The 271751-nt window shown below is 36.6% G+C and overlaps 15 protein-coding genes and 2 long non-coding RNA genes across 17 annotated transcripts; 11 read left to right on the top strand and 6 right to left on the bottom strand.

The window, feature by feature from the left end:
- The first annotated feature begins 11587 nt into the window (after positions 1-11587).
- On the top strand, positions 11588-14241 carry LOC128245471 (uncharacterized). Its single transcript, XM_052963645.1, has 3 exons — positions 11588-11626; positions 12647-12754; positions 13297-14241. Exons 2-3 carry the CDS (start codon positions 12691-12693, stop codon positions 13680-13682), a joined length of 450 nt encoding a protein of 149 aa, XP_052819605.1. The 5' UTR covers positions 11588-11626; positions 12647-12690; the 3' UTR covers positions 13683-14241.
- Positions 14242-24490: 10249 nt separating this feature from the next.
- Positions 24491-50469, bottom strand: LOC128203050 (uncharacterized). The gene is made up of 5 exons (XM_052904301.1): positions 50362-50469; positions 44137-44722; positions 40892-41050; positions 31016-31073; positions 24491-27830 (listed from the first exon to the last, which is right to left on the bottom strand). The coding sequence occupies exons 2-5, from the start codon at positions 44692-44694 to the stop codon at positions 25555-25557; spliced, it is 3051 nt and encodes a 1016-aa protein (XP_052760261.1). The 5' UTR covers positions 44695-44722; positions 50362-50469; the 3' UTR covers positions 24491-25554.
- A 44711-nt stretch (positions 50470-95180) lies between these two features.
- Positions 95181-107078, bottom strand: LOC128203234 (ATP-binding cassette sub-family G member 5-like). The gene is made up of 7 exons (XM_052904542.1): positions 106529-107078; positions 101731-101941; positions 100983-101182; positions 99598-99736; positions 98298-98483; positions 97664-97846; positions 95181-96381 (listed from the first exon to the last, which is right to left on the bottom strand). Exons 2-6 carry the CDS (start codon positions 101925-101927, stop codon positions 97669-97671), a joined length of 900 nt encoding a protein of 299 aa, XP_052760502.1. The 5' UTR covers positions 101928-101941; positions 106529-107078; the 3' UTR covers positions 95181-96381; positions 97664-97668.
- Positions 107079-115794: 8716 nt separating this feature from the next.
- Positions 115795-119965, top strand: LOC128245497 (uncharacterized). The gene is made up of 3 exons (XR_008263160.1): positions 115795-115875; positions 118237-118379; positions 119836-119965. It is a non-coding gene; the product is annotated as an uncharacterized LOC128245497 (long non-coding RNA).
- A 5797-nt stretch (positions 119966-125762) lies between these two features.
- LOC128245665 (uncharacterized) lies at positions 125763-129323 on the top strand. The gene is made up of 3 exons (XR_008263211.1): positions 125763-125810; positions 128038-128098; positions 129246-129323. It is a non-coding gene; the product is annotated as an uncharacterized LOC128245665 (long non-coding RNA).
- Positions 129324-129356: 33 nt separating this feature from the next.
- LOC128246168 (tRNA pseudouridine(38/39) synthase-like) lies at positions 129357-134293 on the top strand. The gene is made up of 6 exons (XM_052964357.1): positions 129357-129500; positions 130953-131078; positions 132475-132478; positions 132826-132883; positions 133215-133270; positions 134289-134293. The coding sequence occupies exons 1-6, from the start codon at positions 129357-129359 to the stop codon at positions 134291-134293; spliced, it is 393 nt and encodes a 130-aa protein (XP_052820317.1).
- On the top strand, positions 130699-137290 carry LOC128203397 (uncharacterized). The gene is made up of 5 exons (XM_052904801.1): positions 130699-131078; positions 132826-132883; positions 133215-133270; positions 134289-134396; positions 134939-137290. Exons 4-5 carry the CDS (start codon positions 134333-134335, stop codon positions 135322-135324), a joined length of 450 nt encoding a protein of 149 aa, XP_052760761.1. The 5' UTR covers positions 130699-131078; positions 132826-132883; positions 133215-133270; positions 134289-134332; the 3' UTR covers positions 135325-137290.
- Positions 137291-139760: 2470 nt separating this feature from the next.
- Positions 139761-141503, top strand: LOC128246167 (uncharacterized). The gene is made up of 4 exons (XM_052964356.1): positions 139761-140081; positions 140315-140511; positions 140731-141092; positions 141442-141503. Exons 1-4 carry the CDS (start codon positions 139767-139769, stop codon positions 141501-141503), a joined length of 936 nt encoding a protein of 311 aa, XP_052820316.1. The 5' UTR covers positions 139761-139766.
- A 1965-nt stretch (positions 141504-143468) lies between these two features.
- LOC128246165 (uncharacterized) lies at positions 143469-146043 on the bottom strand. The gene is made up of 3 exons (XM_052964355.1): positions 145627-146043; positions 145123-145286; positions 143469-144650 (listed from the first exon to the last, which is right to left on the bottom strand). Exons 1-3 carry the CDS (start codon positions 146041-146043, stop codon positions 143486-143488), a joined length of 1746 nt encoding a protein of 581 aa, XP_052820315.1. The 3' UTR covers positions 143469-143485.
- Positions 146044-152494: 6451 nt separating this feature from the next.
- LOC128203611 (uncharacterized) lies at positions 152495-181686 on the bottom strand. Its single transcript, XM_052905098.1, has 5 exons — positions 181625-181686; positions 177617-178202; positions 171613-171771; positions 159013-159070; positions 152495-155833 (listed from the first exon to the last, which is right to left on the bottom strand). The coding sequence occupies exons 2-5, from the start codon at positions 178172-178174 to the stop codon at positions 153558-153560; spliced, it is 3051 nt and encodes a 1016-aa protein (XP_052761058.1). The 5' UTR covers positions 178175-178202; positions 181625-181686; the 3' UTR covers positions 152495-153557.
- An 8874-nt stretch (positions 181687-190560) lies between these two features.
- Positions 190561-191239, top strand: LOC128246164 (putative nuclease HARBI1). Its single transcript, XM_052964354.1, has one exon. The coding sequence runs from the start codon at positions 190640-190642 to the stop codon at positions 191237-191239; it is 600 nt and encodes a 199-aa protein (XP_052820314.1). The 5' UTR covers positions 190561-190639.
- Positions 191240-193379: 2140 nt separating this feature from the next.
- Positions 193380-197891, top strand: LOC128203072 (putative nuclease HARBI1). Its single transcript, XM_052904333.1, has 6 exons — positions 193380-193993; positions 194444-194545; positions 194784-194861; positions 195284-195390; positions 195554-195744; positions 196219-197891. Exons 1-6 carry the CDS (start codon positions 193459-193461, stop codon positions 196220-196222), a joined length of 1017 nt encoding a protein of 338 aa, XP_052760293.1. The 5' UTR covers positions 193380-193458; the 3' UTR covers positions 196223-197891.
- Positions 197892-199902: 2011 nt separating this feature from the next.
- LOC128246163 (uncharacterized) lies at positions 199903-201764 on the bottom strand. Its single transcript, XM_052964353.1, has 4 exons — positions 201461-201764; positions 201028-201216; positions 200547-200606; positions 199903-200052 (listed from the first exon to the last, which is right to left on the bottom strand). Exons 1-4 carry the CDS (start codon positions 201762-201764, stop codon positions 199937-199939), a joined length of 669 nt encoding a protein of 222 aa, XP_052820313.1. The 3' UTR covers positions 199903-199936.
- Positions 201765-203136: 1372 nt separating this feature from the next.
- Positions 203137-206722, top strand: LOC128246162 (dentin sialophosphoprotein-like). Its single transcript, XM_052964352.1, has 2 exons — positions 203137-203152; positions 204441-206722. The coding sequence occupies exons 1-2, from the start codon at positions 203137-203139 to the stop codon at positions 206720-206722; spliced, it is 2298 nt and encodes a 765-aa protein (XP_052820312.1).
- Positions 206723-207852: 1130 nt separating this feature from the next.
- On the top strand, positions 207853-215915 carry LOC128202797 (dentin sialophosphoprotein-like). The gene is made up of 5 exons (XM_052903935.1): positions 207853-209276; positions 210008-210082; positions 210392-210447; positions 215027-215192; positions 215620-215915. Exons 1-5 carry the CDS (start codon positions 208100-208102, stop codon positions 215790-215792), a joined length of 1647 nt encoding a protein of 548 aa, XP_052759895.1. The 5' UTR covers positions 207853-208099; the 3' UTR covers positions 215793-215915.
- A 183-nt stretch (positions 215916-216098) lies between these two features.
- On the top strand, positions 216099-228145 carry LOC128202796 (uncharacterized). The gene is made up of 7 exons (XM_052903934.1): positions 216099-216849; positions 218475-218742; positions 219553-219748; positions 220150-220242; positions 222182-222283; positions 223356-223457; positions 224112-228145. Exons 1-7 carry the CDS (start codon positions 216230-216232, stop codon positions 224393-224395), a joined length of 1665 nt encoding a protein of 554 aa, XP_052759894.1. The 5' UTR covers positions 216099-216229; the 3' UTR covers positions 224396-228145.
- A 29320-nt stretch (positions 228146-257465) lies between these two features.
- LOC128246161 (potassium voltage-gated channel subfamily B member 1-like) lies at positions 257466-260544 on the bottom strand. The gene is made up of 4 exons (XM_052964351.1): positions 260480-260544; positions 259405-259579; positions 258389-258482; positions 257466-258010 (listed from the first exon to the last, which is right to left on the bottom strand). Exons 1-4 carry the CDS (start codon positions 260500-260502, stop codon positions 257466-257468), a joined length of 837 nt encoding a protein of 278 aa, XP_052820311.1. The 5' UTR covers positions 260503-260544.
- Between the last annotated feature and the right edge of the window lie 11207 nt (positions 260545-271751).

Here is a 271751-nt window from a genome sequence, read left to right as displayed (position 1 = left end):
AGCTTTAAACCACAGGGCCATACTTTGGATAATATTTGTAAAAGACATCAATAAATGCAACAGTGGACATTCTTGTATTGTCCTCTGTCTCTGTCCTGATAGCTCCCTATCTCAACAGTTGCAAATGGTTGTAGGTTCATGATTCTCCTGTTCATTGGCCATACAGAAAGATGTTGAATGTAGAATCAAGAAGCTTTTATTTCAGGCACTCCGAATTGAATAGAACTGTAACATTTGGAGTGCCTAGAATTTGTAAGATTCCTAGGCAACATGTATCAGGTGTTGCAGTACATTTACTTTACTACAAATACTTTTACCCATCCTTGTAAATCTAAAAAAGCTTTCATTTCGCAAAAGTAGTTCATATATTAAACTATAATAAGGTTGCTAAATCAGAGTTTGAATAATTCTGATATCTAGATGTGCCTTTAATTGCAGCAATTTAATGTCCAACTCATGATGTCAATTGAGCTGGTTAAGCAATACTGCATTTCCTTGGTGTGGGGATTGCATTATATACTTGAATAAACAAACAGTTATTGCGTTGGAAAGTACAATGTATTGACAATGTTACATGCAATTTTCTTGACCGGACTCCATCCAAGCCTTAAATCTTAGATCAACTTGGACTTGGGGCTATGTGTTTTATCAATGAGAACTATAAATTATGTTCAATTTAGTGCCACTTATGATATATCATTCCGAATACAAAAACACTAGCATTTTCTTTAAAACCACTAGCATAAATATCCTATGTTATGATAAAACCATTGCCAAGGTGGTAATTTGAAAACACTAGAAATTTTATCTGGTCAGGGTTTGACATAGTCTTTCTAGGCAGCTGGAATTGTTTTGCAGTTACTTTGAAAATCTTCAAAAGCTAAACTGATCAAGACTGGAGCAAATTCCTCATAATACCAAAAGGGATTTTAAAGACTTACGAGATCATTCTCATATCACCAATACCATTAGTTTTTATCTACAAACTTAAGTCAACATAAAAATGTTTTACATTAATATTGCAATGAATAAAACATATTGCAATAACATAGCAATCAAGCCTAAACATGATATTTCAACATTTTCCAGATAAACAATAAATAAGTTTACTTAATAATTTTCTCGATACTTACACAAGCTGGAGAATGGTCTCTTTTTGAATACTTTACATATTTCATGGCTTTCATCATTCAAACTAACATTTCGCTTGTTATTTCAATATTCAATGATTTGGTAAACATTCATAAATGATGGTTAAAATTAAGATTCATACTAATTATGCCTACCAAAAACACCTGACTGACCAATTAGAATCCAATTTTGGCAGGGCTTATTGGTGGTTCAGTGAAATCAACCATGACCTCCCACAATCTGCACTGATCAACAGTAGTAAATGCATTGTTTCCATTGTTCTTATTTTCATAAAGTTAGAAAACAACTGCAGTGAATAAAATTTATTCCTTATCACTGAGAGAAAGTTTAGAATGAACGAAGCCGACGGTTGCATTTAGTGGGATATCAAATCCTACAAATGTATTCATTATTTTATGTAACCGTATTTAGTATAAATGTTAAAGTTTTGAAAGTCTAAACAGTTTCAATTTTTGTATATTTTGTGCTTCATTTAATTTCATTGAAATTTGTTTTTCTTAGTGTTCAATCCCAAGCATACTTGTTCACATTTAAGTGCAAGAAAAGTCTCTAAATTATGATCTGAATAAATTTTTATATTAATGTTAGGTCACATAAAAGATAAACAATGTATTGTGCTTTTTAAAAATAACAGTTTTTCATCTGTTTAAAATTATTTCAAATGCTGTGCATTGCAATTTGATTATGAGTTTAAACTATGACAGGAATAATTCAAGGGAATGGTTTTTTTGTGATTTCAAGCATTTAAATTGTCTGAATCGCATGAATATTTATAAATTACGTAAGGTACCGGGTATTCTCAAATTGGTCACACTTGTTGAACTTTGTACTGTCTTCTTTTTGTCTGTCTCAAATTTAATACAGCATTGGCTTCACTTGTTGTTTATTAAAGGAACAGTACACCAGAATGGCACCAAAAAAGTTGGATTTTTTTCTTTAACGAATCTAAGGACAATTTTTTAATAAACTATTTTACTCTTTGATATCGTTATTGTAAATAAAATACCAAAATGTAAAAAAATTGCAGTGCAGTGTCGAATCCACTATGCTATGAAGACTGGGTGGAATTTCCAGATATATACCTAACTCGCTTAAATCATGTAATAACATCAACGGCAGATTACGCATAAGGAATGAATTATACTCGGTAGACATACAATGTACTTAGTAATCTTTTTTTAATGGAAAAACACGAAATAACTGCTATTAATAAATCATTTGTAAACTATGTGCATCATCAGTTAGTAAGTTTCAATGCATTAATTCGGTACACATCGATACCAAGTTAATGGCAGGTTTCTATAAAAAAGAAAGTTCTTTCTTTTTCATTATTAACTGAGTATAGCCCATTTAAAATGTACCTTATAATGTCTGTGACTTATCAAATATTTAATAGTAATGGTCTGCAACCAAGATTTGTTTGAATCATCAAGGTTTCAAACTGCATTGTGAATGCGATTGGAAAGCTAATCTTGAAAGCTCCCTTAGTATAATTTTAAAAAATAACATAGACCCTGCAAGGTACTCATATTTGGATGATTCATAAAGATTTGCACAGTTATTTATGTATAATTGCATTTATTGATACAGGTTACCTTTTTTAAATCTATGATTTAGATTGCAAAGTATAACTAAATAAATATATATTCTTAACTTCTTATAACTAAATAAATATATATTCTTAACTTCTAATAAGTAATTAGTTAATTTGTCAACTGCGCACCAAAACACTGAATCTGTATGTATACGCAAGCTTATGCATCAGTCAATTAATTGTAACCATGCACCCCGCACCCCCCCCCCCCCCCCACGGTCCAGGGAATAGCGGGGACTTTTACTTTCGGTCCAACCAACCCAAGCTAAAATCCCCGCCCTGCAGGGATGATCTGATGGCAAAGTCCCCACCAAATCCCCCCCAGCACCCAAGGGACATTAGGTTAAGCCACATCCGCACTGTATTTTCCACGAAGACCCGATATTGCGGGGCCACCTGAAAGGTAAAAACCCGGCCCATTTCCCCGGTATACCCCCGGATGTGGGGGCCCTGGTTACAATTGACTGGTGCATGCTGATCCATAGTAATCCAATCTCATGCCAAGACGATTTCTGGTCTGACATATCCAGGTAAGTTATTCTTAAGCATAAAAAAGCCTGGACAGCATTTGAGAAAGACTGTTGTGAGGTTAAATCTTCATTACTTTACTATGCCACAACATTGGGTGATTACTGATTTTCATTCTTGGCGAGGAAACAAAGTGAGCTCAAAGCGTCTTCAGAAAAAGAATTTTATGCACCAGTCAAATGTAACCACGCCCGCCCCCCCCCCTCCAGGTCTGGGGAATACTTTGACTTTCAGTCCAACCAATCCGCTATAAAATCCCTGCCCTACCCTGCGGGAACGAACTGGTGGTAAAATCCCTGCCAAATAACCTCGCACCCCAAGGATCTTAGGTAAGGGTAATTCCCCGCTATATTTTGCGTGAAGACAAAACCACCGCAATCATCAGGCACTGCGAGGACACCGCTGAAAGGTGAAAACACTGCCCTTTTCCCTAGTATACCCCGAGGGGGTGGTAACAATTGACTGGTGCATAATAAGAGTTAGGAGAACTATTTTTATTGGATGTTTTCATTGTAATCAGTTATGGTACTACTTTGATTATTCAAATTTGCTAACGGCAATCCAATCAAAATACAGCGTATGAATACATTACGTCAGTGAACCCCCAGATTCGGCCTGAAAATGCAGACATCGCGATTACGGCTATGAACTAGGCCACAAGTGCCCTAGTCCAAAAACAACTGATACAAAATTTGTTTTTCTTCAGAAAGAATTTGACCAAATGCAACAATATATTAAGTTATTGACAGAGGTTAACAGAGTTTCAAAAGTGGCAATCAAAATACATTTCTTGTACATTCCAGGTTGTCTTTCTTGATGTACGCGGCAACTTGCTGTCTGGGGTTGGGGTGAAGGTGAGAGAAGGGATGACAGCGCATGAAAGACCTGGTAAGGAACTATATATACTGTACAGTACAGTCTGTTTTCCATATATCAATACATGAAATTTTATGTAATAAAATCAAGAGTTTTTATCCAATGGTAATCAAACTTCATACAATGGTAGATCATAATGAGAGAAAGTGCAGTGTACAATAACCATAATCTATTTTGGCTTATTATTGAGTTATTGCCCCTTATTCCTTTTTTTTGTCCGGAGTATAACTTGAAAAGTACTGGATGGAATTCATTGGAACTTCATACAATGGTAAAGCACAGTGAGAGGAAGTGCAGTGTACAATAACCATAACTCTACTATTGCTTATTACTGAGTTATTGCCCCTTGTTACTTTTTTGTCCGGAGTATAACTTGAAAAGAACTGGATGGAATTCATTGAAACTTCATACAATGGTAAAGCACAGTGAGAGGAAGTGCAGTGCACAAGAACCATAACTCTATTTCAGCTTATTACAGGGTTACTGCCCTTTGTTACTTTTTTCTTGTCCGCAGCATAACTTTTGGATGGGATTTAATATAACCTCATACAGTGATAGATCATAATGAGAGGGAGTGCAGTGTACAGGAACCGCAATTCTATTTCAGCTTATTACATAGTTAGTGCCCTTTGTTACTTTTTCTTGTCCGGAGCATAACTTGAAAACTATTATATTGAATTAAATAAAACTTCATACAGTGATAGATCATAATGAGAGGGAGTGCAGTGTACAAGAACCGCAATTCTATTTCAGCTAATTACAGAGTTACTGCCCTTTGTTTCTTTTTTCTTGTCCTGAGCATAACTTGAAAACTTTTGGATGGAATTTAATAAAACTTTATACAGTGATAGATCATAATGAGAGGAAGTGTAATGTACAGGAACCGCAATTCTTTTTCAGCCAATTACAGAGTTATTGCCCTTTGTTACCTTTTTCTTGTCCGGAGCATAACTTGAAAACTATTGGATGGAATTTAATAAAACTTCATACAGTGATAGATCATAATGAGAGGGAGTGCAGTGTACAGGAATTGCAATTCTATTTCAGCTAATTACAGAGTTACTGCCTTAGGAGAAAGAATTCCACGACCATTAATTCATTAATTTTTGTCAAATCTTTATGAAACTTGCTCAGAATATTTGTCTACTTGTTGTCTTAAACATTTGTGAATATGGGTCACCTCAGATCAAAAACTAGGTCACCAGGTCAAATCTTAGGAAATATTTTCCTGATGTCATAAAAAAATTTTTTTAAATCATGAAACTTTTCATGAAACTTTTACATTTTTTTTTTCCAGGATATCTTAGTCACATTTAAGTATAATAGATTTTCAAGAAACTTTTACGTTTTTTTCTCCAGGATATCATAGTCACATTAAATTATAATAGAATTTAAGCATAAATTACAGTTTTTTCCTGCAGGATATTGATTTTTTTTTTCAGTTTTCATGACATTTGGTTGCTTTACATACATACTCAGTATAAATATGGGTCTTTTTGGTTAAAAATACTAGGTCACTAGCTCAAATCCTCGGTTTGCAAAATTGCATCGTCAAATAAAAATCCGGCTTTAATGCGAGAATACGCCACATTTGATAATAGATTTTGCAATCGATTATCGATAATACTTGATCATCATTTTATCCCTAGCAATAACACTTATGGCTTTATGTTACAAGTTGGATGAAATCCATGCTCCGTTGGTGGAAACTGTATTGTATTTCTTTATAAACTGTTTGCCAAAACCGTAAAAGTGTGGACTTGTTGCAGACTCTTGAATGTAAGTCTCTTGACCTTCAATCTCTGGCTCATCACTGAAAATACTACCTGTATTTTGGTAGGTAAATACGAGGTCATATCATCTGTTTTACTCTGGCGCACTTTAAAAGCAGGGTTGTTCTTACGTGGGTTTCATTCTGCCTGTGCGCTAAGCCCCACTTCCTTACAAGACTGATACCCTTACTTGGGTCAAAGACGATGGGAGCGTAAATAAACATACAATCTGACAATAGAAGTTCTGCTATGTATACCAAGTTTCACGAAAGTATTGTCACATAGCATTGGTGTCTTTGATGATGTGAAAAACTCTAACATTTTCCCTAAATCTGAAATTGTAACATATATTTAGATAACACATTCAAAACTGGCAAGGTCTGAGCAGTTGACATTTTTGTAGTACATTGATGAACGGGGAAAGTGGATTCCTACGGTAAACCGTCAACCAATGGTATCATTTCAGGTTCAGCTGCAGGAGAAGAACGTACAAGTATTTTTTCCCTAAAGGAGACCTTAATATACTGGTAAGTAATAAACCTGGGGCGGTATTCATAACACATCTCAAGTCATTTCTTAATTTGAGTCAATTTTCTAAAACGTTCATAGTCAAATTAAAAGAATTCAGTGTTCTTTTACATAAAAGTATGTAACTTGAATTAAAGCAAAGAAAATGAAATATGTCAGATTGTATTAAGTTAATATATCATGATAAGTTTGTTACTTCATTGAAGAAAATGAGGAGTAAGGAATTGACTTCAGATGCTTTATTATGATCAGCCCAGGACATTATATATAGTATATATGCATATACCGTATAGTTTGTTGTGTCCTGACTGTATTTTTGTCATATTTTAAAATGACTTTGCACATGTGTTCGGAAGTTAAGATGATGTGTTGATTGAAAGACCCGCATCCCTACCTCAAAGATAAAGCATGTCCGGTTAGCCATTGGTCAGTACACTCCCTTCTGACCGAGGCAATCTGGGTTGGTTTAACAGCATGTGAGTTTGATTTGTGGTTACCATGGTTACCAACCAAGTGGGTTTTCTCCAGACACTGTTTTACCCTTCAACAAGACCACATACTCGCACAACCTTGTGCCTACAAAAGTGATTAATTTTATGTTGTAATAACTTGTAAGCTCTTGTTTAATGCAAAAATGCTTAAAAGATTTTTTGGGTAGCAAACTCCAAAGGAAACTAAGAAGATGCACTTTCACTCCCAAATAAGATATAGCATACTTAATTCAATTGTTTTAATTTACCAAAAAGGAAGAATATACATGTATACAACACCATGTTTCTTATGAAGGTTAGCATGTTTAATTTGAAAGAAAGGTCCAGAAAACACTGTATTTCTACCTTATGAAATGAAAGTTGATCACTGTAAATCTATAGGACTCACCAGTCATTTAATATTTGTGCGTTTTCATCTTTTAAATACACAATTACAATCTTGTTACCAGTAATATATTTTTCACAAATGCATTATATAGTAAGCAGTTAAAGGTTTATTACTCAAAATTTGTTTGTTCTATATGTTTATGCATTGATTTTAAATATGAGTGTGACTTTAAAAACTGTTCGATTTTCATGAAATATTGATTTGGAGAAAAACATCATCTGAAGACTTAAAATTTCCTGATTTTATGATTTTTTTAATTCAACACAGCTCATGGAAGAAGCTGGCAAAAAATTGATTGGCGAATATGACTTCTGCAACTTCTGCAAATTCAGTGTTAAAGATGGCATTACAGACTACTGGGGGTATGTTCGAAAAATCATGGAGGTTGAAGTCAAGACCTTAGATGAGACCGATGACGGATTCACAATGTGCGAACTCACGATCGTCTGGAGGGCGTTCCTGTGGCATCAGATTCGCAGCATCTTCTCTGTGCTGGTCCTTGTTGGCAAAGGGAAAGAATCGGTTGAAGCATGTATTTGGTTTTTGTCTAGTTATCTCCCTTGCATTGTGTTTAGTTAATAGAAAACATCTTATAATTTGCTATTTGATGCAAGCACACAAAGTAAGGTCAATACAAGTTATTATGTCACCCCCTTTCATGGGGAAACATATTGTTTTTGCCCAGTCTGTCGATCAGTCCGTCAGTCAGTCAGTCTGAACGTCACACTTCGTTTCTGCTCAATAACGATAGAACGCTTAGACCCAGGAATTTGGTATGCTAGTAGTTGGTCATGACTTGTATTGATTTTTGGTTCACTAGGTCAAAGGTCAAGGTCACCATGACCTTGATGTGAAGAATTACTAAATACTAAAGATCCTTTGGGTCCAGGAACTTCATACTTGGAATGCTAGTTGTTCATGACTAGAAGATGACCCCTATTGATTTTGAGATCAAAAGGACAAAGGTCAAGGTTATCTTCAGGTAAAAAACAATATGTTGGCAATGACCTTAAGTTGAAAATGGTTTCTGCTCAATAACTTTAGAACACTTTTCCCCAGAAACTTAATACTTGATATACTAGTTAGTCATGTGACTCCTATTGATTTTGAGATTAGTAGGTCAAAGGTCAAGGTTGCCGTTACCTTGAGGTGAAGAAACATTTACCGCTTAGTAACAAAAGAACACTTGCACCCAAGAACTTAATACTTGGTATGCAAGTTGGTCATGTAGTTGATCCCTAATGATTTGTAATCAGTAGGTCAAAGGTCAAGGTAACGATAACCTTGAGCTGAAAAATGGTTTCCGATCAATAATTGAATAACGCTTGCGCCCAGAAACTTAATACAATGCAAACTTCGTTTACATTTTCCAAGATTAATCAACAACACTTTTTTCTCTTCACTATTCAATACAGGTGAATAAACCAAGCTTCACTGTTAGTTCGTCTCCAGTCCAGAATTACTAATTTCACGTCCATCATTTATTTTTTCTCAGCTACGACCACACAATAGGGGAGACAAAGACTTTTCAAAAGAGCAATCTCTAGTTTTAATAATTGCAATTCAATACTAGTAATTCTCCTCTAATGTTCATAGTTTATACTTTTTTAAAGGAATGGAACAAGGTAGAAATAATTTAAATTACAAATCAATGGATGCAACAAGTTTGCCATATAGCATTTACCTTCGCAAAGTTAAGGTGTATTAAACAGGTTTTGCTTTAAATAATGGAATTCTCACAAAAAGTTTTATACTTGTTGCAATTGGGACACTTATTTTGACTTCAAAATAATTTCGAAAGAGTGATTTCGGATTTTTGATGTAAATTTTGATCAAACAAAGAAAAAACTAAAATCGAAACCAAAAAATAAATTGGAAATATTGGTAATTATTTTTATAAATGATGTTCAGATTAATGGTGATTAAATGTTATCAGATTTATACAATTTAGCAATCCATGTACTAATTTTTCAGGTGGTTGATGAACTTCTGAACATTGAGAAAAATCCGCGAAGCCGCAATATAACATGTCATCTGACGCGCCTTTGTGCTTGTATGACGCTGACTTTGGAGGAGAATTTGAGTGGATTTACGAAGCTGGTAAGTTAATATAACACAGATCTTATTTCACCTTATTAGTCACTTGTACCGTTTATAGAATGTTTTGCAGGATACAGGATTCTCATTTTGACATTTTTTGCATGCCCACATTTAAATGAAAAAGGTTAAGGTATAGTCATGGTCTGGGTGTCGTTATTGGCATTCCCAGAGATATCTGTTGACTTGGCAATAACCAAAAATACTGTTCAAGATATCATTCAAAGGAAACTTGGTACACATGTTGCCATAGTCAAAACCCATGTGAGTTACACTTTAACCAGGCCTATAACTCAGGCTTGAGGAGTACAATCGTTTTTTGACATACTTTTATTACAGTTTTGTTCTTGTACAATAACCTCGTAATTCTTAACTGTGATTATGTTATGTGTATGTTTGGTTATTTAGTGTTTTTGCTTTTGGCGATATTTATTACCGATAACAACTAAACACTTTCGGATGTATATATGAACTCAAAGGAGAAAATTGGCGGTAATTAACCAAATGCAAATAACGAGGGGAAGAAACAGCGGGCTGTTTGAATCAATGATTGATTATGACAAAATATAATTAATTGTCACCGATTTCAGACCAAACCAATCAATGTTTGATTATAATCGATCATCAGAACATCACTATTTATGAGTCAAGCATTCTTATTACTATAAGAAAATTAAAAGTCTGTGAGTCCCAAAGCAGAGGTGAAAGTCCAATAAAGGATTTTAGTCAAAATGCATAAAATCTTATATCTGTATATAAAAGTCGAGAATGGAGACAAATGATTTTTAGCTCTACTGGTCTAAGGCCAGAAGAGCTTTTGCGATGGTAATGTGTACGTAGTATGTGAGTCCGTCCGTACGTGCGTCTGTAAACAATTTCTTGTTAACGCGATACGGTCTTCAGTTTTGATTGTATCTGGATGAAACTTGTACAGTATTTAGATATCAATAAGAGCTCGGTTCCTTTCGAAAACCAGCCATATCCGCCATGCATGCCTTGATTATGGGACTTGAAACTTTTAAAGAAATGCTCCTTTTAGTTAAGGCCTAAAAAAAATATTGTTTGGTTAGGGTTACATCCTTTTCAAAAATAGGTAGGGTAGGTAGGCTTTTTAAAAAAAAAAAAATATTTTTATTTTTTATTAGGCTTTGTATAAGAATATCATTTTCATCATTGGAGAATGGTGTTAAAGTTATCTTCTGTATAAGCATTTAAGGTTAAACTACATATTGAAATGCAATTTAAAAAAAAACGATTTTTTTTTTTTTTTTTTTTTTTAGTTTTTTCTTCTTTTTTTTCAAACTGACTATAAAAACGGTAGGGTGGGCGTCTATTCCGTAGGTAGGGTCGGGTAACCCGAACCAAATGTATTTTTTTTTTAGGCCTAACCTATTTTTAGCCAGGTCTGCATGAGTGATAGTACAATAGCCCTGTTGTTGGTTCTTGAAAACATTTGGACGATTGTTCAGATTGTTGTGAAAGTAAACAACGTGACTAACGATATTGTTGTTAACTTGTAGACATAAAAAGTTGATGATATCCTTATATGTATTTGAATAAGACAGGTACTGTTAAAACAGCATTTGTTACAAATACTGCAGATCACAAGTGAATTCATTAATCTTCTAGAGAAGTTAAGACTTAAAAGTTAACACTTCTGTAATTAATACTTGCTTACTTTAACAAATTTCTAAACAATCGGCCCAGTATTTTCAAAACAGTTTTAAGACTTTCCCCATTCATGTTTCAGAATGCCATGAAGACAACCTCACCTCCCTCCAGCAGCTTTGGGCTGAGCATTCCATCAAGTAAGCAAGGAGCTTGACTTGCCTTATTAGAATTTGTTTTTCACTGGCGTTTGTGCTGGTTCTAAAGCATGTAAAGTGGTGTTTAAATGATTGACAGCGGTCAATTGATTTATTTTCAACTTTATTTATTTTAGTCTTTATTTTTTACAACAGTGAAGAAAGTAATATTAAATTAAGCTAAGTCACACAGTCACACTCATGTCATGTTGCGCGAGAGTGTGGTCTTATGCTGTGGGGGAAATAGGAGAACTCAGAGAAAATTTACTTATCCATCTTGCTGACAACCCCTGGCTGATCAAACTTTTATTGATAACATCTCTTCTTATTTTTTCACAGAGCAACAATGGTGAAAAGCATGCTGAATGACCTCGAGAAAGCTAAAGTGGAAACAGGTACAGAGGTGTTCTGGTTATATTTATTTTCACACAACTTTTGGGATAGCTGAAAGCTGATGTGAGTTACCGATGTAAATCATCTCGAGTCAGTTGCCTGAGCAGAAACCAGTACTGTGTCCTTTCTAAGATGCCATTAGAATGTTCCCATGGTTTGTAAACCCGAGACCTGTTGGGTAACGGGCAAACACCTAAACCACTAGACCACTCACACCCTTAAAAAGGGCCCCTAGGTTTGGAGAGATGTTTTATGCAATCTTTAGCTTGGTTGTTGTTCAATAGAAATTGTAATGCCATTCACTAATGTTGTCCTTACTGTAGGTCTACAATACCCTATATACCAGAAACCATTCAGAATATTTACATTAAACTTGGTTAGTATTTGACAAAGCCTGTTCTAGGGATGCACAACATTAATGATACCTAGTTCTGCAATTTATGGATTATCGAAACAGAAAGTGAAATAATAATGATATGAACAGAGAAACCTAATTAATAACCATACATTACCTATTTTTATTTCAACGATATATTGAGATATGCTTATGAAATATTGTTCTAGATCTCGATGCTTTGCCAATAATACTCGTCCACAGCAAGTGCCAATACACATATATATAGCCCTGGATTAAATCAAGAAAAACGGACAAGTCTTGGCATATTTATGTATTCCTCCTGTTTATGAACCCTATTATAAATATTCAGATATTTGACACTTATCTATGTAGTTAAAGTTGTAGTTTTACTTCTGACAAAAAACAAAATTCAAATAATGAGTTTTAAATTATGAAAGCCTTTTTGATGAGTAAGTTTTCAAACATTCTCAGGTTTATTATAAACAAAAAGTCTCATCAAGATGGCATGATTCACTTTACATGTATTGTAAGTTACAGTTGATGTATCGGACTCTCAAATATTTGTGAGACAATATTCGGGGGATAAATGAACTAGTAAATGTGCTTCTTATTCTTTTATCTACTGTAAATTGGATTTGAACTCATCTTTCTGTCATTTTTTCAGACTGAGACATTGCGCCCTGGTGTGATCTGAGTCCCCCTTTACTGATGCAGTCTGAATGGCTCCTAGAAGACAGGAATCCTAAGGTGCTGATGGAGAGACAGGGAGGCTGTAAGTAGTCCGTACAACAGGGTTGATCAAGTTTAGGAGTAATCTGAATATATGATCAATTATGACCAAATACAATTAATTGTCACCAATTTCAGGCTCAACCAATCAATTTTTTATTATAATTTTTTTATTATAATTGATCATCGGAACATCGCTGAAAATAATCAGTAGTTTGAGACTACAATAAGTATATAGAGGTCACTTTGGCAGTCTGTGAACCTTCTCTGTCTGTAGGTTAATATCATTTTAAGACTTAAACTTCTTCCTAATCTACAGTTTTTCATGGAACGACTTCACAATTGGTAGAAACCACACCCATGATGAAAAGTAGTTCCTGACATTTTTAGTTTTTTTGACTTTGATTAAGTCAGCTTTATAGTGTAATTGCACTTGCAATCATCATATATCACCTATTACTTATTGCAAAACTTGAAGAATATTCATTTGCCCAGACTTGCATATGTATTCAGATGACCTACCATTGCAGGAGTCCAAATGACTTATAGGCGCACAATATAGGTTGATGCCAATTTTTATTACAGTGACCCTTGACGAGATGATAGCATCACACGAGTCGAGAAAACAGCGATGGAGAGAAAATGCTGAAATTGAAGCGCAGGACGATAGCAGTGAAGAGGAGATGACGTCACAGAAACGTCAACGGCTTGAAATTGATAAGCCTAGCCACATAGATGATAAGCCATTTGGAACATTAGATAAACCCAAGTCCGGAGAGAATAAGGATCCTCACATAATTTATGAAGAAAACAATAAAGAAGATGATGACACTGTAAGGGACATTGATGGAAAAACTACTAGTATGAAGGCTGATCAAGATATTTGCGGTTCTAAAACCTCTCTTAAAGATAATGGGGAGGAAAACTTTCCTTTGAGAATTGTCATGAGAAATTCTCAGTCCAATGATTAATTTGAAAAATAAGACGTTAATCAGGATTTTGTTGTAGAATACATTGAAATTTATGTGCAAGGATTAATGCTATTGAGAATTTTAAAACATGGTTATAATGGAATCGTGTTGAAATACAAACTGATTGAGAAAATTTATTTCATTTTTAGATTTACTGTACATCAGGTTACGATACTGACCAATTTGATAGAGAATATCTCACGACAAACACAGAGGTTAATAATGACACATATTACTCGATGATTTATACTGCAATAAGACATGGACTCAAGCTGCTCAAGGTAAAGGAAAGGCAAAGTGTTAGAGAAGAACCTGGATGAAAACTTTTACCAGTTGTATGGTAGAAGGGTGATAATTGGTGATCATTACTTCAATGTCAAGGCAAGTTGTTGGAATTAGAGAGGAGAGCATAGTGGAGAAGGTCAAGGTTAATGGTGTTTATGACACTGAGGTCAATGTATTGAGAAAGGGACATTGAAAAGGTCATGGCCTTAGATGAAAAACAAGGTCAATGTTGTTCATCACTCTAAGGTCAAGGTCTGTTATTCAAGTCAGAGTGGAGAGAAGACTTCAGAGGCTTCAGAGAAAAAAAAACAAGATCAAGGGTTTTCATTACGCTTAAGGTCAAGGCCAGAATTTCATGTTAGAGAGGAGAGAATAGTTGAAAAGGTCAAGGCTGTGGAAAAAAGAAACCAAACAAACAAGGTTTTTATCAGTGTAGTTGTATATAATGGGTGCTATATGTTTGAGGTTCATTACCCTATGTGTGTACGGTCAAGGCCAGTAGTTTGCTTTTAACCATGTGAGTCACTGCAGTTGGACCAAAATCAAATGAATTGAACTGATATTCATCATTAATCTGTCACATAGAATTGAGTAAAGCATGTTTACCTTGTTTTCTTGTACTCTAGATATATGGAGTTATTGAGCGTATGTCAGGCTTTTTTGTGTTTGTGGTAATTTTGACCACTATTTTGGTTAAGTGCTTTCTGTGTTTATTGGTTGCTGTTGATTGCCTTATTCTAGAGAAGCACTTTTTCAGATTTTTTAGTTCTGGTCAATTTTACAAGGCCATTATTTAATTTATTCGAAAAGCACTGATAAATTGTTTTATATTTGTGGTCTGCTGTTGCATGAAAACTAAACCCTCCCAAAATGCAACATCATTGAGGGTTGCTTGCAGAAAAAGAAATAAATCCGTTTGGTCTGCTGGAACTTACAACAGCTGTGCTGGAGGTCTTCAATATGTTTTTTTTTATCATGATCATGAACTTTGTAATTTATTTATTTTTGAAATATGTAAAATGTGTGTTTTACACATTGTCTTCTGTTTTATTGGTTTGTTAACTAAATTTATATTTTATGGTATGTTGCCATGGTAATGGGACCATTGTTTACATTTTATACTTCCATTGTTGTTGAAAAAGCATTAGAATATATGAATATTTATATTTATACTCCTGCAAACAAAGTTTGAAGTCTGCATAGGGTTGGTCTGTTGGGCGGATAGTCAGTTGGCTAAATGCTGTATAGCGATATTCTCCAACAGTTTAAGAGATAATACTCTGATACTATGTACACATTCCCACCTTGATGGGTAATATTGCCTGAAGTATTTTTATTGACCTGTGGCCACCACGACTTACACGTACAGTAACATGCCCTAGAGTAGGATTTTTACACATTAGGCTACTTGAATATTGAGGTTTGTGGAGCGAACAACTCCCACAGTTTCAGAGGTATTTCTCTGGCCCAATTTTCTGGAAACTTCATAAGTCCCTTTAAACAGGATTAAGTTAAGCTGACTATTTGTTGTTTTTCAATAATTTGCGAAATATTTTCTTGTTTTTTATACTTTAGACAGGAATTATCTTTATGATAGCATGGACCCGTAGTAGGTACGTGATGATAATATTAATGTTCAAAACATAAACTCATGTGCCACCCCTATCAAAGATTCAGACCTATACCATGTTTGAGAGTTACATTAACTCCCATATTGGAATAGAAACCGTAGGCGGGGCTAAACAGTTCAGTATCTAATATATGGATAAATAACAATGATATTCACTTATGTAGTATCTTAGTTATTGAATGTTGCCTTGACAACATGGTACCCACTTACCTCGTATTTTGAGTACTTTTGATATTATTTCAATAGTAATACACAGTTGTGGATGCCAGAACTATAACTTAATATAGTTTAACATAACATAGGAACCTTTTACACATGTATACAGGCTGAACATTACTTTCTCATTAAACAAAAGTGCGAAGTTCATTTATCTCTGTTTAATTACAGAGTGATGTTGTTATTTAGGTATCGTTATTTAGTGTGTTGTGAGAGTCATGTATGATGTCTGATCTGAGACCTTACTCCGATCATTTCTATGAAATGGTGTTCTATCTTGGTATATAGAGAATTTTACTATGAAGATATTTTGAAATAGTCATTTTTCCAAGAGCTATTCTGTATATCTTGTTGAGAGAATTTATCTCTCAAGATATTACTTTCAAAATAGTAAGAGCTACCTGCACTTCAGTTTAAGCTTTATTAAGGAGTCTAATACCATTGATGCACGTTCTTTTGTCATAAAGTAATTGATAAAGTATGTCAATGGAAGAAAACAAGTAAAATAAATTACATTCTTAAGCTTTCACTGTGTAGAAAAATGGACGAATGCAAATCAAAAAGTTCTGTTTGAATTACTTACCAACGGTTTAGTTTTTAATTTTTAAATGTTTTTTTTTAGTTCGTAATATGACAGATGACATAGATTGTATTAATATACATGGAATAAATTGTTTCAGTTTCTGTTTTTCACCACATACTTGACAAAGTATTTAGATTTTACCCACTTTTTATCACTGTTTTTCGCTCGTGTATTTATCTATCTTAGTATATTATATACAGTAAAAACGGTGAAGCTGTACATTATATTACATTTTAATGTTTGAGTGTATTATCGTCTTGCTTGGTCAAAGGGTACATCTGAATATAGATATTTTGTGTTGTGGACGTGTTGCTAATGTTGAATGTTGCCATGGAGGTCTTCGTCATTCCAAATATAGGTTTTCAGATCACGTCGTATTAACATGTTATGTATACATTAATTAAGGTACTCAGCATGACACGGTCTCGCAGTATTCAAGTTCAGGTAAGCCATCCATCAGATAAAAAGAAATGATATAAATTAGGCTCGGTATGTAGGAATTACTCTTTTTTTCTCTTTTTAATTTTTGAGAACCAGGTTTTTGTACCTAACTGACCTATATCAGGTTATTTCCCTATTGTAGAAAATTTTAGAAAAACATTATCCTAATTTTAAGATGTTGACTCAGAAAATGCACATTATAAGGAATTTACCAAAAAAAAACATTATCGTCAAATAAATGTAGACTTGGGAGGAAGATATAGGGATGGTTGCGTTTGTGGAAACAAACATTATTAGAATAAATTAAGCCTCAAAAGGAAGACTTGTTTATAAATTAACATCGAGATAACTTCTTTTTAAATTTATATTGATGAACCATTATATTATTTTTGATGGATTGCATTTTTGAATATCACCATAATAATGCTAAATGATAAAGTATAATAGAAGGAGATATCATAAGAAAACATTAAAATGAGACAACAAAGCAATTTTATTAATTAGTTTCTGAAATATTATAATGTTTACACAAATGTTTATATAAAAAGTTTTCGATGAAAACATAAAATTTCTTTAAGCCGGTCAACCTTTGTCCATGACATAAGATTGAACTTTTTGGAAAAGTGCAATTTGCTGAATTTTATCACAGAATTGTTGTTTGAGATTTTTCAGAAATTACCATATTCAATTATTGGTATTTATAGTCTAGTCATATAGTTTACTGTCTGTATTGTTTGATTGTTGGATATGGTGTTATGTACATATTTACATGTTTCAATATTTTAAAAAGATTGTAAAACAGAAAAGCAAAGTTATTTAGTAGAAATGTTACAGTTTCAATAAGATGTTTAAAGTCTGGTGAAGTGTTTTTTTTTTCAGAGTTTTTAAAAATTATCCTAGCTCTGTTAACTGTATTGATAGATATTTTTAGCATTTAAAAACATTCTGGTCCGTTTCCTTGGAAATGTCTTGTGTTTGTCAGTAACTGATTTGATATTGAATAAAACATCAAAATATTTGTAGAGTTGTGGTTAAAACTACATGCGTTTATGGATAAGTGTAGTTCACATGTTATTTATCCAACGATACATATCATACAATGATAGAACATACTGAAAGGAAGTGCAGTGTGCAAGAACCATAGCTCTATTTAAGAGCTCCATTGTATTACAGAGTTATTACCCTTAGTTCCTTTTTTGCGTTTTAACTGTTGCAATTGAGTAATTTTACTAAGATTTATGAACGAACACCAAAAGGCAATTGGCAGGTGCTCATTTGAACAGATATCTGTTGATTCAAGCCCAAAATAGCTCAATTTCCAATAGCGTTACTAAAACTTTTCGGCTAGTTAGTTTAAATTTCACCATTTGCAGTCCGGGCATGCCAAAATATAAATAATTAACATTGACTTACAATCGAAACATTAAAGGGACTAGACACCGAATGGTCCCAAAATCGGCAAATACAGTATTTCCTCAAAACATGTCTAGAATTATCGGTATATGTACATGTTTTGCCAGATGGGTTTATGACCTGCTTGGAAATAAATGTTCTGTTCTGTTCTATGTATCTGTTCGTTGCTGCCTCTACTACGTTTACCCGTTTAGAATTGCGCATGATGGTTTCTCAGTTTATAGTGCGTTAATTTAGCATGTGAAAGTCACGTGATTAGTACAGATACATAAACCGACGCTAATAGATTTACTCCGTAACGTTATTAATCTGTACGTACAAATACTTGGTTAACTGTTATGATCTTATGTCATCTTAATAATTTAATATGGACAAAGATTATGGATTAGCTGAATTTTAATATGAATAGATCACCACACCAATCTGGGCTTAATGTCTTTGTACCTACATGCAAATTAGCGGAAAACCCTTTCTCACTGAATTCCAGATAACACCTATTTAAAAATTACTGGGATTTGCGTGGTAGACAAACTCAGTAAATTTCGATTTGGAAAAATACGCAATAATGTATAATGTTAAATAATGCGTCTTTATCGATGTGATACACCAGTTAGTAATATTGCGTTGTACACAACGTTATAAATTTTAGTTTTTGACAATTTTCTTTTTTTCTTGCAATGGTATCATCTGGTGTCTAGTCCCTTTAACACACAACGTTTCTGTGTCGATGTGTTACACAAAAGCCACAAGTATGTAGGTCATGGACAAAGGTCAAGGCCGCGGACAACATACCTATTGCACAATCTATGCAAACCTGTACACATCTCTACCTCGAATCCGTGACACGTTCAAAGCAAATCGTACATGAATCTCTCGTGTGCATAAATCAATGGTTTCCCCACCTCGCACGTCCAGCAGATTTATGAAAAATGCAAAATTTGTTGCAAAGTGCTTAAAAAAACCTGACGCAAGTTAATTTCTTGGGTTGCGATCTCACTGGGTTTTTCAAAATGTTGCATGTCGGAGTTCTACTGTTTAATATTCCCTATATGCACCCCTCTCTCTCTCTCAAATCTACACCTCGGTACGTGCATTTTATATAACCAGATTAGTTGATAATGAATTAGTTTGTAGTACCGCCTATGTGTTGTTAAAAACAGTGGTTATTTTTAAACACTTCTTCCCTAGTAGAGCGGGCCTACAAATCGTATTTGGTCAAGCTACGCCCCTGGCCACATCTGATCTTAAACCTGCTTACGTATCAATGGTCCACATTGCATTATGCAGCTTTAAAACTTATTTCAATAAAAGATGTCTCAATGTATTTATCAAAAATACAATTGTAGGGTGTTTCGAATACATTACATATAAACGTCAACTACGCCCCGTCAGGACAGCTCTAACTCTTAATTCAAGTATCACAACAAAACTAAGACGTGTTAAAATGCCATTGTATTCAAACAATGCCTTTTAGCCCATTGACACGTCAACTTATAGGATTGAGCGATATCTTCTTCTTCTTCTTCTTCTTCTTCTTCTTCTTCTTCTTCTTCTTCTTCTTCTTCTTCTTCCAATAAAGTGCATCACCAAGTATTAGACAACAGCTACCTCCAGCATGCCAATCATAGGCCTGCAAAGTGTTTGATAAATCTCACACACAACTGATTTTCTGTCGGATATTTCAACTGGTAAATCTCGTGCACCTACTTATGCTAAAAGGACGTTATTAATACTACAGAAATGTTTGTTTCCTGTGCTTTCCTGACATTTTTCTCATGCAAATGTATGGTATCGGCCTGAAAAACAAGCAATACACATTCTGTTGTCTAAGTCGGATAGATCACGAGTAGCCGTTTGGTATGGAAGTATCAACTCGCTACCCTCGCTGATAAATTCCATATCAAACGGCTACACGTGAGCTATCCTATACATAGGTATCATTGCACTGTACGACCAGCCATGTACGTTAATTGGTCAGCCCTGCATGTATATTGTTCAGGTGGGAAACGTGACATGAATCTTTCAAAGTGGCGGCCATCGAACAAAAAACACGAGAAATTTAAAAAAAATAAATATGATTAAAACTTAATGATTAAAATTATAATAATAATGATTAGAAATAGATGCTGAATATGGTTTTGGTGGTGATGATGCAGTTGTTTTTATTTTAGAAGATATTCCTAGGATCACAGCTATCGTATGAGGCCATGGTATAGTCGCTGATATAGCTTCCCCGACTACCTGACGTACTCCCACTCACCTGTATTTCTTCGCACCAACTGCCGTCGACAAAACAACAACCAAACATAAGTTCCATTTCGCTTACTTCTGTGCAAAAAAGTATTTTAAGGAAATATATATATTTGTATTTCTAGTTTTAACGGATGTTGATGGTTAATCATCTAAACAATCCGAATATCGGCATTTTCTGTTGGTTTAAGAAATTTTACAGTGAGAGTGTAAAAGGTGCCAGCATTTTCCCCAAGATTTCTTTAACCAAACCCGGGTAGCAGAAAACGTTTATCTCATTTTCGTGTGTACTAATATAAAATTATATAATATTGCACATTTGTGCAGACATTTTATGATAACGGTAGGTTGCTTCGTCTGTATTGGGATTAATGATAATATCTAGAATGGAAATAGTAAATGTCTTGACAAGTGGATAGTCTGATGAAATATGTAAGTACACGCATAGCTTACATGTTTCAGCGTCTATGATACCGGAAGTGTCCCTCCATGCAACCGGAAGTGACTGAAGTGATGCTGCGCCAGTGAGCAGCTATGGTATAAATTAAACAACACATAGTTGGATTCAATAGCTGGAATATCATTGATGCAACAAAGATGTAAGATACAATTATATTCGAAGTTGATTAATATTATAATTACGATTGAATACGTGATAAAGATGACGATAACGGTGGTACCTTTGCTGCTGCTGCTTCTTATATTGTTGTTATTACATAGGATAATGATGGTGGTATATTAGGTTATCCAAATGTTAGCAGGGACATAATATTAAACATTAATAAAAGCCTTTTTAATTTGGCAGAAAACATCCCCACAGACCCGTCTTCCCAACAGAGCGATTATGGAGTTTGCCAGCAAGGGAGTGATATCTCTTTTATATCACGATGGACGTATCGTGGCGACGCCTCACCGATGACGACACCTCACCGATGATGACACCTGACCGATAACGCAATGGGAGATACCTCACCGATGACGCAATGGGCGACTTCTCACCGATGACGACACTTCACCGATGACGCTATGGGCGACACCTCACCGATGACGCTATGGGTGATACCTCACCGATGACGCAATGGGTGATACTTAACCGATGACGCAATGGGTTATACCTAACCAATGAAGCTTCGGAAGGCACCTAACCGATGACACAATGGGTGATACCTCATCGATGACGCAATGGACGACACCTCACCGATTACGCAATGGGCGACTTCTCACCGAGGAAGACACTTCACCGATGACGCTATGGGTGATACATCGCCGTTGACGCTATGGGTGACACCTCACCGTTGACGCTATGGGCGACACCTCACCGTTGACGCTATGGGTGACACCTCACCGTTAACGCGATGGGCGACACCTCACCGTTGACGCTATGGGCGACACCTCACCGAAGCCGCAATGGGCGACTTCTCACCGAGTGAGACACCTCACCGATGACGCTATGGGTGATACATCACCGTTGACGCTATGGGTGACACCTCACCGTTGACGCTATGGGCGACACCTCACCGAAGACGAAATGCGCGACACTTCATCGATGACGATACCTCACCGATGAGACTATGGGAGACACCTCGCCGATGACGCTATGGGCCACACATCAACGATGACGCTATGGGTGACACCTCAGCGATGACGCTATGTGTGATACCTCACCGATGACACTGGGTGATACCTCACCGATGACGCAATAGGCGACACCTCATTGATGACGCTATTGGCGACACCTCAGCAAAACGCTATGGGGGATACATCACCGATGACTCTATGGGCGACACCTCACCGATGACGTAATCGGCGACACCCCATTGATGACGCTTTGGGCGACACCTCACCGATGACGCTATGGGCGACACCTCACCGATGATGCTTTTGGCGACACCTCACCGATGACGCTATAGGCGACGCCTCACTGATGACGACACCTCGACGATGACGCTATGGGCGACACCTCACTGATGACGACACCTCGACGATGACGCTATGGGCGACGCCTTACTGATGACGACACCTCGACGATGACGCTATGGGCGACACCTCACCGATGACGTAATCGGCGACACCCCATTGATGACGCTTTGGGCGACACCTCACCGATGACGATACCTCGACGATGACGCTACGGGCGACGCCTCACTGATGACGACACCTCGACGATGACGCTATGGGCGACACCTCACCGATGACGTAATCGGCGACACCCCATTGATGACGCTTTGTGCGACGCCTCAGTGATGACGATACCTCGACGATGATGCTATAGGCCACGCCTCACTGATGACGACACCTCGACGATGACGCTATGGGCGACGCCTCACTGATGACGACACCTCGACGATGACGCTAAGGGCGACGCCTCACTGATGACGACACCTCGACGATGACGCTATGGGCGACACCTTACTGATGACGACACCTCGACGATGACGCTATGGACGATGACGCCTCACCGATGACGACACCTCGACGATGACGCTATGGGCGACGCCCCACCGATGACGATACCTCACCGATGACGCAATCTTGTTACCAGTAATTAATATTATCCATATATGCATTATCTAAGAAGTCGTTAAAGGTGTATCACTCAAGAATTATGCTTTTTATACACGTGTACGTATTGATATTAAATACGAGTGTCACTTTAAATTTGTTTTCAATAAAAAAAATCGGTGAATTGCTATAAGTATACATTTATAGTGAACATGTTGATGTTTCTTATTTATAAAACGGTCAAATTTAAAGAATAAAATGATATGACTAAATTGTTATATATTAAATGATAATAATTGACATGGAACAGTGTATAAGGTTCTTAAAGAACGTTGGCTGTGTCTGCAATTTGTGTGGTTTGACGCCAGGTTAATCGTAACAACTCGGCCATCTCCGGCAAGCTAAGAGATAGACCTCGTAAATAGTAGTAAGGTGATAGATGTGCCCGCCTTCTAAAATGGTCTGGTAGTAGATGTGTCCGACAGTCACCAAAATATATATTCATATAAATGCTATCAGATGCATTTCGGAGCCTGCTAAAATCTACAACCGTAAAGTGTGTATTTGTAGACAAAAACACTTCTACTGACTTTTGCTTAAATTAGAAATACTTTGCCTTGCATGATTATTTTGATATAACGTACTTCATGAGTGTGTTGTATAATTTTTACGTATCTTACTTCAAGATCAAGTCAACATTTATTATCCAGCCTTAAATTTGACTTCTTAGTCATATACTATTAGCTTATCATCTTCATCATCATCATCATCATCATCATCATCATTATCCCACCACCACCATCACCACCACCAACAACAACAATACCACCATCATCATCATCGTCGTCGTTGTAGTCGCCGTCGTCACCACCACCAGTATCCTCATCATCAACACAACCACCACCAGCACCACCATCGCGTCGTCATCATCATCATCACTATCACATCATCATCATTATCATCAGCGTCCCAACCACCACCACCACCATAATCGCCATCATCACTGACGTTTACATCGTCATTATCATCATCATCATCATCACCGACATCGTCGCCGTGGTTGTAGTCTTCATTGTCACCACCACCACCACCATTACCATCATCATCATCATCATCATCATCATTCTAACACATTTTCATCCTCAGGCCTAAAAAAAAATACATTTGGTTCGGGTTACCCGACCCTACCTACGGAAAGGGCGCCGACCCTACCGTTTTTATAGTCAGTTTGAAAAAAATATGAAAAACTAAAAAAAAAAAAAAAAAAATTTTTTTTGTTTTAATTGCTTTTCAATATGTAGTTTAAAACCTTAAATGCTTATACAGAAGATAACTTTAACACCATTCTCCAATGATGAAAATAACATTCTTATATAAAGCCTAATTAAAAAAAAAAGCCTACCTACCCTACCTATTTTTGAAAAGGATGAAACCCTAACCAAACAAATTTTTTTTTTAGGCCTCATCATATTAAACACAAATCAAACAATAATTTCAACGTTTAATCATATCTTCTTCAATAATACTCCAATTGTGTGACATGTTAAATAATAGGCCATTGTATATTCTATCATTTAAGGTAACTAAATGTGTTCATTTTTTGGGTATTTCTTTTGAAGCATTTGTCGATAATGCACCACTCAATTGTAACCACGCCCCTCCCCCAGGTCCGGGGAATAGCGGGGACTTGGACTTTCGTTCCTGCCAAGCCCGGGTAAAATCCCCGTCTTGCGGGGACGAATTGCTGGTAAGATCCCCGTTTAATGCCCTCGCACCCCAGAGACCCTAGGTAAAGCCAATTCCTCGCTATATTTGGCGCGAAGACAAAACCACCGCACTCACACGGCACTGCAGGGCCACCTGGAAGGTAAAAACACGGCCAATTTCCCCGCCTTTCCCCGGTATTACCCCGGACCTGAGGGCCGTGGTTACAATTGACTGGTGCATAAATGATACCATAGTTTTGTAGATAGCATTATAATAATGTAAAATTTACGTAATAGATCATAGAAATTAAAAAAGTCAACGTGTTATTGATACATTTCTATAATACAGAATATAAAAAACAGCTGAGCAAGAATGCCATTGTGAATAAAGAAATAAGTTAAATATTCCATATCAATTAATAATCTCTTAGCGAAGTAAGTACTTAACATTTATCAAATGATATCACATCAAACTAGGAAATTAGTTGATTTAATGAAGGATTCTTTTAAAAAAATGTCCATCAAGTTGAACCGATTATTGCACGTGTTGATTAGGGACTGTTGCGTTATAATTAAAAAAGAAAGTTTTCATCCGCGTTCGATATATTTAACAACACCAGCCACAACGACATTGCTGTGTACAGTTAAATCTATTTTAGGATGCATGTAAATACACAACATAAATCAAATTAACTTTGAATACACATAGAAAGTGGTTGATAATAATTAGTTCCTGGAAAAGTAACATACATATCTATAAATAGAATGACACTTCCCCATTGATTGTTTCACTGTTTTTCATCAAACATGAATTCCCATAATCAACGCGAACTTTTAACTTATTGTTCACATTTTGGTGAAGCTGAAATCAAGCCCTCTACTCCAATCGTTAAACATGAGAACCTTGAATGACGGCGAACTGTCCATATGTTCTCGGATGTCTTCCATCTCACTGGCAGGTTTCACCGGGCAGTACTCCATGTGGCATGTAATGGTGTGTGGTATGTTCTTCATCGTCTCTATCAGACTCCGCACCGCCCCCGCTGTCATTGTCACCCACCAAAGTGTAATATCGGTGATGGAGGCTGGAGGGAGGAGGTGGAGCTCACCTAGATCTGTAAACCGTATTTCAAGGCTTTGTAACTGAGGGAGACTTGGTAGTGTATCCACAAGTAACTGGACATTCTTAACGCCATCTAACACAACACGTTGTAGTTTACTCCACCTTTGATCGTGTTTAAATAATCTGAATATGTACATTTCAACATTCGATGATACACTATATAAGTAACATGTTGTAATATGTGTTGGATCAACCTGCACACGTGTTGTACTGTCTCCCCATATATGCAGATATTCCAGCCTGTGACACTGGGACAGGTCATACTGCCCATCACGGTACGACAGTTCCACTGCTTTGAGGGAGTCGGAGGAGGATGTGATCACCTCCTGCACCTCTTCCCCATTAATTTGATCATTGTATCCACTGATGTCTAGTGACTGAATACGTTCCTTGTTTATCATCATCAGCTTTTTTAACACTACGACATCCTTGTCACAATGAATCCTGAAGTGTGCGAGATAGAGCGGTATGTCACCATAGTTGTTCGCCCTGGCTTCACGGTTCCCGGAGAGAATCAGGTCCTGAAATAGTCTAGCCTCTATACCGTCGATTGATGGTTGGTATGGTGGTATAGAACTATTGATCCATGAAGACATTTGTACACCGAGCTCGGGCTTCATTCCACATATGAAAATAAATGTCTGAGAAACATCTCCCAAGATATTTTCCTTATTATCTTGTTCGTACTTGTTTGATAGCTGACTGTAGTCGTTTTCATTCAAACATAAATGAAGAGCCGCTAAAAACTCTTGAAGTGTTTTATGAAAGAATGAAAAGTGAGATGATTCCTCGATTAATGAGTTGGATTTCTTCTCCGTGAGTAAGCCTGACTTCAATGCAAATTCAACCTGCTCCCTGCTTAACAAAGCGTCGACTGTTGTGTCGCTAAAGACAACAGACGAATCTCTGCACTCTGAATACAAAGTTGTGTATGCCAACTTTGCCAGCGCAAGATAAACATTGGGATTTTGCATGAAGCATTTATGTTTCTTAAATACGGGTGGCAGATCGATTTCCGGAATGTTATGCCCGCTTTGCTTACAACTATGTCTACGTGACAGCATGTTTATAACGCCAGCATAAATGTCACATTTTGAATCGGTTAACGATTTGCCCTCGAACCACAGGCACACGAGCTGGGTGATGCTGATAGGTGCTGACAATAATCCTTCAAGACCTTTCTCCCACGCCGTGTACATGAAAGCCTCTGGTGTTCGTTCATCCTTATTTCCCTCATTAAGAATGTTGATGATATTTTCCACGAGTTGCTCTGTGTCTGCTGCTCCTTCTATTTCAAGATATTTGTCGATCTTTGAATCCTCCACTCTAAACTGTGACATTCGCCAGGGACGCGTTGTCGTGAGGAGTGTGGCCTTGTTGGCCGAATTACGGAAAGGGATGACTTTTTCCTCAGTTTTGCAGGTACAGTTTACGTTTTCCGGATGGGTCCATTCGTCGAGGCCGTCAGCTATGATTAAACATGTTTCACTTTCCAGCACCGTCTGTAAGAGCCGGTAACCATCATCGGCATCCTTCTCGTGGTAGATTTTACGTATAAGTTGATCCTTGATCATTTCTGCTAGATCACACGTTTTACATGAATCTCGTAGGGTGACATGAAACAAAAATGCAAACTCTTTGAAGAATTCTGGGTCGGCAAAGCTTGTTTTAATACCGACGTTTTCCTCCGCTGGTAAATACTGGTGGGTCCAATCCAGGGCACACATTACGGAGAATGTAGATTTGCCATTGCCCGGTTCTCCAACAAGGAAAACATTTCTGAGCAACTGAATTTCTTTTATGAAAACATCTGAAAATTTTGCAATTTTTTGACTGCTTTCTTTGTTGTCAATTTTGCCGATTTTTCGATGATCTTTCTCCACAATTTTCGGTGCCACGTAGAATTTCCTGAGTTTTGCGTTCTTTTCTCCGAGAATGGGAGATATCGGCATGTCGGCCAACGTGGTTCGGTAATGGTTTGCCAAACGTAGTCGTAATCCTGAAGTAAATGTAAAGATGTATCATTAAAAACATAGAAATAAGAACATATACGTTTGCATTATCACAAAACACTTGGTGAGAAAACAGGAATCAGTTTTGTGACAAGACGCTCGGTACAAAAGATAAAAATAAGCAATATCACAAGACCCTTGATGCAGACGGTTAGTAATATCAACAGACGCTTGTAAAGAAGATTAGAAGCAGAATTATCAAAAAGACGTCTGTTGCAAAAAATAAGTAGCAGCCTTTAACAAGAGGCCCGGGACCAAAGATAAGAAGCAGCATTATCACAAGATGCTTGTTACAGAAGATAAGTAGCAGCCTTTACCAAGACATTTGGTCCAGAAGATAAGTAACAGCATTATTACAAGACGCTTGGTACATAAAGATAAGAGGCAGAATTATTACAAGACGCTTGTTACAGAAGATAAGAAGCAGCATTATCACAAGACGCTTGGTACAGACAATAAAAAGCAGCATTGTCACAAGACGCTCAGTTCAGCAGATAAGAAGTAGCATTATCACAAGACGCTTAGTACAGAAGATAAGTAGCAGCAATATCACAAGACGCTTGTTGCAGAATATACGTAGCAGTATTATCATAAGACGATTAGAAGCAACATTATAAGTATATATCACAAGTTTCCGGTACGGATTAAAGTCCGACCCGGGTGCACATGCGTAAACTGGTAACGAGGCTTGCCGAGTCACCGGCCACGCAACGTGCCCGAGGGTCGGATTTTCCTATTCGGACCGGAAAAACATGATTGATATTTTTTCTTGCACATCTAAAATTATCAAATTGTGGTAAAATTGATATAGAAAACGCACTTATGTACATTTTACGAACCAGCGAGTGCGACATCGTTTACTGACGTCATAAACCGCAATTATTTTAGTTTAGTTTAAACATATTTATTTTATAACGATTGTGAAACAAGTTATTACAACATTATATTAATCACTCTCGTTGGCACGATATTACGCGAGAGTGTGGTCTTGTGTTGTGGGGAAAACCGGAGAACCCGGAGGAAACCCACTTGTCCGGCTTGGTGAGCACAAACCAAACTCACATGCGCCCAAGCCGGGAATCGAACCCGGGTCGATTAGGTGAGAAGCGAGCGCGCTTACCACTGCGCTAACCGGACAACCAATTATTTTAAATAACTATTGATGTCAAATAGTTACTCTGAAAATCGCGTTTTTTATGATTATTTATTTCCAATTTTAATCAAAAGTTTTGCATACTTATATATTTGATTGCGCTTTACTGAAATGGTTAAATATACTTTTCATAAACCAAACAATAAAAGATATAAAAAGTGACACGTGGATGCGCGTGACTCATCTAACATAGGGGTTTTCCAGCACTGGTGACATAACCGGAAACACACGTCCGGTATACAAAAATATCATATGACGCTTGGCACAGGTGATAAGAAGCAGAAATATCACAAGACGCTTGGTAAGAAGAAAGGCAGCAATAGTGTAATGGTTGTATAAGTTAAAAGTTGTATGAGTTCTTATAAGTATCTATCATGTGTTTCCGGTACGGATAGAAAAATCCGACCCGAGGGCACGCGCGTAAGCCGGTAACGAGGCTTTCCGAGTTACCGGTCACGCAGCGTGCACGAGGGTCGGATTTTTCGATCCGGACCGGAAAAACATGATTGATGTTTTTTCTTGCATACCTAAAATTATGAATTAGTGGGAAAATTGACGTAGAAAACGTACTTTAGTACATTTCAGCAAAAAGCGCGTGCGACGTTGTGTACTGACTTCATCAAGCGCTGTCATTTTAAATCACTATCGACGTCAAATAGTTTCTTTAAACATCGCGCTTTTACGATTATTTCTTTTCAATTTAAATTAAAGGTATTGTATACTTATATTTATGATTCCGCTTTATTGAAATTGCATACTATACTTTTCATAAACCATACAATAAAAGAAATAAAAAATGGCGCGTTGTTGCGCGTGACTCATCTTACATGGGGGGTGTAAGATGAGTTTTTCCAGCACCGGTCACATGACCGGAAACACACGTCCGGATAGAACCCCCTCCCCCCCCCCCCGACTCGATGGCACCTGCGTTGCCAGGTAACGAAGCTTGCCGAATTACCGGCTGCGCAGCGTGCCCGAGAGTCGGATTTTTCGATCTGGAACCGAGGAACCGACACATATGATAGACATTTTTCTAGCATACCTTGAATTACAATATTTTGTGAAAAAATACATGGAAAAGCGCATGTTTGTACATTTTACCAAAAAGGGCGTGCGATGATGTTTACTCACGGCATGACGCGCAGTAAGTTTTATTCACGGCATACGTCAAGAAGTTTCTGAGTATCACGTCTTTTAAGGGTTACTTTTTGTTTTGAAGGTATATTTTAGTAATGTTAATATTTATCGCACTCATCTATTGAAATCTCATAATTATAGTTACATAAAGTGTATAATAAAAGAAATAGAAAGTATAACGTCACAGCGCGTGACTCATCTGGCATCACGGTAGGGGTGCCAGATGGAATTTTCTTGCATACCGGACGTGTGTTTCCGGTCATGTGACCAGTGGTGGAAAAAAACCGTCTTACACACCCCATGTAAGAGGAGTCACGCGCAACAACGCGCCACTTCTTATTTCTTTTCTTGTATTGAATATGAAAAGTAAATTATTCCATTTCAATAAAGCGCAATTAAATATATAAGTATTCGCGCTTTTTGGTGAACTGCACAAAATAAAAGTGCGTTTTCTACGTCAATTTTTCCACAAATTGATAATTTAAGACATGCAAAAAAAATAAGCATGTGTTTCCGGTCCGGATCGAAAATTCCGACCCTCGGGCACGCTGCGTGTCCGATAACTCGGAAAGCCTCGTTACCGGCTTACGCGCGTGCCCTAGGGTCGGATTTTTCTATCCGTACCGGAAACACATGATACTTATATTCCAGCACGGCTGACGTCACCGGAAATGTCTATCCGGTGTGCTAGAAATGCAGAGTTTCAACACTATCTTATCTTTCTTAACGAAAGTTAGTGGGCAGAAACCATTTTTCTTTCTTAGAAACAGTGACCTACACCCTACTTCTCATAAGCAACCACAAGCTAGCTCTTTACGTAAGCCACCATACACACAGTTATCCATATCCATATACGTCAATTTGATCAAAAGCATCTCTTACCTTCCTTCAATATCTCCCCTTCGTTCTCAGCACTGATCTTGAAATCGTCTGTTTCCAGCTGTCAACAAAAAAGATCAATACATTAAGCATCCCATAATTCAAAGGCTATTTTACAAAAAAATATAAATAATAAACTTATATTATAAAGACAATTTGAACGGAAAACAGTTTTACTACATTAGAAAGTGTAAGTACGTTGTCATAGAGGTGACATGTGTTAATAAAACTATTTTTTATCTCGTGATCACGACTAAATTACTCGTTCCCACGACTTGCATGTTTTTGCCACGACTTACAAGTACGGTACAAGGTCAAATAGGTACCCCCACCTACACTAAAATCAGGTGATCAATTAGGTACAAGGTCAAATAGGTACCCCCACCTACACTAAAATCAGGTGATCAATTAGGTACATGGTCAAATAGGTACCCACACCTACACTAAAATCAGGTGATCAATTAGGTACATGGTCAAATAGGTACCCCCACCTACACTAAAATCAGGTGATCAATTAGGTACAAGGTCAAATAGGTACCCCCACCTACACTAAAGTCAGGTGATCAATTAGGTACAAGGTCAAATAGGTACCCCCACCTACACTAAAGTCAGGTGATCAATTAGGTACAAGGTCAAATAGGTACCCCCACCTACACTAAAGTCAGGTGATCTAATTAGGTAAATGGTCAAATAGGTACATCCACCTACACTAAAGTCCGGTAATCTAATTAGGTGCAAGTTCAAATAGGGACCCTACCTACACTTAAGTCCGCTGATCTAATTAGGTGCAAGTTCAAATAGGGACTACCTACACTAAAGTCCGTTGATCTAATAAGGTGCACGTTCAAATAGGGACCCCAACTACACTAAAGTCTGTTGATCTAATTAGGTGCAAGTACAAATAGGGGCCCTACCTACACTAAAGTCCGTTGATCTAATAAGGTGCAAGAACAAATAGGGACCCCACCTACACTAAAGTCCGTTGATCTAATAAGGTGCAAGTTCAAATAGGGAAACCACCTACACTAAAGTCCGTTGATCTAATAAGGTGCAAGTTCAAATAGGGACCCCACCTACACTTAAGTCAGGTAATCTTATAAGGTGCAAGTACAAATAGGGGCCCCACCTACACTAAAGTCCGTTGATCTAATAAGGTGCAAGTACAAATAGAGACCACACCTACACTAAAGTCCGGTGATCTAATTAGGTGCAAGTACAAATAGGGACCCCACCTACACTAAAGTCTGTTGATCTAATTAGGTACAAGTACAAATAGAGACCCCACCTACACTAAAGTCAGTTGATCTAATTAGGTGCAAGTACAAATAGGGTTGGGGTACCTACACTAAAGTCCGTTGATCTAATTAGGTGCAAGTACAAATATGGACCCCACCTACACTAAAGTCCGTTGATCAAATTAGGTGCAAGGTCAAATAGGGACCCACCACCTACACTAAAGTCCGGTGATCTAATTAGGTGCAAGGTCAAATAGGGACCAACCACATACACTAAAGTCCGCTGATCTAATTAGGTGCAAGTTCAAATAGGGACCCCACCTACACTAAAGTCCGGTGATCTAATTAGGTGCAAGGTCAAATAGGGACCCACCACCTACACTAAAGTCCGTTCATCTAATTAGGTGCAAGTACAAATAGGGACACCACCTACACTAAAGTCCGTTGATCTAATTAGGTGCAAGTACAAATAGGGGCCCGCACCTACACTAAAGTCCGGTGATCTAATTAGGTGCAAGTTCAAATAGGGACCCCACCTATACTAAAGTCCGTTGATCTAATAAGGTGCAAGTTCAAATAGGGACACCACCTACACTAAAGTCCGGTGATCTAATTAGGTGCAAGTACAAATAGGGGCCCTACCTACACTAAAGTCCGGTGATCTAATTAGGTGCAAGTTCAAATAGGGACCCCACCTACACTAAAGTCAGGTGATCTAATTAGGTGCAAGTACAAATAGGGACCCCACCTACACTAAAGTCCGGTGATCTAATTAGGTGCAAGTTCAAATAGGGACCCCACCTATACTAAAGTCCGTTGATCTAATAAGGTGCAAGTTCAAATAGGGACACCACCTACACTAAAGTCCGGTGATCTAATTAGGTGCAAGTACAAATAGGGGCCCTACCTACACTAAAGTCCGGTGATCTAATTAGGTGCAAGTTCAAATAGGGACCCCACCTACACTAAAGTCAGGTGATCTAATTAGGTGCAAGTACAAATAGGGACCCCACCTACACTAAAGTCCGGTGATCTAATTAGGTGCAAGTACAAATAGGGACCCCACCTACACTAAAGTCCGGTGATCTAATTAGGTGCAAGTTCAAATAGGGACCCCACCTACTCTAAAGTCCGTTGATCTAATAAGGTGCAAGTACAAATAGGGGCCCCACCTACACTTAAGTCCGGTGATCTAATTAGGTGCAAGTACAAATAGAGACCCCACCTACACTAAAGTCCGGTGATTAAATTAGGTGCAAGTAAAAATAGGGACCCTACCTACACTTAAGTCCGTTGATCTAGTTAGGTGCAAGTACAAATAGGGACCCCACCAACACTAAAGTCCGGTGATCTAATTAGGTGCAAGTAAAAATAGGGACCCTACCTACACTTAAGTCCGTTGATCTAGTTAGGTACAAGTACAAATAGGGACCCCACCTACACTAAAGTCAGATGATCTAATTAGGTGCAAGTACAAATAGGGACCCCACCTACACTAAAGTCCGGTGATCTAATTAGGTGCAAGTACAAATAGGGACCCCTCCTACACTAAAGTCAGGTGATCTAATTAGGTGCAAGTTCAAATAGGGACCCCACCTACTCTAAAGTCCGGTGATCTAATAAGGTGCAAGTACAAATAGGGGCCCCACCTACACTTAAGTCTGGTGAACTAATTAGGTGCAAGTACAAATAGGGACACCACCTACACTAAAGTCCGGTGATCTAATTAGGTGCAAGTACAAATATGGACCCCACCTACACTAAAGTCCGGTGATCTAATTAGGTGCAAGTACAAATAGAGACCCCACCTACACTAAAGTCCGGTGATCTAATAAGGTGCAAGTACAAATAGGGGCCCCACCTACACTTAAGTCTGGTGAACTAATTAGGTGCAAGTACAAATAGGGACACCACCTACACTAAAGTCCGGTGATCTAATTAGGTGCAAGTACAAATAGGGACCCCACCTACACTAAAGTCCGGTGATCTAATTAGGTGCAAGTACAAATAGGGACCCCTCCTACACTAAAGTCAGGTGATCTAATTAGGTGCAAGTACAAATAGGGGCCCCTCCTACACTAAAGTCAGGTAATCTAATTAGGTACAAGGTCAATTAGGTACCCCCACCTACACTAAAGTCAGGTAATCTAATTAGGTGCAAGTACAAATAGGGACCCCACCTACACTAAAGTCCGTTGATCTAATAAGGTGCAAGTACAAATACGGACCCCACCTACACTAAAGTCCGGTGATCTAATTAGGTGCAAGTACAAATAGGGGCCCGCACCTACACTAAAGTCCGGTGATCTAATTAGGTGCAAGTACAAATAGGTACCCTACCTACACTAAAGTCCGGTGATCTAATTAGGTGCAAGTTCAAATAGGGACCCCACCTACACTAAAGTCCGGTGATCAAATTAGGCGCAAGTTCAAATAGGGGCCCCACCTACTCTAAAGTCCGGTGATCTAATTAGGTGCAAGTACAAATAGGGGCCCCACCTACACTTAAGTCCGGTGATCTAATTAGGTGCAAGTACAAATAGGGACCCCACCTACACTAAAGTCCGGTGATCTAATCAGGTGCAAGTTCAAATAGGGACCCCACCTACACTTAAGTCTGCTGAACTAATTAGGTGCAAGTACAAATAGGGACCCCTCCTACACTAAAGTCAGGTGATCTAATTAGGTGCAAGTACAAATAGGGACCCCTCCTACACTAAAGTCAGGTGATCTAATTAGGTGCAAGTACAAATAGGGACCCCTCCTACACTAAAGTCAGGTGATCTTATTAGGTGCAAGTACAAATAGGGACCCCTCCTACACTAAAGTCAGGTAATCTAATTAGGTACAAGGTCAAATAGGTACCCCCACCTACACTAAAGTCAGGTAATCTAATTAGGTGCAAGTACAAATAGGGATCCCACCTACACTAGGGATCCCACCTACACTAAAGTCCGTTGATCTAATAAGGTGCTAGCACAAATAGGGACCCCACCTACACTTAAGTCCGTTGATCTAATTAGGAGCAAGTACAAATAGGAACCCCACCTACACTAAAGTCCGTTGATCTTATAAGGTGCAAGTTCAAATAGGGACCCCACCTACACTAAAGTCCGTTGATCTAATTAGGAGTAAGTTCAAATAGGAACCCCACCTACACTAAAGTCCGTTGATCTAATTAGGTGCAAGGTCAAATAGGGACCCCACCTACACTTAAGTCAGGTGATCTAATAAGGTGAAAGTTCAAATAGGGACCCCACCTACACTAAAGTCCGGTGATCTAATTAGATGCAAGTTCAAATAGGGACCCCACCTACACTAAAGTCCGGTGATCTAATTAGGTGCAAGTTCAAATAGGGACCCCAGCTACTCTAAATTCCGGTGATATAATAAGGTGCAAGTACAAATAGGGGCCCCACCTACACTTAAGTCTGGTGAACTAATTAGGTGCAAGTACAAATAGGGACCCCTCCTACACTAAAGTCCGGTGATCTAATTAGGTGCAAGTACAAATAGGGACCCCTTCTACACTAAAGTCAGGTGATCTAATTAGGTGCAAGTACAAATAGGGACCCCACCTACACTAAAGTCAGGTGATCTAATTAGGTGCAAGTACAAATAGGGGCCCCTCCTACACTAAAGTCAGGTAATCTAATTAGGTACAAGGTCAAATAGGTACCCCCACCTACACTAAAGTCAGGTAATCTAATTAGGTGCAAGTACAAATAGGGACCTCACCTACACTAAAGTCCCTTGATCTAATAAGGTGCAAGTACAAATAGGGACCCCACCTACACTAAAGTCCGTTGATCTAATAAGGTGCAAGTTCAAATAGGGGCCCCACCTACACTAAAGTCCGTTGATCTAATCAGGTGCAAGTTCAAATAGGGACCCCACCTACACTAAAGTCAGGTAATCTTATAAGGTGCAAGCACAAATAGGGGCCCCACCTGCACTAAAGTCCGTTGATCTAATAAGGTGCAAGTACAAATAGGGACCCCACCTACAATCAAGTCTGTTGATCTAATTAGGTGCAAGTACAAATAGGGACCCCACCTACACTAAAGTCCGGTGATCTAATTAGGTGCAAGTACAAATAGGGACCCATCCTACACTAAAGTCCATTGATCTAATTAGGTGCAAGTACAAATAGGAACACCACCTACACTAAAGTGTGTTGATCTAATTAGGTGCAAGTAAAAATAGGAACCCACCACCTACACTAAAGTCCGGTGATCTGATAATGTGCAAGTTCAAATATGGACCCCACCTACACTAAAGTCTGGTGAACTAATTAGGTGCAAGTAAAAATAGGGACCCCTTCTACACTAAAGTCAGGTGATCTAATTAGGTGCAAGTACAAATAGGGGCCCGCACCTACACTAAAGTCCGTTGATCTAATTAGGTGCAAGTTCAAATAGGGACCCCACCTACACTAAAGTCCGTTGATCTAATAAGGTGCAAGAACAAATAGGGACCCCACCTACACTAAAGTCCGTTGATCTAATAAGGTGCAAGTTCAAATAGGGACACCACCTACACTAAAGACCGTTGATCTAATAAGGTGCAAGTTCAAATAGGGACACCACCTACACTAAAGACCGTTGATCTAATAAGGTGCAAGTTCAAATAGGGACCCCACCTACACTTAAGTCAGGTAATCTTATAAGGTGCAAGTTCAAATAGGGGCCCCACCTACACTAAAGTCCGGTGATCTAATAAGGTGCAAGTACAAATAGGGACCCCACCTACATTAAAGTCAGGTGATCTAATTAGGTACATGGTCAAATAGGTACCCCCACCTACACTAAAATCAGGTGAACAATTAGGTACAAGGTCAAATAGGGACCCCACTACACTAAAGTCCGGTGATCTAATTAGGTAAATGGTCAAATAGGTACCCCCACTTACACTAAAATCAGGTGATCAAATAGGTACAAGGTCAAATAGGTACCCCCACCTACACTAAAATCAGGTGATCAATTAGGTACATGGTCAAATAGGTACCCCCACCTACACTAAAATCAGGTGATCAATTAGGTACAAGGTCAAATAGGTACCCCCACCTACACTAAAGTCAGGTGATCTAATTAGGTAAATGGTCAAATAGGTACATCCACCTACACTAAAGTCAGGTGATCTAATTAGGTACATGGTCAAATAGGCACCCCCACCTACACTAAAGTCAGGTGATCTAATTAGGTACAAGGTCAAATAGGTACCCCCACCTACACTAAAGTCAGGTGATCTAATTAGGTACAAGGTCAAATAGGTACCCCTACCTACACTAAAGTCAGGTGATCAAATTAGGTACATGGTCAAAAAGGGGCCCACCTACACTAGAGTCCGGTAGTCTAATTAGGTGCAGTTGTCAAATTAGGACCACCACAGACACTAAAGTCCATTGATTTAATTAGGTGCATGGTCAAATAGGGACCCTACAAATACTAAGTCCAGGAATCAATTAGATGCAATGTTAAATAGGGACCCCACCTACACTAAAGTCGGGTGATCTAATTAGATGCAAGGTCAAATAGGGGCCCCCACCTACACTTTAGTCAGGTGATCTAATTAGGTACATGGTCAAATAGGGACCCCACCTACACTAAAGTCCAGTGATCTAATCAAGTGCAAGGTCAAATAGGGACTTCACCTACACTAAAGTCTGGTGATCTTATTAGGTGCAAGGTCAAATAGGGACCCCACCAATACTAAAGTCCAGTAATCAATTTAGATGCAATGTCAAATAGGGACCCCACCTACACTAAAGTCAGGTGATCTAATTAGATGCAAGGTCAAATAGGGCCCCTCCTACACTTAAGTCTGGTGATCTAATCAGGTACAGGTCAAATAGGGACCACCCCTACACTAAAGTCCGGTGATCTAATTAAGTGCAAGGTCAAATAGGGACCTCACCTACACTAAAGTCTGGTGATCTTATTAAGAGCAGGGTCAAATAGGGACCCCACCAACACCAAAGTCTGGTGATCTAATTAGGTGCAAGGTAAAATAAGGGCCCCCACCTACACTAAAATCGGGTGATCTAATTTGGTTCAAGGTCAAATAGGCACCCCCCACAAAAACTTTAGTCCGGTGATCCTATTAGGTGCAAGGTCAAATATGGCCCCCACCAACACAAAGGTCCGGTAATCTGATTAGACGTAAGGTCAAATAGGGACCCCCCCATAATAATACACTAACTTCCAGTGTTCTTATTAGGTGCAATGTAAAATAGGGACCCCACCTACACTAAAGTCCAGGATTCTTATCAGGTGCCCCACCTACACTAAAGTCCGGTGATGTAATTAGATGCAAGGTCAAATAGGGGCCCCACCTACACTAAAGTCTGGTGATCTAATTAAGTGCATGGTCAAATAGGGACCCGACCTACACTAAAGTCCGATGATCTAATTAGGTACAAGGTTAAAAAGGGGCCCCAAAGAACACTATAGTCCGGTTATCTAATTAGGTGCAATGTCAAATACGGACACCAACCTACACTTTGGTGCAATGGCATTTAGGGGTTTTCACATTTACTTAACTCCGGTAATCTAATTAGGTGCAAGGCCATATAGGGGTTCCCACCAACACTAAAGTCCGGAAATCTGTTAAGGTGCAAGGCCATATAGGGGTTCCCTCCAACACTAAAGTCTGGTGATCTAATTAGGTGCAAGGTCAAATAGGGGCCCCACCTACACTAAAGTCCGGTGATCTAATTAGGTAAAAGGTCAAAAAGGGTCCACATCTACAGTAAAGTCCGGTGATCTTATTATGTGCAAGGTCAAATAGTGCCCCACCTACAGAAAGTCAGGTGATCTAATTAAGTGCAAGGTCAAATAGGGACGCCCACTTACATTAAAGTCTGTTGATCTAATTAAGTGCAAGGTCAAATAGGGACGCCCACTTACATTAAAGTCTGTTGATCTAATTAAGTGCAAGGTCAAATAGGGACACCCACTTACATTAAAGTCTGTTGATCTAATTAAGTCCAAGGTCAAATAGGGACGCCCACTTACATTAAAGTCTGTTGATCTAATTAAGTGCAAGGTCAAATATGGACGCCCACTTACATTAAAGTCTGTTGATCTAATTGCAAGGTCAAATAAGGACCCTCATCTGCACTAAAGTCTGTAAATCTTATTAGGTGCAAGGTCAAATAGGGACCCCTACCTACACTAAAGTCTAGTGATCTAATTAGGTGGATCAAATAGGGACCCCACCTACACTAAAGTATGTTGATCTAATTAAGTGGAAGGTCAAATAGGGCCCCGACCTACACTAAAGTCTGTTGAACTAATTAAGTGGAAGGTCAAATAGGGCCCCGACCTACACTAAAGTCTGTTGAACTAACTAAGTGGAAGGTCAAATAGGGACCCCACCTTCACTTAAGTATATTGATCTAATTAAGTGGAAGGTCAAATAGGGCCCCGACCTACACTAAAGTCTGTTGAACTTATTAAGTGGAAGGTCAAATAGGGACCCCACCTTCACTAAAGTCCGGTGGTTTAATTAAGTACACGGTAAAATAAAGACCCCACCTACACTAAAGTCCGGTGATCTGATAAAGTGGAAGGTCAAGAAGGGACCCCCCTCGCCTACAGTAAAGTCCGTTGATATAATTAAGTGCAAGGTTGAATAGGGGCCCCCACCTACACTTAAGTCTAGTGATCTGATTAGGTGCAAGGTCAAACCATACTATTCCAAATTGTGTTCAATAAACTCATACCTGAACCGCATAAAAGGTATTCCACACGATATAATTCGCAGACAAATATCTTTGCAGGAGTTTATCGAATCTGATACAAAAAAGTACACGTGCAATCATACCTTCAATCAGTTGATTCTCAGGTCGGTATACTAGTTTCCTTATGTCCTCTAGGATATAAGTTCATACCCGTTGAAGCACTTTTTCGCTTTTTTGAGCTTAGGGTATGCTAGTTCAATTGTGTCCCCTAACATGATAAGTCATACTCGGGTGTGCACATGCGCAGAAGTTGGCAGTCAAGTTCAAAAGTCGTCTGCGAGGTTTCACCGTACATAATATTTTTTATTTTTTTTTCTTCTCAATATATTCATACCTGAACTACACAAAAAATAGTGCACACGTTATAATTCAAAAGTGCCCTTCCATCAAGTTGATATGTATTTCTACACGCGTCAACAAATTTGATACAAAAAGTAATCTTTTACTCATACCATTTCTCGTTCCTGTTCTGTGGCGTGTTGTGCCTTACATTGGTATGCTAGTTCAGCTGTGTTCCCTATCATGTAAAGTCATACCTCTTTAATCTGTTCCACAGAATGTGGTGCCCTAATTCGGTATGCTAGTTCAGTTGTGTTCTCTATCATGTAAAGTCATACCTGTTTAATCTGTTCCACGGAATGTGGTGCTATGTGCCGGTATTCTAGTTCAGTTGTGTCATCTATCATGTAACGTCATACCTGTTTAATCTGTTCCACGGCATGTCGTACCTAGGGTCGGTATGCTAGTTCAATTGTGGCCTCTATCATGGAAAGCCATACCTGTTTAATCTGTTTCGCGGCTTGTTGTGCCTTTGGCCAGTATGCTAGTTCAATTTTGCCATCTCTCTTGTAAAGTCATACCTGTATAATCTGTTTAGTCCGCTAAAATGTAAATTTGTACCTTCTTAAGCTGTTCCGCAGCGTGTAGAGCCTCAGGTCGGTTTGCTAGTTCAGTCTTATCCTCCAGCAGGGTGCGTAGCTTGACCAGAAAGTCCACTAGTTCTGTTTTCTTGACCCTCTGGTCATGGGAATGGCGTATGCGTCGACCAATGTCCCGAACCTTAAATGTAATGTTTGAAATAAGTATTGTCTAACATAGCTTGTAGTTGTGGTGAAGATGGCCCAAATTGAAATGCATACTATCATGCAATATGTAGTAACTATATATTCACTTTAAGACTTCTTGGTTGTTTGGATTAGAGTAAAGAATGTACAAAATAATCAGAGCAACTTCAAGTGAATACTGAAACATTCTACACTTATTATGAACATTCTTAAAAGCTGAATTCTCACAGACTGACTGTTAAGGCCACGTTTTTATGTTTTGTCTGGGAATTAGCCAATGTTTGCGTTAATGTCTGGAAACCAGTGATATAAGACTGCTGACAAATGATCTGATCTGGGGTTTTTTCATATTATTTTGTTCGAAAATTGATGTTTAATGGCTAAAAATGTTAGTAACGCTTTTAGAAACAAGAGGCCCAAAAGGGCCTATGCTCTACTGGCATGGCTTTTGTGATCATATCAATCTACAGCATGTATGTATGGGTAAAAGGCAACAGACATATAGTTTATGTTTTGTGTTTGGGTTACCTGAAAACGTAGCACGTTCAACATCTGAGCCCAGAAAGTATTGTAAGCAGATTAGTTGCATGAACTATTTTAACAGTGCTCCAGCCAGGATTTGAAAAGGGCAGGGTGCTAGGTTAAAAAGGTCACTTTCAATGAGCCTTGATCGGGCACTTGCAAGGGCCAATGTTGAATTCTTATTGTGTATTTGTTGTAATTACTTTCAATCCTAATAGTTAGTTATGAATACCTTAGCTGTTTTCTTTAATTTAGTGTCAAAACTATTTATATTTATTATTTTCATACTTATTTCTGAAAATTGGCTCTGTCAAACAAAAGGGCACAGCAGGGTGTAGTAAAGGGCAGCAGGGTGCTGGAAAAGGGCAGCCGGGTGCCCCACCCTGCTATTTAGGCCTAGCTGGAGCACTGTTTTAATATGTGCCAAGTAAAAGTCATCTGACAAAAAAAAAATGCTTTAAAAACTGTACTTACAGTAAAAATTTCTGTAGTTTTAAAAGTTAAACAAGATCTGTCACAGTATGTGACGAATGCCCCCGAATGTGACATTGACCTACGAACAAGGTCAGTACATGAAAAGTTGATCTTGCCTTTACGTGTCAAATATATATGGCAAGTTATTTTAAAGTAGGGACACGGGTCTTGCAGACGACACGTCGTCTTGGTATGTGGAACACATGTGGCAAGTTATTTTAAAATCTGCCCATACAAGGGAAAGTTACAGCCCGGACATGACAACCTATACTCTATGTCCTTATATGCAGCACTCCATTGTAAATAAACACTAAGTGTGACCTTGACCTTTGAGGTAGGGACACGGTTCTTGCACGTGACACGTCGTCTTCGTATGTGGAACACATGTGGCAAGTTATTTTAAAATCTGTCCATACAAGAGAAAGTTACAGCCCGGACACGACAACCTATACTCTATGTCCTTATATGCAGCACTCCATTGTGAATAAACACTATGTGTGACCTTGACCTTTGAGGTAGGGACACGGGTTTTGCACGCGACACGTCGTCTTGGTATGTGGAACACATTTGGCAAGTTATTTTAAAATCTGTCCATACAAGGGAAAGTTACAGCCCGGACACGCCAACCTATACTCTATGTCCTTATATGCAGCACTCCATTGTGAATAAACACTAAGTGTGACCTTGACCTTTGAGGTAGGGACACGGGTCTTGCACGCGACACGTCGTCTTGGTATGTGGAACACATGTGGCAAGTTATTTTAAAATCTGTCCATACAAGGGAAAGTTACAGCCCGGACACGACAACCTATACTCTTATGTCCTTATATGCAGCACTCCATTGTGAATAAACACTAAGTGTGACCTTGACCTTTGAGGTAGGGACACGGGTCTTGCACGCGACATGTCGTCTTGGTATGTGGTACACATGTGGCAAGTTATTTTAAAATCTGTCCATACAAGAGAAAGTTACAGCCCGGACACGACAACCTATACTCTATGTCCTTATATGCAGCACTCCATTGTGAATAAACACCAAGTGTGACCTTGACCTTTGAGGTAGGGACACGAGTCTTGCACGCCACACGTCGTCTTGGTATGTGGAACACATGTGGCAAGTTATTTTAAAATCTGTCCATACAAGGGAAAGTTACAGAGCCGGACGGACTGTGCGATTTTAATATGCCCACATTCGGGGGCATAAAAAAGTTGGTCAAAAGGTCAAAGTCAAGGGCAGCCTAGGAAAACATTGATCAATTTGAACAAACATTCACAATCAATTGTGCTGAGATGGATGCACGAACACACAAAAAGATTTTCAAACCTTTCCAGATTTATGTTTACCAAACCTGTGAACCCTGGGTGTGGCCAGTAATGACACCAGGTGCATCACTTAAACATTCACAACCAATTTTGTTAAGATGAATGCGCAAACTACAGAACTTAAAGCTAAAAAATGGCCTTTGGGCTTTCAACAAGAACAAGGCAGAGTAATTCACAAAATCAACTGCAGAAGCAAAAAGCAAATTGTCTCTCAAAATCCTAGACTTGCAAATTGTCTCCCTTAACTCTAGACTTAAATTTACATGTACATGTAAACTTGGCTAAAAATAGAATTCGCTCATGCAGACCTGGCTAAAAATAGAAAGCATTTCTTGAAACCTTTCATGGCCCATAATCTAGGCATTTATGGGCGGATCTGGCTGGTTTTCGAAAGGAACCGAGCTCTAATGGATATCTAGATACTGTACAAGTTTCATCGAGATACAATCAAAACTGAAGACTGTATCGTGTTCACAACCAATTGTTTACAGACGCATGAACGCACGGATGCACATACTACGTACACATTACCATCGCATAAGCTCTTCTGGCCTTTGGCCAGTAGAGCTAAAAACGAGTTTTTTTTTGCTGTTTTTTAGTGAATTATCTTATATGACCGAACTAAATGTAGTGATGCCCAAATAAGCTGATTCTGGGACAAAAATAAATAAATAAAAGTCAAAACTGTCAATCTGTGAGAGTGCAGCTTTAAAAAGTCATCGAAATCGCATAATATGATTATAGTATGATTCATATGTTTACCTCTGTTAACAAATTTGGCTGTGTTGCAACGATAAACGACAGCTTGTTCTGGAAATCCTCGCAATTCATCATGACGCTGATCACGCCGTTGAAGTCACTGTCTTTGATGGAGGACACGGTTTTGTAGCCATCAGGAGGAAGGAAACACTTGGCTATCTCCCAGGGAATGGTGCTCCATTTGTCTGCGTTCGTGTTCTTCCAGGATGGTCCCGAAAACCTGTGATGTTGAACTATTTCATCACGGACGCCTTCACAAATCCCATTTGGACAAGGAACATACTGTTTTGAAGGGCCGTTATGAAATTTGCATTTTTTTTTACTTGTGCATATCTTAGGAGTGGAGCACTTCAACACGTTCTCGGTGAAACATTGTACACATGTTGCCCCGCCTGGAAGACCCTTGGATGTTCTAACGTTGTTATAGATGTCCTGGTGAACGCATGTCAGCACCTCCTCCACAAAAATTTGTAAACCCTCCTTGGTGATGTTGAGGGCGAGGGCGGCCTTGATCCAGTTTTGGACCTCCTCTTCCCTCAACGAATCCCGATAAGAGGCCATTGTTTTGCCATTAGACTGTATTCAATAACTGGTAAAAGAAACAAGTCACTGAGTATAACTTACATTATAAAAGTCCCCTTCAGATTCTTATACAATTTACTAGCATAAATTAGAGCTGCACTCTAACAAATTTACTGTTTTGGCAACTTATTTATTTTCTTGGAATGAGCGAATTTTTGCGTAAATATCCACAAACTAGTGATATAAGACTGCTGACAAAAGATCAGATCGCAGATGTTCATATTTCCGACAAAAATTGATGTTTTATGGCTAAAGAGTTACTAACGGTTTAAGAAAAACACATTTTTTTTAACTAAACTATGAAAATCTGCGATCTGATTTTTGTAAGCAGTCGTATATCACTAGTTTCCATTCATTTTGATATAAATTGGGACGTTCCAAGACAAAAAAATTTTTTGAGTTGTCAAAACGTTCAATCTGTGAGAGTGCATCTTTAAGAAAATGTTGAAATAGCCACCACATTTTTCACGACATTTTTGCTGTTATTATAGGACCCTTATAAATTGTAGTAAATTGATTCTTTATGTTGGCATGGCAACCAATAAAATAAAATGATGTGCATGATATTCGGACGGACATCCCCTATGGTGGAATCCGTAGGGGGTTAAAATTATTACATATTATACAGCATAAAATTATTTAAGTAATAACCATTGTAATGGTTCACGGTTATTTTTTTTTTACCAAAATAAATAATTTAATGCGATGCAGTCGCATAACTCTTTATTTTGGTAAATACATACTGACATAACCCTTAAAGCTGCACTCTCACAGATTTACCAATTTTACAACATTTTCTTTTGTCTTGGAAACAGCATTTTTTGCAAACCAATGACATAAGATTGCTGACAAAAAATCGGATCGTAGATTTTTATATTTTCGCTCGAACACCAATGTTTTATGGTTAAAACCATTACTTATGGTTTAAGAAAAATGCATAAAAAAATCATTTTTTTTAACTTAAATATAAAAATCTATGATCCAATTTTTTGTCAGCAGTCTTATATAACTGTTTTTTATGCATTTTCGCAAATATTGGCTTATTCAAAGACAACGAATAAAAAAGTTGACAAAACGTTCAATCTGTGAGAATGCAGCTTTAAATCAGCTTAGTATTTGACATAATATTTTGTCTACTGGTTCAGCCCCTATAACAGCTGACTGCTAATTTACTTAAGTGGATGTACTGCAGATTTTAAAAATACTGTCATCCCATTGGGCAAAAATATAATTTTGACCTCTAATCGCAGGTTTGATTAGTATATACAAATTTATTTTTGCTCGATTGTGACGAAAGTTAAGCTTATAGAATCACTGCCGGGTCCGTTTCCTGGGCAGAAACCAGTACTGTGTCCATTCTGAGAGGCCATGAGAAAGTACTCCTGGTGGGGATTGAACCCCTTGGGTGAGAGGCAGGCATCTTAACCACTAGACCACTCTCACCCTGATGGGGTTCAAACCCAAAACCTCTTGGATGAGAGGCGGACACCTATACCACTAGACAACTCTCACCCCTATCGTGATAAATCCAATCTATGGAACCCATAGCATCATCACTCAGGTGAACGAGAATGATTAAATTGATGCTGATCCGTGGTCTAGTGGTACCGCACTTGACTATCAATCTATGGGTAGGAGGTTCGACTCCCATGCAGGCCTACAGCCTATAATATATACATGTAGTAGTATCAGCAGATAAGGTAAATGAAATTATAAAACTATGCTTCATTCACTTTTTTTTCAGTATATGTGTAGATGCATTGTTATCTTATAATACAGTATTATTCATTGTATTTATAGTTATCCTTCTTACCTGATTTATATGTTTGTTGTATAACATTTACGTAAAGTTTTATTCTATAAGACTGTATGTTTCTTTGTATATGTTCTGATTATCATGTGTCATGTGTCTTCATATCGGAGGAAAAAGAATCTCTCCTTACTTTTCTACATGACATGTTAGAATAATTAATGCGATTGTGTTGAAAATAAGGTACAGTACAGCCTTTTAGCTCACTGTTAATATCTAAATAATGCAGGGCTTTCTCTGGCCATTTTGGGAAAAAGACCCTGGACATTTTGGGAAATTTTGCGTCATGAAAATGCCGAAATTGGGAAATTGTACAGTTAAAAGAAAAAGCTGTGTAGTCTCCTGAGAATTAGGAAATGATTTAATATTAGTTTATTTTCCCTTTAAAGGACCCAAATGGCTGAAATATCAATCCTTTGGTTGTAAATATCTATTGCAATAAATCATGACAGATAATATTTCATACTGATCTCTGAATGTGATGAAAATCAATGATTTCCGAGATCTATATCAAAAAAACTTTACATGACATGACTTATTAGGAAGTTGCAAATGAACCAATACAGATAAAAAAGACTTTCTAAAAAAAAAATATTCTTTTATTGGTATTTTTTTCTGAAGATTGGAAAAAATACCTTACATTTTGCTTTGGGAATGGGTCTGATAGTCGTACCCTTGGGTACTATAGAAAAAGCCATGTAATCATACACCAAATTGATGATTATGTGTTACTATGATTCACAGCCTATAAATAAGTATGCGCTTGGATACCAGGATGATTTTTCACAAAGCTTATGCACCAGTCAATTGTAACCACGCCCCCCCCCCAGGTCCGGGGAATAGCGAGGACTTTGACTTTCGGTCCAGCCACCCCCGGTTAAATCCCCGCTCTGCGAGGACGAACAGATGGTAAATTCTCTGCCAAATGCCCCCGCACCCCAGGGACCCTAGTTAAGGCCAATTCCCCGCTATATTTAAAGCGAAGACATAACCACAACATTCACCCGGCACTGCAGGGCCACCTGAAAGGTAAAAACACGGCCCATTTCCCCGGTATACCCCCGGACCTGGGGGGCAGTGGTTACAATTGACTGGTGCATTAATAATTAAAAGGCTGGTTTCTTACTATAAAAACAATAAAACATAAATTGAACCAAAATGCAATACTGTTGTCATAGAGAATGACAATGCATATATGTATAACTACATGTATGATAAACAAGTCTAATTTCATCTATTCATCATATTTGTGCAACCGTTATGGATGAATGAGTACAGTAGAATCTATGCGATATAATCAGCAGCGTTCGACACTAACGGGAGTCCGGTACTCCGAGACTCCTAAAATTCGGCTCGGACTACCGGATTTTCCGTCTAGGCAGTCCGTCGGACTCCTTCATTTCAAAATCCAATTGTACACAAATCGTATCCGAAGGTTAAAAGTATCCGAAAGCTCGTATGTTTATTTTGCGACTCGTCAAATCGTTATCATTTAGACGCTCTTTAATGTAGTAAGTGACGTCATAGACTGGTATTCATGTATCTTTTAAAGTTTGTAATATGGTAATTAAATCGATAAAACCCGTCAAACGGTGTTTACCAAAAATATTCTTCATTGATTTTAGATGTAAACAATGTTTATGTTAACGGTAAAATGGATTTCGCCACCGGCAGCAAAAATAAAAGAACTGAAAAAGAAAAAAAATCATAAAGAGTTTGTAATTTATAGAGAAAGGAAATTCAGCAAGCATGGTTAAAACAATTGTCTTGGCTGATGTTTGAACTGACATCTGTATGAGTACCTGACTGTAGGGAGCTTTGTCACTGTGCGCTCTAACGTGCGATTGATAGCTAAAGAACTTCAGCGAACACGTTATATATTACCTTTTTGGATGTGTTCGCTGAAGAGAACGCCGTATCCAAACCCTACCAGAATTCGTGACATTTTTATGTCACGCTGTTATTTCACTTGTATGCATTGTACAGACAAAATAGCTGTATCCTTAGGTTAATGAAGTAAAATGTAGTTCACAAACTCATTTTCAAAACCAAAAAACGCCTTAAAGATAGTTGATTTAGCATTTTAATAAATCCTATTACAAGCATTCCTTATCTAGGTCATAGTTGTGTTCAAATTTAATCACGTGACACCAAGATTTTCAGAAAATACCCATGTGACCTAGTGTTTATTTTGCTGTTATTTTTTCTATTTCGAATAATTAATAAATAACTAATAACAAATTTGGAATAAATAAATTGTTTTTACTTATCAAAAGGTATATACAGCCTTACTGTAATTGGATTCAACTAAATGAACAATGTGAATCCGATGCTATAAATAGAATCCATCGACGTCATCATGGTCATGTGATTGCATTGCATCATCACACTCAATTGATTCTGGTTGACTTTACTATGGGGGTTACGCCATAACTTTAATGTATTGTAAACATTAAAAAAATAAACATCAACATTAAAGTTATGGAAGCCAGAACTATGTGATTGAAAGCCATCAAAACTCTTTTAAGGGCCATGATAATATTATAAGCTAAGAAAATGCAAAAAAGGGAAAAATAATTAAGTTAATCACCAGCTGACTGCTTGTTCATTCAGCTGAACAAAGCTATCTTTGACAGGTAGTGCATTCTGTTTATGGATGCTGAACATTATTCAGAAATAAGGACAGTCCTACACAGACTATGTCACTATGTACCAAGCTTATATTGCAAAGTCTGTTAGCATTGACACAACATATAAGGCATGTCAGTGTCTCGTTGCACTGATTGCAGATGAATGTTCCAATTAAACAAAATTCAGTATTTGATAATGCCCCCGTTCAATTCCCTTATATCTGATGGCTCCACAGCCGCTTCACAAGAGGCCAAGGTTCTATATCTAGATCGTCAGTTCATGGCAATTTCTTCAAGTCATATTAGAATCTATTAGATAAATAGTTTCAGTCATGTTCATGTTATTTGAATACAACAATTAAAATATAACTTAAATGTGCTCTCATAATACAAATCTCTAGTTTGCCTTTCAGAAATAAAATACCAAAGGCTCTGTGAAATCATTGAATAAATAGTCATCAGTGCTCCAGCCAAATGACAATTTTGATGTGAATTAAACTAGCCTTTATGGGACACTTGCAAGGGCCAGTTACTCAACTTTTTATGTAATGTGATGTTACTTCTTTCAATACGGTACTTAGAGTTTGTTACCTCAGCTGTTAACTTTAAGTTAGTGTCAAAAGTATGTACATTTATAATTAATTTCTGGACATTGACTGGCAAACAGAAGGGCACAGCTGGGTGTAGTAAAATGGCAACCGGGTACTTGAAAAGGGCAGCGGGTGTCCCAACCTGTTATTTAGGGCTAGCTGGAGCATTGAGTCAATAAATTTAAATAAATGTTCTAATTATCCTGGACTCCTTATTTTTATGTCGGACTCCTTGATTTTGGAATTAAGGAGTCCGGTGGACTTCTCTAAAAGTCTAAGTGTCAAACACTGATCAGAACGTATTTTGTTAATTCTAAGCCTTTTCCTCTTTAATTACTTATCTATTATTTTCCCCTCTCTAACCAGTATGTATATACATATGTAATTGTTTATTTGGAGGTCTTAATGGGATAATGACTTTCAAAGTTTGAGCAGTATACATACACGTAAAACGAAAGCAGTAAGAACATGAAAATATACGTGAAATGAAACATGATTTTCAAATATTAAACTCAATTAATATGGTTTTGCATTTCCTTAATGTCTCTGATTACACACATAATGTGATGCTGATCTGAAAAGTTGTTGAATTGTGTTAAAAAAAATCAAAACTCACATTTACGGCCGCCATTAAAGCAAATACGTGACGAACATTTAACATAGCGCATGCGCGAAAACATTTGGGCGTCCATTCGGAACTCCTCGGTTTGTTTTTCAATACTTGTTAATACGGCAGTATAAAGTAGCAGACAACAGGTATCACAATAAGGTGGCAGACTACAGGTTTCACACAGTATTGATCCAAACTATAACGCAGTGATCTCCCATGTTGCATACACCGCGTAGATGTTCGGCCCAATTCAACTGCATACTTCATTTGTTTTTATAACAAGCTTTATTTACAGTCACTAAAGTGAACGCAGTACTTCTTAACGGTCATGTGTAACACTTGTTTACGTCGCACTTTCACAAGAACCTAAATGTCACTATGCTGTCTTATTTATGCTATGATAAGGTTTTAGATGACACATTCCCCCTGAACTGTGTCAGGGAGAGCTCGGATGTTGATTTATAAGGCACTTTTAATGCCGTGTCTGTTTGAGTTTAGATGATAAACTAAATGGTGATGTGTGACGCCATGTATTGAAATTTGATGTATAGAATCGTTGATTATTGGTGATGATTTTAAGGTTTTTACCATGGAATTTACGATTCAGGGGGTATTTAAGCCTTTTGACTTTAAAGTGTTCCTATGTGACTAAATGAGTATGGCACACACCGTACCTGTACAGGTCAATATAATCTGAGTCTTTAACCTCCTATCAATAATATTGCTGTTACAAAAAGTCAAGGGAGTGCCCATTTGTAACAATTTACCGAGATAGATATGCATTAACTTAAAACTTAAACCACTCAAGTAATTTTTTTCCTATTTTCAGCAACAACAGAATGGTACGCCATCGTATGAGCAGGCCACATACGAAGATCTATCATAATAAACGTGTTTGTTATTTTTAATCTGAAAAAGATTATAATTAGAAGTTATTTACCGACTTTCTTTTATTTATTTGGAAACAACGACCTTGACCATACATAATTCAAATGCAAGTCCAGGTGTCACCATTAGTATACGCCATTCCTAACGGAAGTTTATCCGACTAACGCAGTTGTTAGCGCACACGCTTCCCACCTATACGACCCAGGTTTAATTCCCGGCCTGGGCGCATGTAAGTTTGGTTTGCGGTTATCAAGCCGGAAAAGTGGGTTAGATGTACCTCCGGGTTCTTCGATTTCCCCAACTACACAGTACCACATTCTCGCGTAACATTGTGCTAACGATAGTGATTAATGTAATGTTGTAATAACATGTTTCACACTAGATGTAAAATACATAACTTTAAACAAGATGCCCACAATTAACCTGACACTTTTATTTAAAATTAATACAAACACGTGTTTAACAAACTTAAATATTGAATGATTAACCTTTAATTACTTATAAGTTTTGCATTTATTAAAAATATCTAATATTGATTACCAGATTGTAACCGTGTGTGCAATATCTGAAAACGCAAAAATATAAATGATTGGTGAGTGCTACAAGATTTACTGCCATCAGTTATCGTCGCATAAGCTAGAAATGCCGTGTTTTCTGCACCTTTCTTTCAAATCAAACTCGGTATCCTTCATAAGAACCATTGTTTTTGACATTTATTCATCCTTATTAATATATCAAAACAATTGTATTAATTGTGGTAAGTCTTATTTGGGAGTAAGAGTTCATCTTTAAGGATTTGACGGTCATAATCGGCTCGAGGAAGATACTCGCATAACAGCGAGCTGCAGCCAATCGTTTAGGCTTTCTGTGACTCCTTTTCATTCATGTTGAGCTATTTTATGTTAACTTCGTTAACTTTGTTTTTATTACAATTACTCATAATTTCATATCAGCCCGATCAATAAAATACCTTGTGATCCCCGAACATACGCAATGATTTTGTTTAGTGGTCACTGACAATTCAAACCATAGATACCTATAAGGGAAGCGATGGGTGGTATCCATCGCAAAGGTCAAATTGCATGAGGCGCGTACCCAGGCATACGCCAGTACGCCAATGCGTACACTTCGTCAGAAAAAAGCGAAAAAATAAAAGTTCCAAAAATGCAATAAAAAGTAAAGGCTGGGGGGGGGTATAAGAAATAATTACGTCAGAATTTTATCGTTTGTTGGTTTTTATAGTGTAATACCTAAATTCCGCAAAAAAGGTGATCACGATGTAGATCTCAACTTAAGTTATGCACACGTTATTTTCCCATAACCTGCCAAATCGGTGTGGATCCTGTTGACCTCCTGGTAAATGATCATTCGGAACTCCTCGGCCATTTTTTTCAAAAACAACCTCGGATGTATTTGGGCGGTTTACATACTCAAAAAGAGGTACGTTTAAGTCCGCTGCAAGTAGATCGCGTAGTAATTTTATTTAGCAGTTAAACTTTATGTCTTAACTCTTGGGAATCTTATTTATGTTTGCAATAATACACTTCACTGGTAATCAATTTAAACTTAGATCAATAAATACAACTCTAAAACACTAAATTTAATTAACGATATAATTCAAACAAATACGAACTACTTCAACTGATGTACCGGCATCCGAGGTTGTTTTTGAAAAAAATGGCCGAGGAGTTCCGAATGGGTAAATGATCCGAATGATGTTTACAAGGCGGGACTTTTAAAAATGACTGAACAGACATTTAATCCGCCTTACTGTGATATTTTCGGGCAAAAACTAGACGACAGTGAGAAGAAAGAGTTATTAACCGCAACTTGGAACAACGTTCACCAGTATAAGTTCCCTTCCAGGTCAGTACTATATAATGTTATGATATATCTTGCATGGTTTATTAAAACAGCCTTATCGAAATTCTTTTCTTAGCTAATCCACAACCGTTTGTTTACTATCTCGGCTCGAGGAGTAGATTCGTCATCGCAGAGTCATTTTTAGTATGTCGTCATTTAACTGACATCATTAACTGACATCACAGCTGGGAAAGCCCACAGTGACGCGACACTCATTGTTATAGAATAGCTGTCCAATGTCGACAGTGAGATTGGAAGGTTCCCTCTATCAACAATTTGCAAGGAAACATAATGTAAAATCAAGGATCACATATATGTATGATATTTTTATGAAACAATGCAATGATTATGTAAATAATAAATAAAAACAACTGGGCATTCAGTGTAATAGTTTATTAATAATACATCAATTTATATCAACAGAGTGGTTTTTAGAACTGGTATGTATTTAAGAGATGCTTTCAATTTACTATAAGAAAACGCAAGCATAATGTATTGGCAAGGCTACCCCCTCCCCCATTAAAATAGATACAACACATTTAAATAAGAAATGTCATCAACCTAGCATAAGATGCAATAGTCGTGTCTGACACCGTTTAAATCCTTGTTTCATATACGATCACAATATGTCTAATATAATGAGAAAATGTGATCTGTTCACGTCATAGCAATTTTTTGCATGCGCAATTGTTCGTCTCCCTCATTTCTAAAATTCATATATTCAGTTACGTGCTGATCACTCAAATTCCATTTACCGTTTGTTCTAGTCAAAGTATTGACTACCGGTGCATTTTATATGTTCTGACTTTACGAAGTTCAGATTGAGCAAGCTCTCTGCTCAAGAAGTTAAGTAAACTGGAACCTTTTACTGTAAATTAAGATTTAAAACGAATTTGCTCAACTATATGGATTCCCTTTTTGTGTTTTAGATATGCACAAGGAAGATACAGCTCTCTTCAGGCTAAGTATTTTTACACATACCAATGGCTGAGATACTCCGTAAAAGACGACGGGCTCTACTGTGCACCATGCCACGTTCTTTTCTGGGCCAGATCCACGGAGTAAAGCTCTAGTAAAATATCAGCTGATGGACTGGAGCAATGTTGTAAAAGTAGTTGGAAACCACGACAAGTCAGAGGGTCACCTTTCTCAATGTGAGGCGGCTGATAACTTCATCGCAGTCATGAGTGGCCAGAAGAAAGATATAGAGCGCTGTTTGTCCAGTCAATATAATCCCGTTGTTGAGAAAAATCGACAAATTCTAGTTAGTATTGTCGAGGCTATAATTTTCTGCGGCAAACAGAACATTGCACTGAGGGGACATGAAAACGAAAAGGGGAACTTCACTGCATTACTCAAATTCCAAGCAAAACACGACTCGGTTCTAAGAGAACACCTTGAGCATGGGGACCCAAGAGCAATGTACCTTTCACCAAAGATTTAGAACGAGTTAATAGGCATCTGTGGTAAACAAATATCCGATGAAATCGTGTCTGCCTGCAACAAGTCCCAATGTTTCGGGTTTATCGCCGACGAAGCACGATGGAGCAAATGGCGCTCTGTTTAAGGTTTTACGATTCGTCAAAACATGAGCTTTGTGAAGAATTTCTTGGTTTCGGAGAGTGTCAGTCCACTACAGGGGAAGCACTGGCAGATGCCTTTATTGTCAATCTGCTCGGCGCAAACGTACAGATTGAGAAAATGAGAGGTCAAGGGTATGATGGAGCGGCAAACATGTCCGGAATTCACAATGGGGTTCAAGCCAGGATTAGTGCCCGTATTCCAGGTGCAGTATATACTCACTGCAAGGCACACAGCCTTAACCTGGCCATCATACATGCGTAGGAGGAGGTTTTTGCCAGAAACATGATGTCCGCAGTACAGACGATAGCGTTCGCCTTCAATTACTCGGCAAAGAGATTGCTTCATTTCAAAGAAAACCTCAACAACGACAACGTGTGCCGTGAAGAAATGGAAAGGTGAACGAAGTTGCAGTCCTTGTGCGAGACTCGGTGGGCCGCCAGATCCGACGCCTTGCATACATTCCTCTGTTCTTACAGGTAAGCTTTGCTAATATTGTTATTAGCCGCATTAAACAAACACACACACTTAGTGAGGTAATTGCTGAGTGTTGGTCACGCTCATTCTTAATACTCGTAAATTACGATTTAAAATCTATATGAAGAACAGGGGAGATATTTTTCAAACTGTGCTGAGCCGCCAACTGATCTGTTTCTTCACTGTTCGCAAAATTCCGAAATTAGGTTTTCATATGACATAACCCATATATACTTTTGAATTAAAAACAAATATGTCATCATAGCTGCTTATCTCTTACAAATGTATGAGCTCATCTCTTAAAACTGTTATTAAGGAACAATGAGGAATAAATTACATGGTTATTCTGTCGCTGACACATTTTAAGGTTGCGGTCGGGACTAGTTTTAGATACAATATCTTAACGAAAATAAATGATGGGATGTATAAATAAACTTTGACTATTCCGAAACGTGGAGGAATAAATTAACTTTGACCATTCCGAAATGGTTAACGCGGGAATAAAAGTGGTTGAAAACTAGTGCAGTCCCAGATCAGACGCCACCTTTTATGGCGGTGTCTGGTCTGTGACTGCACCTTTCCAAATGCGCATTTAAGCAACTTCGGTGGCGAAAGGGTTAAGCAGGCTGATCTCGGTCTTCATAGCGTAGGGCTTGTTATTGCGTTTAAAGTCGTGCTTAACAGGATACGCATTATTGTGTTTATGCCATCTACAGCTGTTTAATAGTCAATACAATTATAGTTCATTTTTAATTATAGATCAAATTTTCTAGTATCACTAACCGACCAAGAATTAACTGAAATATTTTTGAAAGCTGCGAAACCAAAAACGAAACCATATCCACATTAGTGTTTCAACACAAGCTACATCGTGAATATATGTATATGGTAAAGCTTTTTTTCCAGAACTGTGGTGACATCCCTCGAAGAGCTAGCTAACAACTATGGTGACTCGAAGGCAGCAGGATATAACCATTCAATCCAGAATTTCAGCTTCATCGTCACCTTGGTTGCTGTTGAGCATGTATTGTCCGGATTGGTACGCCTGTCTAAGCTTTTGCAGGACAAGTCGTGTGACCTCTTAGAAGCTGCCAGTGAAGCTCGTGTTGTCATAGCGATGCTACAGGTAATCTTTAAACCTTTACTTCATAAACATTGTTAGACTCTTTTACAATAACATATATGAAGACAAGGAAAACTATCTAGCAGAAAGGGCGACAACAAACTAAACGGCAAAGGCGTCAAACTTCTAGTGAATGGGTTTAAACGATTATATACTTTTTAAAGGGCTACCAGTTATAGTTTTATGCGCAGCGCAGCAGGAACCACCGTTTGCTATGTGCGACCAGGGTATTCACGTTGCACCGCCTTTCTGTGCCGTCTGGTCTTGATCTGATTGGGTGGCTGTTTGTTTTGCATGTGGTGTGCCCTGCAAGACCTTCAATCTACTTTTGATATGCCCTTTTATCACATAAATACTCTTATCTTCGATTTGAGAACAATTCACGGAACATGTGTGATAACAAAAAACGAAGTGAATTCGTACGGACCGCATTTCATACACAAAACTGTTTAGGTAATAACAATAATCCGTCACTCGTTTTCTTTGGAGATCCAGATTTCTTAAGTTCGTCTCGAGAAAGACGTTTATTAACCTCGCAAATTGTCTCGATTAATAGCTGTTAATTTCTAGACCCATTTAAGAAATGTTGATCTCCAAAGAAAACCCATGACGGATCGTATATTTCTCAAATAGTTTTAATAAGCATTTACACAGCTTCTGACACAAAGGTGTCATTTTGTTCATCTAGTAGATATTCAGAGCTGCCATTTTCTACAGCTATTAAATATGCGTTTACGGTTGTTTTTGTGTAGTACATCCTGTATATATTCCTGTCTGGGCTGAACGTAACGATGCCGACGTATGGGATGCGCTTTACGACAAGTCAGTATCAACTGCACACGACGTCGATGTAGAGCCGTCGGTCCCACGGCGATTTGGATGTCAAGTTCACAGACCGAACGCCCCAGCAGAGACCCCTTCCCAGTACTGGAAGACAAACATGTACCTGCCGTTCGTAGACCATTTGCTTGTTGATCTAGACGCACGGCTGTTGAAAGGCAATGGACGGTACAAGGCACAGTATCTGCTGCCTCCAAAGGTAGTGTAATCAAGGAATAAAACGAATAGTTTGAGCTGCAATGCACCAATCATAAAACTACATTGGTAATACCATGTAGGTTTTAACCCGTTCACTGCCTTACCCCGAGTATCGTTATATATCCAAACAACTTAGATCCGAATGAGACGCCGAGTAGCTCGGCGTCTCATTTGGATCCAAGTTGTTTGACATTTTCACAATGATATTACCAAAAGGTCGAGGAAGTGAGGGAAAACAAAATCGGAAGTTGAAAAAATATCGCGCATGTACACGACTTGCTTGCCAGTGAACGGGTTAATATCTGAATACATTAATACTGTATGTGAGCTGATTCATCATGTGCGTTTTTACCAAATAATCGTGTAGCATTTATGCTAACTTATTTACATGCGCATGCATTAAAGATATTACAATTAAATAATTATTGATCGTTTCCACAATAATAAGAAAATCCTAATGAAACAAATAAAACCCTTTAATCTAATAAGCACCGGATCATTGGCTGCATATATTTAAATGGCATAAGTGCGAAAATACAATAAAGATTTATTTGCAGGTCGACGGTCTCACCCATGCCGTAACGATAGAAATATTCCAGGAGTTCAAGTTAGACCTGCCAGATGACGAGCCGACTTTCGAGCGAGAGTGTCAACGTTGGACAGCGAAGTGGACTGTAACTTCACCTGTTCCCTACTCAACCCTGGAAAAAGCATTGGACGTAGCTACTGAGGCATCGTATCCTAACATAAGGATCTGCCTCATGGTTCTGTTGTGTATGCCAGTAGCAACGGCCACGGCTGAGCGCTCATTTTCGACAATGCGTCGAGTCAAAACGTATTTGAGGAGTACCATGACAACTGAGCGAATGTCAGGCCTGGGTTTGATGAACATTTACAGCGAACGCAATATCAACGCCGAACATGTCGTTGATATATTTGCAAGAAAAAAGGATCGTCGCCTGGCTCTTTTATTCAGAATTTAATAACCATTGTTATGCACAGTGCCATATTTAGGGAATAGATCCGCTAAAGACAGGTTGACTGTATCTTATTCTTAGACGGTCATTAACAAACAGTATTAAAGATTATTAATGACAGCTGGTGGCTTAATGCCAAAAGAAACTATTCTAGAACGCTCATATAAAAGCGTTCTGCATTAATTGAACACCTTTTTCAAAGACCACACTGTCCTAGTTTTTGGTTTTGACTGGTCGCTTAAAACTGGTTTGACTGTATTTCTTTCTAATATCCTACCGATAACTATTATGTAACATGTTGTTGAAGTCTAGGTAATATATTGCATTCGCTTCTTCAGTTTAAGATTTTTTTTTAACTTTTTTGCTTTTAAATTTAGTCCAAGCAAAACACTCATACTTAACAATTAAGAAAAACATAATCTTAAGAAGCTACTGGAATATGAGCTTATCAGAAGAGTAAGAAATAACTGATCCGATTACGATAGTTGTATGCCTGAGTGATAAATTTCATGTAAACGCCACAGCAAAGCACATAAACAGGTGCGTTTATTTATCATGTTTACAAATCGTCAGGTGTGCATGAATATGCTGATTGTTATCATCATTTTAGTCCCGTGAAAGAACAGATATTTTCCCATACATTTTAAAAGTAAAATAATTAAGTATAGATCTATTGTTGTTAAGTTACAATATTTTATTAACTTATCTAGATACTGTTAAGCATAGCATGGAGACAGTTTCAGTCTCCGCATGTGGTTAAATATACCTGTGAGGTGTGCAAGCCTTTCTAGTCAACGCAATATCTCAACTATTCAGCGGATTGGATGTTAAAAAGAGACGCCACCCATCACCCCAGATCTTTTTGTTTATTTAAATCAAATACAAGTATTGATTTTTGGAAAAAATAATAAAAAAATATCGGGACTAACAATGTTAATTAAGGTAAATATTCATCTATTTGTATGCTTTTATACGTGCCAAAAGGCCCCTAGATAGCAACAAATGCGATGTTGGATTTCAAAATTTTCCGGGGGGGGGGGGCATGCCCCCGGACCCCCCTAGACTGTGCGTATCCTAGATTTTGACCTAGGTACGCCCCTGTGCATACTTATTAAACTAACATACATCAGATTGTCAGCCGAGCCGCTTATGCAAATTTTGAGGTTTGTCCAACAGACTTTTGAATACAACCTAACAAAACGTTAATTTGTAGCAAAATGGTGGCGTTTCAACTTTATAATCAGTATTGTATGTTTTCAGAGATGTTTTCAGTGTTCGCCTTATAGACATCATTTTACACTTACCAGTTCAAAACTGTGACATTCTAACATTTGACTACTATCTTAAACCGTTTTAAATACAAATGCGCAAATGAAGTCCAGGAGGTAGATGCTGTGTGGATAGCTGGGACCGACTCTACTGACTTATGGTCTAGGTGGTATATGTTGGATCGAGTGCCGGGACCGACTCTCTTGACTTGATATCTAGGTGGAAGATGCTGTGTGGAGTGCCGAGACCGACTCTCTTGACTTGAAGTCTAGGTGGAAGATGCTGCGTCGAGTGCCGGAACCAGCTCTCTGGACTAGTAGTCTAGGTGGTAAATGATGCGTGGAGTGCCGGGACCGGCTCTCTAGACTTGTAGTCTAAGTGGTAAATGATGCGTGGAGTGCCGAGACCGGCTCTCTAGACTTGTAGTCTAGGTGGTAAATTCTGCGTCGAGTGCCGGGATAAACTCTCTTGACTTGAAGTCTAGGTGGTAAATGCTGTATGGAGTCCCGGGACCGACTCTCTAGGCTTGAGTTCGTGGTGGTATTTGATGTGTGTAGTACCGTTACCAACTCTCTAGACTTGGAGTCTATCTGTTAGATGATGCTTGGAGTTCCGGTACCGACTCTCTTGACTTGAAGTCTAGGTGGAAGATGCTGCGTCGAGTGCCGGAATAGGCTCTCTAGACTTGTAGTCAAGGTGTAAAATGATGCATGGAGTGCCGGGACCGGCTCTCTAGACTTGTACTCTAGGTGGTAAATGATGCGTGGAGTGCCGGGACCGGCTCTTTAGACTTGTAGTATACGTGGTAGATGATACGTGGAGTGTCGAGACCGGCTCTCTAGACTTGTAGTCTAAGTGGTAAATGATGCGTGGAGTGCCGGGATCGGCTCTCTAGACTTGTAGTCTAGGTGGTAAATGATGCGTGGAGTGCCGGGACCGGCTCTCTAGACTTGTAGTCTAAGTGGTAAATGATGCGTGGAGTGCCGGGACCGACTCTCTAGCTTTGAAGTCTAGGTAGTGGATGCTGGGTTGTGTGCTGGGACCGACTCTCTGGACTTGGAGTCTAGGTGGTAGATGATGCATGGAGTGCCGGGACCGACTCTCTGGACTTGTAGTCTATGTGGTAGATGCTGTGTGGAGTGCCGGGACCGACTCTCTGGACTTGTAGTCTGGGTGGTAGATGCTGTGTGGAGTACAGGAACCGACTCTCTAGACTTGAGTTCTTGGTGGTATTTGACGTGTGTAGTACCGTTACCAACTCTCTAGACTTGGAGTCTAGGTGTTAGATGCTATATGTAGTGCCAGAACCGACCCTAGACTTGGGTTATAGGTGGTAGATGCTATGTGTAGTGCCTGGACTGACTCTTTAGACTTCTGGACTTCTTGTAGCACATTTGCTGACTTCTTTGAATATTCCATAGCTAAAAGCAAAGATAATTTATGTCCCTGATATTATTTTCCGACTTTTAAAACATCTGGAGTTGTTTTAATTGGATAGTGTTTATTCGGGTATAACCTTAGAAGACATATATGTAAGTCTTTATTTACTTAATTTATTTGCATATGACATGTTAACAATGGGGCATTCCACAATCCTCTAAAACCAAGTACGATGTATTAATTATTGTACGCATTTGTATCATCAGACTATTTATGGGTTTGGAAAAAGTAAAGAGATTGCAGGGGTTCATTTGATTTTTTTGTAAATCATTATAACACGTAGAACAGTCATATACATCACTATATGATAAACTTGGTAGATGCCCATTGTTTATAACAAGGTGTATAACAATAATAAAATGTTGGTGTAAAACATTAAATAACGATTATATTATAGTCAGCAAATAGTATAAGGATCTTTTAGCCCACAGTAAGAAAAGAAAGTCTAACTGGGCTAGTAATGTAGAAATGTTGCTGGACTTGCCTTTCAAATGTTTGGATTGATCCAAACTGTGTCGACATGAAATTGTTTTATAAAGTTTTTAAAGAACGCATTATTGATCAGTTTAAACAATTGGTGCAGTGATGAATAACAGCCCCGTTCTGAGTACTTATACACTTTTTGAAACTCTTATTTCGAACGCTCTGAGTATCTCAATGAAGTTGCTTCAAAGTATCGAATTCTTTTTTTCTAAATTTCAACTTTCATTTCATCAGTAACGTATTGAAACTGGGCGTTAAGGTAGCAACATAATTGCTCACAATCAACGCTCGTAATATATATATGTTATAGTGGTGATATTGAAGATGAGTTTCACTTTGTTTGTATTTGCAATGTATATGATTATTTAAGTAGAGCATTTTCAAAACACAATTCTTTGTTCGGCATGGTATGATGAAGTTCATTGACCTTATGCAAATCACGTACTATTTCATTTTACTTAATATGTTCAAAAAAATTCTAAATGATTCAAACGTCGTCATAAAATTGTTTCGCAACCATTTTCACTTCGTTTAGTGTTAACTTTTAAAAATAAATTATTTTTATTATACTTATCTTTCTTATGTGATAGGTGATCGTTGTGATAGTTTATTCAACGCTCTTTTGTCCATCCTGAATTTTAATGTAAAGCTATATGTAATACACATTTAATGTTTAAAAGACTGATTATTTAATAGTGATCATGTTATATATTTCTTGTCTCAAATTCAAACCGATTGTGTTATTGTTGTATTTATGTATATTTGTAGTAATCTTTCGATACTGTAACGAGGAACACTGAATAAATATGTTAATTGTTCAATCATGCATTGACAAATATCATATCATAACCTGTAAATATGTCATTAACGATTTTGTAAACACCCACCTGAAATGATGAGATCCAATTTGGTCCAAACAAAACAAGTGTGAAAATGGCACTGTTTCTGACTCTGGGGAATATATATATACTATTTATCTAGTGAAATTATTGCTCAGTATTGTAATATCTAGTACAAAATATCAACACATTAGTGATGGGTGTTTATTGACGTTATGACCAGAAAAATAATATCGAGTTCCAGTGTATTAAAAACTACGACAAAAGTGGTTTGCTAACAATGCAAATGCAATTATATGTATGCAACAGTATGTATGCAAAACCATGTATATATTTACAGATAAACAATACTTTCAAAATTTGTTAAAATAATTTAATAGAAACATCATCTGAGCGGTATCTTATCCATAACAAATGAATTGATGTTATTGAATGTATAGTTTCCCGCAATGTCTTTCATAATTTAAATATTGTACATAACAATATTAAAACGGGACCATATTCGTACAGGAAACCTCTAATGTCGTTATTCGTCTGTACTTGCTCCGTGAAATGGCTTTGACCTTGACGTCGAAGTATTCACTGCAGCATGCTTATCTAAGGTACATCTTACATATCAGGTTTCAGGAGTGTCCGTCAAACATAGAATTAATCATGATTTGCGTGCCAAGAGGTACCGGAATTAGACACACAGTGTTTTGAATAGGCCAAGGGCAAAGTGAAATCCTAATCGGATGGTTTCATTACAATCTAAATAGTATTGTTTTGTGTATGTTTTTAGCCATAATTCGAATATGAAATGCACGTGAATGAAACGTACCAAATATGCCATTTATCACGACATAAAGTCTTGATCTTGATCAGCAACGATGATAACATATGTCAATATAAGTACATAGAACATATATTGTATATGTACATTGTCGTGTGTTTGTTTTTCGAAATTGATACAAATACATAGAAAATACATATATACTTTATTAAAGAAAACATAAACCAGATTATTAATTGATTTTGTAAAGTGTTTCCCAAAAGCAATGTACTCGTACAGGCATACAAAATGATTTGACTACGTGTTCATGAAACATCGATTTCAGTTCTCTAGTGCTCTATTGGGTGAAATGCGATACACATAGGCGGCCAACTTCTTCACCGACCACTGACATCTATAAGCGCTGCCTTAGCCGAGTACTTCCCATATTGAAGGCAAAAGAAAGGAAGTGGTGGAGCAAACAAATGACACGGTTGGACAACATAAATAAAGCGCTGGGACAAAAAGAACAAAACGGTTGGACAACATGAATAAAGCGGTTTAGAAAAAAAGAATGAAACGGTTCGACAACATGAATAAAGCGGTTGGACAAAATAAATGAAACGGTTGGACAACATGAATAAAGCGGTTTAGTCAAAACGAATGAAATGGTTCGACAACATGAATAAAGCGGTTTAGTCAAAACGAATGAAATGGTTCGACAACTTGAATAAAGCGGTTTAGACAAAATAAATGAAACGGTTGGACAACATAAATAAAGCGGTTGGACAAGTGATATAAAACGGTGGGATAAAATAAATGAAACGTTGAGACAAAATGAATATAACCTATGGTCAGATTAATGAAACTATGGAACAAGACGGTGACTTGGTACTCATTCAACGAGTACCTGGATGGAGCAAACATGTAGTGACAGTGTGGATTTCTCTTGCATTTATTCTTGGTGTACCCGGAAATGCAATTGTTATACATATCCATCGCATGTTAAAGGAGAGGACGACTGTCGACTGGATGATATTTTACTTGGCATTTTGTGATATGTGTTCTTTATTTGTCTGCGCGCCGATTTTTATTGCAGCCAATACTCATATATGGGATAGATACGTGCCATCAATATTTTGTCCCATGCACTTTTTGTTTTTGAATACATGTTATCTAGCCTCGAGTAATATTATGGCCATCGTTGCTGTCGAGCGATATAGAAAGATGTCAGGAAAACGAGACATAACATTGGCCCATCAGGCAAAATTCCTTGGAGGAGGAGTAATTGTTATAAGTCTAGCATTAGCTAGTCCTTCATTTGTCGTAAATGCAAACAGCTCGGATGGGTATTGTCGTTTTAAAGAGAGTACCAAGATAGTTCAATTTGTAGCTTACATAGTTCATGTATGTAATGTTATGTCGTGTAGCATTGTAACATGTGTGTGCTACGGAAAAGTAGCTTTGATATTGAGAAAGAACAGAAAATAATTATCATCTCTTTCAAACAAATGCAGGGATACAACGTTTCAAACCAATGAATTAAATTATTATTAACCAATGTAGTGACTGACTATAGGGGTTGTCCATGTAGCTTTCATTGTTTTACTGGTACGCGTGGCATACAAAACAGGAACACGTCTGCCAAAGTAGGAAATGGGAAATGTCCTTGAATCATTATGTTTTCGTTATGAGGACAGCTGGTTATATATTACTTTATTGTGAAGTATTTGTATCGTGCATATAAGGCCTTCATTTCCTTATATATTATATGTTTTGTAAAATATAAATCGGTTGTTTTGTATAGTTTGTGTTTTACTTTTATATTCAATACGTTTAATAACATTCTTGCTTGTACTGTCACAATTTTCATATACACAAGCCCAACTTATATTTGTAACGGTAATTTGATGTTCTCTGTACATGCATTCTGTGTTGTATTTTTTCCTTGAGCCGTTAGAATAGTTCATTGTTAAATTTAACTTATGCGTTTGTCATATATATATATAATGTGTATTGTTAAAAAAAAATTAAGCGTTAAGCTGATATGGAGGACACGAGTAAAACATGCGCTCGAGTCACACATGTTTGGTTGGGTAACCAAAGTGGTAAGCGCACACGCTTCTCTTCAAGGCGAACCAGGTTTTATTCCTGGGCGCCTGTAGTTTGGTTGGTGGTCACCACGCCAGACAAAGTTGGTTTACTCCTGGCTCTCCGGTTCCCCCAACAAAACAAGACTCATGCGCAATATCGTAGTATAAGTAATATTACTTTCTTCACAATCGTTGTAAATCAATAAAGTTTAAACTAAGCCAAGTTGATAGTTGGTTTATATAAAGGCCTAATGTTCAGAACTTTGTTAAAAGTTAAATACAGTTTATTACAGCATTGTTATTAAATTTTATAGATGAACTGTTTTTATTTACTCATATATTTGAATAAAAATTATGTAATTATTTATATAATTATTTTTGGTATAAAATTTTAATTTTTGTTGCTTGTTTTCACATTTTTTCAACCACTTCACTTTGACGAATCTTGTCAAATTAAAAGGTTTAAGGTGGACCGTTTAGGACACTTGAGTATATATGAGATCCTTGCCTACAATCTCTGGCCAGTTACCCTAAAACCTAGTTGGCTAGTTTTCCATAAATATTGAACCTTGTGTCTTTAGGATGCCAAGGGAGGTAAGGACGAAAAAGATAAAACCAAGGGCAAAAAGGACAAGGAAGAGAAACCAGCAGCAAAGAAAGGTAGTTTTCTCCCTTTGTTTGAAATTTACCATTGATTTTTGACTTGCAAATTCCAATGTTCCAGTAAGTTAGATTGATTTTAAAGACATTCTGAGACTTGATATTTTGGTTTCAATGGCAATAAACTTCATTTTTAGAAGTGTCTGAAAGCAAAATAAATAGTTTTACAAAATTACGAATGGAACCCTTTTAAAACTTATCAGAAGTATTAAATCAAATCATATCAATGGCTACCATCTTTAACAATGGAACTTGCATGTTATTGAAAAAATGCACTTGATTTGGTTCAGTAGATCTAGTATATTGTGAGCTATTTTTGCAGTGATTGAATTTTGCATGCATGGTTATTGCAATCATAGTTTCTGTATTGTAAGCATTGAGTTTTAAAAGTTGCTCTGATTTTTTTCTTGTTATTGCATTTAAAAACTTATTTTATCAAAGTTGAACAACATATATTATTTTATTTTGCTACTTTTATTGATATTAAAGCTCCACCAGGTAATAACTAGCTGTTTACTTGCAAATTCTGGAGTGAAAAGCTTTAGTTTTGACTTGTATTGTTTTTTAGTTATTGTTAAATAATTATGTTATTTGAAGCTGTAATTTCAACATGATTTTGAATCTGTTGTTTTGATATTTGGTTGTCTTTATCACATTTTGTTATTGTCAACTTCATTTGCCTCATCATGATCATTACAGTCATCATTATCATCATCATCAATCATCGTCATCATCATCACCACCATCATCATCATCATTGTCTACACCATCATCATCATCATCATCATCATCATTGTCATTGTCTTTGTCATCGCTACCACCACCACCATCATATTCATCAACATCAGCATCAGTATTAAGGACATCATCGATGTTGATGAATAACATTTTTCTTACAATTTTATGGTGAATATTCTAGACATCAATATAATTATTTTTCCGTTTTACTAATGGAATGTTTTTGTTTTCACTAGAAAGCAAAGGAAAAGGTTAATATTATTAATCAAAATAGTATAAAGCTTCCATAGTGATGGTCTTTATATTAATCCACTTAACTATCAAAGTAATCAGCCAGCCTGTGTAGTTCAGGCCATCCCTAAAAAATTGCATTTGTTTACAGTAGCCTCAGTAGAAGGGGAATTTTAGGCTTGTCTGTGTTTTTTATGAAGAAAACAAATTGGGCTGTGATAACATTGATGTCTTTGGTTGCGATGTTGACGTGAAAAACATTAATCTGGGTCATATCTAAAAGCTATAAAAGATATTGAAATGAAACTTGGTACAAATGTTGCTGGAGGCAATATGAAGATCCATAGCAAGGCATATTAACAATCATTGAGTTATGTCCCTTACTTGACTGATGAATGCTGGGAATTCGTTCAACAGCACTATTTTTTATTTTTACGTCACAGCAATTACGTTATATCAAGCAAAACAGCAACTTGATGCAGGAAAACGATTTGTCTTTGTAAAAAATAATTGGGCATTTTTATTTAGTCCCTCGTGCCACTCAAAACAAACATTTTTTTTGTGGATGGCCTTGCTGAATTCATAGCATCTAGTTTGCATATGTTTCAGAAGTGGCTTTGTAGATTTAAAGATTAAGTTTAATTATATAATAAAATGCTCTTTTGTGATAGATGTGTAAAAGAGCTATTATATGTAGTTATTTTTGTTAAAAAACAACAAACAGAAACTTTTTTATTTTGAGGAATATTGTTACAGAAGGAAAATGTGTAAAAATAATTAAATACCCAAAATGTCTTGCAGCCTCTCCATGAGCATTTTTCTGATGTTGTGAGTAACTTGTTGCATGGTTAGAAACAAAAAGTTCATGTGAAGCCAATTATAATGACATAAAGTATAAATATACTTTACTTCACTTTAAGAAACACACAATCAAAGTAGGATGCTTTTATTGCTTATACTTTTACACATGCTTATGATAACCAGTCTACTTACACTAAAAATAACTGCAGACTTTGAAAACAAAATTATACTTTCATGCCATCGTTGATATTCTCATTTTCTATGTAATCTCTATCTTGCAACATATATCACTTACATAATTCATTATGCACCAGTCAATTGTAACCACGCCCCCCCCCCCAGGTCCGGGGAATAGCTGGGACTTTGACTTTTGGTCCAGCCAACCCCGGGTAGAATCCCCGCCCTGCGGGGACGAACTGATGGTTAAACCCCGGCCAAATGCCCCCGCACCCCAGAGACTCTATATAAGGCCCAATCTCCGCTAAATTTGGCGCTATGACATAACCACCGCGGTCCCCCGGCCCTGCGGGGGCACCTGGGAAGTAAAATAACGGCCCTTTTCCCCGGCTATCCCCGGTATACCCCCAGAGCTGGGTGGGCCGTGGTTACAATTGACTGGTGCATTACTATTTAGGAAAATCTACAATCATGCTCAAAAATCAATAATGCTTATACATGTATCTTCATTCAATAATATACCATCACTGTTAATGCATTCGACTACACTATATTTCAATTGTATTTGATATTCATCACCTTATGCTCTATCAAAACATCATTGTAAGTAATACCATGGACCTATAAACCATATATTGGCAACTCTCATCTGTGTTAATGCGATAATCTCAAATTCACGCGTGCAGCGGGATTTCATTCCGAGATCTTACCGTGTGGTCATTTTCGAGACGTCCAACATCTGCCGAATATATACATGTAGGAAAACATTAATTAAAATTTACTCAAATGCGCGGTACTTTCATTTGAGTTGATAATAGTCCAATTGAATCTCATTAAAATCACAGTTATTAATTATAATTAAATCTATAACGAACAATGCATTATAAGCAGAGTTGGCGGAAATAACCGAAGATTGCCGTTAATCACCGATCGGAGATTCGGCGGAATTTTCCTATATTTGCCGAGCGCGCGCTAAGGATTGTGGGTAAATTATTATTTCTTATCGTTTCACTGACAGTTGCAAGTCCATGGTTTATAGGTCCGTGGTAATACTTAGCATTTATTTTTGGTCTGCAATACAATTAAGACAACAGGTTGTCACCATTCATGAGCCTGGCACGGACTTATAAATGTTAAGAAGGCAAAAAATAAATGCTAAATTTTAAGTGTTGAGCACAAAATGCCTCTAAACAAGCAAGCTTCTAAATAACCCACTTAATTAAACTAATTAATGACAAAATTTTAGCAGTTTGGTAACAATAAATTATAAAATTTAGAGCAATTAAGAAAAACAACCAAAATGTACTAAAATACTGTTATTTCATGTTGCATTAGCATTTAATCATTTAGGCATAATGTTTGCTAGAAGTACTAGATCACATTAAATAGGGTTAATACCATATGGTTCCAAAATAGCAACATCAAAATATAATGGCTTTGGTACCTTCTACAAAAACGGTTTATTCAGGAAAAAGCTGCACTCTCTCAGAATTTTTTAACCTTTTGACATTTTTTTATTTTTTGTCTTTGAATAAGCCAAATTTTGCATAGATATCTGATATAACACATCTGATTAAAGATCAGATCGCAGTGTTTAATATTTACATTCAAAAATTGATGTTTCATGGTTAAAAGTCTTTCTTACGCTTACAGAAAATCTTAATTTACGTCAGTTTTCAAAACAATTTAAATCACTGCTCTATTGTGAGATATCTTTAAGCTATAAGAATTAATCAATGCTAAAACAAGCGTATTCTGAGACAAAATTTAAAAATGTTACCAAATCAGTCACTGTAGGAGTGCAGCATTAACACTTTAAATATTATTTAATGTTGTAAGTATTTATGTAGTCAGCATTGTTTGCTATCGTAGATCATAAATTGTGGGGTTACACAATGCCAGAGGCCGGGGCAGATCCAGAATTTGACGCTAGAGGGGACGTTACTTAGGGGCGTAACCTTTTGACTTGCGCCCTTCCCACAAAACCGAAATTTATTTGGTTTAAAATGTTGGCAGGCGGGTTCTAGTCTAAAATGGTGATTTTAGTGGAGGCGTGCACTGGATGCCTCCCTCTTGATCCCCTAGTTAACTCTAGACATGTTATGTTTATGCACCAGTCAATTGTAACCATGGCCCCCCTTGGTCAGGGGAATAGTGGGGATTTTGACTTTTGGTCCAGCCTGAACCCCTGTTAAAATCTCCGCTGTGCGGAGATAAATTGCTGGTAAAATTCCAGCCAAAAGCTCCCGCACCCCTGAGGTGCATCCTAGCTAATTGGCCTATTCCCCAGTATATTTGGCGCGAAAACAAAACCACCGCAGTCACTTGGCACTGCGGGGCCACCTGGAAGCTAAAAACAAGACCAATTTCCCCTGCTATCCCTGATATACCCCCAGACCTGAGGGGCTGTGATTACAATAGACTTAAGGTGCATTATGTTGTATGACTATTTGTAGTCATTGTTTGGTGTCTTAGATCATTTAAAGGTCAGCCAAGGTCACTCACATGGTCAGGTAGTCCAAAACATGACCATAGTAAGTTTTGCATGTTAAAAAATACAAGTCTGAATATAGATTATACTTACTGTATATAATGCATGAAATATAGTCACCTTAACCTGATGCATAAACAAATATTGTTTGCTTCTGGTTTCCAAAAGTTGTTTATGCCCTGACCCGAAAACTTTTTTATTGCCATGAGAAATATTTTATCATTTTTTTAGAAAGAAATAAAAATAAAACATTTATACCAGTGATGCTTAAAGTGATTGTTCTGATGTTCTTAAAAAAATAAAGCATATAATTTTATTTTTTTGGTAACAGAAAAATCTCAAGAAACAATTTTTGCCTGATAAAAAAAAAGACCTTCCTACTCTACTTTTGGGCTAGAAACCAGAAACAATCATGTTATTTTTATGCCTTATCATATAGTTAGATAAATTTAATGGATTTTGATTTGCTAATGTTTTTTCTAGGATCATATATAAATAATTGGAAATTCATACTCCCTTTTGCTATTTTCTTCAGCAAATAATTTCATGTTTTGGCAAATGGAAACTGGAGCTTTCAATATGTTTTGGCAAATGGAAACTGGAGCTTTCAATATGTTTTGGCAAATGGAAACTGGAGCTTTCAATATGTTTTGGCAAATGGATATTGGAGCTCTCAATATGTTTTGGCAAATGGATATTGGAGTTCTCAATATGTTTTGGCAAATGGATATTGGAGTTCTCAATATGTTTTGGCAAATAGTTATTGGAGTTCTCAATATGTTTTGGCAAATGGATATTGGAGTTCTCAATATGTTTTGGCAAATGGATATTGGAGTTCTCAATATGTTTTGGCAAATGGATATTGGAGATTTTAATACATTTTGGCAAATAGGTATTATTTTTTGGCAAAACTCTTTGCAAAATATCTTTCGCAGGTAACCCAACCAATTTTGGCATATGTATTGATATTTCAATTTGGCAATACTTTTTGGCCAACACAATTCAATAGTAGGATTTGCATTATATTTTGACAAATGTAGAGAGCAGATTTACAATATGTATGACAAATTTCAGCTATCCAATGCAATTTGCTAAATAGATATTCCAGTAGTAATGCAGTTCGCCAAAAACGTATTGCTTATAATGTTGCAAAGAAAAAAAGTCGAGGTATTGTCATAGCCTTAGGTCGATTTTGTTTGAGTCCTCATGTATCTAGTTATAATAGTGTAAATACTTTCAAATTGGCCATAACTCTTGTTCAAGATATTCAACTGAAACTTGGTACACTTGTTGCAAGAGACACACATGTAATAAGCATGGGGCATAAGTTATGCCCCTTTTATGAATGAAAGAACAGACAGGTATTGTCGTTCAAGATATTCAAATGAAACTTGGTACACATGTTTCAAGAGACAGTTTGCACATGTAAAGCATGGTGCATAAGTTATCCCCATTTTATGACTGATAGAACAGACAGGTGTTGTTGCTTGCTCTGTGGTGCTTTCTTTCCTGTTATGGTTTAAATTAATGCTTCTAGTGACTAGGTAGGCCAAAAAATGGTTTAGTTAGGATTACATCCATTTCAAAAACAGGGTAGGTACATTAATGTTTCATTTTTTTATGCTTTATGTAAGAATGTTATTATCATCATTTGGAAATGGCATTTAAGTTATTTATTTTTATTCATTTTTCTTTTTTTACCAATGGACTACCAAAACAGTAGAATCGGCGCCTATTTTCATAGGTACATGTAGTGTCAGGTAACTTGAACCAAACTTTTTTTAGGCCTTATAAGGAGGTACAAGACTTGGGATATAATTTTGTTAGCTCCTGGACCTGTTAAAGAACCATCACAGCATGCATTTTGTACCACAATCAGATGGCATATAATCAAACAGTGAACACTTATATATATCCCATCTCTGCTGCAAACAATTTCAGGATCTTTTGCAAAGCCAGGCGAACCTCATATGTGTTAGTATACATGCAATTTCATTGGTTTGTAAAATAACCCCTACCCTCATTCTTACATGCAGTTTTGTGGGTCAAACCAGAATGTGCTACAAACAGTTTTTTATGCCTAAATACATTTATTATGAAAACTATCATTATTATGTTGCTGTTTATTAACCCTTTCCTTCATTGCGGAGGCCCTTGCCACCTCAGCTGCTTCTAATTGTTAAATACTCCCGTTGTTATATAATTTGAAAGTAAAAAGCGAATCAATGAGGCCAAGGATTGAAGAGTAAAAATGCATATTTATGAGTCTATGGATAGAGATATCTATGAGGTGATGGATAGAGAAGTGAAAAGGCACATCTATGAGGCTATGAACAGGGGTATCTATGAGGTAATGGATAGAGAAGTGAAAAGGCACATCTATGAGGCTATGAACAGGGGTATCTATGAGGTAATGGATAGAGGAGTGAAAAGGTGTATCTATGAGGCTATGGTTAGAGGAGTAAAAGGCATATCTATGAGGCTTTATGATGGAAAGAGTTGAAAAGGCATATCTATAAGGCTATGGTTAGAGTAGTAAAAGGCGTGTCTGTGAGGCTATGGAAAGAGTGGGAAAAGCATATCTTTGAAGCTATGATTAGAGGAGCAAAAGGTGTATCTATTAGGCTATGGAAAGAGTGTCAAAGGCATATCTATGAGGCTATGAAAAGAGTTTAAAGATATATCTATGAGGCTATGATTAAAGAGTAAAAGGCATATCTATGAAGCTATGGTTAGAGGAGTAAAGGCATATCTATCCAGGGGCTATGATTAGAGGAGTAAAAGGTGTATCTATGCAGTGTCGCGTAATGCCAACGCTCACTTAACTTTCGTGATAGTTCGTTCAGTAACCAACCAACAACTGTTCAAGTGTTCTAAGTCTTTATTGTTCCACGTTCTTTCTAAGTATAATAATCAGTATATAATACAGCATGACATTTAAGGTAATCCCACATCCTAACTGCCGTCCATTAAGGACCCAAGGCCGGTCTCCTTGCCGTGCCTAACCTCACTCCAACTCTCTCTACATTAAAACATGCGTTCATATATACTGCTGATTTCGTCTAGTTTGTGACAGGTGTGCATATCTAATTTCTTGTTATATACAAAAAGATGTATTCTACAGTCATGAACTGTCACGCTAATTGGTCTAATAGCCAGCGGCTATCACGAACTGTCAGCATCTAAGTAAATCTACATTTGATCACCATGATGAAGTATTTGCTTTTTTTTGTTACAAATAAACTTTGAATTCTACTATTGATTTTAGTTATTACTTTAAAGTGTTTCATACGTAACTTTTATGTTACGTGACACTTTAAAGTGTTTATACTACGTTACGCGACATTCGTCCCCTTTTTTATCAAGATTTTTAAGAAAATCTTTGCTTCAACCCCAAACAATGGTTATAATTGAATAGATAAAATAAAATCGTAAGAAAATATGTTTCTCAACCCAAACAGGTAAATTAAAAAAAAATGCAATTCCGACAAAAAAATACTCGAAAGAAAATCTGTGCCTAAATCCCAAACAATGATGATCAAGTTGTATTTCCGACAAAAAATACGCAAAAGAAAATCTGTGCCTAAATCTCAAACAATGATGATCAAGTTGTATTTCCAACAAAAAATACGCAAAAGAAAATCTGTGCCTAAATCCCAAACAATGATATGAAATTGTATAGATACCGTCCCTTTTTAATGCAAGATTTCCTTTTTGTAAGCAATAGAAAGTAAAATGACACGTTATTTGTCAAAATGTCTGACATAATATAGACTAATTGGTAATTAGCCCTCAGGTAATTAATAAACATAGTTAACAATTAGAAAATAACACTGCAGATTGAGTACAAGTGATTAACACTGACAGTACTGTTGTCAAATTTGATATTTAGTCAATGTTTTATGCAGCGCTGCTTTTCATGTTATCATTCTGAAGACAGGGAATCATCGTTGTTGTTGTTGCTGCTGCCGTGTTGTTGTAGATGTAGAGTTTATAGCCAAGGGGTTGTTTGATTGTAGAATGTCCCCACCGACTCGAAATGTTCTGCCATTATACGACTGCTAATTCTTGAAGTGTACTTAGATAGATGTGTGCAAGTGTTCATGTTATTGAAGATACTAACGATCTCAAGTTGGTGTTGTCCATCACACAGGAATCATCACGGTCCTAAAGACTTGATCATGTGAAGTCAGCCGAGCACAGGTCATACGAGAATGTGTGCTTAGCTCCTCTGGATATTCCGAAGTGTAACCAATTGGTTAGCACATCACATACGCAATACCAGAATATAGTTCGATCCTTTATGAACACCGATGACCACTTAACACCATATCGCCACTAGGTATATTATCTCGATATCCGCTGAAGAATAATGTTGATATTGACTGTTCGTATCACGTGACATATTACCTGTACTTCTAAAAACCTTTCATTGACATAGGTGTTGCTATTACCATGAAATTTTGTGTTGATATTTTCAAGCAGGCTTATATTTTGAAGGTGGCCCCATTTATAATTAATTACTGTATCTGCGCGTAAGTGTTTTGTATATAAGATTGAATGAATGTTTGTCCTAAGTTTTCTGTGAATGTTTTATTTTCATGAACAACATTTTTATCTTAATATTCAGAACACATTTTTTTTATGCAATATTTTACAAAGCTTATAGGTTACCTTTACCACACTAAAACACCCTTTCATTCAACATGTGCATTAATTCCGTTCTGTCCTGTTTATCAGCCGATAACTAAACAGATATTTCGAACGAGATTGATGATCCTTTATGTTTATCATTTGACAACTTTTAATCTCATAAGTAGTCCATTATTTTAAGAAAACTAATACATAAGTGATTCAATTAATTTATTAACTAACTCACACCCTAATGTGACTTCACAGGAGTCCAACAATTTTGTTGAAATTCAATATCTTGAACGTATCATCTCCAATCACTTTTAAGAAACCTGGTCTTTCTTGACCACTATCTTTGTTTATCTTTGTACAACTTTGTACATCTTCATAGTTATAAGAAAGCTAAACTCTAGCTTAACATGTTACCATCATGCTTATCATCGGATAACTTACAACTTTATAATTGATTCATTAGTTTTACCAAACTAATCTGTGCGTTACTTAAATAATTTAATTAGATTACTTACTACCTAACAAACAATTTTATTAGTGATTTCGAAATTGAAAATTACTTGCCGTATTCAGGCGATACACTTATATAATGACATCTAAGAAAATGCACGCTTTCATTCTCAGACCTTACTATGATCCCAACAATGATTTATTTATATGATTTTTAAAACTTTAAAACCATCACCAATTTACTCAAAATTATATAAAATGATATATTGACAAAATACTACAATTATTTACACGACTATAACCTTACTTAATTTTAATGATTTCATATCATTAATGTCAAGTTAATTACAGGTAACATTGACTTCATTTACCTATCTGATTTGTTGGACAATTACTTACAGTTACATGACAACTGAAGTAATAAAACCTGCCATTTTTCTTCTTCGACATAAAAATATCTCATTTTGTATTATCTTCAGTGTTTGCACTTAACCCTGAGTATAAGTCATTATTTTTTTTATTTATGCAACTTTCATTAATGTTAGACCTGCTAAATAAGTTTACTCAAACTTCTTTTATTTACATTTCTTTCCATGTTAATTATTCAATTAATGTCCTTAAATGACTTAGTTTTCTTTTTCATCTAGTTATTCAATAATGTACTTAAATGATTCTTCGTTTGCATTTAACAACGTTTTTTTTTCACACCTGTTTTACTTTTTTATCGAATTTCTCAATATCTTTATCTTTGTTACCTTAAATACTCATTCTTCAGTTTATTCTTATTTAAATCAAATGGTTTTATTGTACTAAATAATATGGAACGTTGTTAAGTCAGAAATTAGATTGCTTAGGGGTTCTTTCAAAAGAACAGCTTTGCTCTGATTGCATTTATTATCCAAAACTTAAAAAATTTGCCCCGTTAAATATCCCAAAATTATAGCAACACATGTTATATCTAGGCAAGAAATACAAAGTAATAAAACGTCACTAAGGCCACTCCTTTTTTATTTTTTGGTTTACAAGAATTTTTGGAAAAAATGTCCACCGGGTGGTCGAAAAAAAAAAAAAAAAAAAAAGGAAAAAAGTCACAAAACATACTCTTTAAGGGTGAAAATCAGAGAACAACATAAAAACATTGAAAATTTATATCATTTACTTGACATTTTAAATTTTTAAACTGCTATTAATGCATGTTTTAATACACTCAAAGTTCTAATTAAACACACAGATTAAATCTTACATACTGTGCATATAAAACATCAATGAAATTGACTATAAAACATGTTTACATGTATAAACTACACTTTTTATCAAAGATATATTGAATATTACTCAGCAGGACATTTGTTTAGCTTTAAGGGTATGCTAAAGCAAAAGTGAATGCAGAACACTTAAAAACTGACCAATATTAAATTGGAAAAAAAGGGAAGGCAAATTTTACGCTTTTAAATACACAAGAATTGCACTGTATTAAGACAATACATTACATTTTCTAAGCATTGTTTCAGTTATTTCAATATTGGAAAATGTCAATAAAGTGAACTAATTTCCAATTTTGTAAATAAGGAAGTAATATTGTATAAAGACATTGTGCTTTAATATTGTGCAAACAATTCCTGAAGAACTAAAAACCAAACTAGACCTAGATTTGAGTTTTAATAACCTTTACCATGCGGGGTCCTAGTTGTGTGTAACCCAATCCATGCTAAGTCCGGATATTTTCGGACCGGGATATTTACCATGCGATGTTCAGCAAATTCATTTCAAATTCAAATCTTGCAGCAAATTACCACATCAGTACATAAAAATCACATAGCAAAATAATAAATCTAGCATGTGACTTAACTTTATGTACCAATGATAGTAACAGTGAAATCCATAATTATTTATAGGACATTTTCATCTTCTCCCAACTCCGCCATTTTGTGTATCATGCGTTCACAGGGCATCTATACTTCATGATTGTTTATTTTTTATTTTAAAGAGAATTCCTTGGTTACAACAACAAATCTCATTTATAGTGAAATATCAAGTTCATAACAAATTAAAATGGACTTATTCAAAATAGTTTTCCGTGTTGTTCTATCTTAATGTTTTGCACACAACTCCTGGCATTAGTAAATGGCATTGACACATGTGTTCAACTCTTTCATTGTTTTTACTCTACTATTAACCCAAACATGAATAAACATGTAATCTAGAATAAACACAAGATTAACATTGACTCAATGACAAGTATTTCCAAACCAGTTTGTGATTTAAAATCCATAAACACAACCGATCGAACTTGTGAAACTAGATCACCGGTGTCAACTTAGAAATTTTACTTTCGATTTCACCACTCACACTAAGTGCACTGTTATTTGATATTTAACCATAAAATGTTATAAAATATTTTTCTCACACATTATTTACAGATATTTGTGTCTACTTATTCGATGGCAGCCGCTGCCACTTATTTTTCATCTATAAACAACAATATTTTCATGACCTAAATTTGCGGGGAAAAACAACAATCAGTTATTGTTTGTGTCGGCTGTTAAATTTGCCAATGTATTTTGCTATTGTTATTTTAACAACTCATACAAAGAATGACTGCTATCGTCAATTTCGCCATTGCCAACGGCGCTGCCATAACAGTTGACTGGCTCACATGTTATCACTATAAATCGGCGAATACGGCTACGGAACAACAAACCAGTCGAGATCTACTGCATTCGTACTCTTATCTGTTCGTTTTTCTTTCGTTTCGCACCAAAATCAATACGGTCGGGAAAATAATCTTGAAAAAAAAAGTGAAATTCATTTTTTATTTTTTTTGTACTTTTCGGAAAATTAGACCCGCCGGTTTTGTAAACCAATTTATATAAAAGTAGTGGCCTAACTTTTGTCCCGTGGCCTGGTCGCGCTGCAATGTCCATAGTCACTCGAACCGCAGTTGTCATCATGTACCTTTTTCTTCTTCATTTCAAATGTGATCCAATAGTTGTCAGTACTTCCCCGTTGTGTTCCACGTCAACCCTGTTCTTGAATATCTTCGGTCAGCAGGCGCCAAACTTTTACGTGTCGCGTAATGCCAACGCTCACTTAACTTTCGTGATAGTTCGTTCAGTAACCAACCAACAACTGTTCAAGTGTTCCAAGTCTTTATTGTTCCACGTTCTTTCTAAGTATAATAATCAGTATATAATACAGCATGACATTTAAGGTAATCCCACATCCTAACTGCCGTCCATTAAGGACCCAAGGCCGGTCTCCTTGCCGTGCCTAACCTCACTCCAACTCTCTCTACATTAAAACATGCGTTCATATATACTGCTGATTTCGTCTAGTTTGTGACAGGTGTGCATATCTAATTTCTTGTTATATACAAAAAGATGTATTCTACAGTCATGAACTGTCACGCTAATTGGTCTAATAGCCAGCGGCTATCACGAACTGTCAGCATCTAAGTAAATCTACATTTGATCACCATGATGAAGTATTTGCTTTTTTTGTTACAAATAAACTTTGAATTCTACTATTGATTTTAGGTATTACTTTAAAGTGTTTCATACGTAACTTTTATGTTACGTGACACTTTAAAGTGTTTATACTACGTTACGCGACAGCAGCTATGAAAAGAGTTTAAAGGCGTATACATGAGGCTATGAAAATAGTGTCAAAGCGTATCTATGAGGCTATGAAAAGAGTGTAAAAGGCGTATCTATGTAGCGATGGAAAGAGTGTAAAAGGCTTATCTATGTGGCAATGGAAAGAGTGTAAAAGGCGTATCTATGTGGCTATGGAAAAAGTGGAAAAGGCTTATCTATGTGGCGATGGAAAGAGTGTAAAAGGCGTATACATGAGGCTATGAAAATAGTGTCAAAGCGTATCTATGAGGCTATGAAAAGAGTGGAAAAGGCGTATCTATGTAGCGATGGAAAGAGTGGAAAAGGTGTGTCTATGTAGCGATGAAAAGAGTGTAAAAGGCTTATCTATGTGGCTATGGAAAGAGTGTAAAAGGCTTATCTATGTGGCGATGGAAAGAGTGGAAAAGGTGTATCTATGTAGTGATGGAAAGAGTGGAAAAGGTGTATCTATGTAGCGATGGAAAGAGTGGAAAAGGCGTATCTATGTAGCGAGTGAAAGAGTGTAAAAGGTTTATCTATGTAGCGATGGAAAGAGTGGAAAAGGCGTATTAATGTAGTGATGGAAAGAGTGGAAAAGGTGTATCTATGTAGCGATGGAAAGTGTGTAAAAGGCGTATCTATGTAGTGATGGAAAGAGTGTAAAAGGCGTATCTATGTAGTGATGGAAAGAGTGTAAAAGGCGTATCTATGTAGTGATGGAAAGAGTGGAAAAGGCGTATCTATGTAGCGATGGAAAGAGTGGAAAAGGCGTATCTATGTAGCGATGGAAAGAGTGGAAAAGGTGTATCTATGTAGCGATGGAAAGAGTGTAAAAGGTGTTTCTATGTAGCGAGTGAAAGAGTGTAAAAGGCGTATCTATGTAGCGATGGAAAGAGTGGAAAAGGTGTATCTATGTAGCGAGTGAAAGAGTGTAAAAGGCGTATCTATGTAGCGATGGAAAGAGTGGAAAAGGCGTATCTATGTAGTGATGGAAAGAGTGGAAAAGGTGTATCTTTGTAGCGATGGAAAGAGTGTAAAAGGCGTATCTATGTAGTGATGGAAAGAGTGTAAAAGGCGTATCTATGTAGTGATGGAAAGAGTGTAAAAGGCGTATCTATGTAGTGATGGAAAGAGTGGAAAAGGCGTATCTTTGTAGCGATGGAAAGAGTGTAAAAGGCGTATCTATGTAGTGATGGAAAGAGTGGAAAAGGTGTATCTATGTAGCGATGTAAAGAGTGTAAAAGGCGTATCTATGTAGTGATGGAAAGAGTAGAAAAGGCGTATCTGTGTAGCGATGGAAAGAGTGTAAAAGGCGTATCTATGTAGTGATGGAAAGAGTGTAAAAGCCGTATCTATGTAGTGATGGAAAGAGTGGAAAAGGTATATCTATGTAGCGATGGAAAGAGTGTAAAAGGCGTATCTATGTAGTGATGGAAAGAGTGAAAAAGGCGTATCTATGTAGCGATGGAAAGAGTGTAAAAGGCGTATCTATGTAGTGATGGAAAGAGTGGAAAGGGTGTATCTATGTAGCGATGGAAAGAGTGGAAAAGGTGTATCTATGTAGCGATGGAAAGAGTGGAAAAGGTGTATCTATGTAGTGATGGAAAGAGTGGAAAAGGTCTATCTATGTAGCGATGGAAAGTGTGGAAAGAGTGTAAAAGGCGTATCTATGTAGTGATGGAAAGAGTGGAAAAGGTGTATCTATGAGGCAATGGTTAGAGGAGTAAAAGGAAAGGATAAAATAAAACAGAAGTGTCTCAGTGAATGTGTGTTTGACATTCAAGGTAATTTTTATAATGGACATAGTCATTCAAATTTAGAGAAACTTTATAGATACCAATTCCTTTTGATTTGAAAAAAAGTCAAATCTTAATTTCAAAAAAGGCTTGAAAGGTTTCAAGAATTTGTGATCTAACCTTTATGTGTATGGATAATTATATAAAGTGTAATTTTTTTACCATGTATTACATTCTGGTTTAGCACATACAAGCCCCTGAGAGACCACACGGACCCTGATTACAAACCATCAAGTATGCCTTGAAAATGAAACAAGAAATTAATATTCACTGTTTTTATAGCATGGGTAGGCATGATGCAAATAGCAGGAATGTTAACAGGTAGGGAAAACACATGTTTAATATCAAAACAACAAAATGTAATATCCACGCACGCTTTTAAAAAATCCCTTTGACTCCCATAATGCCCCCTGACCTTTGAAAGCCAAGACGTCCAGTTTGTATTTTACTGCAATCCATTTCATTCATATGTCAATGTTTTGGAACTGATATGACATTGCATTCCTTCATCTTTCATGTCTGTCAGAGAGTAAAATGACACCAACTGTTTATACATTAAACATTGTTGTGTTTGCGTCACGTCTATAACCTTGCCCAAATGCTCAATCGCTAAAAAACGAAACTGTTCATCTTACCATTGTTATTGTCTGGGTTTTTTAATCTGTTACCGTATTTTTTTTATATCCATTGAATGTGTTTCCTTTTGTTAAAGACAAAATTCTGTGTGATGTGGTTTCCTTCTGGATCTTATGAAAACAGTGCATGATCCAGTAAAAATATTCTTGGATTACCAGTGGTATACCATAACATTCCAGTGGTAAACATAAATCATTGGTAATCCAGTGGAATACCACATGATACCAGTGGAATACCAGTGCATTTCAGTGGTAAACATAAATACATTGGTATTCTAGTGAATTACTAACCACGTAATACAAGTGGAATACCACTGCATTTCAGTGGTAAACATGAATACACTGGTATTCCAATGAAATATCACATAATACAAGTGGAATACCACTGCATTTCAGTGGTAAACATGAATACACTGGTATTCCAATGAAATATCACATAATACAAGTGGAATACCACTGCATTTCAGTGGTAAACATGAATACACTGGTATTCCAATGAAATATCACATAATAAAAGTGGAATACCACTGCATTTCAGTGGTAAACATGAATACACTGGTATTCCAATGAAGTATCACATAATAAAAGTGGAATACCACTGCATTTCAGTGGTAAACATGCATACACTGGTATTCCAATGAAATACTACATAATACCAGTGGAATACCACTGCATTTCAGTAGTAAAACACAATTACACTGGTAATCCAGTGAAAAACCTATGGTAGCCAATAATCAAAAGTGGTATATTCCACTGGTCATATTTATACAAGTGGTATACCACTGGATTTCCAGTGAACATAGTGACGATAGAGATTGGAATAAGGCCGATTCGAAGTACACTGAATTTTAGCCAATGGCATACCTTTTTGAAAAAAGGTTCCATCAAAATTGATTTGATGATATTTGTTATGTGTGAATCATAGGTTTTTTATATTTGAGGTTAGATAATGAATTTCTAGGGCATGCATTAAGTTTTCAATGTTAGATGCAAAAGGACTCCACGGAGATAATTGCGGGGAAACTTTGTGACGCCCTAATTAAATATATTTGTATATTTACTTTACCTTTTGTCACGATGAAAACAGTTTAAACAAACCAAAGACTAGCTTAATCGTTAAATGTCCATAGTGATTTTAATTTTAAACAGGGGGTAGTCAATTTGTCTTGAATAGATTTGTCTTGAATAGAATTTGTATATTTTCAATTTCAATCTTTTGAAGATTGGTATTATGATTGGACAAGATGTGACTTCAACAGAATCTGTTCCTGCTAGTTAATTTTAAATCATTATGGACATGAAGCACTGTTAAGATACCCATTAACATTATTTTGTTTCTCCCATTTTCGTATTTCTTTTTCATTCTTTTCATTATTGTACTATAATACTATAAATTAAAAAAAATTTTTTTTCTAAATTTCATAATTATTTTTGTTTGACCAAAAAACATGTTTATATTTTAGTGATTTTGTAATGATATATAACGTAATAATACTCATTCCGTAAGAGCTGAGTTTTTCGCCATACATCTTATCATGTAATTTCATGAAGAAACCATCCATTCTGTGTCTTAAAAATACCCTTGCTAATTGTTGTTTTATTTGCTAATTAGCGTTTGCTAAACTGTTGTTTACGTTAACTCTGGTTGACACCGTTTTACCAATAAAAAGTAATATTTCGTTTCTATGGCACATTTTTTGGAACGGCTGTGGAGTACACTACTCTCATAATCGCATTTAAAAAAACTCATCACATATTATGTATACCACTGACACTTGTTTAGAAGATGAAAAATAAACGCTAAATTTCTTAGTGCTCAGTGCAAAATGCCTATCAAATGCCCCTATACTCAGTCTCAGCGCATGCCCCAGCTCCTGTATAACTCACTCCATGAAATAAATAATAACTAAATGAGAAATTGGCAGTCGTTTACATACTTTATGAAAATTTGCCAATTGTAATCTGCAAAATGGATTTCTAGCTGTCAGAACTCTTCAAAATGATTAAATATGAATCGGTCCAGTGATCTCGTTGGTAGAGGCATGAGTCTGAACACTGTTTCCTTCTAGGGCAATATTTTGTGGTATTTAACTCTGGAAAAAAGTTTATTTTGGGAATGACTGCAATAAAATGGGATCTAAAAAAAGAATTAAATGTAGCGGTGCCTGAGAATCAAAATATTATTTTTCCTTGGCCTAAGTGTGCTGTGCTATTCACCAATGGCTTATTGTTTTATTTTTGTCCCGTCGTGTCTAGGCGGTGGAGCAAACGTAGGTGGTAGAAGCTCGGGAGGTAAGTTGTCTTGTTACAAGCATGTAATCAGAGTTTATTATATGTTTTAATGTGTTTAATATTTATCATATATTCATTCTTTTTTATATATATGAGAGTTTTTTTTATAATTATTGTTTATTTTATACCTGTTGAATTTCCATTTATATTATTCAGGTGTTCTTAAGTTCAGGACTTCAATCCTGAAAACAGGATTAACAGCATTTAACTTCAGAGTATTGTTTAGTTTTAAATCTTTCATTTGCATTAAAACCAGTATAAAGAAATTTTGAAAATTACTTTTGACTTTTGAAACAATTTCACAAGAGATGTATAAGCCTTAACGCTGCTTTGGTCATGAATAACTCTACTGTAAAAAGACTCCAGGCTATAAGTGAGGGTTGAGATCTTTTTAGCTGCTAAAACCCTTGACTATTGTAAGATTAAAACATAAATTATAGAAACCAGAAAGAACCTGTACATCACGCTGTGTTTTCTGGTTCCGTATCACACAGTTATTGATAAGTTTTGTGAGTGTACGCCAATCAATTTCCGCTTTATTTTAATGGGAAAGAAAAACGACGGTCTGTTATCAAAATTTTAAGGCTTTTGTAAACCAATCCATGCATCTTCATTATTATAATGAAAAATACTTAAAAGGTATGAAATTAAAGAAATGCTTTGTTTGCTGTTGATCTGTCGGATTGTATCACTTCACGTTGATAGCGTAAATACGCATTGTACTCAATGCCCTTTGGTCTCATGCAATATGGTCTTTGCCCAAGCAGCCCAAAGTGATACATTCCCACAGATTAACCAACTATCATGATATGCCTTATTTATTGCCTTAATTGTTTCTGAACAGAAGTTTTTAAAGGGACTTGACACTTGGCAGATTTCGTTATGCTGACCATCTTGGGTTTTTTGTCCTGAAGTCTGTGTTATGAATTTATTTTCTAGAATAAGGAACAGGTTTAATAAAACATATTTTTAACCAGGTTTTCGCAAAGTGAAGCCTTGTTATTAGAATGACGTATGTCGTTGTTCAGACTTGATGGCTTGCAGCTGGCAAGCTGAGTTAAGCGTCTTTAACTCACCTATGGTTTGGAAAAACTTATGTCAAGGTTGACTTATTGTGAGCAAATTTGGTATGTTGGAAGGGTTTATGGAAACCATTCATAGGATTAGATTTGAGGCCCTTTATATAATGCCTAGGTCAATAATAGAAAAATGGTTTAAAATCAATATCTTGATTCTTCAGTTATGGTTGTCTTTTATCATCACCAAACTTGGTATGTAGGAAGAGTTTATGGAGACCTTTCATGGGATCGAGTTAACAAGCAAAAAATCAGCTTACCGGTACTTATATCATTCTCAAAACACAGGCTGAAGTTTTTCTGTCTATACTTTAAAGCCTGATTATGACTCGCATTGCGGCGGTTCTTGTTAATAATTCAAGTGTAAATTCTGCCATGTTTGTGAATATTTTATCTTTTAACAATTGGTACATGCTTTATCATTGTACATGTTTTAGTTTTATATTTAATTTACACTCTTGATAAAAATTTTGCTTTCTAGATCTCTGTCCAATAAAATGAGAGAATTAAGTCCCTTTAAAAAACACTGTTTTCTGAAATAATAGCATGTCATATTGATAGTTTTATTTCTTTTGATTTTTAATTTCATACCAAAATATTTGAGATATTGATATCATTTTCTTTTAGCAGCATAAAAGTGCTTTGTTAGTCTAAGTTTGCTTTTATTTAATTTTTTGGCAACATTTTATCTGCTTGTAGGAAAATTTTTTGCATCCCAATTTTATCTGCACAAATCTTTACCTTTTATTTTATGCTGAATAGGTCATTTATGAAGATTTATCAGTGAAATGAAAAATTATATTTCACTGTATCATTTAGCAGTGAAATAACAATTTGATATTTTTCACTTTTTTCCCGGCACTTCCAAATCAAATTTATTAATACCAGCGTGCACATTGGCAAGGACACAATTTTAATGATGTCATATCCTGAATGACAATTATATTCACATACCCTTTGGTGCATTTTTCTGAAAAACTACAATTAACTGTCTTTTTTATATCCTTTTAAGGCATATAATTAAAAGAAAATTGATTTGTTTCCATGTAAGATTGCAATATATTTCACATTGTTAACACCAAGCCAGCGCAACGTATTTACGCATGTGGGTTACATTAATTTAAAAAATTATGGCCAAAAATGCCATCAAAGTCGAGGTCTTAACTTAGCTAAAAAATGATATCAGAATAAAAGAAAGAGCAGCTAAAGTAAGCATAATGCTTCTCTGTGCTAGATAGGTTACTGAGTCTAAATAGGTTACCGAGTCTAAATCAATCACTTGATAACTACAAAGTCGGCAGCCTCGAATCTATAAATCCCTCCAAATACACCTCAGACCTCAACATCATGGTAGTTCCATTTTCCTATTTTTTCCTGGGGAGGCCCCCAAACCCCTAAGCGGCTACAAGGATATTCCCGCTCCCACACCCGCCCCCTTTTGTGCAGTAAAGCCTGGCTACGCCCTGATAAGTAAATAATTCACTTATGTCTTATAATAAACCAATGGTGAAATATAGAATGTGGTGCTCACTTCGTGAAATATATTGTGATCTCATATACTGTACTGAAACAAACCAATAATCCTGTATACCATAAATGCACTAAAAATTCAAGTATATTTTGAACCCATACTTGGTGTTGATAATATTGCTCATTTTCATCCTGGCTCATTTCTGTTTACATGTTTGTGTTCTGTTTTTTGTTCTTTTATCATCCAATTATTTGTTTGGGAAAAAATATCATTTTACACAACAGGGCTGAAGTGGAAATTTTAATTATTTTCTGAAGTGTTTGGCTTGATTTAAAAAAAGAAATTCAGACGTTGACAGACTGCCAAAGGCCTCCAATTCTGCACTCAAATTGGGCCCGTTTCAATAAGATATTATAGCCAAAACCTTATTCCGCTTAAGAGTGCTCAGGTACAACTGTGCAGTGCTCCGCTTGTGCTCAGGTACAACTATGCTCTGTCTGATACACCCGCACAGTTACAGGCAGAATCTATACGATAAATGTCCTTAAAGCTGCACTCTCACAGATTGACGTTCTCACAGACTGTTGTCTTAACTTTTGTCTCAAAATCAGCTGATATTGGCATCGATGCCTAAATGAATTGAGTCATATAGTGTAACTTACACTAGAACAAACCTCAATCGTTGGAAAAATTGCAGAAAATTTCAATTTTCATAACGCGTTATTAACGCTTTTAGCTATAAAATATGAATTTTCCAACTTAAATATGACAAACTGTGATTTGATCTTCTATCAGCTGCCTTTTATCACTGGTTTCCAGACATTTCGAATGCCAAAATAGGCTCAGTCCAAGATGAAAAATTAAAAATTTGTCAAAACAGTCAATCTTTGAGACTTAAAGCTATCTTTATTGAAACGCAGTTAGTCTGTTTACCCCAAATTCAAGGCAACACGTGGAATTTTACGATCTTAAGCCTCGCGATCTCTATTGAAACGGGACCCAGTTCTTAATGGTTTAGAATATTTTTCTTGTTTTTTTCACTGTAACATTATCTTCACTAGGTCATGTAATTGGAGTACTAATTCGAACAGGTTTGAAATGACTTAATGCTAATCCCTATACAGTGATAATTTTATCATGTATTGCTGTACAGATTCCTTACTAAGTGTGCCTAATGGTGGCTCGGGTGGTCGAAGGGGTATGTGTAATCTCCAATGGAAAGAGAGTTAATTCCTTTTAGAATTTGACTTCTTCATGAATTACCTCCCTTTGAAGACAGTTTTTCTCCCCTTGCTTGGGCTGACATGATGTACTCTTACCTTCTACATTAAACAACTTTCTTCTCTTAGATAAAGATATTCTTAGACAAAAATGTTATACTTGTATGTATATATAAACATTTTTTACATTCTCTATAAACTTATCCTACCCACTCGATCAAATGTTTGAAAATTAAAATAGAATTATGAAAAAGATAAAAATAAGTTATTGAATGTTAGTTATTGAATGGTATTTTGAAACCCTTGCAGCAGCATGTTCCCAAAGAGTAGTGTTTGCTGTAGCTTATAGAATGAAGACAATTACAAAGGAATGTTTTACAAATTAAAATGAGTTTATATTTATTGCATGAGATCATGTTTTCCATTTCAGTTCGTAATAAATCAAGAGGTTAAACAAATCAAATATACATGTACATCTATACATTCAAATATTGAACTATTTGTATATGATATAAATTTCATTAACTTACAATTTACTGACTCGTTTTTAAGCTTTTATTGTTACTTATAATTGTCAAAAGAATTAGGTAGCCAAAACATTAAAGAATTGTAATAATGAACAACTAATTTGTGTTTCGATTTCTTCAACAAATCACTATATTTTGGCTTTTCTATAAGTTCAAACTTCAAGTAACAACGAAATGTATCAACTAATGTTTTATATTGTTAATACGTTCTATCTCAATTACCATGATTATCAAAATTACTACATGTTTTACAACTGATGCTTACTTATTATATATTGGGCCGATCGTTAGGAACTTTGTTAAAATTAACAATGTGATTTACGAGATCGTTGTTAACTTTTGAACATGAACTACTTGCTCACATATTTAAATATAAACAAGTACATCAGTCTCAAATCTTGTTAGAAATACAGCAGATCACAAGCGTAACCATAAAGCTCCCAGAGCAGTTACGATTTAAAAGTTAACAACGATGGTGTTAACTTTGTTGTTAACTTTAACAAAATTCTCAATGATTGGGCCATAGTATCCTTAACTGCTGAGTTTGCAGATATACATGTATCAATAAACAACTTAACATTCTTATTGGCCTAAACTATATATTAGATTCAAAGACACATGAATGTTTTTTTCTGAAAAATTATTTTTAAGACCCATGTAGATAACATATATACTTTAAAATTTTCATCATATTGTTTATTACTATCTATTCCAATCTCATTAGTGACAGAAATAATAGTAAATGTGCAAATTAATTTTGACATAAATAATTTTTAATTGTAATATAACTTTGAAGTTGAATAATGGATGATAAATTACAAATGTTATATTTACACAGCTTCAATAGCGGCAGACTCGAAAAAGAAGGGTGGTAAACCAGCCAAGGGCCAGGGTAAACCAGCTACCCAGGAAACAGAGGTATGTTACATAACTATCCATATATGATGGTTTTAGTTATCCATAAGCAGCCGATGCCAATGGTTTGAAACTTGGTTAAGTTGTTCACAGCTAGGTTATCTTTTGCTCAGTTTGCACATTAATTAAAATGATTTCATTGGTTAATATGATTTTTGGATAAATGTATTGACCAATCAATAAACTTTTTGGCTAACTTTGATTAAAACCAAGGAATTAACCACTTTTATCAATTGGGCTGAAGATATTTAATTATACTTATATTTTCAAAAACCAGAATGGCTAAAATATTCACTGTTCAACCAAATCACAGAAGCGCTTCACAGTGCTGCGCGTCGTTTGCCGGTCAGTAAGTTTAACAAGAGGGCTAAACCCTACTGGTGCAAGGAGGTTAAGGTCGCACATACCATCGCGAGGCGCCTGCGTAGAATGTGGATGGCGGCAGGGCGCCCAAGGGGGAATGACCATGTGTCATACCGACAGTACAAACAGGCCAAAGCAAACTTTCGAAACATACAAAAGAAAAAGCAAGATGAGAGCGAAACTAATTACTTTGATGAGCTTAACAAAACCGCTGAACTTGACTACAAGTTATTTTGGAAAACACTAAAGCGTTAAAGTGGGAAGCGTCCTGATATTTGCAGTGATTTAATTATTGATGGCACCAAGTACAGTGACGATAAAGTGGTAGACGGCTTCCAGGATTACTTCAAAAGTGTATTTGATCAGGAATACCCGCTTTCATCAAACGATATTGAAACACTAAACTGCGTAAATATTTTTGCCGCAAATGATAATTTAAACAACCCAAACTTGTTAGCAAACATTGAAATCAAGGAAATAGACCACGTTATACATACTCTTAAGAAACAGAAATCGCCAGGAATAGACAATGTTCTCAACGAACACATTATACATGGTGGCGTGATTATTCGAAATGCGCTTATCAAGCTTTTTAACTCTGTGTTACGTAACGAGAAAGTCCCAGATATATGGAAATCTAGCATAATTATTCCCATATACAAAGGAAAGGGTAAAACTAAAAGCGACCCTAACAGCTATAGACCTGTCTCGTTACTTCCGTGTACCTGTAAAATATTTGGACGGATACTGCTGACAAGAATTAACAACCATGTGACCACCTCTTATTTACCATTCCCGTCGGCACAGCAACAAGGCTTCCAGAAAGGACTTAGCTGCATTACAACTGCATTCAACCTCCAGGAAACAGTTTATACACAGATTGAGAGTGGCAGTAATGCATACACCGCTTGTCTCGACCAGAAAGCTGCGTTCGATTCGGTGTGGCACAGTGGTCTATTTTACAAACTTGGACAGTTGGGAATATGTGGAAAACTCTTGCGCTTAATAATACAATCATACAGCAGTCTTAAAAAATGCGTAGTTCGCACAAACGGGAGTACATCAAAGGCCATTAACGTTAAACGCTCAGTTCGGCAGGGAGGAGTTTTGTCAATTTTTTTCTATTTAGTATACATCAATGAACTACTCGTCACACTCGAGAACAGTAACTACGGAAGCAGTGTCATGTCAGTCAAGGCAGGTAACCCATCATTCGCAGACGATATAGCACTGATTGCAGTTACCCCCCTTTACCTCCAGAAGTTAATAGACATTGTGTACTTTTATTGCAAAGACTGGAAAATGGATATAAGCGTAGCCAAATCAAGCGTTGTGGCCTTTACAAGTAAAAGGACGATACCAGTTGTAGGACTCCTTTATGGAGATATATGTATAGATCAAGCAGTCAATGTAAACCACTTAGGAATTAGACAGGATTCCAATTTAAAGTTTTCGTTAAGAATTCAGGAAAGACTGCAAAAGGCTAAAAATGCATTTTTTTCTATGGCTGCACAGGGTGTCCACCCTTTCGGAGTGAACCCTTTGGTAAGCGCCGATCTTTACAAGAAAATAATCAAGCCTATAGCTCTTTATGGTTGTGAATTATGGTGTAACCTTACTGCGCATAACATGTATACTATTGACAAATTTCAGCATTTCATTGTTAAAAAAATACAGGGTTTTCATATTTCGACAAGATCAGATATGTGTGAAGCAATGGTTGGACTGCAAAAGCTTACCTGCGATGTGATTATTAGGAAACTTGTGTTTTTACACAAGATATTAAGCCTTGATTGTAAAAGTACATGTCGAAATATTTTTATACGCAGATATTTGTCATTCATATCTTGTAACACTACCATAGAGTATGGTTTTATTCCAGATATTTGTAACACACTCTGTAAATACGATCTTCATTCTGTTATTAACAATGTTTTAGTAAATCCGACAACATTGCCGAGTAAGTATGTATGGAAAATAACTGTCAAGCAATTAGTGTATAGATACGAGACTGAAATGTGGAGATACAGAATTATGACAGACTCTGACTTTGCTCGCTTCAGAATTTTACAACCAACTATGGCTCCGTCAGTTGTGTACAGGACGTGTTGTCGTGCTGCTCAGAGAAACATTATGCACGAGGTTGCAAAACAATGGTGTCGCAGCTGTCGACTTGACTCTCTAACACTTTGTCAAATCTGTAATGTCCAAACCACGGACAAAATTGTTCACCTAGTCAGCGAATGTGCAGCAACAACTGAATTGCGAACTAAATATGTGTGCGCTATTTCATGTTTCGGCATTGAGTTTGTATCAGAGATACTTCAATTGGACGAATCCATGTTTACTATGAAACTGATGGGTGCACCTTTAGCGCCACTGCTTGACAATAATGACAATAAGGACTTTCTCCTGATATCGTTCCAATTTATTAGTGACTGTCTGTCATGTGTGTAAATTGTTACGAACATATTGTATTGCTGTATGATGACGATGCCCACTAATTGGGATTATGTATGGTCACACGTTATTTGTAATAGTTATTATTATTATTTATTTGTAATTACACATTGCTGATATGTTTCTTTGAAATGCTTTAGAAATTAGATATATATATTTGTACATATCTATGCATATCTCCTTTTAGGAGGAAATAAAGATTTTGATTTGATTTGAGGCACTGTTCTTGAATGTTTCATCCGACTGGGTAACAAAAGTGTAGCTTTGATTTGCTCGAGAATCGGCAAATTAAGTGATACTCTTTTATCCACTATAATGTTGAACTTATGAATTAATATTTTATTATCTTCCACTATAACGAAGTGTTTACACTGTTTCAGACGTCTGACAGTCCCGAGTTTATAAACCCACTTCTAGAAGGAGGTGACTTGATTGATGGGCAGTTGTGGGTGGCAGGAAACAGGGTGCTCATTAACCTAAACCTTACCCGTAAGTCTATATTTAGAAACTCGGATACACTACTGCGCTAAGCTTCGTTATAATGTACCCTAGGCGATTTGGGTAGGAAAATCTCATAATCATGAATTATTACTGAGGCAGTTTCATTGGTCCCACAAGGAAACCTCTCTGGAAATCTACATATGCACAGACACTCGTAGTAATGTTTTCCTGTAGAAATGTGCTCTGGCTAAAGCTTTAATTGAACTCAGTTCGCCGGATTTCTACAAATTTTAAATCAGCTACTTAAACCACTCGCCTGCGGGGACCATAGACAGTAGAGGGCTATTGAAGAGTATTTATTTATGACATTCTGTTTCATTGGAAGAAGAGTTGTCACCCCTGCCTCATTCATATTCATGTAAACAAGATTTTGTCAAGTTAACTTTCTCTGGGTATGTTATAATGAAGTGTAACAGAAGAAAGTACCGTGGTTACCGATGATTATTTTTAGTATGTTTGATTATCAATGATAATAATAGTTGGGGTAAGTTTGATATAGATAGTTTAAATATGGAGTCATGAATGATAGGAATAGATTTGGTAGGTTTTAAATATATATTATATTGAATATGGAGACTTGATTGACAGAAAGCTAGGGTGCCAGGAAACATGTCAATTATTAACCTGAAATTCACACATAAGTTTTTACTTTACTATTTTCAATGATATTCCATATTTAACTGGAGGGATAAGATTGAAATATTTTGTATGAAAACTTATGTTGCCCTACTTTCTCCAGGTAATCCAATTGGGGAGAGTGGCCTTGAAGCTCTTCTAAAGGCCATGCAATACCAGGCGACCTTGACATTGGACAGCCACGGAGGCACCGGACTCATGAGACTACTTGTTGGTGTGAGTAAATTTAACTTCCGCTTAAAGTCCTTGAGACTACTTGTTGGTGTGAGTAAATTTAACTTCCGCTTAAAGTCCATGAGACTACCGTACTTGTTGGTGTGAGTAAATTTAACTTCCGCTTAAAGTCCATGAGACTACTTGTTGGTGTGAGTAAATTTAACTTCCGCTTAAAGTCCATGAGACTACTTATTGAAGTGAGAAAATATCAACTTTAAATTTATGAGACTACTTATTGGTAATAGAAAATATCAACTTAAAGTTCATGAGACTACTTATTCAATAGAGAAAATGTCACCTTAAAATTAATGAAATAACTTATTGGAGTGAGAAAAATCAACTTAAAGTTCATAAGACTAATTGTTTTTGTTAGTAATATCCATTTTAATCTATTTTATTTTGAACATTTAAAGGGACTATACACGTGATTGGCACCCAAAAAAATAATTTTTCAGTAACAAATCTCAGGACAATTATTTAATAAAATGTTTTACTCTTTGGTATCATAATTGTAAAAAAAATACCAAAAAGTAAACAAAAAATCGAGTCGGAGAACAGGTTTGAACTGAGGTCGCCAAAATTGCAGTCCAGTGTTGTATCCATTGTTCTACCAAGGTTTACGATATATATTAGGAATATTTAAGATATATACCTAACTTGATAATATCACGTGATAAATCGACTAGCCAATCACGCATAAGAATGAATTCTACTAGGTAATCTTTTTTAATGGAAAAATACGAAAAGACTGCGAAAAATAAATTAATTGTTAACTACGTGGTACTTCAGTTAGTAAGTTTCAATGCATTAATTGTACACATTGATACCAAGTTTATAACAGTTTTCGACAATTTTCTCTTTTTTTCGCTAGTTCATCATAGAATGTATAGCCCCTTGAAAGAGATAATTAATTGTCATATATTGTAAATGTAAAGAAATGTAATTGTTATTACAATACATCTTACTCAGGCATTGGAGAAAAAATGACAACTATTTTTTGCAGAGAAGCCGCAGATCAGAGCACTCCTTCAGTCGAATGACCCTCCAACGTGAACATGACGTGATGCAGAAAATCAACGACCTGATGACCCCTAAAGACCCATTCTACAAGCCCCCTCCACAGACCCCGGATGTTGAATCTTAAACTCTTCTTTTTTTAAAGTGTATTTTTAAAACGAGCTTTTAAAGCTTGTTGAACATAATGGTACTGGCCAAAAAATATTTAAGGTTTAAAATCTGCTTGTTGAAACTGTTGCCGGCAAAATCGTTCAAACAGATCTGTTTTAATTATTTAAACAATTCCTGATATTAATGAGTCCGTCCATAAATGTTTTTTCTTCATGCTTTATAGACAAACTTAAGCAAATTATTTTAATTATGTGCTAGCTGAATAATTTCTGAGAAGTAAAGTTATTTATGCAGTCTGTGATAAACTTGTTTACCTTGTGTTTTGTACGTTGTTGTATTTTCTATGAAATAAATTTGGAAATTTACAATGATGTTAGGAATTATATGTTGTGGGGATACATATTGTTTTTGCCCTGTCCGTCTGTCAGTCAGTCTGTATGTCACACTTCATTTCCGCTCAATTACTGTAGAACGCTTGGACCCAGGAACTTAATAGATGGACCAAGAAACTTCAAACTTGGTATGCAGGTTGGTCATGACTAATAGATCATTTTCCCTATGTTGGGTCTGCTCCAGTTAACGCATCTAAACAATGATAAATTATAGCAATATTCTTAAAATTATTAAGACATATTTGATGACACCAAAGAATCTGAATTAAGTAACTTAACGGTGAAGAAAGTATGGGCATTTTTTTACAACAGCCATATAGTACTTTAGTAATGCTTAGAGATTGCAAGTATGTTGAGTGGTCCATATTATATTTTGTAAACTACCAAGTTATTGGGGCAGCCACTGTTTATATCTACCGCCTCACCTGATTACTAACAACAACAGCTGACTGAATAATTGTATTAGAAAACTTGAGAAATACCTTCTCATTGGACACAATATATAGTTGACCACTTAAAACAGTAAATGGTATAAACATAAGTCATGGAAAAACAGAAACACTGTTAAATGTTCGTAATATTTATTTATATAAAATAAAGATGTTTCTGTACTATAAAAGAGATTCTGGAATAGCTATATAATTGGGATTGCAATGAAAATAGGAATGTAAAATTGTAAAAATAAAAATGAATATTAAAATATCGTAAAATTAAAACATCTCTATAAATGTTGTGTATAAAGTTTTATTAAGTTATATTTTAGACAAATATCATTTTCATATGACGATATCAGATGCAGAACATACTAAATGAACACAAAATACATCGAATAAATTCTCACGAAATATTTGATTTTCTAAGATTGCCGGTTTATAATAATTATAACTTTACTTACTAGTTAAAGATAACTCATTCATCTATTTGACAAAACTTGTTTAAACATATTTATTAGTTATTAATTTGTTTACTATATGACCTTCATAAAAAACTGCATTGCAAACAAAACAACAAAACACACACGCATGCTGCACGCATGTCACAATTTATTATTGTACGATTAAATGAAAACGAAACAAATTGCAATTGCTGTGAAAATGATAATAAATAAAACTATGAAGTTGAGCACGTTTCTGAATGCCTGGGGAAGCAGCAATGGACTTGATTTTTAGATCACTACTTTTCTTCAAATATTTAGCTCTACTGTGCATATAATCATAATGTATGATAATGTCGGCATGAGATTTTGATTTGTTTCCAAAAATATTTTCATGGTACTAGGTGGTCCTTTTTTTACAATACATCCAATCACATGTCCTTGAACTTTGACAACAGTCCCTTAAAACAATGTGAGCTGGACGCAATGTCATAAGTAGAAACATAAGACCTGGGGTCAATACTGATCTTATTTGGATTTAAGAGCGATGTAGCTAATCGGATTGCTCGATATAAATAACGGACCATAACAGTGAATGGATTTAGTAACGTTCATGTATGACCATAAGTTGCACATTAAATATCACCATCATAAATAAATAGAAAATGAATGAATAGATGGAACAAATCATAAACACATTCATGATGCATTTAACTCATGAACACAAAACTAATGCAAGTTTCTGTTTCCCCTGATTTCCAAGCACACAACAGCTGCAAAGAAAGTACCTACACAAAAAGCGATAACGACATAAAAGTTTCTTGTGATGACGTCAGCACTACCTGGGAATTTCTTGTCAAGAAAAATGTCACCGCTTTCCATGCATGGCTGTAGCACTGTAAAAGATGACGTGTGTTTCATAAAACAGTTTTTCAGAAATGTACAAGACTAATTTTGATGCAAAGTATCAAAGACGTCGCGAATGTTTTTGAAACATGACTACTGATAAAAGGAAGAAGATAAATCAGGATACCAAGTTTGAGGTACGTGGAGATAAGCATTCTTCAGTTATTGGACGAAATCGGATTTTAGCTTAAGGTCACCAGGACCTTGACCTTTGACCAACTGACATGACAATAGTTACGTACTGGTCATGTTTGACGGATCTCTACCAAGTTCGAGGTCTCTAAGCCTAAGCGTTTTTCATATAATGATCGGAAATCAATTTTCAGCTGAAGGTTATCTTATGGTTACCACGACGTTGACCATGATGGTCCATATGTTGACCATATTTCACTATCCGGGAGTGGGCCCACACCATATTGATATGAAAGAATTTAAACTGTTTAATTTCACTGGTTTTAAGAATGTTCTGTTAAGTCTATATTCTGCAATTAAAATATGGAAACGTATGTTTTTAAAAATGAATACTCCATGTTAAAGAAATCGTTGTTTTATTTCAAGAAATACAACAATTCCAAATTGTACACTTAAGTTGATATATGTTAAGATGCTTCTGTAATACGGACCTAGAGAATATAACTGTTTTGATTGAAATGTTAAAGAAATTGGCCAGGTATATGTGTAATTAATAATTATCATATGTTTACGAAGTAAATTGAGTACAGACCGTGATAATACAGTTAACGATTAAAAATCAAGGTTTTAAAATCTAAACAATTAATATGTATACGCTTAACTTAGGTTACACACCACCATTGTCATTTCCTCTATAATTCAATGTGAAATGATTATTTTTAGACAACATTTAAAGGCATTTCGAGCGAATGCAGACTATGATAAACATATATATTCTTAAAGTACAAGCTTTAAATTACCTTTTAAGCCAATAAAAAGGGGGGGGGGGGGTCAAGTTATTCCTAAGAAAAATCTCTCCACTTGAAAAACAAACTCTAAAAATTGCACATTCCGCCATGACAGTTCTTCCAAAATGACCTTTCAACTATAGGGCAGCAGTTTATGCTTAAATCTCTATTCTAAATGATAAATCAAGAAATAATAGATACTCAAGGTATAAAAGTTTCAGGAATAATGATATTTTTGATTTACAGTGTATTGAGCATGTGAAAACATGTCTATCAGTCATAAAAACATTATTTTTTTATTGAGAACTTTCCACACAACGGAAGTACATATGACGCAATGGTGACGTCATACCTAACTTAGAAATAAGCTCCATTATACGTGACGTTTAAGTTAGAAGTAACGTTAGAAAGTTGAATCTCAGGGCAGTCGAACCGCAGACCATGGAACTCGTTAGCAGCCAGAAGTTCGGCGGAGTATTTTTGGATAAGACCTTTGCTGACCCACTGCAAGGGTTTCATAAGGGAGTTCAAGTCCCTGAAACAATAGATAATGTGTCTGTTTTCACTATGATATGGTCAACGGGAACTGAATTATTTAGGTATATGTATAATAGAAATATATACACACATCGTGCATACTTTTAACTGTTGGCAAAAAATATGTTATCAAAGTATTTGTTTGTGTTAGTTTGTTTATTATTGAAACAGTTTTAGACTGGCGTGTATAAACAGCTAAATCGTTATTATAAATGCCCATGGAAATACCATTGCGAGAGGCGGAGGGGGAGGGGGTATGGCGATCATCACTCCGATATTTTTCGGACATCGACGTGCGCCCAATTCCGCTACTCTCCATTCATCGGTCGATGGGTCAGTCATGATAATCTGTATCTGTATCTGTTCTGTTACGTATAATCCGACGATGCATCTAACTTAAACACCTTACAGCTTACAAAGCGTCTCACAAACCTTGAAAAAAAGCTTACTTTAAAAATCCAGTGGCCACCAAAGAGTAGCTTGAAAGACAGAGTCCAGTGACGGCCTGGGCCAAGTTGGCGGACAGGAAGATGCCATGGAAGGCTGCAGTGTGCAGCTCCGACCAGAGACAGTTTAGGAACACCACGGCGGTAAACCGGATGAACTGGAGTTGGCCTGGATGAAGCCCCGTGCTCCTGTAAGTCACATCGGAAGCATTGGTATAACAGTTATTACATGTGCATTGTATATCAAAAATGTCAAACAATAACTCCTCAACTGAGAAAGACACCCGTATATAATTTGTGGATTGACCGTTTTAATTTTGAATGGTTGTTGTTGTTGTTGTTGCTGTTGTTGTTGTTGTTGTTGTGGTTCAGTTTATAAAGGCCTGTCATTGCCCTATAATGACTGCATTATGGATTGACCCCGTCACATCCCAAAGTGTGGCTTCAACACAAATTAATTTAAGCTAAATGAGGAATTTTATCCAGACCGGTTGATGGGATATTAGCAAGAAGAGCAATTTTATTGTTGTTTCAACGTTTAAACCGCAACGTTGTTTCAACGTTGAAATCACAACGGCAATACAACTTTCAAATACAACCATAGTTCAACCTTTTCTCAACGTTGAAGGATAACCGTTGTTTCAACGTTGAAATCACAACGGCAATACAACTTTCAAATACAACCATAGTTCAACCTTTTCTCAACGTTGAAGGATAACCGTTGTTTCAACGTTGCTTCAACGTTGTTGTGCCTGCTGGGTACGTACCGCCCCACTAGAGACAGGCTATAGAACAGGCCAAATTAAACCGTGTTGGGGATGATCCTGTTGCACTTCATATACTAATATATGATTGTTGTATAAGTCTTAATAAAAAATGTCCGATCTGTTCTGTTATATTAAATACTTCGTTGTGGTTTTATAGAAATGAGCTTCGTCATTCGGAATACTTCGGCCATTTTCAATCGAAAACAACCTCGGATGTATATGGACGGTTTACAGTGTAAGAATTATTTTAATTTTAACTACGCTGCAAGTAGATCGCGTAGTAATTTGAATATAGCAGATTAACTTTATGGCTTTACTCTTGAGAATCTTTCTTAATTATACGACAATACACTTCCCTGACAATCAATTTAATCTTAGGTAAAATAAATACACGTTAAACACCATCATTAATAAATGCTATTATATAATTTTTTACGAACTACTTCTAATGATGTACATCCGGGGTTGTTTTCAATGGGAAATGGCCGATGAGTTCCGAATGGATCGTCGTATGTGATCGCTTGCAATCCACTTACCAGTAAACTATGGCACTGAAGAGGACGGAAGACACGACATGGCACGGTAATACATGGACGGTATAAGCCAACAGGAGGGTCAGGGCGCCATACAACCCGTCTCGTCGCTCCCGGAAATACTGGTCTCGGATGCTTGGAACTAAATTTAGGAAAATTGTTTAAATTAATTCTCTGAAGTTTGTAAATAATTGACTAGTTCACCTTATAATTCTTGATGTTTATCGAAAGTGAGGAAGTGGAAAAAAAGCAATAAAATGGGGTGAAATCAAGAAACATCTGAATATTCAGTTGTTGTGATAACTAACAGACAGTGTGTTTTTTGCAATGTCTGCAATGACGTTGCGGCGCGAAGAATTGCAGGACTTTATCTGAGAGGAATTTCTTAATATCGTTGAGGGACGCGCGGCGTGGGGTTGCATATTTATCCTCCGCAGACAATTCGCACCACGGTGGTCCGCGATTTACTGCAAACCGCGTGCTTTAAGTACTGTATTTATAGAAAACATAGGTTGAAAAGTTCACAATGTTGGAAAACACTAGGCATTAAGTAATTAATTTAGGAAGATTTTGTCTCCTTTACAATAAAAAAGTTTACTTCATAGCTTTGTGAAAGAAGTCAAATTTATATCGAGAAGAATGTTATTATTTCTTGGACAATCATCGAATTTCGAAATGCAAATGCTTTTTCTTTGAAAATCTGATAGAATGATATTTTGTAAAATTTGCTCAACTCCTACACCTAAACATGTTGCAATGGATATATGTATCATGCTTGCTAAATACTGAACCCGAAAACTAGATAAAAAAGATAGGTTTTTATATTTTGTTATTTGGTCCTTTTGAACGACTTTTAAACTGCGGAAGGCCTTTAATTCCGCTAATTTTGCCCAGTTCTAATGTTCTTTTTACATGCGACATGGTATTGATATTATTGGTATTATAGGTTGTAATGTTGCTATTCCATATATTAACTTAATCAAATTGGTAAAAATTGTGAGTTTTTGTTACACCAAAGGCAAATATTTGATACTAAATAAGGCACATTTCAGTGTCAAAAACAAACAATTTTTAACAATGATTTAAGACGGCTGCTTTAAAATAAGTTATTGGTAAAGGCTCATCTGAAATCATTGTTTAAAATGTATTGTACAGTATATTTTAAAGGCAACTATTAAAAAACACAGAAAAAATATACAACAAATGTAATACAGATATGGTATAATACAACAAGACGTGTTTTGACTTCAAAGTTTCAAAATGACGTATTTCAAAAAGGAATCGAATGGAAACTCGGGATAACTCGAAACATCGGATAACTCGAGGTTCTGGTTCGCGTCCTCGAGTTATCGCAGTTTTACCTTAATATATGATTCCATATTACTCACATAAGGCTGAAGCGTTGAGTATGGACACATACGGGGCGAACGCGCATGTCAAATACAGCATCCCCATCCGGTTCTGAACGCTGCTCGGCTCCGTACCAATGCGGCCCATGGATGCGATAATCATTATACAGAAAGCCGGGAGGAAGAAGAACCGTAGCATATAGTCTGCACGGTCACGGAATAGGTTCCGATACATCCGCCTGTGGGAAGAAAAGGAGCTTGGAATAAAACAAGAAATAATTACTGCCCCCACAAACCGCGTTATTGAATTTATGCACAGGGGCAGAGTACGTTGTTATAACACCACCCTATGACCACGTCCCTCCCTCGATTTTTTTAAATCCCAGGCTGATGGGGGAAATGTTACTAGTGATACATTAAAAAATATACAAAGTTTATAAAAAAAATATTAAAAGTTATCACTAGTTTCATTTCCCCCATCATTATTAACATTAATAAGACTCGGATTTGTTTTTTTTCTCTAAAAAACAAATGGGGAGGGGGAGGGGCGTGGTCATGGGGGGTCGTCATAAAAACGAACCCTGCCCCTGTGTAGCGCTTCAGCCAGAATGTACAATTTCAATTTCAATCACGCAGGTGTGTGTCACGTGACTGTTTTGTATCATGTTGTCAATGACAATTTTAATAACAAGGGTTTGGTATAAGATATAAATAAATACCCGTATGTTAGAATAAATTAGAATAGTTTATATATACATATTTAAGTGAAAATCATGGCTAGTTTTACCTAATAACAGTGACTAACACCCGAGCGGAGCCCGGGCGCTCTACCGCTTCCCTATTTCCGGCACGCGGTCCTCGCCGGAAGTCGTCAGAGATCCTCCGGAATGTCCCAAGCTGTAGCCGAGAAGTTTTCAATATTTTAACCAACCGTTCCACTCGAATAAGGCTCTGAATTTCTGAATCTTTGTCCCGGCGGTCCATACTCGCCACATCAACTAAAATGGAATTTCATTGGCTCGGTAATGTTCGGAGGAATTCGGAAAATTTACGGATTATTTATAGTAAGACGAACGACTGAAGTAACCGAACTTGCACAGAAACCTATTATCCAGTTGGTCTATGTTTGTAACTTTAACTGCAATATGGTTAATTAAGGTTAATTTTAATTGTTACTTATACTCGGCAATGTTCGACAAAATTCGTGACTTTGGCTCGGTTAGCTTCGGGAGTTTTCGATATCGAGTTGAATGTCCGAGTCGTTGTTCAACCATCTGATACTTTCAACGTCGACTAGAATCTTTTAAATAAATTTATTAGGGAGTATAAGTATCTTCCATGGCCGAGGGTGTTAGATAGGTTCATTTCGACCCGAGCGTAGGGTGTTTTGCGGAAAAGAGGTTTACGAAAAACACCCTGCGCGAAGGTCGGGATGAACCTATCTTACACGAGCGGCTATGGTAGATGCTTTATCTTCCAACTCAATTAAACAAAATTAAGTAAAATTGTGTTTCTTTGCTGGAACTCTTTTATGCTTACTGAAAATAATTGCGTGGATATGCGATAATTCGTGGTTGTCATGGATATGCGCGCAGTGATTCAGATTATGTTAATAGTTAAATCGGTCCTTAAATAGTTCTAAGGAGAGTGAAGCATTATTTCTTGAAAGGTACGTGCAAACTTTTTTATGGTGACATTTGAAGCGAGAAATAATTAATTAGCGTTCTAAATATTGCCACAAGACAAAGTTTCCATGATGCTACAGACGACAGTTTTCAACAAGGGAGGTATAAGTACAATGTGGCGACCAAGGAGTTCCATACGTGAATTTTATCTTCGCCCGTGGGCAAGAAAAGAATTTCTAGCATGGTTAAATTATTGGATCTTCTTATCTGAGGTGGGAGAATATAAGTATCTTCCATGGCCGAGAGTGCAAGATAGGTTCATCCCGACCCGAGCGTAGGTAAACCTCGTTTCCGCAAAACACCCTCCGAGAGGTTTGTAATGAACCTTTCTTACACGGGGGGGGGGGGGGGGGGGGGGGGGGCTATGGTAGATGCTTTTTCTCCCACCTCAGTTTAACAAAATGAAGTAAAAATGTATTTTTGCTGGAACTCTTTTGTGCGTAGTGAAAATAAATGCATATGGATATGTGATAACACGTGGTTGTCATGGATATGCGCGCAGTGATTCAGATTATGTTAATAGTCAAATCGGTCTTTAAATAGTTCTGAGAAGAGTGAAGCATAATTTCTTGAAAGGTGCGTGAAAAAAATGTTATGGTGACATTTGAAGCGAGAAATAATTAAAAAGCATTCTAAATATTGCCACAAACAAGGTTTCTAATATGCTACAGACGACAGTTTTTAACAAGGGAGGTAATTACAATGTGATGACCACTAAAAAGGAGTTCCATACGGGTACTTGTTTTATCTTTGCCCGTGGGCAAATTTTCTAGCATGGTTAAATTTTTGGATCTACTTATCTGAGGTGTGAGAAAAGTATGGTAATGTTCGACACAATTGGTGCCTTTGGCATTGCTAACATTTCGCTAGTATCGGGATGTAACGATCATTTTCATGATTTCAAAATACACTGCGTATTTTAGTAAAACCCCATGGGGAGGTCTCCAGAAGTATGGAATGTATGGTGTGGTGTCCCGGCATGCCCTTTGTGAGGTTTACGACAATTTCTTACAACGTAAGTTTTAATAACCCGTTTTACTCCAGTAGCTAACCTGGCAGTGCTCTTTGGCAGATGTGTCGAATGTCCTTTATCTTTTAACCCATCTTATATCAGTAACATATTTAAACGACTTGATCGCCCGTTTGACTCGTGTAGCTAACGCAATGGACTCGACTTGCTCGCCCGGTCGACTCGTGAAGCTAACGCAATGGACTCGACTTGCTCGCCCGTTTGACTCGTGTAGCTAACGCAATGGACTCGACTTGCTCACCCGGTCGACTCGTGTAGCTAACGCAATGGACTCGACTTGCTCGCCCGGTCGACTCGTGTAGCTAACGCAATGGACTCGACTTGCTCGCCCGTTTGACTCGTGTAGCTAACGCAATGGACTCGACTTGCTCGCCCGGTTGACTCGTGAAGCTAACGCAATTGACTCGACTTGCTCGCCCGGTTGACTCGTGTAGCTAACGCAATGGACTCGACTTGCTCGCCCGGTCGACTCGTGTAGCTAACGCAATGGACTCGACTTGCTCGCCCGGTTGACTCGTGTAGCTAACGCAATGGACTCGACTTGCTCGCCCGGTTGACTCGTGAAGCTAACGCAATGGACTCGACTTGCTCGCCCGGTTGACCCGTGAAGCTAACGCAATGGACTGGACTTGCTCGCCCGGTTGACTCGTGTAGCTAACGCGATAATTCTCTTTGGCAGGTGAATCGATGGTCCAAAATCGATTAACCCATCTTATATCAGCAATGGATTAACTCGACTTGCTCCACCGTTTTCCTCGAGTAGTTAATCCAACAGTGCCCTTTGGCAGATGAATCGATTGACAAATATCGATTAACCCATCTTTTTGTTAGCAATGCAGGGGCGGATCCATCAAGAAATGTCCGTCAATGAGATAGTGAGGAGGTTTCGACCACAGCGTAACTTTTTTCAATCGCTTCACACGGAATTGTCACAATGGGGTAGATGCTACGCATTATTTACAAATTAAATAGAATATCTGATATTGATGTTCTTATTCTTTGGCCTTGCTATTTGCGATGTCATTCATTTGTAAACACGAGTGTTTGAAACTTGTATTCCAAATGAAATTAAGGCATTCGATCCACAAACAAGCTAGTCATTTATCAAGCCATTGTTAATAACTCAGAGTCGATTGTTCAAAACTTCGATAAAGTTAACAACGTTTCTGACGCCATCGTTTTTAACTTTCATATATTTACTGCTCAGAAAGTTAATTGGATACGCTTGAATCTGCAATGTTTCTAACAAGATTTGAGAAAATGATTTCAGATATACTTGTATAATTAAAATATACATAAACAGCATTAAAAAGTTCAAAAGTTAACAACGATTTCGTTAATCGCGTTGTTAACTTTAACTGAACAGTTCTGAACAATAAGGCCCAGTGGTTTCTGATACCTTCTCTGTAAAATTAGTTACCGAAAATACATTATTGTACGTAAGGTTATAGCTGTTTGTATTGTTGTTCTTAATTTGAACTGAAATAAGACGTGTAGTTTTCTTATTTAGTCATATTTAAAAGCAAAAAAAAAATATGTTTGTAATATATTGGAAGATGTTTTAAAATGTCGCTCTGTACCATAACATATTTGGCCACAAGAAATCCAAAATTCACATACATGTACTAAATTCCGTATCTGATATTTAAATTAAAACCAATTTTAATGGTCAATTAATTAGTTCTCTAATTTGATTTTAAAAAGTGTTTGTTTCTTTCTTCTTAAAACGTTGTTTCATGATCCCCTGAAAATATAAACTTAATCTATAACTTTATACATTTTTTTCGTTTCTGTTAATGTTCTGTAGTGAACGTGACAATATCAAATTAGGTCTTTTAAAAGTAATTCAATAATAGTAATTGTTTCTGTCATAGCACCAGAAAGTTAAAAAAAAATTGTACAGAACATAACAGACTCTTTACTTGAAGCGGCACTATCACACTTTTTATAGTTTTTGTCTCAGAATCAGCTGATTTTGGTTGCATTGCCTCCATTTTAGAAAATATAAGATAACTCACAATAAAACAGATCTCTTTTGTTTGGGAAACTGCCGAAAATTCCATTCCGGCCATAAAACATCAATTTTCGAACATACATATGATTAACTGTGATCTCATGTTTTGTCACCAGTCTTGTCCCACTGGTTTCCATGCATTCACGCAAAAAAATGGTTCATTCCAAGGCAAAAAAAATGACAAAACGGTCAATCTGTGAGAGTGTTACTTCAACTTAAGGATACACAGCTCATCATTATCAGCACAAAATACATAATAGTGTAAACAGAAAACTTTGATATTTTAAGAAAATGACCTTTTCGTGACCAACAAAGCATAAAAAGCCAGTATATTAAACGAGATCGTGTAGGTCGTGGCCACCAAGCTCGACAAGTGGGGTTTCTCCGGGTACTCAAAATTTCACCACAACGAAAGACCCATCGTCGGCAACCACCGGGTACTTTCTCTCGTTACACTTCATACACATAGAAGCATAGCGTAGTGTGTATCGGGGTATCCGGCTATGCAAAATACCGTACGCTCGAGTAATTAAAGTCGTGTGAGCGAGAGTGATTAAGATAATGTTATTATACCTTGTTTCGCAAACGTTGCCAAAAAATAAGTTTAAACTAGACAAACGTGCACATTGTACATTATCAGTAAGACAACGGACAAACTACAGTCGAAACTCGTTATGTCGAACTCTGGTATCTCGATGTTTTGGTTATGACGAACATTTTTCGATCATTTTGGTTTAGTGATACATGTTTTATATTGATGATATGAAAAGTTTAAATTAACAAGCTCAAGTTATATCGCGGATGCGTAAAGGCATGAATTGTTTATAATAGTCAAAAAGCGTTAAAAAGAATTCACCTATGTCTCCCTGAACGCACTGCCATCCCTTTTTAAATCGCTGCCTTTCCCGTAGCCACCCTCAATTTAGCCGCCACTTCCTGACCATTTTCTTTCAGCTTGAAAATACAGCGTCCATCCAATGGTTATCCTTCCTTACAAAATCGATTTCAGTTCTCACGATAATTTCCTATTTTCTGTTTCACCTTTGCCGATAAACATGTTAGTTTCCTTGCATTAATTTATTATGCCTGGTAATCCATGTAATCACAATCAATAATTCAACGGTGCTTCTTAGAATGCAGTTTTGTACATCACGAGCGGAAGAAAATTATTTAGCAGTGTTTTTGTATTAAAAATAAATCGTTTTCCGTATCTTTAAGTTCCCACTAAATGTTTTCAAGGTAAATGTAAACAATCACCCTCCAATATCATTCATTAAACAAATCCATCAATATATTGATGTCTTCAAGAGCTAAGATTACATCCAGTTTCTGGTGTAAAAACGGAATTGATTACTGGAAATGTGAGCAGTCATGTATATGCCAAAGGTTGATATCAAAGCATTTTTTTAAAATCCAAATACTTTTTTAGTTTTTGATCACCTAAATCTAAGTAAGTTAAATATTTAAAATCAATTTTAACAGCTCAAAAATCAAAGCAATTATCGTGATTTGCTACTAGTTTTACAGTTAAAAGTCAAATCAAAACTTCAAAGCTTATTTATTGCAAAAAAATGTCGTACATTTGTACAGTGATTGTAATCATTGATCGATTTAAAGGCTTTGTAGTCTATACCGCGTCATTCATTGACAAATATGCTCTAAATTACCTTTCTGCTATTAACGATATATTGTTTACCTATTAGTATAAGGATACTCTTGATAGGCGTTGAAATGTTTGTTTTCACTAACTCGACCGAACCTATGTTTTCCTCCCGACCAGTCACCATACAATTTTTTTTACCAAGTGTGAGTTTTTTTATAATATTTTCTTTTAAAAAAAATGCATTAATTTGAATGAAAATCTTAAAATTTGACCATTTTATCTTTATTTCTTTTTACAATAGTGATATACCGTGATATAGGTCGGTTTGGTAAAGAAACCCGGTTCTCAAAAAAATATAATAAAAATTGTTTGCCTAACTACCTTCCCGGTATATTCTATGTAAGTGGAAACATAGAAAATAGATAACAGTTATGCCCACCTTCCTAAACAATTTGTTTGGAGATGTTAGTGTAATTTTTTTTTAAATGGCCTTACCACTTTGTTCTACTTTTTGACACCACTATTAAATCATATTTTACAATGCCATTGTTTAAAGTGGCACTCTTATTCAAAATCAATACATGTTATACACGAGTAAAACACACATAACTTTTGAGTGATATACCCTCAACTACTTACTAAATAATGCATATGTGGAAAATATTAATTACTATGTACAATATTATAACTGTGTATTTGATAGCTGAAAACGCAAAAAATATTAAATGTGTGGTGAATGCTAAAAGGTTGAAAAAACCGTGTTTTCTGCGCATTTCTTTTAAACTAATCTCGGTATCCTTCATAAGAACCATTGTTTTCGACATTTATTCATCAATTTGGCATATTAAAACAATTGTATTAAATGTGTTAAACCTTATCTGGGAGTAATAGTGCATCTTTAAAGGGACTGTGTCACAGATTGGCACCAAAATTATTTTTTTCTGTAACGAATCACAGGAAAATTATCTAATAGAATGTGTTACGCTTTGATATCATAATTGTAAATAAAAGTACCAAAATGTAAAAAAAAATGTGTCGGAGACCGGGTTCGAAAATTGTAGTCCAGCGTCTTACTCACTGCGCTACAAAGGCTTATTCTATTCGTGTGACATAATTAAGCTATACACCTTCCTCGGTAATATCACATGATAACACCGACAAGCCAAATACGCACAAGGAATGAATTATCGATAAATCCTCAACTTACAAGAACGATTGAAGCGCTTAGCTTCTCTTACTCTAATTTCAATCATAACCATACGTTTTTGCTATATAAAACAACAGAGCAAATAACTTGTCAAAATTTTATTTTGTTTTATTTACATTTAAAGTTTGGATTTAATGGCGAGGCTCCATGTTATTTACACAAGCACGAATTCACAAGCATGAACAGCGAACGAAGCAATCTGGTCACCTGCCAACTTGGCGTATTACTGGCGACCGCCCCAAAGGGCAAAGCAGCAGTTTTGAATAGCCCCCACTGGGCTTTACGAGTTTGATTATGAAATAAACTTAAGTATTTGAACGTGAATTCCGTCAAGGTGTACTATGGCCGGAACTCACAAATTAGCATTTTAACTTTAAGTATACTGTCTGTATTTATATAATTCCAATAGCTTAATAAATATCATAATTTAAGTGCTGCCGAACGCTTATCACAACTCATAAAGCATTATATACATGACAAACACAAAATATCACGATTTTAATAGGAGCCACGCCGCTGGTAAATTCACGAGTTGTCCATCCGATGAGAGTTTTGGTCCCACGCGTGAAGAATATGCACCTGTGTTTGCGTAGTGGTCAGCGACTTTTCAAATTCGTCGTGGTGGCTTTATACGACCATGGATGTTGTAGCTCTGCTGAAAACAGATATGCAAAACGGGCGCAGACAAATGCACACATGCCGCTATTTATGAACATAACTTTAAACTAATCAAGAGCTAAGAAGCAAAAGGCACGGCAATTGGGTGGGTGGGAGGGATTTTTTCTTAAATAGCAAACCTAGCTCTTAAAAAACTGACCTTTCGGTTCGACTGCCTGAACGAAAGTGAATCGGTGGGGTTGCGCGCTCGATTTAGCGCATGCGCTGAATCTCTTTTTAAGTTTTAACCAATGAAATGCTTTAACGAAATGGCGGGCGCGGGAATCTTTTGATTACGTAATACTGTAAGGCGCCCTCAAGCGGATCTGTTGAATGATTAGATGTGTATTGCTAATGTAAACATAAAGGTGATGAAAACGGGTTGATTATTCTCGATAACAACAGCTATTTTATAGTTAATAGCTGGTATTATCGATAAATCCTCAACTTACAAGAACGATTGAAGCGCTTAGCTTCTCTTACTCTAATTTCAATCATAACCATACGTTTTTGCTATATAAAACAACAGAGCAAATAACTTGTCAAAATTTTATTTTGTTTTATTTACATTTAAAGTTTGGATTTAATGGCGAGGCTCCATGTTATTTACACAAGCACGAATTCACAAGCATGAACAGCGAACGAAGCAATCTGGTCACCTGCCAACTTGGCGTATTACTGGCGACCGCCCCAAAGGGCAAAGCAGCAGTTTTGAATAGCCCCCACTGGGCTTTACGAGTTTGATTATGAAATAAACTTAAGTATTTGAACGTGAATTCCGTCAAGGTGTACTATGGCCGGAACTCACAAATTAGCATTTTAACTTTAAGTATACTGTCTGTATTTATATAATTCCAATAGCTTAATAAATATCATAATTTAAGTGCTGCCGAACGCCAATGTGAGATTCTAGGTACTAGAAGCGAACTCGCCAAAATATAAGCATAAAGAAATAACACGCATCACAACCCGAAACAGCAACTGGGTTTATTATCTTATAAAACAATTCATACTTTAAGGAAATTTTGGCTCGGCAGCAAAAAAGCAACAAGAAAAGGAGCCTCGCATTACTCAGCAACAACTTGAATGAACGGTAAAGCATACCGTAAACGTGTATTAGCGTATCATAAAGCGTCGCTGGACAAAACTGATGATATTTATTTCAATGATTTACCAAACTGCACACGCAGGACTTAAAGTCGCGAATCAAAAGCGCATTGCCATGCTCGTTCAAGTGGACACCGTCGGACTTCAATTGTTCAGGCGTTATACTATGAGAAATGAAGGAACCCCCAATACCTAATATGGTTTTTTTTACAAAGCCATTTAATCGGCGCCTTACATTTCCCATTGCACGCTTATTACTCGAATAGCGCCATGTTGTTCGAGGCGTTATCTGCGATACTGCGAGAGTAGTTGATGGGAATAAATCTTTAAGCGCTCTTATTACTTTAGCAAAAATTGCCATTAACACTTTAGTAGGATATTGGCCAATGTCATTTCCCCCAATGTGAATAATCATGACATGAGGTAGTCCATCTTCATTAATATGTTTCAAAAACGTGACTTTCCTTACAAGCGCTTTAAGGCTTAGACCTCCATAGCCCTGCCACCAAAAGGCACTATTGGGAATTCCCAGGTTCGCGTCGTGCGATCGGGCGTAGCAAAAGGCATGCCTAATAATTGAAGAACCGACGACCCACACGCGCGTCGTTCTATCTAAATAAGCAAAAAAATAAAATAAAATAATATGTAATATGATGTGATGAACCAAACCTAAAGTAAATTTGGAACCAAATGTATAGTTTCATGCCGAACGTAACGTTTGTAGGCGTCTGACGTCCACCTACCATACCCATACACATGGATGGGAGTGTTTCAACAATAAGGCATAATAATTGTGCCGTTATTGGAAGTCGCGTTGTATTTGCGCGTGTATTCCTTCCCATGCCTGTTATAATTTTAGTGATTATATAATTTTCGGTGGTATCCGCGAACCCAAAAAGCTTGCATTGGGCACCGATAGCACATTTATAGAGGCGAGCTGTATTGGCGGTTAAGCCATCAAGTGACAAAGATGAGAAAAACAATACCAAATTGTCAACGGATGGAGGCCACAAATTTGGCAATTGATACGTAAGCCTAAAATTAGAGAACCGGTTTAAACCGACTTGATACGACTGTAATGTATTGCCGGACATAGAACAGCCAATTAGTCGTCGAGCCTCATTTCGTAAATCATGCTCTGAAAAAGTGGTGGAATTGGTGCCCTTTCTGCCAAGTCGGGTACCAGCTGGCGAAGGCGCGCCCACTGCTTTCGTGAAATAGAATCAGCGATATTATTAAGTTTTGTTCGAATATGGACAGCCTTAAACAAAATATTATGGCGCATGCATCTTAACACAAAATGTCTGAGAATGTGCATAACGCGTTTGGATTTCGCAGACTGTTTATTGATTATGGCAACTAAAGCCTCGTTATCGATTCGTAAAATTATCTTCTTATTTTTTAGTTCGGGACCCCAAAGGTACAAGCTAAGCAGCACAGGGACCATTTCTAAAAACGTTATGTCTTTCATGACTTCATGTTTGCTCCAGTCAAGAGGCCATGGAAAAAATGCCCAATTGCCGTTTAAGTAACAGCCGCCGCCAAGGTCGGCTCTACCCGCGCTGTCGGTAAAAAGTTGTAAATGTTCGTTTTCCAACCAAGCATTTTCGGGAATGTAACATACCCCATTGAAACTTGTTAAGAAAAACAGCCACATGCGGAAGTCCTCGCGCATTCCTTCTGTTATCCTTATTTTATGAAATTCATGTTTTATACCGGACATTGCATCATAAAATCGCCGCAAAAAAGCTCTGCTTGAACGAATTGCCTGGCCGAAAAAGCAAAATTTACCAGCGAGTGACTGAAGGTCTCGCAACGTTATTTTCTTCCTAGTTATATAGAGCAAAATTAGGGACTTCAACTCTGCGATTTTGTGCTGGGGTATTCTAATAAGCATTTGTGAAGAATCAATTTCCAAACCCAAAAAAACTATTACAGTGGAAGGGTCCGTGCTTTTTCCATCGTTAATTGGTACACCCAACTGTACACATACTTGATGGAAAGTGGAAAGTAAATGTTGGCAGTTGCCAGTTCCATGTGCCCCGCAAAATATGAAATCGTCCAGATAATGATCAAGTGATGGAATTTTTGAAATGTCTTTTACCAGCCAATGGATAAAGGTCGAAAATGCCTCGAAATAATATGGTGCACAACTGGCGCCAAAAGGTAAATTTAAGTTTACATAAATTTTGCCATCAAATTTAATGCCTAATAATTCGAAGTCTTTAGGTGATATTGGAAGTAGCCGGAATGCAGATTTTATATCACGCTTTGCCATTAACGTTGATCTTCCCAATTTAAATATCATGTCTGCCACTATGTCAAATTTTGTGTACGATACTGATTTTAATTGACTAACTATGCCGTCATTAACACTACCGCCAGCCCGTGGATAGCTTAAATGAGTGATAAGGCGCCAACCGCCATCAGACTTCGGTACCAAGCCTATGGGAGAAATTCGAAGATTTTTAAACGGTGGACTAATGAACGGCCCGGCCATTCGGCCCTCCAATATTTCTTTTTCCAATTTATCGAAAACTACGCTTGGTCGGAGTTTAGCCGATCGCAAATTTTTTGCATCGATGGGTTCGCGCGACCCTTCAAATCCTAAACTAAAACCAAATCGGAAACCATTCCTTAACAATGTTGCATGGACCTTATCGGGATATCGCTGTAAAAATGCGTCTAAATTTGATGTGTTTATGGGGCTGTAGCCGGGGTACTTAAGACGACGGACGGGGCACGAATCGTTGTTAGTAACGGGGGGAGAACTTGGACCCGAGGTAAGGGCGAGTAAAGGAACGACCCCGGACGAGTGGAAACCTTGTCCGCGCGAGGTGAGCTGCGTCACGGACAGGTCGGGGCCCGGGGTATGGGATAGAACTTCTTTGGCTAACGCAAGACCTACAAGGATGATCAAGATTGCAGAACATACAACTATGTCGGTAAGCACAAACTATTCGATGGCATTGTCTATAATTGAAATCGAAGCATTTCTTCTCGGCAAGTTTGCCAATATTGCTTACCACTGCCAAGGACGGACCCATGCAAAGAAGCCACAATTCGTAATCTATTTTTGCGAAGGACAGGCCAGTTGGGTCGGCGGCTAATCTAAGTCTAAACTGCTGGTCATAATCACGCCAGCCTAGGCCGGCGTGCTTTTTTGCAGCCAGCCGGATGTCACGGCCATATTTTAACAATTCCTGAGTCCTGCCCGGATGAGCAGCCAAAAAAATGGACATGTATACTAAGAAAGCATCTGTCCACGAACTGATGTCGTTAACTTTTTGTTGTGCGGACTTGTTGTCAATAATTAGCCGACCGTCCTGGCCTATCATTAACGATTTATTTGACTCCTCGACACCTGATTTAGAATCAATCAAAGAAGAGAATTCTACAAATGCACCAGACACAATTTTATTCTTAATCTGATGCGAGATGTTGCACCCAACATTTGAAAAGACACTTGGCATCTGATTCACTGTGTTATCAATAACCGTTAAAGGCAACGGATCAGAAAGGAAATGTTCCGTACCTGCACCTTGTTCACCGTTCGCGACCGATACCTGCGGAATGCTGATGGGCCCATTCAATGGCTGGAGGCCTTCCAGGGCGGCGGTTTGTAAACCGTTGCCAGCGAGGAATGATGACGCGACCTGAGGTGTGGATACCCTCCCCGTATTAGCCAAGTCTATGGGCGATATAGGACCATCATCTGCCAGAGCCACAGTACCGGTAGTCAGCGCCACAGATGCATCAGCTGTAGCCGCGGCTAGACCGGAATTCACCGTCGGGGCTGATGCGGGCACTGCTGCGATTGTGTTTGATTTGGGCGTCTGGCCTGTCTGTACTGGAGGGGTCCTCCTTGCCCGCTTAGCGGCCCGAAACTCTTCCACAATATCTCGAAGCGGGAATGCCATCCGGAAAAAGAAAGCAAAATCAATAACCGTCGTCTGACGTATAAATATTTACAATTTATATATACATATGTATGTGCGTGTTTGAAAACCTCATTCCTCGACAAATTGATCGAGTTCTTGATAAAGTAGACAAAACAAATAAAATAGAAACATTTATTTAATGATTTGAATGTATATGTAATGTTCTGTACTATAATTCATCAACTAACTAAGCAAAACTATTTTAATTCGTTCAACTATTTTTTCTTAAATAGCAAACCTAGCTCTTAAAAAACTGACCTTTCGGTTCGACTGCCTGAACGAAAGTGAATCGGTGGGGTTGCGCGCTCGATTTAGCGCATGCGCTGAATCTCTTTTTAAGTTTTAACCAATGAAATGCTTTAACGAAATGGCGGGCGCGGGAATCTTTTGATTACGTAATACTGTAAGGCGCCCTCAAGCGGATCTGTTGAATGATTAGATGTGTATTGCTAATGTAAACATAAAGGTGATGAAAACGGGTTGATTATTCTCGATAACAACAGCTATTTTATAGTTAATAGCTGGTATTATACCTGGTGGACATACCCAGTAATCTTTTTTTAATGGAAAAATACGAAATAACTGCTAAACTTAAATAAATTGTAAACTATGTGGTACATCAGTTAGGAAGGTTCAATGCATTGTACACATCGATGCCAGTTTTCAGTTTTCGACAATTTTCATTTTTTTTCGCTATTTTATCATACGTGAGAAAGCCCCTTTAAGCAAAAATCCACATATAGTGGCATAGAGGTGGCAGGTGTGATTTTTTTGTTTTATTTCATTTCGTGGTAACGACTTATTAACTCATTCCAACAACTCACTGTGTCGTTGCCACGACTTACTATCTTGTTCCCACGACTTCAATATCTCGTGGCGACGACTTGGTTTTGATGTGGCCGTGAATAAGACATAACTATTTAACTCTTAAGGCCATGAGATAAAATAACCCCACGCACGTCACTTGCATGTCACCGTTTATTGATGTCACGCTGGTCATGCAAGAACATGTTTACTATATTGGCAGGCGCGCAGCTGCCTATACGCGAGTACGCAGCTGAATCCACATAATTTTCTGACACTAAAAACAGCCAAAAATTGGAGTATGCGTACTTGACTACATGATCCTAAAACTGTCCATTTTCTAATATTAAATAAAGCTCCTCAGAACGCTCGGAATGCACCAGATTGCATTATTGTTTTCAAGATTTTCCGAGGGGCATGTGCACGAAACCTCCTAGCACAATTATGAATCCAAATGAATAAAGCGCTAACTACGCCCCTTGTATGAAATGGATTTACGCTTAATCAATGTCTAAAACTTAAAGTTTGCGTCACATAGCTTTGTTCTGTCTAATAACAAACGTTTCTCGTTAGATAATTCAATTCAATTCAAAACTGAATTTTCTCCAATCGTGAAAAATATTGGTTCAAAAATAAATACACAAAGCACAGCACTGATATGTAAAGAAACGTACATGTAACATATAATGGATAAATATTATTCATACTATTATTTTATTTTATACTAGCATACTACTACTAGTATAATAATGAATACCTTTACATTCGCCTTATTCCAGAAGCCCATAATGCTTTGCGACAAAGGTGACTTCCGGTTTATTTCCGCATTCCTAGTTATCGATACGAGTGAAAGGAAGAGCATAATTGGCAAAATAGATTGATAGGTGAGTAAAACATGTTAGGAACATCAGTTTATACTTTTTTCTATAAATTTCTACCGATTTTTGTAAATGTCAATAAAGTTTTTGACGTTTATACCCAACTTGAGTACACATTTAAGTGGGTGGGGTAAAATAACAAATATAATGGTAAAGACATAGTAGTTCTCAAAGACTTCAAATACATATTGATTGTTATGAAGTATGCATTAAAGTGTGGTTTATTGAGTGCTGTATATAAACAAATAAACAGGTCTTAGAATAACAGCTTATAAATAATGTACTAGTAAATTGTAGTTATTTAAATATCTGACTGATATTAAAGCTGCACTCTCACAGATTAAACATTTTGACAACTGTTTAATTTTTTGTCTTCGAACTAGCCAAATTTATGCAAACGTGCAAGAAAACCAGTGATATAAGACTGCTGACAAAACATAGGATCACAGATTTTCATATTTAAGTAAAACAATCTGTGAGAGTGCAGCTTTAACAGACTCTTTAGAGTCTTTTATATTTTTATTTTTCTGGCTAACTTGGATGATGATAAAACTATCACCTGCTATATCAGTGGTTTTACAAGATATTTTTGTGCAAAACAGAGAGACTGGATTCGGTTCATGAACAGAGATAAAATAAATGAAGTGTGTGAATGAAAACTTTCTTTGACTGCCAAGGACTAAAGAAATGCACACAAGTGACATAGATTTAAATGTTTGGTACAAAAAGTAGACGTTTAGAACTTAAAATTATGACACAGGATGTGAAACAACACTTCATAGCCAATAACAGTCGAACAAGAGATTTTTAAAAAAGAAGCAACTCTCGAACTCGTTCTTTTCTCTATCCCGGAGCGAGGGAATTATTAACAATACTGAACGGAGCCACCCCTGTAGAATATTTTTTCTATTTTCATTTTCTACTTTTAAACCCCACACATTTACAGGGAGAAGGGCTTCGTGCAGTTTGTTTCTATGTTGTTTTAATAACCAGCCGTTGCATATTATCTATTTATTGTTCCTCCTGGGTGAGAATCCAATTTTTTATGTCAATAATGTTTATATCATTTTAAAATATAAATTAAAATTTTAACAGTGGCCTTAAAAAGGATTGTGTTCAATCTAATAATCAGTATAGTCTTTGTTTATGCCAACATTTAATTACCAACCGGAAACGGTTTTAATGTATCTTTTAAATTCCTCCTGGAGGAACAAACAATTCCTATTTTTTTTATTTCTTTTCAAGTTAAAAAAATCCTTGGCAAGCCCAACTCATATTGTAACACCACAGGATGAAATCTGATGCTGGGACTGGTTACATTCTCCATCCTGGTTTGCCTGGTCACACAGCGACATTAACTTTATTGTTAGTAAAATATTAATTTGTCATTTACCATCATGCCGTTCAATAAACCTGGGGCGGCCCCTGTGGTTGGTTTACACGAGGACTCTTAGATTCACTGTACTACATATCGGCACCCTATAAATACCCAAATTCCATTAAGCCCCTGTGTGCCAGCCCCATGGGTAGCCCCAGGTTTAATAAGTCCTAACAAAAAACAACAACAACAATTTCATTTTAAAATTTTCGAACTAGCTTGTTAATATAATGCCAAGGATACGTTCTATCTAAACATATATATGAAACACTTATTCTCATAGATTATTTTACTATTCAGACCTTTTCTTTATATAAATGTTGGCTGAGCCTAAAATGTTTTTATTTTTTTTATTTTTTGTATTCATAGAGTATAATTTTCTCTAGTAGAATTTCTATTTATGTATTCATTCTATTTGAATTGTTTGATTTTAAAATGTATGTGATAGAATATTAAGATATTATTTTAATATTGACCTTCTTACCGTAGATTTTTACTTATTGTGTAGAATTTAACATATATACATATAGTCCATAGCACCCACGCTACAATCAACGAAGCAGAAACATGTTTTAAAAACTGTAGAATTAATGTAAAACGTTGTGTGCTTGCCGAATAGGTATAACCCGATGGCGAGGGTAAATAAGCTCCCCGGGATTATCAGTTTAATATGTTTATCGACTTTAGTGTTAAAAAATTACCAGAAACTATCTTTATCAGATTTCTTTTATATTTCTTAATCTGGCAATTATTACCTTATGGATCAATAGTTGGAACAATATCATTACCATTTTATGCAAGAAGTAATAAACTGTGAGTTTTATCACACCCATAATAAATGCATTATGATGAAACATTCACAAAGGAAACACTAGAAGACTAATGAATAATATATATTGGTTATTTGCTATCATCTGTATTGCCCTATTAAGTAAAACTTGGAGCTGCTTATATTATTGCCTGCCATTGACCTATGTACAATGTTGCAGGAGCTGATGTTGAGAATCCATCAGCTTGAGACTCGTGTGAAGGTGCTTCAGAGAGCCAGCAAAGAAGAGAACCCTGTAGCTCCACCTATGCCCCGCATGACTATGAAGAGGAAAAAGAAGTTTCGTCCCAGTGACTTCCACAAGTACGTTTATCATCTTTAATCATAATGATGTTATATACATAAACACTTCCAGTTTGTTTATAGAAAAGTTCGGGTTATTTAGCCTTATAACCATGTCATGTATGATTTTTAGCTCGACTATTCGAAGAATAAGAGAGCTATACTACTCGCCCAAGCGTCGGTGTCGGCGTCACCCCTTGGTTAAGGTTTTGCGTTCAAGCACACATAGGTTAATATCTCAGCAACTACTTGAGGTATTGCATTGAGACTTTATACAATGGTACTCAACCATCCAACCTACTTAATTAACCAAGTTAGATAACTTTAGTTTGCATTTAATACCAATAATAGGCCTTTATTATTTGACTTAGAAATTCTGGTTAAGGTTTTGCGTGCAAGCACACATAGGTTAATGTCTCAGCAACTACTTGAGGTGTTGCATTGAGACTTGATACAATGGTACTCAACCATCCAACCTACTTAATTAACGAAGTTAGATAACTCTAGTTTGCATTTAATGCAAATAATTGCCCTTTGTTATTCGACTTAGAAATTCTGGTTAAGGTTTTGCGTGCAAGCACACATTGGTTAATATCTCAGCAACTACTTGAGGTATTGCATTGAGACTAGATACAATGGTACTCAACCATCCAACCTACTTAATTAACCAAGTAAGATAAGTTTTCTTTGTATTTTATGCAAATAATTGCTCTTGAAAGTTTATTATTCGACTTAGAAATTCTGGTTAAAGATTTGCATGTAACCACATTTAAGTTAATATCTCAGCAACTACTGGATGCATTGCATTGAGACTTTATAAAATGGTACTTAACCATCCAATCTACTTAAATAACATTTAGTAAGATAACTCTAGTTTGCATTAAATTCAAAAAATGGCCTCTTTTTTATTCGACATAGAAATTCTTGGTAAGGTTTTTTGAATTTAACCACTTTTAAGTCAAAAGTTACCTCAGCGAATACATCATGTATTGCATTGAAACTTTACACACAGGCTCCCCACTATTTGACCTTCTTATTTAATCATGTTAGATAACTCTATCTTTCATATTATATAATTTTTGCCCCTTTATTATGTGTCTTAGAAATTCTGGTAGAGGTCTTGCATGTTAGCACACATAGGATATTATCTCAGCAAATACTTGATGCATTGCATTGAGACTTTATACAATGGTATTCAACTGAATAACCAAGTTAGATAACTGTATTTTGCAAATAATGGGCCTTTATTATTACACTTAAAAATTCTGGTTAAAATTTTGCATGTTACCACATTTATGTTAATATCTCAGCACATCATGTATTGCATTGAAATCTAATCTAACAGTGATCCATGCATGTTTCGCCAAAACTTCAATCCTTACACTAAAAAGCGGCGGAATAGTCGAGCGCGCTGTGTGACAGCTCTTGTTATTTGTAAGAAAAGTTATGTTATTTATTGTTACGATTTCTTTCACAGGTACACCATGTAGCCCTGACGATCATGTACCTCGGCCACGACTACACAGGATATGCTGGCACAGAGGAAGTGGAAAACACTAAGTGAACTGTTCCAGGCCCTTATAAAGTGCAAGCTTATTGAGTCCAAGTATGCACATCTTTCAGTTACCCAGGCCATCCTTAAAAAATTGAATGTTTGTTGTAACGTGACCGACTCACGAAATTCCCGCGACTCAACTTTTTTTTTAGGCCCTCCAGGACGAAATTTTTTTTTCGCATCTCCGAGCGTACGGAAAATAATCTTTCCGCTCATTATATTTTCTTTCCGCTCATTATTTTCCTTCGGCTCATTTATATTACGTCATGCGGTTGACTTTTGTTTTTATCGACAAAATGGCCGACGAAGGCGAGCGTGTAACCTTTGCGGTTACAGTTATCGAGAAAAAGGGGCCTGAAACCATACTCCATGCTCGAAACTCCATTAGAAAATTCAGCACAAACGAGTCCTGGTTTGATGTCTTTTCCGCTTTAACTGAAAATGTCGCAATTGACCCTGAAATAGATGAACATTTTGAGAAAATTGCGTCGGTGCAGGTGTCCTCGAATCTGGAAAATCCTACACAATTCAGTCCAGATACTTACGATAAAATAAGTGTCTTATATGACTTTGACAAGACTCTGAAGTATGTCACGATCACAATTAAAACTACACCACAACAGGAAGAACAGTGTTCAGCTTCTGCACCAGCACTTCAAGCCAATGCATTTGATATCTTGATGAGGACTGATCCTATCTTAAAAAATTCCAATGTCTCGCCTGGTTTGTCTAGCCTGACTAATCATGAGCAATCAAAATGATGTAAGCTTTACTTTAACATGGTATATCATAGGTCAGCCTAAAATCCAGGTTTACAACACATTCATGGGTCATGATTTGTACATGATTTCTACAGCATTTTGGTCCATCTTGCTGTTCTCAGTTACTGATAGGAGTATGGGAACTTTATAGAACTGGTAAACAACTCAGGATGACTGAGATTGCCCAGGAACATTGTGAGTAGGTTTCTAAAAATGTTACTCAAACAAAGCCAATAAACAAAAATGATGCAATGCATTAGACTTTATTAACAGGAAACTTATTTTGGATGTTCATTATAAATACCAAATTTATTATTATAATGTTCTGTAACTATTTATATTGTAATCCTAAGAGTTTGTTGTACAACTATGTAGACACACTGATGAAGTATCTAAGTCTGTGTCCATGGGATCTGTCCAAATGAGGATGATGGAATGAGACATGTCTGATGATAGTCATCACACTGTACTACATGATAATGGATTAATGGATGAGGTCTGTCCAAAATGAAGTGTCAAGCAATCTGAAATGATAAGAAACTTATTTACTGAGTAATTTAAGGCACACAATGGGAAAAAAAAATCCCTACCTACCTACTCACTGTAAAAATGATGGGTAGCGTTACAGCAAACATACAATTTTTTAAGGATGGCCCCAGACAAAAGTTTGACTTTCTGAAGTTTGATAATGTATCAATATTTTAGTGCTTGTTTTTGAGAGTACTCAATAACAATTGCCTTCAGCTTATATTCAAATGAAATTACCTAATAGTCTAACTAAGAATGTCAAAACAAAATATTAACAGATTAAGGATATAAACTTGCTGTTCAATTCAAGGGAGAAAACCACATATAAATAATCAAAGTGCTGAAAGCACTGATGGACTAGGGCTTCATTTAGGGAAATGTTGATAACCATGTTCTAAGCATTAAACAAATCGGCTCACATCACAAGGGGTCACTGTTTAATGGGCTAGCTTAAACTTTAGACTAAAACTGCTTGCAAGCTGCAAAGGAGCTTTAAACCACAGGGCCATACTTTGGATAATATTTGTAAAAGACATCAATAAATGCAACAGTGGACATTCTTGTATTGTCCTCTGTCTCTGTCCTGATAGCTCCCTATCTCAACAGTTGCAAATGGTTGTAGGTTCATGATTCTCCTGTTCATTGGTCATACAGAAAGATGTTGAATGTAGAATCAAGAAGCTTTTATTTCAGGCACTCCGAATTGAATAGAACTGTAACATTTGGAGTGCCTAGAATTTGTAAGATTCCTAGGCAACATGTATCAGGTGTTGCAGTACATTTACTTTACTACAAATACTTTTACCCATCCTTGTAAATCTAAAAAAGCTTTCATTTCGCAAAAGTAGTTCATATATTAAACTATAATAAGGTTGCTAAATCAGAGTTTGAATAATTCTGATATCTAGATGTGCCTTTAATTGCAGCAATTTAATGTCCAACTCATGATGTCAATTGAGCTGGTTAAGCAATACTGCATTTCCTTGGTGTGGGGATTGCATTATATACTTGAATAAACAAACAGTTATTGCGTTGGAAAGTACAATGTATTGACAATGTTACATGCAATTTTCTTGACCTGACTCCATCCGAGCCTTAAATCTTAGATCAGCTTGGACTTGGGGCTATGTGTTTTATCAATGAGAACTATAAATTATGTTCAATTTAGTGTCACTTATGATATATCATTTCGAATACAAAAACACTAGCATTTTCTTTAAAACCACTAGCATTAATATCCTATGTTATGATAAAACCATTGCCAAGGTGGTAATTTGAAAACACTAGAAATTTGATCTGGTCAGGGTTTGACATAGTCTTTCTAGGCAGCTGGAATTGTTTTGCAGTTACTTTGAAAATCTTCAAAAGCTAAACTGATCAAGACTGGAGCAAATTCCTCATAATACCAAAAGGGATTTTAAAGACTTACGAGATCATTCTCATATCACCAATACCATTAGTTTTTATCTACAAACTTAAGTCAACATAAAAATGTTTTACATTAATATTGCAATGAATAAAACATATTGCAATAACATAGCAATCAAGCCTATACATGATATTTCAACATTTTCCAGATAAACAATAAATAAGTTTACTTAATAATTTTCTCGATACTTACACAAGCTGGAGAATGGTCTCTTTTTGAATACTTTACATATTTCATGGCTTTCATCATTCAAACTAACATTTCGCTTGTTATTTCAATATTCAATGATTTGGTAAACATTCATAAATGATGGTTAAAATTAAGATTCATACTAATTATGCCTACCAAAAACACCTGACTGACCAATTAGAATCCAATTTTGGCAGGGCTTATTGGTGGTTCAGTGAAATCAACCATGACCTCCCACAATCTGCACTGATCAACAGTAGTAAATGCATTGTTTCCATTGTTCTTATTTTCATAAAGTTAGAAAACAACTGCAGTGAATAAAATTTATTCCTTATCACTGAGAGAAAGTTTAGAATGAACGAAGCCGACGGTTACATTTAGTGGGATATCAAATCCTACAAATGTATTCATTATTTTATGTAACCGTATTAAGTATAAATGTTAAAGTTTTGAAAGTCTAAACAGTTTCAATTTTTGTATATTTTGTGCTTCATTTAATTTCATTGAAATTTGTTTTTCTTAGTGTTCAATCCCAAGCATACTTGTTCACATTTAAGTGCAAGAAAAGTCTCTAAATTATGATCTGAATAAATTCTTATATTAATGTTAGGTCACATAAAAGATAAACAATGTATTGTGCTTTTTAAAAATAACAGTTTTTCACCTGTTTAAAATTATTTCAAATGCTGTGCATTGCAATTTGATTATGAGTTTAAACTATGACAGGAATAATTCAAGGGAATGGTTTTTTTTTGTGATTTCAAGCATTTAAATTGTCTGAATCGCATGAATATTTATAAATTACGTAAGGTACCGGGTATTCTCAAATTGGTCACACTTGTTGAACTTTGTACTGTCTTCTTTTTGTCTGTCTCAAATTTAATACAGCATTGGCTTCACTTGTTGTTTATTAAAGGAACAGTACACCAGAATGGCACCAAAAAAGTTGGATTTTTTTCTTTAACGAATCTAAGGACAATTTTTTAATTAACTATTTTACTCTTTGATATCGTTATTGTAAATAAAATACCAAAATGTAAAAAAATTGCAGTGTAGTGTCGAATCCACTATGCTATGAAGACTGGGTGGAATTTCCAGATATATACCTAACTCGCTTAAATCACGTAATAACATCAACGGCAGATTACGCATAAGGAATGAATTATACTCGGTAGACATACAATGTACTTAGTAATCTTTTTTTAATGGAAAAACACGAAATAACTGCTATTAATAAATCATTTGTAAACTATGTGCATCATCAGTTAGTAAGTTTCAATGCATTAATTCGGTACACATCGATACCAAGTTAATGGCAGGTTTCTATAAAAAAGAAAGTTCTTTCTTTTTCATTATTAACTGAGTACAGCCCATTTAAAATGTACCTTATAATGTCTGTGACTTATCAAATATTTAATAGTAATGGTCTGCAACCAAGATTTGTTTGAATCATCAAGGTTTCAAACTGCATTGTGTATGCGATTGGAAAGCTAATCTTGAAAGCTCCCTTAGTATAATTTTAAAAAATAACATAGACCCTGCAAGGTACTCATATTTGGATGATTCATAAAGATTTGCACAGTTATTTATGTATAATTGCATTTATTGATACAGGTTACCTTTTTTAAATCTATGATTTAGATTGCAAAGTATAACTTAATAAATATATATTCTTAACTTCTAATAAGTAATTAGTTAATTTGTCAACTGCGCACCAAAACACTGAATCTGTATGTATACGCAAGCTTATGCATTGATCAGTCAATTAATTGTAACCATGCACCCCCCCACGGTCCAGGGAATAGCGGGGACTTTTACTTTCGGTCCAACCAACCCAAGCTAAAATCCCCGCCCTGCAGGGATGATCTGATGGCAAAGTCCCCACCAAATCCCCCCCCAGCACCCAAGGGACATTAGGTTAAGCCACATCCGCACTGTATTTTCCACGAAGACCCGATATTGCGGGGCCACCTGAAAGGTAAAAACCCGGCCCATTTCCCCGGTATACCCCCGGATGTGGGGGCCCTGGTTACAATTGACTGGTGCATGCTGATCCATAGTAATCCAATCTCATGCCAAGACGATTTCTGGTCTGACATATCCAGGTAAGTTATTCTTAAGCATAAAAAAGCCTGGACAGCATTTGAGAAAGACTGTTGTGAGGTTAAATCTTCATTACTTCACTATGCCACAACATTGGGTGATTACTGATTTTCATTCTTGGCGAGGAAACAAAGTGAGCTCAAGGCGTCTTCAGAAAAAGAATTTTATGCACCAGTCAAATGTAACCACGCCCGCCCCCCCCCCCTTGGTCTGGGGAATACTTTGACTTTCAGTCCAACCAATCCGCTATAAAATCCCTGCCCTACCCTGCGGGAACGAACTGGTGGTAAAATCCCTGCCAAATAACCTCGCACCCCAAGGATCTTAGGTAAGGGTAATTCCCCGCTATATTTTGCGTGAAGACAAAACCACCGCAATCATCAGGCACTGCGAGGACACCGCTGAAAGGTGAAAACACTGCCCTTTTCCCTAGTATACCCCGAGGGGGTGGTAACAATTGACTGGTGCATAATAAGAGTTAGGAGAACTATTTTTATTGGATGTTTTCATTGTAATCAGTTATGGTACTACTTTGATTATTCAAATTTGCTAACGGCAATCCAATCAAAATACAGCGTATGAATACATTACGTCAGTGAACCCCCAGATTTGGCCTGAAAATGCAGACATCGCGATTACGGCTATGAACTAGGCCACAAGTGCCCTAGTCCAAAAACAACTGATACAAAATTTGTTTTTCTTCAGAAAGAATTTGACCAAATGCAACAATATATTAAGTTATTGACAGAGGTTAACAGAGTTTCAAAAGTGGCAATCAAAATACATTTCTTGTACATTCCAGGTTGTCTTTCTTGATGTACGCGGCAACTTGCTGTCTGGGGTTGGGGTGAAGGTGAGAGAAGGGATGACAGCGCATGAAAGACCTGGTAAGGAACTATATATACTGTACAGTACAGTCTGTTTTCCATATATCAATACATGAAATTTTATGTAATAAAATCAAGAGTTTTTATCCAATGGTAATCAAACTTCATACAATGGTAGATCATAATGAGAGAAAGTGCAGTGTACAATAACCATAATCTATTTTGGCTTATTATTGAGTTATTGCCCCTTATTCCTTTTTTTTTGTCCGGAGTATAACTTGAAAAGTACTAGATGGAATTCATTGGAACTTCATACAATGGTAAAGCACAGTGAGAGGAAGTGCAGTGTACAATAACCATAACTCTACTCTTGCTTATTACTGAGTTATTGCCCCTTGTTACTTTTTTGTCCAGAGTATAACTTGAAAAGTACTGGATGGAATTCATTGAAACTTCATACAATGGTAAAGCACAGTGAGAGGAAGTGCAGTGCACAAGAACCATAACTCTATTTCAGCTTATTACAGGGTTACTGCCCTTTGTTACTTTTTTCTTGTCCGCAGCATAACTTTTGGATGGGATTTAATATAACCTCATACAGTGATAGATCATAATGAGAGGGAGTGCAGTGTACAAGAACCGCAATTCTATTTCAGCTTATTACATAGTTAGTGCCCTTTGTTACTTTTTCTTGTCCGGAGCATAACTTGAAAACTATTATATGGAATTTAATAAAACTTCATACAGTGATAGATCATAATGAGAGGGAGTGCAGTGTACAAGAACCGCAATTCTATTTCAGCTAATTACAGAGTTACTGCCCTTTGTTTCTTTTTTCTTGTCCTGAGCATAACTTGAAAACTTTTGGATGGAATTTAATAAAACTTTATACAGTGATAGATCATAATGAGAGGAAGTGTAATGTACAGGAACCGCAATTCTTTTTCAGCCAATTACAGAGTTATTGCCCTTTGTTACCTTTTTCTTGTCCGGAGCATAACTTGAAAACTATTGGATGGAATTTAATAAAACTTCATACAGTGATAGATCATAATGAGAGGGAGTGCAGTGTACAGGAATTGCAATTCTATTTCAGCTAATTACAGAGTTACTGCCTTAGGAGAAAGAATTCCACGACCATTAATTCATTAATTTTTGTCAAATCTTTATGAAACTTGCTCAGAATATTTGTCTACTTGTTGTCTTAAACATTTGTGAATATGGGTCACCTCAGATCAAAAACTAGGTCACCAGGTCAAATCTTAGGAAATATTTTCCTGATGTCATAATTTTTTTTTTTAAATCATGAAACTTTTCATGAAACTTTTACATTTTTTTTTCTCCAGGATATCTTAGTCACATTTAAGTATAATAGATTTTCAAGAAACTTTTACATTTTTTTCTCCAGGATATCATAGTCACATTAAAGTATAATAGAATTTAAGCATAAATTACAGTTTTTTTCCTGCAGGATATTGATTTTTTTTTCAGTTTTCATGACATTTGGTTACTTTACATACATACTCAGTATAAATATGGGTCTTTTTGGTTAAAAATACTAGGTCACTAGCTCAAATCCTCGGTTTGCAAAATTGCATCGTCAAATAAAAATCCGGCTTTAATGCGAGAATACGCCACATTTGATAATAGATTTTGCAATCGATTATCGATAATACTTGATCATCATTTTATCCCTAGCAATAACACTTATGGCTTTAAGTTACAAGTTGGATGAAATCCATGCTCCGTTGGTGGAAACTGTATTGTATTTCTTTATAAACTGTTTGCCAAAACCGTAGAAGTGTGGACTTGTTGCAGACTCTTGAATGTAAGACTCTTGACTTTCAATCTCTGGCTCATCACTGAAAATACTACCTGTATTTTGGTAGGTATATACGAGGTCATATCATCTGTTTTACTCTGGCGCACTTTAAAAGCAGGGTTGCCCTTACTTGGGTTTCATTCTGCCTGTGCGCTAAGAGCCACTTCCTTACAAGACTGATACCCTTACTTGGGTCAAAGACGATGGGAGCGTAAATAAACATACAATCTGACAATAGAAGTTCTGCTATGAATACCAAGTTTCACGAAAGTATTGTCACATAGCATTGGTGTCTTTGATGATGTGAAAAACTCTAACATTTTCCCTAAATCGGAAATTGTAACATATATTTAGATAACACATTCAAAACTGGCAAGGTCTGAGCAGTTGACATTTTTGTAGTACATTGATGAACGGGGAAAGTGGATTCCTACGGTAAACCGTCAACCAATGGTATCATTTCAGGTTCAGCTGCAGGAGAAGAACGTACAAGTATTTCTTCCCTAAAGGAGACCTTAATATACTGGTAAGTAATAAACCTGTGGCGGTATTCATAAAACATCTCAAGTCATTTCTTAATTTGAGTCAATTTTCTAAAACGTTCATAGTCAAATTAAAAGAATTCAGTGTTCTTTTACATAAAAGTATGTAACTTGAATTAAAGCAATGAAAATGAAATATGTCAGATTGTATTAAGTTAATATATCATGATAAGTTTGTTACTTCATTGAAGAAAATGAGGAGTAAGGAATTGACTTCAGATGCTTTATTATGATCAGCCCAGGACATTATATATAGTATATATGCATATACCGTATAGTTTGTTGTGTCCTGACTGTATTTTTGTCATATTTTAAAATGACTTTGCACATGTGTTCGGAAGTTAAGATGATGTGTTGATTGAAAGACCTGCATCCCTACCTCAAAGATAAAGCATGTCCGGTTAGCCATTGGTTAGTACACTCCCTTCTGACCGAGGCAATCTGGGTTGGTTTAACAGCATGTGAGTTTGATTTGTGGTTACCATGGTTACCAACCAAGTGGGTTTTCTCCAGACACTGTTTTACCCCTCAACAAGACCACATACTCGCACAACCTTGTGCCTACAAAAGTGATTAATTTTATGTTGTAATAACTTGTAAGCTCTTGTTTAATGCAAAAATGCTTAAAAGATTTTTTGGGTAGCAAACTCCAAAGGAAACTAAGAAGATGCACTTCCACTCCCAAATAAGATATAGCATACTTAATTCAATTGTTTTAATTTACCAAAAAGGAAGAATATACATGTATACAACACCATGTTTCTTATGAAGGTTAGCATGTTTAATCTGAAAGAAAGGTGCAGAAAATACTGTATTTCTACCTTATGAAATGAAAGTTGATCACTGTAAATCTATAGGACTCACCAGTCATTTAATATTTGTGCGTTTTCATCTTTTAAATACACAATTACAATCTTGTTACCAGTAATATATTTTTCACAAATGCATTATATAGTAAGCAGTTAAAGGTTTATTACTCAAAATTTGTTTGTTCTATATGTTTATGTATTGATTTTAAATATGAGTGTGACTTTAAAAACTGTTCGATTTTCATGAAATATTGATTTGGAGAAAAACATCATCTGAAGACTTAAAATTTCCTGATTTTATGATTTTTTTAATTCAACACAGCTCATGGAAGAAGCTGGCAAAAAATTGATTGGCGAATATGACTTCTGCAACTTCTGCAAATTCAGTGTTAAAGATGGCATTACAGACTACTGGGGGTATGTTCGAAAAATCATGGAGGTTGAAGTCAAGACCTTAGATGAGACCGATGACGGATTCACAATGTGCGAACTCACGATCGTCTGGAGGGCGTTCCTGTGGCATCAGATTCGCAGCATCTTCTCTGTGCTGGTCCTTGTTGGCAAAGGGAAAGAATCGGTTGAAGCATGTATTTGGTTTTTGTCTAGTTATCTCCCTTGCATTGTGTTTAGTTAATAGAAAACATCTTATAATTTGCTATTTGATGCAAGCACACAAAGTAAGGTCAATACAAGTTATTATGTCACCCCCTTTCATGGGGAAACATATTGTTTTTTCCCCGTCTGTCGATCAGTCCGTCAGTCAGTCAGTCTGAACGTCACACTTCGTTTCTGCTCAATAACGATAGAACGCTTAGACCCAGGAATTTGGTATGCTAGTAGTTGGTCATGACTTGTATTGATTTTTGGTTCACTAGGTCAAAGGTCAAGGTCACCATGACCTTGATGTGAAGAATTACTAAATACTAAAGATCCTTTGGGTCCAGGAACTTCATACTTGGAATGCTAGTTGTTCATGACTAGAAGATGACCCCTATTGATTTTGAGATCAAAAGGACAAAGGTCAAGGTTATCTTCAGGTAAAAAACAATATGTTGGCAATGACCTTAAGTTGAAAATGGTTTCTGCTCAATAACTTTAGAACAATTTTCCCCAGAAACTTAATACTTGATATACTAGTTAGTCATGTGACTCCTATTGATTTTGAGATTAGTAGGTCAAAGGTCAAGGTTGCCGTTACCTTGAGGTGAAGAAACATTTACCGCTTAGTAACAGAAGAACACTTGCACCCAAGAACTTAATACTTGGTATGCAAGTTGGTCATGTAGATGATCCCTAATGATTTGTAATCAGTAGGTCAAAGGTCAAGGTAACGATAACCTTGAGCTGAAAAATGGTTTCCGATCAATAATTGAATAACGCTTGCGCCCAGAAACTTAATACAATGCAAACTTCGTTTACATTTTCCAAGATTAATCAACAACACTTTTTTCTCTTCACTATTCAATACAGGTGAATAAACCAAGCTTCACTGTTAGTTCGTCTCCAGTCCAGAATTACTAATTTCACGTCCATCATTTATTTTTTCTCAGCTACGACCACACAATAGGGGAGACAAAGACTTTTCAAAAGAGCAATCTCTAGTTTTAATAATTGCAATTCAATACTAGTAATTCTCCTCTAATGTTCATAGTTTATACTTTTTTAAAGGAAGGGAACAAGGTAGAAATAATTTAAATTACAAATCAATGGATGCAACAAGTTTGCCATATAGCATTTACCTTCGCAAAGTTAAGGTGTATTAAACAGGTTTTGCTTTAAATAATGGAATTCTCACAAAAAGTTTTATACTTGTTGCAATTGGGACACTTATTTTGACTTCAAAATAATTTCGAAAGAGTGATTTCGGATTTTTGATGTAAATTTTGATCAAACAAAGAAAAAACTAAAATCGAAACCAAAAAATAAATTGGAAATATTGGTAATTATTTTTATAAATGATGTTCAGATTAATGGTGATTAAATGTTATCAGATTTATACAATTTAGCAATCCATGTACTAATTTTTCAGATGGTTGATGAACTTCTGAACATTGAGAAAAATCCGCTAAGCCGCAATATAACATGTCATCTGACGCGCCTTTGTGCTTGTATGACGCTGACTTTGGAGGAGAATTTGAGTGGATTTACGAAGCTGGTAAGTTAATATAACACAGATCTTATTTCACCTTATTAGTAACTTATACCGTTTATAGAATGTTTTGCAGGATACAGGATTCTCATTTTGACATTTTTTGCATGCCCACATTTAAATGAAAAAGGTTAAGGTATAGTCATGGTCTGGGTGTCGTTATTGGCATTCCCAGAGATATCTGTTGACTTGGCAATAACCAAAAATACTGTTCAAGATATCATTCAAAGGAAACTTGGTACACATGTTGCCATAGTCAAAACCCATGTGAGTTACACTTTAACAAGGCCCATAACTCAGGCTTGAGGAGTACAATCGTTTTTTGACATACTTTAATTACAGTTTTGTTCTTGTACAATAACCTCGTAATTCTTAACTGTGATTATGTTATGTGTATGTTTGGTTATTTAGTGTTTTTGCTTTTGGCGATATTTATTACCGATAACAACTAAACACTTTCGGATGTATATATGAACTCAAAGGAGAAAATTGGCGGTAATTAACCAAATGCAAATAACGAGGGGAAGAAACAGCGGGCTGTTTGAATCAATGATTGATTATGACAAAATATAATTAATTGTCACCGATTTCAGACCAAACCAATCAATGTTTGATTATAATCGATCATCAGAACATCACTATTTATGAGTCAAGCATTCTTATTACTATAAGAAAATTAAAAGTCTGTGAGTCCCAAAGCAGAGGTGAAAGTCCAATAAAGGATTTTAGTCAAAATGCATAAAATCTTATATCTGTATATAAAAGTTGAGAATGGAGACAAGTGATTTTTAGCTCTACTGGTCTAAGGCCAGAAGAGCTTTTGCGATGGTAATGTGTACGTAGTATGTGAGTCCGTCCGTACGTGCGTCTGTAAACAATTTCTTGTTAACGCGATACGGTCTTCAGTTTTGATTGTATCTGGATGAAACTTGTACAGTATTTAGATATCAATAAGAGCTCGGTTCCTTTCGAAAACCAGCCATATCCGCCATGCATGCCTTGATTATGGGACTTGAAACTTTTAAAGAAATGCTCCTTTTAGTTAAGGCCTAAAAAAAATATTGTTTGGTTAGGGTTACATCCTTTTCAAAAATAGGTAGGGTAGGTAGGCTTTTTAAAAAAAAAAAATAGTTTTATTTTTTATTAGGCTTTGTATAAGAATATCATTTTCATCATTGGAGAATGGTGTTAAAGTTATCTTCTGTATAAGCATTTAAGGTTAAACTACATATTGAAATGCAATTTAAAAAAAAAACGATTTTTTTTATTTTTATTTTTTTTAGTTTTTCCTTCTTTTTTTTCAAACTGACTATAAAAACGGTAGGGTGGGCGTCTATTCCGTAGGTAGGGTCGGGTAACCCGAACCAAATGTATTTTTTTTTTAGGCCTAACCTATTTTTAGCCAGGTCTGCATGAGTGATAGTACAATAGTCCTGTTGTTGGTTCTTGAAAACATTTGGACGATTGTTCAGATTGTTGTGAAAGTAAACAACGTGACTAACGATATTGTTGTTAACTTGTAGACATAAAAAGTTGATGATATCCTCATATGTATTTGAATAAGACAGGTACTGTTAAAACAGCATTTGTTACAAATACTGCAGATCACAAGTGAATTCATTAATCTTCTAGAGAAGTTAAGACTTAAAAGTTAACACTTCTGTAATTAATACTTGCTTACTTTAACAAATTTCTAAACAATCGGCCCAGTATTTTCAAAACAGTTTTAAGACTTTCCCCATTCATGTTTCAGAATGCCATGAAGACAACCTCACCTCCCTCCAGCAGCTTTGGGCTGAGCATTCCATCAAGTAAGCAAGGAGCTTGACTTGCCTTATTAGAATTTGTTTTTCACTGGCGTTTGTGCTGGTTCTAAAGCATGTAAAGTGGTGTTTAAATGATTGACAGCGGTCAATTGATTTATTTTCAACTTTATTTATTTTAGTCTTTATTTTTTACAACAGTGAAGAAAGTAATATTAAATTAAGCTTAGTCACACAGTCACACTCATGTTGCGCGAGAGTGTGGTCTTATGCTGTGGGGGAAATAGGAGAACTCAGAGAAAATTTACTTATCCATCTTGCTGACAACCCCTGGCTGATCAAACTTTTATTGATAACATCTCTTCTTATTTTTTCACAGAGCAACAATGGTGAAGAGCATGCTGAATGACCTCGAGAAAGCTAAAGTGGAAACAGGTACAGAGGTGTTCTGGTTATATTTATTTTCACACAACTTTTGGGATAGCTGAAAGCTGATGTGAGTTACCGATGTAAATCATCTCGAGTCAGTTGCCTGAGCAGAAACCAGTACTGTGTCCTTTCTAAGATGCCATTAGAATGTTCCCATGGTTTGTAAACCTGAGACCTGTTGGGTAACGGGCAGACACCTAAACCACTAGACCACTCACACCCTTAAAAAGGGCCCCTAGGTTTGGAGAGATGTTTTATGCAATCTTTAGCTTGGTTGTTGTTCAATAGAAATTGTAGTGCCATTCACTAATGTTGTCCTTACTGTAGGTCTACAATACCCTATATACCAGAAACCATTCAGAATATTTACATTAAACTTGGTTAGTATTTGACAAAGCCTGTTCTAGGGATGCACAACATTATTGATACCTAGTTCTGCAATTTATGGATTATCGAAACAGAAAGTGAAATAATAATGATATGAACAGAGAAACCTAATTAATTACCATACATTACCTATTTTTATTTCAACGATATATTGAGATATGCTTATGAAATATTGTTCTAGATCTCGATGCTTTGCCAATAATACTCGTCCACAGCAAGTGCCAATACACATATATAGCCCTGGATTAAATCAAGAAAAACGGACAAGTCTTGGCATATTTATGTATTCCTCTTGTTTATGAACCCTATTAAAAATATTCAGATATTTGACACTTATCTATGTAGTTAAAGTTGTAGTTTTACTTCTGACAAAAAACAAAATTCAAATAATGAGTTTTAAATTATGAAAGCCTTTTTGATGAGTAAGTTTTCAAACATTCTCAGGTTTATTATAAACAAAAAGTCTCATCAAGATGGCATAATTCACTTTACATGTATTGTTAGTTACAGTTGATGTATCGGACTCTCAAATATTTGTGAGACAATATTCGGGTGATAAATGAACTAGTAAATGTGCTTCTTATTCTTTTATCTACTGTAAATTGGATTTGAACTCATCTTTCTGTCATTTTTTCAGACTGAGACATTGCGCCCTGGTGTGATCTGAGTCCCCCTTTACTGATGCAGTCTGAATGGCTCCTAGAAGACAGGAATCCTAAGGTGCTGATGGAGAGACAGGGAGGCTGTAAGTAGTCCGTACAACAGGGTTGATCAAGTTTAGGAGTAATCTGAATATATGATCAATTATGACCAAATACAATTAATTGTCACCAATTTCAGGCTCAACCAATCAAATTTTTATTATAATTTTTTTATTATAATTGATCATCGGAACATCGCTGAAAATAATCAGTAGTTTGAGACTACAATAAGTATATAGAGGTCACTTTGGCAGTCTGTCAACCTTCTCTGTCTGTAGGTTAATATCATTTTAAGACTTAAACTTCTTCCTAATCTACAGTTTTTCATGGAACGACTTCACAATTGGTAGAAACCACACCCATGATGAAAAGTAGTTCCTGACATTTTTAGTTTTTTTGACTTTGATTAAGTCAGCTTTATAGTGTAATTGCCCTTGGAATCATCATATATCACCTATTACTTATTGTAAAACTTGAAGAATATTCATTTGCCCAGACTTGCATATGTATTCAGATGACCTACCATTGCAGGAGTCCAAATGACTTATAGGCGCACAATATAGGTTGATGCCAATTTTTATTACAGTGACCCTTGACGAGATGATAGCATCACACGAGTCGAGAAAACAGCGATGGAGAGAAAATGCTGAAATTGAAGCGCAGGACGATAGCAGTGAAGAGGAGATGACGTCACAGAAACGTCAACGGCTTGAAATTGATAAGCCTAGCCACATAGATGATAAGCCATTTGGAACATTAGATAAACCCAAGTCCGGAGAGAATAAGGATCCTCACATAATTTATGAAGAAAACAATAAAGAAGATGATGACACTGTAAGGGACATTGATGGAAAAACTACTAGTATGAAGGCTGATCAAGATATTTGCGGTTCTAAAACCTCTCTTAAAGATAATGGGGAGGAAAACTTTCCTTTGAGAATTGTCATGAGAAATTCTCAGTCCAATGATTAATTTGAAAAATAAGACGTTAATCAGGATTTTGTTGTAGAATACATTGAAATTTATTTGCAAGGATTAATGCTATTGAGAATTTTAAAACATGGTTATAATGGAATCGTGTTGAAATACAAACTGATTGAGAAAATTTATTTCATTTTTAGATTTACTGTACATCAGGTTACGATACTGACCAATTTGATAGAGAATATCTCACGACAAACACAGAGGTTAATAATGACACATATTACTCGATGATTTATACTGCAATAAGACATGGACTCAAGCTGCTCAAGGTAAAGGAAAGGCAAAGTGTTAGAGAAGAACCTGGATGAAAACTTTTACCAGTTGTATGGTAGAAGGGTGATAATTGGTGATCATTACTTCAATGTCAAGGCAAGTTGTTGGAATTAGAGAGGAGAGCATAGTGGAGAAGGTCAAGGTTAATGGTGTTTATGACACTGAGGTCAATGTATAGAGAAAGGGACATTGAAAAGGTCATGGCCTTAGATGAAAAACAAGGTCAATGTTGTTCATCACTCTAAGGTCAAGGTCTGTTATTCAAGTCAGAGTGGAGAGAAGGCTTCAGAGGCTTCAGAGAAAAAAAAACAAGATCAAGGGTTTTCATTACGCTTAAGGTCAAGGCCAGAATTTCATGTTAGAGAGGAGAGAATAGTTGAAAAGGTCAAGGCTGTGGAAAACAGAAACCAAACAAACAAGGTTTTTATCAGTGTAGTTGTATATAATGGGTGCTATATGTTTGAGGTTCATTACCCTATGTGTGTACGGTCAAGGCCAGTAGTTTGCTTTTAACCATGTGAGTCACTGCAGTTGGACCAAAATCAAATGAATTGAACTGATATTCATCATTAATCTGTCACATAGAATTGAGTAAAGCATGTTTACCTTGTTTTCTTGTACTCTAGATATATGGAGTTATTGAGCGTATGTCAGGCTTTTTTGTGTTTGTGGTAATTTTGACCACTATTTTGGTTAAGTGCTTTCTGTGTTTATTGGTTGCTGTTGATTGCCTTATTCTAGAGAAGCACTTTTTTCAGATTTTTTAGTTCTGGTCAATTTTACAAGGCCATTATTTAATTTATTCGAAAAGCACTGATAAATTGTTTTATATTTGTGGTCTGCTGTTGCATGAAAACTAAACCCTCCCAAAATGCAACATCATTGAGGGTTGCTTGCAGAAAAAGAAATAAATCCGTTTGGTCTGCTGGAACTTACAACAGCCGTGCTGGAGGTCTTCAGTATGTTTTTTTTTATCATGATCATGAACTTTGTAAATTTTTTTTTTTTGAAATATGTAAAATGTGTGTTTTACACATTGTCTTCTGTTTTATTGGTTTGTTAACTAAATTTATATTTTATGGTATGTTGCCATGGTAATGGGACCATTGTTTACATTTTATACTTCCATTGTTGTTGAAAAAACATTAGAATATATGAATATTTATATTTATACTCCTGCAAACAAAGTTTGAAGTCTGCATAGGGTTGGTCTGTTGGGCGGATAGTCAGTTGGCTAAATGCTGTATAGCGATATTCTCCAACAGTTTAAGAGATAATACTCTGATACTATGTACACATTCCCACCTTGATGGGTAATATTGCCTGAAGTATTTTTATTGACCTGTGGCCACCACGACTTACACGTACAGTAACATGCCCTAGAGTAGGATTTTTACACATTAGGCTACTTGAATATTGAGGTTTGTGAAGCGAACAACTCCCACAGTTTCAGAGGTATTTCTCTGGCCCAATTTTCTGGAAACTTCATAAGTCCCTTTAAACAGGATTAAGTTAAGCTGACTATTTGTTGTTTTTCAATAATTTGCGAAATATTTTCTTGTTTTGTATACTTTAGACAGGAATTATCTTTATGATAGCATGGACCCGTAGTAGGTACGTGATGATAATATTAATGTTCAAAACATAAACTCATGTGCCACCCCTATCAAAGATTCAGACCTATACCATGTTTGAGAGTTACATTAACTCCCATATTGGAATAGAAACCGTAGGCGGGGCTAAACAGTTCAGTGTCTAATATATGGATAAATAACAATGATATTCACTTATGTAGTATCTTAGTTATTGAATGTTGCCTTGACAACATGGTACTCACTTACCTCGTATTTTGAGTACTTTTGATATTATTTCAATAGTAATACACAGTTGTGGATGCCAGAACTATAACTTAATATAGTTTTACATAACATAGGAACCTTTTACACATGTATACAGGCTGAACATTACTTTCTCATTAAACAAAAGTGTGAAGTTCATTTATCTCTGTTTAATTACAGAGTGATGTTGTTATTTAGGTATCGTTATTTAGTGTGTTGTGAGAGTCATGTATGATGTCTGATCTGAGACCTTACTCCGATCCTTTCTATGAAAATGTGTTCTATCTTGGTATATAGAGAATTTTACTATCAAGATATTTTTGAAATAGTCATTTTTCCAAGAGCTATTCTGTATATCTTGTTGAGAGAATTTATCTCTCAAGATATTACTTTCAAAATAGTAAGAGCTACCTGCACTTCAGTTTAAGCTTTATTAAGGAGTCTAATACCGTTGATGCACGTTCTTTTGTCATAAAGTAATTGATAAAGTATGTCAATGGAAGAAAACAAGTAAAATAAATTACATTCTTAAGCTTTCACTGTGTAGAAAAATGGACGAATGCAAATCAAAAAGTTCTGTTTGAATTACTTACCAACGGTTTAGTTTTTAATTTTTAAATGTTTTTTTTTAGTTCGTAATATGACAGATGACATAGATTGTATTAATATACATGGAATAAATTGTTTCAGTTTCTGTTTTTCACCACATACTTGACAAAGTATTTAGATTTTACCCACTTTTTATCACTGTTTTTCGCTCGTGTATTTATCTATCTTAGTATATTATATACAGTAAAAACGGTGAAGCTGTACATTATATTACATTTTAATTTTTGAGTGTATTATCGTCTTGCTTGGTCAAAGGGTACATCTGAATGTAGATATTTTGTGTTGTGGACGTGTTGCTAATGTTGAATGTTGCCATGGAGGTCTTCGTCATTCCAAATATAGGTTTTCAGATCACGTCGTATTAGCATGTTATGTATACATTAATTAAGGTACTCAGCATGACACGGTCTCGCAGTATTCAAGTTCAGGTAAGCCATCCATCAGATAAAAAGAAATGATATAAATTAGGCTCGGTATGTAGGAATTACTCTTTTTTTCTCTTTTTAATTTTTGAGAACCAGGTTTTTGTACCTAACTGACCTATATCAGGTTATTTCCCTATTGTAGAAAATTTTAGAAAAACATTATCCAAATTTTAAGATGTTGACTCAGAAAATGCACATTATAAGGAATTTACCAAAAAAAAAAACATTATCGTCAAATAAATGTAGACTTGGGAGGAAGATATAGGGATGGTTGCGTTTGTGGAAACAAACATTATTAGAATAAATTAAGCCTCAAAAGGAAGACTTGTTTATAAATTAACATCGAGATAACTTCTTTTTAAATTTATATTGATGAACCATTATATTATTTTTGATGGATTGCATTTTTGAATATCACCATAATAATGCTAAATGATAAAGTATAATAGAAGGAGATATCATAAGAAAACATTAAAATGAGACAACAAAGCAATTTTATTAATTAGTTTCTGAAATATTATAATGTTTACACAAATGTTTATATAAAAAGTTTTCGATGAAAACATAAAATTTCTTTAAGCCGGTCAACCTTTGTCCATGACATAAGATTGAACTATTTGGAAAAGTGTAATTTGCTGAATTTTATCACAGAATTGTTGTTTGAGATTTTTCAGAAATTACCATATTCAATTATTGGTATTTATAGTCTAGTCATATAGTTTACTGTCTGTATTGTTTGATTGTTGGATATGGTGTTATGTACATATTTACATGTTTCAATATTTTAAAAAGATTGTAAAACAGAAAAGCAAAGTTATTTAGTAGAAATGTTACAGTTTCAATAAGATGTTTAAAGTCTGGTGAAGTGTGTTTTTTCAGAGTTTTTAAAAATTATCCTAGCTCTGTTAACTGTATTGATAGATATTTTTAGCATTTAAAAACATTCTGGTCCGTTTCCTTGGAAATGTCTTGTGTTTGTCAGTAACTGATTTGATATTGAATAAAACATCAAAATATTTGTAGAGTTGTGGTTAAAACTACATGCGTTTATGGATAAGTGTAGTTCACATGTTATTTATCCAACGATACATATCATACAATGATAGAACATACTGAAAGGAAGTGCAGTGTGCAAGAACCATAGCTCTATTTTAGAGCTCTATTATTGTCCTTTCCGATAACTCGATTATCTTTCCCTGAATACTCTTCAAGTGGGCATGCGCAAAAAGCGGAAATTTACTTCCGGGGACTACACAAACCAGGAAGTAAACAGCAACAAGTGAAAATGGAAAGTAAAGATTCAAAACTAATAAAGAAAACGGGCAGGAAAACCCCTAAGTACTGTTGTATTTGTAAAGGAATTTACAGAGGAAAGGTTATTGATGGGAGAAAAGTGTCATTGCACCGTTTTCCTCAGAACAAACGTTTAAAACGTGTGTGGGTGCAGCGATGTAAAACGGTCATGAGATCGTTCCAGTGGAATGAACACAGACGATTGTGTAGTGAGCATTTTGTTGGCTTCAGAGGACCTTCATTCCAGCATACACTTCCATCTATGTTTCCAACTGAGACTGGTGCTACCAAAACCTTCCAGCCAACGGTATTTTTTATTTCTTATATTAGTTTAAGTTCTTCCTTACATGCACCTCAAAATGAATTATGTTATATCAACGGTGCTTAAAAACAATGTCACAGCACTTATTTGTAAATTTTGTAATTTAAGAAATGATTAAAGAATTGTTTTCAAATACAGCCTGGAAAAATGTGTACCATATAGCCTGGCAGATTTTGTACTAAAACATTTATCTTATACAGTTTCATTTGCAATTTCAGCTCCTTGATGAAGACGTAGGTGATGATGATGATGGTGATACGGTCAATGACGATTTAGACCTAGAACTGTCAAATGATGATAGTATACAGCCACAACTGTCATTTGTATCCCCTTCCGGGCATGCCATTGATACCTCTGTCCACCTGCATGATTACTGCATGGGACCAGTACTACAGCCACAGAATCAGTCCTTTAGGTATTGTTCAATATATATATATATTGCTTCTTGTGCTATGAAATCGATCTGATAAGTTAATTACTTCTGATCATTTTTCTTCATTCTTTAACAAAAATAGGAAAATTTAAGTGTTTGTAAATGTTTAAGGCCAAAAAAAACAAACATTTGGTTAGGGTTACCAGACTGTACATGTAAGATGTGGTAAATGGGTACATGATCAATTTGTATATGTTTCAGATGTTGTGACACACAGACTGAGAACAACTGTGCAGTGATGGAAGTACAAACTGAAGAAAGTTTCCTGGGAAAAACAGCAGACTTCAGTTCACAAACAGAACATTCTACTAGAGACTTTGGTGTACAATGTCAGCTACCTATGCTCACATATGATGACGTAAAATACAATGACGATTTGGTCAGTTTTTACACCGGAATCCCTAATCGAGTTGTGTTTGAAGCTTTGTTTGATGAAATCAAGGATGAAGCTGAAGTGCGGACATCAAGGCGGAAACTTAACTATAAAGATTCAGATGGAGGACGGCCAAGAACTCTAAGTGTTCTGGATGAATTTTTCATGGTGCTGATGCGCCTACGTCTAGGTCTGTTATTTGAAGATCTAGGTACTAGGTTTTGCATATCCACTTCACAATGTAGTGACATTGTTGAAAGATGGATCAACTATTTACATGTACAATTATCCTTTCTTGTTCAATGGCCATCTCGTGAGGTAGTGAAAAATAACATGCCTGAACAATTTAAAGAGAAATATTCTAACACTAGAATTATTATCGACTGCACTGAAATTTACAGTGAAACATCCAGTTCTCTTTCTTTGAAAAGTTTAATGTACAGTGATTACAAGTCTCACATGACTCATAAGATTTTGGTGGGTATAAGCCCAAATGGTGTTGTAACTTTTGTTTCTGACTGTTGGGTGGGCTGTACCAGTGACAAGAAACTCACAGAAAAATGTGGACTCTTGGACTTGCTTGAAGAAGGAGACGCCATAATGGTTGATAAGGGTTTCACTATTACAGACCTTACTACTCCAAGAGGCATTCATCTCATTATTCCACCATTTAAACAGAAAGGAAAACAATTCTCTAAACGTGAGGTTCTCCTTACAAAAGATATTGCAAGTTTACGAATACATGTTGAAAGGCAAATGGAGAGAATCAAGAACTTTCGAATATTGCATGGCAATATTCCTATAACACAGTCAAGGAGAATTTCTAAAGTGTTCAAAATATGCACATATTTGACAAATCTATGGCCACCACTTGTTCAATAATAACTCATGTGTCAATGAAAGCGTTTGTATATATCAAGCATTAGATTTAGGGATAAAAACTTGTATACTTCTAACTAGAACAATGAAATTACAATTTTGTTTTAAAATCATTTTTTCGAGCAAGTTATATGATAACATATGAGATTACACATTTGATTCAGGTTTGACAAAAATGGATAAGGAAATATGCTCATGTGAATGGATTTCAAGATTTGATTTGAAACATGTATGCATTAACTGATCAATTTATTGATATAATTTTTTGTTTGTGAAACATCTGCTTTGTATTTTGTGGTTTTATTATTTGTAACATTTCTAAGAATAAAAGTCAAAGATCACTTATTAAGTTTGGCTCTGAAATGAGTTTTTTTTTATTTGCCATGTGTAATTGATCTACCACGTACTTCAAATCATTAGTATTGAATTGCTTAAAGGATTTTTCAGTATGAACCATTTTCATATCAGTTTCATAATTGAACTAAGTGGAAATAAGAATAGGCAAGAGTGCCATAGATCAAACTGAAATGCCCGACAAATGTTAACTTTAAGATACATTAGATTAAAAAAACTAGCCCCATGCTAAATATGTCCCAATGTTTAAAGGGACTGTACACCAGATTGGCACCAATAAAGTTTTTTTCTGTAACAAATCTCAGGACAAATTATTTAATAAAATGTTTTACTCTTCTGATATGATAATGGTAAAGAAATACCAAAATGTAAAAGAAAATTGAGCTATGGATTGAACTAGTGTCACCAAAATAGCTGTCCAGTGTTGTATCCACTTTGCTACGAAGGCTTATCCGAAACCATATGAATGCTTAAGCTAATATACCTTACTTGGTTATATCCCATGATATCATCAACTAGCAAATCACGCATAAGAATGAATTCTACTAGGTATACATACCCAGTAAAAAAAAATTAATGGAGAAATATGGAAAAAATAATGCGAAAATAAATTAATTGTATACTACGGTATGTGGTACTTCAGTTAGTTAGTTTCAATGCATTGTACACATTGATACCAAGTTTATGTCAGTTTTTGACAAGTTTCTTTTTTTTTTCGATATTTCATCACACGGTGTATAGCCCCTTTAAGTTTTGCACCCTGCAAACATAAGAAAGTAACACTCATTTGTTGTTTTTAATTAGCAAGTCAGAAAAGGAGAACAACTCGACAGTCTTGAGTTATGGGCCGTGCAGTAGCTACATGCAAACCAATATTCAATTGAACATCTTCAATTGTTTTAGAGTAAAACTCAGCTACTTCTTTAAACAATGGCAATATAAACGCTATCACTATCCTGCACACAAAATGCAATAATAACACACTTGAAAGGTTAAACATATGTCCATTTATTAAGCTCAGAAATACATCCCTGAAAACTAGATAAATGGAAAGGAAAAGTAGAAAAGGTCAAACATAAAACAAGGAAATAATTAAAGTAGATTTACAGCATCGCATAATCACAATATGTTGACAAAAGTACACATACTTTCAAAATACTGCCCAAAATTTAGATTTACAACTTTTTTATTCATGGTTTCAAATTATAGTAACAATACAGTCATTTTGGAGTTTCATTTTGAATATAGTTATGAAAATAACTGAAAGCAAACAAGATATTCACATAAATTGCCATTATTGATCATTCAAATGTACATGTATAAACAACACATAACTAGACGATGTACAAATCAATTGAACAGACTCATTCCCCTTTTAACACGTTGTGCGTACAGTTCAGGAATGTATGATTCAAGGCAAAATCTGTCAAGTTGACACAACATTTTCAGCCAAAATGATTCACAAAATGCAATTCTCTGTATAGAAAGACCTACACATGTCCAAACTACAAAATCACACCATTTCCTCCCGGTGATTCCCATCTGCCCTTGGACCTGGTAGTAATATTTGTGTGTTTCCTTGAGTAACACCTTGCCATTCTCTAACTGACAAAAAAAATCATTGTCTTCACAGCATTCCTCAGGCGTTTGCATCCTCCATTTCTTAGAGGCAGGACACTTAATCTCAACCAGACCAACACTTTCTGTACAATGTGAACAGAACACAAGCCCATCTGGACTGGCACCAAGGTAGGGTCTGTCGGCACATACAACTAGACCACTGTCTTTAACTGCTAGTCCTTTGTGGTCAGTTTGCATTGCTTTCGCATACATTCTCTTTGCAGCCTTCTCATGTTTAATTCCATATTCTGTGTACTTGCTTGTGAAATTGGAATACAACATCTGCCGCAGGAGTCCGTCAGGTTCAGTTGATTCTTTCCTACGACAGATGCTGCCAAAGTTTGAAGCTGTTAGGCGTTCTTTTCTGGCCTCTTGCCATTTCCCACTTTTTTGGCCCCTTGTTAAGATTTCAGTTAATTGAATTTCTTCAGCGCTTTGCTTCAAAGAGTCAAAATGATCCAAAAACACTGTCTTACTAGAACTGTCCCTCAAGTTTACACTATCATGGTAGTTGAATGGCACAGAATGTAACACAGGGAGATCTGGTTCATTTTCAGTTGTTTCAATTTCAAAGTTTTTTAACCAGCCTACATTCAACTTCGAACCAACCAGTTTCTGCCTAAATCTGTCAATGTTAACAGTGCATCCATTGATAGAGTTCAGTTCATGGTTTTTGTTTACAGAAACTTTACGTACTGACACGTTGTACAGTTTCTTCTTTGAGAACATAAGATCTTCAGATTTCCTAGGCGACAGCTTACGTTTCCGTGGTGCAGACAGCATGCTGAAGTTGTTCCAGGCACAGGGTTTGGATGTTGGAGCAAGGGTTTTTTTACGCGTCAGGTCTTCAAGTCCATACAGCAGGGCACCAATATGGTTGCAGCATTCACCTTCACTAGATGAAAATAAAAAAATTCATTTACATGTGTGCCTTTTTACTTGTTATACTTACATGTATATTCCAAAACATTAAAGTTTGAAAATGGAGGTGAATACACAGTATTTTACACTTAGTATTTCCTGGTAGGCCATGAACATACAAAACACAAACAGTGCCATAAGTAAACACCAACACGGTGAAGGGAGTTCATTGAATCAATACATAAGCTCGCCTGTTCTTTCATTCAGAAAAAAATAGCAAAACTCAGCTAACCATGAAAGCCAAAATTATGACAGTTATAACATGTGCTTTTTTGTCTCTTGTAACAAGTGTACCAAGTTTGATAAGAAGATATGAAATAGTTTGAAGAATGCCCCAAGTTTAAGTATTTGATAATACTGACAAAATAGCCTAGCGTGTGTGGGTTTGACACCTTTCATCAATGCAGATCAGAGACTTTGATTTATCACAAATTAATTCAACTTACCCAGCTGGACAGTTGCAGAACGCGGAGTGTATGCAGCCAGTCACTTTCGACAGAAGGATCCAGGGTTGGTACTCTGGTGACTTTCTTTTGTCTGCAGTTGGAAATGATGGCAGCACGGAAGCTTGAACATAACAGTGGCTGCACTCTTCGCTTATGAGATGGACCTGAAGAATAAATTATAAATAATATTTTAATTTAAATGACAATAAATAAACAACATACATCATAGAACATATGAAAATTGTACAAAATACATTATTTTTTTTAAAATTAAGATAAGTATATAGTCAGTGTGGTTCGACACATACATGTGCTTGCATCCACCACACCCCCCTTAATTGTGGCTAGCCCCGCCTACATAAAAATGTTGAGTACATTTTTCACACCAAATTATTTTTATGTCCAAGTCAAAATAGTCCCCTTGAGCTAATTATATAACTAGATGAAGTAAACATGGCAGAAAAAACAGCCTCAGACTTATTATAAACTCACTATTTGACATACCTCAACTTTCTGTACATGTCCGTCCACATAATAAGTCCTCGCCTTCAATTGACGTTTCGAGTCTCTTTTCAGTACAATGTAGTTGTATATATCCTTTTCCTCTACAGCAGGAAACAGATCAATAGTGGACTTCCATGCCTTCAGTGTTGATGGCGGTGGAAGACCCTCGCCACATGGGAGGATAAAGCGTTCGGTTGCTCTTCTCTCTCTTTCTTCCCGATCTCTCTCCTCCAGCACGCGTTTGTCAGTTATAGAAAGTCTATATGCGCCTTTTATCCTCTCAATCAATTCGCATTTAAGACCTGATACATTCAATTTCCGGTTCGCAAGGTATCTTTTCAAATCGACGACCTTAAATGGTGTCAACTCATTGTTATTCATACACGCCCCAGTGATCTCATTGTCTACGTCGGCCATCTTGCAAAATGTATTCCCCGGAAGTAGGAAATGGAGTAGCCTCCCTTAGAAATCAGGGGAAGTAACCAAGTTATCGGAAAGGACAATACTACAGAGTTATTGCCCTTAGTTACCTTTTCTTGCGTTTTAACTGTTGCAATTGAGTAATTTTACTAAGATTTATGAACGAACACCAAAAGGCAATTGGCAGGTGCTCATTTGAACAGATACCTGTCAATTCAAGCCCAAAATAGCTCAATTTCCAATAGCGTTACTAAAACTTTTCGGCTAGTTAGTTTAAATTTCACCATTTGCAGTCCGGTCATGCCGAAATATAAATAATTAACATTGACTTACAATCGAAACATTAAAGGGACTAGACACCGAATGGTCCCAAAATCGGCAAATACAGTATTTCCTCAAAACATGTCTAGAATTATCGGTATATGTACATGTTTTGCCAGATGGGTTTATGACCTGCTTGGAAATAAAAGCTCTGTTCTGTTCTATGTATCTGTTCGTTGCTGCCTCTACTACGTTTACCCGTTTAGAATTGCGCATGATGGTTTCCCAGTTTATAGTGCGTTAATTTAGCATGTGAAAGTCACGTGAGTAGTACAGATACATAAACCGACGCTAATAGATTTACTCCGTAACGTTATTAATCTGTACGTACAAATACTTGGTTAACTGTTATGATCTTATGTCATCTTAATAATTTAATATGGACAAAGATTATGGATTAGCTGAATTTTAATATGAATAGATCACCACACCAATCTGGGCTTAATGTCTTTGTACCTACATGCAAATTAGCGGAAAACCCTTTCTCACTGAATTCCAGATAACACCTATTTAAAAATTACTGGGATTTGCGTGGTAGACAAACTCAGTAAATTTCGATTTGGAAAAATACGCAATAATGTATAATGTTAAATAATGCGTCTTTATCGATTTGATACACCAGTTAGTAATATTGCGTTGTACACAACGTTATCATTTTTAGTTTTTGACAATTTTCTTTTTTTCTTGCAATGGTATCATCTGGTGTCTAGTCCCTTTAACACACAACGTTTCTGTGTCGATGTGTTACACAAAAGCCACAAGTATGTAGGTCATGGACAAAGGTCAAGGCCGCGGATAACATACCTATTGCACAATCTATGCAAACCTGTACACATCTCTACCTCGAATCCATGACACGTTCAAAGCAAATCGTACATGAATCTCTCGTGTGCATAAATCAATGGTTTCCCCACCTCGCACGTCCAGCAGATTTATGAAAAATGCAAAATTTGTTGCAAAGTGCTTAAAAAACCTGACGCAAGTTAATTTCTTGGGTTGCGATCTCACTGGGTTTTTCAAAATGTTGCATGTCGGAGTTCTACTGTTTAATATTTCCTATATGCACCCCTCTCTCTCTCTCAAACCTACACCTCGGTACGTGCATTTTATCTAACCAGATTAGTTGATAATGAATTAGTTTGTAGTACCGCCTATGTGTTGTTAAAAACAGTGGTTATTTTTAAACACTTCTTCCCTAGTAGAGCGGGCCTACAAATCGTATTTGGTCAAGCTACGCCCCTGGCCACATCTGATCTTAAACCTGCTTACGTATCAATGGTCCACATTGCATTATGCAGCTTTAAAAATTATTTCAATAAAAGATGTCTCAATGTATTTATCAAAAATACAATTGTAGGGTGTTTCGAATACATTACATATAAACGTCAACTACGCCCCGTCAGGACAGCTCTAACTCTTAATTCAAGTATCACAACAAAACTAAGACGTGTTAAAATGCCATTGTATTCAAACAATGCCTTTTAGCCCATTGACACGTCAACTTATAGGATTGAGCGATATTTTCTTCTTCTTCTTCTTCTTCTTCTTCTTCTTCTTCTTCTTCTTCTTCTTCTTCTTCTTCTTCTTCTTCCAATAAAGTGCATCACCAAGTATTAGACAACAGCTACCTCCAGCATGCCAATCAAAGGCCTGCAAAGTGTTTGATAAATCTCACACACAACTGATTTTCTGTCGGATATTTCAACTGGTAAATCTCGTGCACCTACTTATGCTACAAGGACGTTATTAATACTACAGAAATGTTTGTTTCCTGTGCTTTCCTGACATTTTTCTCATGCAAATGTATGGTATCGGCCTGAAAAACAAGCAATACACATTCTGTTGTCTAAGTCGGATAGATCACGAGTAGCCGTTTGGTATGGACTTATCAACTCGCTACTCTCGCTGATAAATTCCATATCAAACGGCTACACGTGAGCTATCCTATACATAGGTATCATTGCACTGTACGACCAGCCATGTACGTTAATTGGTCAGCCCTGCATGTATATTGTTCAGGTGGGAAACGTGACATGAATCTTTCAAAGTGGCGGCCATCGAACAAAAAACACGAGAAATTTAAAAAAATAAATATGATTAAAACTTAATGATTAAAATTATAATAATGATGATTAGAAATAGATGCTGAATATGGTTTTGGTGGTGATGATGCAGTTGTTTTTATTTTAAAAGATATTCCCAGGATCACAGCTATCGTGTTCCATTTCGCTTACTTCTGTGCAAAAAAGTATTTTAAGGAAATATATACATTTGTATTTCTAGTTTTAACGGATGTTGATGGTTAATCATCTAAACAATCCGAATATCGGCATTTTCTGTTGGTTTAAGAAATTTTACAGTGAGAGTGTAAAAGGTGCCAGCATTTTCCCCAAGATTTCTTTAACCAAACCCGGGTAGCAGAAAACGTTTATCTCATTTTCGTGTGTACTAATATAAAATTATATAATATTGCACATTTGTGCAGACATTTTATGATAACGGTAGGTTGCTTCGTCTGTATTGGGATTAATGATAATATCTAGAATGGAAATAGTAAATGTCTTGACAAGTGGATAGTCTGATGAAATATGTAAGTACACGCATAGCTTACATGTTTCAGCGTCTATGATACCGGAAGTGTCCCTCCATGCAACCGGAAGTGACTGAAGTGATGCTGCGCCAGTGAGCAGCTATGGTATAAATTAAACAACACATAGTTGGATTCAATAGCTGGAATATCATTGATGCAACAAAGATGTAAGATACAATTATATTCGAAGTTGATTAATATTATAATTACGATTGAATACGTGATAAAGATGACGATAACGGTGGTACCTTTGCTGCTGCTGCTTCTTATATTGTTGTTATTACATAGGATAATGATGGTGGTATATTAGGTTATCCAAATGTTAGCAGGGACATAATATTAAACATTAATAAAAGCCTTTTTTATTTGGCAGAAAACATCCCCACAGACCCGTCTTCCCAACAGAGCGATTATGGAGTTTGCCAGCAAGGGAGTGATATCTCTTTTATATCACGATGGACGTATCGTGGCGACGCCTCACCGATGACGACACCTCACCGATGACGACACCTGACCGATAACGCAATGGGAGATACCTCACCGATGACGCAATGGGCGACTTCTCACCGATGACGACACTTCACCGATGACGCTATGGGCGACACCTCACCGATGACGCTATGGGTGATACCTCACCGATGACGCAATGGGTGATACTTAACCGATGACGCAATGGGTTATACCTAACCAATGAAGCTTCGGAAGGCACCTAACCGATGACACAATGGGTGATACCTCATCGATGACGCAATGGACGACACCTCACCGATTACGCAATGGGCGACTTCTCACCGAGGAAGACACTTCACCGATGACGCTATGGGTGATACATCGCCGTTGACGCTATGGGTGACACCTCACCGTTGACGCTATGGGCGACACCTCACCGTTGACGCTATGGGTGACACCTCACCGTTGACGCTATGGGCGACACCTCACCGTTGACGCTATGGGCGACACCTCACCGAAGCCGCAATGGGCGACTTCTCACCGAGTGAGACACCTCACCGATGACGCTATGGGTGATACATCACCGTTGACGCTATGGGTTACACCTCACCGTTGACGCTATGGGCGACACCTCACCGAAGACGCAATGCGCGACACTTGATCGATGACGATACCTCACCGATGAGGCTATGGGAGACACCTCGCCGATGACGCTATGGGCCACACATCAACGATGACGCTATGGGTGACACCTCAGCGATGACGCTATGTGTGATACCTCACCGATGACACTGGGTGATACCTCACCGATGACGCAATAGGCGACACCTCATTGATGACGCTATTGGCGACACCTCAGCAAAACGCTATGGGGGATACATCACCGATGACTCTATGGGCGACACCTCACCGATGACGCAATCGGCGACACCCCATTGATGACGCTTTGGGCGACACCTCACCGATGACGCTATGGGCGACACCTCACCGATGATGCTTTTGGCGACACCTCACCGATGACGCTATGGGCGACGCCTCACTGATGACGACACCTCGACGATGACGCTATGGGCGACACCTCACTGATGACGACACCTCGACGATGACGCTATGGGCGACGCCTCACTGATGACGACACCTCGACGATGACGCTTTGGGCGACACCTCACCGATGACGTAATCGGCGACACCCCATTGATGACGCTTTGGGCGACACCTCACCGATGACGATACCTCGACGATGACGCTATGGGCGACGCCTCACTGATGACGACACCTCGACGATGACGCTATGGGCGACACCTCACCGATGACGTAATCGGCGACACCCCATTGATGACGCTTTGGGCGACGCCTCAGTGATGACGATACCTCGACGATGACGCTATAGGCCACGCCTCACTGATGACGACACCTCGACGATGACGCTATGGGCGACGCCTCACTGATGACGACACCTCGACGATGACGCTAAGGGCGACGCCTCACTGATGACGACACCTCGAAGATGACGCTATGGGCGACACCTTACTGATGACGACACCTCGACGATGACGCTATGGACGATGACGCCTCACCGATGACGACACCTCGACGATGACGCTATGGGCGACTCCCCACCGATGACGATACCTCACCGATGACGCAATCTTGTTACCAGTAATTAATATTATCCATATATGCATTATCTAAGAAGTCGTTAAAGGTGTATCACTCAAGAATTATGCTTTTTATACACGTGTACGTATTGATATTAAATACGAGTGTCACTTTAAATTTGTTTTCAATAAAAAAAATCGGTGAATTGCTATAAGTATACATTTATAGTGAACATGTTGATGTTTCTTATTTATAAAACGGTCAAATTTAAAGAATAAAATGATATGACTAAATTGTTATATATTAAATGATAATAGTTGACATGGAACAGTGTATAAGGTTCTTGAAGACCGTCCGCTGTGTCTGCAATTTGTGTGGTTTGACGCCAGGTCAATCGTAACAACTCGGCCATCTCCGGCAAGCTACGAGATAGACCTCGTAAATAGTAGTAAGGTGATAGATGTGCCCGCCTTCTAAAATGGTCTGGTAGTAGATGTGTCCGACAGTCACCAAAATATATATTCATATAAATGCTATCAGATGCATTTCGGAGCCTGCTAAAATCTACAACCGTAAAGTGTGTATTTGTAGACAAAAACACTTCTACTGACTTTTGCTTAAATTAGAAATACTTTGCCTTGCATGATTATTTTGATATAACGTACTTCATGAGTGTGTTGTATAATTTTTACGTATCTTACTTCAAGATCAAGTCAACATTTATTATCCAGCCTTAAATTTGACTTCTTAGTCATATATTAGCTTATCATTATCCCACCACCACCATCACCATCACCACCACCAACAACAACAATACCACCATCATCATCATCGTCGTCGTTGTAGTCGCCGTCGTCACCACCACCAGTATCCTCATCATCAACACAACCACCACCAGCACCACCATCGCGTCGTCATCATCATCATCACTATCACATCATCATCATTATCATCAGCGTCCCAACCACCACCACCACCATTATCGCCATCATCACTGACGTTTACATCGTTGTCGTCGTCATTATCATCATCATCATCATCACCGACATCGTCGCCGTGGTTCTAGTCTTCATTGTCACCACCACCACCACCATTACCATCATCATCATCATCATCATCATCATTCTAACACATTTTCATCCTCAGGCCTAAAAAAAAATACATTTGGTTCGGGTTACCCGACCCTACCTACGGAAAGGGCGCCGACCCTACCGTTTTTATAGTCAGTTTGAAAAAAATATGAAAAACTAAAAAAAAAAAAAAAAAAATTTTTTTTTGTTTTAATTGCTTTTCAATATGTAGTTTAAAACCTTAAATGCTTATACAGAAGATAACTTTAACACCATTCTCCAATGATGAAAATAACATTCTTATATAAAGCCTAATTAAAAAAAAAAGCCTACCTACCCTACCTATTTTTGAAAAGGATGAAACCCTAACCAAACAAATTTTTTTTTAGGCCTCATCATATTAAACACAAATCAAACAATAATTTCAACGTTTAATCATATCTTCTTCAATAATACTCCAATTGTGTGACATGTTAAGTAATAGGCCATTGTATATTCTATCATTTAGGTAACTAAATGTGTTCATTGTTTGGGTATTTCTTTTGAAGCATTTGTCGATAATGCACCACTCAATTGTAACCACGCCCCTCCCCCAGGTCCGGGGAATAGCGGGGACTTGGACTTTCGTTCGTGCCAAGCCCGGGTAAAATCCCCGTCTTGCGGGGACGAATTGCTGGCAAGATCCCCGTTTAATGCCCTCGCACCCCAGAGACCCTAGGTAAAGCCAATTCCTCGCTATATTTGGCGCGAAGACAAAACCACCGCACTCACACGGCACTGCAGGGCCATCCTGGAAGGAAAAAAACACGGCCAATTTCCCCGCCTTTCCCCGGTATACCCCCGGACCTGAGGGCCGTGGTTACAATTGACTGGTGCATAAATGATACCATAGTTTTGTAGCTAGCATTATAATAATGTAAAATTTATGTAATAGATCATAGAAATTAAAAAAGTCAACGTGTTATTGATACATTTCTATAATACAGAATATAAAAAACAGCTGAGCAAGAATGCCATTGTGAATAAAGAAATAAGTTAAATATTCCATATCAATTAATAATCTCTTAGCGAAGTAAGTACTTAACATTTATCAAATGATATCACATCAAACTAGGAAATAAGTTGATTTAATGAGGGATTCTTTTAAAAAAATGTCCATCAAGTTGAACCGATTATTGCACGTGTGGATTACGGACTGTTGCGTTATAATTAAAAAAGAAAGTTTTCATCCGCGTTCGATATATTTAACAACACCAGCCACAACGACATTGCTGTGTACAGTTAAATCTATTTTAGGATGCATGTAAATACACAACATAAATCAAATTAACTGAATACACATAGAAAGTGGTTGATAATAATTAGTTCCGGGAAAAGTAACATACATATCTATAAATAGAATGACACTTCCCCATTGATTGCTTCACTGTTTTTCATCAAACATGAATTCCCATAATCAACGCGAACTTTTAACTTATTGTTCACATTTTGGTGAAGCTGAAATGAAGCCCTCTACTCCAATCGTTAAACATGAGAACCTTGAATGACGGCGAACTGTCCACATGTTCTCGGATGTCTTTCATCTCACTGGCAGGTTTCACCGTGCAGCCCTGCATGTTGCATGTAATGGTGTGTGGTATGTTCTTCATCGTCTCTATCAGACTCCGCACCGCCCCCGCTGTCATTGTCACTTCATGAAGTGTAATATCGGTGATGGAGGCTGGAGGGAGGAGGTGGAGCTCACCTAGATCTGTACCCCCTATGACAAGGCGTTGTAACGGAGGGAGACTTGGTAGTGTATCCACAAGTAACTGGACATTCTTAACTCTCCATAACACAACACGTTGTAGTTTACTCCACCTTTGATCGTGTTTAAATAATCTAAATATGTACATTTCAACATTCGATGATACACTCCATAAGGTACATGTTGTAATATGTGTTGGATCAACCTGCACACGTGTTGTAATGTCTCCCTCTATATCCAGATATTCCAGCCTGTGACACTGGGACAGGTCATACTGCCCATCACAGTCACACAGTGTCACTGCTTTGAGGGAGTCGGAGGAGGATGTGATCACCTCCTGCAGCTCTTCCCCATTAATTTGATCATTGCATCCACTGATGTATAGTGACTGAATACGTTCCTTGTTTATCATCATCAGCTTTTTTAACACTACGACATCCTTGTCACTATGAATAGAGAAGTGTGCGAGATAGAGCGGTATGTCACCATAGTTGTTCGCCCTGGCTTCACGGTTCCCTGAGAGAATCAGGCCCTGAAGTAGTCTAGCCTCTTCACTGTAGATTGATGGTTGGTATGGTGGTCTAGAACTATTGATCCATGAAGACATTTGTACACCGAGCTCGGGCTTCATTCCACATATGAAAATAAATGTCTGAGAAACATCTCCCAAGATATTTTCCTTATTATCTTGTTCGTACTTGCTTGATAGCTGACTGAAGTCGTTTTCATTCAAACATAAATGAAGAGCCGCTAAAAACTCTTGAAGTGTTTTATGAAAGAATGAAAAGTGAGATGATCTCTTGATCAATGAGTTGGATTTCTTCTCCGTGAGTAAGCCTGACTTCAATGCAAATTCAACCTGTTCCTTGCTTAACAAAGCGTTGACTGTTTTGTTGCTGAAAACAACAGACGAATCTCTGCACTCTGAATACAAAGTTGTGTATGCTAACTTTGCCAGCGCAAGGTAAACCGTGGGATTTTGCACGAAGCATTCGTGTTCCTTTAATACAGATGGCAGTTCTATTTTCGGAATGTTATGCTTCCGTTGCATATTACTACATCTACTTGATAGCATGTTTATCATGCCAGCATAAATGTCACACTTTGAATCGGTTAACGATTTGCCCTCGAACCACAGGCACACGAGCTGGGTGATACTGATAGGTGCTGACAATAATCCTTCAAGATCCTTCTCTGACACCATTTTCATGAAAGCCTCTGGTGTTCGTTCATCCTTATTTCCCTCATTAAGAATGTTGATGATATTTTCCACGAGTTGCTCTGTGTCTGCTGCTCCTTCTATTTCAAGATATTTGTCGATCTTTGAATCCTGCACTCTGAACTGTGACATTCGCCAGGGACGCGTTGTCGTGAGGAGTGTGGCCTTGTTGGCCGAATTACGGAAAGGGATGACTTTTTCCTCAGTTTTGCAGGTACAGTTTACGTTTTCCGGATGGGTCCATTCGTCGAGGCCGTCAGCTATGATTAAACATGTTTCACTTTCCAGCACCGTCTGTAATAGCCGGTAACCATCATCGGCATCCTTCTCGTGGTAGATTTTACGTATAAGTTGATCCTTGATCATTTCTGCTAGATCACACGTTTTACCTGAATCTCGTAGGGTGATATGAAACAAAAATGCAAACTCTTTGAAGAATTCTGGGTCGGCAAAGCTTGTTTTAATACCGACGTTTTCCTCCGCTGGTAAATACTGGTGGGTCCAATCCAGGGCACACATTACGGAGAATGTAGATTTGCCATTGCCCGGTTCTCCAACAAGGAAAACATTTCTGAGCAACTGAATTTCTTTTATGAAAACATCTGAAAATTTTGCAATTTTTTGACTGCTTTCTTTGTTGTCAATTTTGCCGATTTTTCGATGATCTTTCTCCACAATTTTCGGTGCCACGTAGAATTTACTGAGTTTTGCGTTCTTTTCTCCGAGAATGGGAGATATCGGCATGTCGGCCAAAGTGGTTCGGTAATGGTTTGCCAAACGTAGTCGTAATCCTGAAGTAAATGTAAAGATGTATCATTAAAAACATAGAAATAAGAACATATACGTTTGCATTATCACAAAACACTTGGTGAGAAAACAGGAATCAGTTTTGTGACAAGACGCTCAGTACAAAAGATAAAAATAAGCAATATCACAAGACCCTTGATGCAGACGGTTAGTAATATCAACAGACGCTTGTAAAGAAGATTAGAAGCAGAATTATCAAAAAGACGTCGGTTGCAAAAAATAAGTAGCAGCCTTTAACAAGAGGCCCGGGACCAAAGATAAGAAGCAGCATTATCACAAGATGCTTGTTACAGAAGATAAGTAGCAGCCTTTACCAAGACATTTGGTCCAGAAGATAAGTAACAGCATTATTACAAGACGCTTGGTACATAAAGATAAGAGGCAGAATTATTACAAGACGCTTGTTACAGAAGATAAGAAGCAGCATTATCACAAGACGCTTGGTACAGACAATCAAAAGCAGCATTGTCACAAGACGCTCAGTTCAGCAGATAAGAAGTAGCATTATCACAAGACGCTTAGTACAGAAGATAAGTAGCAGCAATATCACAAGACGCTTGTTGCAGAATATACGTAGCAGTATTATCATAAGACGATTAGAAGCAACATTATAAGTATATATCACAAGTTTCCGGTACGGATTAAAGTCCGACCCAGGTGCACATGCGTAAACTGGTAACGAGGCTTGCCGAGTCACCGGCCACGCAACGTGCCCGAGGGTCGGATTTTCCTATTCGGACCGGAAAAACATGATTGATATTTTTTCTTGCACATCTAAAATTATCAAATTGTGGTAAAATTGATATAGAAAACGCACTTATGTACATTTTACGAACCAGCGCGTGCGACATCGTTTACTGACGTCATAAACCGCAATTATTTTAGTTTAGTTTAAACATTTTTATTTTACAACGATTGTGAAACAAGTTATTACAACATTATATTAATCACTCTCGTTGGCACGATATTACGCGAGAGTGTGGTCTTGTGTTGTGGGGAAAACAGGAGAACCCGGAGGAAACCCACTTGTCCGGCTTGGTGAGCACAAACCAAACTCACATGCGCCCAAGCCGGGAATCGAACCCGGGTCGATTAGGTGAGAAGCGAGCGCGCTTACCACTGCGTTAACCGGACAACCAATTATTTTAAATAACTATTGATGTCAAATAGTTACTCTGAAAATCGCGTTTTTTATGATTATTTATTTCCAATTTTAATCAAAAGTCTTGCATACTTATATATTTGATTGCGCTTTACTGAAATGGTTAAATATACTTTTCATAAACCAAACAATAAAAGAAATAAAAAGTGACACGTGGATGCGCGTGACTCATCTAACATAGGAGTTTTCCAGCACTGGTGACATAACCGGAAACACACGTCCGGTATACAAAATATCATATGACGCTTGGTACAGGTGATAAGAAGCAGAAATATCACAAGACGCTTGGTAAGAAGAAAGGCAGCAATAGTGTAATGGTTGTATAAGTTAAAAGTTGTATGAGTTCTTATAAGTATCTATCATGTGTTTCCGGTACGGATAGAAAAATCCGACCCGAGAGCACGCGCGTAAGCCGGTAACGAGGCTTTCCGAGTTACCGGTCACGCAGCGTGCACGAGGGTCGGATTTTTCGATCCGGACCGGAAAAACATGATTGATGTTTTTTCTTGCATACCTAAAATTATGAATTAGTGGGAAAATTGACGTAGAAAACGTACTTTAGTACATTTCAGCAAAAAGCGCGTGCGACGTTGTGTACTGACTTCATCAAGCGCAGTCATTTTAAATCACTATCGACGTCAAATAGTTTCTTTAAACATCGCGCTTTTACGATTATTTCTTTTCAATTTTAATTAAAGGTATTGTATACTTATATTTATGATTCCGCTTTATTGAAATTGCATACTATACTTTTCATAAACCATACAATAAAAGAAATAAAAAATGGCGCGTTGTTGCGCGTGACTCATCTTACATGGGGGGTGTAAGATGAGTTTTTCCAGCACCGGTCACATGACCGGAAACACACGTCCGGATAGAACCCCCCCCCCCCCGACTCGATGGCACCTGCGTTGCCAGGTAACAAAGCTTGCCGAATTACCGGCTGCGCAGCGTGCCCGAGAGTCGGATTTTTCGATCTGGAACAGAGGAACCGACACATATGATAGACATTTTTCTAGCATACCTTGAATTACAATATTTTGTGAAAAAATACATGGAAAAGCGCATGTGTGTACATTTTACCAAAAAGGGCGTGCGATGATGTTTCTTCACGGCATGACGCGCAGTAAGTTTTATTCACGGCATACGTCAAGAAGTTTCTGAGTATCACGTCTTTTAAGGGTTACTTTTTGTTTTGAAGGTATATTTTAGTAATGTTAATATTTATCGCACTCATCTATTGAAATCTCATAATTATAGTTACATAAAGTGTATAATAAAAGAAATAGAAAGTATAACGTCACAGCGCGTGACTCATCTGGCATCACGGTAGGGGTGCCAGATGGAATTTTCTTGCATACCGGACGTGTGTTTCCGGTCATGTGACCAGTGGTGGAAAAAAACCGTCTTACACACCCCATGTAAGAGGAGTCACGCGCAACAACGCGCCAATTCTTATTTCTTTTCTTGTATGGAATATGAAAAGTAAATTATTCCATTTCAATAAAGCGCAATTAAATATATAAGTATTCGCGCTTTTTGGTGAAATGCACAAAACAAAAGTGCGTTTTCTACGTCAATTTTTCCACAAATTGATAATTTAAGACATGCAAAAAAAATAAGCATGTGTTTCCGGTCCGGATCGAAAATTCCGACCCTCGGGCACGCTGCGTGTCCGATAACTCGGAAAGCCTCGTTACCGGCTTACGCGCGTGCCCTAGGGTCGGATTTTTCTATCCGTACCGGAAACACATGATACTTATATTCCAGCATGGCTGACGTCACCGGAAATGCCTATCCAGTGTGCTAGAAATGCAGAGTTTCAACACTATCTTATCTTTCTTTACGAAAGTTAGTGGGCGGAAACCATTTTTCTTTCTTAGAAACAGTGACCTACACCCTACTTCTCATAAGCAACCACAAGCTAGCTCTTTACGTAAGCCACCATACACACAGTTATCCATATCCATATACGTCAATTTGATCAAAAGCATCTCTTACCTTCCTTCACTATCTCCCCTTCGTTCTCAGCACTGATCTTGAAATCGTCTTTTTCCAGCTGTCAACAAAAAAGATCAAGACATTCAGCATCCCATAATTCAAAGGCTATTTTACAAAAAAATATAAATAATAAACTTATATTATAAAGACAATTTGAACGGAAAACAGTTTTACTACATTAGAAAGTGTAAGTACGTTGTCATAGAGGTGACATGTGTTAATAAAACTATTTTTTATCTCGTGATCACGACTAAATTACTCGTTCCCACGACTTGCATGCTTTTGCCACGACTTAATAATTTCGAAGCCACCACTTCGTACGTTTAAGACGTGGGAGGGTTCAAACCAGTTGACGATTTGAGTCGTGGGTCTGTCATGGGTCGTGACCCATCGGTACGCAACCTTGGTTTGGCCTCGCTTCTAATAAGGTCAAATAGGGACTCCCACCTACACTTAAGTCCGGTGATCTAATTAGGTACATGGTCAAATAAATATGGATCCCCACCTACACCAAAGTCCGTTGATCTTATTAAATGCAAGGTCAAACAGGGGCCCCGACCATCACAAAAAACCAGTGAAATAATCAGGTACATGGTCAAATAGGGACCCTACCTACACTAAAGTCCATTGATCTAATTAGGTGCAAGTTCAAATTGGGCCCCGACCTACACTAAAGTCCATTCATCTAATTAGGTGCAAGTTCAAATTGGGCCCCGACCTACACTAAAGTCCGGTAATCTAATTAGGTGCAAGTTCAAATAGGGACCCCACCTACACTAAAGTCCGTTGATCTAATAAGGTGCAAGTACAAATAGGGACCCTACCTACACTAAAGTCAGTTGATCTAATTAGGTACAAGGTCAAATAGGGACCCCACCTACACTAAAGTCCGTTGATCTAATTTGGTGCAAGTACAAATAGGGACCCCACCTACACTAAAGTCCGGTAATCTAATTAGGTGCAAGTTCAAATAGGGACCCCACCTACACTAAAGTCCGGTAATCTAATTAGGTGCAAGTTCAAATAGGGACCCCATCTACACTAAAGTCCGTTGATCTAATAAGGCGCAAGTACAAATAGGGACCCTACCTACACTAAAGTCAGTTGATCTAATTAGGTACAAGGTCAAATAGGGACCCCACCTACACTAAAGTCCGTTGATCTAATTAGGTGCAAGTACAAATAGGGACCCTACCTACACTAAAGTCCGCTGATCTAATTAGGTGCAAGTACAAATAGGGACCCCACCTACACTAAAGTCCGGTGATCTAATTAGGTGCAAGTACAAATAGGGACCCACCTACACTAAAGTCCGCTGATCTAATTAGGTGCAAGTACAAATAGGGACCCTACCTACACTAAAGTCAGGTGATCTAATTAGGTGCAAGTACAAATAGGGACTCCACCTACAATAAAGTCCGGTGATCTAATTAGGTGCAAGTACAAATAGGGACTCCACCTACAATAAAGTCCGGTGATCTAATTAGGTACAAGGTCAAATAGGGACCCCACCTACACTAAAGTCCGTTGATCTAATTTGGTGCAAGTACAAATAGGGACCCCACCTACACTAAAGTCAGATGATCTAATTAGGTACAAGGTCAAATAGGGACCCCACCTACACTAAAGTCCGTTGATCTAATTTAGTGCAAGTACAAATAGGGACCCCACCTACACTAAAGTCAGACGATCTAATTAGGTACAAGGTCAAATAGGGACCCCACCTACACTTAAGTCCGTTGATCTAATTAGGTGCAAGTACAAATAGGGACCCCACCTACACTAAAGTCCGTTGATCTAATTAGGTGCAAGTACAAATAGGGACCCCACCTACACTAAAGTCCATTGATCTAATTAGGTGCAAGGTCAAATAGGGACCCCACCTACACTAAAGTCCGTTGATCTAATTAGGTGCAAGTACAAATAGGGACCCCACCTACACTAAAGTCCGTTGATCTAATTAGGTGCAAGTACAAATAGGGACCCTACCTACACTAAAGTCCGTTGATCTAATAAGGTGCAAGTTCAAATAGGGACACCACCTACACTAAAGTCCGTTGATCTAATTAGGTGCAAGTACAAATAGGGACTACCTACACTAAAGTCCGTTGATCTAATAAGGTGCACGTTCAAATAGGGACCCCAACTACACTAAAGTCCGTTGATCTAATAAGGTGCAAGAACAAATAGGGACCCCACCTACACTAAAAGCCGTTGATCTAATAAGGTGCAAGAACAAATAGGGACCCCACCTACACTAAAGTCCGTTGATCTAATAAGGTGCAAGTTCAAATAGGGACACCACCTACACTAAAGTCCGTTGATCTAATAAGGTGCAAGTTCAAATAGGGACCCCACCTACACTTAAGTCAGGTAATCTTATAAGGTGCAAGTACAAATAGGGGCCCCACCTACACTAAAGTCCGTTGATCTAATAAGGTGCAAGTACAAATAGAGACCCCACCTACACTAAAGTCCGGTGATCTAATTAGGTGCAAGTACAAATAGGGACCCCACCTACACTAAAGTCTGTTGATCTAATTAGGTACAAGTACAAATAGAGACCCCACCTACACTCAAGTCAGTTGATCTAATTAGGTGCAAGTACAAATAGGGACCCCACCTACACTAAAGTCCGTTGATCTAATTAGGTGCAAGTACAAATAGGGACCCCACCTACACTAAAGTCCGTTGATCAAATTAGGTGCAAGGTCAAATAGGGACCCACCACCTACACTAAAGTCCGGTGATCTAATTAGGTGCAAGGTCAAATAGGGACCCACCACATACACTAAAGTCCGCTGATCTAATTAGGTGCAAGTTCAAATAGGGACCCCACCTACACTAAAGTCCGGTGATCTAATTAGGTGCAAGGTCAAATAGGGACCCACCACCTACACTAAAGTCCGTTGATCTAATTAGGTGCAAGTACAAATAGGGACCCTACCTACACTTAAGTCCGCTGATCTAATTAGGTGCAAGTTCAAATAGGGACTACCTACACTAAAGTCCGTTGATCTAATAAGGTGCACGTTCAAATAGGGACCCCAACTACACTAAAGTCCGTTGATCTAATAAGGTGCAAGTACAAATAGGGGCCCTACCTACACTAAAGTCCGTTGATCTAATAAGGTGCAAGAACAAATAGGGACCCCACCTACACTAAAGTCCGTTGATCTAATAAGGTGCAAGTTCAAATAGGGAAACCACCTACACTAAAGTCCGTTGATCTAATAAGGTGCAAGTTCAAATAGGGACCCCACCTACACTTAAGTCAGGTAATCTTATAAGGTGCAAGTACAAATAGGGGCCCCACCTACACTAAAGTCCGTTGATCTAATAAGGTGCAAGTACAAATAGAGACCCCACCTACACTAAAGTCCGGTGATCTAATTAGGTGCAAGTACAAATAGGGACCCCACCTACACTAAAGTCCGTTGATCTAATTAGGTGCAAGTTCAAATAGGGACCCCACCTACACTAAAGTCTGTTGATCTAATTAGGTACAAGTACAAATAGAGACCCCACCTACACTAAAGTCAGTTGATCTAATTAGGTGCAAGTACAAATAGGGACTCCACCTACACTAAAGTCCGTTGATCTAATTAGGTGCAAGTACAAATATGGACCCCACCTACACTAAAGTCCGTTGATCAAATTAGGTGCAAGGTCAAATAGGGACCCACCACCTACACTAAAGTCCGGTGATCTAATTAGGTGCAAGTTCAAATAGGGACCAACCACATACACTAAAGTCCGGTGATCTAATTAGGTGCAAGTTCAAATAGGGACCCCACCTACACTAAAGTCCGGTGATCTAATTAGGTGCAAGGTCAAATAGGGACCCACCACCTACACTAAAGTCCGTTCATCTAATTAGGTGCAAGTACAAATAGGGACACCACCTACACTAAAGTCCGTTGATCTAATTAGGTGCAAGTACAAATAGGGGCCCGCACCTACACTAAAGTCCGGTGATCTAATTAGGTGCAAGTTCAAATAGGGACCCCACCTATACTAAAGTCCGTTGATCTAATAAGGTGCAAGTTCAAATAGGGACACCACCTACACTAAAGTCCGGTGATCTAATTAGGTGCAAGTTCAAATAGGGACCCCACATACACTAAAGTCCGGTGATCTAATTAGGTGCAAGTTCAAATAGGGACCCCACCTACACTAAAGTCAGGTGATCTAATTAGGTGCAAGTACAAATAGGGACCCCACCTACTCTAAAGTCCGGTGATCTAATAAGGTGCAAGTACAAATAGGGGCCCCACCTACACTTAAGTCCGGTGATCTAATTAGGTGCAAGTACAAATAGAGACCCCACCTACACTAAAGTCCGGTGATTAAATTAGGTGCAAGTAAAAATAGGGACCCTACCTACACTTAAGTCCGTTGATCTAGTTAGGTGCAAGTACAAATAGGGACCCCACCAACACTAAAGTCCGGTGATCTAATTAGGTGCAAGTAAAAATAGGGACCCCACCTACACTTAAGTCCGTTGATCTAGTTAGGTACAAGTACAAATAGGGACCCCACCTACACTAAAGTCAGATTATCTAATTAGGTGCAAGTACAAATAGGGACCCCACCTACACTAAAGTCTGGTGATCTAATTAGGTGCAAGTACAAATAGGAACCCCACCTACACTAAAGTACGTTGATCTAATTAGGTGCAAGGTCAAATAAGGACCCCACCTACACTAAAGTCCGGTGATCTAATTAGGTGAAAGTTCAAATAGGGACCCCACCTACACTAAAGTCCGGTGATCTAATTAGGTGCAAGTTCAAATAGGGGCCCCACCTACACTTAAGTCTGGTGAACTAATTAGGTGCAAGTACAAATAGGGACCCCACCTACACTAAAGTCCGGTGATCTAATTAGGTGCAAGTACAAATAGGGACCCCTCCTACACTAAAGTCAGGTGATCTAATAAGGTGCAAGTACAAATAGGGGCCCCACCTACACTTAAGTCTGGTGAACTAATTAGGTGCAAGTACAAATAGGGACCCCACCTACACTAAAGTCCGGTGATCTAATTAGGTGCAAGTACAAATAGGGACCCCTCCTACACTAAAGTCAGGTGATCTAATTAAGTGCAAGTTCAAATAGGGACCCCACCTACTCTAAAGTCCGGTGATCTAATAAGGTGCAAGTACAAATAGGGGCCCCACCTACACTTAAGTCTGGTGAACTAATTAGGTGCAAGTACAAATAGGGACACCACCTTCACTTAAGTCCGGTGATCTAATTAGGTGCAAGTACAAATAGGGACCCCACCTACACTAAAGTCCGGTGATCTAATTAGGTGCAAGTACAAATAGAGACCCCACCTACACTAAAGTCCGGTGATCTAATAAGGTGCAAGTACAAATAGGGGCCCCACCTACACTTAAGTCTGGTGAACTAATTAGGTGCAAGTACAAATAGGGACACCACCTACACTAAAGTCCGGTGATCTAATAAGGTGCAAGTACAAATAGGGACCCCACCTACACTAAAGTCCGGTGATCTAATTAGGTGCAAGTACAAATAGGGACCCCTCCTACACTAAAGTCAGGTGATCTAATTAGGTGCAAGTACAAATAGGGGCCCCTCCTACACTAAAGTCAGGTAATCTAATTAGGTACAAGGTCAATTAGGTACCCCCACCTACACTAAAGTCAGGTAATCTAATTAGGTGCAAGTACAAATAGGGACCCCACCTACACTAAAGTCCGTTGATCTAATAAGGTGCAAGTACAAATACGGACCCCACCTACACTAAAGTCCGGTGATCTAATTAGGTGCAAGTACAAATAGGGGCCCGCACCTACACTAAAGTCCGGTGATCTAATTAGGTGCAAGTACAAATAGGTACCCTACCTACACTAAAGTCCGGTGATCTAATTAGGTGCAAGTTCAAATAGGGACCCCACCTACACTAAAGTCCGGTGATCAAATTAGGCGCAAGTTCAAATAGGGGCCCCACCTACTCTAAAGTCCGGTGATCTAATTAGGTGCAAGTACAAATAGGGGCCCCACCTACACTTAAGTCCGGTGATCTAATTAGGTGCAAGTACAAATAGGGACCCCACCTACACTAAAGTCCGGTGATCTAATCAGGTGCAAGTTCAAATAGGGACCCCACCTACACTTAAGTCTGCTGAACTAATTAGGTGCAAGTACAAATAGGGACCCCTCCTACACTAAAGTCAGGTGATCTAATTAGGTGCAAGTACAAATAGGGACCCCTCCTACACTAAAGTCAAGTGATCTAATTAGGTGCAAGTACAAATAGGGACCCCTCCTACACTAAAGTCAGGTGATCTTATTAGGTGCAAGTACAAATAGGGGCCCCTCCTACACTAAAGTCAGGTAATCTAATTAGGTACAAGGTCAAATAGGTACCCCCACCTACACTAAAGTCAGGTAATCTAATTAGGTGCAAGTACAAATAGGGATCCCACCTACACTAGGGATCCCACCTACACTAAAGTCCGTTGATCTAATAAGGTGCTAGCACAAATAGGGACCCCACCTACACTTAAGTCCGTTGATCTAATTAGGAGCAAGTACAAATAGGAACCCCACCTACACTAAAGTCCGTTGATCTTATAAGGTGCAAGTTAAAATAGGGACCCCACCTACACTAAAGTCCGTTGATCTAATTAGGAGCAAGTTCAAATAGGAACCCCACCTACACTAAAGTCCGTTGATCTAATTAGGTGCAAGGTCAAATAGGGACCCCACCTACACTTAAGTCAGGTGATCTAATAAGGTGAAAGTTCAAATAGGGACCCCACCTACACTAAAGTCCGGTGATCTAATTAGATGCAAGTTCAAATAGGGACCCCACCTACACTAAAGTCTGGTGAACTAATTAGGTGCAAGTACAAATAGGGACCCCTCCTACACTAAAGTCCGGTGATCTAATTAGGTGCAAGTACAAATAGGGACCCCTTCTACACTAAAGTCAGGTGATCTAATTAGGTGCAAGTTCAAATAGGGACCCCACCTACACTAAAGTCAGGTGATCTAATTAGGTGCAAGTACAAATAGGTACCCCTCCTACACTAAAGTCAGGTAATCTAATTAGGTACAAGGTCAAATAGGTACCCCCACCTACACTAAAGTCAGGTAATCTAATTAGGTGCAAGTACAAATAGGGACCTCACCTACACTAAAGTCCCTTGATCCAATAAGGTGCAAGTACAAATAGGGACCCCACCTATACTACAGTCCGTTGATCTAATAAGGTGCAAGTACAAATAGGGACCCCACCTACACTAAAGTCCGTTGATCTAATCAGGTGCAAGTTCAAATAGGGACCCCACCTTCACTAAAGTCAGGTAATCTTATAAGGTGCAAGCACAAATAGGGGCCCCACCTGCACTAAAGTCCGTTGATCTAATAAGGTGCAAGTACAAATAGGGACCCCACCTACAATCAAGTCTGTTGATCTAATTAGGTGCAAGTACAAATAGGGACCCCACCTACACTAAAGTCCGGTGATCTAATTAGGTGCAAGTACAAATAGGGACCCATCCTACACTAAAGTCCGTTGATCTAATTAGGTGCAAGTACAAATAGGAACACCACCTACACTAAAGTCTGTTGATTTAATTAGGTGCAAGTAAAAATAGGAACCCACCACCTACACTAAAGTCAGGTGATCTGATAATGTGCAAGTTCAAATATGGACCCCACCTACACTAAAGTCTGGTGAACTAATTAGGTGCAAGTAAAAATAGGGACCCCTTCTACACTAAAGTCAGGTGATCTAATTAGGTGCAAGTACAAATAGGGGCCCGCACCTACACTAAAGTCCGTTGATCTAATTAGGTGCAAGTTCAAATAGGGACCCCACCTACACTAAAGTCCGTTGATCTAATAAGGTGCAAGAACAAATAGGGACCCCACCTACACTAAAGTCCGGTGATCTAATAAGGTGCAAGTTCAAATAGGGACACCACCTACACTTAAGTCCGTTGATCTAATAAGGTGCAAGTTCAAATAGGGACACCACCTACACTAAAGACTGTTGATCTAATAAGGTGCAAGTTCAAATAGGGACACCACCTACACTAAAGACCGTTGATCTAATAAGGTGCAAGTTCAAATAGGGACCCCACCTACACTTAAGTCAGGTAATCTTATAAGGTGCAAGTTCAAATAGGGGCCCCACCTACACTAAAGTCCGGTGATCTAATAAGGTGCAAGTACAAATAGGGACCCCACCTACATTAAAGTCCGGTGATCTAATTAGGTACATGATCAAATAGGTACCCCCACCTACACTAAAATCAGGTGAACAATTAGGTACAAGGTCAAATAGGGACCCCACTACACTAAAGTCCGGTGATCTAATTAGGTAAATGGTCAAATAGGTACCCCCACCTACACTAAAATCAGGTGATCAAATAGGTACAAGGTCAAATAGGTACCCCCACCTACACTAAAATCAGGTGATCAATTAGGTACAAGGTCAAATAGGTACCCCCACCTACACTAAAATCAGGTGATCAATTAGGTACATGGTCAAATAGGTACCCCCACCTACACTAAAATCAGGTGATCAATTAGGTACAAGGTCAAATAGGTACCCCCACCTACACTAAAATCAGGTGATCAATTAGGTACATGGTCAAATAGGTACCCCCACCTACACTAAAATCAGGTGATCAATTAGGTACAAGGTCAAATAGGTACCCCCACCTACACTAAAGTCAGGTGATCTAATTAGGTAAATGGTCAAATAGGTACATCCACCTACACTAAAGTCAGGTGATCTAATTAGGTACATGGTCAAATAGGCACCCCCACCTACACTAAAGTCAGGTGATCTAATTAGGTACAAGGTCAAATAGGTACCCCCACCTACACTAAAGTCAGGTGATCTAATTAGGTACAAGGTCAAATAGGTACCCCTACCTACACTAAAGTCAGGTGATCAAATTAGGTACATGGTCAAATAGGTACCCCCACCTACAATAAAGTCAGGTGATTTAATTAGGTGCACGGTCAAATAGGGACCTCACCTATTCTAAATCCCGGTGATCTAATTAGGTGCAAGCTCAAATAGGTACACCCGATTACACTAAAGTCAGGTGATCTAATTAGGTGCACGGTCAAAAAGGGGCCCACCTACACTAGAGTCCGGTAGTCTAATTAGGTGCAGTTGTCAAATTAGGACCACCACAGACACTAAAGTCCATTGATCTAATTAGGTGCATGGTCAAATAGGGACCCTACAAATACTAAGCCCAGGAATCAATTAGATGCAATGTTAAATAGGGACCCCACCTACACTAAAGTCCTGTGATCTAATTAGATGCAAGGTCAAATAGGGGCCCCCACCTACACTTTAGTCAGGTGATCTAATTAGGTACATGGTCAAATAGGGACCCCACCTACACTAAAGTCCAGTGATCTAATTAAGTGCAAGGTCAAATAGGGACTTCACCTACACTAAAGTCTGGTGATCTTATTAGGTGCAAGGTCAAATAGGGACCCCACCAATACTAAAGTCCAGTAATCAATTTAGATGCAATGTCAAATAGGGACCCCACCTACACTAAAGTCCGGTGATCTAATTAGATGCAAGGTCAAATAGGGCCCCTCCTACACTTAAGTCTGGTGATCTAATCAGGTACAGGTCAAATAGGGACCACCCCTACACTAAAGTCCGGTGATCTAATTAAGTGCAAGGTCAAATAGGGACCTCACCTACACTAAAGTCTGGTGATCTTATTAAGAGCAGGGTCAAATAGGGACCCCACCAACACCAAAGTCTGGTGATCTAATTAGGTGCAAGGTAAAATAAGGGCCCCCACCTACACTAAAATCGGGTGATCTAATTTGGTTCAAGGTCAAATAGGCACCCCCCACAAAAACTTTAGTCCGGTGATCCTATTAGGTGCAAGGTCAAATATGGCCCCCACCAACACAAAGGTCCGGTAATCTGATTAGACATAAGGTCAAATAGGGACCCCCCCATAATAATACACTAACTTCCAGTGTTCTTATTAGGTGCAATGTAAAATAGGGACCCCACCTACACTAAAGTCCAGGATTCTTATCAGGTGCCCCACCTACACTAAAGTCCGGTGATGTAATTAGATGCAAGGTCAAATAGGGGCCCCACCTACACTAAAGTCTGGTGATCTAATTAAGTGCATGGTCAAATAGGGACCCGACCTACACTAAAGTCCGATGATCTAATTAGGTACAAGGTTAAAAAGGGGCCCCAAAGAACACTATAGTCCGGTTATCTAATTAGGTGCAATGTCAAATACAGACACCAACCTACACTTTGGTGCAATGGCATTTAGGGGTTTTCACCTTTACTTAACTCCGGTAATCTAATTAGGTGCAAGGCCATATAGGGGTTCCCACCAACACTAAAGTCCGGAAATCTGTTAAGGTGCAAGGCCATATAGGGGTTCCCTCCAACACTAAAGTCTGGTGATCTAATTAGGTGCAAGGTCAAATAGGGGCCCCACCTACACTAAAGTCCGGTGATCTAATTAGGTAAAAGGTCAAAAAGGGTCCACATCTACAGTAAAGTCCGGTGATCTTATTATGTGCAAGGTCAAATAGTGCCCCACCTACAGAAAGTCAGGTGATCTAATTAAGTGCAAGGTCAAATAGGGACGCCCACTTACATTAAAGTCTGTTGATCTAATTAAGTGCAAGGTCAAATAGGGACGCCCACTTACATTAAAGTCTGCTGATCTAATTAAGTGCAAGGTCAAATAGGGACACCCACTTACATTAAAGTCTGTTGATCTAATTAAGTCCAAGGTCAAATAGGGACGCCCACTTACATTAAAGTCTGTTGATCTAATTAAGTCCAAGGTCAAATAGAGACACCCACTTACATTAAAGTCTGTTGATCTAATTAAGTGCAAGGTCAAATATGGACGCCCACTTACATTAAAGTCTGTTGATCTAATTGCAAGGTCAAATAAGGACCCTCATCTGCACAAAAGTCCGTAAATCTTATTAGGTGCAAGGTCAAATAGGGACCCCTACCTACACTAAAGTCTGGTGATCTAATTAGGTGGATCAAATAGGGACCCCACCTACACTAAAGTATGTTGATCTAATTAAGTGGAAGGTCAAATAGGGCCCCGACCTACACTAAAGTCTGTTGAACTAATTAAGTGGAAGGTCAAATAGGGCCCCGACCTACACTAAAGTCTGTTGAACTAACTAAGTGGAAGGTCAAATAGGGACCCCACCTTCACTTAAGTATATTGATCTAATTAAGTGGAAGGTCAAATAGGGCCCCGACCTACACTAAAGTCTGTTGAACTTATTAAGTGGAAGGTCAAATAGGGACCCCACCTTCACTTAAGTATATTGATCTAATTAAGTGGAAGGTCAAATAGGGCCCCGACCTACACTAAAGTCTGTTAAACTTATTAAGTGGAAGGTCAAATAGGGACCCCACCCTCACTAAAGTCCGGTGGTTTAATTAAGTACACGGTAAAATAAAGACCCCACCTACACTAAAGTCCGGTGATCTGATAAAGTGGAAGGTCAAGAAGGGACCCCCCTCGCCTACAGTAAAGTCCGTTGATATAATTAAGTGCAAGGTTGAATAGGGGCCCCCACCTACACTTAAGTCTAGTGATCTGATTAGGTGCAAGGTCAAACCATACTATTCCAAATTGTGTTCAATAAACTCATACCTGAACCGCATAAAAGGTATTCCACACGATATAATTCGCAGACAAATATCTTTGCAGGAGTTTATCGAATCTGATACAAAAAAGTACACGTGCAATCATACCTTCAATCAGTTGATTCTCAGGTCGGTATACTAGTTTCCTTATGTCCTCTAGGATATAAGTTCATACCCGTTGAAGCACTTTTTCGCTTTTTTGAGCTTAGGGTATGCTAGTTCAATTGTGTCCCCTAACATGATAAGTCATACTCGGGTGTGCACATGCGCAGAAGTTGGCAGTCAAGTTCAAAAGTCGTCTGCGAGGTTTCACCGTACATAATATTTTTTATTTTTTTTTCTTCTCAATATATTCATACCTGAACTACACAAAAAATAGTGCACACGTTATAATTCAAAAGTGCCCTTCCATCAAGTTGATATGTATTTCTACACGCGTCAACAAATTTGATACAAAAAGTAATCTTTTACTCATACCATTTCTCGTTCCTGTTCTGTGGCGTGTTGTGCCTTACATTGGTATGCTAGTTCAGCTGTGTTCCCTATCATGTAAAGTCATACCTCTTTAATCTGTTCCACAGAATGTGGTGCCCTAATTCGGTATGCTAGTTCAGTTGTGTTCTCTATCATGTAAAGTCATACCTGTTTAATCTGTTCCACGGAATGTGGTGCTATGTGCCGGTATTCTAGTTCAGTTGTATCATCTATCATGTAACGTCATACCTGTTTAATCTGTTCCACGGCATGTCGTACCTAGGGTCGGTATGCTAGTTCAATTGTGGCCTCTATCATGGAAAGCCATACCTGTTTAATCTGTTTCGCGGCTTGTTGTGCCTTTGGCCAGTATGCTAGTTCAATTTTGCCATCTCTCTTGTAAAGTCATACCTGTATAATCTGTTTAGTCCGCTAAAATGTAAATTTGTACCTTCTTAAGCTGTTCCGCAGCGTGTAGAGCCTCAGGTCGGTTTGCTAGTTCAGTCTTATCCTCCAGCAGGGTGCGTAGCTTGACCAGAAAGTCCCCTAGTTCTTTTTTCTTGACCCTCTGGTCATGGGAATGGCGTATGCGTCGACCAATGTCCCGAACCTTAAATGTAATGTTTGAAATAAGTATTGTCTAACATAGCTTGTAGTTGTGGTGAAGATGGCACAAATTGAAATGCATACTATCATGCAATATGTAGTAACTATATATTCACTTTAAGACTTCTTGGTTGTTTGGATTAGAGTAAAGAATGTACAAAATAATCAGAGCAACTTCAAGTGAATACTGAAACATTCTACACCAGTGCTCCAGCTAGCCCGTTTTTCAATGGCGCAGCGCCCGTGCCCCTTTTCTTACCGCCCTGCCCCCTTTTTGAGTAGTGCCCTTTTCACAAATGCTCTATTAGCACCAATTATCCCGTTTGTGCCCTTTTTACTATTGAAATCATTATAAAAGATCGGCAGCCCTTAATCCGCTGTCATAATTGAGACAAATTACGTAATACTTATGATAATAGTGTTCCCGCTAGGTGTCACCATGCCCCCATTGACTGCTTAAAAAATGCCGTACTGCCCTTTCATATTCCCATGTGCCTTGTCCAAGTCATATGACAGCTAATTGTGTATTTGTGTAGTGAGCAGACGACCTGTGTATTCATAATCGGTCATCTTCTAATCCAATAATTAAGAAGAGACAAATAGGGAAACATCGGCAGGAGGCGGAGCTATTGAATGTCAGCCAATCAGAATATACATTGAGAATTCGTTCATTTAATGATGAAAGTTCGTAAATGCGATACAAAATGCGAAGGGATGGTGAAAAATGTTGTCAAGCACAATTAAATCTATTAAAATAATTGTTAATTGTATTGTACTGCCGAAAATCGTCATTTAAACATTGTTGATTTGAAGCAGACGGTCACTGCCGATTTGTAAACATAACAAAGGTGGCGCTAACACAATCAAATACTTCACTATTTCAGTAAATGTTTTTTAAAGTTTATTTGTAAAATATTCTTGATGAAAATTTCATTGTAACCCACAAATATATGCTGATGCTTTATGTTTACCTATCGTGGTTACGATCATGTCAAAATTCGCCGAAACCGCCATTTTGTCAGAACGAATTTCGGAGTTATTTTATCAATGGTCTATATTTTATAAGTGATTTTTAAAGAAAGGGCAGTGATTTTAATTGTCATTATATTCTAAAACATTAGCATATTAAACGTTATTTTACCAAAGACAATTAAAAACAGCCAGGCTGAATGTAACATTCGTACCCAATCCCGATCGTACCAAACTAAGATTCGTCACCTACATATCTGTTTTTTGTGTATTTATTTATTTGATTGCTTCAAATGTTTAACTGTCTTTGATTTTTGGAGAAATATGTGACATTGCACTAAAGGAGACTCCAGACAAGTACAATCATACTACCACAGACAAAAAGACAAATTCTAATTTTGATATTCAAACACACCCTTCCAAATTTGGAGAAAAAAACAAACTTTTTTTGTTCAAGTCTGGAAATCATGGAAAATGATTTAAATTGAGTATGAAAACAAATCAAATTCTAGGTGGAGACCCCCCCCCCCCAAAAAAAAAAAACAACAACAACAAACAAACAACCTTGTGACAGGGGTGGACCCCTCCCACAACCACCCCCAATCGCCCCTACACGACTCATGTAGTTTGCCCTTTTCAAAACTCCACCCTGCCCTTTTCAAATCCTGGCTGGAGCACTGTACACTTATTATGAACATTCTTAAAAGCTGAATTCTCACAGATTGACTGTTTAGGCCACGTTTTCATGTTTTGTCTGGGAATTAGCCAATGTTTGCGTTAATGTCTGGAAACCAGTGATATAAGACTGCTGACAAATGATCTGATCTGGGGGTTTTTCATATTATTTTGTTCGAAAATTGATGTTTAATGGCTAAAAATGTTAGTAACGCTTTTAGAAACAAGAGGCCCAAAAGGGCCCATGCTCTACTGGCATGGCTTTTGTGATCATATCAATCTACAGCATGTATGTATGGGTAAAAGGCAACAGACATATAGTTTATGTTTTGTGTTTGGGTTACCTGAAAACGTAGCACGTTCAACATCTGAGCCCAGAAAGTATTGTAAGCAGATTAGTTGCATGAACTATTTTAACAGTGCTCCAGCCAGGATTTGAAAAGGGCAGGGTGCTAGGTTAAAAAGGTCACTTTCAATGAGCCTTGATCGGGCACTTGCAAGGGCCAATGTTGAATTCTTATTGTGTATTTGTTGTAATTACTTTCAATCCTAATAGTTAGTTATGAATACCTTAGCTGTTTTCTTTAATTTAGTGTCAAAACTATTTATATTTATTATTTTCATACTTATTTCTGAAAATTGACTCTGTCAAACAAAAGGGCACAGCAGGGTGTAGTAAAGGGCAGCAGGGTGCTGGAAAAGGGCAGCTGGGTGCCCCACCCTGCTATTTAGGCCTAGCTGGAGCACTGTTTTAATATGTGCCAAGTAAAAGTCATCTGACAAAAAAAAAATGCTTTAAAAACTGTACTTACAGTAAAAATTTCTGTAGTTTTAAAAGTTAAACAAGATCTGTCACAGTATGTGACGAATGCCCCCGAATGTGACATTGACCTACGAACAAGGTCAGTACATGAAAAGTTGATCTTGCCTTTACGTGTCAAATATATATGGCAAGTTATTTTAAATTGCCTCTGAACATAAAAAAAATACCACCCATACTTGACAACCTACACTGTTATGTCCTTATATTCAGAATTCCCTTGTGAATAAACACTTAGTGTATCTTTCACCTTAGAGGTAGGAACACGGGTCTTGCACATGACACGTCGTCTTCGTATGTGGAACACATGTAGCAAGTTATTTTAAAATCTGTCCATACTAGAGAAAGTTACAGCCCGGACACGACAACCTATACCCTAGATGTCCTTGTATGCAGCACTCCATTGTGAATAAACACTAAGTGTGACCTTGACCTTTGAGGTAGGGACACGGGTCTTGCACGTGACACGTCGTCTTGGTATGTGGAATACATGTGGCAAGTTATTTTAAAATCTGTCCATACAAGGGAAAGTTACAGCCCGGACACGACAACTTATACTCTATGTCCTTATATATATGCAGCACTCCATTGTGAATAAACACTATGTGTGACCTTGACCTTTGAGGCAGGGACACGGGTCTTGCAGACGACACGTCGTCTTGGTATGTGGAACACATGTGGCAAGTAATTTTAAAATCTGTCCATACAAGAGAAAGTTACAGCCCGGACACGACAACCTATACTCTATGTCCTTATATGCAGCACTCCATTGTGAATAAACACCAAGTGTGACCTTGACTTTTAAAGTAGGGACACGGGTCTTGCACGCGACACGTCGTCTTGGTATGTGGAACACATGTGGCAAGTTATTTTAAAATCTGCCCATACAAGGGAAAGTTACAGCCCGGACATGACAACTTATACTCTATGTCCTTATATGCAGCACTCCATTGTAAATAAACACTACGTGTGACCTTGACCTTTGAGGTAGGGACACGGGTCTTGCACATGACACGTCGTCTTCGTATGTGGAACACATGTAGCAAGTTATTTTAAAATCTGTCCATACTAGAGAAAGTTACAGCCCGGACACGACAACCTATACCCTATGTCCTTGTATGCAGCACTCCATTGTGAATAAACACTAAGTGTGACCTTGACCTTTGAGGTAGGGACACGGGTCTTGCACGTGACACGTCGTCTTGGTATGTGGAATACATGTGGCAAGTTATTTTAAAATCTGTCCATACAAGGGAAAGTTACAGCCCGGACACGACAACCTATACTCTATGTCCTTATATATATGCAGCACTCCATTGTGAATAAACACTATGTGTGACCTTGACCTTTGAGGCAGGGACACGGGTCTTGCACACGACACGTCGTCTTGGTATGTGGAACACATGTGGCAAGTAATTTTAAAATCTGTCCATACAAGAGAAAGTTACAGCCTGGACACGACAACCTATACTCTATGTCCTTATATGCAGCACTCCATTGTGAATAAACACCAAGTGTGACCTTGACTTTTAAAGTAGGGACACGGGTCTTGCAGACGACACGTCGTCTTGGTATGTGGAACACATGTGGCAAGTTATTTTAAAATCTGCCCATACAAGGGAAAGTTACAGCCCGGACATGACAACCTATACTCTATGTCCTTATATGCAGCACTCCATTGTAAATAAACACTAAGTGTGACCTTGACCTTTGAGGTAGGGACACGGTTCTTGCACGTGACACGTCGTCTTCGTATGTGGAACACATGTGGCAAGTTATTTTAAAATCTGTCCATACAAGAGAAAGTTACAGCCCGGACACGACAACCTATACTCTATGTCCTTATATGCAGCACTCCATTGTGAATAAACACTATGTGTGACCTTGACCTTTGAGGTAGGGACACGGGTTTTGCACGCGACACGTCGTCTTGGTATGTGGAACACATTTGGCAAGTTATTTTAAAATCTGTCCATACAAGGGAAAGTTACAGCCCGGACACGCCAACCTATACTCTATGTCCTTATATGCAGCACTCCATTGTGAATAAACACTAAGTGTGACCTTGACCTTTGAGGTAGGGACACGGGTCTTGCACGCGACACGTCGTCTTGGTATGTGGAACACATGTGGCAAGTTATTTTAAAATCTGTCCATACAAGGGAAAGTTACAGCCCGGACACGACAACCTATACTCTTATGTCCTTATATGCATGTGGCAAGTTATTTTAAAATCTGTCCATACAAGAGAAAGTTACAGCCCGGACACGACAACCTATACTCTATGTCCTTATATGCAGCACTCCATTGTGAATAAACACCAAGTGTGACCTTGACCTTTGAGGTAGGGACACGAGTCTTGCACGCCACACGTCGTCTTGGTATGTGGAACACATGTGGCAAGTTATTTTAAAATCTGTCCATACAAGGGAAAGTTACAGAGCCGGTCGGACGGACGGACTGTGCGATTTTAATATGCCCACATTCGGGGGCATAAAAAAGTTGGTCAAAAGGTCAAAGTCAAGGGCAGCCTAGGAAAACATTGATCAATTTGAACAAACATTCACAATCAATTGTGCTGAGATGGATGCACGAACACACAAAAAGATTTTCAAACCTTTCCAGATTTATGTTTACCAAACCTGTGAACCCTGGGTGTGGCCAGTAATGACACCAGGTGCATCACTTAAACATTCACAACCAATTTTGTTAAGATGAATGCGCAAACTACAGAACTTAAAGCTAAAAAATGGCCTTTGGGCTTTCAACAATAACAAGGCAGAGTAATTCACAAAATCAACTGCAGAAGCAAAAAGCAAATTGTCTCTCAAAATCCTAGACTTGCAAATTGTCTCCCTTAACTCTAGACTTAAATTTACATGTACATGTAAACTTGGCTAAAAATAGAATTCGCTCATGCAGACCTGGCTAAAAATAGAAAGCATTTCTTGAAACCTTTCATGGCCCATAATCTAGGCATTTATGGGCGGATCTGGCTGGTTTTCGAAAGGAACCGAGCTCTAATGGATATCTAGATACTGTACAAGTTTCATCGAGATACAATCAAAACTGAAGACTGTATCGTGTTCACAACCAATTGTTTACAGACGCACGAACGCACGACCGCACGGATGCACATACTACGTACACATTACCATCGCATAAGCTCTTCTGGCCTTTGGCCAGTAGAGCTAAAAACGAGTTTTTTTTGCTGTTTTTTAGTGAATTATCTTATATGACCGAACTAAATGTAGTGATGCCCAAATAAGCTGATTCTGGGACAAAAATAAATAAATAAAAGTCAAAACTGTCAATCTGTGAGAGTGCAGCTTTAAAAAGTCATCGAAATCGCATAATATGATTATAGTATGATTCATATGTTTACCTCTGTTAACAAATTTGGCTGTGTTGCAACGATAAACGACAGCTTGTTCTGGAAATCCTCGCAATTCATCATGACGCTGATCACGCCGTTGAAGTCACTGTCTTTGATGGAGGACACGGTTTTGTAGCCATCAGGAGGAAGGAAACACTTGGCTATCTCCCAGGGAATGGTGCTCCATTTGTCTGCGTTCGTGTTCTTCCAGGATGGTCCCGAAAACCTGTGATGTTGAACTATTTCATCACGGACGCCTTCACAAATCCCATTTGGACAAGGAACATACTGTTTTGAAGGGCCGTTATGAAATTTGCAGTTTTTTTTACTTGTGCATATCTTAGGAGTGGAGCACTTCAACACGTTCTCGGTGAAACATTGTACACATGTTGCCCCGCCTGGAAGACCCTTGGATGTTCTAACGTTGTTATAGATGTCCTGGTGAACGCATGTCAGCACCTCCTCCACAAAAATTTGTAAACCCTCCTTGGTGATGTTGAGGGCGAGGGCGGCCTTGATCCAGTTTTGGACCTCCTCTTCCCTCAACGAATCCCGATAAGAGGCCATTGTTTTGCCATTAGACTGTATTCAATAACTGGTAAAAGAAACAAGTCACTGAGTATAACTTACATTATAAAAGTCCCCTTCAGATTCTTATACAATTTACTAGCATAAATTAGAGCTGCACTCTAACAAATTTACTGTTTTGGCAACTTATTTATTTTCTTGGAATGAGCGAATTTTTGCGTAAATATCCACAAACTAGTGATATAAGACTGCTGACAAAAGATCAGATCGCAGATGTTCATATTTCCGACAAAAATTGATGTTTTATGGCTAAAGAGTTACTAACGGTTTAAGAAAAACACATTTTTTTTAACTAAACTATGAAAATCTGCGATCTGATTTTTGTAAGCAGTCGTATATCACTAGTTTCCATTCATTTTGATATAAATTGGGACGTTCCAAGACAATTTTTTTTTTTTAAGTTGTCAAAACGTTCAATCTGTGAGAGTGCATCTTTAAGAAAATGTTGAAATAGCCACCACATTTTTCACGACATTTTTGCTGTTATTATAGGACCCTTATAAATTGTAGTAAATTGATTCTTTATGTTGGCATGGCAACCAATAAAATAAAATGATGTGCATGATATTCGGACGGACATCCCCTATGGTGGAATCTGTAGGGGGTTAAAATTATTACATATTATACAGCATAAAATTATTTAAGTAATAACCATTGTAATGGTTCACGGTTATTTTTTTTTACCAAAATAAATAATTTAATGCGATGCAGTCGCATAACTCTTTATTTTGGTAAATACATACTGACATAACCCTTAAAGCTGCACTCTCACAGATTTACCAATTTTACAACATTTTCTTTTGTCTTGGAAACAGCATTTTTTGCAAACCAATGACATAAGATTGCTGACAAAAAATCGGATCGTAGATTTTTATATTTCCGCTCGAACACCAATGTTTTATGGTTAAAACCGTTACTTATGGTTTAAGAAAAATGCATAAAAAAATCATTTTTTTTAACTTAAATATAAAAATCTATGATCCAATTTTTTGTCAGCAGTCTTATATAACTGTTTTTTATGCATTTTCGCAAATATTGGCTTATTCAAAGACAACGAATAAAAAAGTTGACAAAACGTTCAATCTGTGAGAGTGCAGCTTTAAATCAGCTTAGTATTTGACATAATATTTTGTCTACTGGTTCAGCCCCTATAACAGCTGACTGCTAATTTACTTAAGTGGATGTACTGCAGATTTTAAAAATACTGTCATCCCATTGGGCAAAAATATAATTTTGACCTCTAATCGCAGGTTCGATTAGTATATACAAATTTATTTTAGCTCGATTGTGACGAAAGTTAAGCTTATAGAATCACTGCCGGGTCCGTTTCCTGGGCAGAAACCAGTACTGTGTCCATTCTGAGAGGCCATGAGAAAGTACTCCTGGTGGGGATTGAACCCCTTGGGTGAGAGGCAGGCATCTTAACCACTAGACCACTCTCACCCTGATGGGGATCAAACCCAAAACCTCTTGGATGAGAGGCGGACACCTATACCACTAGACAACTCTCACCCCTATCGTGATAAATCCAATCTATGGAACCCATAGCATCATCACTCAGGTGAACGAGAATGATTAAATTGATGCTGATCCGTGGTCTAGTGGTACCGCACTTGACTATCAATCTATGGGTAGGAGGTTCGACTCCCATGCAGGCCTACAGCCTATAATATATACATGTAGTAGTATCAGCAGATAAGGTAAATGAAATTATAAAACTATGCTTCATTCACTTATTTTTCAGTATATGTGTAGATGCATTGTTATCTTATAATACAGTATTATTCATTATATTTATAGTTATCCTTCTTACCTGATTTATATGTTTGTTGTATAACATTTACGTAAAGTTTTATTCTATAAGACTGTATGTTTCTTTGTATATGTTCTGATTATCATGTGTCATGTGTCTTCATATCAGAGGAAAAAGAATCTCTCCTTACTTTTCTACATGACATGTTAGAATAATTAATGCGATTGTGTTAAAAATAAGGTACAGTACAGCCTTTTAGCTCACTGTTAATATCTAAATAATGCAGGGCTTTCTCTGGCCATTTTGGGAAAAAGACCCTGGACATTTTGGGAAATTTTGCGTCATGAAAATGCCGAAATTGGGAAATTGTACAGTTAAAAGAAAAAGCTGTGTAGTCTCCTGAGAATTAGGAAATGATTTAATATTAGTTTATTTTCCCTTTAAAGGACCCAAAATGGCTGAAATATCAATCCTTTGGTTGTAAATATCTATTGCAATAAATCATGACAGATAATATTTCATGCTGATCTCTGAATGTGATGAAAATCAATGATTTCCGAGATCTATATCAAAAAAACTTTACATGACATGACTTATTAGGAAGTTGCAAATGAACCAATACAGATAAAAAAGACTTTCTAAAAAATAAAAATTCTTTTATTGGTATTTTTTTCTGAAGATTGGAAAAAATACCTTACATTTTGCTTTGGGAATGGGTCTGATAGTCGGACCCTTGGGTACTATAGAAAAAGCCATGCAATCATACACCAAATTGATGATTATGTGTTACTATGATTCACAGCCTATATAAATAAGTATGCGCTTGGATACCAGGATGATTTTTCACAAAGCTTATGCACCAGTCAATTGTAACCACGCCCCCCCCCAGGTCCGGGGAATAGCGAGGACTTTGACTTTCGGTCCAGCCACCCCCGGTTAAATCCCCGCTCTGCGAGGACGAACAGATGGCAAATTCTCTGCCAAATGCCCCCGCACCCCAGGGACCCTAGTTAAGGCCCATTCCCCGCTATATTTAAAGCGAAGACAAAACCACCACATTCACCCGGCACTGCAGGGCCACCTGAAAGGTAAAAACACGGCCCATTTCCCCGGTATACCCCCGGACCTGGGGGGCCGTGGTTACAATTGACTGGTGCATTAATAATTAAAAGGCTGGTTTCTTACTATAAAAACAATAAAACATAAATTGAACCAAAATGCAATACTTTTGTCATAGAGAATGACAATGCATATATGTATAACTACATGTATGATAAACAAGTCTAATTTCATCTATTCATCATATTTGTGCAACAGTTATGGATGAATGAGTACAGTAGATGCGATATAATCAGAACGTATTTTGTTAATTCTAAGCCTTTTCCTCTTTAATTACTTATCTATTATTTTCCCCTCTCTAACCAGTATGTATATACATATGTAATTGTTTATTTGGAGGTCTTAATGGGATAATGACTTTCAAGGTTTGAGCAGTATACATACACGTAAAACGAAAGCAGTAAGAACATGAAAATATACGTGAAATGAAACATGATTTTCAAATATTAAACTCAATTAATATGGTTTTGCATTTCCTTAATGTCTCTGATTACACACATAATGTGATGCTGATCTGAAAAGTTGTTGAATTGTGTTAAAAAAAAATCAAAACTCACATTTACGGCCGCCATTAAAGCAAATACGTGACGAACATTTAACATAGCGCATGCGCGAAAACATTTGGGCGTCAACCGTAACAACTCGGCTTTCTCCGGCAAGGTTCAAGATAGTGGACCGGCAAGCTTCGGGATAGACCTCGTTAATTGTAGTAAGGATAAGTATTGTATTAAAATCAAAGCGCTTAAAGCGTTGAATGGCCGTCGGCCTGCAATGTTATGTGAGTATAGTCATGTAATTGTAAAAAAATAATTATTAAATTAAATTATAACATAAAAATCTAAAGATAGTATATAAGTAAGTATATGAGTAGCTCAACTTTAAGAGTTTTATGTTGATTCTCAATTAGATCATGTAGTATAAGTCACTTGAAATGTGGAATACGCCAAATAGTTACGTATAGGGTATGGAGTAATTCTAAATATCACATTAAACCTTATCTGGAGCTTTGGTTTTTATAAACAATGCACTGCCACGGATAAATCATTAATGAATTTTAGTAATATCTACACTTCAATTCAAACTTGACTAAGGCTTATTTAATTTACTTCCAGGGTATGCCAGCTTAACCAAATGCATCCCAAATAAATGCATTGAACATATTAATTAGGTTTATGTGTTAGGCCTACTTCTACAACGACAAATACCTCTGGATCGAATCACCCGAATATTATTTAATCCCTGTATGTTTGATGTACATGTATCTTAATAATGCCCTCAACCAATGCCACAAAATGAACAGAGTACTCATCTATATCAGTGGTTTTAAATATGCATATGCATTATGTTACATGCTCAAGACTTTGGTCTGAAATTACTGAGACAAAGTGAGAAATATTCACACACTTTCCGTTTCATTCGGCATTACATGACAATGACACAAATTGTAGTAGATCGATAGCTTTACGCGATTTGATTTGAATGGTAAAAGTGTATACTTATCTGCATTTAGTACTGGTTAAATGTTGTTAGTATGTACTTACCCAAGAGAATGGTCTTATGTCGACACACGTTTTACAAACACAAGGACAAACTAACAATTTCAATGAAAATAAAAAGTAAGAGCGATTTAAGCTATTAAAAACATAGGAAATATTCTTATGGATGAACTTCAATCACCAAAATAAATTGATTGTTGGATACAATAAAGCATTAAAATTTAATTTAAAACATTATGGTTTGATATCTTACGCATAATTAGCTTTTAATTGTATCATAATACGATCCATATATTCCCGAGTTCTCAGACTTTATTTCCGGGAACCTCTCTGAATGCGATGAACCAGATTCTATTCTTAACTACAAAGTACATGTAGATATTATTAGATATTATCGGTCCTCGGCCTTACATGTATTTATTTGATTCAGTACGCGTTCATTTTGAAACTGTTTGCAGATTCTGCTTTTTATATTGCGTTCTTTAACTCTCTGATATTGAAATAATTCCTTTCTGTACAATTTTAATCCATGCCAAGAAATCCTATCAAATTTTCGATTAAGAAGGAAACCCCTGTATGCCAGCATATACCTGGATTTTAGCAGCATATGCATTATGTTCCATTCAGTGGTTTTGTGCTAAGGGTTAAAGGGCTGACTTGGTTCTCCATGTAATTTTTATCAGTTATCTGCTGTAACAGCTAATTGATTTTATTTAATGGCCATTACGACCAGCATGAAATTCAGGAGTTTGGTCATTTTTCGGAAAAATCTTTCTATAGTGCATGTTTCTTAGGTTTAACGCTTCATCTCATTTTGTTTATTACGACACTTGTCAAAAATAAAACAAAAATTTCAAAAATAGTTTATTATTAAGTATTGACATGATTTTCTTAACTATAAAAAGTATAATTATTAATTAACTAAGCTAAGCATTACATCTTTGATATTGTTCATGAACAATCTCCTTAATAACAATATTTAACTATCTAAACCACACTCTTGAATTATGTTTAAAGATTGAAAACATCAAGTACAAATATACTAACTATATTTCTTAGTTCCCCAACAGCTAAATATTTTCCACACGCCAGCCAAATCCTAATAGCCCCTTATAGAACAATACCGTAATCAAGTCGTTTAATTTAATAACTTGATTAAGGGATTGTTCCATAAGAGGCTATTAGGATTTGGCCAGCGTGAGGATGTATTTTGACCCAAATAGAATCACGAACCCCAGTCAAACTTATCGATTACTGGCTCAAAATGTTATGACTCATGTATATTTAATAAAATGATACCGGGGAGTCGTTTATCTGTGGATGTCGAAAATCTGCTTAAACGGGCTCTACTCCGTATGATAAAATAGCGAAAAAAGAGAAAATTGTCGAAAACTGACATAAACTTGGCATCGATGTGTACTATGCATTGAAACTTACTAACTGAAGTACCACATAATTCACAATTTATTTAAGTTCAGCAGTTATTTCGTATTTTTCCATTAAAAAGATTACTGGGTATGTCTACCAGGTAGAATTCATTCCTTATGCGTGATTGGCTAGTCGGTGTTATTACGTGATATTACCGAGGTACATGTATAGCTTAATTATGAAATTAATAGAGGAAGCCATCGTAGCTCAGTGGATACGACGCTGGACTGCAATTTTGGCGACACAGGTTTGAACTCGGTCTCCGACACATTTTTTTTTTTTACATTTTGGTACTTTTTTACAATTATGATATCAAAGCGTAACACATTCCATTAGAAAATTGTCCTGAGATTCGTTACAGAAAAAAACATTTTTTGGTGCGAATCTGGTATACAGTCCCTTTAAGGGTTCATTGTACTTTGCGCTCATTATAAATAGATGAATGAAGGGTCTTCGCATTGATACAAAAAGCTTAGTTCCATCATTCACAGCAACATAGAGTTGATTAACGCGAGATAAGCAGCATCAGTAGAAGTTATATGATAGTTAGTAGAAGGGATATTATTAGCTGTTGTTATTGTAGAAGTGGCAACAACAACAACAACAATTCAGCAGGAGCGGCAGTAGTTTTAGGGGTATCATCATCATCATCATCATCATCATCATCATCATCGGTGGTGGTTGTGGTGGTGGTGGCGGTGGTGTTGACAGTGGCAATAGCAGAAGCAGTAGTGTTATTATCAACAGCAATAGCTGCAGCATTACCACCTGTATTACAAAGATTTAAGAGCACACGTATTAAATGACCAACGTAGTCGGTTTTGTTCGGTGGGGTTAAATACCTATTTACAGTAACGATCGTTGGGAGTCATGTTATTATTTGGGGTGTGTGTGTGGGGGGGGGGGGGGTCAATATTTTACAGAAAAGGAGTCACTCAAGGACAGCGACCATTGCCGTGATTTTATGGGGATCAAAATATGTTCTTTCACCGGTCACGGTATGAAGACAATGCCAGATGAACACAAAACTAAGCAATATTCTAGATTGAAACATTGCAAAAACAAATCGCAATCAGTTATACGTAAATGCATTTTAAACGCCTCAGAATGAGTTCATTATGATATGAACAAATTTGAAGTAAATTTAACATTCGGAGATTCAGTTGATGTATTTTTTCAAGTTTTGCATGGGGTATACGTATACTTACGAACACAATATTTTTTACTGTGAAAAAACAACAAAGCTTTAAAAATGAATAATAAGACTGTGTGTTTTGTTCAAATGCAAACCCAATAAATCTGACATTTTAAAATCAATATCCATACGCTTAGTAAAGCATATAATTCGACCTATGAGACGGCCAGATTCATATATAATGTAATATAGGTTACATTTTCATTCCAAACAGTTGGTTTTTCATTTACAATTTTCATTAACATCTGTCATATGTCTAAAAAAATAATGTTACTCATTAAAAACAACATGATTATTTTTGTTTAAGAAAAAGTAAATAATATGTTTTACTAAATTAAGTACTCTGTAATTACGTCTAACACTTGATATTTCTTCCCGTCTTTATGGGCAAAATTAAGTACATTCTTCCAAATCTTGACCCAAACTACAGCAACTCCCTAGATATGATAACATGATTAAACACATGGTCAGATTCTCGGTCAATTAGGGGTTAACGTGTAGCTGAAATTGACTCTCGTGTAGAAATGAAAAGTGGAAAAATTTGCTGGTATTTCTTGGCATGTTGTGCTCGAGTGATCTAAAAAAGTCAAATTACCCTTGTCATGCATACAGCCTTTTTAGCTCTCAGAGTCAGTGTTGTAATATCTAAATAATCATACATCAAATTGATGATTATATGTGTAACTATGATTCACAGCCTATAAATAGGTATACGCTGGGATACCAAGATGGTTTTTCACAAAGCTTAATAATAGAAAGGCTGGTTTCCTACTACATGACCTCTAAACGCCAGCTCCACCACTTTACGGTGATGCAAAGAAAAAGAGCTGTCGACACTTCCGTAGTGGAGCTGTGCCCTATATTTACATAAACAAACGTGAGTATGATTTATATTTCATTTGATAATTTCATTTAGCGGACATATTTCGAAAATCGGAGAATGTGGTACCGTGTAAGAACACTTCTACTGTAGGCTGATTACTATTTCGTTGCAATATTGTGCAAACTGTGGTGTCAGGAGCTTTTCTCCCGAATCGAACTGGTGCATATTTTGTGATCTGATTGCATAGCAAGTACATTTCGATGCTAACACACCCCGTAAGAACATTCTCACGCATGCAAACATAACTGTTATGTATAGTACTTATGCCGGAACACAACAAAACTGATAAGCACTTCTTAAAAAAGAAAAATGCACATATTTATAAAAGTGGTGGCGCTGTTGCCCTAGTGGTGGCGCTATCGAGTATGTTTTGCGCTTGAAGTAATATAAAATGTAAACGCTTTTGGAATGAATACAAAAGTTGCTATGTTTATTATTCATTGAACATCATGCTGGTTATTCATACTACTTGCGGAAACAAAACTCTACGCGAACTACCTTAACCTTCCTGAAAACTATTTCGAAAATAAATGGCTAGGTGCTGTTAATTTTACCATATAACTATAAGTATCTATCATGTGGGTCCGGTTATGAGAGAGGTATTCTTGCATACCGGACGTGTGTTCCCGGTCATTTGACCAGTGCTGGAAAAACGCATCTTACACCACCATGTAAGATGAGTTATGCGCCACAAAGCGCTATTTCTTATTTCTTTTATTGTATGGTTTATGAAAAGTACATTATTTCATTTCAATAAAGCGCAATCAATTATAAGTATGCAATCAATTTAAATAGATAATGAATAATCGTAATAACGCGATTTAAATAGTTACTATTTGACATCAATAGTGATTTAAAATTACTGCGCTTTATGACGTCAGTAAACAAAGTTTCACGCGCTTTTTGGTAAAATGTATAAAAGTGCGTTTTTTACCTCAATTCTTCCACAAGTTGATAACTTTAGATATGCAAGAAAAATTTCAATCATGTTTTTCCGGTACGGAAAGAAAAATCGGTCCTTCGGTCACGCTACGTGGCCGGTAACTCGGTAAACCTCTTTACCGGATTACGCGCGTGCACTCGGGTCGGATTTTCTATCCGTACCGGACACACATGATAGATACTTATATCTATATGGTAAAATTAACAGCACCTAGCCGTTTGTTTTCGAAATAGTTTTCAGTAAGGTTAAGGTAAGTTTACTTCCGTGTAATAGAAAAAAAAAACAAGTTATGCATGAAAAAAAGAAAGTAAGTAAATTATTATAAAACTTGGTGTAGATCGATATTACCACTACATGTAGCATCTTATAATTCAGTAACCATATTATTTCGTCGGCTATTTCAAGGTAAGAACACTGCTTAGGGGGTCGATTTTTTGTAACGAGCGCTACCAGTCACATTGATCATCAGAGTTACTTCCCCTGATAAATCGAGAAATTATTTTTTTCTGTATTTTCTTCCCTACTTTGCTTCTATAGAGGATTAAATTTGCGAGGTATGGCCACGAGTATCTTAAGAACATGTTTGAGTATTTTGATTACCAATGCACGTGTCCATAACTGTGATTTAAATGTAATCGTATTTCTAATTTGTTTCGGACACGGAGCAATTCGGATAACACTTGATGTTAAAATTGTTAAGTAAATATAAAAGACACTATTTGCTATTGGTGGACTGTAACAGGGAAAACCCACATAACAATTTGTCAGTAATACCTGTGACAACCAGACATCAGTCCAAATAATTGTATGTTGACTGCCTTTTTTTTACGATTTTTGATATGGCAAATCCTTCACATATTTGTTTTGTACCAAAAGCGGCTAGTTATTCCGATCAGGATTCCGGGACAAAGCATATTGCGTCTATAAAATATTATATAAACAAGAAAAATTACGAGATAATGTTATTTAACATTAGTTCCGTAAATAAAAAAAAATAATATTCAACAAATAATATTAATAATGAGTTTGATGGGTTTTCTTCATTTCATTCTGTCATAAATTATGAAATATACTTAAAAGGCACCTGCAAGGCTGCAGTTAACAGTTTTAAAACAATCGGAACAATTCGGCCATGGCTGAGTTGTAGTCCAAATAATTGTATGTTGACAATATTTTTTTACGATTTTTGATATGGCAAATCCTTCACATACAAATTGTTTTGTACCAAAAGTGGGTAGTAATTCCGATCGGGATTCCGGGTTAAAGCATATTGAGTCTATAAAATATCATAAAAACAAGAAATATTACAAGATAATGTTATTTTATATTAGTTCCGTACACCACAACATAAACATCCAATGAGTACTATGAGTTTGATGGGTTTTTCTTCGTTTCATTCTGTCAAAACATAATGATATATACATGCAAGGCTGCAGTTCACAATTTTACATCAATCGGAACACTTTGGCCATGGTGCATGTATTTACGTGGTCTATCTCGAAGCTTGTCACAGGTGGCCGAGTTATTATGATAGTGTCGATTTGTTCTGCTTGGCATAATTGTTGTCTGTGTCAGTCAAGATTTGTTTTATTGGAAAGCTTTGCACTTAATATAGATATAAACTTTTATTATCCAGTTCAAACATAAAATACTTCACTAAATACAATTTCAATATATTTTCAAACCCCCTGGATTTTGCACAAACCCGTTAAGACTTAAGGGATTGGAAGAATTCCGTATAACAAGTCTATTATTTTAGACTAAACCAGACCTCTGCTAAGAAAGCCTTTATCAGTTGAGCAAGCCTTGCATGAAATGTCAAAAAGTATCGGTATTGGTAGTAACAGGCATAGGCTAACTGGTTGAATGCCAGAATCTGAACATTTTTAAGACTATTGTCTTAAAGAGTTTTGTCAGGAAATTTCATCCAATTTTAATTGAGATATTGTGCAAACAAACAGATATACAGAAAAACAACCTCCGGAAGTGTCCGATATTGCTTACACAACCTGTTAATACTTGCCCCTCGAAATCACATGTATATGAAATCATGATTAATACCAATATAGTTTAAATTTAACAATTACCTATGGAGTTAAGAGTTTGTTTCTCAAAAGTTTAATGCTGTTTTTCAAACACAGAATTCACAAAAGAAGTGAAGTGAAGTGAGATTTCTTATTATAAAAATGTTGAATGTAGGTCAACATAACGTTGAAGCGTTATTCCTGTATGATTGACCATGTATAAGGTCATGATGACTCATCTTATCCAGTGCTCCAGCCAGGTTTTGAAAAGGGCAAGGTGATACATCAGAAAGGGCACTGAAAACAAAGTCCGGGTAGACATGGCTTGATGTGGGGATTCTACTAGAAGTCACTTGGTGAGAGGTCTGGGTTGTATTGTGGATGTTGTAAAACTTCAAGACTGTACTGCAGTCATCGGCATTAGTCTTTTTGGATGCATATAAGCCCGAATTCATATATATATATATATATATATATATATATATATATATATATATATATATGAATTGAATATATATATATATATAGTTTTGTATGACCGTGCATGTGGGTGGATCAATGGTAATTTAACCCACGTAACGGGCAGATGAATGGGAAGTGGGCAGATGGGAATCTGCCCATATATACGGTGGTCTAATTTGAATGCAAATGACTTGTTGCGTAAAATTTTGAGTAAAGCGGGTCTGCCCACTTTCACTCTGCTGGAGTTGTGGGATGAAAATAACGTGTACTAGTTGCTTTCCTTAGTCTTGGTTGCGCGATAGATTCACAACTGGATCACCTCGGCGATTATGGATAGGCGATTTCTATTTCCGAAGTTGTCGGAAATCACCGAGTAGTTACGCTTCACTGCGCATGTCTTTTCCAAGTACTTCCGTATTATTTTCTGGAGCAGCATGTACTAAGTATTCGTGTACTACAGTAAACTGGCATCATGCGACCTACTGCACGGCTTAAACCAAGAGACAAGGCGCTCTATTTTATCAAGTTGGACAAAGACCAAGATGGTTATACAGTGAAAGATTTCGTCTTCAAAGGTAAAGTTATTGTAGGCTGTGTGAGCCGGGCGGGATCTGGTCATCGTAGCCTCGCCATCTCGCATTAGGGCCTGTTTTGAGGCATGTCATCTCGTACCGTAGTCGAAATAAGTCGCTTTGATGTTACTGTCTGTTTTAAGGCAAAAAGAAAGGAGATCGTATTCAAAACGGGGCTGAATATTTAGTAATTTACCAGTAGGCGAGTAGTTCTCGGACACTAGTAGTTCTCGGACACTCACGATTTTCGCCTCATTTTGGAAGTTACATATCAAGCACCTGATTTCAATCAATCAGGTGTTTGAAAAGTTTCAGCAGGTACCAAATATTTTCATTAGGTAAGGATTATAAGACATTAAATTCCAAAAGTTTCCAGCAGCCAATTGTATAAACGTGGATAAGTCCTAACCAGCGGTTATCTTTTGGTTATCTCCCTGGTTTGGTCAAGTTATCTGAAAACCGATTGTATAAAAATTAAGTTATCCTAACCAGCGCGTGATTCGGCTAACTTTTGGACAAAATTTAACCGGACTCGAAGAGTTTGGTTAGCTGATTTAACCAAAACAAAGATGGCCGACCTTGACATAGTGAACGCTAGGCGACCTCAACAATTTCGCAGGATAGATAGACAAACGGACGAAGACAACGACGAGGAAGTACGTAAACGGTATAGATTCACTCCGCACAACATAGACAGATTGGAACGACTGATAGGCCACAGACTTGAGCGACCGACTCGCAGAAATCAACCCTTGACACCACGGCAACAGATTATGATTGCTTTACGTTTTTACGCCACTGGGAATTTTTTACAAGTAATAGGGGATACATTTGGGGTAGATGTTGCCACGGTTTCAAGGGTTGTAACTGCAGTGACCGACTGTATTTTTGACATGAAGGACAGCGCGATTCAATTTCCGACGACAGACAGACATAGACACAGGACTAAGACTGGATTTCATGCCATAAGGGGATTCCCGTCTGTGATATCAGCGGTAGACGGAACGCACGTAAGAATACAAACGCCCAGTGATGACGAGGAGCAGTGTGTCAATAGAAAACATTTTCACAGCATTAACGTGCAAGCCAGCTGCGACCATAGAGGTAACGAAAATTTGAGTACTATGAGTTTGATGGGTTTTTCTTCGTTTCATTCTGTCAAAACATAATGATATATACATGCAAGGCTGCAGTTCACAATTTTACATCAATCGGAACACTTTGGCCATGGTGCATGTATTTACGTGGTCTATCTCGAAGCTTGTCACAGGTGGCCGAGTTATTATGATAGTGTCGATTTGTTCTGCTTGGCATAATTGTTGTCTGTGTCAGTCAAGATTTGTTTTATTGGAAAGCTTTGCACTTAATATAGATATAAACTTTTATTATCCAGTTCAAACATAAAATACTTCACTAAATACAATTTCAATATATTTTCAAACCCCCTGGATTTTGCACAAACCCGTTAAGACTTAAGGGATTGGAAGAATTCCGTATAACAAGTCTATTATTTTAGACTAAACCAGACCTCTGCTAAGAAAGCCTTTATCAGTTGAGCAAGCCTTGCATGAAATGTCAAAAAGTATCGGTATTGGTAGTAACAGGCATAGGCTAACTGGTTGAATGCCAGAATCTGAACATTTTTAAGACTATTGTCTTAAAGAGTTTTGTCAGGAAATTTCATCCAATTTTAATTGAGATATTGTGCAAACAAACAGATATACAGAAAAACAACCTCCGGAAGTGTCCGATATTGCTTACACAACCTGTTAATACTTGCCCCTCGAAATCACATGTATATGAAATCATGATTAATACCAATATAGTTTAAATTTAACAATTACCTATGGAGTTAAGAGTTTGTTTCTCAAAAGTTTAATGCTGTTTTTCAAACACAGAATTCACAAAAGAAGTGAAGTGAAGTGAGATTTCTTATTATAAAAATGTTGAATGTAGGTCAACATAACGTTGAAGCGTTATTCCTGTATGATTGACCATGTATAAGGTCATGATGACTCATCTTATCCAGTGCTCCAGCCAGGTTTTGAAAAGGGCAAGGTGATACATCAGAAAGGGCACTGAAAACAAAGTCCGGGTAGACATGGCTTGATGTGGGGATTCTACTAGAAGTCACTTGGTGAGAGGTCTGGGTTGTATTGTGGATGTTGTAAAACTTCAAGACTGTACTGCAGTCATCGGCATTAGTCTTTTTGGATGAATATAAGCCCGAATTCATATATATATATATATATATATATATATATATATATATATATATATATATATATGAATTGAATATATATATATATATAGTTTTGTATGACCGTGCATGTGGGTGGATCAATGGTAATTTAACCCACGTAACGGGCAGATGAATGGGAAGTGGGCAGATGGGAATCTGCCCATATATACGGTGGTCTAATTTGAATGCAAATGACTTGTTGCGTAAAATTTTGAGTAAAGCGGGTCTGCCCACTTTCACTCTGCTGGAGTTGTGGGATGAAAATAACGTGTACTAGTTGCTTTCCTTAGTCTTGGTTGCGCGATAGATTCACAACTGGATCACCTCGGCGATTATGGATAGGCGATTTCTATTTCCGAAGTTGTCGGAAATCACCGAGTAGTTACGCTTCACTGCGCATGTCTTTTCCAAGTACTTCCGTATTATTTTCTGGAGCAGCATGTACTAAGTATTCGTGTACTACAGTAAACTGGCATCATGCGACCTACTGCACGGCTTAAACCAAGAGACAAGGCGCTCTATTTTATCAAGTTGGACAAAGACCAAGATGGTTATACAGTGAAAGATTTCGTCTTCAAAGGTAAAGTTATTGTAGGCTGTGTGAGCCGGGCGGGATCTGGTCATCGTAGCCTCGCCATCTCGCATTAGGGCCTGTTTTGAGGCATGTCATCTCGTACCGTAGTCGAAATAAGTCGCTTTGATGTTACTGTCTGTTTTAAGGCAAAAAGAAAGGAGATCGTATTCAAAACGGGGCTGAATATTTAGTAATTTACCAGTAGGCGAGTAGTTCTCGGACACTAGTAGTTCTCGGACACTCACGATTTTCGCCTCATTTTGGAAGTTACATATCAAGCACCTGATTTCAATCAATCAGGTGTTTGAAAAGTTTCAGCAGGTACCAAATATTTTCATTAGGTAAGGATTATAAGACATTAAATTCCAAAAGTTTCCAGCAGCCAATTGTATAAACGTGGATAAGTCCTAACCAGCGGTTATCTTTTGGTTATCTCCCTGGTTTGGTCAAGTTATCTGAAAACCGATTGTATAAAAATTAAGTTATCCTAACCAGCGCGTGATTCGGCTAACTTTTGGACAAAATTTAACCGGACTCGAAGAGTTTGGTTAGCTGATTTAACCAAAACAAAGATGGCCGACCTTGACATAGTGAACGCTAGGCGACCTCAACAATTTCGCAGGATAGATAGACAAACGGACGAAGACAACGACGAGGAAGTACGTAAACGGTATAGATTCACTCCGCACAACATAGACAGATTGGAACGACTGATAGGCCACAGACTTGAGCGACCGACTCGCAGAAATCAACCCTTGACACCACGGCAACAGATTATGATTGCTTTACGTTTTTACGCCACTGGGAATTTTTTACAAGTAATAGGGGATACATTTGGGGTAGATGTTGCCACGGTTTCAAGGGTTGTAACTGCAGTGACCGACTGTATTTTTGACATGAAGGACAGCGCGATTCAATTTCCGACGACAGACAGACATAGACACAGGACTAAGACTGGATTTCATGCCATAAGGGGATTCCCGTCTGTGATATCAGCGGTAGACGGAACGCACGTAAGAATACAAACGCCCAGTGATGACGAGGAGCAGTGTGTCAATAGAAAACATTTTCACAGCATTAACGTGCAAGCCAGCTGCGACCATAGAGGTAACGAAAATTTCGTTGTACTGTTTAATGAATTAGTTCTGAATAACAAAAGCAACTTTATTGTAGTAAGATTTACATGAAACATAGATACACTTACCTTAATTTTTATAAATCCATGTATGAATATTATTCGGGAGATGATGTAGTGGCGATGTCTGCATAATATCCCAGGAATCGCCACTACAGTCTACAACAGTCAACATGCCTGGCTGATTTAATTTTTCAACTGATTTAAATCTCAAACGTGTAGAGGTCGTGACGTAATTTTTACTGAATTCCATGTAATATTTTTCAACAGCTATCTATAGTCTTTTTCTATAAATGATAGGGGCACCATATGGGGTATTTGCATTGTACTATTGTTTAAGTACTATGTACAATTTACAGTATGGTGATCTTGAAAAAAAGAAATTCTTTAAAGTATGATAATGTATTGTTTGTGTTTCACAGGTGTATTTACAAGCATAAATGCCATCTGGCCGGGCAGTACGCACGATGCCCATGTATTTAGGACCTCGGAATTGTTCCACTTCATGGAAACACATCATCATGGTAAATGTTATTTAATATAATTAAGGCATATATGTCACATTCATGAAGTACTCATTCCAACTTACTAATATAATGTATGAGCTTGTAGTGAATATAATTATTATTTGATTTCTTAACTCTGATATAATATATGTTAGAGATGAACTGAAATTAAATCATGTTTTTTCATGAATACAAATTTAATTAATTGTACTTAAAAAATAGCAATTGTATTTACATGAATATATTTCATTTCCAGGCCTTGAAGATGGCATACTGCTAGGGGACAGTGCCTACCCTTGCAAGCCTTACATGCTCACCCCATACCTGCACCCAGGTAATGTTGCATGCACTTGTGCAAAACATTCCTATTAATGCTGATTTTATCCTTATTTCTTTTATTTTAATTTGGATTAATATTTGATTATGATACCCAAGAATTAAGGCAGCGTAGTTTCCATAGTTGATGCAAGCTGCTTATGTATGTTTGTTATAATGATGATGGTGTTGGTGGTGATGATGATTTTGATGATGGAGTTTGTTCTTGTTGTTGTTGTGGTTTGGTAGTTGTAGCATTTTGAGGATTATCATGCTGCTTATATCACGTTGATGATGATGAGGATGATGATTACAGTGGTGATGGCGATGGTGATTACGGTAGTCATAATAATTATGTTTACAGTTGTGATGGTGGTGGTGGTGGTGGTGATGATGATGACAATGATGATGCTGATAATGATGATGATGATATATTTTCAGCAAATGAAGCACAGCAACATTTCAATGATGCGCATTGCTCCACAAGAAATGTTATAGAAAGAGCCTTTGGTGTATTGAAGAGGCGATTTCATATACTACATACAGAGGTATACCAATGTTCTATGAACTCCAATGTTTTTTCAAATGCCTATGTACTAATAATTATTGTTAATTAAATGCACAACATATGTCAATCATGGTTGTTTTTGAAAAAGGTATACTTGTTGAATCATAAATACATTGTATGTTGTGATTTTTTCCTTAAATCAGATCCGGATGAAGCCACTGAAAGTAAGTAAGATTGTGGTATGTTGTGTTGTATTACACAACCTTGCAAAGCTGTGGGGAGAACCCGAAGAATTTCCGCCCGAGGATGACCAGCAGCCCCCTACTGTTCTGAACCATGACGATGACATGTCCGGAAAGGCAGTTCGGGAGTACATTACAATGCAATACTTCAGGTTTGACTATTTTTATACTGGCTAGCTTCCTTTTCCATTTGTAAAACACTAAGGCATTACATTTCCAAAAAAATACAAACAACTTATTACTAACATGTATGACATTTGTTATTAGTTTAAAAAGACCTTTTGAACTGTGTTACAAATTTAAGATTTACAAGTTTTATACTGGCCCTGATAATTGAAAATTATTAAATTAAACAACACATGCATCATCAAAAAGTCATACATTTTACAAACTACTTACAGAAAACTATATATGCTATATAACATATGTAAACTATCTGCAACAGGTATGAACTGCAACAACTACAACACAATTATAATATGGGTCTGACTGTAATTAAGATACACTGACATTTTTTCTGTGTTGCATGTAAATTTTTCATTAAATTTTAAGACCAGAAATACAGACAATGCTATAAGTATTTATTACTGTTAATGAACACAAGCATTGTTTTATTCTATTTACAGTTGACAAGGAACATTTGACAAGGATGGAGACCACTTTCATGATCATCAATTTCCACCAGGTGGTTTAAACTGATATAAACAAGTGTCTTTTATCAATGGCCCTGTGTATGTGTACATTTTAACAACAGTGGTGACCACATTTGATGAAATTTAATGCTTGTGTCTGAATTGAGTTTCTCTAGTTCATGGCATTTCATAACACTTTTATTAAACGATACTGTGATGCTTATAAACATTATTGAATGGTTGAAATTGTAATTACAATGTATGTGATTTATTTTTGAATTTAGAGTTATATGGCATGGTAGAATTGACTGCATCATACAAGTTGATTTATTTCCATAAAAAAAGACAAAAATGTACATTTTTAGTGAATAAGAAACTTATTATTACATTGATCATTTCTGAATGTGATTATCACAAAAACCAAAATTTTATTCCAAAAGGATCATGTCTGACAAGATATCTAGCATTTACTGTTACTTTTTAAATATAATGTGATAGTTAAAAACATTGTTACTGTTTGTTTTCATTGTTAATGTGAGTCTGTGATAGTTAAAAACATTGTTATTGTCTGTTTTCATTGTTACTGTGAGTCTGTGATAGTTAAAAACAGTGTTACTGTCTTTTTGCATTGTTAATGTGAGTCTGTGATAGTTAAAAACATTTGTTATGGTCCATTTTTAATTGTAACTGTGAGTCTGTGATAGTTAAGAACATTTTTATGGTCCATTTTCATTACTACTGTGAGTCTGTGATAGTTAATACATTGTTACTGTCTGTTGTCATTGTTAACTATGTATCAACATGTTTCTATTTTGTGAGTTGTACTGACAAAGAAAACCATGAATAATATCACAGAAACATCCACATTTTGTTCATTCTCTACATTGTTGGTAGAAAAAACATTTTGCTGTATTACTGTGCATTGAGATGCAGATGAAGTTATATTGACAAATATGAAATTTTAAAAATATGCACAAAACAGCAACAACCGGAGATGTTTGTCAAACATTATGCCCCCATGAGCAGCATGTTGTCAGGATTGTATTGATAATTAAATGAAATATGTATTATCCGAAATGACAATTTATTTGTCACTGACATTGTATGCCGCTGAGACAGTATCAAGACAATGACCATTCAAAGTATGAGTATAGAGCGTGTTGTGGCCATGGCCTTTGACTCTATGACCTCAAAATCCATATGAGTCATCATGCAGCTGGTCGCCAAATACCTGAATGTCAAGTTTGATGGCCATGGCTGCAGGCACTCTAAAGTTATCACACAGACAAGCTTTTTTCATTCAAGGTCACTGTGACATTGAACTTTGATCTGATGAATCCGAAAATTAAGGGGGCATCTACTGGCCAGACCCAGCCTACATGTCAAGTTTGATGATCATAGGTCCAGGCATTGTTGAAATATCACTGGGAGAAGCTTTACTACTTTTTTGCATTAAAGGTCAACGTGACCTTTAACTCTGGCTCAATGATCCCAAACTCAAAAGGGGGTCACCGTCATCTACTAATTAGGGCCAACCTTCATGTAAAGTTTGATGATCATAGGTCAATGAATTTTTAAGTTTGCCTTAAAGGTCACTGTTGTTGACCTTTAACCTGATGACCCCTTAAATCAATATGGGTCATTTACTGTTCCGGCCCAAATTCCATATCAATATTTATGCAAAAAGCTACAGAAACAAGTTTGATGACCATAGGTCTAAGGATTGTCGAGTTATCACTCGGACAAGCTTTGGTCTACGGACGGACAGACATGTGCAAAGTAATATACCCCTCTTCTTCAAAGGGGGGCATAATAACTTGAGTAGCATGTATACAGCATTAAAAGTAAAAATGCAATTTCATATGAAAAGTATATCTTTACAGATATTTCTTGCTTAGAAAAGTCAGCACAGTTGTTGCCGCATCAAAGAACTTCTTCTCTGACTTCTTGGCAGCTGTGGCTTCAACATAATATGCTGTCTGCACTTCCTTTAAGGTTCTTGGTTTCCTGTTTAAAACATTTGAAGAAATATCACACAGTTCATAGTGGTGAATAATCCTGAAAAAAACTCATATACAACATACAATTATATTGTTTTCAAGTATTCAATTATTACTCATCAATACAACAGTTAAGAATGCACTCTTACTCCCAAATGAAATTTACCACCATTGATACAAATGTTTTGATATGTCAAAAAGGATGAATAAATGTCAAAATCAATGGTTCTTAAGAAGGGTAACAAATTTTATTTGAAAGAAAGGTGCATTAAATGTGGTATATACACCTTATGAGACTATAGAAGATCACAGTAAAACTTTTATCATTCACCAATCGTTTAATATTTTTTTCTGTTTTCGACTATTAAATGCACAGCTACAATACTATCAGTATTAAAATTGATATTTTCCAAATGCATTATTTTATGAGTAGTTAAAGGTTTATCACTTAAAATATATGACTGTTGAACATGTGTTTAGATTGATTTTGATTAATAGTGTCACTTTAAGTATTTGGTGTATTTAAAATATAAGAAAATAATGGACAATCATACTTTGACTTTGTCTTGAATTCCACATTTGGGCCAGCTGAAAATCAAAAATGATACACAAATATTACTTACTACAGCTTTTAACATTAATTTTGATTAGTGATTACTTTCATGTTTAGTAAATTCATATGACACACTAACAAACAGTACATGGTATGGTATTATTTCCATGTTACATGTTGTACTGTTCTGTGGTAATATAATAAGAACATTGAATAACAGACCATTGTGTATGCAAAGTTGTGGGTCATACCTGAAACAGGATTCATGCTATGTGTGAATTCTGTACAACCGTTTAACAAAAACTAATTATAATTATTGAAATACATGCACACAATACGTCAATTGTATTCGCTGACTACTAGCTGGTAGGCTGAGCTTATTAGATCCTGCATAGCTGATCAGAGACCACTGCACATGTATGTCAATGCCAAAAAGGGAAGCAGGCATTCAACACATATACACAAGAAGGAATAGAAGTGTTGATAAATATTTTCATATAACATTTCAATCCCATCCAAATTCAGCTTGTTACCTTTCCTTTTCCCCGTGCTACTTGGTTCTTTTGTACAGGAATTGGCAAACATATCGCAGAAAGGCATATCTGTAGATAGAAACAATTTTATAGGATATTGAGTTGTAAAAAAAGAACATACTGATTTTACACATGTATGTTGCTTTTTCCTAGTATTAAATATTCAAAAGACTGTGTTTCACTATCCATGCAGTAACAATTAAGTAATGTAAACAAATGTTTGTTGTTGTTTTTTTCAAATAAATTACCCTTAGTGTCTTCTCGGATGTCAACCTTTGTCTCAGTACCCTCTATGTCATCCAAGTCTGCCTCGCCTTAAAAAGTAGTAAACAAAGGAATGGTAAAGGCCATGAATTTATACATTAAAAAATATCCAAAAATGTTTAAGCTTTAATTGGCCAATTGTAATTGGTTTTTATTTTAACAGTTATTATTTTGTGTGTGTGTGTGGGGGGGGGGGAGGCGTAACTTATCATAACTTATAACATTCTTTTCATTATCATGACTTTTATACCATATAAATATACCACTCATTGCCATTCAAGGTAGTCTTTAAAAAAAAAAAATTAAAAACATGAAGAAAAGAGTTCTAATATATTTGTAATTAATCAGTTATTATACTGTATTCATATAACAGATAGATGCATGTTGCCATTCTGTGTGAATGCCATCCACTTATGCATACCCGAACTACATGCCACCTCAAACATGCTCCAAGTCCTGGATGGACTGCCAGTCAATGCTGAAATATATTTATAAAAATGAATCGATAATTAATAATGATTCAATAATTCCCCACAGGAGCCCCGTTTTATACAGCCTATTCCATTTCCTTACAGTTATAATTATGGGTATATATTTTTTTAAGGATAAATATAAATACACTTTCTTATCATCATACTTTAAGGCCTCAAGCCTTGACAAATACGGACATTTATTAGAATGTTGGAAATTAGTGGTTTTTACCCAGAAAATGTATGTTTGTTTACAAAAGTGCATTCTCACAAATTAGACACCCCTACGACAGACTGGTCCAACTTCAAAACACACACGGGTTTAAATGTGTAAACTTGCGATCGAGTCGAGTCATTGTGACATTGAGAGCGGATCAATATAGGTGTACCAAAACTAATTTATAACTGCTAATATACGTATTGGATTAAATGGCATTGTTAAACTTATGTGATGAAGGAGTTCTGTTTCATATATTCACTTGTTTATCTTGGAAATATTTACCATCGAAACCTAGCAGGTTGAACGGGTCTTTTTGAGGTTCGTCCTGCCTGTTCACGGCAACTGGAATTTGACATACATGTGATTTAAAGTGGATTCAAAAATGGATTATTTTTTTTGCGGGGGGGGGGGGGAATGGATTGTACAAAATATTCGGTAAGTCATATTGCAATTGAAAATTTGGTTTTCGCCAGAATGTTAGCTTCCTTTGAATAAACTTTATTCCAGTTGTTTATGTTTAATTATAATTAACTTAAATTATATCATAACTGTAATCAATGTTTAGTCTTTAACTTTTTCAAGGTCGATTACCGAAACTTTTATTATTACTCGCAACTAATTCTGGGCATTATCATTAAGTCAATCATCTATGTCACATTAACCTGGTTTGTATTACAACGTTGTAAAATAATAAATATCACGACTATTTAAATTTCAAAAAATCTTATAATGCATATAAAGAGTGATGAATATAAGCAAATACCTATTGCCGACTCCGATGCTGATGACCCGGGAATGCCGCTGAAGGCAGGCGTCCCCTTCATATCCTGTATTATTGCCAAAGTGGTGTCATCCGGGATAGGCATCGGCTTACCCCCACCCGTCTGCCTGGCGTTGGCATTTTCTTTGGCAACGACAGCCTTGGCACAGCTCACCATCTTTCGATGTTTTTCTTGGAGTAAATTTAAAAAAAAATCCATATTGTTTTGTATCAAATAACACTTAAAAGGCTAGTAAATAAAACATTGGATAAATAATCTTAAATAAAGCCATCAGAAATATCAAATAGGCACTGGAGGAGCAAATTAAATAAAAAAGAAAATTGCGTTTGTCATTAATTTATACTGGTATGTATTTACATATTAATTATGTTTTTATATGTGTTATATCATCAACAAAATAACAAGATTCAATACCTTTAACCTCATCGACCGTGCGAAATGCACGGCCGACAGCATTAACTGCTTGTGTAATTTTCATCCAAGCATTGTCCTGCTGTACTTTGGTGTTTCCCCCGACTTTGTTTGCAAATTTTTTCCCTAAAAGATCGCCACAGCCGACGAAACCTTCCCTTATTGCGGCCTTTTCTACATCGGAAAAATTACTAGATCGTTTTTTTTCGATTAGCTGTGGCGTCAACTGTGAAGTCAGCCATGTTTTTGATGTTTCAGACGACACACTGTTTACAAATACGGCAAAACGCGCACTGACCGGAACCATGCTATCGATGCATTATGGGATCGTTTTGGTTAGGTTAACTATAACCTATTTGGATATCTCGATAACCGTAATGGTTAACTTAGCCGCTGCATTTTTTGCGTTTATACAAACGGATAAACGGTTTGGATAAAATGGCCAACTTGGTTAAAGTTAACCGCTGGACAACTATAACCAGCGGTTAAATCTAACCAACTTTTATACAATTGGCTGGTTGTTTACAAAATCACATTTTGCCTCCGGTGGGAATCACAATTTTAGTGCGCATGCTCAAAAAGTACAACTTAAAATACGGGCAACAGTTAGGTTAAACTATTAGTTCGGTACTGGTATACTTCCTTTTTTGACGCAGACGACATTCTGCATTTACGAAAATATTCTAGTCTAAAATAATAGACGTGTTATACGGGATTCTTCCAATCCCTAACGTCTAAACGGGAATGTGCAAAAAACAGGGGTGTTTTAAAAATATTGAAATTGTTTTAAATGAAGTATTTTATGGTTGAAATTGATCATAAAGAGTTATATTCATATTTCACCATGTAAGTGAAAGGTTATTTTGCACTAAACAAATATTTAATGCATTAAAACAAGTTGTTTACCTTTCCAATAAAATGAAAGTTGACTGACACAGACAACAATTATGCGAAGGGGAACAACTCGATACAATCGTAAGGGTCACGGACACTACGGACCATGGACATTACGGACCAGACATTTCGGACCAGATTTAGGGACATTACGGACCATCTTCAAAAACCTACGGACCATGATTTATAATGTTTTTAAACATTTTTTTTTTTATTTTTCAAATAATTGTTAGAAATACATAGGTCTTTAACACCTTTTGGAATTTCACAAGATTTTATATTGAACCATTGATCTATTCGAACTTCACGGGATTTTTCACAGTTATATGGAAGATATAACGTCATACTGAGCACTCATATTCAAGTATTTATTAACAAATTAAAAACTAATGAGTGAATAATTAAAAAAAAAATGTTTAAATCATGGTCCGTAAGATTCCGAACATGGTCCGTAATGTCCCTAAATCTGGTCCGTAATGTCTGGTCCGTAATGTCCATGGTCCGTAGTGTCCGTAATTCAATCGTAATAACTCGGCCTCCTCCAACAAAGCTTCAAGATAGACCTCGTTATACAATCGTAACAACTCGGCCATGGCCGAAATGTTCCGAGCGATTTAAAACTGTGCCCTAGAGCCTTGCAGGTGCCCTTCATGTATATATCGTTATGTTTTGACAGAATGAAATGAAGAAAAGCCGTCAAACTCATAATTATAAGTTGGATATTAATTTTTTGTGCTGAAATTCTGATTGAAATCAAGGATTGTCTCAATGTTAAGGTGGTCTAAATGGGGGAACTTAACTGTAATTATTTTCAGATGCCATTGTTTCTATGATTTTTGGAATACAGTTTTGAACTTTTTGTAAGATCTGGAACAGTTTTATCCATCTTAAATCTAACCCATAGTTAGTAGTTGTTCCCCATTGATGCAGTGGTTGGAACTTAGGAGCTCATTCAATAAGCATCTTAGTGAATATTTTCAACTTAGTGAGAATTTTGTAATATTTGACATCGATTATTTTAAATACCCACTACTTTTCATCCGATTTATTCATATAATGCATATATTGTTTAGACCATTTTCTTGCTTATTTTCATACTTTTGGTGTACAAACATTGTTCGTTTTCTTAAAATTCAAATTAGAAAAAAGGCAATTTTTCACTAAGTTGAAAATTGTTACTAAGATGCTTATTGAATACGGCCCCTGTTCGAAAATTAATGTTTTACCGCTTAAACCGTTACTAACGGTTAATGAAAATTGCACAAAACATCAATTTTTGAACTTAAATATAAAAATCTGCGATCTAATTTTTGTCAGCAGTCTTATATAACTGGTTTCCATGGATTTTCGCAAAAATTGGCTCATTCCAAGACAAAAAAAAAGTTGTCAAAACATTCAATCTGTGAAAGTGCAACTTTAACATGAACTTTGACAATTCTGTAATACAAGACTATGCTATACTTAGGGCTGCTGTACCTAAACTTTATTAGAAGTGATCAGAAGTAGGTCCTGTTGAATAATGTATCCTCTCCTTAAAAACTGGAAAGTTGTGTTCTTCACCATTAGAATGTCGACATTGTGTTATGACGTGCACAACATTTGGCTTCTTAGTGCAAAGGTCAAGGTTATTGCCTTTATAATGATTATCAATAAATACAAGGGGTATTTCTCTATGAATTTAGAAATTATGAATGGATTTAAACTAAACTTACACGGATAGTGTTTAAGCCAGAAATGAAAAAGGGGAGGGTGCTTTCTTTAAAGGGAAAAAAATGCGCACAATATTTGCTTTGTATTGTTGAAACACGTCCATGTACCTTATCAAAGTCCATTTTATGGCATGTTCATGCATTCATAGTAAAAATATCCCTATTGAATCCTCATAATTATTCTCCCTTGTTCATTTACACTTTTCTAACCAACTTGGGTTGCTGTCACAGCTGTTTTTTAGCTTGACTATTCGAAGAATAAGGAGGGCTATACTACTTGCCCTGACGTCGGCGTCTTGTTAAAGTTTTAGGGCAAGTCGGGATTTTCACTGTTTTAATGGTCTATTATATAGCTCATCATATTTGTTGTTTGATTTCAGGTCACAGTATCAACAGTGACTCAGATGAGACCAATGTGGAACAATCCTCTCCAGTTACAGCTGTTGAAGACCAACTGACATGTACAGCCAGAGTTGAAAGTCCTTCCTTCCAAGATAACACACCTGATGCGTCTGACACAAACACCGTACATCAGACTTCCAGCACTGAAGGGGACACACTTGAGACCAATGTGGAACAATCCTCTTCAGTTACAGCTGTTGAAGACCAACTGACATGTACAGCCAGAGTTGAAAGTCCTTCCTTCCAAGCTAACTCACCTGATGCGTCTGACACAAACACCGTACATCAGACTTCCAGCACGGATGGTGACACACTTGAGACCAATGTGGAACAATCCTCTTCAGTTACAGCTGTTGAAGACCAACTGACATGTACAGCCAGAGTTGAAAGTCCTTCCTTCCAAGCTAACACACCTGATGCGTCTGACACAAACACCGTACATCAGACTTCCAGCACGGATGGTGACACACTTGAGACCAATGTGGAACAATCCTCTTCAGTTACAGCTGTTGAAGACCAACTGACATGTACAGCCAGAGTTGAAAGTCCTTCCTTCCAAGATAACACACCTGATGCGTCTGACACAAACACCGTACATCAGACTTCCAGCACGGATGGTGACACACTTGAGACCAATGTGGAACAATCCTCTTCAGTTACAGCTGTTGAAGACCAACTGACATGTACAGCCAGAGTTGAAAGTCCTTCCTTCCAAGCTAACACACCTGATGCGTCTGACACAAACACCGTACATCAGACTTCCAGCACGGATGGTGACACACTTGAGACCAATGTGGAACAATCCTCTTCAGTTACAGCTGTTGAAGACCAACTGACATGTACAGCCAGAGTTGAAAGTCCTTCCTTCCAAGCTAACACACCTGATGCGTCTGACACAAACACCGTACATCAGACTTCCAGCACGGATGGTGACACACTTGAGACCAATGTGGAACAATCCTCTCCAGTTACAGCTGTTGAAGACCAACTGACATGTACAGCCAGAGTTGAAAGTCCTTCCTTCCAAGATAACACACCTGATGCGTCTGACACAAACACCGTACATCAGACTTCCAGCACTGAAGGGGACACACTTGAAACCAATGTGGAACAATCCTCTTCAGTTACAGCTGTTGAAGACCAACTGACATGTACAGCCAGAGTTGAAAGTCCTTCCTTCCAAGATAACACACAGGGTACGTCTGACACAAACACCGTACATCAGACTTCCAGCACGGATGGTGACACACTTGAAACCAATGTTGAACAATCCTCTTCAGTTACAGCTGTTGAAGACCAACTGACATGTACAGCCAGAGTTGAAAGTCCTTCCTTCCAAGATAACACACAGGGTACGTCTGACACAAACACCGTACATCAGACTTCCAGCACGGATGGTGACACACTTGAAACCAATGTTGAACAATCCTCTTCAGTTACAGCTGTTGAAGACCAACTGACATGTACAGCCAGAGTTGAAAGTCCTTCCTTCCAAGATAACACACAGGGTACGTCTGACACAAACACCGTACATCAGACTTCCAGCACGGATGGTGACACACTTGAAACCAATGTGGAACAATCCTCTTCAGTTACAGCTGTTGAAGACCAACTGACATGTACAGCCAGAGTTGAAAGTCCTTCCTTCCAAGATAACACACCTGATGCGTCTGACACAAACACCGTACATCAGACTTCCAGCACCGATGGTGACACACTTGAGACCAATGTTGAACAATCCTCTCCAGTTACAGCTGATGAAGACCAACTGACATGTACAGCCAGAGTTGAAAGTCCTTCCTTCCAAGATAACACACAGGGTACGTCTGACACAAACACCGTACATCAGACTTCCAGCACCGATGGTGACACACTTGAGACCAATGTGGAACAATCCTCTCCAGTTACAGCTGTTGAAGACCAACTGACATGTACAGCCAGAGTTAAAAGTCCTTCCTTCCAGGATAACACACCTGATGCGTCTGACACAAACACCGTACATCAGACTTCAAGCACGGATGGTGACACACTTGAAACCAGTGTGGAACAATCCTCTCCAGTTACAGCTGTTGAAGACCAACTGACATGTACAGCCAGAGTTGAAAGTCCTTCCTTCCAAGATAACACACCTGATGCGTCTGACACAAACACCGTACATCAGACTTCCAGCACAAATGGTGACACACTTGAGACCAATGTTGAACAATCCTCTCCAGTTACAGCTGTTGAAGACCAACTGCAGGGTTGCCAGCGGACTTGAAAAGTCAGGGAAATTGGGTATTTTTTCAAGGTCAGGGAATTGTCAGGGAATTTTGAAATTTGGTCAGTGAAAAATGAAAATCCTGAAAAGTCAGGGAAAAGTCAGGGAAAAATTATTTCAAAGGTCGAAAAATATATGCATTGAAGGTCTTTCTTGGCTATGGCAGTCTTTAGGCATTTAATATTTGACTTTATCACTCTCACAGTTAAGCATTAAATTCAAATAACAGTAAACTGTGATATTAAGAAGCATTATATGTTAACTTAGTGATTATAATACTATTCTACAAGGATATTGGTGGGAAGGCTGAATACCAAGAACTTTTCACAGTGGTGAAAGACATGCTTATTCTGTCCCATGGCCAGTCATCTGTTGAGAGGGGGTTCTCTGACAATAAGGAGCTATTGAAAGGGAACATGAATAAGCATACCCTTATTACGTACAGACAGGCTTATGATGGCCTCAAATCCCAGGACAAGCCACTCTCCGAGTGTGTCAGCAAGGAGTTACTTCAGAGCTGTAGGCATGCTTACCATAGGTACAGGACTCATGCACAGGAAACAAAGGTAGAGGATGAAAAGAAGCAGAAAGACAAAGAAAGGGAAGAAACTCAAAGGCAACTGGATGATGCAAAGAAGAAAACGGCAAGTCTGAGGAAGATGGCAGATAAATTGGTTGTTGAAGCTGATGAACTGGCCAAACAAGCTGAAACCAAAAACAATCTGCAGTTACTGGTCAAATCTAATGCCCTGCGGGAAAAGTCCCATGGAAAGAGAAAGGAGATGGAGTGTGAAATTAAGACAGCTGAACATCTAGAGAAGAAACTGAAACAAATGTAATGTTACAGTCATGCCTCTCATTGTATTCTGTATTGGTCTAGCTATTTCTGTGCATGATCACTAGAAGGGCTTTTAATTACTAACAAAATCTAGTCAGTATACATGTATACCAAACTACCATATTGGCATATAACCTGCTTTGCTTTTTGCTTTGACACTAAGAAATTGTACAAGAGGATTTGTCTTGCAAACATGATGGAAACTGGTTAAATTATGCAATGCTATGTTTTTCACACTAACTTTTTTTCACACTCACTTACCATACTCATTCAAAGTCTTTAATTTTATAGTGATTATTTCATGATATGCCAAAATGAGCCCTATGTTCTTGTATTCATGCTAATGTTTCACATGTTTCACTGACCAACAGTCACACTGTGTTTGAATAGAAATAGTTAAGAATAGTAGAACACTATGTTTGAATCATTACTTTGATGTACAATGTAAATGTTTTATATTTTGGAAAATAAATACAAGTTTACATGCAAAAATATAATGGGAGGATTGGACGGCTATAGGGGAGGTCAGGAGGCCGTTTATGTGTTTGACGATTTTGGTCAGTGAAAAACATGAATTGGTCAGTGAAAAGTCAGGGAAAAGTCAGGGAATTTTATTTCACCAAAGTGCTGGCAACCCTGAACTGACATGTACAGCCAGAGTTGAAAGTCCTTCCTTCCAAGATAACACACCTGATGCGTCTGACACAAACACCGTACATCAGACTTCCAGCACGGATGGTGACACACTTGAGACCAATGTGGAACAATCCTCTTCAGTTACAGCTGTTGAAAAGCAAGTAACATTTCCTGATATAGTTGAAAGTCCTTCCTTCCAAGATAACACACCTGATGCGTCTGACACAAACACCGTACATCAGATTTCCAGCACCGATGGTGACACACTTGAGACCAATGTTGAACAATCCTCTCCAGTTACAGCTGTTGAAGACCAACTGACATGTACAGCCAGAGTTGAAAGTCCTTCCTTCCAAGATAACACACCTGATGCGTCTGACACAAACACCGTACATCAGACTTCCAGCACTGAAGGGGACACACTTGAGACCAATGTGGAACAATCCTCTCCAGTTACAGCTGTTGAAGACCAACTGACATGTACAGCCAGAGTTGAAAGTCCTTCCTTCCAAGATAACACACCTGATGCGTCTGACACAAACACCGTACATCAGACTTCCAGCACCGATGGTGACACACTTGAGACCAATGTTGAACAATCCTCTCCAGTTACAGCTGATGAAGACCAACTGACATGTACAGCCAGAGTTGAAAGTCCTTCCTTCCAAGATAACACACCTGATGCGTCTGACACAAACACCGTACATCAGACTTCCAGCACGGATGGTGACACACTTGAGACCAATGTGGAACAATCCTCTCCAGTTACAGCTGTTGAAGACCAACTGACATGTACAGCCAGAGTTGAAAGTCCTTCCTTCCAAGATAACACACCTGATGCGTCTGACACAAACACCGTACATCAGACTTCCAGCACTGAAGGGGACACACTTGAGACCAATGTGGAACAATCCTCTCCAGTTACAGCTGTTGAAGACCAAGTGACATTTCCTGATATAGTTGAAAGTCTGTTCTGGGAGGATAACGCAGATCCATGTACTGATGATCGAGTAGACAGTAGTTCTTGTGATGATGGCTTTGAAACTGACGACTTTCCCATGCTGCAGCAGTTGAAAGAAGGTAATAAGATAATTATTTTGGCAGTTTTTTTTTGATTTCTCAGAAGGCAGATAGAGATTGTTAGGGTGTAATTGGAAACCCCAGTGATTTATTGCATGAATTATTTTATACAAATACAATTGAAATTTGTATTCTAATCTGCACGATCAAAAGTATATTAAGTTTATTTGTGTGATATTACTTTGTTTTAATTTTTACTAAGGAATGGTTTCAATCACTTTTCATAAATTTTGTATAAGTCTGGTTTTCACAATATAGTTAGTTTACTATTACCTACGTAGATGTAGATCCAGTTTTATGAGATTTGTGTAATCTGAATGGCACCATTATGTAAGCCAATCACCAAGCTTGTTATCACTTTTGAGTCTGAATGTAAAAAAGGCCCTAGTTTTGTTCACCATGCAATCACAGTTTCACCAATTTTTGTTACTTAAAGTAACGGAAGTCCATCAGAAAATTAAAAAAATAAAAGCCTTAAAGAAAGTGATTAGGTTGTTATTGATAGTTTTGGTATGAAAAACAGTCCTGTTTCTATGACAATATATGTATATACTGTGAACTTTGTAAAACAAATTGCTTCAAAATCAAAGTATCGGAGTGTTTAAGATTTCATGCAACAAAAAGTGGTGGACTCTTATGGCATTGTCGACAAAATCAGGCATTTTATTTCATAATTGAAACAAGTTTTTGTCTCCATTCACTACTTTTATTTATATGATATTGTGTTTTAGACCAAGTCCTTGGTGAGGACCATACTGTGGTTGCTAAATCTGCTGCCAGTGTTTCTGTGCAAAGGAAAAGGAAAGGTACATACATTTGAGAAGTTTAAATAAATATGAATTTTGTTGAAGTCTCCACAATCATTACAGAATGTATAGCTGACAGTAGATTCTTTGGTGGCTCAGAGATGCAATTTATTTAGGGTATATTGACCTCAATATTTATGAATTTTGCTTGTTAACAAAGACCACCCAAAGTCCAGACCAAGACACCTTTTACATTTAGTTATTAGTTTATTTTAATAAAATCATAGTGTGGGGTATGTAAAAGGCAAAGTTATAAAAATAATAATATCTAATATAGTATAAGCAGTCCGTATCTACATGTATTTCCAGCCAGTGATTCGGGTGATGAATTGAGCAGTGTGAAAAAGAAGTATGCAAGGTTGAAGGTAATAACATTGTTTTCCTGCTGAGTTTGTAAATTCTGAAAAATATTTATGATCACTGCTTTTGAAGTCTAGAGATTGTTATACCCCCCAAAACAAAGTTTGGGGGGGGGGTATACTGGAATCGGGTTGTCCGTCTGTCCGTCTGTCTGTCTGTCTGTCCGTCTGTCCGTCCGTTTTTTTTTGTCCGGGATTCATCTTTGTCGTTATTGAACAAATCTTTTTCAAACTTTCAAATATTAATGACCATGATGTAAACCTTTGCCTCCGTGGATTTGGTCAGAGTCGCATGATCCTGAGTGGAGTTGTGGCCCCTTAATGAGTTAAATTGGGCAAAATTAGCTTTGTCCAGGATTCTTCTTTGAAGCTATTGAGCAAATCTTTTTCAAACTTTCAAATATTAATGGCCATGATGTAAACCTTTGCCTCCATGAATTTGGTGGGAGTCACATGATCCTGAGTGGAGTTGTGGCCCCTTAATGAGTTAAATTGGGTAAAATTAGTTTTGTTCGTCCTACTCCTTCGTCATTTTTGAATGAATCTTTTTCAAACTTTTAGCCATGGTGAGAACATTTGCCCCTGTGATTGTGGTTGGAATCACATGATCATGTCTCCAATTATGGCCCCTGAATAAGTTAAAATAGGCAAAAATTATACAGCTTTGTCTAGCCTAATCCTTGGTTTCTAATGATACCATAACTAAGGCCAGGGCAAACAACCTAGACAGGGAAGGGTTGGGGGGTATTCGTTAGCCTTTGGCTTACAGTTCTAGTTAGGATTTCTTTTGATTAACAAATACTTTACAAATCTGATTAAAGTGATCAATGTGGTTCTGTGGCGGTATAAAGTCACCTTCTGTGACAGTTCTAGTTATAATCTTGTCATCTGCCCACAACCTGTCTTCCCATGTTCCCATATATATACATTTTTAAATGTATATATATATATATATATACCATCTGCCCTGAATGCCATCTGTTCATATACTATTAAGTATTTGTCATCTGCCCACAACCGATCTTCCCATGTTCCTATATATGAGCCATTATCTGACAAAACCAGTATTGACGACAAAGTTTCGATATTTTTTCCTTCCTTATAATTCAGTAGGTTCCAGTTTGATTGGTACCAAATTAATTGTATATTCTGACAATTGTTATTGGATTCTAAGTCAAAAGCAACATGTATTACAAAGTAAAAAAGACTAATTCACATAGTCATCTAGATGTTGTTATTTGATGTAGGAGTACTTATTTTATGCTACTTTATTTTTTTATGGAAATATCAACAAACCATTATATTTAGTATTTGTTACTAAACAGATTGTTCTATACATTTTTTCCCACATAATCAACAACATGTTAAAGTATTCATAGAAATTGGTTTTCAACATGTTACTACTGATGTTATTTTGAATGTCATTGCGCGACTTAACAATTGATGTCATTAAGACTGGTTTTGCCAGAGAACACCCTCGATGTCATCTGTTCATATACTATTATATATTCGTCATCTGCCCACAACCTGTCTTCCCATGTTCCTATATATATATATATATATATATATATATATATATATATATATATATATATATATATATATATATATATATATATATATATATATATATATGTTTATGTAGACGATGTACATTGTACAAGTCTCAATAAAAAAATGTCTGTCTGTCTGTCTGTATGTATGTATTTGTGTACCATCTGCCCTGAATGCCATCTGTTCATATAGTTGTATATATTTGTCGACTGCCCATAACCTGTCTTCCCATGTTCCTATATATATATAATGTGTACCATCTGCCCTGAATGCCATCTGTGTATATACTATGACATATTTATGCACAAAGTGTTCAAGGTGAGCTATTGTGATCGCCCTGTGTCCGTCGTAGTCCGTCGTCAACAATTTCACTGTTAACACTCTAGAGGTCACAATTTGGGCACAATCTTATGAAACTTGGTCAGAATGTAAACCTCAATAAAATTTTGGACGAGTTTGATATTGGGTCATCTGGGGTTGAAAACTAGGTCACCAGGTCAAATCAAAGAAAAAGCCTGTTAACACTATAGAGATCACATTTATGACTGTATCTTCAGGAAGCTTTGTCAGAATGTTAATATTTAAATTCTAGGTCAAGTTCAAATTTGGGTCATGTGTGGTCAAAAACTAGGTCACATTTATGACTGTATCTTCATGAAAGTTGAACAGAATGTTTATATTAATAATCTTTAAATCAAGTTTTAATCTGGGTCATGTGCACTCCAAAACTAGGTCACCAGGTCAAATCATAGGAAAAGCTTGTTAGCACTATAGAGGTCACATTTATGACTGTATGTTCATGAAACTTAGTCAGATTATATATATTGAATAGCTCTAGGCCAAGTTCGAAACTTGGTCATGTGCGGTCAAAAACTAGGTCATCATGTCAAATTGATGGAAAAGCTTGTTAACAATCTAGAGGTCACAATTATAAATGTTTCTTCTTGAAAGTTGGTCAGAATGTTTATATTAATAATCTCTAAGTCAAGTTTAAATCTGGGTCATGTGCAGTCAAAAAATAGGTCATTAGGTCAAATCATAGGAAAAGCTTGTTAGCACTCTACATGAAACTTAGTCAGAATGTTTATATTGATTAGCTCTAGGCCAAGTTTGAATCAGGTTCATGTGCGGTCAAAAACTAGGTCACCAGGTCAAATTTAAGGAAAAGCTTGTTAACACTCTAGAGGTCACATTTATAACTGTATCTTCATGAAAGATGGTCATTATGTTTTTTTAATAATCTCTAGGTCAAGTTTGAATCCGGGTCATGTGTGGTCAAAATCTAGGTCACTAGGTAAAATCTTAGGAAAAATATTTTCACTTCATAAATTCAACAATTTTTGTCAATTCTTTATGAAACTTGGTCAGAATATTTGTCTGCATAATATCTTGAAAGTTAATATGGGTCATCCCTGGTCAAAATGTAGGTCACAAGGTCAAATCTTAGGAGAAAGATTCCATGGCCATAAAAAAAAATTGTCAAACCTTTATGAAACTTGGTCAAAATATTTTTGTACATGTTGTCTTAAACATTTGTGAATATGGGTCACCTCAGTTTAAAAACTAGGTCACTAGGTCAAATCTTAGGATATATTTTCCCCGATGTCATAAAAAAAGTCTATGCTTACCAAACCTATCAATATCGGTCAACAACTAAATTCCATTGCTCCTTTATAAACAAACATCCCAATCATGAATTTAATATCTACCATATTTTTCTTCTTTTTTTTCCCCTGAAGGTGGGCATATTAAAATCGCACCGTCCGTCCGTTCGTGTGTCCGGCTCAATAACTCGTGTCCGGGCTGTAACTTTCCCTTGTATGGACAGATTATAAAATAACTTGCCACATGTGTTAGGCATACCAAGACGACGTGCCGCGTGCAAAACCGGTGTCCCTACATCTTAGGTCAAGGTCACACTTAGTGTTTATTCACAATGGAATGCTGCATATAAGGACATGAGTATAGGTTGTCGTGTCTGGGCTGTAACTTTCCCTGTATGGACAGAATTTAAAATAACTTGCCCCATTGTGTACGACATATCAAGGCGACGTGTTGCGTGCAAGACCCGTGTCCCTACCTCTAAGGTCAAGGTCACACTTAGGTGTTTATTGACAAAGTAGTGCTGCATATAAGTACACAGAGTATTTGTTGTTGTGTCCGGGCTGTAACTTTTTCTTGTATGTACAGATTTTAAAATAACTTGCCACGTGTACGACATACCAAGGTGACGTGTTGCGTGCAAGACCCGTGTCCCTACCTCTAAGGTCAAGGTCACACTTAGGTGTTTATTGACAATGTAGTGCTGCATATAAGGACACAGAGTGTTGGTTGTTGTGTCCGGGCTGTAACTTTTTCTTGTATGGACAGATTTTAAAATAACTTGCCACATGTGTTCGACATACCAAGATGACTTGTCACGTGCAAGACCCATGTCCCTACCTCTAAGTTGAAATATACACTTAGTTTTTATTCACAATGGAATGCTGAATATAAGGACATAAGAATGTAAGTTGTCAAGTATGGGTGGTATTTTTTTATGTTCAGAGGCAATTTAAAATAACTTGCCATATGTATTTGTTTGATCTTTAACTTTTTTTGTACTGACCTTGTTCATAGGTCAATGTCACAATAGGGGCATTCGTCACATACTGTGACAGCTCTTGTTTTATTTTAATTAACTTTAAAAATATTTGTGAACATAAAATCTTAGATGATAAAGTGTGTCATCTAGGGTCAAAAACTAGTCTCCTGGACAGATGTTATTGGAAAAGCTGATGTATTTATAAAATGTTCATTTTTCCTCACACAAATGGAATAGTTTCTGTTGATCGGGTTATTTGTATGAACGATATCTCCGATAAGTATAAATATGGGTCTTTTTAGTAAAAATACTAGGTCAATGGCCAAGGTCACCAGGAGCATAGTGTTTTACAAACACATCTTGTTTAATTCTATGAGAAAATAATAATGGTTCCTGCAATGTAGTTTTTGGTCCAATAACATTTGAACTGAAGTATTTGTGTTTCAGGAGAAATATGAAAAATTACTCGAAGCAAACAGGGAGCCAGCAGTGACATACACCAGCAAAGATGTACCAGCTGTGCCAGAACAGGTGCAGGTGACATGCAAGGAGTTGCCAGTGGAGCCACACTCAAGCAGTGAAGAGTCGGCCTATATGGAGGCAAAAATTAATGGTAGGTTATTAGTTGTTGTGTCAATGCATTATTGATAAGCAATGTAAAATTGTTCAGTATCATATTTATAAACCACAGAGTTTATGTTTCTTAGACAAAAGAGCTGCAATTGCTACGGATTGTTGGTTGTTTTCAAGCTCTGCTCACTTCTGCATATAAGATGTCTATTGTAAAGGTTGTCACACTGAGATGTGTTTGTAATTGGATAGCCAAAGACAATTCAGGATATACTTAGGTGGTTGATGTCAATCTTGTAGCAACATCACAAATGTGATAAGCAAGTTAATACACCCAGTACTGGTTTTGTACTGTATTAATGATAATTGATAAACAACATGAACTGAAAGAATGCTGAAATTCAAATTAAACTTATTCAGGAAGGAAAGAAAGTTTATAATTTGCATTTTGCCTGTTCATATATTTACAGAGGTGCAGAAGAAGCGGATATATGACAAACTGCTTGCTTGTTATTATTGTGGAAATGTGTACAAACACAGAATAACTGAGCACTTGCAGCTTGTTCACCCAAACGAAATGGATGTTGCTAAGGCAGTGGGTACGTCAGATGAAAAAAAAGGGACAATATATTCCTCAGATTGAAAAACCTTGGAAATTTTAAATACAATCTTTCAGTATTAGAAAAAAAAGGTAATGATATCATTGTTGCAAGAAGACCGAATAAAGGTCCAATTGTTGCAAAAAATTACCTGCCATGTGTTTCATGCTATGGCTTCTATCTTGGTAAAGATCTTTGGAGACATGAAAAGAATTGTCAACTTAAAGTAGGACAAGTTGGTAAGTCGGCATCTGTTCAGGCAGAATCAAGGGTGTTGCTAAGATCGTCAGTTTCTTCTGATCCAGGGACAGGTGATGGTTTGAAGTTGTTAGACAGATTAAATACAAGATCTGATAGCATAAAATGTGAGATTGTGAATGATACACTTGTTATTAAGTTTGGCACAGTTTTGCTTGAAAAGCTTGGTGACAGAAGAAAGAACGATATTTCTCAGCGAATTCGTCAGCTCACTCGCTTAAAGATGCAGATCAATACAACTAAGAATGATAAGACCGAACAATTATTTGATTTGATTTCTGGAAATGGATTTGATACTGTGGTGGAAGGGGTGCGGAACTTGTGTGGGACATATGAAAACGAGGAAAAAGTAGTGAGAATGAAGAAACCTGGACTTGCATTAAGATTGGGACACAACCTGATTAAAGCTGCAGAAATCAAATGTGGTATGGCCTTGAGAATGGATGATGAAGCAAGCTGTAATCAAGCAGAGACATTTTGCAAGCTTTACAGACGAGAGTGGAATGATAAGATATCAAGTGTTGCCTTAAGTACCCTGAAAACAAACAAGTTTAACAAGGGCCAAGTGATACCATTGACAGATGACCTTGTGAAATTGAAAAATCATTTGTCATCAAGAATGTCTGCACTTGCAGAAAAGCTACAAAGTTCACCTGCATATAAAGTTTGGCGTGAATTGGCAGAGGTCACTATGGTCAAAATCCTGTTACTGAACAAGCGCCGAGGTGCTGAAGCATCCAAGTTACTGATTAGTGCATATCAGAGTCGGCCTAACTGGGAAGAGACTACAAACAAAGAGATACTTGGCAGTCTTTCTCCGCTGGAAAAGAAGATGTTCTCTAGGTAATCAGTTGTTTATCTTCACTGTGTTTATGGTTTCAATCCAAGGGCGACCAACACAGACTTTGAGGTAAGTTGACCAAAGGCATGTACTAAAGTCAGTTGCCTTCCACCTCTGATGCATGTGGAAAAGCAATTTATATGGTACCCATGTAGATCCTTGAGAGACTTGACTTCCTTTGAAATGGCGTAAAAAGTGACGGCATTAAACCACATACAAACAAACAAACCATATTTACCATATGACTTAATTTTCACCAAAATATATATTTTTTAGACAAACACCAACATTTGTAAACAAAGGCACTATTTAGTACAACATATGCCATGATCAGTGGAAGAGTTAATATATATATATATATATATATATATATATATATATATATATATATATATATATATATATATATATATATACTATATGCACATTGTGGGATGTTTTATTTTTTTGTGTTGTGGGCAAACATATGACAGGAAGTGGGAGAAAAAAATGGATGCTTTAACTATAATTGGTGTTTGTTTTTTAATACTTAGCTTTATTACATTATTGGGCATTCTATTTTTTCAATGGAAGTTACTAAAAATAGCACAGTGGTGGAGCTATTTAAATAACTAGAGACTTTTAAAAAGGACTTAAAATGGATTACCTTTTGGTTATAGTTTGTATTTGTGTGGTTATACTTTGCCTTGCACTTTTAACGATGGCCCTTTTGGGTGTATTTTTATAAAAGACACATTCATTTAAACAGATTTGTGGTGTTATTGCCATGTAGATACAAGTGATATTTCTAGAAACTTTCAAGATGTATAAAGATGTTAGAAAGGAAGGACCTCTTAGTGCAGTGTGTTTGCTGTAATTGTGTAGAAGACCTCTCATCAGGTTGGTTGGTTGATTTGGTTTGTATTACTGAAATGTTAGTACTTCACTCGGGATAAATTAATGCACTTGGTTGACAGGCCTTGCTTTACAAGATATGATTGTTTGAAGTAACATTTTTTTAATCATCGGTTGGACTGTCCGGTGTATGAAACAATCATGTTTCATGTATAATTAATTGACTATCATTCAATGAAATTCATAGGGGCAAAAGGATTTGAGGCTGGAGTCTGGTTTTCCAAATTTTCACAAGGTGGGGAGAGGAATTTTTCTGACGCGAACAAATGTTGATCTAAAAGTCATGAATTCTGAACATGTGAAAATAATTTGCCAAGGCCTGCAAAAAAAATACATTTGGTTCGGGTAACCTGACAATACCTACATAAAAGGCGCCGACCCTACCGTTTTAATTGTCAATTTGAAAAAAAAAAAAAAAAATAATAAAAAATACATATATTTTATAATTGCTTTTCAATATGTAGTCTAAAACCTTAAATGCTTATACAGAAGATAACACCATTCTCCAATGATGAAAATTACATTCTTATATAAAGCCTTATAAAAAAAAAAAAAAGCCTACCTACGCTACCTATTTTTTAAAAGGATGTTACCCTAACCAAACAATTAAATTTTTTAGGCCCAATCATAAGAGCATATGATCAAATGCATTAAAACAAACAAAAAGAAAAAAATCTATTTGGCTATCATTGGTGGTTCTTAATAGCATGGTCTTTTGATTTCTGTATTTCAGGATGGATATGGTCCATACCCAAGGAAAGCAAGACAAAAAGGTGGCGACTCTTCTGAACCGAGACATGGTAGACGCCATTAATCTACTCATAGCCACCAGAGCAGCTTGTGGCATTCTAGATACAAACAAGTATGTGTTTGCCAACCAATTAGATGGACACCTAAGTACCTGGACAAGTCTGCGTGACCAGGCAGTACAGGCCCAGTGCAGTAAACCAGAGTTGATAAACTGCAACTCTTTGAGGAAGAACATCGCAACAGTATGTCAGGTGTGTTCCTTGTATATCTTTACTCAGTCCCTTAATGTGTCACATATCAATCTTGAAACATCTTCTCCTCTGGAACAGCATGGCTCAGAGCTCTGATAATTTCATGTAGACCCATGTAATCAGAGTTATACACAAATGGTCCAACCCCAGGAATCATGTTTCCTATGGAAATATATAGGAAAACCTTTTAAATCTGCTTTAAAACTGTGGGGCACAGAGATTTGATAGTTGATATGGAGACTCAGCTAATGGACATTTACCATGATTGCTCAGAATTTGCTACGCTCCTGGGGATCAAAAATGGCCACACCACAGTGACTTATGTCTATTGAAATGTATAGGAAAATCTTACTGAAACTGCACAGCCCATAGCTCTGATAATTAGTATGTAGACTAACGCCACTGGGGTTAAAAATGGCCCTATACAGAGGGTCATTTTTTTCTAGTGGAAATGTACAAAGAAAACAATATGACAGTCTTCTTAAAACTATGAAACTGTACAGTCCAAAGCTCTGATATTTTGCATGTAGGATTATGTAATATACCTGTACAAAGATTGTTTAAACATTGCCCGTTTGGGTTAAAAACCGCCCTGCCTTTTAGGGTCACAAGTTTCATATTGGCAAATATAGGGAAAAAACTAACAATTATTCTTTTCTGAACTACATGGCCCCAAACTTCAATATTTGATGCTTGTGAAACTATACTTCCTATAGAAATGCATGTAGGAAATTAATTATTAAAATACATAGGGCCGGTAAAGTATTAGGCCCCTTGTTCTTATAAACAGCTCATACTTATTTCTTTCAGCTGATGGATCTCAATGATGGCGAGGTCCAATGGGTGTCCAGCCATTTGGGGCACACAGTCAAAACACATAAAGATTTTTACAGGCTGCAAGAAGCAGCTATAGAAATCGGAAAGGTTTCAAAGCTGCTGATAGCAGCAGAAAGTGGGAAACTTTCAAAATATAAAGGGAAATCTCTTGCAGCCTTACAATTTGATGGTATGAAAATTTAAATAAATTAGACAATATTGTAAATTCAACCCAGTGTGTAAGCTGAACTGCTGTTTAACAACTGCTGTGTTTTGTTTGCTGTCCATAAAATGGCATAACACTGTATTATTGGCAAATTACATGGTTTCGAAAATGATTAAATATAGTCTTTTTATCTTGATTATGAACCATTAAACAATTCACTTATGTCTGTAAATTTTTCACAAAGTTATAGTGAAAGTTATCAAGTTGCTGCTATCATCAGATCAGGTAGAGATGGCCATTGATCATCGGGCGGCAGGAGCATACAGATTTGCCCTTTTGTGGCATATGTTATGATAAAAGGTAGATGTCTCAGGATGAGCAAATTATTTTACAAAGAGCTAAATTATTGTACTCTTATAATTCAGATGATGATGAATCCGATAATGATGAGGATGATGATGATGAGGAGGCAACAAAAGACGATTCAATAGACGATGCTCTGGCCGGAGACATCAATGGTAATTAAGTGTATATGTTCACAGTTTGTCTTGTCCTGTCACAACGAAGACAGCATCATATTTCTTTAGAAACAGTATGAAAATTGATAAAACTATTCATTTTTCTTAATGTCAGATTTTACATGCAGTACAGTAAATCTAACTCACATCAAAAAGCTTATTTTTACAAAAAAATGTAGGGATACATGAAGAAGTTAATATTCAACATTGTTCTGTCAATTTAATTTCATAAAATTTAAATATGAAGTTTTGATTACAAATTTTCAAGATCTGTTCTGGGGTTTGCACAAAAATGCAGTTTTAACTATACTTCTGGTGATCTTTGTATAAAATAAGTGATAGCATGATCTGCTGTATGCTTTTCTGATTCCAAGTATGTATTTGGTAATGAAAAAATATAATGAGCCAATTTTCTGTACATTTACTGGAATGTGTGACATAAAAGTCATTCTACATGTACATATTTACTATAGAGTGTATTGAGTTGATTCAATCATGTGTAGTATTGGTTAAATGTTCTTTTTTATTAGATATGCCATTAGCTGATGGATCTGACAGAAAGGACGAAGTGGGGGATGATTCACTCAACCAAGAAATAGTTCAAGAAGAAAATGGTACATTTCAATAACCTTTAATACATTCCTATACTTAAAAGTTATTATGCCCCCCTTTGAAGAAGGGATGCATTGCTTTGCAAATGTCGGTTGATCAGTTGGTCTTTTTGTTGATGGACCAAATGTTGTCCACTCAATAACTAGGTTTGACCTACATTCATTAAACTTGCAGTGGTATATATTTTTCAGTTCAATCTTCACCAATCTTAGTGAAAACCTTTGTGGGTATATTATCTGATAATCAGCAAAATCACTTACGTCTTCCCAGGATTATGGCCCTTGATTTATCCAAATTTGGCCAATTTTGCTCTCTTAACTCCCTTATTTTTAGTCCCAATCATCACCAAACGTGTAGAAAATGTTTGTTAGCATAATATCTTAATCAAGTTGGATAACCAGGGAAATAAATCTCTACAGGCACTCCAGGATAAAAGCCCTTAAATTGTACACATTTGTCCAAACTAGCCTTGTCTGGTCACTGGCTCAAATATTTTCAGTCTGATCTTCACCAGACTTAGTTAAAATGATTGTGGGATTATGTCTTGGTCAAGAGAGAACAAGCAAACTGCTGCAGGCACTCCTTAATGATGGTCCTTAAAATTTTCCAAGTTAGTTTGTCTACCCTCCAACTTACATTTCAGTCTGATATTCTCCATATAAAATATTTGTAGGCATATAATCTCAGTCAAGTTTAATAGCTAGGGAAATAGCTATAGGCACTCCTGGATTATAGCCCTTGAACTGTTTAGCCAATTAAGCCTTTTATTCTCTCTAACGCATTTTTAGTTGGAACTTCACTAAACTTGATAAAAATGTTTGTATACAAAATATCTCAGCGTATGAGACAGGCTGGAAATAGTGTTGGGGCATACATTTTACGTACATCTCATGTTGTTGTTCATGTTTCTGTCTTGCGCATATTGAGCACAGCAGAGTTTGACCGAACCTTCTGGTAGCGGAAGACCCTTGATGCCCCTCTGAGTGAGCATGTCTGATACTTTTGCAAGCAACTATGTCCAACCAGTGATGTTAGAAAGTCTGAACAGATCTGTTAGAGCTAGAACTTGGGCTATGTTGTGAAGCACTAATTATTATAAATTTGAGATCTTTTTCATGCATCATTATAACAACACACCATTTGCAGTTGTCACTTGGAACTTTGAAATCAATGTCTGGAGTACACTTTTGTGGCTTTAGTAGCTAACTTTTGCAACCTTTTATTTTTAACCTTTTTAAGAAGGTAAGCTTTTTTTTGTATATTACATAAACTATAGTGCATGTTTCAAACAATAATATGATCAGAAAGTGTTATATGTATTTTATAGCCATTGACTCATCAAATGACGAACCACCAGAAAAACCTCCTTACCAAAGACCCCAGAGAAAACGGCGTGTGAAGGCTGCTAGGAAGGAAATTTGCTCAAGAGGTAATAATAATTACCTTTCACAAGCTCTGTGCATTCCATCCTTGCATCTTTTGTTTTGGATACACACTTTGTCTGGAGCATAGCACTTAAACATTTGAAGGGATTTTGTTTAAGTTTCAGATAGTGATAGAGGAAACTGAGAGAAAGTGCAATGTATAATGCTCATTAGTTTGCCTTGCTTATCTTTGAATTATAAGCCTTACTGAACTCACTCTATGTAAAAATAACTCTAAATACTGTGAGTGTTACTTTTTGAAACTTCGCACTTTGGCATAAGATTTTGAGAGACCAGTAATTTTACAATGCTTATCTCTTAAATTACTTCATTAAATGTCTTGTCCAGAGCATAAAAGTAAATAGAGAACAACAAAAGGGATTTTCTGTACCCTTTACACATTTGACAGAAAATTGCCAGGAAGTACAGTGTATAAGAACCATTCTGAAGTACAGTGTACAAGAATCATTCTTACCTTCTCATATTTTGTTTTCAAGTCAAATGATTTTTTACTATCATCTCACATGGTTGTACTGCACAAGCCTCCAAGGCATACATTGGAGTGCATGCATTGGTTTTGTAAATAAAATGTATTTAACATTCTTACGGTTTGAATGTCAGAATGCTATAATACTTTCTTTTTTTATTTGTAATTACTTGTTAAAATGTGTAAGTAGGCTGATTGTTCTAATTAAATTGGGGTGGAAAGTTTTTTTTAAAAATATCTAAGGGCTATTACAGTAAAACATATAACCCACGAGGGAGGCAATTATTTAAATGGTATATGGGTGGGTGTCTTTTTGCCAATGTGGACCCCGAAAGGGTAAATTTGCATTTGTAGGGGGTGGTATATTTTAAAAGTGCCTTCCCTCGTGGATTATTTGTTTAAATGGAATAGCCCTGATATATGTATTGCAGTATTGGTATATCCTGTAAAAGTAAGTGAGTATTTTTGTTAAGCTACTGTAAATATAGGAAGATTCCTTCAGTATTCCTACATTTTTTCATTATTTATCTATATGTATGTAAACATTCATAATATTTATTAACAAAAAGTGTTGTATTTCTTTTATCTAGCCAGAGAATCATCAGTTGAAGAATTACCAGTTGCACGGCTTTGTCAAAAACGCCAAAGAATACACCATGTAATGCCTGCCCAGAAGGAATCTTCATCAAGGGGTAACAGTTATTAATTTGTATATGCCCGTCTATGAACAGGATTCATTATGGTGTGATTCATATCCTATTTTCTGCCCTGTATATTCATTACCTTTGAGTAATTATGTCTCCCTCCACATAATAGGTAGGGAGCCATTTTCATGTTGTGCTGGCTGTCTGTCTCTCAGGATGGATGTCAACAAATTGTTTTCAAGCTTCTTCTCCTAAACTGCTGGTCATACTCCAGTGAAACTTGAAATTATTGATGATTACTTTAAAAGCCTCCATATGCTTATTGTCAGCATTTTCCATTTTGATGAATTTTTAGAGGACCTTAATGTGTTGTGAACTTGCCAATAACCTTCTTTAAATCAAGCTTGAGCATATGCATATTTCTCATGATTTTCTTTTTAATGCTAGAGTCTTGACACATGGAAAGAATACATTAAGACAAAGTGTTGTGTACAATACCAATCACTTTACTTGCTTTACTTTGGAATTATATCCCTTTACTTAAAATACTTTGTCTGAAACTACATAGCCAAGGTCTTTGATATTTGAAGTATCACCTAATACATTACATAGACGTATATAAGTAAACCCTTTGAAAAAGAGGTCAAGTTTGTCAGAAAATTCCTTTTTTAGTGTTAATGATATGTTTCTGTTTATATGTAGATAGCCATGCAGACATGGATAGTGATGACTCTCTTCACGATCCCACATACACTCTCGAAAAAGGATCTGAGGAATCAAGTGGAGAAGAATTAAAAATGCGAAAAAGGAGATGGTCAGAGGAAGAAAACATCATTTTCAAACAGTGTTTTAAAAATTGCCTTGATGATAAAATTATGCCAACTAGTGTTCAACTAAAAGTGGCTGCAAAACGGCTGCCAGAAAGAGGAATTGCGCAGATAAGAACTAGAGTTCACAATGTAATAAAAGGAAAACAAGTAATGTAAACACTTCTATGAAAAAGCTTTTGTTATCCCCCTGCCAACTGGTTGGGTAATGGTCTCTGTCCGTCCTTCATGATGCTGACCTAAAAACTTTATGGACTGAAAGATCACAGAAATGAGGAGTTCAGAGAATAGGGTTCTTCACATTAGCTGTCATTGTATTTTTGTCATTGCCTTGCATGTGTTGCCCTTGTTTTTTTGTTGTTGTTTTTAAGTTCATCACATAATTAATTTTTATTTTCAGACTGAACTATTAAACATTTATGTTTTACGGGGTTAGGCAGGGGATAATGGCAATGTTACTTGGATCTTGTTAACGCTCAAAATGTTAGAGAATCCTGTGTTGTAGCCCTTCCAAACATGTTTGACTCTTTTTTTTGAAAGGTTTAAGGGTCATTGTATGTTATGGTCTCAGTCATTTGTCTGTCTGCACCAACAATATCATACTTTTGTGGCTCTGTGCAGGCCTGTACCTCAAAGATCAAGATCAAACCTTATGGTTCTTTGTCCGGGACATATTAAACACCCTGAAGGATCTGAAATAAATTTGGGCATATATTTCCCCAATTTGTGGAGCTCTTGTTAGGATTATTACTTTGCCGAAAAAAAAATGACATTTTTATGCTCCCTGCATATAAATCTGTACAGTTGTAGACTTTTTTGAGGTTGTGTCATGTTTAAGCCTTGGTTCAAAGTCGAGGTCACAGTTTATGATCAAAGGCTACCAATATTGCTGATTTTGAATATATGCTTGTTTCTCTTAAATTTTCTGTTGAATATGTTGTCATTGACTAACAGATTGGACATTGTTTATTTTGTTGCTCATTTTCTAAGGGAGAAAGAGACTTTGGAGGGTTTTTATTGACTATGGTCTATAGACTGGTAGTTCCTGTCCATTAGTTTGTTTTTTCTTGCCCCCTTATGTAGCTTATAGTATTCAAACTGTCCCTCGGTCCATTCTTGTCCGATGAACGTCTTGGTGCATGGACCAACTTTTAATTAATTTTGGACAATTTTCTTTTCCCCTAAAACATTAAACAACTTTTGCTTGTCCAATCATTTAATTTGTCATGCATGGAGGAATGTTAAGTAACTTGGTGCAATGATCATTATAGCCTAAATGTATACACATATATCTACCAGGTCTCTCAGTTCTAGGTCAACATCATAATTTTACCCTTCTTTTTTGTCTTTGTTATGCATGGACGGATTTTAAAATAACCTCGTCAAAATGTTCATTCTCACACAAAAATGTGTAGCAAATATAAGCCAATGTTTCCAAGTTCAATGTCACGCTTGTTTTAAAAAATGGAAGCTGTTTTGTTACCTAATTTTTAATTAGAAATATTTGGTTGTAAAATATTAAATTTCAGAATAAAAATTGCATAAACATTTGAGGTTTACAAATTTTATTATTCTATCTTGTTACATGACTATTAATTGTTAAATCTGTATATGACCAAATGTTTATACAGAGGGCAGTATTTTAAACATTAAACAACAAGAATGGAATATTTTCAGCTAAAATTATTGAAAAGTATCTCTGCATTGAAATGATGACTTTGATACAGTTTTTTCTTCTAAGTTATTTGAAATACTGCAGATATCACATTAAACTCTATATATTTCCCATCTGCCCTAAATGCTATATTTTCATATATTATTATTATTATATATGTACTTGTCATCTGCCCACAACCTGTCTTCTTAAGTTCCCATATATTAAGCATCTGCTCTTAATGCAATATTTTTTATTTTATTTTAAAGATGGGAAGATTCCTGACTTTTATTAGTGTTTTGAGTATTTGTTTGAAATGTTGTGTGTTAAAAAATATGTTTTGATATTGTTATTTAACAGCAAACCTTTTAGTACATATATATGTAATATATCATATATATTTCTTTGTTTAAAACAAACAAAACCTGGATTTGTTGATGTTTTCTTTAAAAAAAGGAACTGCTCCTAATTAGAATGCTCTTTAAAAAAGTACATAATGGTTTGTTCGTTCAAATGTTTATTATTTTACAACATACAACTTCTATTTAAAGAACACTGGATATATCATATGTTGATATGTGACACATTTTCAAATTTCCCCTTGTATTGGGCTGAATTGTTTTGGTCTTTCTAAGGTTTGTTTTTCATTCCTATTAAAAAGCATATTTTTCTTGGTAGCAAGTCCGGCAGTTTAAAAACCAACAACACCATTTGTTTAAATAGTAGTGTTTTTTCTTCTACACATTTTGCAGGTTTTTTAGCTCGACTATTCGAAGAATAAGGAGAGCTATCCTAGTCACCCGAGCGTCGACGTCGGCATAACCACTTATGTTAAAGATTTTGTATGAGTCAAATATTGACATATGGCTTTGAAACTTCGCACACTTCTTCATCATCATGCCCCCAACCTGTACACAGGAGGAGGTAACTCTATTAAGCATTTTGACAAAATTATGCCCCTTTTTTTACTGAGAACTTACGTTCAAGTTTGCGTACCACCTCAAATATTTTCAAAGTCATTTGACATCTGGCTTTGAAACTTTGCACACTTGTTCACAATCATGCCCCCAACCTGTACACAGGAGGAGGAGGTAACTCTATCAAGCATTTTGACAAAATTATGCCCCTTTTCAACTTAGAATTTATGTTAAAGTTTGTGTACCACCTCAAATATTTTCAAAGTCCATTGACATCTGGCTTTGAAACTTTGCACACTTGTTCACCATCATGCCCCCAACCTGTACACAGGAGGAGATAACTCTATCAAGCATTTTGACAAAATTATGCCCCTTTTTCAACTTACAATTTATGTTAAAGTTTGTGTACCACCTCAAATATTTTCAAAGTCCATTGACATCTGGCTTTGAAACTTTGCACACTTGTTCACCATCATGCCCCCAACCTGTACACAGGAGGAGATAACTCTATCAAGTATTTTGACAAAATCATGCCCCTTCTACTTACAATTTATGTTAAAGTTTGGGTACCACCTCAAATATTTTCAAAGTCCATTGACATCTGGCTTGGAATCTTTGCACGCTTGTTCACCATCATGCCCCCAACCTGTACACAGGAGGAGGAAAATCTATCAAGCATTTTGACAAAATTATGCCCCTTTTTCGACTTAAAATTTACATTAAAGTTTGCGTACCACCTCAAATATTTTCCATTCAAATTATGTAAATATCTCAGCACATCATGTATTGCATTGAAATCTAATCTAACAGTGATCCATGCATGTTTTGCCAAAACTTTTCAATCCATACACCAAAAAGCGGCGGAATAGTTGAGTTGCACTGTCTCTGTGACAGCTCTTGTTATATTTGTGAGAATATAAGCTATCACTAATATCAACAATAATTATATTAATATTGCTCAAGCGCTTCAATTTGCTATAATTCAATTCAAGTTTATGTATTTGTAACAACTTAAATGTGAAAATGAATGTGTTCACATGATTTTGGGCAATTGGTGTTACAACTTATTTTCTAATCAGACTTGCAATTTACACATTGTGTTTAGAAAAGAGAAATACTTTTATTCCTTTGATATTGGTGAACATTTAATAACGATAATTAAAATCAACATAATACTAAGGTCATGTGATTTACAACATATTAGCAATGACCGGTATATAGAAACTCTCAGCTTACTGTATCAACATCAGGCTTGATCCCATTGTAAATTTTATGTAAGAATGTATATTCTGTTTGTTTGGTATCTGCTACTCGGTGAAATAAATTGTTTATTCATAATACACTTGTCTGTTATTATTTTGGTGTCAGTCAAGGCGCTGACACTATATTGTTTTCACTCCTGTCAGCTGGGCGGATTGCAATGAAACTTGGTGCGCTGGTCGTTGAGTCCTAATTGAAGACAGTTTTTAACCAGGGTTTCACATACCTTTCATGGGATTGAGTTTGGGGTCCCTAGGGTCAAGGTCACTGTTACTATGAAATAGAAAAATGGTTGAAACTAAGTAACTTTAGTTAGGGTTGATATATCTTGACCAAACTTGGTCTATAGGAAGATTTTACGGATACCTTTCATGGGATTGCGTTTTGGGTCCCGAGGGTCAAGGTCACTGTTACTAAAAAAAACGGTTGAAACTGGATAACTTTAGTTAGGGTTGATATATTTTGACCAAACTTGGTCTATATGAAGAGTTTATGGATACCTTTCATGAGATTTCGTTTTGGGCTTAGGGTCAAGGTCACTGTTACTAAAAATAAAAAATAAAACGGTTGAAACTGAAAAACTTTGGTTAGGGTCCACATATCTTGACCAAACTTGGTATTAAGGAAGGGTTTATGGATTCCTTTCATGGGATTGCGTTCGAGGTCCCTATGGTCAAGGTCACTGTTACTAAAAATAGAAAAACGGACACAGGCTGAAGTTTTTCTTTCAATCAACGAAAACTCGTTTCGTTGCATTGCGGCGTTTGTTTTTAATTTATTGATAACTTCAGTTTTGCAAGAGTAAAAAAGATAACAAAGATGATTTTAAAGGCATTAATTCACGATGCGACTAGTTTTCTCCAACAGTTTTGGGACTTAGTTATTTTTTTACTACTTAACCTATAGGAAATGTTTTAATATACAGCCTATAGGATAATCGAAGTACTGGAAGGCGTGAGCTATGAATATTATGTGGGATTCACACACCTGACACCATCTTTGATCGCGTTACGAAAGAGCTCTAGTTATTACCTGTATTCAATGTTTGGTACACTTTTGTACCTGATTGTGTGACCATTGAATCCTACAAATTGTTTTTGCATGTGTTGGGATTGAACTTGTTATTCCAATCTGGTTGGTCGTCAAAAGACTGCCCGATCTTTGAACTATTCGTAAGTGTACTTGATAAGGACTGTTAAACGCAGACAAAAATGTTTCCAAAACAAACCTAAGTGATTTTGTCTACTCTTTCAAACTGGTGTTTGATATACCAGAAACAGTGTTTACAATCCATCGTCATCAACACCATTCATTGTTGGCTCATTTTTTCAAGATCATATGGTACAATGTAGACCTAATCGTCGCTTACGGACAGATTCCAAGAGGATATTCTTCAGCAGAGGAGAAGAGGCAGTCCGATCAGCATAGTGGGAAGTATGTCTGACTAACAGTCTGGTGATCGTGTTCTTGGGTCACATCATGGACGGATTGGACTTCGGCGCTTGTTTTCTTCCACTTTTGCAACTTGAAAACATCGACCAGCTACTACCATCGAAAACGGCGGCGCTTATCATCATTTTAAAGAAATAGCAGCAACAATTCGTTCTCTTAATAAAAAAAATGTCAAACACGGAATGTAGAAGACACTACAGTGGAGCTGGTGGAAGAAGAAGAATATGCCATGGACAAAAGGACCTGGACCTAAAGCTCGGATCACTGCAAAAGGCGAACCCAGAAGAGACGTGAATACCTACAGTTCCAACCAGACCGACCTCAACACACCCTAACATTACCAGGTTCGGATGACACGAATACTGCAAGTAAAAAAATAAATTTTCTATTCAAACCACAACCTCCCGAAACTAATCCTACCTACATTTAATGAAGATTTAACCCAGAGGCAAACTTTCTGGGACTCGTACGAGACATGAACACATTGCAATTCATCTATACCCGGTGTTTGGTAGTTTACTTACTTACGCTGGTAACTTCATGGTTCCGCCGCATCAGCTCTACCTTGATTTCCACTGACAAATGCCAACTATGCTGGCGCTATCGAGTTCATGAAACAGAGATATGGCCAATCGCACAAGGCTATCGACATATATATGCAATCTATCATTGATTTACCAGCCCCTGACAATTGTGTCTCAAGCATACGCAATTTCCACGACAAAATGGAGACGCACATACGGGGACTGCAGTTGCTTGGTAAGTGTCAGGACACATACGACGATATGCTAGCGCCTCTAATTTTCAGGAAATTGCCGCCCGGCAACCCAAGAAGTCTCACACGAGAGCAGGGGAATTCGCAATGGGAGTTACAGAAGCTGCGCCACGCCATCTACCGGTAAATTGAAATTACCGAAGCGGGACAGACACACAACGAAAGAAAACCTTTCATCCTGACTGCAGTGTTTCACACAACGAAACGTAATGGAAGTGAATCAGACGGTAACCGGAAAGTCGGAAACAACGAAAGGAAGAAATGCATTTTCAGCGATTTTCCTCACGACAATGAGTGCAAAACCATCACGTCGGTAATCGAACGTAAATTCATTGTGAAATCTAAGGGTCCATGTTTTAACTGTCTGAGCAATCGTCACATTCAGTCAGCTGTCAGTCTCGATAGAGATGTCGCCAGTGCAATGGAAAACACCATACAAGCATCTGTGAGAAGACCGCTACAGCGACATCTACAGGAACGGTTACTTAAAACGACCAGTCCCCATATGTTAGTGCAAACAATTAAACGTCTACCTTGCATTCCTCGTCGAATCAGCCCAAGTCCGACGTTTTGCTGAAAACAGCAGTAATGAAAGTGAGTTAGGAATCGTTTGTGATCGATGCCAACATATAGATGGGTGAAGGTGACCAACGTTCGTTCATTACGTCTGAAATGGCATGCAAGCAACAATTCAAGACTGAAGGAGTTGACGTCATTCATACTTCGACGTTTGGTAATCCTGTCCATCGCCAGAACATCTTCAAACCGCAACGGTTCCCGTCAATGCTTCTTAAGCGAAAGATTACCTATCCGGGTCTTGATTGTTCCAGTTATCGCAAAACCTATTGACAATAGATGAAGACAGGCCGTGAAATAATTGTAGTACCTACAAGGCTTACAATTGGCACAACCTGTAACGATGTATGCTTCATTTGAAATATATGGACAGGCTACACAAATCAACATGATTTCCTTACCTGTTGCCACAAAAACAACAACATTTTACTAAACTGATTGTGTTGAATGGTCATCGTCAGTAGCTCAATGCCGTCTCGCACATACCGTTACGCGTTTACGCCTTAAAAACCGGATTTCAAGCATACGTCATTACGTAAAGAGTGTTCTCCGTTCATGCGTAGTTTGTCGTCGAAATACCGGTAAACCATACAGCGCAGCAGAAGAGCCACCACTTTCACCGTCCATTACAGTCAGAGATGACTCATCTTTCACTGTATCAGGCCCAAACTCAACGTGCTATGATAGGGGAAGTGACATTTAAAAGTGATGCATTGAAATGTTATTTAAACATACTTAGACCTCAAGTGTAGGTTACAAATAATTTGTTATCTTCGGTGGCCCGTAGTATGTCACGAACTGGGCGCCAATACGATCGCTTTGTTTGGCGTCCGTGGCGTCGTTGGCATCACCTCCGTAATTATTATATATAATATGTCAGATTATGAAAAAGATGCAAACACGACAACGCGATCATCCCCGCAATATATATTCAATATATCGTTTTCAATACAAGTTACAAGTTTCTATTGGCAAATCGGCATCTTGCCTTTGGCCATTTACACCACAGGCATCTGGATCATTGTTTGTCACTTAAATGTTGTTGAAAACCATTTGGGGTATATACAATGAGATAAACAACACATCTGAAGATATTTAGTCTCTTTGATATACAAAAAAGAAAGTTTTGAATTTGCTGTACTCTTTCCGACTAAAGAAAAACACGAGAATTGGACATTGAATCATGCTTGTTTGTCTAAAGACAATATAGTTTTACCAACATATCGCACACCATTTTAAAGGTAATTGACTCTTCTTTCCATATCATTTATCTAAAAATGGATTGTTTATATGTTGGTTGAGAAATTTGCATAAAACTGGACTCAACCGTGAACTCGGGTAAGTTTGAGTTACATACCTTGTTTCTTTTTTGTATATCAAAGAGACTAAATATCTTCAGATGTGTTGTTTATCTCATTGTATGTACCCAAAATGGTTTTAAACAACATTTAAGTGACAAACAATGATCCAGATGCCTGTGATTTACACATTGCATAAATATCGATATGGCCAAGACACAAACGTACATGAACAAATATTACAAATATGATATAATATGAAGATGGTTTGCTTTTTAGGGAGAAATACATGCATAGAGATGGTGTGTGTCCAAATAAAATTTGGCGTGATGTCAAATTTCCGTCTTTGTCTTCACGCACAAGAGTATTTTCAATGAGTTTATCAACAAAATAAAACATGATTGCTAAGTGTAGAGTACATAATAAGCTTGCGTGTTTATCAGAACGAAAACACTCTGAAATGGACTTAATTCAAAAAGTAATTATGGAATGTATACTGTTGAAAATATAAGTAACAGTAAGGCTATTATTTGACCTGCGCCGCTAAAGCCCAAGCGGGTTGCTATGGTGACCGGAAAAGCAAGGTTGTAACTAGTTGAACATTAATTATTTTTTTTACAAATGAATACAAATTGTTTAAAGCATTATGTGTGCAAGTATCTATGAAAATATGCATGTGGTGAATATATATGTCCACGAACTTTGTTGAAAGAAAACAATACTGTAGCAGACTGAGTGAACAACGTCTCCATTGTACAGTGTGTATCAGAAATTTACCAAACCGCGTTACAAAGCTTATCTTTTCGTGTCTTTAATTGATACTGTCGCGACCCCACTGCACATTACCCCGTTTCCCGGTACTCTGTGCGTGAATCTACTGGTAGTGATAGATTTCTTTTTTTCTGTTTATTTTGTAACTTAGTAATGCATTTTTAGAAATTTAGATGCACAATATGCCGTTTTCCCCATTGCAACACGCACAAAAAAAACGAGTTCAAGCTCAGTATACATGCTTTGTGCCAGAATTGATTTTGAATAACTGTGTTCGTTGATCATTTTATCTTTATTTTGTTGCTGGTGCCCCAACCCCTTCTCCACGTGGGACATAACATAGGCACATAATCTGAATGAACTTTAAACAGATATTCAAAAGTTAGCCAAGTCGTCGATCGACTCAGAAAAAAAAGTATGAAAAAAACTTTCGTTTGGAAGGTTCTCAGAACGGATTTTGGTTAAGAACCGTTAGACAATCAATCGTGACGGCATTGTAAGTTTTAGTGATTAGTATAATGATCGTGATGCTTACTAACATACAGGCGAATATAATTGCAGTTACTGAAATTTTCGAGAATGCCGTCCTTAGTCTTAAAGTTATTCGACATTTGAACAGGCCGACACGAATAAATGTCTGCCTTTCGCTGTATCTCATCTAAAACACTGCCTGTCTGGCAAGTAATCCATTATCAGATGTTTAAGAAGGTTTGGAGAAGGGTTAGACATTTTAACCAGTGGTGTAGCTACATAAAGGCCTTGTAGGCCCAGGCCTACAACTTTAATGGGAAATGACACATTTGAATAACTCCAAAAATGCAACAAAAAATAATAGCTACTCGATCAAACACTTCAAAAGATTGTTTTATTTTAAGGAAAGCAATTTGGTGTTTATTATTAAACTACCTGCAGGGTGTATTGCTTAATATGACTGTAATCATTGCAAGTATAATTGAGTGTGTGAAATGTGCATATAAAAGTCCCCAAACTCACATAGCATCATCGGGCCTACAAGTATTTTATGCCCTAGCTACGACCCTGCATTAGAACGAACTATATATATTGTATCAGCCCACACTGCAGAGCGAAAGTGGGCAGGATAGTGTATTGGGTCATCTGCCCGTCAAATCAACCCATTACATTTGTTCTTCGCAGAATCAAACTATATTAGTATATATTGTTTACGGTACTTAAAATGCATATATATATGCACAATATATCATCTACAGATATCTGGAAAGCCATCATCCCATATCGTCGGTCCAAGGACAACTGCCCATTTTAACGTCCATATCGGTATATATATATATTAATGATTTGAACATAATTGACAGCTTGGGGTGGGTGTGCGTGCGTGTGTATATGCATGTTTGTGTGTTTTGTGTTTTGTGTTTTGTTTCAATTGATGTTGTACTTTTTATGAAGGCGGTATCGTAAATATGTTACGTTGCCTTAGTGTTTTACCTTCATAAAACAAAAAAGCTGTGAGTCAACGTTGGTCTTTGTTCCTGCGGTGTTAGGAAGGCAAGCGCGTTAGTTTTGCGGGCCAAAGTATTTAAACCGGACACATCTATGTTAAACAACACGCACAGTTCATAGTTTAATCTCAATATAAGGATACGTATCATTGAGAATATGTTATAATTATATAGATGTACAAAATACGCATTAATATTTCAAAAAGCGAATTCCTTTTATTGGAAGTCAGATAATATAATTGCATATTGTTTCAAACAAAAGCCATTCTGCAGCAAACTTGAGAAATTACTCAAAAATTAAAAATTGTACACAATTGTTTTATTGATGAAGTAAATGACATTATTTATACATTTTACAAACCTATTTCGTTTAAGAACGTCTACTTCAGCTTGACCGTTCAATGACGGTAGGGTAACCCCAACCTGACAGTATATTAATACATAAATAAATAAATGTATGTGTGTTTTCTTTGTCGTTTTTGTACGCTATGCGTCTCTGTTATAATTAGGGGCTTATCCTTTTATATTTTAATGTATTTTTTTAAATCAACCTGAACGTGTGTCCTTTCCTTTTCATTATTTACAGGTCTTAAAATAACTTTTGTCATTTTAACGAATGTAGTAACTGACAACCGGGCTTGTCCATGTAGGTTTCATCTAGGTACCGTCTCCGTGGTCTAGTGGTTAAGCGTCCGCCTACGGAGCGGGAGGTCGTGGGTTCGATCCCTGGCCGCGTCATACCAAAGACGTTAAAAGTTGGTACAAGTAGCTCACTTGCCTGGCACTCGGCATTTAAAGGGTAGTGCTTGGAAAGGTCGTGTACTAAGTACTGGTTTAACCCAGGAAAGTTGTACCCCGTGTATCGGTGCTTTACACCGAGCACGTTAAAGAACCAAGGGGTTTCTTCGAAAAAAAGCTATGGCATCGCACCCGGACTTCGTTGTATCCCACTACTGTCTCTCAGCTTGCTGTCCCTTCAGCAAAAACAAAGAACCCCGTTGGAAATAAGTGCTTGCACTTTCACAGGTTATCCTTGGCCGAAAGGTCTAAAGAAATTCGCACGTACCCGTGAGGTACACAAAAGGACCAAGTCTGCCAAAGTAGGAAAGGGGAAATGTCCGTGAATTATTATGTTTTCGTTGTGAGGATAGCTGTTTATATATCACTTTATTGTGAAGTATTTGTATTGTGCATATAAGGCATTCATTTCGTTATATATCATATGTTTTGTAAAATGTAAATCGGAAGTTTTGTATATTATCTGTTTACTATTATATTAAATAATGTTTATTATTTTTTTGCTGGTGGAGTCACATTTTATTTTACACCAGAACGTTTATCTCAACTCAACTCAACTCAGTTGATTATATCACACACATAAACATGCTTTAAATATATAGTGAATACAACTTATGCGAAGGCATGAATTTAAGTATCTAAAAAGATTTTACAGAAGAGAAAATTGATATTATTAAAGTGAAACTCTTATTCAAAATTAATACAAACACATGTATAACGAACATCATTTTTGACTGATAAACCTTCAACCACTTACTAAATAATGCATTTATGGAAAATATTAATTACTGAAAACGAGATTGTAACCGTGTATTTATTAGCAGAAAGCGCAAAGATATTAAATGATTGGTGAATGCTAAAAGATTAACTGTGATCTACTATCGTCGCATTAGGTAGAAATACCGAGTTTTCTGCACCTTTCTTTCAAATTAAACTCGGTATACATCATAAGAACAATTGTTTTCGACATTCATTCATCTTTTTAGAATATTAGAATAATTCTATTAATTGTGGTACATATCATTTGGGAGTAAGAGTGCATTTATAATGGATAAAAGGAAAACAACGACTTATTTTTTAAGATGTTTGCATAGTTTATCAACTTTGGCAGGTTATTCAGATTTCATTTGAGTTTTCAGATAATACATTTACAATTTTTGAACCACACATAATATATGTTTATGTGCTTGGCTCTAAATATTTGAGCATGTCAATAAAAGTCATAATCTTACAGTTGTTCCATAATATCTGAAGTCATTGAATGGTAACGTATCGGCCATGTTTAATTTGTAAACCATATATTATATTAACCAGTAGTACCGTGCACTTAGTAGCATGCAGATATATGTTAACGCTATTTCCATAAACGAACATTATCATATGTACGTCAGCTCTGCAGTTTGAAACGTCACAGTTTAACAATAGTGTCTTGCTCATGCACAATCATGTATCTTGGGGCTACGAGTATATTACATTATTTTACTTATGTAGCTTTGTATATCCCTTGTATCATATTAGTTAATAACAAATAAATAATCAAAACAACACGCATTACATCATATATATATTTATGTCATGCTTAAATAATGTAATGTTATTCTTAATTGTTAATGTATTATATGAAATTAATGTTCTATATTATTCAGTTTTTGATTTATTATTAAACGGAGCAGTCGTAAACTTTTCCAGTCATCGAACGGTTTAACTTGCAATTCATATGCATACGATGTTAATAAGAGAGAGACAGACACAGAGAGAGAGAGAGAGAGAGAGAGAGAGAGAGAGAGAGCATGAAAATATTAATTGGTCACCTATTTACTCGATTGAAATAATATTTTTGTGTCTGGAAAAAAATATCCACTGGCAAATGTTTCTCGGTAGCCACACACAAAACAAATACTATAACTTTTAAATATATAGTTACGATGCAATAAATATTTGTTTTTAATGGACCTGCTTTGACAAACGCTTATTTGTATTTGTGAAATGCCTACTAAGTGCAATACTTTTTTGTTTTCTTTAAGCTCCACTTCTCGCTCATGTACTTTTAATGAAGAAAAGTTGACCGAAGTCGTTATACGAAAAATATTTGAACTACTGGGGTGACTACACGGTTATAAACAAAGCCCCGTGTATCAAAAAGGCCAATGACTTTAGCTGATGATTAAACGCCGCTTCTTTTATAAATTACACAGAAAAGGCTAATTGATCATACGACAAAATACAATCTTCAACAGGAATGGCTTATACTCACAACATCATGACAGCTCACCTCAAAAGAATTATATACTTTAAAATATGATATAATATCTCCGAACGCCGGGTAAATAATGTGATATTTTGATACTGATGAAAACTAATCATAGATTAATTACTTTTCACATTACTTTAAATCTTGTTCTCGAAAAAGTGACCCTAGCTATTTCAGGAGTTTTTCATTGTACAGATGGGAGGGTTAAAATAAGTTCACAGAAAAACACTGATATAAACTCTTTCATTTACTTCGTGCCAAATAAAAGGTTTTATCCCATTAACTTTTATTCGCATTTTATCATGTTCGTCAGACTTTAAAGGTTTTTAATGATGTAAAACAGCCTTTCCAGGTAGAAGAGCTCCCAAACTTGCTAAAAATGCTCTGCATCCTTGGGCCAGGGTCATTTAAGGCACATATGTCTTCCTTTTTTTGCACTTAAATACACAAACAATATGATTAAATTTTGGATTGTGTAGAATTAGACCCATATTTCGCGTAGAAGTATACCTGAAACCCGAATACATCGCAACTACTATTAATACAACCCACAGGAATTTGACTCAGTGTTTGGTCTTAAATGATGTATTAAAATCATTATATGACCAAATACTGACAAAAGCAACAATTTCGGACAAAGACCTGGTCACTAATACTATCATTAAAGAAAGGACCGGCACTACCGACCTGCCAAAAATCAGGTAATCAATTTTGATCTCTGTTTTCTATAACACAACCGTAAGAATCTAAACATACTGAAAACTTTTAATACGCTCCATCCATAGCCTTTGCAATGATATACGACACTTGACACTTCTTTCGCAAATCAAAAAGAAATCGAGCAAATAATTAATCCTGTCAGTGCGATTTTCAAAGGTCGGAAATGTTTATAGAACCCAACGTAAAACAGTGTGATCAGAGTCAAGATCATGCACAGGTGGCATAAAGCAACAATTCATCGACTGTTCCAAACATATATCAACAAAGTTTGACTAATGCATCAATAAAAACCAACCTTTCTTGTGTTTACCATCCATACTCGAAACAACTTTCCGCTAATTATTCTCAGTCAATAATGGCCATTTTTCTTTGCGAGCGCCTGGCTGATGGCCATGAAGTTGACCTTGTTTTCGATTGGATTCTCGCTGGGCCCAGCAGCGCAGCCGTAGAGCGATGCTGAGAGTCAAGGTCATCATATGACTATTCCGTCACAAAAATGGACCCCTATTGAAACAAAAAAAAAATCGGGACGATGAAAACAAACAATAGGAGCTGCTCAGTTGAAATGATTTAAAAAGGATTCTTGTCGGATCTCTTTGTTGTGATTTTGGTTGGTGAAGTTACCTTTTAAAATGGCCTTTCATCGATCTTTGTCATGTTCAGACTACTGAAATAGCATTATATAACCAGTATGTGCATGTGATTCATTAAAGAATTAGACGTACACTTGTTTAGTTATGATCAAATTACAAACGTCACTTTCCCTAAAATAACACTCGGCGTCGATGTTTTCTTTGACGTTGTAACTTTGCTTTAAACGTATGAGAAAGAGATTTAATATAATACTTTGAGGATTCGTCTTCCTAAAAAAGCGATTTAAACGAATACGTGTGTCAATACAATATATGCACTTATATATATATATATATTTTTTTTTTTTTTAATGCGGTTTTATTTGTAAACGAATTTTCAGAAATTAACTTGAAACATCGCTCACGGTCGCGTGGAATTTAGAAATGAAACTGCACGTGCATACACGACATGACAGATAATTTATTAAAGGGGGTAATAAAAACCTGTTAACATTGATAGTTGAGAGATTTGATCAGGTCTTTACATCAAAACCCAAAAATATTCGCAGTCAGGCATTTATGAATATTGTGGCATATATTCAATTGCAAAATGTACAATTCAATTAAGACTGTGTAAAAATGACATTTTGGTAAACAACATTAATGTATTTAAATTCATCCGGCATACTGCGTGGCAAGGACTGATGTCCGTTTCACAGTAATTTGGTGGGAATAAGCTCCTGCTATGGTGTAATTTGACCTGTACAAAATTAAGTGACATTTAACCTATTTTTTTTTTATTTTTTTTCCCCTCAGATTCATCAAAGGGGTCACTCCTACCAACTATCTAGCATAAAATAACTATGAATTACTGCACTTTAACAAAGTCAGAAAATCTCGAAATGCTTAAATAGAGGAAAGTGAAACAACTTCAATTTCATCGAAATGTGATGAGTACGAAAAACATGCCAAGAAAAGCACCCAAACGAAAAGTTGGAACAAACACATGCAGCCAACATGCAGATAAACCTTCAATCTTTCAATTGCAATCAGTACTCTCACCTGATCATGCATCTAGTTGAAGAAATTTGATCAAGTTTCTGAAAGTATCCAAAAAAATCTCAACACAAGGTTCCGATCCATAACTTTAAAAAACCGGTCTATTTTTTTGTAATATTGTATTTAATAATACAATCAACCTTATTCCTATTTCATTCATTACCTTTCAATTATACACGAACACAAAAGGCTTTTTCGTACTCATCACATGTTGGGTAGAGGAGAAAAAACCTTGATTAAAGTTTGTATTTCATTTTAGACCAATTATGTTTAGACTAATTAATGTTTGTCTTTTACTATGGAACTAATGGAACTTTTGATGTTACGATCCAATGCTTACAAGTAAGGAAAGGAGCTTGCATTTTGCGATAAATGGGGTCGCGGGTGTAAAAATGGGTGGATGTAACACATTACGCTAGTGTCATTGTATCATCCTCAGACTAAACTTCATTAGTATGAACTAATAAAAAACGTATCGTTTTAGAAATGTTCATATTTTAAATAATTAACAAACAGAAGCATTTGCATAATCAGAGACATACGTAAAATGCAAATGGATCGAATATTCGACAGTTTTACCCGTTTCATCAACATATTTTTTGCTTGACTTTTAGTAACTTTTATAATTCCTGACAGTGCCGACTCGGTCGTAAATTTAATGAGCTATAAATGAACAAAACAAAACAAAACATTTGGTTTTACCATTTTAACCGTTTATAAAGCATATCACAGTTAACATTCAGTTGCTCTCCCTTGATAATACTTGCACATGCATTCCTGTGTAGACAATGGCACATGGCATTTCCAGTGTGTGTATACCATGTGAAAGATTATGTCATATATGCTTCGTCGGAAGGCAACATTTTGCTTAAAATGAAAGATACCTGTTCTTTTACAAAACCATTTTAAATAAAACAAAGTGCAGTCGATGCCCCGTTAAAGAGCCCCGCATTTGTTTAAATACCGAAATTTGATAAGGTGATTCGTTTCATCAAACACTTCGACAAACCTGTTCCCAAAATAATGCTTTGACAGTGCTCCGTCAGACGGCTGTAGTGTGAAAAGGTTTGTCGAAGTGTTTTAAGAAACTAAACTCTCAGTCAAACTCTGGTAAAAGACCGAAGGCAGGGCTCCATAAGCGGCGTAGACTGCTCTATGTTTCATTTAAAATGGTGAAGAAATAGTGAAGTTGTCTTGGTTTAAAGGTTTTTTTTTAAATCAAAATATTGCCTTCCGACGTAGCATTTATGACACAATTTATCACGTGGTATACACACTGATTTCACTAAGCCGACAATTATTGCAAAAATAATACAATCTGCATGCAATAAACTTTACACATTTCATATCACAACACAAGTAAGATTTTTATAGATTTGAAAATATGTAGAAAAGTTATTGGTTTGCGCGTACCTTCCGGAAAACCGTCGACATTTTCGCGATGTTCGTGCACTGTGCGGTTGATGACAACACAACTATAACCACTCGAAGGGTCGTATAGCGATGATTAAATGCACGACTTCATTTTCGCAACCTAGTTGTCAGACATTTTATTAATGATTTAAGTTTTTATCACTATTTGAAGCTCAAGTTTTGCTGAATACAAAAACAATAAGATCATTTCCGAGCAGTTTGTATCAGTTTCAAAAACATTTCCGGTTAGTGTTATAGATTCCAAAATATTTTTCGGATATTTTCTTCAGTGTAATGATCGATTTGCACGCGAAAATTCATTGGTTTCTAGTGTTTCAAGACGCCCCCCCCCCCCCAACCCCACAACTATATAGGGGATGGAAATTTTACATGCGTACTGTACATTAAACATCATTGGAAAATACGTTATGTTTCTAAGAAGAAAAAAGCTTTGGACGAAACCACTATATATTCGATAACTTGATTTATCCGCTTCCGCTTACAAGTATAAACATATGTGTAAGCAAAACGTTAGATGAAGCAGATCCAGCGTGTTCAAGTTTTGTTTTAATCACATGCAGTTCATCTTCGAAACCTACAACGATGGAGAGCATATGGAGAGGAATTTCAGATAATTCCAATATCATCAATAGCATACATAGATACACTCCAAATCATTAAGTTGAATTTAAAGACGCACAATATAGGTTGAAGCAAAGAAGATGAACATGAGAAAAATGTAAATGATTGAAGTACAAATACAAATATATTATCAAGAGTTTGGCGCTTTTTTATCGGAGAATTTGTGGCTACGTAGCTGTAAATTCAGGAAATCCATTTATTCTGGACCTTAATCATTTAGGTTTTGTTGTTGTTTTAATCATTAAAGTCAAATGAGTATGCATTGAAACGAAAAGAAACTCCATCAGCCTATATTGTGCTTATTCTAAGCATTGTTTGGATAATATCTAAAGTTAATTTCACATGTAATATGGTCGACATACAATAGAATGAATTGATATTTAACTTTAATTATTTAAATAAGTTATATGTAATGTGTCTTTATTGTAGTGTAACGTTGTGAGTCCCTCGTAATGCACCAGTCATTTGTAACCACGCCCCCCCCCCCTCCCCAGGTCCCGGGAATAGCGGGGCCTTTGACTTTCGGTCCAGCCAAGCCCGGACAAAATCTCCGCCCTGCGAGGACGATCTGCTGGTAAAACCCCCGCCAAATGCCCCCGCAACCAAGGGACCCTAGATAAGGCCAATTTCCCGCTATATTTTGGGTGAAGACAAAACCACCGCAGTCACCCGGCACTGCGGGGCCACCTGGAAGGTAAAAACACGGCCCATTTCCCCGGCTATCCCCGGTATACCCCCGGACCTTGGGGGGGGGGGGGCGGGCGTGGTCACAATTGACTGGTGCATAAATGAAAGGGAAGCATACTTTCAATGTGCTCAAAAAGTGATTTTAAATATAAAAAAATAACAAAAAGAAAATAACAATAAAAAAGGTCAAAATTGTTCTGGTTCACGTAAAATTCGGGAAATGTGGTTGTTCAATTTCTGGTCAAGCCCGAATCCATTTTGTGGAATGGATTAGTCCCATACGCGTCTTTTATTTCATGTATATGGATGAAAGCGTCAACTACAAGTAAATAATAAATAACTCATCATTACTCTGCAGACAACTATGGACTATTGTATTTAATACTTATAAGATTTACTTCCCCTTACATGCATCTCACTGTAACGTGTAATCTGCACTTAGCCGTGGTGATGACACGATGGAAAACTATCGTGTTACAGGTTTTAAAAGTAGTAAAATTAGTATCCGGAATACACGGTGTCGCTCGGTGTATTAGTCGACTATGACGCAATGTTTTTATATCTATAATTTGTCCAACGATCACTCCGAAAGTCTCCAAGTAAAACAGCATACGTTTTTTAGTGTTTTATTTGATTGTGATGATAATCAATAACAGTGATAACAATTCGTTTTCACTAGTTTAAAATATATATTTTTGTAATTTTGAAAATCCTAAAAGAGGTGTATCCTCGACGCTTGGCAAAATCAGAATGTTTTATCAATATCTCTTTGTCAGTATCTACCACGTGACTGTCATAAGGCTATTAATTAGTTAATATTACATAACTTTTATCCATTTAGATATAAGACGATTTAACAACAAAATGCGCTTAGGGCAAAACGCATTAAAGATAGATATTTAAAGCATGTACTTGCAACATGGTGAATATGTAACGAACAAAAGAACATTGTAAAATTAATATGCAATGTACATTTAAATATTTCAGAATATATATGTATTCTTATAAAATAAAATTCAGTGATTAAAATGCTACAAGTAAACTATTGCAAATAATAAGCGTTGTAGCAGTGGCGATTTGAGTATTATTGTGCAATGAACTGTTTTTAAACACATGCTTTGAATGATAAGAAATACTGATGAAAAACTGATGAGAAAAACATCAATAATCACACCAGAGAAAACAATTAAACTGTTAATCAACAGCAGAATAAATAATGAAGTAAAGCAACCGTAGATATGGACAGATGTCTTTCTGAGATTATTTCCCGAATCACGAACATTAACGAACAGCGAAGTTAAGGACCTATAGAGCCGCCACATCACTTTGTGAAACGGGTGGAAAATAAAAAACAATGTTAAGATGATGGTCGAAGAAACCAAACCAAATCAGTTGAGGCTCTCACCGGCGCGAATCTGGAGAATATTACATCATGCCCATCCTATTGGCGATACCAGTCTCAGAGGTCCTGTCCGTTCCATGTGATACATAAATATAAGTAAAACATTTTTCGACAAGAGGTAGGGCTCATGAGATGGCGTGCCATTCACTTGTGATTCAGTGCATTAGCATGTTTTGTTTTCAAAAGTGTTGGTGCAGGTATGTAGTGATATTTATCAGACATGGGTAGCCATCGTATCATCTATATAGATACCCACATGTACATAAAATTTGTGTTTACAATCTCTGGTCTATATAGACTCTATGACACACACCCTCTATACTCCTAATATAAAAATGCTAACAGAGCAGCACCATTTTATTGTCGATATCCTTTTGGTTTATCTTTCTTTGTTACTATTCTTCTTCTTCTTCTTCTTCTTCTTCTTCTTCTTCTTCTTCTTCTTCTTCTTCTTCTTCTTCTTCTTCTTCGTCTTCTTTCGTTATATGTAAACTAAACAACAGAACTAGATAAAAAACTTGCAGGAACCATAATAAGTATCTCTGCTTCTTTAAAATACTTTCAGGACACAAAGGAAATAATGTTTAAAAATATCGGCAAATAAATCGATATTTTTCTGACATTTCACTCATTCTGCCTTTCTTTGGCCATGTTAAACTATTAATATTGTTACAAATAATTTGCCGAATATTGTTCATAATTAAAACAAAACAATGTCAGTAATACTAAATATAACCGACCCCTGTAGGTTTTATTTTAATGATCGTAACTTCACAATGCCACATATAGGCAACATATATTTGATTTGGTGCCAACATATAAGTTTCATTAATATGCTCCAACTAAAACATAATGGATCGAGCTTATCAATAAAATTGAATGTATATTCATTTTGAACGATTTTGATTTAAGTAATATTAACTTATGTTAACACTGTCATTGGCACGCAGTTACACCAGAGTGAGGTCTTCTTTTATGGAGGGAACCGAAGTACACAGAGAGAAAAAACAAAACTTGTCCGGCTTGGTTAGCACAGACTAAGCTCATGTTCGTACGGGCTGGGATTCGAACGTGGGGCTCATTCGTGAAAAAGCGAGAGCGCTAGTCACGGCATTAAAAGGGACCGCCAAAGACCTTTGCATTGTTCGACTTTTTTGTTGCTATGATGTTAGAGGATTGCTCGCATAGACATGTTTCGAGTCACAAAATTCAGTAAACATAAGCAGTCAGATGAAACGAAAAACAGTTATGATTTATTTGTACCGGAAACAGTTTCAAATTTAAAATTAAATATGCTCATTTAACTGCCTTAAATGATGCGGTGCAAATGATTTTGTGTCCGAATAAGAAATAATCAATTTTGAAATGTCAGGTAGGTATTTAATGCAAAATCGTAAATATGACATAGCTGATACATAACATACAAAAACAGGAAACATACAATCACATTATAACAGTATATACACATAGATTAGCAAAATTTATATTTCTACTGTGGACAAAATATGCTCTGAAATTGAAATAAAAGATTGTTGGTGAATGTTTATAACATGTTTCTAAAACATAAACAAGCAAAAAACAATATTGGAGAAATATTTGTTCACTAGCCTGAGTAGAAGGGCATGGTCCTAAACCTGGCCAGGCCTGGCATGCTGGCTCATCATTTTGTGTCGGGCATGGCCAGGCCATGCTAGGCCAGGTTTTATACAAATTGAAAGTTCAGTCCCTGAATATTATGTAACACTGCACCACAATTGTAGACCTTTATTTAAAATTTAAACTGCATGTTTAGTGTTGTATATTTTTTTTACAGATAAAACATAGTTTGATTGAATGTATGGGAATATTGTGAACAATAAGTGGATAATATTTTATTTAAGTGCACATATCTGGGTTAAAATTCGATTATTCAGACTCAAGTTTAACTTACATATATATATTTTAATTGTCATCATTTTTATGTTTTGTCTTTATTTAAGATGTAGAAATTCCATCTTACTGTCCATATAACTAAACATAAATTTATTCGAAACTACATAGTTTTTGTTTAAGTAAATTATTCAATAATGTATTAAATTAAAACAGTTATATCTAAGTATACTTTAGAATATTTATTTATGTTATACACGCAGTTTAAATTCTAAATAAAGGTCTATTGTTGTGGCCATACCAAGTTTAGGAACATGCCCTTTCGTAGTTATAAAAGTCACGGTGGAGAACCCACGTCACGTATTGGTAAAGTGCACGACAAAAATGCAAACAAAAGGTCTCGATTCAGGTAGTGAACATTTTTAATACTGGAAGAATGTTTCTCCTATAAATACCATAAACCCCGTTGTAAAGAGCACTTTCCACGGTTATAAAGAACTTTCCCTAAAATCCTAAACATTTTCTGAAAATCTTGATTATATATTGACTTACATTAAGAGCGAAGGGCCGAAACTGCGCTATATTAGGAGTGAAAAGTAAATTCGAATTACCTTCCCGTTTCAATAAACACAACTATAGTTATATATATATATATATATATATATATATATATATATATATATATATATATATATATATATATATATATATATATATATATATATATATATATATAACCAATCAGCATGACTTAGAATTATCGAATAAGAAATTCGTAAAATCGAGTCTGAAATTAAATGAAATAATACTCACTGCTTCAGTGCTTGATAGAGAGAATGCATGTTTTAAAAATTAGTATATAACGAAAGAGGTAAAATAAGTATTTTATCATTCACTTCGTTAAACTGCTCTTTTAAGGAACTATTGTCATGCGTTTAAGCTTAAAAGGTCAAGCCTTGTTGAAGTAAGATGCGATATTAATGACCCGTATAACCACCATTTATAAGCGCGATAGGAAAAGATCAGACACACTTAATTTAAAAGAATGTCATCAGATAACACCAGAGGAAAGGTTTCTCAAGTTTACCAATCGGCCAATGCATGTTTGTCTTCTTATTAATAGGTTAAAGGTATTAATACTCAGTCTGCCTGGGAATATGTATTTTAAATGGTTCCATATGATTACCTCATACCTTCTGCAAGGAAATGGTTTAAACTTGGTATATTCTTTGGTTTGGTTAAAGACAGCAAAAAGGTTTATTGGTTGGTCAATGTTTATCCAGTTAGAACTGTTGACCAATCCAACTGCTGTTTTGGACAAACTCTCCAAAAGATAATCATAAAATAACTTATCCAGTTTTTAGGCAGTAGGCCGCAGGAGTATATGCTTTAGTACCACAAATCGGGTATCGTCAGATCTACCTTTTGACATGACATATTAAAAGAATTGATGCGCAGGGGTAAAAATGGAACATATGGTGTTGTTTGGTTTAAATTAATGCAAATTAAAATTCCACTATCTTTAAATACGTTCATAAGATTGTGACGTTAATGTGAAATTCAAAGCAAGCCAAACACTCTAGTATACTAAACATTTTTGAGGAGTCGAGTGTAATTGGTTAGTAAAGATAAATACACAGAAAATATAAATATCTTGACTAAAAGAACCTGCCTTCCTTATCTACATAAAAAGTCAAAATGTCCTCAGCCCATATCGGGTTTCATTTATGTAACTTTACACCAGAAATAACTCACGTGATGAAAGCAATGTTTGTATATTCTACTTCATATAAGTGTATCAGAAAATTCTATGAAACTAGTAAATTGTATTTAAAAATAATGCATTTACATTCCCTTTTCTTAGGTTATGACAGGCACTTATCAATTACAGTTTGGGGCCATGCAAAATAGTTTTCGGATTCGATTTGTATTGCCTGTGAACAGAATTGTAATTCTGGCTTGTTGCGCCTAATGCCCTTTAACGCTTTTAAGCACAATTGGCTGGTTATCATTTATTATGGATTTGTCATTAGTAAGCATTTCATGAAACACGTTACTTTTATTTTGTTCATGTTCTTGTTCAGCAGACTGTTTACTTCCAATGTAATCGTCCAAACAGGCGTATTGATACAGTGTAAGAAAGTTGTTAACAAATGTAGGCACAGTAACGGCCAAAAGTAGCACTCCAGATATTGACATTAAAGAGGCGAGAATCTTACCAAGACATGTTACAGGAGATATGTCTCCATAGCCGACTGTGGTGAGAGTAATAACAGCCCAGTACCAAGCATTGGGAATCGAACCAATTTTTTTGGGGTCCTCCATGAAATATATTAAGTGACCTGTAACACTGACAGCAACTGTAAGCAATAGTCCAAGCAACATCATGTCTTTGATATTCTGTCGAATTGAAAATAGCAAAACTCGCGAGGCTCGTAGATTGCTGACAAGGCGGATCATCCGTAATGTTCGGAAGATTTGGAAGTAATTCAAGAACTTTACCAAACCATAAGTGTGCCGGTGTTGCATGTCGATGTGGATAACTAAAAGGTAAACATAGAATCCTGCCAGTGCGAGAAAATCGATGATATTTGGTAACGATCGGATGAATATTCGCAAACTCGGACAACAAATCAGTCGAAGAATAAACTCCATAGTGAAAAATACCACTGTGATCAGTTCTAAAATCTCGAATACATGCAGTCTTGTCTTGATAACTGGTAGTTTCACATTTATGGACTTATTTACGTTTTCTTTAGAATCCCAATAAGTCTGTGTCCATTCATGGTCTCCTTGATTCAGGGGATTGCTTTTACCTTGATCGAATAAAGAGCTCCCATCGCAATCTGGATCGCCCAGTTTTTCCCGCGCTTTCACCACATCTGTGTGTTCGATTTTTTCCAAGTATTTCAAATACTCACATTTTGTCAGAGCTCTCTGGAACTCAGGCATAGTACTGAGGGCTTGTGTGAATACGCTCAGGAGGATCATGAGAAATATCAGGGCCATATACACCTGAAAATATATATGTGTGTTGTTTTATTTCATAATAGTTATTAAAAAGAAAAATGGTCATACTTTTTAAAAACACTTTGTAAGAGATATAATATGAATTTCGTTTTCACCGAAACTGTGCCTTGACAGCAATATTGGCATTCGGAACTCCGCCGCCATGTTTTTGTTTTAATTTTATGATATTTATATTTTGTCTTTTTTTTAGGGTTTTGTTGGTCACCCAAAGTTGAATGACAATTAGACTTTGATATGCTAATAGTTATTACACTTTCAGAAGACATTCACACAATAAAATACCGTCTATATACATGTTAAGCTATAGAGAGTAAACTATGTGTTCTTATTTCAAAAGCTATATAATTATACAAATACAGCGAGTTTTTTTTATCTATTTTACCATTATATGACATGAAAAGCTCAATAGTTTTCAACATGCTTGGATTTCTACAATAAAATCTGGGCCGACGTCTTTGTCTCATTTCGAAATACAAATTACATTCATAAAGGAAGTGGAACATATCTCCTTAAATGTTACATAATGGAGAAGTCCTATCAGCAATATCTCATCCTCGGCACCCAAGCGTATTCATAACCTATATGATATCAAATAGGTTGTGAATACGTTTACGCTGGGGTGCCGAGGATGCATTATCTCTATTATTCCATCGCCCAGTTTCGATATAAAGCGTTTTCGATTGGAAATAAAAGTATTTCTTTAAAGTAAGGCCATAGAGGAATCGCTGAGTTTACCCTGAAGAATTTGGACAATGTTAGATGTTAGTCTTTGTATTAAAAGTAGCAAAGAATTCAAAAATCTCAACACTTTGAGATAACCTATCATTAAAAAATCCATATGAACTTAGAACAAATTTTATTTGTTAAGCCCAGTTATTTTTTAAATATCACCTAGCATAAGCTTGTTTATAGATAAGCTTTATGTATTTGTGGCAACTATATTTACACCAGTACTTAAGCATGTTTAATCTACTTAACATCATTATTGTTTGCCCTACATTGTCAGCCAATCAGGGGCGCTAGATTTTTAAAATGTTTCTTGTTTGTGAAAATCGTTACTTATTTCTGAAGACGACTCTTTAGGATAAGGTAATTAGCTATAATTGCGCATGCGCATATAGCCACACCTACTTTTTGAATATGCAAAGACACCATTTCAGTGTCAATGCTGATTTAAATGACGTCACAATATCTTACATTGATTGACAGGTCTTTTTGACAGGCGCTCGGCTTAATCTTAAAGCTGATGCAATTTGGATCGGGCTAACAATATGTCGGTTAGAATTTATTAAGTAATTGCTTCGTTAATAAGAAACCGTGGTCGCTTTGCTGCGCTCCGCTTCCTTAGTTTACTTATTTACGAAGAAATTATTTAATCAACACTTATCTATACTAAGATTTAAACATACTTGTGTCAATGGTAAAACATAATTTCACGATCAATTAAGAGCTCTACTTTAGACAGACAGATATTGAAAAATGTGATATAAAATGCACTATCTTTTCAAAATTGAACTATTTTAGATGGCAATTTAATACGCACAACAAAGAATTTGCGATATTTGGCGTTTTTCAACTGTGAAGTTATTTAAATATATAATTTAAATAGTTATTTCGTAGCTTTTATTTAAAAAATGAAACAATTATAAATGTTTTTTCTATCTCTACAAGAATCATATGTTGTTGTTTTTTTATCATTTAAATCAATATATTTAAATATGATTACTAAGTAAAATATAAAAAATAATATTTAAATCAGCCGTTTTTGCGCTTTGCAAGAGGTAACGGTCATATGTTAATAAAAGAAGGTAAATTTAATCAAAAACAGTCGCCAGTATTTGTTTTAAAACGAGTCTCTTTAAACGTGAGGCTGCTTAGTTCCCAAGGGTCCAGATGGACTCTCCGCCGCTATAAGATTACTGTTCTTATTTATCAGTATCTATATTCCTATAGTATAAGTAACATTCTGAAGGTTATTACGCAATCACGCACGTCATCTTGCTTATGGTTTTCTATGTTTAGTACTGAGGACATTTATATATTCCAAGTTACACCCGGTGGGCCCGAAATATGCGATAAAATAGTTGTGTATGACCTTCATTTATAAAATATACGTAAGGGCTTTGTAAATCAGGTTAAACGGGTATGCCTATAACGAACATGCCGAGTCGGTAGAAATTACACAGATGCATTTGGAATAATATGACCAGTCATTGTCACGTTTCTATTAAAAAGAAAGAAATGCAAATATTAGGATGTCCTATCCGTGTTGTTCATGCGATATTGAATGTAAAACTTTTGTTTTAATACTACGATCAATTTCATTCGGAACTCCTCGGGCATTTTTATCGAAAACAACCTCAGATGTATGCCATGGTAGACAAGTTAACACAATAAAAGCACAGTTTATAATGAATGATATCACGTACCTTAGGTGCTATTGAAGGCACCTTGTAATCAATGATGCTCCAGACACGACCTCTCAGCGTTGTCCAGTGTGATGCCTTCTCTTGAAGAAGCGGTTTCACCTGAGACGTTTCCCTTTTCCCAGAACGCATCTTAAATTTTTCATGCGTCTCCAGTTCCTCAAAATGACCATGGTATCTGTAGGGGCAAAATCGAACCTTACTGTCAAGGTTAGGAGAACAGGGCTGCTATTCATGAAACATCATTAAGCATTTTCTGACTTAAGTCCATTTCCTAAATTTTCGAAAAAAACAACAACATGATGTTGTTTTTCATAATTGTTTGAACTTATCTTATGTTTCATGGAAACAAAGTTATGTTTACATCATTAAGTTATTATATCATATGACCAGTGAGACACTTAGCTTAGGAAAATGGTTTCAGTTAGGATATGACTCAAGTTGTTTCATGAAACCTGCCTAAATACCCAAATATTTTCAATTTACTTTCAAATTATATCTTTAGTAACACAGTGTATAACATAACGTTTTGTTTTCGGACTTACAAAAATTATCATGTTTTATTAATCAACTATTACGTATTTGGCGAGATACAGAGACAATTGCGGTACCAATACCAGACAATTGAAGACAATATATGCCAGAACTCGCTCAATATCGACCAAACTCGGCCAATATCAACAAAACTCGTCTAATATGAGTTTCCACCGTTTTGATTGGCTAAAAAACTCGCCTAATTTAGGATTTGAGAAATGGATCATTTTCATTGGCTGTTGAAACTCGCCTAATATGATATATATATATATATATATATATATATATATATATATATATATATATATATATATATATATATATATATATATATATATATATATATATATATATTTATTTCCTCCAATTATGAAGAGCAAAACGTATTTACAATTGATAAACATATACAGTGATATAACATAATATGTATGTATAGTACATGTTTGATCTGTTCAAAATTTACATAATGTGCTTGATAATCATGCAATTCATGAAAACTCGCCTAATATAGGATTTGAGAAATGGGTCATTTTCATTGGTTGTCGAAACTCGCATAATATGATAAATATGCCGGAAATTATTTTTAAAGGTAGCCATTTTGTTTTTCGTTTTCCGACTGTTTTGAAAAATTTGTGCTTCGTATAAACTATTTGGAATACTTGAACCTATTCAGACTATTGAATGGTTGAACCACCTTGTACGGTTTGATATTACAGTTGTATTTAACCCGTTTGTGGATTTTACGACTATTACGATGTTGTACACCGACAAAATGGACGACTAAGGTGAAACATTTGACGTTTTGGCAAATGATTTACGAATTTAAGACGAAAAGACATGCTTCCTTACAATGTACAGTGCTTTATTCTTAAGTATGTGCAATGTCACTCTAAGGATGCATGTCAATCAGCAAAGTCAAGCCTAGAAAAAGCAGACACCATGAATGAATAAGGGATAAATACGGCTTCACTGTGAACTAAAGGTAAGTTATAAGAATGTTTTTAACCAAAATGGTAATAGTAAATTAATAAAATAGTTATTAATTAGGTGATTTCATATTGGCCCAGTTATTTGTCCTCGGTCAGCTGTATTTGCCTTCGCCCTTTCGGGCTCGGGCAAATACAGCTAACCTCGGACAAATAACTAGGCCAATATGCAATCACCTAATTAATAACATTATAATATTAAACCTATCTTTCAATAATACACCAGTGGGTTTTTTAATGTATAGTGGCTGTGTTTAACACATTTGACTTTAATAATCAAGACAACAAAGCATATGATTTATGAACATATAAAAACATATTAACGAATTAAAGATATGATGCGCTTTTTTAACTTTGAAATTTGTGGACATGTAGCTATTAGTTCATAAAGGCTAATATATATGTGTATCAGAAAGCTTAAACCTTTTATATCTTTGTTCGTTTTTTTCCATAAGTAAAGACCAAAGCAAAGTATGTTTCTCTTTTTACGCCACTTTCGATAATTTGATAATTCGTCGACAAATCGGTCATATCCAACAGGAACATAACTATATAAAAATGATTGTGACAAAATGTTAGTAATAGCGGAACAGTACCTGTAAGCACAGCATTTCGGCATATATGACGCACTGACGTTCCAAAATTCCAACTCGCGCCGAAAAGCGGATGGACACACTGCAGTCGGAATATGTAGTTCTCCAGTTTGGTAGAATGCAAGAATTGCTGCGAAACAATCAGCCGGTCTATCTATGGTCAGTTCAATGTCTATGTCTGATTCGCATATTTTTGCATACAAGATCATCAGGTTATGATCAGGGTAGTTTTCTAATATGTTTCCGCTGAATTCAAATCTCACACCCGAAACGTTTGCCGTGACTCGTTCCATGTTTCATGTTAAACACTTCTTTCATTCCACTAAGACAAAGTTAATTCTATGATAAAAAGCAAACAGGTCCTCAGAGATGTATCCTGGTCTTGTTGATAAGCATCTGGTATATAATTGATGAATATTGGCGACGTTCACTTTGAGATCAATATTGATTTTATACACAACAAATGTTTATTTGTTATGCCTCCCATTATGAAAACTGATACCTGATATTAGTTTAACAGAGCATAGCTTAATCATGACTTGTTCAATCATAAGTTAACAGTGTTGTATCGTGATGATTTAATGGAAGGTAAATGCCATGTTTGGAATTGAATGAAACCCAATAACAATGCTACATTGTTATACGTTTTTATCCATAGTTAGGCCACACCATAGTGTTATTATATTTAGCCTCAACCCTTAGTACAAAACCTATCTAGATATCCTGCAAATACATAACGAACCCCCAATATAAAAACGAACACTTAAGGAGTAACCGCGTAAGTATAGTATAGACACCAGAGCCTCCTTATACCATTCTCAATTGCCAGACAGATTTCTACTGCAACACTAAATTAAACTAGTATTTAAGTGTGTTGATCATTGAAACCATACGGAATGCATCATTTCCTGATATCAAATGTAAAGAATACTATAAAAAAGAATGAGGCATTTTGTTTTCAGTTTTGTTCTATATTCTGAATTATAGAAAAAGAAAATTTATTTATCGGGAAGCCCAAAACCAATCCGTCCACGGGCACTTCATGGAAATGATTTGGAATAGCCTTATTTTGTTTTGGACATTATATCATTATTTGGTTATAGACTGGCTGTTGTAGATATTCAGCTAAATACGGATGTATTTATGTCTTCCCCTCTCGGTTTTGTATATTATAAATATTCTTATATTCATCAATAGTTTTGGTAAAGCCTAAAACTTCGGTGTACAGTGTTATTGCCTCGGGTTGACAAGAAGCAGTGTTCCCCTCGAGGGAAGCAATATTTATAATAATGCTGATGTAATTTCACTACAAGTATGAGATCATTTAAAACGTTATGGTTCATGTGTGGTCTAATTTCAATTTCAGCATAGAGTATAAATAAGTAGAATTATGTCCGTAGGAATCGGATGCCTCGGGAACAAATGCTACGCAAATTTGGAATAAGGATTCAAGGGCAGATCGAGAATTTTACTTTTGGAGGGGAGAGAGACGTTACATGGGAGCGACCATATGAGTGTGCCATACACTCCACTCCGATAAAACGCTGCGTTGCAAATAATAGTCCGAATTAGAAAAAAACACCATACAAGCAATATTGAAATGTAACGTAGGTTTTTAATGAAAAACAGTCAATGAGACATGATTTATGCAATAAATACAAATTACAGCAAACATACAATCACAATAACAATATAACAGTATATACACACAGATTAGCAAAATTAATATTTTAATTTTGGATAATATATGCTCTGATATAGCAGTAAAACATACGTATTCATTATGTCTTTTTGTTTTGTTGTTGTTTTATTTTGTTGAGGTAGGGGTGGGGGGGGGGGGGTGACTCAAAAATACACCCATTCTCCTTTCGAGTGTTAGGCGTGTAAGTAAAAATGAACATATGTTGATATGTACAAGGATTAATGAGTTTTAAGCAAACTATTCTAAAGCTAATCAGTTTGCTGAGTCAGCAGGCCAGGCCTGTAGGTAAAAATGAAAATATGTTAAATATGTCGTATAAAATATTTCTAAGCAAACGATTCAGATGCTAACCTCTCTCAAATGAGCTTGTGCACTCAATATGTATGCAATCTAGCCTGGCCTGGCTTGGCCTGCATTTTGTGTCGGGCCGGACCGGGCCGGGCAAGGCCAGGCTAGATTGCATACATATTGAGAGTACAAGGTATGAATACTGGAACACAGTGATAGACCATTATTTTTAAAATAAAACTGCATGTTAAATGTAATGATTTTTTCTGAGTTTTAATAAGTAAAAAAGAAGTTACATTTAATGCATAGGAATATTGTAAACAAAAAATTGGATAAACTTTAATTAAAGTGCACAGATCTCGGTTTACAAATCGATTCATCAGACACAAGTTATACTTAAATATATATTTTTATTTGTGCCGATTTTTATGTTTTGTGTTTTGTGTTTATTTAAGATGTAGAAATTCAATCTAAACGTTCATTTGGTTGAACATTAAGTTGTCCAAAACTACATTGTAGAAGTAAATGAATTAATTATGCATTGAATACATGTTTATCGATATAAATCTCAGAATAGTTTTTATATTAAAGATACGGTTTAATTTCTAAATAAAGGTCTATCATTGTAGCCAGACCATGTTTGAGATCTTGCCGTTTCGTAGTATCATTAATAGAAATAGTAACAGTAGCAATAGCAGTATTACTATTATTATTATTATTATTAGTAGTAGTAGTAGTAGTAGTAGTAGTAGTAGTAGTAGTGGTAGTGGTAGTGGTAGTGGTATCATTAGTAGTATTATTGACCTTCATTGAGAGGGAATGGGCCGACACTGAAAAATCTGAGGGGAGAAAGATACATTCGAATTACCTTCCCGTTTCTATAAACACTAGAGTAGTTAGTTTGATCGATATAACCAATAAGCATGACTTAGATTTATCGACCAAGAAATTTGCAAAATCGTGTTTGAAATTAAATTAAATAAATTGCAATGTCTGGTTAAAGCTTAGAATGACAAGCCTTGTTGAAGTTAGATTCAATATTAATGGCTCCTGTAACCATATTCACCATTTTTAAGCGCGTTGGGAAAAGATCAGACAAAATTAAAGAATGTCATCAGTTAAAACCAGAGGATAGGTGCCTCAAGTATACCTATCGGCTGTTGCATGTTTTATGTATTCTTGTATTAATAGGTTAAAGGTCTAATTACTCAGTCTGCCCTGAGATATGTATTTTAAATGGTTCCACATGATCATATTGAACCTTTTGCAGCCAATTGTTTAAAGCTGGTTATTTTTTGGTTTGATTTAAATAAGCAAAAAAGTTTATTGATTGGTCAATGTTAATCCAGTAAACACTGTTGATCTATATATACAACTGCATGTTTTGGGCTATCGAAAAGATAACCACTGGATAAGTTATCCAGTTTTTAGGCAGAAGGCCGTAAGCTCTATCACCCAAGATCGAAATTGGATATCTTCATATCTACCTTTTGACATGACATGTTAAAAGAGTAAATGCGCCGGAGTAAAAAATGGAACTTATGGTGTTAAGCGGTTAAATAAGTGCGTATTAAAAGACTACTCAATTAAAATAAGTTCATAAGATTGTTACGTTAAAGTGAAATTCAAAGCGAGCCAAACAGTCTTTATTGAATCTTTGTGAAAAGGCGAGAGGAATAGGATACAATAGATAAATACGAAGAAAAAATTAAATGTGTTGACTGAAAGACCCTGCCAAACATATCTTCAACAAATAGTCAAATCGTCGCTAGCCGATATCGGGTGTTAATCTTACTAACTTCTCGCCAGCAAAAAACTTGCCGAAATCAATGTTCATATATCCTAATTCATATATGTATACCAGTTGTTATGAAACTAGAAAATTGTATTAAAAATTCATTAAATTACATTACCTGCTCTATTATTATAGGTTATGACAGGCACTTATCGGTTACAGATTTGGGCCATACAAAATATTTTTCGGAGTCAATTTTTATTGCCTGTAAACAGAATTGTCAAAAAGTAAAGTCTGGCGTGTGGCGCCTACAGCACTTCAACACTTTCAAGTACAATTGGCTACTGGTTATCATTTATTGTGGATTTGTCCTTAGTCAGCGTTTTACGGACCACCTGACTGTTGATTTGTTCAGGACCTTGTTCAGCAGACAGCTTACTTCCAATATAGTCATCCAGACAGGCGTATTGATACAGTGTAAGAAAGTTGTTAACAAATGTAGGCACAGTAACGGCCAACAGTAGCACTCCAGATATTGCCATTAAGGAGGCGAGAATCTTACCAAGACATGTTACAGGAGATATGTCTCCATACCCGACTGTAGTAAGAGTAATAACAGCCCAGTACCAAGCATTAGGAACTGAACCAATTGTTTCGGGGTCCTCCATGAAGTATATTAAGTGACCTGTAACACTGACAGCAACCGTTAGCAATAGTCCAAGTAACATCATGTCTTTGATATTCTGTCGAATTGAAAATACCAGAACTCGCGAGGCTCGTAGATTGCTGACAAGGCGGATCATCCGTAATGTTCGGAAGATTTGGAAGTAATTCAAGAACTTTACCAAACCATAAGTGTGCCGGTGTTGCATGTCGATGTGGATAACTAAAAGGTAAACATAGAATCCTGCCAGTGCGAGAAAATCGATGATATTTGGTAAAGATCTGATGAATTTTCGCAAACTCGGACAACAAATCAGTCGAAGAATAAACTCCACAGTGAAAAATACCACTGTGATGATTTCTAAAATCTCGAATACATGCAGTCTTGTCTTAATAACTGGTAGTTTTACATTTGTGGTCTTATTTACGTTTTCTTTAGAATCCCAATAAGTCTGTGTCCATTCATGGTCTTCATCACTCAGAGGATTGATATCACCTTCATCGAAGAAAGAGCTCCCATCGCAATCTGGATCGCCCAGTTTTCTCCGGGCTTTTCCCACGTGTGTGTGCTCGATTTCTTCTAAATATTTCAAATACTCACATTTTGTCAGAGCTCTCTGGAACTCAGGCATGGTACTGAGGGCTTGTGTGAATACGCACAGGAGGACCATTAGAAATATCAGGGCCATATACAACTGAAAATATATTCATGTTTTGTTTTATTTCATAATAATAATCATTAAAAAGAAATGCTCATACTGTTTAAATACACCGAACCTGTGCCCTGACAGCAATATAAGACATCGGAACTCCTCCGCCGATTTCAACCGAAAACCCTATACGATGATGTGTTTGTTTTAATTTGAATCTATGAGTTTTACATGTTGGTCCTTTTAGTGGGTTTTGTTGGTCACCCAAAGTTGACTGTAAAGTAGACTTTGACATGCTAATAGTTTTTACGCTTTCAGACGACATTCACACAATATAATACAAACTATACACATGTTTAGCTACAGAGTAAATTGTGTTCTTATTTCAAAAGCTCTATATACAAAAACAGCGAGCTTTATATCTAGATTAACATTATTTGATATGAAAATCTCAATGATTTCGAACATGCTTGGATTTCTACAATGACATTTGGGCAGGTATCTCAGTCTAATTTCGAAATACAAATTACATTCAGAAAGAAGTGAAACATATCTCTTAAAATGTTACATGATGGATTAGTCCTATCAACAAAAGCTCATCCTCGGCAACCAAGCATATGGTATCAGATAGATTATGAATACACTGGCGTGCCGGGGCTGTATTATCTCTATTATTTCATCTCCATGTTTCGACATTAAGCCTATGGGATTGGAAATAAAAGTATTTCTATAAAGTAAGGCCGTTGAGGAATCGTTGAGTTTACCATTAATATTTTAGACAAAGTAATGTGTTAATCTATGCTTAAAAAGTAGCAAAGAATTCAAAAATCTCAACACTTTGAGATAACCCGAATGGATCAATTTGGGAAAGGTTTACATCAGAAATGGATAAACAAATGAACAGTATCCATGATATAGACAAGTTTACACAATTGAAGCACAGTTTATAATGTATGATATCACATACCTTAGCTGCTATTGAAGGCACCTTGTAATCAATGATGCTCCAAACACGACCTCTCAGCGTTGTCCAGCGTGATTTCTTCTCTGAAAGAAGTGGTTCCACCTGAGAAGTTTCCCTTTTCCCAGAATGCATCTTAAATTTTTCATGCGTCTCCAGTTCCTCAAAATGACCATGGTATCTGTAGGAACAAAACCAAACGTTAATGTCAAGGTAAGGAGAACATGGCTGGTATCCATAAAACATCTTTCATAACATGAGTCAATTTCCTTAATTTTCGAAAACAAATAACATGGACAAAAGTTGTGTTGCATAAAAGTTTGATCTTATTGTTTAATGGAAACAAAGTTATTTTTACATCATTAAGTTATTATATCATATGACCAGGGAGACACTTAGCTTAGGAAAATGGCTTCAGTTAGGATATGACTCACTACCTTCAAGTTGTTTCATGAAACCTGCCTAAATACTCATGTATATTCAATTTAGTTTCACAATTATATCTTAAGTAACACGATGTATTAAGTAACGTTTTGTTTTACGACTTAAAAAATTATCATGTTATTTCAGCCCAGCTATAAAAAAATAAACCAATGGGGTTCTCTTAATTTATAATGACTGTGTGTTATTGCATTATAATGTTTAACTAAATTGACTTAGATGGTCAAAATAAAAAAAAGCATATGATTTATGTACAGATGTAAACATATGAACTATATTTTGGCGCTTTTTTAACTTGGGAATTCGTGGACACGTACCTATTAATTAAAAAAGGGTAATATATTTTATCTGTACAAAAATCATATGCCTTTTATTGTTGTTTTTTATCATTAAAGGCAAATGAGTTAAACATGGTTATGCATTTGAAGTCTTATGCATTTTGAATCAATCTGAGTAACAAAACGTTTAAACCCTTTTTTATCTGTGTTCGTTTTTTTTCCATGAGTAAAGATGAAAGCAAAGTCTGTTTGTCTTTGTTCCGTCATTTTTGATAGTTTGATAAATCGACGACAGTTTGGTCATATGTAACAGGAACATAAATATATATTCTGACATAGTTTTAGTAATAACGAAACAGTACCTGTATGCACAGCATGTCGGCATATATGACGCACTTATCTTCCAAAATTCCAACTCGCGCCGAAAAGCAGAAGGACACACTGCAGTCGGAATATGTAGTTCTCCAGTTTGATAGAATGCAAGAATTGCTGCGAAACAATCAGCCGGTCTATCAATGATTAGTTCACATTTAATATCTGTTTCTCTCTTTTTTGCATACATGATCATCAGGTTGTGATCAGGATAGTTTTCTAATATGTTTCCGCTGAATTCAAACCTTACACCCGAAACGTTTGCCGTGATTCGTTCCATGTTAAAACTCTTCTATCACTCCTCTAAGACAATGCTTATATTACAAATCTATGATAATAATACAACAGATCCTCTGATATGTATCCATGTCATGTTGAGTTCAATCACTATATTAGTCAGTTATTTTAACAAGTAATCCGATCAGCTAAATCCTTTTTATATCAAACTCAGACTAAAATTGAATAACAGCCCATAAAATGACCAAACGTGACCTTGTTCAGTCATAAGTTTACAGCGTTGTATTGTTATAAAAGTAATATTAGGTAAATGCCATGTTTGAAATTGAATGAAACCTAATAACTATTCATTCTTTCATTCCATTTATTCATGTATTTCAATATATCCTTCGCAAGGTAGATTTGAACACAGTGTAATATATATGAGCATGTTTTAATATGTAAGAAGAAAAAATGTTATAATTTATGGATACAGCTTTTCAAGCTACCGTAGCACGTTTGAAGTCGAGCTGGAAAAGCTATATCCATAAATTATGCAAGATGAAATATGAGAATGTTTCTTGTAAGCGGTATTTGTTTACCAAAGCGCATATATCAGGTATAAAGCCAAGTATTGGATTACTTGCTCGACGATTAAAATAATGAGGGTAGGATTCCGTGCAGCAATTGTACCAACTTTGGAGCCTGATCTTTCTTATCGATTAAACAAGTCAATAATAAAAAGGTCGACGTATATTTATAGAGTCGAACGTTGAACCAGACCACCTCCTGTATGTTGTTAGGTTTTGGTAACCATTAAGTAGCGTTTTCCATAACTTCCCTTGAATTTCAAAATAGTACAATTTCAAAAATAAGGAGTCGTGGCGCCAACCAGGTCTAACCGAGCTACATAGACATTACGTCCACTATCAAGATTTAGCGATATTACTTCCTGAAGATTAAAGGCTGCAGTTATACAACTCAGTCCTTTTTTTAAATCCTTGTTGTTGTTCGTTCGGGAATTTGGAAAATGACATTTTATCAAATCTATTTACGATGACACGCTCGAATATTTTGCAAAACGTAGAAATGAGTGAAATCGGCCTGTAGCTACTACGACTTGATCGTGGCTTGCTATTTCCTTTATAAATAGGCATGATGTAACTACGTTTCCATGGCGCTGGATACGATGTTATTAAACAGAACCTTAAGGGCCATAATAAATGGTTACCCCCCCCCCCCCCCAAAAAAAAAACCTGTTCATTTCACACCGAGTCTGGACCGGGCGCTTTTCTACGTTTTAATATTTCAATCCTGATCCTAATTTCATGCTCTGAAATTTCTTTAAATGTAGTGTTTTCTGGTAAAGACTCGCGATTCTTTTCATTAATTCTGTCTTTAATTTCACGCTCAAACTCTGAAAGCGGCTCATTTTATCCAACATCAGATACGAATCGGTAAAAACTAGCAAAACCATCCTTTATCATCTCACCCTCGTACTTCACGCCGTCAACCTCGAGTTTTGGAACACTGTGAGTTTTTGTTGTTTTTTTTTTTTGGGGGGGGGGGGGGTTAACGTTCTAAGAAGGCGTCAAAATAACTTGTCATCTGTTCCTACCTCGTTATTGATTATATCAAAAACATAATGAACATATGTTTCGGAGCGCCTCCACTTTTAAGCTCTAAAAAGGGATTGTTCTCGCTTAAATCTTTTAAATGAATCATCGCTTGGATCGCGCGGACGAACATTTCGCATCCATTGTAATCGTTCGTGTTAATCAGTTAAATATAATTGTTTTATTTCATAATTCCAGTAAGTTTTTTTTGTTCATCGGGTTATGTGTTGGTAGATGTTTGTCACAAGTTGGTGCTTTTAAGTACTGATACAATGGTATCATTTATTGTATGAAAGTCTTGTAGTATAAATAACTCGTTTATAAACGCGTTTTATCACAAGCTTACCCTTGTTTTCCGTGTAATATACCCATCACGAATGTTTTAATCTTACACATGTGTAAGATAACATATCAGACATTTCTATTGGCTAGACTTATCACTCGCAACCTAGATATCCCTCCGCATTGTTTGCAAACAAAATGGTTTAAACGCCAACAAAGACTTACCTCCATTATGAAGTTGAAGGACTTCCGGGACAAATGGCTAACGAATCATAGTGTCAAAAAGTATCGTGTTCAAAAACTTTCTGATAATAATGTTCCGCCAACGAGATAATGCAAAACTCTAGTCATATAATAATCAAGTCAGTCAACATATACAGCCACATTAGTGACAAACAGCACAAGAACATTTCGAACATCTCCATCTTGACAAACACAGGCAATATCCATTCAGTGTCATTCTCTTGCAAGTTTAATCAGCTGTCGATTACCAAAACACAAATACGAATTCCGCAGCGCAGGCTTCTCCTTACACACTCCATGGCGGCTAGAACACCATGTTCGCTGGAAACATTCTTGGTGGAACTTTTTCAACATCAACATCCATGCAGTACAGAGTAAGGCTTCGTCGTTATCATCTGCATGTTGCGAAACGTCATGTACACTAAGAAAACTCCGCAAAACAATCGTAGAAAGCGACAGCGAACTTTTAAATCCGTGCACACAGTAAAACTCGACAGACCGATGTAGGTTACCTAAGCCGCGTATATGCATGTACCCTCAGTGTGACGTCATCAAATTGTGTACTTATTTGTTTTGGGGGTTAAAATTGTTCGTTGTTCATGTTGTTGGGTATTTTAATACACATTGTTATATTTGTGACTTGTTAGGCGCCTTCTCAGAATTTAAACTTGATAACTGCTAGCTATTTTTGTCATTTTCATTTGGAACTTTTTATATGGCGCATCGTTGACATTCCACTCAGAGTACTTTGGCTGTCGAACAATGGGTTTCGAAAGTGGAACTGAACTGGCAGTAAAAACACCGTTTTAAGCATGTGATAAAAAAGATCTGACACTCGTTGTAATTTTATACAAGATTGTGATTGTATTGTTCATGCATATATAAGCTTATAACAGACTGGTCGCTATGACTTTCGTCATAAGACATATTTGTATGAACATCATTGGCTAAATCAATAGTGTTTTGCTTTTCAATAACATAAGTGTTGTCCGAACGTACGATTGAGCTGTTACTTAGCGTATCTGATACATTGGCATTTTGGCTAATCAATTTTGATTTAACATCAATAATATTTTCATAAATGACTCGGCATGATTCCTGAATACCAATAGAAGATTTCTGTAATTCAACTATTTGTTGGCTTACGTCCTGGGTAGGCAGGCATGCGCATTTCCATAAATAGAACTTATTAGAACGCCCTGCAAGGAAAACACTTCAATAAGTTTCTCTTTTACATCGGAGAATAAGTCTGTAGACTTCTTTTGCTAAAACTTCCAGTCATCAACGTCAGCCTGGAGCTTGAGTAGTGTGGCTTAAACCTAGTTATCTTGCAAACAACAAACGAACCCACGAAATGAACGAATGCTTAATGAGTAACATCATACGTGGAATATAGTCACCAGAGCCGTCATGGTACATTCTCAATTGTCAGACTTCCACTGAAAAATGTGTTCAAAGAAAACTTGTATATAAGTGTGTTTGTCATGGGAATCATATATGATGGACCATATCCTGATATAAAATTCCAAGAATAGTATTACAACGTATGAAGCATTTCGTTTTCACTGGTGTTTTGTAGTCGGAATTACGTGAATGGAAATCAAAAATATTCGGCATATTAAATGTGTTGTATTTTTGAACGGCATGCCCAAAATCAATCTGCTCATGGACGCTAAACATTGGAACGATGTTTCTTGTTATCATATTCCCGACTTTAAATGAAGATTCTTCTTACTTTCATGCTTTTTGATGAAATATGGGAAAATATCAATTTGACATTTTCACTGCAAAATAAGGAGTGATAATATCAACTTTCAGAACTACTTTTAAAATCCTTTGTCGTAACGTCCCCTTGATCAAAACGGAACACTTCACTTTGAACCAGAAAATTTTGGCAAAAAAAGTTTAAAATTTAAAGAAATATTTAATAAGTTTAGATAAATATATATTTGGAAATTTACAACTTACCGTTTATTACCGGTTATCCCGTTTTTCAAACGTTCTCTTCATTTTGAATCTGATCGAATGTTCGAACATTTGCTTTCATACCAAACACAATACAGAAGAAAACAACAGTTCGAACATAAATATAATTTTATACCATCGTTCAAATGTATTTTGAACTGTTTGTCGTTGTAACGTTGTACGTAAAACGAGCTTCCCGGAAAATTCACACAACAATTTACAGATAATCTGATATATTTTTTACCCCACACACGCCACAAAATGTGTCAACAAACTAGCGTGGCATTTACTCTTTACCTGGAAAACAAACCTGTTTTCAAGCGAAACTGACTGGTCTTTGACAGTAACATTACTGAATATCCATGTATCATTAAAAACAGTCTAAAACTAAGAAAAATATTTAAAATCCAATGAATATCCGTATTTGTTTTGTTAACACATTTGACCTTCCAAATGTTCATTCATAAAATGGCGGCGTAGTAATTTGGTTATGTATTCATGCCCCGCTTAAATTAAACGTGTTTTCGTTATTTTTTGGAACATATTTGCATTTATCAAACTTTATTGATAACTGTTCATAAAAGCTTACTAATTTCAGTATAAGATCGTATTTTATTTCACGAGTGGTCATAGAAAAACTATATTTTTCACTCGTCAAAATATGTTTTTCTATGACACTCGTGAAATAAAATACGATCTTACACTGAAATAAACAAATATCATCAATGTCTTGTATCTTGAAAAAAGGTGTATTTCGGTGAAGACTTGATGCACATTCTTTGTACTTCTGTCCTAGAAACCGCTATGGGATGGGGTGGCGCCGGATGACCCCCACCATATCCTTTATACGCTGTTGTTTTTTAACTATAGACTCAAAATTTAAAAAAAAAACACAGTTATAATGGATTATACGATGTTCCCCGAGCCGTTCTTTGAGATCAGCTGCATATGGTGTCTCATTGTTGGGTACAATATATATGACGTCCAAAAGGCAAGGTGTTAATTGTATTTTATGTATAGGAAGAAAGAACCATGTTCCTGCGCCAAATGGACGAAAATTAAAATCCCACAGACCCCTATATGACCCCTTTCACTGGACGGATAAACTGTGAGCATTTGTATAAATTCAGCTTAAAAGTGATATTTCGAATTTCGAGTCAACACCTAAACCTCTCTATATTTAGATTAGCTTCTACTATGAAATGGCGCCTATTGCAAACAGGCCCTAATGGCAGACTAAGTGAATGTCATAAGGTCATTCCAAACGTTATGAGAATATTAGCAGATCTATTAAAGTACCAGCATGACGTATGGATTGACGTACATATGCATCTCAATATATCTTGAACATTCTCACAATACATGTACTATACTAAATAATGTAGAGGACATTCCAGAATGCTACGTGCAATATCAGTTGATAAATGGATATGAACCATTTATAAAGCTGGTTCGAAACAACATCGCTGTAAACAATTGATTAAGTTTTAATGTCATTCCAGGAGATCTTTATAAACAATAAACAGTTTCATTTCCTCTCTCTGGCCATTTATGTGTTCATCGTGATAATGTCGTATCTGTTTCTGTAATAATAATTGTACTGCGTGCGTTGTAATGATGCGTGAAATCATGTTTCGTGTAAAACAACCAATAATTTATCAACTATTATGTATTTAACGCGATACCGGGACAATCACAGTACTAATACTCGACAATTGGCGACAATATAAGCCAAAACTCGCCCCATATCGACCAAAAACGGCCATTACAAGTTTCTGCCGTTTTGATTGATTACTCAACTTGCCAAATACGGGATTCGAGGAAAGGACAAATTCCATTTACTGTTGAAACTCGCCCTTAAATGAGAATTTATTTTAAGGGGCAGTCATTTTGTTTTCCGTTTTTTACCGACTGTTTTGAAAATTATGTGAAACATAATGGAATATTTCAACCATTTTGTATGGTTTTATATCACAGTTGATTTAACCTGTTCGTGGATTTTATGACAATTATTTTTTTGTGAAACCGACAAAATGGACTACGAATGTGAAAACAATCGCGAATACAATTTTGAACTTTTGGCAAACAATTTACGGAACAATCACGCACATATATACTTCCTTAGACTGTGCAGTGCAATCAGCTTTATTCATACGTCTGTGCAATGCCACTTCAAAGGATGTGATCAAAATCATCAAAATCCAATCTAGAAAAAACAATCCATGATCAGCTTCAATGATTTCGTAAGAGTACGGAATGGGTATGTTATGACCAAAATGTCGTAGCATACGTTCTAGTTTATCAGTAAAATACTTCGGGCTGAGGTCTATACAGCTTTCCTCAGACAAATAGCCAATACAAAATCACCTAACGAGTCAAATTTAGAATGAAAACCGCAGTGACAAGCCCATAGTCGAGAAATAAAAATAAAAGTTCTCATGACAAGGGCCAAACCGTAAGTAAGCTTGAGAAATAAACGTTTAAACACCACAAATTTTACAATATTTAAAGTGACACTCTTATTAAAAATCAATACATACACATGTATAACAAACATCAATTTTGATTGATAAACCTTTAACTACTTAATAAATAATGCATTTATGGAAAATATTAATTACTGATAACATGTACCTGTTTACAAATGCATTTTATAACAGAAAGGGCAATAATATTAAATGATTGGCGAATGCTAAAAGATTTACTGTGGTCTACTATCGTCTCATCAGGTAGATATACCGTGTTTTGTGTTCATTTCTTTCAAATTAAACTCGGTATCCTTTATAAGAACCATTGTTTTCGACATTTATTCATCCTTTTATGGAATGTTAAAACACTATAATTAATTATGGTAAATCTTATTTGGGAGTAAGAGTGCATCTTTAAACAAGCTTTATAAATTCGGTTCGGACAAAAAGAAGCTTTCAGTCTGTGTTTGGAATCTTGATGTATCTTTCAAGTTTGATAATATTTCAGCCAAGCATTCAACGAAAACGTCAGAGGTGATCCGAGAAATGAAAGCATCTTATAGAAAGCCTGTTTAGACATGCACGGTAATGGCGCACAGAACACTGAACTAGAAACATAAAGGTACACATATCGTGAACAGTTCACACACGCATCGGCATAGCTCTTATAAAACACAGGTTTCAGGATGTTTCTCTTTTCAAACTAAGACAAACATTTTCCCAGCAACAACAAGTGTACGTTTCTGGAAAAGTTGAGCTCTAATTAAGTATATATTGATATATTCATGATTCCCTGAATATTTCTTTGACGTTTTATTTAGCGCCTGTTATGCGCCTAATTGATATAATCTGATTTATTCCATTTAACGGTCCGTGCTATTTGCTGTAAAGCCGTAATGTGCAATATCAACGTCTAGAATGGCGCGAACCTCGGCCTTACGGGAATTCCAAAGGTAAATACACTTAATCAAAAACGACATAGTTATAGCCACGCGGTGACCTTTAAGAAATGTCGTCACACGAGGCCCGAAGCGAGTGTTTCAACGGTTTCCTTTTTATGAATATGTATATGGGCTTTCAAAACAGCAGTTGATAATAATTGAAAAACTAAATGACTAATGACATCATAGTCCTTAAATCGTTTTAAGTCTAAATTAGACGTTTGAAAAAATCGGGCATCTGTTTGGAAATGTCTACATTTTTATCGACAATTGCGTATAATGGGTATTTTAGTTATCCTCTACAGATTTGATGTGGTTAACTTTAGCATTATTAGTGTATCAGTTACAATTAAAATCATACAAGGCATTCAACGGTCAAACGAACGTATATCTAAATACTTTCTGGAAAACAGATACACCGAAAGAAGTTCTATATGCAGTAACTGAATAACTAATGACACAATTTAAACTACAAGGTCAACAACGCCCAGTAGACAAAGCACTTTACGATGAACCTGCTTAATGGCACAAGGTCAACACCCAGTAGACAAAACACATCACGATGACCCTGCTTAATGGCACAAGGTCAACGCCTAGTAGACAAAGCACTTTACGATGACCCCTGCTTAATGGCACAAGGTCAACGCCCAGTAGACAAAGCACTTTACGATGACCCTGCTTAATGGCATAAGGTCAACGCCCAGTAGACAAAACACTTTACGATGATCCCTGCTTAATGGCACAAGGTCAACAACGCATAGTAGACAAAACATATCACGATGACCCTGCTTAATGGCACAAGGTCAACAACGCCCAGTAGACAAAACAAATCACGATGACCCTGCTTAATGGCACAAGGTCAACGCCTAGTAGACAAAACAAATCACGATGACCCTGCTTAATGGCACAATGTCAACAACGCTCAGTAGACAAAACATATCACGATGACCCTGCTTAATGGCACAAGGTCAACAACGCCCAGTAGACAAAACATATCACGATGACCCTGCTTAATGACACAAGGTCAACAACGCACAGTAGACAAAACATATCACGATGACCCTGCTTAATGGCACAAGGTCAACAACGCCCAGTAGACAAAACATATCACGATGACCCTGCTTAATGGCACAAGGTCAACGCCTAGTAGACAAAACACACTAAAGAAATTAATCACTAAACTGTAGAAAATGGTACAGTTTTACTTTTCATGCCTGTCAAAATGAAAATATAATTAAATTTAAGACATTATACAATAAGATAAGATAAGATAAGATTATAATTTTTTAAAGATTGGAAGGCAGTATACAATAAACATGAGTTCACTTGAGACGGGCCTCAGGTATAAACTTGGGACCAGGTGGCTCAGGTGTGCTGCTGTGATATCTACAAATACTAGTGGATCCATAAGGATCCCGTTATGGTGAAAGGATAAGATTTAAAAGCCACGTGTTACCAGTTTACTTATTAAACAATTATGGAATTATTCTTGGTAGGTATCCATTGATAAATTTTATCAAGTTATACTTACAACTAAATATTGTAATGTTATAATTGTTGTGTCTGGTCTTGCTAATTCTCAGCAATTTTCTCGCCAGCTTACCTATTCATAAAGTTCTCGTAATGTGGATAGAAAACTGTGTTTCCAAATATTATAAGGAACGTATATTTCAACTATGAGAAAAGGTTCATTTTTTATTATCGACAATGTTGAAATAGGCAACAACTGTTCTTCACATCTCGTGTTTGTCATAGAAAACAGTCAGAACCCCAAACAAAAGGTTTTGATATCGCGTTATGGTGTATTTCATTAAACGAATGAATAAGACTGCAGTCCACGAACGTTTTCGATCAAAGTCATAATTTGTATTCGTTTTGTTTCAGAGAGTTGCTCTGGCGAATTGTATATGTCTTCTGTACAATGCAGTAGCCTCCGAGAAAACAAGAGCCACGTTTATTGCTCAACCTCCGCATTTCTGGCCCTCGCTTCATCACGTACAAAAAATGTCGGCCCCAAACAATGGGGCTGCCCAGTCTCAACGATATTTATCGCTACGCCACGCTATCGAGTCAGGAGAGGAATTTTCTGGCCTTACAGAGGACGTGTTTTCAAACGGACCCTTACCGTGGTCATGTGATTGTGAGGTTTTTTGGCGGGATCTAGGAGAAGGCTACTTGCCGCGGTTTATTCGTGACAGTGAGTGCACAAGAAGGACATGCTGGTATGGGCATTTCAAATGTGTTCCGAAAACATATGACGTCACAGTTTTAAAACATATAGCCACCACCGAACTTACAATTGAAGAGTTCGGGAATCAGCATTTTGGTGACGATTATGTGTTTTCTACTGTAAATGTGACAGTCAATTGCCAGTGCGAAAGAATCATCGCTTAACAACTCCTTCCAATGTCGTTTAATAGTAAAATGTATTAAAGAAGTTATATAAAGAAGTGAGTGTTTTTTAATGTTTATTGTTATAAAAACAACGAAAGAAAACATCACTGTTTTCCGTTCGATCATATTAATAAATAATGGTAAAATAAGTGTACGTAGACCCAAGTCAAATATTTTGTTAAAGTTATTTAAGCCCGTTATAGGGTCCAAATTGAACGTCATCGCGCACCGGGCTTGCGCAAAAAAATCAACGATTTCTAAATCGCGATATTCGCATATAAACTAGAGTGCTAATCGGATAAACTTCTATTGTACTATGAGTCAATGGGCCGATTTTTCAAATCTTCGTTAAAGTTAGCATCGTTGTCAACATATTTATTGTTAACCTTAAATGGTGAATTATGTGCCACGTGATAATATATATATAGAGAGAGATAAAACACGTACATCTGAAACAGGTGGCATAACCCTTACGAGAAATACAAGTCACAAGGGTGTCTATTTAAGTTAATGAGAAGTAAAGATTTGAAAGTTAACATCGTTGTTAATTCGACAAAATTGTAGACAATCGGCCAATGTTTACCCTTCACATTTTACCAAAACAAAATGTTACCGCGAAAGGTTGCAATCTATTTCATCCCGTTATTGTTCAAAGTATAATTTTGCGATCGGAGAAAACATATACCGACATTTATTTAAACATATACTTATATAATGTATTAGTGAGTATTATGTTAGCTAAGTGCATATATATAATATATGAAGCAAATAATGAACTTTTCTTCCCTCTTGTTTCGAGGGGGGGGGGGGGGTAATGTTAATTTATATTTCGATTTACATGTCTTAGACTATGGAATAGTAAAACGCATCTGAAGATGCTATGATCACGTACAGTCGAACACCGTTGGATCGAATTAGCTTCGCTCGAATTACTCGTTGGCTCGAACCGAATGATAAAGACCGATTTCTTTATACTGAATATAAGCATTCCCGCTTGGCTCAAATTTTCCTAGGCTAGAGGTATTTTCGCCGATCCCTGTGAGTTCGAGCCAACGGGGTTAGACTGTATTCATGTCGACTGGTTTAATGTTGCCTTGCGATTTAAAACTCCACATGTCGCAATAATCTTGTCATTTC

Source organism: Mya arenaria, chromosome 9 (genome assembly GCF_026914265.1).
Source record: "Mya arenaria isolate MELC-2E11 chromosome 9, ASM2691426v1".
NCBI classification, from domain to species: Eukaryota; Metazoa; Mollusca; class Bivalvia; order Myida; family Myidae; genus Mya; species Mya arenaria.
This window is presented reverse-complemented; position numbering and strand designations above follow the sequence as displayed.

Coding starts and splice junctions, on each gene's coding strand:
- LOC128245471 (XM_052963645.1), top strand. CDS start 12,691: ATGCAGTCTGAATGGCTCCTAGAAGACAGGAATCCTAAGGTGCTGATG. Junction 12,755..13,296: donor GATGGAGAGACAGGGAGGCT/GTAAGTAGTCCG, acceptor TTTTTATTACAG/TGACCCTTGACGAGATGATA.
- LOC128203050 (XM_052904301.1), bottom strand. CDS start 44,694: ATGGCCTCTTATCGGGATTCGTTGAGGGAAGAGGAGGTCCAAAACTGG. Junction 41,051..44,136: donor AGCCAAATTTGTTAACAGAG/GTAAACATATGA, acceptor ATTACATTTAAG/GTTCGGGACATTGGTCGACG. Junction 27,831..31,015: donor AGGGGAGATATTGAAGGAAG/GTAAGAGATGCT, acceptor CATTTACTTCAG/GATTACGACTACGTTTGGCA.
- LOC128203234 (XM_052904542.1), bottom strand. CDS start 101,927: ATGGACCGCCGGGACAAAGATTCAGAAATTCAGAGCCTTATTCGAGTG. Junction 101,183..101,730: donor GTGTTAGTCACTGTTATTAG/GTAAAACTAGCC, acceptor TTCTTCCCACAG/GCGGATGTATCGGAACCTAT. Junction 97,847..98,297: donor GTGGCCACTGGATTTTTAAA/GTAAGCTTTTTT, acceptor CTATTGTTTCAG/GGACTTGAACTCCCTTATGA.
- LOC128246168 (XM_052964357.1), top strand. CDS start 129,357: ATGGAGGTTGAAGTCAAGACCTTAGATGAGACCGATGACGGATTCACA. Junction 129,501..130,952: donor TTGGCAAAGGGAAAGAATCG/GTTGAAGCATGT, acceptor CTAATTTTTCAG/ATGGTTGATGAACTTCTGAA. Junction 132,884..133,214: donor TGGGCTGAGCATTCCATCAA/GTAAGCAAGGAG, acceptor ATTTTTTCACAG/AGCAACAATGGTGAAGAGCA.
- LOC128203397 (XM_052904801.1), top strand. CDS start 134,333: ATGCAGTCTGAATGGCTCCTAGAAGACAGGAATCCTAAGGTGCTGATG. Junction 134,397..134,938: donor GATGGAGAGACAGGGAGGCT/GTAAGTAGTCCG, acceptor TTTTTATTACAG/TGACCCTTGACGAGATGATA.
- LOC128246167 (XM_052964356.1), top strand. CDS start 139,767: ATGGAAAGTAAAGATTCAAAACTAATAAAGAAAACGGGCAGGAAAACC. Junction 140,082..140,314: donor CCAAAACCTTCCAGCCAACG/GTATTTTTTATT, acceptor TTGCAATTTCAG/CTCCTTGATGAAGACGTAGG. Junction 140,512..140,730: donor CCACAGAATCAGTCCTTTAG/GTATTGTTCAAT, acceptor TATATGTTTCAG/ATGTTGTGACACACAGACTG.
- LOC128246165 (XM_052964355.1), bottom strand. CDS start 146,043: ATGGCCGACGTAGACAATGAGATCACTGGGGCGTGTATGAATAACAAT. Junction 145,287..145,626: donor GACATGTACAGAAAGTTGAG/GTATGTCAAATA, acceptor TTTATTCTTCAG/GTCCATCTCATAAGCGAAGA. Junction 144,651..145,122: donor TTCTGCAACTGTCCAGCTGG/GTAAGTTGAATT, acceptor ATTTTCATCTAG/TGAAGGTGAATGCTGCAACC.
- LOC128203611 (XM_052905098.1), bottom strand. CDS start 178,174: ATGGCCTCTTATCGGGATTCGTTGAGGGAAGAGGAGGTCCAAAACTGG. Junction 171,772..177,616: donor AGCCAAATTTGTTAACAGAG/GTAAACATATGA, acceptor ATTACATTTAAG/GTTCGGGACATTGGTCGACG. Junction 155,834..159,012: donor AGGGGAGATAGTGAAGGAAG/GTAAGAGATGCT, acceptor CATTTACTTCAG/GATTACGACTACGTTTGGCA.
- LOC128246164 (XM_052964354.1), top strand. CDS start 190,640: ATGGCCGACCTTGACATAGTGAACGCTAGGCGACCTCAACAATTTCGC.
- LOC128203072 (XM_052904333.1), top strand. CDS start 193,459: ATGGCCGACCTTGACATAGTGAACGCTAGGCGACCTCAACAATTTCGC. Junction 193,994..194,443: donor AGCCAGCTGCGACCATAGAG/GTAACGAAAATT, acceptor TGTGTTTCACAG/GTGTATTTACAAGCATAAAT. Junction 194,546..194,783: donor CATGGAAACACATCATCATG/GTAAATGTTATT, acceptor TTTCATTTCCAG/GCCTTGAAGATGGCATACTG.
- LOC128246163 (XM_052964353.1), bottom strand. CDS start 201,764: ATGGTTCCGGTCAGTGCGCGTTTTGCCGTATTTGTAAACAGTGTGTCG. Junction 200,607..201,027: donor AGCATCGGAGTCGGCAATAG/GTATTTGCTTAT, acceptor GTCAAATTCCAG/TTGCCGTGAACAGGCAGGAC. Junction 200,053..200,546: donor CAACCTGCTAGGTTTCGATG/GTAAATATTTCC, acceptor AATATATTTCAG/CATTGACTGGCAGTCCATCC.
- LOC128202797 (XM_052903935.1), top strand. CDS start 208,100: ATGTGTTTGACGATTTTGGTCAGTGAAAAACATGAATTGGTCAGTGAA. Junction 209,277..210,007: donor GCTGCAGCAGTTGAAAGAAG/GTAATAAGATAA, acceptor ATTGTGTTTTAG/ACCAAGTCCTTGGTGAGGAC. Junction 210,448..215,026: donor AGAAGTATGCAAGGTTGAAG/GTAATAACATTG, acceptor TTTGTGTTTCAG/GAGAAATATGAAAAATTACT.
- LOC128202796 (XM_052903934.1), top strand. CDS start 216,230: ATGCAGATCAATACAACTAAGAATGATAAGACCGAACAATTATTTGAT. Junction 216,850..218,474: donor GAAAAGAAGATGTTCTCTAG/GTAATCAGTTGT, acceptor TCTGTATTTCAG/GATGGATATGGTCCATACCC. Junction 219,749..220,149: donor TGCAGCCTTACAATTTGATG/GTATGAAAATTT, acceptor CTTATAATTCAG/ATGATGATGAATCCGATAAT.
- LOC128246161 (XM_052964351.1), bottom strand. CDS start 260,502: ATGCCGACATGCTGTGCATACAG. Junction 259,580..260,479: donor CCGACATGCTGTGCATACAG/GTACTGTTTCGT, acceptor TTGTTCCTACAG/ATACCATGGTCATTTTGAGG. Junction 258,483..259,404: donor TGCCTTCAATAGCAGCTAAG/GTATGTGATATC, acceptor ATATATTTTCAG/TTGTATATGGCCCTGATATT.